General features: G+C 48.7%; 8 protein-coding genes across 18 annotated transcripts in view; 5 read left to right on the top strand and 3 right to left on the bottom strand.

Moving 5' to 3' along the window:
* The first annotated feature begins 20,201 nt into the window (after window positions 1–20,201).
* On the top strand, window positions 20,202–41,189 carry P2RX5 (purinergic receptor P2X 5). Of its 5 annotated transcripts, none has more exons than XM_023556296.2 (13): window positions 20,206–20,451; window positions 23,329–23,479; window positions 24,321–24,392; window positions 24,631–24,706; window positions 24,792–24,885; window positions 25,132–25,212; window positions 25,550–25,688; window positions 28,747–28,883; window positions 29,329–29,422; window positions 29,578–29,643; window positions 32,604–32,686; window positions 33,682–33,927; window positions 35,465–41,189. In XM_023556296.2, the coding sequence occupies exons 1-13, from the start codon at window positions 20,315–20,317 to the stop codon at window positions 35,532–35,534; spliced, it is 1,446 nt and encodes a 481-aa protein (XP_023412064.1). In that variant the 5' UTR covers window positions 20,206–20,314; the 3' UTR covers window positions 35,535–41,189. The 5 variants fall into 5 exon arrangements, with proteins under 5 accessions (XP_023412067.1, XP_023412064.1, XP_023412066.1 ...); XM_023556298.2 differs by having other exon boundaries at window positions 20,207–20,451; window positions 40,906–40,983; XM_023556299.2 differs by lacking the exon at window positions 24,321–24,392 and having other exon boundaries at window positions 20,202–20,451; window positions 35,465–40,983.
* A 271-nt stretch (window positions 41,190–41,460) lies between these two features.
* On the bottom strand, window positions 41,461–41,980 carry EMC6 (ER membrane protein complex subunit 6). The gene has a single exon (XM_064271587.1). It carries the CDS (start codon window positions 41,978–41,980, stop codon window positions 41,648–41,650), a length of 333 nt encoding a protein of 110 aa, XP_064127657.1. The 3' UTR covers window positions 41,461–41,647.
* Window positions 41,981–42,535: 555 nt separating this feature from the next.
* Window positions 42,536–47,672, top strand: TAX1BP3 (Tax1 binding protein 3). The gene is made up of 4 exons (XM_003416840.4): window positions 42,536–42,643; window positions 45,672–45,791; window positions 46,243–46,320; window positions 46,649–47,672. Exons 1-4 carry the CDS (start codon window positions 42,605–42,607, stop codon window positions 46,784–46,786), a joined length of 375 nt encoding a protein of 124 aa, XP_003416888.1. The 5' UTR covers window positions 42,536–42,604; the 3' UTR covers window positions 46,787–47,672.
* Window positions 47,673–48,754: 1,082 nt separating this feature from the next.
* On the bottom strand, window positions 48,755–69,304 carry CTNS (cystinosin, lysosomal cystine transporter). Of its 2 annotated transcripts, XM_064271586.1 has the most exons (13): window positions 69,120–69,304; window positions 67,340–67,515; window positions 66,121–66,200; window positions 61,824–61,902; window positions 60,507–60,591; window positions 57,535–57,638; window positions 57,294–57,425; window positions 54,536–54,635; window positions 54,329–54,448; window positions 52,948–53,118; window positions 50,499–50,616; window positions 50,129–50,243; window positions 48,755–49,757 (listed from the first exon to the last, which is right to left on the bottom strand). In XM_064271586.1, the coding sequence occupies exons 3-13, from the start codon at window positions 66,179–66,181 to the stop codon at window positions 49,640–49,642; spliced, it is 1,203 nt and encodes a 400-aa protein (XP_064127656.1). In that variant the 5' UTR covers window positions 66,182–66,200; window positions 67,340–67,515; window positions 69,120–69,304; the 3' UTR covers window positions 48,755–49,639. The 2 variants fall into 2 exon arrangements, with proteins under 2 accessions (XP_064127656.1, XP_010594807.1); XM_010596505.3 differs by lacking the exon at window positions 48,755–49,757 and having other exon boundaries at window positions 49,779–50,243.
* Window positions 69,305–69,361: 57 nt separating this feature from the next.
* Window positions 69,362–97,722, top strand: SHPK (sedoheptulokinase). Of its 2 annotated transcripts, none has more exons than XM_064271584.1 (7): window positions 69,362–69,477; window positions 77,055–77,196; window positions 86,005–86,188; window positions 86,728–86,880; window positions 88,065–88,240; window positions 89,737–89,937; window positions 96,767–97,722. In XM_064271584.1, the coding sequence occupies exons 2-7, from the start codon at window positions 77,163–77,165 to the stop codon at window positions 97,177–97,179; spliced, it is 1,161 nt and encodes a 386-aa protein (XP_064127654.1). In that variant the 5' UTR covers window positions 69,362–69,477; window positions 77,055–77,162; the 3' UTR covers window positions 97,180–97,722. The 2 variants fall into 2 exon arrangements, with proteins under 2 accessions (XP_064127654.1, XP_003416886.3); XM_003416838.4 differs by lacking the exon at window positions 69,362–69,477 and adding an exon at window positions 69,530–69,906.
* A 123-nt stretch (window positions 97,723–97,845) lies between these two features.
* TRPV1 (transient receptor potential cation channel subfamily V member 1) lies at window positions 97,846–139,125 on the top strand. Of its 4 annotated transcripts, none has more exons than XM_064271578.1 (16): window positions 97,846–107,242; window positions 112,063–112,388; window positions 113,908–114,071; window positions 114,153–114,305; window positions 114,730–114,957; window positions 115,324–115,622; window positions 117,068–117,247; window positions 119,950–120,108; window positions 121,705–121,797; window positions 123,762–123,832; window positions 126,099–126,264; window positions 126,708–126,774; window positions 130,991–131,310; window positions 132,686–132,813; window positions 133,397–133,512; window positions 137,848–139,125. In XM_064271578.1, the coding sequence occupies exons 1-16, from the start codon at window positions 107,090–107,092 to the stop codon at window positions 138,018–138,020; spliced, it is 2,796 nt and encodes a 931-aa protein (XP_064127648.1). In that variant the 5' UTR covers window positions 97,846–107,089; the 3' UTR covers window positions 138,021–139,125. The 4 variants fall into 4 exon arrangements, with proteins under 4 accessions (XP_064127648.1, XP_023412061.1, XP_064127650.1 ...); XM_023556293.2 differs by having other exon boundaries at window positions 114,817–114,957; window positions 137,848–139,124; XM_064271579.1 differs by having other exon boundaries at window positions 107,139–107,586.
* A 6,772-nt stretch (window positions 139,126–145,897) lies between these two features.
* TRPV3 (transient receptor potential cation channel subfamily V member 3) lies at window positions 145,898–198,285 on the top strand. Of its 2 annotated transcripts, none has more exons than XM_064271571.1 (17): window positions 145,898–146,545; window positions 156,273–156,377; window positions 156,536–156,622; window positions 157,399–157,553; window positions 158,338–158,514; window positions 163,013–163,153; window positions 165,009–165,289; window positions 167,900–168,076; window positions 169,084–169,242; window positions 169,979–170,080; window positions 170,879–170,952; window positions 172,986–173,151; window positions 176,953–177,019; window positions 178,316–178,590; window positions 179,692–179,804; window positions 192,917–192,996; window positions 193,251–198,285. In XM_064271571.1, the coding sequence occupies exons 1-17, from the start codon at window positions 146,427–146,429 to the stop codon at window positions 193,343–193,345; spliced, it is 2,373 nt and encodes a 790-aa protein (XP_064127641.1). In that variant the 5' UTR covers window positions 145,898–146,426; the 3' UTR covers window positions 193,346–198,285. The 2 variants fall into 2 exon arrangements, with proteins under 2 accessions (XP_064127641.1, XP_064127642.1); XM_064271572.1 differs by having other exon boundaries at window positions 193,248–198,285.
* Window positions 198,286–204,938: 6,653 nt separating this feature from the next.
* Window positions 204,939–208,611, bottom strand: part of ASPA (aspartoacylase) — a 23,448-nt gene continuing 19,775 nt past the window's right edge. The window contains exon 6 of the mRNA XM_003416836.4: window positions 204,939–205,717. Coding sequence (XP_003416884.1) covers window positions 205,520–205,717 — 198 coding nt within the window. The 3' untranslated portion in view covers window positions 204,939–205,519. The remainder of the gene's footprint in view (window positions 205,718–208,611) is intronic.

Raw genomic sequence — 208,611 nt, 5'->3', positions numbered from 1 at the left:
CTTTTCTTTGATTGTTGGCGAGACTGACTGTGTATTTTTCCATGAAATAAGAAGCCAGTTTTTGCTCTATGGTTTACTTTCTCTTTCTTTTTCAGTTAAAATGTTGCCCTGGTGTTTTCCCGCTAGCTTTCTGAATTGCACTATAAGTCAGAGATGCCTCTCCACCTCTGAACTTCTGAGCCTTCAGCAAGTAGGAGTCGTTTGACTTGCATAAATTCAGAGAGCAGTGTGCTCTCCAACACAGAGGAATTACGTCTTGCAGATTAGGCTGTGGGCATTAGAAAGCAGTAGTCATTACCGGCAGTCTGTCTAAAAGAGGAGCTCTTTGTAAGTACCACAAGGAAGAAGACAGAACCTTTTGTGCCCCTCCACAAGGAAGCTGGAGGCTCCACTCCCCCCAGCCCTCTCCTGAGAAGGGGATTCCGGGTCTAGCTGGTCAAATCCTAGGACCACGTAGCTGGTCACGGGTCCCTTGTTGGCGCAAGTGGTTTGCTCTTGGCTACTAACCTAGAAGTTGGTGGTTCGAGTCCACCCAGTGGTGCCACGGAGCAAAGGCCCAGCCATCTGCTTCTGTAAAGATTACAACCAAGAAAACCCTATGGAGCAGTTCTACTCTGTAACACATGGGGTTGCCATGAGTCGGAATCTACTCAGGGGCAACAGGTTTGCTTTTTTATACCCTGTCACAGTTCTGAGAGCAGAGTGGTCCGTGGGACTGAAGGTGTGCTCTCCTTGAAGGCTCCTCTTCTTTCCATGGCCTGGGCAGGTGGTCTGGCCTCACCCTGGCTGGAAGACTGTTAAGCAATCTGGGGCTCTTGTCCTGGTTTTCCTGGGTTGACTGGTATCCTACTCTGTGTTGCTCTTCCTCTTTAGAGCTGCAAGGTCTGAGATTAAGGCGGCGGTGCTGGGGTGGGAGAAAGCACCACTGACCTGCTTTAAGGTTCTGCACCTTTTAGATCTTCCTAGTCTAGGAAAAGGCTACCAGCCTATACCAGCCAAATGCCTAGGATTTTGCACTAGGGGTCGGGGTCCTTTGCCTCCTGGGTGAAAAACTCTGCAGGTAAATTGGCTAGCTGGTTATTAGGCACACTCTAGGTTGAGAGTTTATGACTTTTTTAATGCCATAGACCCCTGTGGCTGTCTGGTGAAGTCTAGGGAACCCTTCTCACATTTTTTTTTCCCTAACAATGTATTAGGAAAATGTTCAGACATACACAAAAATTGAATTGTACAGTGAACACCCATCTACCCATCACCTAGATTGTACATTAATATTTTCCTGTTCTTGTTTCATCATGTGCTTTTACATTTATCCATTCATCAGCAGTGTGCTTTTAAATGCATAAGATGAAAGTTTACAAAGAAACCAATTATACTGAAATACAATGATCAGAATATTAAAAAATATTAAAATTATAAAAAAATCTCTTATGATACATAGTACTACTATGGTTTGTTTTCTGTGTTCATAATTGAAGAAAATGCTAAATTTCAGTTGTTGTTAGCTGCCATATGTCAGCCTCTGACTCATGGCGACCCGACGCACAGTGGAATGACATGCTGCCCGGTCCTGCACATTCCCATGATCGGTTGGGGTTTGGACTGTTGTGACCCATGAGATTTTCGTGGGCTGATTTTCAGAAGCAGGTCACCAGGCCTTTCTTCCTAGTGTGTCTTAGCCTGGAAACTCTGCTGAAACCTCTTCAGCTTCCCAGCCACACCCAAGCCTCCCCTGACAGTTAGGCTGTAGCTGTGTGTGTGAAGTGCATTGGCTGGGACTCGAACTTGGGTCTCCTGCATGGAAGATGAGAATCTACCACTGAACCACCAGTGCCTCAAATTTCAGTTAGAGGGTAGTAAAAATAAAATTTTTCCCATCTAAGTTCACGGATTACTCTATGTATATGGACTCCTGGGCCCTGCCACTTACCTATATGTGTAACGTGGTAATGGCAGAGGTCCTTCCCAGGGAGGGGAGGAGGAGAAAAGAATCAAGATTGCTATCACCCCAAAGCTGATTCCTATGAGGTGGAGGTCAGACATACCTCCACTCTCCAGCCTTTTTACCAATTCTGAGGCCAGCTCTCTCTCCCCACACCACTGTCTGGTGGGCTTGATAATTCACTGCAGTAGCCACACTGAACTCACAGACCATACTCACAGCTATGAGATTTATTAGGGAAGTGCCAGGTTACAATTCAGAATCAGGATCAACTTGGAAGTAGCAGGAACAGCTTGGGTTTCAGGATATAGTTCCAGCCTCTCAGCTCCTTCTCTGGTGTGCCTGCTGGCAGGCAGGCCTCGCTGATGACCTCGGCCCTGTCTTGGCCTGGGCCTGGCCTCTGCCCTGCTCGGGCAAGTATTATAAAGCTCTTAAGCTCTGCTAATAAGTGCCCAGAGGTAACGTACTCTCCCAGGAGGCCTCCTGCCGAAGGCACTCTGCTGTCTCGTGCCATGGGCCAGCAAGCCTGGCCTGCTTGTGCTGTTCTGCTGCCATCTCATGCACTGCGGTCTCATACCACCTTCAGTGTTACAACGCTTTCTCTCTATCTCCTGGGTCTAGGAAGTTCTCAGCACAGGGACCCTGGGCCCAAAGGATGTGCTCCACTCCTGACTCTTCTTCTTGATGGTAGTGAGGTTCCCCCCCCCAACCTCTGGGATTAGCTCTTTATAAGCCTAGTGGGGGCTGGCAAAACTGACCAGTTCCCTTCGTGGGCCACAGGTGCCTTATTTCCATAGTCGCATCCCCCACAAGGGTTCCATGCACCTTATTTGCATTAGCAGACTGTCCAGTCCCCTCAAGGGTTCCACAGACCTTATTTGCATAGTCCCACCGAATTATTTCATGGGTGTTACAAGACCACGGCTAGAAGGGTCATATAAAAACAATTCAGTGCACCGCAATATGTAAATGTACAGCCTCCCCCTCCCCCCAATGCAACTTTAAAATGATTTTGAAAATTCCCATTTCACAAAAGCATGGGTCTTATACTGGGCTTTGTACTTTTGCAGCTAGTCTTAATATCATTGCAGATGGTATCGCCCCTGTTTTATGCAGTTTTATGAAGGAGGAAGCAACTTGCTTAAGGCCGCAGGGCTAGTATATGCAGAGCCAGTGTTTGGCAGGTGTTTGGGTCTCCAAGTCCAGTACTTTGTCCATGAGTGTTTACTAGACTCTGGGCAAGTCATAGGTGACAGCTCAAGGGTGAAAAAAGAGTGGTGGTTTTCAGACTTGGCTGGGCATAAGAATAGCCATTCAGGTTCCTGGCCCCACCCCCAAGGGCTCTGATACTACAGCCTGTCTCGGGCCTGGGAATCTGCTTTTTTTTTGCCAAGCACACCAGGTGATTTTGATGTAAGACCCCCACCCCTGAGATACTAGTTATGAGATGAAAGCCCATTGCCGTTGAGTCAATTCTGACTCATCGTGACCCTATAGGACAAAGCAGAACTGCCCCACAGAGTTTCCAAGGAGCACCTGGTGGATTTGAACTGCTGACTTTTTGGTTAGCAGACGTAGCACTTAACCACTACCACCACCAGGGTTTCCGTTATGAGGTGAGAATTGGTTAATCTGGGTAGTCCTCAGCACAGACTGAGTCCTGATGAGTTAGTTTAGGAGACGAATTCAGCTTCATGCTTCGGTAGAATTTGCTCTGTGTTGAAATCTTTTATGCATACACACACAAAAATAAAGTCTTAGTCACTCTGAGTAGTTTACCCCAGATACTTAAGATGTACGTGTTAGTACTGGATAGAGACAGGTAGTCAGGAATTCCATTCATTCATTCATTCAGTCAGTCTTTGTTCATCACTCTACAAGCATTGATGACTACCTACCTCTCAAAGATTCTGTCGTACAAAGACTGATAAACCCTTGTCTCATATAGCCCTGTGTCATAGATTGAATGATGTCCCCCCAAAAATGTGTGTATCAACTTGGTTAGGGCATGATTCCCAGTACTGTGTGGTTGTCCACCATTTTGTGATTATGATTTTATGTTGAGAGGATTAGGGTGGGATTATAACACCACCCATACCCAGGTCTCCTCCCTGATCCAAGGTAAAGGGAGTTTCCCTGGGGTGTGGTCTGCACCACCTTTTCTCTCTCAAGAGATGAAAGGGAAGCAAGCAGAGAGTTGGGGACCTCATACCACCAAGAAAGCAGCACCAGGAGCAGAACGTGTCCTTTGGACATGGGGTCCCAGCATCTGAGAAGCTCCTCAACCAGGGCAAGATTGAGGAAAAGGACCTTCTTCCTCCAGAGCCAACAGAGAGAAAGCCCTCCCGTGGAGCTGACACAATGAATTTGGACTTCTAACCTACTAGACTGTGAGGAAATAAATTTCTCTTTGTTAAAGCCATCCACTTGTGGTATTTCTGTTACGGCAGCACTAGATGCCTAAGGTACCCTGCAAGGACAGATGAGACATGTACCCAACTGTGATAGCAAGGGAGAAAGCAATGCACTCCCTAAATTGCACAGATAACATCCCTTGGGATTTTGAGAAGGAGGGATCCAGGAGGCCCTCATGAAGGGGACAGACACCTGTGAGCTGAGCCTCAAAGCCATGAAGGACTGAGGAGGGCTCAGCCTGGGTGAAGGCAAGGAGGTTGGAAATGACGGATATGATAAACCGTGGAAGCCGATTTGGGTAGGGAATATGTAATGGAGACTACGAGGTTGGAAAGGCAGGCAGGTTGTGCAGGACCTGGATTGCAGGTCAAGGACTTGGTCCTTTGTCCTGTAGGTCATCAGGAACCATGGAAGGTTTTTGAACAGAGCAATGACATGATCAGAATTGTGCTTTAGGAAAATTTAACCTGGCCAGCAGGGACTGAAATGGATTGATGGATGTGGGGGGGCGGGTGGGGGTGGTGGTGAGGATAACTGGTTTATTCAACAAACATTGAGTGTCTACTGTTAGGCACTGGGATCAAATACAAGTTTAAAAGGGCTCCACGGCGGAAAAGACCTGGCAACCTGCTCCCATAAAGATCACAGCCTAGGAAACTCTATGGGGGCAGTTCTACTCTGTCATATAGGGTCACTATGAGTTGGAATCAGCGTGATGGCACAAAACAACAACACATAAGAAGAATGTACAAGGAACTCTGGGAAGTCGCAAACACTTAGGGTATTCTAGATGAGGTTTCGCTCTCGTTTCATAACCACAGTAGTTCTGTGAAGAGTTCCAGGTATTGCAAACGGTTAATGCACTTGGCTGCTAACCCAAAGGTGGGCAGTTTGAGTCCACCCAGAGGTGCTTCGGAAGAAAACCCTGGCTATCTACTTCCAAAAGATCAGCCATTGAAAATCCCATGGAGCACAGTTCTATTCGGACACACGTGGGGTCGCCACGAGGTGGAATCTGCTTGACGGCAGCTGGTTACGGCCCTGTGCGCTGAAGGAGGGGCTGAACAAGAGCCACTTTGTGAAGACTTGGCAGAGTCACTGCACAGGGCAGGAGGAAGAGCAGGATGTCTTTTGCTCTAAGATTTACTATTTTGGAGTTGTCACTGCTTGTGGGTTTGGTCGTCTTGAGTTTGAGTCTTTACCCTTTTAAGTGCCTGGTACCCAGTGGACTAGCATTTGACTTTTTGCTGTTTTAAAATGTTTAGTACCTCAGTAGAGGTCAAATTTTGGGAGCTAAGTAACCTGCACCACCCCATCAATTAAGATGGGTCACAGGGGCTGCCGGTGGACTCGGGACCGGTTCCGGCTGAGAGGAGCTTCCTCTTTCCTGTTCAGTGTATTTAAACAACATTAGTAATGCATCTGCTATTTCTTAAGTGACCAGTAATGTCTATTAATGGAATGTGTTTGTCATAGTAGGACTGCCTGGAGCAGGAGGAAAATTAAAAGGTAAATTCCTTTGTGGGGCCCTTTGTGGAACCGGTTCATTCCGATTTGAACCCCTGCTGAGAATTTGCATTTCCACCCCAGATATACTGAATCAGAATCCACATTTTAACAAGATCCTCAGGTGATTCTTATGTATAATAAATTTTGAGACCCATTGTCTACTAGTAAGGAGCCCTGGTAGCACAGTGGTTAAAGTGATTGCTAAATGAAAGGTTGGTGGTTCAAAACCACCAGCCGCTCCGTGGCAGAAAGATGTGGCAGTCTGCTTCCTTAGAGATTTACAGCCTTGGAAACCCTATGGGATTGCTGTGTGTCAGAATCCACTGGGAACTTGTTAGAAATGCAAATTCTCAACAGGGGGTTCGAACCAGAATGAACTGGTTTGAAGCCCTGTGTGAAGCCTTTTCCCTGCCACACCTTTTCCCATTCTGTTGTCTCTTCAGGGCCATCCAAGGATACTTAGGACTAGAAGCAAGGCTAGGTCTGCAGGTGGTCCTCCCAGGCCCTCCTTATCTTGTAATGACTTTGCACCCTGAGACAGATTCAAATCTCTTACCTCCAGGCCTTCCCCGAGCCCTTGTCGTCCTTCAGGGTGGAAAATAGAACCATTGTACTACCTGTAACTAATGTGTGAACCTCTGTGCCATGAACCATAATATTTTATGGGGCTTGTGTTTCTGAATTTCTAGTTCATTTCCTCTAATTTTGTGGAAAACTTTTTTTTTTTTTTTTTTAGTTCAGTGGCCTCTCAGGCTAAGGGGAAGGCTTGATTGCACCTTCACTAAGGCTCGAGAGTGGGGGAACCCGTGTGTCTTTGGAGGCAGCAGTGGCGATGTAACTGCCCGAACTGAACTAGGACTGGGTCAGGTCCAGGTCCCCCCTTGGCGCGGCCTGTCTGAACAGAAACGGATATGGCTGTTAAGGCAAAGTGAAAGCGTTTATTTAGTTGGCCAAGTAAAGGAGCGTGCCAGGACCCCAGTTGCCAAGGCAGCTCCCCCAAACTGGGTGGGGGGGTCAGCTTTTATGAGGTCATCACAGTAAGCAGAATCAGGAAGTTATACATGTTCGTGATTTTTGCTGATTATTGGTTGCGGGGCAGGCTAGGAATTGGCACGGAAGGGGCTCTGGGACCCTGCACCTCTGAAATGCACTCGGATCTCGCAGATGATAAGTCAGGTGATTTTTCCTTACTTGACATGAGCCTTTGGTTCCTTGACGTGAGTTTTCTGATTTATCCGCGTAAAAAAAAAAAATTTTTTTTTTTTTTTTTATCTGGTAGCCTGGTGCTGGTTTTACTTGAAACTTGTTTATGACTTTTAGTTGTGAAATTACACTAAAGTTAAAAGTGTAAAGAGCAGAGACGTGGTTAAACAGACGGCTCTGATCTGAAGCCCAGATATAACCTGCTTCTATGGTGAGGTCAGAAGTGCGGTCTAGCCATCACCTCAGTGACCACTGACACCTCCAAGCCACTCATTGATGCATGGAACAGTGATACGATCAGCCACTGTGCTGCACCCACCCACTTGCAGCCAGCATTTTCCTCTCGAAGTCTCTTTTTGCCTTCACTTAGAGAAATGCGAGTTTCTCTTGACTGAAGGGTGACCCCTTGTAATTCTCCTGCCTCTAAAGGCTCACCCCATTGCACCATACTTCCTCCCTTATAACCTATAAAATTCATAAGAGAAGGAGAGAGAATAATGTGGGGAAAAGGTTGGGATTACAGGTGGGAGCGTTCGTTTTGCCCCAGGTAGAGCCCAAGCTCATTTCTTTTGGTAGGGAGAGGGGTCTGACTCTCTCTTATTTCCAGGTGCCTGAGAATCAGCATGTTTTTTTCCTGGAGACTCCCAGGACCCAAGATGGCCCCAGGAGTGGGCCCAAACCACAGAGAACAATAGACTTAGAATTTGGCAAGTCTTTGGAGTAAGTAAGGTGAAGTAGAAAGATAAAGCCTCTTTATAAATTTATACTTCTCCATCACCTCACTGCAGATACCTTAAATCATCCAACTGGACAAAGGCTTGTGAGCCAGATGAGGGTGGTTCACTCACTGCTATTTCAGGTGGGACAACGCTCACTATGATGAAGCATGATAGGAAGGCAAGTTGACAAGCACCCAGCAAGTTCCTGCCCTGGTGGCAGTGGGAGCTGCTGCATAGGTGCCCATCATTCCCCCTGTGGCTCCATGAGAGCCTAGTTCCCTCCAAGAAGCTCTAGATGACTGGGCAGGAAGATGGCCCTTCGGCTCTTCCGCAGAAGCCCAGCCTCTGGGCCTCATTTCATCCAATATATGATGTGTCAGCTACACACTGAATGTCCAGAAGAAGCCACAGGCTCCAGAGTGCAGGGTCCCAAGTGAATGGCCAGAGCCCAGTACTAGCCTCAGCTTCTCAGGTGACTTCTGGACCTCATTTCATCCAGTGTGAAGTGGGCCTCACAAGTACCCTGGACACATCTAACCTCAGGAAAAAACAAGGATGGTAATAGTACCACCACATCAGGTTGTGTGGTGACGAAGTGAATCCATACATATAAGGCACTTAGGCACTTAGCAAATAGTAACTGCTCAATAAGTTGTTGTTAGCTGCTGTCAAGTTGGCCCTGACTCATGGCAACCTCATCACAACAGGATTGGACTGTTGTGATCCTTAGGGTTTTTTTTTAATAATCTATTTTATTATTTTTGTTGTTGCTGAGAATATACACAGCAAAAACATATACTAATTCAAGTTTCTACATGTATGATTCAGTGACATTGATTATATTCTTCAAGTTGTGCAACCATTCTCACCCTCCTTTTCTGAGTTGTTCTTCCCTCATTAAGATAAACTCACTGCTCACTGCCCCCTAAGGTTCCTATCTAATCTTTCAAGTTGTTATTGTCAATTTGATCCCATACAGATAGACCTTAAAAGAGCGTAATGCTCAAGGCAGACATCCTTTACTAGTAAAGCTAAACTATTGTTTGGTTTTAAGAAGGCTTAGGGGATATTTTTGCTTTGAGGTTTCAAAACCATCTTAGGGTAATAGTTTCAGGGGTTCTTCCATCCTCCATGATTCCAGAAAATCTGAATTCTATGAGAATTTGAAATTCTGTTCTGCATTCTCCCCCTTTTGATCAGGATTCTTCTATAGAAACTTTGATCAAAATGTTCAGTAATGGTAGCTGGGCACTGTCTAGTTCTTCTGGACTCAGCCTCATGGCAGAAGAGGCAGTTATTCATGGAGGCAATTAGCCACACATTGCATATTCTCCTCCTATTCCTGACTCTCCTTCCTTTGTTGCTCCAGATGAATAGAAACCAACTATTATACCGTGGATGGCTGCTTGCAAGCTTTTAAGACCCCAGGCACTACTATAGGGTTTTCATTGGTTGATTATTTAGAAGTAGATTGACAGGCCTGTCTCCCTAGTCCGTCTTAATCTGGACGCTCTTCTGAAACTGTTAAGCATCTTAGCAACATGCAGGTCTCCACTGATAGACAGTCGGGTGGTGGCTTTGGATGAGGTGCTTTTGTTACTGAACACAATATGGGTTTGCCACTTGTACTCTAGTTAAGAATAACTAAGAATCAAGCAGATCGAAAGCAGACATAGCTTATTATTTACAGCAAGTAAGGAGACAAAGAAATTGTTCTCAAAGCACTGTCTCCCCGAACAAAGGGCCAGAGGAAGTTTTTATGTTATGTGGGAAAGGGGAAGCCATACATATTCATTAAATTCCTGGTCAGTGGCATGTATATTTATTGTGGGGCTGGGGTAGGAATTAGCACGGAAGTAGCAGATGGACCCCTGCTTCTGAAGTCCAGTGACTTTTAGTTTCTTGGTATGAGTCTCAGAGCTCGGGTTTAACTTCAGGTCACTGTCTCACAACACATGCACGGGGGTCTGGGTTCAGCTGGTTTGTCTGAAAAGCATCTGTATGCAGAAAGATTAGGATGGGGGGTCCTCCCAATGCGGCCTGCAGTCTGCTGTCCAAAGTTGTCCTGCAAAATCCTTCACTGGCACAGCCCCCTGCTCAGGGCCTGTCTGTTTCCTAACTGGCCTCAATCTTCCTCTGAGAAATTCACACCCCTCATTCTTGAGGGGTTTAGGGACAGAGGTCTCTTCTTTTGAAACTGCTTCTTGCTGGCATGGGACGGAGAGGCCTAAAGGTTAGAGGAGTGGAACTCTCGTGCTATCTGAGCTAAATTATCATCTCTCTCTTGTATCTACATTGGCCCTTTATCGGGCTGTTGTCTCTCCTCTTGATGAGGGATGAGTTGAAATCTCTGAGCAACCATCATTTGGAGCTGGAACTTTTGAATCACTTGAAATGGCTCTACTCTTTGGGGAGAAAGCACCAACTCATTAAGGCATACACCAAGACACACAAGCTTATCTAGAAAGAGGAACAAAGCAAGCAAAGATTAAAATAAGAATTAATAAAAGGGCTAGAGTAAAAACAATTCTTAATACTTCTACAGCACTTATTTTCATGATACTTATCTACCGGTCCTTGTTTTGTCTCCTGAGCAGCCACTTAAGTCCTTTAATTGGTTCATAGGCATATGACTCGATTTATGGAAGATTTATTGGTATTTTCAGGTGGAGAAGAAGGTTTGACTCGAGAATGGTGGACCCATGGAGTGACTCCTTTTAACCTAAGAGCAGAAGGGGTTGTTAATAATACATGACATGGGCCTACCCATTTTTTAGCCAGTTGGTCTCTTGGACTTTCTTCTTGCCAAGTTTTTAAAAACACCAAGTCTCTTGGTTGGAACCTAAGCAAGGTAGGTTCAGGGAGTATCTGGTTGTCGCATTTTTGGAGTGCTCTTTGTGCTTTTTCCAGATTAATGACGTATTTTAATGTTTGTTGTATCTCTCGATCTAAAAGATCATCTGCCTTGAGAAAAGGTCTTTCGAAAGTCAATTCAAATGACCTTAGTATTAGAGCTCTTCTGATCGAAGTAATGGGCAGCATATTAACCCAGATTTTTTTTTTTTTTTTAGTTTTTTTGGCCTAGTTTTTGGTATTGTAACGGTTTTTTTTCAGAGTTTTGTTCATTTTCTCAACCTTTCTTGAGGGCTGAGGTCTCCATGCTGAATGGAGCTTATACGTGATATCCAAGGATTGGGAGAAATTTTGAGTTATTTTTGCAGTAATGCAAGGTCATTGTCACTTTGGAGGGACCAGAGTAGGCTGAACCTAGGTATGATCTCTTTTAGAAGCGATTTACAGAATTTGGTAGCTTTTTCAGTCTTAGCAGGGGAGGCCTCTACCCATCTTGTGAAGGTATCTACAAAGACCAGCAGATATCTGAACCCTTGACATGGGGGCATCATTGTAAAATCTACTTGTCACTTTTCCCCTGGGTATGTTCCCTGAGGTTGAACAGATTTTAGTAAGGGAGGAGGTGTTGGGTGAGCATTTGGATTGTTTCTTAAGCACATTTCGCAGTCTTTAGAAACCTGCTGTATCACTTTCTTTAAGTTTCTTCCCTGCATTAGGGTTTTAAGTTGAAAACGTAATGTCTCTTGACCATAATGGCCGGCCTCATGGCCCGCCTTCATCACCTTTTAGAAGAGACTGCTGGGAGTGTAAACTCTTTTTTTCATTCTGGTACCAACCATCGGCCTGTTTCTCAAATCTTTGAATTTCTGCATCCTGGGTATCCTCAGGGCTGTACTGGGGTTTAATGGTTGAAATGTTGATGTCAGGAATGAGGGTCATCTGGGTTACGGGGGACTGTCCCCAAGCTGCCTTCTTAGTGACAGTGTCAGCTTTATCGTTACCCGAGAAACTGGAGTGTTCTTTTTCTGATGTCCCTCACAATGTGTAACAGCCACTTCAGTGGGTTGTTGTACTGCCTCTAGAAGTTCTAAAATAAGGTTACCATACTTAATGGGTAAACTCTTTGAGTTTAAAAGTTCTTTTCCCTTTCAAATAGCCCCATGAGCATGTATGATAGAAAAGGAATATTTGGAATCTGTATATATGTTAATTTTCTTGTCTTTCGCCAGTTGCAGCGCTTGAGTGAGGGCAGTAAGCTCGGCTTTTTGTGTAGAAGTTTGAGGGGGTAAGGGCTGTGCCTCTGTAATGCCGTGTAAACTTACTATGGCATATTCTGCTCTGCGGACACCTTGTTCTACAGAACTACTCCCACCAGTTTACCAGTCTTTATCTGTGTTTTCTAAGGCGCTGCCTTTCAGATCAGACCTGCTGGAGTAGACTTGGTCTGTTGTTTCAGTACAGTTATGGGCTAGCTCATTGTCTTCCAAGGTTACAGCAGGCAGGAGTGTAGCAGGATTTAGAACTTGACACACCTTTACAGTCACTTTGGGAGAATCTAATAATATGGCTTGGTACTGGGTTACTTTGTCTCCTGAAAGTCAATTTCCTCGTTTAACTTTTAAAACAGTTTGAACCTGCTGGGGTGTCCTCCACAGGTTGTCCTAAAGAACCAGGATTGCAGTGGCAACGACTGCCTGCAAACAGGCCAGCCAGCCCTGCACCACTGGGTCTAATTGTTTAGAGAAATAGGCAACTGGTCTAGTAAGAGGGCGGATTTGTTGGGTGAGTACTCCCAGGGCCTGTCATTGTCTTTCACGAACATACAACCTAAAAGGTTTTGTTAAGTCTGGAAGGCCAAATGCGGGAGCTCTACCTAATTCTAATTTGATGGTTTTAAATGTTGTTTGACACTCTTGGTCCATTCTAAGGGTTGGCTCTCTTTTCCTTTTAAGGGCTTATATAAGGATTTTGTTATTAGCCCAAAGTTGGGTATCTAGATGTTACAAAATCTAGCCATGCCCAGAAATTCACACAGTTGTTTTCGTGTGGTACGGACAGGAAAAGAAGTTATGGCTAATTTCCTTTCAGGCAGCAGTTGTTGAATGCCTGGAGAGAGTTGAAACCCCAAATATTTTACTTCCTTCTGTATAATCTGGGGTTTTTCAGGGGAAACTCTGTAACTCTGATCCACCAATTTGTTTAAGGTTTTAATGGTATTCTGTCCTGAGCTATCCCGGTCTTTACTGGCTATCAATAAGTCATTTACATATTGAGCAGTATTCCGCCTTTTAGCTCTGAGTCCCTGAGATCTTTACCTAGAGTTGTACCAAATAGGTGGGGAGAATTTTTAAAACCCTGAGGGAGAACCGTCCACTTATACTGGGTTCTTTCCCTGGTGTCTGGATTTTTCCACTTAAAAGCAAATAACTCTTGGGAGTTAGGGTATAGGGGCACACAAAAGAAAGCATCCTTTAAATCAAGTACAGTAAGGTAAGTCGCAGTGGTAGGTACCTGGGTAAGCAGGGTATACGGGTTAGGGACCAGCAGGTGAATAGTTATTACAGCCTCATTCACTGCGCTTAAATCTTTTACAAAGCGATATTCTCCATTAGGCTTCTTAACAGGTAAAATGGGAGTGTTGCAAGGGGATTGGCAAGGCTCAATAGGTCCTCGTCTGAGGAGACTTTCTAGTACTGGCTTCATCCCAGCTCTCACCTCTGGTTTAAGTGGGTATTGTTTGTGCCAGGGGAGAGCAGCTGCAGGTTTCCATTTAGCCTGGAGAGGATTGGCATTGTTGACCCTTCCTGATTGGTTTATGTTCCAAACTAACAGGTTCATTTTGGTTAAAATATGTTGAGGGATATTAGGTGTCCTTTGTGTAGAACCCCCTGTCCCAAGGAGCGCTAGGGGTATTATCCCTTGACTTTTATCTGCTTTTACAGTGATCCAATCTCTGGAGAGAAAAACAGTAGCACCTAATATGGTGAAGAGGTCCCTGTCAAGCAAGGGGACTAGACATTCAGGTACATATAGGAAAGAGTGAGATAGGGTGCATGTACCTACTTCACAAGATAAAGGGAAAATAAACCTCTTAGTCTGAGACTGTCCTGAGACTCCCATTACCACACAATCTCAATTAGAGAGTTTGCCAACAGGTCTGTTTAAGACAGAGTAGGGCGGCTCCTGTATCAGGTAAAATTTCAGGTTTCTTACCTGCCATGTCGGAGGTAACCTGAGGTTCTGCAGGAGTGACAGAGATCGGTTGTTGTTGCTCTTCGGTAGCCGGACAGTCCTCTGGGCCTTGTCACTCAGAGAGTTGTGGCAGTTGCAGCTTGGGGTCGTGATTGGGATAGCGTCCTGGTCTTCACGACTGAGGATAGTTCGGGCACTCCCATTTCCAGTGTCCCTCCTTTTTACACTATGCACACTGTTGGGGCCCCAGCTTTGCAGGCAGCCGTGAAGGGCAACTCCAAGGTCTGTCAAACTGCCCACTTACCTGTGATGGCCTGGGTCCCCAGGAGTTACTTCGAGGTGGCCCCTGAATAACTGTGGCCAACAACTGGGCCTTCCTTTCCGCCACTGTATCTTTTCTATCTTCTTCTGCCTTATCTCTGTTGTTAAAAACCTTAAAGACTTCTTCTACTAATTTGGACAACGGGGTCTGGGGGCCAGCCTCTTACTTTTGAAGTTTCCTTCTAATGTCAGGGACACTCTGGGCTACAAAATGCAAACCCAATAAGGGGGCAGCCTCTGGTGCCTCTGGGCCTATGTTGGTAAATTTTTTAAAGCTTTCTGCCAGCCTATTCAAAAAGGCCACAGGATTGTCATCTTTCCCTTGAGTTATTTATTTATTTTGATCTTTGAGTAATTAACTGATTTGTGAATGCATTTCTGCATCCCTTCGAGCATACAAGTTAGGGAATGTTTCATTCCTGCCCAACCTAGTCTGTCCTGGTAATCCCATTGAAAGTCTGTTTTAGGGACTGTTTCAGCCCCTGGTCTTAGCACATCATGCCTGGGGTTAGTGGGAACAAAACTGTCAGCATGTTCTCTTGCCTTTGTGAGTATTCTGTTTTTTTTTTTTTTTCATCAGCGGTGTAACAAGTGGTTAAAATCATCACCACATCTTGCAAGCTAAGAAAAAAGTTAAAGCTAACCTCGAGAAACTCTTCTCTAAATTGTACTGGGTTTTCTGAAAACCTACCCATCTTCTGTTTAAAAAAAAAAACACCTAAATCCGAAACTGAAAAGGGGAACTGTACCCAAACCACCCCACCCTGTCCATTTACTACCTTGCGCAAGGCGTAAAGCCCCCCTCAGATTTTATCAGATTCTGGAAGAGGAGGATAAAGATTGCTGGGATGGAGGACCATAGGAATAGAGGGGAGCTCACCAGGACCCATCACCAAAGAGGCTGTGGGTCGCTCCAGTATTTATCAGAAACTTTACAGGTTTTCTCCCTACCTCCATTATAACTAGAAGCTCGGGTGGAGGACTTGCCTCCAGTTTTCTCTTAGTCTTATTTATCTTTTAGTGGCATGACTTGGCACTGGGTCGCCTTTCTTTCTCACTCTTTTTTTTTTTTTTTTTTCCTGTTGCTTTCTAAAGGGGTATAGGGCCTTTTCTGCTCCTGTGGCCTTGGTCTCCCTCCTTTTCTTTGTTTTCTTGGGAGGTGGCTCTTAGCTGCAAGGCAGTAGTTAGGATAGCTGCCCGGAGAATTGCCAGTGTCTAAGAATGCACCCTAGGGGTGAATCTCCTGGTAAGCTTTCCTGATTTCCCATTCTGTCCAACTAACTGTTCTGAAGAACCTAGCTTTTTATTTTTATGGGTAGCTGACACCACCAGCTTTTTCCTTTTAGTCCAATAGGAATCTATTTGTATCTCACTCTGCAGCCAAGAGTTTTTCCAGCTCAGGGAGAGAAGCTCTTTTTGAAATCTTAATACTCCATCCAGAGCGTTCCCTGTATTGTGATTCAAATCCCAGTCTAGACTGAAAATCTGCTCTCCCCGTGCAGCTCCTCCTTCAGCCTGATCAATAAATTCTCAAGAGTCTCTATAGGTGTGTTCTAATTCAACCTGAATTTCTTTTCACCAATTAATTTCCATGCATCACACATAAATCACACATAAGATGACCAGACAGAGGTGACAGAGATAATCTTGCAGTCTTCACCTTCCAGACAGCCAGCCAGGTGATGGAGGTGATCTTGGCAGCCTCGGCCTCCCGGACAGCCCTGGTCACACATAAGATGAACAGACAGACAGAGAGCACTCCTACCAGACAAGCCAGAGAGGGAAGGGGGAGGGAGGATGATGTTAGTGAGGCCTAACATTCCGCCCTTACGAGGAATGTCCAAATCTCCACTTCAGTCCTCCAGATACCTCCTATCCCTGGTACTAAATGGAGGGGCTTCAATCTCCCAATCTAAACACATAGAGATGTCTACATCCACTCCCCAGAAGCAGACCAGTTGGAGGGACTTCAACCTCCCAGTCTAAACAGAGATGTCTACATCCACTCCTTGGAGGGATTTCAATCTCCCAATCAGGCACCTATGGAGATGTCTATATCTACTCCTCAGAACCAGGGTGCACCAACCAGAGACAGACAAACACAGAGAAACTATGCCCGCTTGTTAGCCAAATTGAAAATAAACTCTTGGAGCCAGAGCTCACCGAGCTGGAGGGGCGCTGAACAAAAGGAGTCTGGGTGGCCACTTCACCCATCCAGGGAAAGTTTGGTCCTCTCCAACAGTTGACTTGGGAGACCCCAATTAGGGTCCCATCTGGGGTGTCAGGAAATTGGTTACCGAACGCAATGGGTTCGCCACTTGTACTCTGGTTAAGAGTAACTAAGAATCAAGCAGATTGAAAGCAGACATAGTTTATTACTTGCAGCAAGTAAGGAGACAAGGAAATCGGTCTCAAAGCACTGTCACCCCGAACAAAGGGCTGGAGGAAGTCTTCTGTTCCTCACGGAAGGGAAGGTCATACATATTCATTAAATCCCTGTTAAGTGACACGTATATTTCTTACAGGGCCAGGCTAGGAATTAGCACTGAAGTAGCAGATGGACCCCTGCTTCTGAAGTCTGGTGATTTTTAGTTTCTTGGTAAGAGGCTCAGAGCTTGGGTATAGCTTCAGCTCACTGATTGTCTCACAGCCCATGCGCGGGGGTCTGGTTTCAGCTGGCTTTTCTGAAAAACATCTGTAAGTAGGGAGATTAGGATGGGGGGGTTCGCAATGTTGCCTGCAGTCTGCTGTCCAGAGTTGTCCTGCAAAATCCTTCACTGGCACAGCCCCAGCTCAGGGCCTGTCTGTTTCCTAACTGGTCTCACTTTGGCCAGAACTCAAACCCAGGTCTCCCGCGTGGAAGATGAGAATTCTGCCCTGACACCAGCAGTGCCCCCAGCTCAGTAAGTCCTCACCTTGATAATGGTGGTGTATATAATTTCAACAGGGTACCTTGGGGGCTCTGAGACTGTTGAAATAGGGTTAGGAACTACAAACACTGTCACATAAGAGCAACAGGCAGTTTTCTCTCAAGGGAGAACTGAATTCATCTTTAGTTTTGGAAACATTTTGGGCCTTTAATAATGCAAATATAAAGCAAAGACCTCTTCTCCTTCTTTGGGCATAATAGGCGTTAGGCCTGAACTTGTTGGGTGGTAAGCGGGCCCCAGCCACGCAGAGGAGGAACACAGATACTCCAGGTGGCAGCTTGTGACTACAACACACAGGAAGAAATATATTTCACATCACGGTGTCATACAGAGACACACTCATGCTTGAAACAAAAGCTTCACAAAATAATACCTACCCTTCCTTAAACACACTCTGGTATTTTCTATTTCTTTTTTGGGGGACATACTGGTTGTAACCCTGGAAATTGATGTCTTGACCCACTAATGGGCCTAGACCTAGTCTCAGAAGCTGTGCTATGAGGGACCCCAGAAGGAGGAGTCTGGCCTGAACCCCCAGAGCAGAGCAGCCCTCTCCTCTTTGGGTGTTGTCCTACAGGTGGTCTCTAAATTTCCAGGATAGTCGTGTCAGAAAGTGTAGCCTGGTCTGGGCTATGCCATGGGGAATTGGGGAGTTGGAGGGCAAACAGAGCCGAGCCCCTTCTCAAGCCAGAGTGGCAGTTATGACAGGCCACTGACAGAGCACCTAATGGGTGCTCAGTTAAGGTTTGAGGAATCAAAAACAGGAAGGTGCCCTGGACTGTGGCTAATTGTAGGTTCTGCTGGGGAACCTGGGGCCTGTTAGCCCATCTGCCGTAGTCTTGGAGATCCCTCAGCAGAACAAACAGGCCTGGGCCACAAAACCTGGAATTCCTTTTGGGGAGGAGAGAGACCTGTTATGGTGTGTGCCGCAGGCCAACTAGCCCCCTCACCACCATCCTCAGTGCTACTCATGCAGGGTTACAGGGCCTTGTGGGTGATGCTCTCCAGATGCTCAATAGCCTCTGGTGCTCCACTCCAGGCCGTATTTTAGTGCAGGGGATTCCTGAAGGCTACCTTTCCTTTCTCCATTGGGCCTGGAATTATTACAGCTTACACTGGAGCCCCTGGGTGGTACAGTGGTTAATGTGCTCGACTGCTAACCAAAAGGTAGGAGGTTTGAGTCCACCCAGAGGTGCCTTGGAAGAAAGGCCTGGCAGTCTAGAAAAATCAGCCACTGAAAATCTTATGGAGCACAGTTCTACCCTGATACACACAGGGTTGCCATCAGTTGGAATCAACTCAGTGGCAACTAGAACCGGACACTGGGCAGTGTTCTCAGGTTGAAGAGGCATCTTCATATCTGTGATGTCTCCGGATGGCAGCTACATCTCCAAGTACTGGGAGCCCTGTTAGGGAAGGCTGACGAAGAGGCTGGGAGGGTGGGAAGTCTGGCAACAACTGCCAAGCTTGTTCCCCAGTCATGACTAGGATGGGGTGGCAGCTCTAAATCCTCTTCCACTAGGATACAGAGGACACACCAGGGTCCTTGTATGTGCTGCGATACAGAGATGTCCAAAGATGGGGACATGCCCTCCTGGAGCTTCCAATCTTAGTTGGGGACACAGCCAATAGATAAGGCCAGAGATTGGATCAGTTATAACTGCTGTAAGGGAATGAGATGGGGCAATCAATAGAAAGTGATTGGGGTAGGGGTAGGGGCTACTTTGGATAGGTGGTAATAAGACTAGGCCTTATTGAGATGACATTTGAGCTGAAATTAATGAGGAGAAGTTGCAAAAATCTGTGCATCCCAAATGTCAGTTTGAGAACAGAATACAGATTCCCAGGCCCCATCCTGGACTCAATGAAGGAAAATCTCAGGGAAGGCCAAGAATTTACATGTCTTTGTTCCCAATGATCCCCAAGCACACAAACACTGAGCTCTGGGGCTTTTACTTTTAGAGAAGATCACATCCAGTAGACCTGGGGTCCTTTCCAACTCCAGGAGTCTATGGTTCCAGGAGGGGAGTTTCCCATCGGTATGTGAGGGCGGGGGGAGGGGGCACAGGGCTGCTTTTGGACCAACTGCAGAACGTCGACAATGAGTGTGCACAGCTCAACACACTCCCACAGCTCACCCAGGGCCCTGCCTTTCTTGCCGTCATGAGCTCTCAAACTGGTCCCCAGGATGCCCCCCTTCACCCCCACCCCCACCCCCCACCCCTAGCTCCTCTCTGTTTAATTTCACGTGTTGGAGGGTTGCAGGACTAGCAGCCTGGATTCCATCTGTCTGTCGCTCTGGGAACATTTCTGACAGTTGGCACTTGCTCTCGCTCCAAGTGTATTTGGTGATCCTAGGCCTTGGTTGCTTGGTGTCCCCCGCTCCACCCCATCTACCCTAGGTGTGGGACAGAGTTCCCCATGCTGTAGCGCTTAGGGGCTGCTTGGCAGCTGACTCCTTGGGAGCTGGAGTTTTCACTCCACAGCGCCTGCTGCAATAGGTACGAACATCCACTTAATTACAGTGCACCCTGGTAGCCTGCCCTGGAACCCCTGGAGAGTGGCATGGGCCAGGGAAGCATCTCCTCCCAGGAGGATGGGGCCAGGTGAATCAGGAAACCTGATGTGTTTACCTGTAAATGTTCTCTGTCACCTCCTCACCCCCTCTTTCTTTGCGGTAGATCACCCCTTGCTTAGTTTCACTATCTAGTCAATAGGAAGAAACCGTTGGCGTTTCTTACTGGAGAGGAATAAGGGAGGGTTTTGCTTAAAAAGGGAGCCCTTCCAGGCCTTCTTCCTTTCAGTCTTCACCTCCTCTTTCCTGCGATCGTTTTACCAAGTTGGGCTAGCGCGTGGTGGCGAGTGCCGTCGCCAGACCAGCGGACAATCCAGTGGTGTCACCGTGTCAGGGGAGGAGGAAGAAGAAGGGGTGGCGGCAAGGTCGCAGTCTGAGGCTCCCGCGCTCTCCCCAGCCCAGCTCTCAGCCGAGGCTTTATAGCTACGCCAATAATCGGCCGGCCATCGACCCACCCCCGCGCGCTCCCAGCGCCCATACCCGTGCGAGTCGCGCACTCCCGGGGCTGCTGCAGTGCCGAGGGGGAGCGGCCGCGCCGGCGCCCGGCGCGCAGGGAGCGGGCAGGCGAGGGACGGTGGGCTCCGGAGCGCGGGGCGGGCGCCCCATGCGGCACCTGTGGGGTCTGACAGTCCGCAGGCCCTAGTAAGCCAGCACCATGGGGCAGGGGGGCTGGAAGGGGCTCTGCCTGTCGCTGTTTGACTACAAGACGGAAAAGTATGTCATCGCCAAGAACAAGAAGGTTGGCCTGCTCTACCGGCTGCTGCAGCTCTCCATCCTGCTGTACCTGGTGGTGTGAGTGCTCCCGGCGTTCAGGGAGGTGGGGGACGGGAGGGGGTGGCTCTGGGCGGCAGGTGCCAGCTGCCAGCGGCTGGGTCCTGGAATCTGCATGTGTGCATGTGTTCCCCGTGGTTGGGGCTCTGTGGCGCTACTTGGGGAGGGGCCCTCCTTGGGCCCTTAGATGTAAACGTAGGGGTAAAGAAGGCGCCCACGAATCACCCCCTCCCCCGGATGTGAGGAGGTGTGGGTAGAGGCTCCCGGTTTCTTGATTTAGGCTTTCCATGGGCCTCTCTTTCCCCAGAGTTGGAGTTCCCAGTGTCAGGGCCACAGGAAGGGGGTAGGGATACAATAGGTGGGGACCCAGCAGCCAGACTGGGCCTCAGCTGTCTCCCCGGGAGCCTCCCCTCCCCAGGCCCTGGCCTGGCAGCCAGCCCAGAAGCCGGAAAGGTTATTTATAATCGCTGAGAGTCAGTGCCATGCTTGGGGCTGGGGCAGCTCATGAGTCTGGCATGTTCCCACACTCACTCCTGATCACCTCACCCTGCCCAGGGCGGCCTCTGTGGGATTCAGCTGGGGGTCCTGCCCAGCAGCCTTTACTGGCAGGCCCCTGGCCTCCTTCCCCATTCCGTTCCGTTCCACCCAGTCCCATCCCATCCAGCAGATGCTGGTGCCACCAGCCAGGGGGCAGCTCCTTGGGGTTGCTCAGCCAGGCGCTGTTCTGAGCCCTTACCCTCTGGCAGACAGGTGGAGGGAGGAAGTGACTCACGTGCTGCTGAGCCTCCTATTCCCAGACTGTGGAGAGAGGGGAGGGGTGCCCCCACCTCCCTCACCCCCGTCTGGAGTCAGGCGCCCAGCATTCCCTGAGTGTCACCCCTGAGACACCGGCCACTTCACACCTGAGGACCTTTGTATGGGTCATTCCTCAGCCAGGCACGCCTTCCCTCCCCAGACTAGGTTCTCACCTGATTCTCTCTCCTGGTCCTCCATGGCATTCCCACATGTAATTAGAGGCTTATTTGGGGGATCATTTGCTTAATGTCTGTGATGCCTGGGGAGGTCATGAGAGCGGGGCCTGGCATCACTTAATTGCTGAGGAATTAGGTACGGAGTGAATGAGTGAAGGAATGAAGTTGCTCTGTGAGTGTTTGTGGACTGTTTCTGATAGGGCTGGGTCCAGCCTGTCCCTATTAAAATGGCTGATTGGCCGAAGGGTCACAGCCCTCTCAGAGTTCCTTGGAGACATGATAGCCTAGGGCTCAGGACCCCCAGCACTGCTCCCAGGAGTGAGGAGGGTGGATACCTCCTGGTTGGCACTTGCTGTACAGGGAACCTTCACCGGACACTGGGAGGTACAGGGCACCCCACACCACACGCTGCATGGCCTCAGGCGAGTGGCTTCCTGCCCTCTGGGCTGCATTTTTCCCAACTTCAACCAAGCACAATCTCTAACACTATCAGCGACATCAACGATAAGGAGTTGTTGTATTCATTGAGCCCTTACTCTGTGCCAGGCACTGTACTAAGCAATTTACGTGTTCCCATCTTGTTTTTAAAGAAGAGTTTTTTATTTTGATGGAATTTCAAATTTACAGAAAAGTTGCAAGAACAGTGCAAAAAATTTTGGAAATATATATACCACTTGCCGTCGAGTTGACTCTAACTCATGGCGACCCCATGTGTCTCAGAGTAGAATTGTGCTCCGTAGGGTTTGCAATGGCTGATTGGTTGGAAGTAGATTGCCAGGCCTTTCTTCCAAGGTGCCTCTGGGTTGATTCGAACCTGCAACCTTTTGGTTAACAGCTGAGCTCATTAACTATTTGCACCACCCAGGGGCTCCATATACATATATATAATATACATATAAAAATACATACATATGTATTTTTAAAATGAACTGTTTAAGGGTAAGTTGAAGACATGATGCCCTTTTACTCCTAAATACTTCAGGGTATATTCCTGAAAAACAAGAAATTCTCTATTTAACCTAATTCAAGGATCAAAATCAGGAAATTTACACTGACATATTATTATTATTATGTAATTGACAGACCTCTTGTAAACTATGCCAGTAATTACCTTTTATAGCAAGAGAAAACCCAAGCTCATGCCTTGTGTTCAGTTGTCCTGTCTTCCTAGTCTCCTCTGATCTGGAATCGTTCCTGAGTCTTTCCTTGTCCTTCGTGACACTGACGTGTTTTGAAGAGTATGAGATTTGGTACTCTTATAAGAAGCCCTGGTGGCGCAAAGGTTAAGTGCTTAGCTGCTAACCGAAAGGTTGGTGGTTCGAATTTACCCAGTGGCTCTGTGGGTAATCTGCACCCATAAAGATTACAACCTAGAAAACCCTATGGGACAGTTCTACTCTTGTGACATGGGGTTGCTATGAATCAAAAACTGGCTCGAGGGTACCCAACAACAACAATTTTGAAGGATGCCCCTCAGTTTGGGTTTGTCTCATGTCTCCTCATAATGAGTTTCAGGTTCTGGACCATCTTATTAACCCTCACCACACCTCCTGGGGGGAGACATCGTTTTCCCCATGTTACATATGGGTAAACTGAGGCTCAGAGTTAAGTGGCTTCCCCAAGGTCACACGGCCAATACATGGTTGAGCCTGTTTCCTCCCAGGCCTGCCCGACTTCAGGGCCTTGGCTCACGCGCGTGCACACACACACACGCACACGTCTCTGGGACTGCCTGTTGCCCCTGCTGCTTGCCGGACCAGGTTTCAGGCAGTGGTGGGAGCTGGTGGGAAAGGCAGCCAGAGCCTGCTCACCCCTACCCCCACCCAGGAGTCACTGTAACCCCCACCCCCCTCGCCTCCCCAGGCCTGGGAAACTTCCCTGAGGGAAGCAACACAACTGATGCCCACCCACCATCCTTCTCCCCCAGGTGGGTGTTCATAGTGAAGAAGGGCTACCAAGACACAGATACTTCCCTGCAGAGTGCTGTCATCACCAAAGTCAAGGGCGTGGCCTTCACCAACACCTCGGATCTTGGGGAGCGGCTCTGGGACGTGGCCGACTATGTCATCCCACCCCAGGTCTGAGCCCCACCCAGCACTGCTCCCTGGCCCTGTGCCCCAGGGTCCTCCGTCCACTGTCTCCCTCGGCCCAGGCTACGGGGGTTTGCAGACAGAGCCTTGGTCCAGGCCCTTCCCCCCATGCCACACCCCTGGCCTCCCTGACTGTGCCTGGTTATTTTTATTTTTAGTTTTGGTAAATATATTAAGTGAGAAGATAGTTGCCATTTCTACAGCTAACTGCACTTTATGGGACTGACTGTTCTGAAAGCAACCCCTGAGCCTATTCAGACCAAGTGGGACCCAGAATCCTTCTAGGCCGTTTTCACAAAGGGCATACTGGGGCACTCTCGGAGGGAGATCCTCCCTCTATTAGGTCCTGTCCCTGGGAATTCATCTGGGCCAGGCTGGGGCAACTCTGTCACTGCCCCTTCTCCTGCCAGATATGGGCTTAGACCCTAGGGGCTGAGGTCAGATGAGGATTCATGGAGTAGAGGCAGTACGGGTTGTAGGCCAGGAAGGAGCCTATTGAAGGACACCTAAAAGACTCCAGGGGCAGCAGACAGAGGGTGGAGTCCACCAGTTTTGTGGAAACAATTGTGGCATAGTTGTTAAGAGCTACAGCTGCTAACCAAAAAGGTTAGCAGTTCAAATCCACCAGGCGCTCTTTGGAAGCTGTATAGGGTGGTTCTACTCTGTCTTATAGGGTCGCTATGAGTCGGAATCGACTCGACAGCAACCGTTTTGGTTTTTTTTTTATCCGCCCCAGCACCCGTTCAGAGGTCCTACCTCTGCCAGGCAGCCCTGGGAAGGGGACCCAGGAGATGGGAGGAGGTCCCTCACCCCCTTTCTGGTTCCTCAGGGAGAGGGCGCCTTCTTCGTGGTGACCAACCTGATCGTGACCCCCAACCAGCGCCAGGACACCTGTGCTGAGGTGATATGGCACCTGGAGCTGGGGAGGGAGGAGAGCCCCCAGCAGTGGTTGGGGTACCCCTCTCCTGGCACCGGAGTTTCTGCCCGCTCCAGGGCCCTGGAGGATGTGTGTATGGTGCAGATGCACCTGCATGGTTTGGGGACGGAGACACGACTTGGGTCAGGCTCTCAGGAGGGCGTGTGAACTCAGGCCGGGGTGGGATGTTGCTCTGGCTGAGGCCACGTTTCTCTTCTGGCAGAGTGAAGACATCCCCAATGCAAAGTGCTCTAAGGACAGTGACTGTCACCCTGGAGAGGCTGTTGTGGCTGGAAATGGTGAGGCCTAGAGGCGAGGCCTGTGTGGTGGGGGGAGGCCTGGGGCCGGGAGGCCCCTGGCATTGTCCCTGTCCCATGCCCACAGGAGTGAAGACCGGCCGCTGCCTGCGGGTGGGGAATGGGAAGGGCACCTGTGAAGTCTTCGCCTGGTGCCCAGTGGAGACAAAGTCCAAGCCAGAGTGAGTGGCTGGACCCTGGGGCCCCGAGGGGTTTCTCAGTCCTGTGGGTGGGCACACACCTACCCCGGGAGCCTTACCCTTAGGGAGGAGCCGGAAACATCCCAGAGAGGCCTGCAGACCACTCCGACCTGAGCAAATTAGCCCACCTTGGCAAAGACTCCAGGGGATGCAGGGAGCAGGTCTGGCTGAGGTGGGTGGGCAGAGGCAGGCAGGGCCTCCTGGACAGGCTGCGGTCTTGGTTTCCAGGAAGCTGCTCCTGGGCGAGGCTGAAGAATTCACCATTTACATCAAGAACTCCATCCGTTTCCCCAAATTCAACTTCTCCAAGTATGTGGGGCTTGGCTCTTGGGGTCCTGGGAGCAGGGCCTCAGCTGGTGACTCGGGACCTCCGAGGGCCTTGGCTGGCCCTCATGGCTGTGTGTGGGGGCCGTGTACACCCAGGCTTCTGTGTGTGATGTTGTATGGGACAGAACTGCTGGTGGCCCTCGGGCTCCCCTGCCCCTGCTGGGGGTTGGGGCCCTGCCCTGGAGTGGAGTAGGATGTCAGCTTGGGGGAGGGGTCAAAGCTCCAGTTTGGACTAAATCAGGTCAGCCTGGGTTGGGGTGAGGACCCAGGACAGCAAGTCTCACCCTCATTTCACTGGTTATTCACGGCCTCCACCCAGGACTAACGTGCTGGACACCAAGAACAGCTCTTTCCTGAAAACCTGTCGCTTTGACCCCAACAACCTTTACTGCCCCATCTTCCGACTGGGATCTGTGGTCCGCTGGGCTGGGAGCAGCTTCCAAGAGATGGCCCTGGAGGTGGGTGGTGTGCACAGGGAGCCCTCCCCTGGGGGCCTGGGGCATTGGCCTCAGCTCCGAAATGAGGTGGGGGTGTAGAAGGGACTTATAGGGTGGATGGGTGGCCATACGTACTCACTGCTCCTGGGGACTGTTTTCAGAATGAGCTGTGACACACAGCTAGACGTGCCAGCGCTCAGACCACAGGCACTTGGTGAGGGGGCAGAAGGGAGGCGAAAGGGACATGGTTGTAAAGACGTAGCCCGAGTCCTCCTGGAGCCCCTGACCCTGTCTCAGTCCCCTGAGGCCAGGGTGCTCATCAGGCACCAGGAAGGGTATCGAGGCATAGGGGAAAGGCAGGCAGACCTGGGCTTGAGTCACAGCCCTACACTTGCTATACTTATTAGTGCTGTGACCCTCTGCAAGTGACATCACCCCCCTCGCCTCGGTGTCCTTACTGTGAAGAGGGGTGACAACACCCTATATGCAGTGTTGTTTGGAGTGTAAATATCATGCTGTGTGGGGGCCAGGTTGCTCTGTGGACCCTTTTTTCCTCACCCCTGGCTGAAATCTTAGGCAGGGATCTCAGGTAATGATGTGACTTTTAGTCACAAGGGCAGTATCTCTTCAGAAATTAAAATGTCCTATCCATTGGAGTGACTGAACCCCATGACTCCACGCCGAGTCTAGCTTCTGCCCTCCTGGGGGGTGGTGCGCAGCGGGGCGTGAGGTGACGGCGGCCTCTGCCCTATTTCTCCACCTCACTCTTCTCCATTTAACCCATGTGGACACCACCAGGGCCAGGCGCAGCTGCCAGGGGACAGTCTCCTACCACCACAGCCAGTGATGGCATCCTCTGGGCTTGGTGGGTGTTCAGAGCCGATGGTTTCTCTCCCACCACAAGACACTTTATTTATTTATTTTGGAGGGATACTTTATTATTACTAGTTTTTTAGATTATGCCTCTGGGAATTTCTTTTTGCCACCTCCATGACGTGGGTGACTTGGGTGCCACCATTTCTCAGGACACTACGTTCCCCCATCCCTGAGCATTCTGCAGCCTGCCTTACACAGACTGTGGGGTCTCATGGCTCCTCAAGGTGGCTATCTTGGCAGCACCTTTTCAGACAGCTCCCAGCAAGCTCTGTCCCCGGTGATCCACGTCTGTGTCCCCACCCACCGTCACAGAGGGATGGCACGTGGACTGCGCTATAAAAGGGGCAAGGCGGGCAGACGCCACCTTTGTCATAGCTGCACGGCAAGGAGCAGTGTGAGTCCAGTTCCCAGCTAGAAGTGGATCTAGGCCTCACCTTCCTATACCTCCGTACTTGTCGCCAGCCACTTCCACGGCAAAAACTCTCTCTGTATGACCCTAACCAACCAGAGTTAGATCAGACCTCACCCATGGCTATCCTGAGCTGGGTCAAAACACCCCTGGTCACGTGAGGCTAGGTCATCAGGGAGCAACCGCGGGCTCAGAACTTTGTACAACTCCCTGCCCTTCAGACCAGCTGGTCTCCTCTCTCTCTCTCTTTCTCTAACCCCTAGGGACTGGGTTACAAGCTAGAAGGACTCTATCCTTCTTCATAGGTTGCCAGTGCAGCCTTTCTCTATCACCCCAGCCACCCAGAGCTGGGTCTATACAAATTGACTCTGTACTACCAGCCCGGGCTGGCTCATTGCCCTTGTGGGTTTGATAATTCGCTAGAATGACTCGCAAAATTCATGGAAACTATTACCTGTACTTACAATTATCCATTTATTATAACCAGAAAGGAGACAAGTGAAGAGCTGTGATGGGTAAGGTCTGGGCGAGTTCCTGCCACGGGGCCTCCATTGCCCCCAGGGACATGCTGCTCCCTCTCCTGTACATGGATGTTCTCACTGATCCAGGAGGTCCCCCCCAAAAAGAGCTCCAAGATCCAAAGTCCACTAGTCACTGGGACCTCAGTGAGAATGCATGGCTAGCACCTTAATGCATAGTTAAGATCAACCCAACTAATGAACATGCATGACTGGCTGCCATGTGCCTTCCTGAGCTTAGTTCCTCAGGGCTGGGAACTGGGTAGCCCCTGCGTGCTGGGCTATTTGAGAAAGACAAAGAGCATCTTAATTGTTCAGACTGCTTCCAGAAACCAGATAGAAAAGGCCAGATCTAGTTCCTTGTCCCACAGATGGTCCCCTTGCTCGTCTCTGCTCTGACTCTTTGGGTTTAGCCCCAAGCTTCTCCCCTTTAGATTTTCAACCAACTGTCTGGTCCCCAAATCCAGTGAGAGCCTACAAAGCTCTCTGAGAGGCCCCCCTTTACGTCTTTCTCGGGAAGCCCAGGTGAGGGCCACCCACCTCTGTGAGGTGAAATGTAAGAGCACCTCAACAGTGGCCTCCAAAGAAACCCCCCTTCCAGCCTTGTCAGCCTCAGCCCCTCATGCCCTCCAAGTGGGGGCTGAGCCGGGGGTCACAAAGGTGGTTTGTCACCATCTTCTTTAGGCACCAACCGGCAGTGACCCAGGGCCACACCCTGGGACGTGGGTGCACCTGGCCCCTGTTGTCTAGTTCTTAGTCTTTGGGGCATCGGCTGAAGCAGAGCCAGAAAGAGAGCCTATTGACACACCCTGGTCATGTGTCCAGTGCCTGCCCTCTGTAAGTGCTGGCCCTGGGTAGCCTGTCTGCAGTAAGTGCTGGCCTGGGGTGGCTTCCGCACAGTAGGTGTTGTCCCGGAGTAACCTGTCCTCAGTAAGTGCAGACCCCGGGTAGCCTGTCCACAGTAAGTGCTCGCCTGGGGTAGCCTGTCTACAGTAGGTGTTGGCCTGCGGTACTTGTCCACAGTAGGTGCTGGCCTGGTGTAGCCTGTGCACAGTAGGTGCTGGCCCAGGGTAGCTCTCTCCGACCCTGGAGCATGGAGAGGGAAGAGAGGGGGGCTGGGGCTGTCCTTGGTGTGGTTTTCTCAGCTGCTCCAGAGTGCCCACGGCCTCCCTCCCGAAGCAGGACGGCAGCACTCCACCCTCCTCTGCAGGGACTGCCTGCGACATCTGTCTATCTCCAGAAAGCTCTGTGCACTGACCCTTGTCTTTCTTTCAAGGGCGGTGTGATAGGAATTCACATTGAATGGGACTGTGATCTTGATAAGGGCTCCTCTGAATGCAACCCTCACTATTCTTTTAACCGTTTGGACAGCAAATTTGGAGAAAAGTCGATCTCCTCGGGGTACAACTTCAGGTAACTGGGGGCTAGGGCTGCTGCCTGTGACCCTGGCTGCGAGTCAAGTCCTTCCTGGGTGTCAGCACTATGACTCCCTTCCTGGGGGTGGTGGGATGGGAGCCAGGCTGAGTGCAGGGAGAAACAGCAAGGGAGGCGTGGATCCCGGCCGGCCGAGTGGCCATGGATGGCCCCTGAGAGGCTTATGGGAGGAGAGAAGAGTGTCTGCTGGGCCGATTCCATCAGCGCTTTGGCGGCCAGGGGCCGGCGCAGGCTATGGTAGGACAGCCCTTGCCCCTTGGGGGTTATCCGTCAGGGATTTCGAAGATCTGGAGGCATCTTTGGGCTTCGATCCGTGAGAGGATCTGTAACGGTCCTGGGGCTGTGGAGTGCTTACCAGTCCCCTCCCTGAAGCCCCGAACGGGAAGGCCCAGCCAGGCTGAGATCTGGGCCCTGTCTCCCCCAGGTTTGCCAAATATTACCGAGACACAGCTGGGGCGGAGTTCCGCACCCTGATGAAAGCCTATGGGATCCGCTTCGATGTGATGGTGAATGGCAAGGTGTGTGGGTTCGTCCTCCCATTCTGAGGCTGGGCAGGTTGGGACAGGGAGTGGTGGGTGGGGGAAAGGGGGTTGGAAGGGGGTCTGGGCTGGAGTCTCTGGGGACCCCGCTGTCTTCCCTGCCGCGCTCACCCTGCCTTCCTCTCTGTCTTCAGGCGGGGAAGTTCAGCATCATCCCCACTGTCATCAACGTGGGCTCTGGGGTGGCGCTCATGGGGGCTGTGAGTACCTCTCCCCTCCTTTCCCCTGTCCTGGGGCTCAGCAGGGAGGGCAGCCCAGGAACAACACATCCCAGTGCCCCAGAAGGAACGAGCCCTGGTGGGATCCGAGTGCATGTAGCTAGAGGGCTTTCTGAGGTTTCACTCCCAGCCAGCGGCCCCAGGTGACAGTGAGTGCCCGAGTTCTTCTTTCCAGAGCCAGAGCAGCGTCTGCCTGTGGCTCTGGGGCTGCAGGTGGGGCTTAGGTCAGCCCCCAGCCATGATGTGTGTTGGTGAGGTGGGGGGGTCTTTGGGATCCCAGGTCAGCCCCTGCAATTCTTTAGCCTCCATCTCCACTTCTGCCAAAAGAAGTGGAATTAGGCTCTACGGGGTTTCTCCACCTCAGCACTGTTGACGAGACATGATAATTGTTGTGAGGGCTGTCTCGGGCATTGTAGGATGTTTAGGAGCATCCCTGGCCTCCACCCAACAGATGCCAGTAGCACCCTTCCGTTGCGATAACCAAAAATGTTTCCAGACATTGTCAGATGTCACATAGGGGAGCACAGCCCTGTAATCCTTCGAACCAGTTCCTGTTGAGTCGATTCTGACTCATGGGACCCCACGTGTGACCAGTTTCTGTGGAGTAGATTCTGACTCACGGAGACCCCACGTGTGTCAGAATAGAACTATGCTCCGTGGCTGACGTTCTGGAAGTAGATCACCAGGCCTTTCTTCTGAGGTGGCTCTGGGTGAACTCGAGCCTCCAGCCTTTCGGTTAGCAGCCAAGCACATGAACCATTTGCATCACGCAGGGACTCCCTGCAATCCTTCCTAAAGGCAGCCTTTCAGTGGACTGAGAGGGGCTCAGAGGCGAGCGGGGAAAGGTTTCATCAGAATCTCTGTATTGTTCCTTTGTCCTTCTGGAGGTTGTCTTCAAAGACATGGGAGTCATTAGTGAGTGGCCTGTGCCCACCCCAGAAGCCCCCTTCTGAGATTTCTGGCAGCCTCCTTCTCATTCCTCAGCCGGGTGGCCAGAAGAGCCCGTTGGAGGTTCTGTCAGGACCTAGGATTTACTTTTCATTGAGACAAAAAAAAAAAAAAAAAAAAATGTGTCTTGTAACAGGACTCAAAGAGGCCGTGTGCCTGAAAGTGACAGATAGAAGTGAACCTCAGTGAATTCCTTTAACTGCAAATAATCCTTGTTAGGGAGCCCTGGGTATTTGTGTACATAACTTTCTTAGAGAGGAGCCCACCCTCAGCCATCATTTTCTTATGATGTGGGTAAAATGGGACACAGGGCACCTGGGAGAGAGACACTTGAAGGTAATGGTACAGAAAAAGGTATGGTAGAGGCTCCGGGGTGGGGTGGGGAGGGGAGGTGGGGGTGGTGGAACAAAGAATGGATAAATAACATTTTTGGCATCTGGGGAAAAAAGGAGGTGTGCAGTGCCTAGGGTCAGGGGACCAGGTCCACCTATTGGCCCACCCATCACCCTCCTCCCCACCCTCGCCCTCAACATCCCTGCTCAGTCCTTGAGCAAAAACACTTCCCCTGGTTAGACTCGGTGCTGTATGGAGTCGCCCTCTGGTGGAGGAGATGGGCATTTGCATGACTGGATCTGGACTGAAGTGCCTGTGTTGGGGTGTGGTGGGTCCCAGCTGGGTTAGTTCAGGCCTCGCTATCTCTCCTGAACCCCAGCTGTAAGTAGCCTCCTTGTTGGTCAGGTTTTGATCCCCTCTAGTTCATCTCTCACGCTGACTACCAGAGAGATCTTTCAAAAATGCCAGTGTTACTCCCCTGTTCAGAACCCTTCAATGACTTCACCCTCATTTCTGCTGGGATGCAAACAGATGCTACACAAAGTTCTAAGGTGCTTCCCAGGCTGGCCCCCGCATACCTCTTCAGAAGGGTCTCCAGCATTCCTCCCACAGTCCCTGTGGAGTTTCCCAGGTGTTCCTAACTCTGAAGTGTCTGTCTCCAACTTTCTTTACCTTGTATTAATGCCTATTCAACCCTCAAGACTCACCCAGATGTCCCTCCGCAGGCTGAGTAAAGCCCTGACTTCCCTTGGCTCCCCTCATTCGTCTCCCCATTAGGGAACATGCTTGTAATTGACGTGCTTGCCTCCTGCACCAGAGGGAGAGTCCAGGGAGTCTGTGTTGTCTTACCCCTCCCTGCACCTCCGTGTGATAGCCGGCAGGTGGTAGGTGCTCAGCAAACACTCGCCTTTAAGGTCAGCACAGTGCAGGGAACCAGATGGCGTTTGATTCTAACCTTGGCTCTACCGCAGACCAGCCTTGTGGCCTTGGACAAGCGTCCAGCTTCTTTATCTATAAATGGACCCAATGATACTTCCTGTCTTACTTTCCTAGGGCTGCACCACAAAGTGGGTGGTGTACACAAACAGAAATTTAGTGTACACATGTTCTGGAGGCCAGAGGTCCCAATCAACGTGTTGGCTGGGCCATGCTCTCTCACGTGGCTTTCTTCCCTCTGTGTGTCTGTCTCTTCTCTTTTATAAGGGCATCACTCATATAGGATTAGGACCCACCCTTCACCACTGTGGAAACCCTGGTGGTGTAGTGGTTAAGTGCTATGGCTGCTAACCAAAGGGTTGGCAGTTCAAATCCACCAGGTGCTCCTTGGAAACTCCATGGGGCAGTTCTACTCTGTCCTATAGGGTCGCTATGAGTTGGAATCAATTCAACGGCACTGGGTTTGGTTTTGTTTTTTTTACACCACTATGGCCTCTTGTTAACTGATAATACCTTCAAAGGCCCTATTTCCAAACAAGGTCAGGTTCACAGGTATAGGGGTTAGGACTTCAGCATATCTTTCTGGGGGACACAATTCAGTCCAGAGCACCTCCCTCACAGATCACTGTAGGATCACATGGTGTGAAGTGTGTCAAGTGGCCGGCCTATAGCAGGTGCTCTCCAGAAGCCTAGGATTCTGAGTAGGGACCCCAACTCTTTTGCAGGGTGCTTTCTTCTGTGACCTGGTACTCATCTACTTCATCAAAAAGAGTCACTTTTACCGCGGCAAGAAGTACGAGGAAGTGAGGTCAGTTATGCCCGGCCCCCAGCAGCCTGAGGGAAATTCTGAGGTGCCCTCTCTGTCAGTCTCCCCCGTTCAGGGTGTGGAGGCAGGGGGTAACCATGGGTAGCTTACATCCCTGAGAGGGTTGGGGAGGGTGGAACATTCTGAGAACAGGCTGTATGGCCAGCTGGGGCCAGAATCAGCTTAAGAATAGCCTCAGAAGAGGCCACTGGCTGTGGGCAGGAGACCTGGTATACAGGCCTGGCCCTGGCACTGTCTCACTGTGTGACTTTGGACAAGTCCCAGGCCTTTCTGGGCCTCAGCTTCTCTATCTTCCAAATGAGGGAGTTGGTTTGTGTATAGTGTTTTCCAGCATTTATTTCTTAGGATTCTTGGTAGGCTGGGGTTGAGAGAAGCTGAAATGGTATTAGAAGGAAGAAACGATTTTCTGTTTTTTTCACTGCAGGGGCCTATTTCCAGGCCCACTGGAGCTGCAGGTTTAGCCCTAGACTTGGTGAGGGTGAGGGTGGGGGTGGTGAGGGCAGGGGTGGTGGGTATACTCAGGGCAGCAAAGCAGTGTATGTTGGAAACCCAGATGCCTGTGGGGGTACAGAAAGGGGAGAGGGGACTCTGGCCTGAGCCCCTGAGGACAGGTTTTCTGGAAGAGCCGGGATCAGAATGGGGGCCTGCAGGTGGCCAGCTTTGGATAGTCACCTGGGCTCTCCTTCAGCCCTACCCTCCCACCACAACCTGGGACAGCGGGTGGAAGGTCAGCTGTGTCATTAGCCCAGAATGAAATGACCATCTGCAGACTGAACTGCAGCCCTGGTTAGATAGGCTGAGCCCTGAGCCCTCACCCACCACTCGGCCGGAGCACGAGCCCCAGGACACAGGCTCAGCACTGGCTGAGTGAGCGTGGCGCCCCCTGCAGGACAAGTGATTTTCCAGGACCTGGGGGGCCGCACTGCACACGTGGCTCCTGGGGCCTAAGGAGGGTTAACAGGTCCTCTCCTGCCCAGGGGCCAAGAGGTCCCCGCCCAGCTGGCGGAGTCTCCGCGGCAGGGCGGGGCCTGGGAGGATGAGGACGCGGCGGGGCCAGGCCCAGGCCCAGGACCGCGGGGCCTTGAGCAGAGTCCGCAAGCGGAGTCCGAGGGGCAGCGGCCGGGGCCGCTGGAGCGGGCCGAGGCGCAGGATGGAGGAGGCGGCCCGAAGGGGGACGGCTGCGTGTGCCGGCAGGTCCTCGGGGGCTGCGCCCAGCCCTCCAGGTGAGGGGCGCCAGGGAATGCGGGGCAGGAAAGCACGAGAACTGGGTCCAGGCAGCCTAGGGACCACGGGCAGGGCCCCAGGGGGCTGTTCTCCGGCGTGACCGGGCAATAAGGCAGGGCGTTGGGGACCCAGGAGCGCCCATCCAAGCTGAACCATACTATCATCTACACAGCGCTTACTCTGCCAAACACTGACTGTTCTGAGCTCTTTGCAGCTATTGACTCATTTAAGCTTTTCGGCGACTTAATGAAGTGGGTACTTATACATATTACCTGTTTTCCTAATGGAAACCCGGGTGGTGTAGTGGTTAAGTGCTGGGACTGTTAACCAAAAGGTCAGCAGTTCAAGTCTGCCAGGCGCTCCTTGAAAACTCTATGGGGCAGTTCTACCCTGACCTATAGGGTCACTATGAGTCGGAATCAACTCGATGGCAGTGGGTTTGGTTTTTGGTTTTCTTAATGGGGAAACTGAGGCACAGAAAAGTTAAATAACTTGCCCAAGTCATCAGCTCATAAATGGCAGAACTGGGATTTGAACTTAGGTAGTGTCTCTCTAGAGTCTAGTTATGGGTTAATAGCTAATAATAACTAATAACTGGGTTTTCTGCCTTATCAAACCCTTATTCCCCCTACCCTTAAGACCCTCATCTATGTGGAAATTCTGGGACTGCCCAGCCCCAGGAGGGTGGTGGTTGTGCTGACAGTGCCCATCAGACTGCCTTTCTTGGGGTGCTGCCCAGAAGTGGATATGACCTCAGCCTGTGCCGGCAGGGAGCCCTGGCTGAGTCAGGAGGCCCGGTTCAGGCTGCCCTGCCTCTGCCTTGCTGTGTGCCTTGTAGCGGGTGCCTGGTCCTTTCTTGCTAGGCCTCGTTTTCCTCTTTCCAGTGGGGCCTGGGAGCAGAGGTCCCTCCCTCTCAGATAGGCTAGGGCTCTGTGATTCTCCTCTGGTGACTCTTGAGTTCACTGGCCCTGGGGGGGCTTTCCTCTGGTCCCCAGCTTCCATCCCTTGATGACCTCCAGCCAGGAGCTGGGCTTGGGTAGGGAGGGAGTGAGCCACAGACTGGGACAGAGAGGGTGGGCAAAGGATGGAGAAGGGTGAGGAGAAAAAGGTAGAGAAACTGCCACAGCTGGGGTTAGGAGGCAGTGGAAGCAGGGGACTGGCTGGGGTGGGCCAGGGCCTGCAGCCCCCCAAGTGGTGGTCCCTCCTGGGCTGACTCTTGCTTCTTGGGCACTCACTGAACTCTTAGCCTGTGATGGGGAAGAATAGTCACCTTGCTGATCTTGGCCCAGTCTCGCCTGGTGCTGTGCAAGGCTCTGTCTGGCACTATGGTGGCTGCTGCTGCTGGTTGCTGGGACAGCTCATCTATGTGTGTCTGGACAGTGGCCAGGGTCCCTTACAGACGGCCCCTCTGAATGCTCAGGCTGCCTGCGGTGCTGCCAGCAAGAGGCTGCTGCGCATGTCTGCCTTTATGGAGGCTGGCCTGGTCTGCAAGGCCCCCCACCGTCCTCTCTGCCCTCTGTGTGCCCCTCTCCCCAGGTCTAGCCACCTGGAGGATACAAAGGCCAACGTGGAGCAGCTGCAGACCCTGCAGACAGTGGAGACGTAGCCAGAGGTGTTGGCTGAGAGCAGATTCGGTGAAGACATTGGGGGTATGAGAGCCCACAGCTCTGAGATGGGCAAAGGAATCTTCGTGCCTGCATGGGACAGGGGCTTCCAGGCCCAGCCTTCTGCAGGAACCTTGGGATCTTGCTACAAGCTTTTTGTTGTGTGAGCAGAGGAGCCTCCTAGTGGCCACAGAGGCTCAAATCTACAAGAGTTGGCTCTGCCCAGAGAGGAGGGCAGGCCAGGGTCTGGGTAGTTTTACTTTTTTCTGAGAATTTGGTTGGATATTCATTCATACGTGCAGCGAACATTTATTTGATTCCTGCTCTGGGCTGGGCCCTATCCAAGAGAATCTTAAATGAGATGCTGGCCAGACCCTCAGGGAGGGAAAAACACGTGTAATTTCCTCCAAAGACAACAGACATGTCACAGCCAGGCCCAGCTACTCTGGCCTTCCTCCAGCCTCTAGCTGAGAATTTAGAAATCCCTGTGGAGAATGATGGCTCTTCAGAGAAAGCCCTTGGCCAACATCCAAGGGGACATTTGGTCCTGCCCCAAGGAGGCAACCAGGGAAGAAGTCTGGAGGCAGCTGGCTCTTGAGGGGGAGAGACAAACTCCACGGCTTCAAGGTCACATAGGGAGGGGAGGCAGGGAGGCCTCTGCTCCATCTGACCCACCCGGCCAGGGGAAGCACTGGACATACTGTCTTGTCCCGAGGAGAGCTGCATTTACCTGTGTGGTTTGGCTCTTGCTGCTCTGTGGGGCTGGGTGTCCCTGACCTGCTTCCCACCCTCTCTCCTCAAAGGCTTGGTCTGAAGGGTTAACGAAGGGCTAATGAGATAATGGATGGGGAAGTGCTCACTGGGCCAGTGTACACAGTTGTTAGGGCAGCCACACTGTAGATAGAAAATGGTGCTTCCTCTCACCCCTGCCCCTTTTCCCCATGATGTTCCTACCTTGCCCCTACCCTGCAGAACTCTGTTGCTTCCCACCAACAGCGGCTATAAAGCCTTGCTACTCAAAGTGCAGACCATGGACCAGCAGCACTGGCATCACCTGGCAGCTGGTTAAAAACGCAGTCTTAGGCCCCTCCTTACCAAACCAGTCGCTCTGGAGCTGACTCTGACTCAGGGCGACCCCATGTGTGCCAAAGCAGAACTGTGCTCCATAGGGTTTTCAATGACTGATTTTTTGGACGTAGATCTCCAGGCCTTTCTTCTGAGGCACCTCTGGGTGGACTGGAACCTCTAACCTTTGGATTAGCAGTTGAGCGCATTAACTGTACCACCAGGAGACTCCTAGACTTACTAACCAAAGCCTGCATTTTAACAGGATTCCCAGGTGATTTGTGTGCATATTAGTTTGAGAAGCCCTGGTTCCGAGGAAAGAAAAGGCCAGCTTTGGTGGCTGGAACCAGCTTCTAGGTCAGACTCACACACATGCTACCCTGCGACCAAGAGCTCCCCTACCCAGGGAATGTGGTGTTAAGCTCAGTTTATGTAAATTAAAATGTTTTACCAGGTAGTATTTGTATGATTCAAAATTCAAAAGATACAGAAGAATAGACAAGCGAAAAGCTGGCCTCCCACCCCCGTTCCCTGGAGGCACCAAGTGTTACCAGTCCCAGGAGGTGCCCTTACTTTGCGGAGAACCCACCTGGTGACCCGCTCACTTACTCAGGCAATGAACCTGCATGTAGGCCAAGTCTCCTGTCAGAGACACACACAGTGAAATATGCCTACACACCGGGCTTTGGAGCCAGGCTAGCTCACATTTCCTTATCCCACTGTATCTGACGGAGCGAGAAACCTAGAACTCATCACTCGCTGTTGTCTGAACCACTCGGCGGGAAAGTCTCAGGTGCTGCCTGACTCAGCAAGGCTCAGGTGCTGTGTCTGGGCTGCTGCCTGGAACTAGGGAAGGGAGTATCCTCTCAGGAAGGGCTTCCCTTTGTCAGAAGAGCCTGGTTCTTCTCGGCACACAGAAGGGTCGTCAGAATCTGTCTGGCAGAAAGTCCCTGGCAAGGCTACCACTGGGGCAAAGGGGCACTGTCTCCAGAACAGGAACCCTTCTAGAGCAGGCAGCTGCCTCACCTCGGGTTGTGTGGTAACCTGTCAACAAGCCCAACCTGTTCTCTTGAGTAGAAAGTGAAGTCCGCATGATCCACTTGGGGTTTAACTTCCTCACTAAACTAAACCCTGGGTTTTATAACTTAGCATGTGACTTTTGTGTGTGGGAGGAAATAAAAAGGACAGGGGTCATTTCTGAGTCCTGGCTGCTTAGAAGTTGGTCTGTTTCTCTTAACCTGTCTTTGGAATTGCTTGGCAGCAGCCATGTAATTTGGGGACAATCACATTATTTGTTTTATGTTGGAATGGAAATGTTTTTCTAGTTATCTGTTCAGTCCTTTGGTAAATATTTATCGCATACTTACTGTGTGCCAGGTGTTGGACTAAATGCCGGTGGTACAGGGTGAGCAACACAGACATGGCCCCTGTCCCGTCTGGTGGGGAGTTGAACCTCAATTGAACATAACACATATAATCACAAACTCAATAGGGTGCTTTGAGGGTTTTCAACAAGGAGTAGGGGTACCCAGAGAAGGTTTCCCCAAGGAAGTGACATACAAATTGAAACCTGAAAGATTAGCAGCAGTTAAAGCTATGGGGGGAAGCATTCCAGGTAAGGGAACCGCACGTGTAAAGGAATGCCTTGACTTGGGAAGGAGCAATCAAGGAACTATATATGGAGGCCGGTGTGACTGGAGCTCAGATGGAGAGGGAGAGTAGTAGGTGGTGTCTGGAAGGGTTACGGAAGTATCCCTCCCCTAATTCATGTCACCTGTTATCCATACTGGTTTTCTGGGGCTTTCTTTTAATCAAGTTGACTTGCCTTAATTGTCAGGCTTGCCCCATTCTACACTACTATCATAGAGGACTTATCCAGCCTTATTGTTTCTTCAAGTGTAGCAAAGCCTCCCCTATTACATTTCAGGGACCCATGATCAGAAAGGCCAGTGGTGCCCTCACAGCTCTGGATGGTGTCACACACTCTGCCAAGGTTGCCTTGCTTTATGCAAAGCCCAAGCCCACCCCCCCCTTTTTTTTTGCATAATCTTGGTACATGAGTGGGAGGCTCGTTAATCTTGTAGAAACTGGCTTTTTAAATAGGGAGAAGTGTAGTGGAACTTGAGCTCCTTTCAAACTTGGGAAAGCCCCGTTCCCTGAGGGCACTGGTTGCCTCATCAGGAACATGAGCCCACAGGCTTCTCAAGAGCTCTCTTCCATTCTGATATTTGTCAATCACATTCAGGCGCTAGCCTAAACCCCAAAAACCCACCCACCTACTATTTCCCCAACAATTGAGTTATCCCATGCCTTGGGTACCATGATGCTGGTCAACGGGAAATTTGTGAATTGGGTGCTATCAATGTAGTATCCCAGGGACCAGCTATTAAAAAGCAAAGCACCCTTTACTTCTGGTGCAGGGGTCATCAGGACTGCTTAGTCACGGCTGCCTTTTTATGCACCCCCTTCCAATTAGTTGTACTTTAGTGGCTGGCTGCCCCACTGGGGAGCCAGCTATAAAAGGGGACTGTGATAACCTCCAGCTGTCTTTAAGTACCCAGCTAAGGACTACAGTGCCCCAGAGTCTCTAAATCACCCTACATGGAATGGCACCTTGCATGTTTGGCAAAGAGCTCCCCTTGGTTTCCCTTCCCCCACCGCGGTGATGCTGCTTTCCTCAGTGCACACCATCCCGTGAACCCAGGGCGGCTCTCTCTCTAAAAGACTTCACTTTGTCAGCTGTTTCCCCTGGGCCAGTACACAGAACTAAGGGGGGAAGATGGCAAACATTTTCTGGGACCTGCCCAATGTACGTATTCTCTCAGACATTCTAATTGGTTATAGAAATAATAAAAGCTGTGAATTTTAAACGTGTCCTGATTTCTCTCCCTTCATGCCTGAACTTTCATGGTCACCTGTGTTCCGGGGAAAAGCACAAGCAGAAATCGAGACCAAAAGAGACACTAGAAACAATTAGTAAGCAATATATTAGGTTCCTTGTTATCTTGCAAAGAAATTCAAATGAAAGTTAAGGAAGCATTTAATTTTACTCTTTAAATGAGAAAACATTAAAATTAAAGGTGAAATGACACTGATACTGGTACTTTTCATTCAGCGTGCATCTGATAAAAACTCTGGAAAGCATCTGGTATCAAGTTTTTACCTTCTGCCCTGGGAGCTTACTAAACTCTCTCAAAACAATATTGACATAAAGACATTGACTGTAATGTTTTCTCTAATAGGGAACACCTCAGAGGCCCAGCAGTAGGGGGATAATGAAGTAAATCAATGGCTCACTTGTCCCCTATCTTTCCCCCTCCTCCTTCTCTGCATCAGGGAGGCACCCTCTTTTCCTACTCAGACAAGGCCCTGAGAAAGAATACGGGGAGGCTGGGGTACGCAAACCATGAAATGTCAGGATCTTCAGTGTGCAGGGAAAGGGTTCAGAAGTCACTGGGAAGGGAGGCAAAGCTGTGCCTCAGCTTCTTGGCCTGTGTGCAAGTATGTGGCCCAGAACCCAAAATAGAATTCAGGAGATCTGGCCTGGATCCCAGATCTATCTACATTATTGGCCACGGGCCACCTGCTGTGTGTAAAAGGGGGCTTGGATTTAAGCTTTGAGTCCACTTCTGATCTAAAGCAAATTCTTGTTTAAAAATCCAAATCTGATCACACTGCTCCTGAATAAAATTCCCAAAGGCTTCTCTTCACTGCTCATAGGATCAAGGCCAAACTCCCTCATGGCCCTCCATGATCTACCCAGGTCTACCTCACGGCCTCTTCAGTTATTCTTTTACTTTCCAGATACAGGCCAAGCTCCTTCCTGCCCAATGGCCCTCACTCTCTTTCCTGCAAATAACCCCTTCCCCATACATTAAAACATTACTTGGCTGTTATTTAACGTTCAGCCTTAAATGAATGCTACTGCCTCAAGGAAGCCTTCCCTGACACCCATTCCCCAATCTGGGCTTGGTGTGGGGAGTGTATGTACGCTCTTCATAGCATTTCCTGTATTTTACATATTTGTGATTAGGTGATGCTGGTCTCCCAGTTATATATATATTCCACGAGCAACTTCTACTTCCTTACTGTAACTCTAATGCAATAATATTTATTTCTTGATTAAACAAATGAGTTTTATTTTAAGATAGCCCTCCAGACAAGAAGGGACCATGGATTGGTATATACACAGAGGCAATTACACTCTAATAAAGCCCAGAATTTTGCTTAAATGTCCAGTCTTCGTTTAATCTTCACCAGGAATATTATAGAAAAATAAGCTTGCAATTTATTTTTTCTTATGACTAGGTGAAATGGAACTGAAATGATACCATTCGTACCTGGAAGCAGTGGTGGCCAATAGAGCAAGCGCGATTAAGAGACCTGCATCTGAATCCTGGCTCTGCTTTTTCCTACCTGTGCCTTCTCAAGCAGAGGTATTTAACCTCTCTGAGCCTCCGGTTCCATGGGGGTAACAATTACATCAACTCCATAAGGTTACTGAGAGAATTCAATGAGACAGTGGGTTTAAAGTACAAGGCACAGTGCCTGGCATATAGGGAATACTCACTATTAAATGTTATTATTTCTTAGATGTTAACAGTAAATTTTCTCCTTACCGTGGGCCTTAGCGGCCCCTCTCTTGATGGTCTCCGGATAATTGGAAGGAAATTACAGGAGGCCAAGGATGGCGCAGGCCTGGGCTGTGTTTCCTTTTGTTGTACACAGACTCGCTATAAGTCGGAACCGACTCCAGGGCACCTAACAAGGCCCAGTCCCAGCCGTCCAGGAGTCAAATCTTGGCGATTTGGCATCCATGACAGATAGGGAGTGTGGGGTTAAGATAGGAAAACACTCCAAAAGTGTCTCACGCTTCATTTAATCTGAAGAATATTACAGGCTCTTCGTCTTCAGATATAAATTATTTATAACGTTACAGAACAAGCAGCGAATTCAACAATTTTAAAAACTAAGTAAGTCTACACGGTGTTAATTTCTGGCAACAGTCTTCCCAATCTGTTTTTTTTAAAAAGTCAACCCTGCCCCCATTTCAGTAGACGTGCACCATGCCATAGAGGAATGTCCAGAACAGGACGTAGGTGAAGAGGCCTCCAATGAGGCCTCCTGTAAAAAGAGGTCTTCGTGACTTAAAATATTTGTTCCACCTTCTTCCCGCTTTGAGAATTAGGAGCAAGGAGAGCAGGACGGAGGCAAGAAGGTAGAAGATGAAGCCGTAGAGGCCGGTGAGGCCGAGGATGCCGGCCGTGGCCCCCGACAGCGCTGACACTGAGGTCCGGCAGTAATCCAGGACGGCGGCGTTGCCCCGCACAGCGGCCTCGCTAACGAACGGCGGCCCTTCCCGCTTGGCCACCACGGAGGCCATCACACCCGCCGGGGTTCGGCCTCCGCCTTCTCGGGGACAACGCGGAGCTGCGGAGAAAACCAAGTTATAAGTGGTGCCCAGAGCTTGGCGAGTTGGATTAACGGCGCGCCCTTCCCCTGGGGCTTCCGGGACTTGCACCACTCCTGGGTCTCAGCCCTTCAAAGATGCTGAGAAGGCTGGTGGCTCAGACCAACAAGGGAGGGAGCGGCACGTTTGCCTCCTCCGCCTAGGTTTGCCCAGTATTACCTGAAACACGGCGTCGGAGAGAAGTCCCTTGACGATTCCTCAGACAAGCAGAAGCACACAATCCCGCAACGCCATCTTGCGCTCGAGGCTGCCGGGAGGGTTTGGGCTGCGCATGCTCCAAAATCTCGCCCGGCTCCCCGGCGCCTGCGCTGTGGACGCTCTGAGCATTCTCCATCCCCTCCCTCCTTTTCTACGCACGCACAATGACTTCCGAAAGCGGAACAGCGCTCCGGCCGGTGATTGGCTAGAGGGTTGTTAACTATTCATGAGGCGGCGGGACCAGCGGGGCTGTCTTTGTTAACCAGGGAGGGCGCGGCCGCTGTGATTTTCGCTGCGGGCTTCACGGAACGGTGCTTGGTTACCAGGATTGGGGTCGAGATGTCCTACATCCCGGGACAGCCGGTCACCGCAGTGGTGGTGAGTGCTCTCTCGTGGGCTCCTTCCTGTCTTGTGCTGCCCCCATTTTGCGGAGCAGTAAACTGACAGCCCAAACAGGTTGACAAAACATCGGACCCGGGGCTCCTGCAAACGGGTAACCTGGGCTTCGGCCTCAACCTCCCCAGCCATGAAACAGAGATGGCCTGGGACCCAAGCGCCTCCTGAAACCCTGGACCGAGTCAGACCCCGCGCACTGCCGCCCCTGGTTGGACTCCTTTCAACAGCTGAGACAGGGAGGACGAAGGAGAAAGGTCTCTGCTGTTGAAGCCTGGGAAAACGCCGCCCCCCCCGGGCCTCAGTGTCCCCAGCTGGGTGGCCGCGGGGGGCGGGCGCCGGCCCCTAAGTTCATGAGTCGCAGCCTCTGGAATGAGGAAGTACTTCCTCCGCTCCAGCCGCCGCCGCCCAGCGGAGGGAGATTTGGGGAGTGGGGCTGGTCGGAGGCTTGCGCAGCCGCCCCTTCCTCCCTCAGGTCCAGCCTGGACTCTTCGCACCCATCCACCACCCTCCCAGAGTTAAGGGTCCTGTAACTGGCTCGATCCTGCACCGAACCTTCCCTGGGTCCCCTCCGCACCTGGCACTTGAGGCTGACTGGACCCCTCTGGGAGGTCAGCCCAGGCCCCTAGCCGCCGCCTTGACTTGTCTTGGGCACCAGGTTCTGTTAGAATAGGCGAAGGGAAGGAGAAAGGCTAGGACATTAGACCCAGACACCAATGCCACAGCTGGATGGGGCTATAGTTGGATGGCAAAGGTAGAGAAACAGCCCCAGCCATAAAGCAAGTGTTCATTAGGAAGGACCCAGGTCTCTTGCCTAGCTCCCCAGAAATTTCAGAAAACTGGAAGAAGTGCGTGCTAGGCAGGTGATGGGGCAGCTGGAAGTCTCAGCCCTGCGGCCAGAGGGACTGAGTGAAGTATCCTGTAGAGGTGTGCCAGGGAGCTCTTCGGTCAGATGGGGTCAGGTGGGCCGTGGCAGGGAGCCACTGATAAAGGTGGCACGTGAGGGTGAGTGCAGAGCTCCAGCCCAAGCTACCAGGAAGCAAGGCTGGACCTGCTGACAGCTGTCTTAAGCTTCACTCTGGTGGCAACAGCCTGACTTTTCCAGAACCCTAACTGCCCCAGAGAGAAGGCCAAGTTTGCTCCTTACCTGGAAAAAGGGAGTGCAAGTGAGGAGCCAGCGAGGGGCAGAAACCTGCCTGGCCTCACCTGGCAAGTTAGTGACAGGATCCTGCCTTCCAGCCCAAGGGCCTGCACTCTGACCTTGGAGGTAGGTGGAGGGGCTCACACTTACCTGTGGGCATGAGGACCCAGGCTCAGGGGTCATGTTTCCTACCCCCCCCTTCCTCATGTCATGGCTGGTCCCAAGGTCTTCCTCAAAGCTGTAGGACCACGACCCCTTCCCCCAATTCTAACACTAGGAACGTGGCTTTGATGTGTGACCCTGTGCAGTCTTACCCTCTGTGGACCTTGTCTTCCTGCCTCAACCTGGTGGGTGGGGTCTGGCCTCTCCCTCTTGTGTCTTGGATTGGGGGTGGGGTGGGGAGGTTTCCCCCATGTAAACATTTTGAGAAGGTTAAAACCATTTTGGCCTCTTCTCTAAACGGTGGCTCCAGGGTTCCATCTGCCTTCTGGACATCTGTCTGGATGGCTCCCGAACTCACACTGGAAATGCTCTTCTTTTCCCTAAAGCCCCTTCCTGCTGGGCCCCATCTCAGTGGTGGCTGTGTGCAGCCGGGCCTGGCAGCTGGGTGGTCTTTTTGACTCCTCTCTTCTCTATGAGCAGTGCCCAAGACTGTTGATCTCACTTTCCAAGCAGCCCAGGTCCCCTGGCTCCACATCCTGCCTCTGTGAGACACCTGCTCCCTCCAGTCCCTACCTACTCTGAGTTCTAGCACTCAAACTTGACCATACCCTGCCCAGCCCAGTGGGCTCAGGATCAAGGTCAGGTTACCCCTTAAGGCCTGCTGCAAATGATCCCTCCTTTGTGAAGCCCCTCGGGTCCAGATCAAGTTCCCTCTTGCATTTTCTTCTTCCTGTTAAAACTCTCTGCTGTTGGGTTGGGGTGGTCCTGTTCACAGTATTTGGTGACTGGAGGATGCCTGAAGGTTCTGAAAAGAGCCTGACACAGTGGGAGTACAGCCCCAGAGCATGGTGGGAGACAGCCCCAGGACATTCTTCTGTCTCCTGGGTCTTAGGGAGAATGACTCCATCCTCCAACCGGGGCCAGCCTCATTGGCCCGCATCCCACAGCCTTTCTGATCCTGCCCCAGCTTCAGCCTCATCTTACCTCCAGGTCCCTGACCTGTGCCGTATGTGCCAGTCTCATGGAAATGTATCCACAGCATCTTGTTCCTTTGGCTAGGGAAGCTCTCCTCCTTTCTGTGTGTGCATGATCTTCTCTGCCTTTCCTGAGCATGCCCATCCTGCCCCTGGCAGGACTGGCACAGCAACCTGAGCTGCCTCAGCAAGGGGCCTGAACAGGGGCAGATGAACCAGTAAGCAAGGTGCATGGGCTTACTTGTGTTTCCTTACTAATCAGTACTGAACAATTTCACATGGGTGTGCCGGTGAAATCGTGCACTGCATGTTAGTAAGTAAGCCCATGTGTACCATGCTTATTGGGTAATCCATCCCTGGGCTGCCTGCCCCACTCTAGGGCCTGACCCCTCCTGCTCTTGTGTAGGCCTCCCCCGGGCTCTTGAGCCAGGAGGGTAAACTTAGATCACATGTGGACTAAGGCTGGTATCTGAGACCAACAGGGGAAGGGGGAGAGGTTGGAAACAGAAGGCTGTGTGGGTGCGTCGTTAAGTCTGAGTTCTGATTCCCAGCCGCCCAATGTCTCAGGCTGGTGACTAGCTGGATTCTTGGCGAGGACCCTGCCCCTGCCCCTGCCCCTGCCCCCTCGGTGAGGCTCTGAGCAGCCCCAGCAGTCTCCAGGCTGCTGCTGGGGACACAGACCAGACCCGTTCTCCACACATCGACACACCCCCAGCTTGTTTTTTTTCTTTGGCAGCAAAGAGTTGAAATTCATAAGCTGCGTCAAGGTGAGAACTTAATCCTGGGGTTCAGTATTGGAGGTGGAATTGACCAGGATCCCTCCCAGAATCCCTTCTCAGAAGATAAGACCGACAAGGTGAGTGGGGGGCCAGGGTCGTAGGGCCTCCCTGTAGGGCACAGAGACCCGAGATGGTGGGTCTCTGCTCCCTGGGCCGGGGGTGGAAGGAGCAGGCCTCATCTCTCCCCAGTAGTCCTCTCTAGGAAGGTCCAAAAAATGATCTGGTGGGAATAAGTAGGGGTAGGGTTGGGGAGCCGCCCTCTCCAGCCCTTTTTGGGCCTCCTACCCCCTCGAATGGCATGTTCGGGCAGAGCCCAGGAGGAGGCCATCAGCAGAGGGTGGAGCATCTGTGGGGCAGCCAAGCTTTCCTGCCTGACTGTCTTGGCACAACCTACACTGGCCACGTACCCCAGGGAAGGCTATGTGTAGGCACAGATGGAGGGCTGATGGTATGTCATGCTGGGCTGTGCTGCTGGATAAGGGGCCAGTCCAGAGACCACAGTCCTTGACCTGGGCTGTCACTTTCCAGGGCATTTACGTCACACGGGTGTCTGAAGGAGGCCCCGCTGAAATTGCTGGGCTGCAGATTGGAGACAAAATCATGCAGGTAACAGGTGTCCCAAAGGAGGAAAACTGCTTGGGCTAGAAGGTCTGCAGTACTTAGGGGTAGGGGGTTGCCCTGCCTCCCAGCCCTCCCAGGGCACCAGGGAGAGACTCACCAAAGTCGTTTTGCAGCCCATGCTGGCGATGCCCCCAGAGGAAGCTGGCGCTCTCTCCTCTACGTGCCTCAGCTACAGTGCTTGGTGTCCCTTAGCCCGGGACATCAGCTTGGGGGCTTAGTTGGATGACCGAGCTCCTCTGCCCCCAAGCCTGTCCTGCTTCCAGATCCCAGAGGGCAGGGAGCTGAGGTGGTCTATGCTCTCTCTCTGGGCCAGGTGAACGGATGGGACATGACCATGGTCACCCATGACCAGGCCCGGAAGCGGCTCACCAAGCGCTCAGAGGAGGTGGTACGCCTGCTGGTGACGCGGCAGTCGTTGCAGAAGGCCGTGCAGCAGTCGATGCTGTCCTAGCAGCCCGCCATGGTCCCCGACTTGTGCCTGCCCACCTCTGTACAGTGACACCACTTCCACCCCATCTGCCCCTTGTTCTGGCTTCTGCTGAGCGCTGGGCCTCCGCTCAGAAGGGCAAAAGCTGGTCCCAAAGGCATTTCCTTGAGGCCGACCCAGTCTCTCCCTCCCCTCTCTTACCTTGGCCTGAGGCTGTGGGGCCAGTTTCCTCCCTTGAACGCTGAGGACTGGAAACAAGGGCCTGGAGCTGAGTTGTAGCCAGTGTGCACTGGCCCCAGGTTCAGCCCCCAGGCCCTGCTGCCTGGCCCGGGCAATGCCCGGGCAAATGGGGAGACACCATTTCCTGAGAGCTGCCAAAATGCTGGAAAGTGACAGGCGGGGCCAGGCCTCTCCCCATCCTTTGCTCTGGTTGCAGGCTCAGTCCTGTCCTGGTGTCTAAACTCTGCAGTGCCCGTCCCCCATGCTTTTCCCCGCATTGCCCAGCAGGGAACTTGCTACACACACTACCAGAGGCATTGTGGAGGTTTACCCACAGAAGCCACACAGTTCAGCGCAACGCACCCCACTCCCCCGAGGGTGCTGGCCTCCCCAGGGTTCACCTGCTCACAAGATCTAGATGAAGTTCAAGGCTGACATTTCAGGGCACCTCTCAGGATTGCCAATTTCCTCTATGTGTGTGGGTTTAACTTTTGTATTTTTTTAATCACAACTTTGATACAAAGCATTTTTATCTTCCTATTTGGAGATGCCACCTCTACTTTTGAATTTAGCTTACTAATTCACATCTGGGGCAACCACCACTCCTAGCAAGTTAACAAGCCTTACTGTTGTGACTGGAAATGGCAATGTGATGCTGCCCACACCTGATAATAAACAACGCTGGGATTCACAGGGTCTTTGCTGGAGCATGGGCTAGGGGGCTTGGGGGCGGGCTGGGGGTGAGAGCTCTGGTTTTAAGGGTGGCTGCCCTGGCCACTGCGGCTCTGGGTGAAGCCCAGCTACTCCCAGGCCCACCTGCCTGCAAAATTTCATGTAGCCCGAGGGGCACCAGTGACAACACACCGTACTTGGCAAGGACCACGTCTGGAGGGGAGATCTGGGAACACCTTCATAGCGCTGGGGTGGGAAGCCTGGAATGTGTGGTCTTTGGGGTGTCACTGTGGACCTCTAAGCACCCCCCAACTTTCCTTATATTAGCATCAGCCCACTGGGAGGGGCCTCATGGACACCCAGGGATTCATGGGAAAAACGCCTGCCCCTAAGACCCTTAAGAGCGAGTGATTTATCACACTGAGGATGTGCTTCACATGGTGCTAGGGGCTGAGAGCTGGTGGCGGGGGGCGGTGGGGGAGAGGGTCCCTCTGCCTTGTGCACAAGCAGCCCCAGGACACTATTGCCAGACAGGAACTAGGCCCACCTAGCACAGCCAAAGTAGATTTTTCAAGAAAAGCCAAGATTTTGGAATTTCAGGTAATAGCTCCCATTTTTAAAATGTGCCCCACCCCCCCCAATTGGAAGCGCCCCATAATATCAAATTAAATGACTGGCTGGCCCAAATAAAATAGGTCTGTGGACTTGGTCAAGCCACAGTTTCTGCTTTAGGGGGAAACAAGACCCTAAAACGTTTGGTATTTGTTATGACTGGAAAGAGGAAGGCTTTGGAAACTAAGCACCTCTTCCAGTGGAGGCATGCCCTTAAAGACCTCATCCCACCCAAGCTCACACCCACAGCCGCAGCTGCTTGCCCTTGGTGGTACACCTGGGAGACCTACCTGGCCAGGCCCCAGAGCCAGCAGACACCTTGCACTGCCCGAGGGCTCCCCCTGACAAAGGGCTGGGTCAGTGCGCAGCCACCACAGGATCAGCCAGCTTCCCGACCCTGTGCGTTTGCTTACAAAAAAGTAAGGCCATCTCACCAAGCCCCGAGAACTGGACTCTGATGGCCGATAAAACTTCTGCATCTAGCAAATGTTCAGAGCGAGAAGAAAGGAAGCAAGCCAAGCTTTAATTAAGGATACAGACCCTTCACACTGACCTTGTAATAAAAAAGTCTGAGCATGCAATAGAAACTCAAGGCAAGTACAAGGCACACCCTGGCCACCCCCTCCCCTTCGCCCGTGCCCTGCCCCAGGAGGCACGAGGGCTTGGGTGGGAAGGCAGGAGGCTTGGGATCAGGGCTGGGCCCTGAAGATTGTGTGAGGTGGTCTCAAGTCCTTATCTGAGGTCCCTGAGCAGCGAACAAAATTGATGCGCCTCAGATAGGGGTCTGGGAAAGTGATGGTGGGGGGCCTGCCTCTGCCTACCTTTGGCAGGTCTGACAGGTCTCTAAGGCACTGTCTGGTAGTGTGTGTGCCCTGCATTCCAGACATAGGGTAAGGAGCAGGAGGGGCTCCAGTGGTCCCTGGTCCCCACTCTGGGGAACTGGAGGTAGGCAGAGAGGGCAGGAGAAAGTAAGCCACTGACTTCCAAAATAGCCCTCCCAGAACTCAGAAAGGGTTAGTATGATAATCTGACCCTGTGTGATAAAGACCCAGAGGGCGCTGGGCATGAGTCCAGTCCAGAACGAATCTGGTGGGCACCTCAGGGCTGAGAAATACTATCTTTACCAGGCCCTGGCCTGGGCCACCTGCTGCTGCAGTCATGAAGCCGAGTTACGCAGACAGAGTGCATGTCAGGAATGTGAATGCTCAGAGAAAGTGGCCTTCAGAGGAAGGACCCCAGGCCTAACCCCAAAGTCCTAGCCCGTCCACCACCAGCACCAGCACCTCAGGGTCCACCGGCCACAGCATCTGGCCACTTGCTCTTGGGGAACACAGCAGTAGCAGCAAGGTGCCCTTGGCTCTCCTGGCTGCAAGGTCAGCCATTCAGGCTGCTCCCAGAAACACTGGTTGTTTGGGGCAAGGCCTCCGGCTCCAAGCTCAGTGCCCAATCCTGCCTGGGACCGCTGTCGGAACCTGTGTGTGCTGCCTGAAGCCTTAAAGAAAAGAGAGATGGCGACATCAAGACGCAGGAGGAGATGCCTGGCCCAGAAGGCCCAGAGGGGCTGAGACCTCTGGGGAGGCTGGGCAGGGGTCGCCAGCAATCTGGCTTTTAGTCTTGGAGCAGAGTCAGGCGTCTCTCCCAGGGAGAGGTTCCTTCTGGGCCCAGGAGGGTCCTGGACGAAGGCAGGCTGCTTGGTGTTTAAGGCGTGTGGCCCCGAGAAAGAGTGCTTCTCCAGGTCGGCCGCGAGCCAGCCCTACACTCCAGGTTGCTTCTCCGGTTTTCACTGGGGAGCTGTCCCCAACTAGGGCCCAGGGCCTGGGCAGTTTACGCTGGGTGCCTGGGTGCTAGTTCAACTGGTCGTACCCTGGTTTCTTCCTGTACAAGCAGAAGTGCTGGACGAAGAAGACAATATCAAAGAAGATGGAGAAGACTCCGAGTCCAAACTTGGTTGGGTCCCCAAAGATCAGTGTCCACTGGTCTGTGAAGAGCCAAAGGGGACAAAATTCAGATATAGGTTGGCAGCCCCTAAAGCAGCCGTGGCACAGTGGGCTCCAAGGGCTGGGGGTGTCCTCGTTTGCCCCAGACATAACTCCACCCTTGGAGGAGTCTGACCTTGGCTCCCCAGGCTGCAGGGCCTGGGATGGGGGGCTAGCTCTAGCTGGAGTCTCGGAAGGCCGGCCCCGCCCTGCACCTCTAGCCCACCAGCTGGGTGGGTAGCCCACGGCAGACTCACCATTGTTATAGGACTGGAGGAACATCTGCAGGAGGCTGAAGCTGCCCCCAATGAAGTCCAGGAGCACATTGCCAATGCTCCAGCCCTCGGTGCTTTTGTAGTAAAAGTTCATGTAGGCCTGGGCAGGCAGACAGACAGACAGATGGAGGGCAGTGAGGGGGCCGGGTGGCTGCCTCACACCCCTTGTGACCACTGCTCCGCACACAAGTGGCTCCGATTCCTCCCACTCATGTACTTGAGCCTCGGCTCCAAGGAACAGAGTGACCTTTGGGCCCTGCTATGCCTTGGTCAGGGGAACAGTTTGGGCATGCAGAGCAAACAGAGCCCCCCTCATTCCATCCCTGTACCTCACAACGCCAGCAGGGGGTGGGGGTGCTGCCTTACTGAACTTCTCATCCCTTCTTGTTCTGGGTGTCAAAACAACTTTGATTTTGCTTCTCACCTCCATTCTCCCCAAATTGGAGAGTCCAGCCTGGACTTAATGTCATGCTTAAGATCATAGGCTGGGAATCCTAGCTCCCTCATCTGCACTGTGTCACCTCAGGTGGGCTGTCCGACTTCTCCTGGCCTCAGTTTCCTCTACAGAGGAGTTAACTCACACCTTAGCCCCCGCTGGGCTCTGTGGGTGAGTCCCCTTGGACATCCCCACTCTTCCTGCTGCATGCACCCCTCGTCCTCCCCGACGACCACAGCATCCCCAGGGATTCTCTGACAGGTACTGCCTTCCTACCACCAGGGAAGGAGATCTTGGCCCCTTTAGTGGTCTTCTCCCAGTCGGCCACCAGGCAGGCCCCCTTCTTTGTCCTGAGATTCTCTCCCACCCTTTTCCATACTCACTGCTACCTTTCCCATCCAGGATGATTCCATAATCCCCACTTGGGGCTCCTGCCTTCCAGGCTTCCCAGCCTTCCTGTGCTCAGGGACTGAGGCTCACTTCCCCTCAAGACTTCCCCCTACTCAAAAGTCTGGGAGCTGGTCCTGCCTTCCTTGCCCCACCATTCTCAACACTGCTCAGCCCACCAAGGGCTGCTCGCTGCCCCCCATGCATTCTGCCCATGCCTTGTGCAGACTGCCCCTGCCTGGAATGCCCCTGCTCTCCTGCCCACGCAGTTAAGTCCTGCTCACCCTTAAGGATCTGCTTCTGCTTCCATGCCCTCTAAGAGAGTGCCCCCAGACCCCAGCCCAAATGCTATCCTTCCTTTGAGCCCAGTAAACACAAAGTTCCCATAGTTGGGGAAGCTAAAAAGGGGGCTTGTCTCTTGGAAATGGGGTGAGTTACACAGGCCCTAGATTAAGGGGCAGAGGTCTGCTGCTGCTGTTGTTAGCTGCCGTCTAGTTGGCCCCCAACCCACGGAGACCCCATGTACAATGCAACAAAACGCTGCCCATGACTGGTTGTAGATCAGACCATGTGTTTCAGAGGGTTTTCATGGACTGAGTTTTGGAGGTAGATTGCCAGGTCTTTCTCTCTAGTCTGTCTCAGCCTGGAAGCTCTGCTGAAACCTGTTCAGCATCATAGCAACACACAAGCCTCCACTGATAGATGGGTGGTGGCCGGGCATGAGGTGCACCGGCCAGGAATCAAACCTGGGTCTCCTGAATGGAAGGTGAGAATTCTACCACTGAACCATCAATGTCTTCAGAGGTTCGCAGCTGGCACCTATTTCAAACCTAAACCCTGTCCTGGGGCTGTTGGTATTTGTCTCATCTACTGATGCTGGCCACAGGGGAAGACATGCTTGATGCTAAATGCCCGGATCTGAGCAGGGCTGAGTTCTCACAGGGGTGCTGAGGGCCACTGGGTGCTAATGGCCTACAAGGAGGTCCCCGGATGGGGTGTCAAGGGAACCATCTCTGAACAGGGCTGAAGGCTGCAGTGGTGGGCTCCCTCGTCCTTTCTTTTCTGACCGGCCTGCTGCTGTGTGTCAGGGGTGTCGGTTGGTAAGGTAACGGGGGCAGTGGCAGGGAGCAGAAGTGGAGGTATGAGGAAGAACTGTCATGTGGAGCAGGAGAATGGTGGAGTGGGGCGTTGAGAGGTCAGAGATGGCTCCACTGACTTCCTCGTGAGGCTCCCGGGCTCCAAGGGAGAGCACACAGCAGTAACCACCAGCTCTGCTCTGCTCCTGCCGGGTTCGTTAGCTTCCACCCCAGGTTTCCATCGTCACCTTCTCATCCAGCAGAAGCTGCCCCAGACCAGCAGGGCCCTCTCACCCCACCCAACCCAAAACCAAACCCGCTGCCGTCGAGCCAATTCCGACACACAGAGACCCTGTACGACAGAGTAGAACTGCCCCATAGGGTTTCCAAGGCTGCGAATCTTTTAAGGAAGCAGACTGTCACATCTTTCCCCCTGTAGAGTGGCTGGTGGGTTTGAACTGCCAACCTTGCACCACCAGGGCTCCTTTTCGCCCCAGTGGACATGGGAAGATTAAGGTGGGCCCTGGAGTACCTGTGGGAAGTACTTGAGCAGCGTGACTGCGAGCTTGATGTAGGAGAAGCAGAAAAGAAACTGCAGCCAAGTGGTCACCCCGACTGTAGCCAACACCATGGTGATGAGCGCAAAGAGGCAGGAGAGCACCAGGAACCCGATGGCAGGCCAGGACACACGCTGGGCGCCTCGCTGAGGTGGACAGGGAGAGCAGGAGGGGAGTCGGGCCCAGGGAGCCAGGGCAGGGCCTCAGGTGGGGAACTGCCAGGGCCAGGTCAGGTTTAGAGAGGGGGGTGGAGGTGGGCTAAAGGGGAACGGTGGCAGCTGGATGCTGGCCCTGGAGCATCCGAGTGAGGGAGGCCCGCTCTGGGGCCACAGCGGGGAGACATAGGGATGGGGGCAGACTCCAGAGATCACTGGGGTCAGAGTGAGTCAGTGACTGCCTGGGACAAGGTACCAGGTCTCCAGCGGGCGCGGGTGTGTCCCTAGCACCAATCATACCCTTTTAACCATGTGGGGTCTCCATTTCAGTCCATCTTGGAAATTTCCAGCTCCCGCCTACATTTTGTTCCCACATTGCAGAGCTGGGTGCCTGCTCTGAGCACATTCTGTAGGACAAAGGGTGCTGGGGTCTCCCCCCTCCCCCACTGGAGACCCTGCACCTCATCCCAGCCTAGCGTTGACCCTGCTAGAGCCCGATGATCTCTAGAATCCGTCCTCACTCTACCTTTCCCCTGTCATGTACTTCATAGCAAAGGGTAGGACAACCTAAAGTTCACATCTGGAAGCTGGGCTCGTTGCAGGAGGGCAGCCCCTGAGGGAAGTGGTGCAATAACGGGAAGTGAAAGAAAAGCTGTGACCATCAGCCCTTTCCTGCACACACACTGGGAGGCCTTCCATCAACAAGTCCAAGTCCAAGCCCCTCAACCTAGCACTCAAACCTCACCCAGAGCCCCAGCCTCTCCCACCTGCTCGTGGTCCCTCACGATGCCCCTCAGCCTTCACACATCCCATTCCCCGTACTGGGAGTGCACCGCCCTCCCCTTTTCCCCATCTCCAGGGCAACTTACTCATCCATGGACCTCCACTGAGCATCGCTTCCTCTGATGCTCTCTTTCCTGCTCCCTGGCTGGTTTAGGGCCGCCACAAGCTGCCCGTGCTTCCCTGTCCTGCACAGCTGTCAGCCTTTCTCTGTGTCCCTTAGCCCAGACTGGGGGACCCAAGGGCTTGGCGCACATGGGGTGTCTGTGCCTGGCATGGAGCCCAGTATGTCACCCAGGTAACAGTAAGTAGATGCTGAATGAATGAACAAATTTCATGTCTTCTGTAAAATGGCAGGTGTGGGTGAAGGGTGGGATGGAGTGCGGTGGTGGCGGGGCAGGTCCCTAGCCCGCTCCCTCACCTCGTATAGGAAGCACTGTAGGATGACGACCAGGGTGAGGACGACGGCGTGCAGGCTGAAGAAAACGTCATTATTGTCCACGGGGTTCACTCCATTGGGGTATTTGTGGAGAAACTGCTCCTGTGAGGGGGTGGGGAGAAGCTGGGTGGTAAGGGGCAGCCAGACCACTACACGGCTGGGCCGGGCTCTGGGGGCACAGGGCCATACCTTGATGAAGGGCACCCAGAGGAGGCCGACATTGAACACGCTGTAGGCCATGAAGCCCAGCAGGTTCAGGGCCACAAAGTCGAAGCTCAGGCCGACGACACTGGGTGGGGGCAAAGCAGGGCAGGAGGTGAGGCCTGGAGCAGGAGGGATGGGAGGGGACAGAGCTCCCAGCACATGGGGAAGGAGGGCTCAGCCTTCCCCCCACCCCCTGCCAGGAGTACTGTCCCATCCCCCAGTTCCTGCTCTCCCTCCCTTCTGAGACTTCTCATGCCTCTGCAAGCCCTGGCCCTCCCAGAGGGAAGTCTGGAGGCCTCCGGCAGAAAGGAGGCATCTCCGTCCGTGGCTCCCAGCTCAGCAGCCCCCTAGGAGGCCCACGTGGTAGGGTGACTCCATCCCTGCAGGCCTTGCTGCACGAAGATGCAGACCAAACTGGGGAGGCTGGGGTAGATATACCTTTTTGCCACTGTGGCCAAAACTGCTACTTTATGCCCTTATCATGAAAACCCTGGTCACAGGTGGCCACACCTCTGTCAGGTGGACTCATTCAACAAAGATTTATTGAGACCCCACTATGTTCCAGGTATTGCCAGGCTCTTGAGGCTGATGAGAAAGAAGCAGTTCCTGTCTCCTACTTAGAGGCAGAGAAGCCATAATCGGCCATCACAAACGAAAGTTAACATAGCCAACACCACAGCACCAAGCTGGAGAAAGTCTCTAGGACCAGGGACGAGGGTTTGGTCTCATAACAAAGCTACCCTGAAGAAGTAACTCCTGAGGCATGATCCCATGGCTGAGCAGCAGGTACCAGGGTTGTGGGGAAGAACATTCTAGGCAGAGGAAAAGGCATGAAGGTGGCTGAAGCAGAGAGAGCCGGGGTGGGAGTTGAGGCTGGAAAGGCAGAAAGGGAGGCAGGCTAGGTTTTGTTTTTATCCTAAGAACAACAGGAAGACACTGGAGGCAAGAAGATCAGATTTGATTTTTGGAAAGAACACTCAGGTTTCAACGGGAACACTGGGGAAAAAGGGGGCAAGAGAAGTGGGGGCCCATCAGGATGTAAGGGCGGAAATCCTGTGAACCACAGTGGTGCTGGGCTGTGGATGCTGGTAAAGCTGGAGATGAGGTGGATCAGATTTGAGAGACTTGGGAGGGAAACGAATTGGCTCCCGGGATGCATGTGGTATCAGGTGAGGTAGGAAGGCTCAAGGACCTTGCTCACTGGATGGAGAGGGGTGAATGCTGGAAGATGATCGGGTTGGTGGGAAGGGCTGTGCACTTGGCTCTGGCCTCCATTTGGGAAACACCTAGGAGAGTGTGGAGTCAGCAGCTGCTCACCAAGCCCGGCACTCGGAGGCACAGAGCAGATGGGTGTAGGCTCCTGTCCCCAAATCTCCCTGTTTGTCTGAAATCCCCCATCACATCCTAGAGTTCTTGCCAAGAGTCCCTGATAGGCATGAGCAGGCCCATAGCTGGAATAAACTGCCCAGAGGGGGTAGGATGCAATGTATGCGCCAAGTCTCAGCTCCCCACAGCCTCACTCAGTGGCATTGGCTGACTCCAGCTGGGTGGGTGTGGCAGCCCAAGGGGCCCAGGGAAGGGCCCTAGAGGGCTGCACCAGGGCTTATCCTTGGGCCACAGCGAACAGGGACAGAGGTAGGGGCCTCCCCTCCCCACTGCTGGACAACACAGCCTGAGCGACAGAGCTCTGGGGTGGGACAGCACAGGCTGCTGGGAGCTTGGAGACAAGTTCAGGCCCACAGCACTCTCTCCCCAGGTGACCCCAGAGTCAGGTCAGGGAAGGGCACACATAGCCTTGGGGTCCCAGGCCGACTTTTGCACCCTTGTTCTACCACTTGCTCACTGTGGACCTATGGCCAGTAGCTCTGGCTACTCTGCTTCCTATCTGCAAACAGGACATTTCCTGCCTCACAGGGCTGCTGTGCGAGGTGAAGGAAGCCATCCATGGGAGGAGCTGCTCAGGGCCTGGTGTGAGCAGGTGCTTGGGGAAGATGTGCCCTGCTGAGCCCCACCTCCTCCTTCCCGGGATCCTCTTTCCCGGGACTCCACAAGGCAGCATGAGGACGCTTAGTCAGTCTTTGGAAAGGACACAGATCTCACACCCCAAGAGCAGGCTGAACCCCGGGTTCACAGGAGCTCCAGGCGGTGGCCAGGCCAACCTGCCCTTCTGCCCACTCTCTGGGAAACAGCTCTTAGACAGTTGGCCCCAAACCCCGTCCCCTCTGCTGCTGGCTTTCCCTAGCAGGCATGCTACCCTGACCTTTGCCAAACTCAGACCCCATCACAGCTGCTCTGTCTCTAAGTAGGGGGACCACTTCCCATTAGACCTCGTCATTAAAAGGTAGAAAGCTACACTTAGGTCTTTGAAGAAGTTGGTGCTTTCTAAGCTGTCTCCTGCAGCAGGAAGGGCGTGACTGGAACCTACCTGCTCTGCCCAGGTAAGCACCTGCAGGAAGCCCCCAGCTTCCCTCTTGCCCCTCCTGTGGCTTCAGGCAGCACAGAAGTGGCTGCTGGGAAAGTATCTTCATGGCAGGGCACAGGGAGGGGTAAGCTTAGCAAGGGACCAGACGTCTAGCACTGGGAATCCTATCACAGGCTCTGGGGAGAGCTTGTACATTAGGACACCCTTCTAGAAAGGGCACGAAGAGAGAAGAACGGACAGCGAAAGCATGAAGCTGAGGCGCTGGAGTGCCTCTGTCCTACCTGCCCCAGGCGAACCTGCACAGGAAGCTCAGGCGGTTACCTTTTCCGCCTCCAGTTCTTGAACACCTGAGGGTAGAAGGAGATGGACCAGGCCACAAAGTAGATCCAGCCGATCACCTGGTTTATGATGCTAACGATGTTGCTATGGATCACCAAGAAGCGTATCCGCGGGCTAGAAAGGAATTTGGAGGCTGGGATAGGCCAAGGCTGGGCTTCCGAAGGTGTCCCTGATACCCTATCCCCATCACTGCCTCCCTTTTCATCACGTAAGGCCCACCTACCCGGTCTGGTTGGAATGATTTGTGTGCAGATAAACAGTGACTTGTCCAACATTTCGAGACATCACTTGAAAAGAGGAATTTGTTGCTCCGGGAAGCACTACAACCTGTTAGGAAGACAGGATTCGACTGGATGCCACACAGTTATGGAGGGCCCCACTGAGTACCTGGCTCCAGGAACCCACCAGGGAACAGAGGGGCAGATTGGTCACACCCTGCCTTCCAGGGGCTTGCCAACCTGGCCCACCAACTCAAATGCCCCCATACTTCTGTGCCTTAGGCTTTCTGAGTAGAACCACGGCCCTGCCCTCGGGCTTTCCCTCTCTGACTAGCCAGTGATCTCAGCCAAGTTATTCAAGCTCTCTGATCTCAGTTTGCTATCTGTAAAATGGGGATAAGGCAAGTATCTACCTTATAGCATTGCTATGAATGAAATGGAGTCCTGGGTGGTGCAAACGGTTAACATACTCAGCCACTAACCAAAAGGCTGGGGATTTTAGTCCACCCAGGGGTGCCTCAGAAGACAGGCCTGGTGATCTACTTCCAAAAAATCAGCCATTGAAAACCCTATGGAGCACAGCTCTACTCTGACACACGTGGGGTTGCCATGAGCTGGCGTCGACTTGACGGCAACTGGCTTATTGGTTTATGAATGACATAATATCCACGAAGCTTACCGTACAAGGCCTGGCTTAAGTGCTTACTATCGCTACTACGCTATGACTGCTACTAGCGCCTCCATTTCCATATTATTCACACACACACACATCACCGTCAAGTTGATTCCGACTCATAGCGACCTCACAGGAAACAGCAGAACTGCCCCAAAGGGTTTCCAAGGAGCAGCTGGTGGATTTGAACTGCCGACCTTTTTGTTAGCAGCTGAGTTCTTAACCACTGTGCTATCAGGGCTCTAAGCTCCTTAATATCCACAAAAGGCTGTCTACGCTGTGCCCAGCTTGGCTGCCAAGTGACAAAACAAAAGAGCTACACACACCAGATACTCAGCAGGAAGGACGTTCTCGTCGTCATTTCTAACCAACCTTTACCAAGAGCTCTGCTCCAAGAAAGAGCAATTGCAGGCAAGCCTGCGACAGAGCTCTTGCCATCATCATTCCTTCTGATACTCTCTATCTTCCCAGAGTGACAGGGAGCTTTACTGAACCAAACTGCGCCACCCAAACCTGTCTGCACCGTGGATGACACTCGAGGCCCATCCTCTGCCCGTACCGCTGGACCCTAAGGGAAACCCAGCCTTACAGCTCATCCTCAAAGGCACCACGAGGCTGTGGTTCGGCAGAGTTCAGTGGCTTCTTTATGAGGCCCCCAGGAAGCACTGCTTTTTGGTCTTAACAACAGAAATCAGGGGGCTTTCCCAAAACAACTGAAATGATTTAAGTGGCTGCGGCAAAGCTTGGAGTCCAATTTCTGGTCCACGTCTTGCAAGCTACATCTTCATAACACGTACTACTGCTGGATCTATTTTGTTTTCCTGCCACCTTATTTTTAACTGATTTCCCTCGCAGTTGTTTGCATATTTATAGTACAGTATCAGTTGCTGCTGAGTCGATTCTGACCCATGGTGACCCCATATGTCGGAGTAGAATGGCTCCATCATGTTTTATGGCTATGACTTTTCAGAAGGAGATCACCAGGCCTTTCTTCTGAGGTGCCTCTGATGGATTTGAACTGCCGACCTCTGGTTAGCAGTCAAACACTTAACCATTTGTACCACCCACTAAATCCCTTCTGGGAATAGGGAGTAAACTCATCAATCAGAAATTGACTCCCTCTTTCTCCTACTCTCTCGGCCCTGGTAACCACTCATGAACTTTGGTCTCTAGGTATTTGTCTATTCTAGTTATTTCATTGAAGTGGGGTCATGCAACATTCGTCCTTTTGCGTCTGACTTATTTCACTCGGCATAACGTATTCACGTTTCATCTGTGGTGAGTGTTTTAAAGACTGTGGATTCTCCAGCTCTTGTGACTGCCCACCCTTCAGTATCGTTGCCTGCTGGAGAGCTCAGAGCTGATTTGCAGGCTGTCCCTTCAGATACACAGGCCTCGTGATGCACCTCGCGGGTGTCAACCTCATCCCTGGATTCGCCTTTTTTTTTAACCCTTACTCTCCGTATAAGGTGGCTCTGCATTGGTGCTTCCTCTATGTTTTTTACCCAGTTGAATGGTAACTAGTTCAAATCCCCGGTAACGTGGGTGTAAAAACCAGTCAAGTTGATTCCAACTCATGGTGGCCCCATGTGTGTCACAGTAGAAGTGTGTTCCATTGAGTTTTCAATAGCTGATTTTTTGGAACTAGATTGCCAGGCCTTTCTTCCAAGGTGGTTCTGAATAGACTTAAACCTCCAACCTTCTGGTTAGCAGACAAGTACATTAACAGCACCACTCAGGGACTCAGATATGGAAGTAGGGTACATATAAATAGACAAATACCTAAAAACTATGACTAGTTATCATTATTATACTAGACAGCCTCTGGCACTAGTTTTTAGGAATGATCCCAACCAATGGTGTCTCAGAACAGTGCTTTTCAAATTCCAACGTGGACTCCAATCATTTGGGGTTCTTGCTAGCATGGAGATTTTGAATTAGTAGGTCTGGGGTGGGGCCTGAGGTTCTGCGTATCTATGAGGTTTTCAAGCAAGGCCAATGTTGCTGGTCCACGGAATGCCCTTGAGCAGCAAGGTCGCAGAAAACCATCTTTAAGAATTTCTTCCACATTCTCAGAACCAATTTTGTGTCACATTTCCTAGCACTGCCTTCTCAATTTATGAGAAAGGCATAAAATATCCATCTCCAAGGAGGCCAACAGGCCCAAATCATAGATTTCTAGACTGATGGAACAGGGGTGGTCCATGGTTTAAAAGTAAGGTGGCCTATTTTCACAAGTTCTCAATTAAAACGCACTTAGTTCCTCAGTGTTTTCCTACCCAGTCAGTCAGATTTGCTACTTACTTCATCAGGGAGCTCAAGGATAGTGATGTTTTTTGAACGAAATGTGATTTCAAAAGTGATCACCAAGGTTGCATTTAATGGATGCCTGTGGAGGACAAGAATCTGATTACTTTTAGGAAGTTGGACACTGTGAGATCTCAACCAATCCTCAGGATTTCACGCTGGGCCTGTCATTTCTCAAGTCACTTGGGTCAGGAAATGCTATGTGCTTCACCCTGAGGGGTAGAGAGGTGGAGTCCCTGCTCCTTAGGAGACTTCTGTCTTTATCGGGAGACAAGATGTCAGAGCGGGATAGGGTGACAGCATGAGAAGATAGGGAACTGGCTGTGAATGCCAAATAAAGGGTCCAGAGATAGGCGAATCTGGATGGGGATTTGTGGGAAGGTCAGAATTTGATCGACAGAGGCAGGGGCCTTCCAGGTAGGGCAAGAGGGAGTGGAAACTCCCTACGGAGTCGGGAGATGTGTCTGACTGGATAAGGTAGACATGCTGGCTGGGAGCAACCCGTGGGGGCCTCAAATCTGGGCTCACAGGATGACTTATAAGAATTACAAGGTGTCGATGTGCACAGATGGCAGGAGCTACCAATGGAATCGCCGGCCTATCAGGTGTGGTGCCAAAGCTTTGGTTTGAGATCAGCCCTCCTGCAGTCCCAGGAGAGGCGAGGAAGGGGACAGGAGTAAAGAGAAAAGGACAGGGCTCCAAATCAACATCTTAGGGAATCCTCATGGCTGGGAGACAAGAGCAGGACGAAGCTAAGGAAACAGAAGGAAAAGACAGGCTCTCTGGCACAGTCTGGAAAAGGTTGGGGCCCGCACGCCTGAACCAGCAGATGTCAGCAAGGACAACTCTCTGGATGGAGGCCAAGCATGAGAGTTGCATGAATGGGATCCCCGGGTGGCATCACTTCTGCTTTTGGCTCTATGAGCAACCACTGACATGCTGGTGAGCAGCTCAGCTCCTTGCCCCTGCCCTTCAGGGCTCTCCTCAAATATTTAAAGCCTCGGGAAGGACCACTCTGAAGCCTGGCATCAGCTGCTGGTCACTCAAGGGCTCTTCTCACCTGGGGAATAGGCCAAGGTCTTTGCAGAGAAGCCCCCCTTCCACCTCTTCCCACTGGAAACAAGGATTCAGTAGGTGGGCAGGGGACAGACTTTGGGACCTGGGTCTGCAGCCTGGGGCTAGCACCTTTCTTTCTATGTATTGTAGCATAGTTTAGAGGCAAAAGCATCACACTTGTATTAGAATGAGCTGGGGCCAGCCCTGGCTCAGCTACAGGGTGAACAAGTGGGGCTGAGGACAGAGCTGGGCACTTACCGAAGGGCGATGCTGACATTGGTTGAGCTGCCATTTTCAAGCCTCACGATCGGAGGAACACTGAGGTGCAAGGTCGACTCTGGAGAGACCCAAATCAACAACATGAGTCATTAGGTCAGAGAACTCAGGCCCCTGAGCGAGAACTGCGATGAGGTCCCTGACATCTGAATTCATGAGTTTTGACTCATGACAGCCCCTACTTTCTAGGTGAAGACCTGGAGGTTCTGAGATGTTAAGTGATGGGGCTGGAAGCCAAGCTCTCATGATGCTCCTTCCCCAACAGTGCCCAAGACAGAGACAGAGAAGGACACAGGCCTGAGTGGGAAATACTAGAGCTTTCTCCTCCCGCTCCACTGACAGGCTGAGTGTCTGTGGCTGAGGCACCCAGAGGTAGTTTGAGAATCATGGGCCCTAAAAGTTCTCTCAAAGGAATTCAAGCCATGATGCGGGATTGGAAAACACAGACTTGAACCCCTTCTTCTGACAGACGTGAAGAACTGGCCTAGCCTCCTTCCTGTACTCACAGGTACATGGGGCCCAGTTAACCTAAGAACTCTTCTGGGCTCCCTTCCTAACCCAGCTCGGCTACTCACTGATCCCCTTCCTGAGGCTGACTATATGTTGGGCACTGGGGAAGAATGGTGAACAAGACGGATTCTTTCACTTTCAGGGATTTCTTCTTGGCCTTAAGACATTAACTCAGGATAAAGTAGACAAATAGGCTACCTGGGTGAGGGATGGAGATCTACGAGGTCAATGATCACAGGGCAACTTGACCAGAGAAAGAGCCTGAGTTAGCCTCTCTGACCTTTTCCTGTGTTTGGGCAGCCCACATCCCGCCCCTTCCCCCTTACTCCCAGGTGGGCTTGAAGCCCCATGCCACACCTGCCCTGTCTCACAGCCTCAGGGCCTATGCATGGCCTTGAGATCGTGATCATGAATCTAGACTGGAATGAGGAGGGGGACCCACAAAAGGAAAGCAGGTGTTCAACTCTGATAAAGATGGTCTTTGCAGGGGTAGAGGCTGCAGGCAGGGCCCAGGTCTCCCTCTAACCAGAACACAAAGAATTTAGAGTTGAAATTTTAGATGCTTGGGTTGGAAAGGAACTTAAAAGTTATATGATTCAGCTTCCACTGTCTGATTCCCCTCTTCGATTTTCTTCCTCTTTCTGGGCACCTCCATAGATGGTAACCTCATCTCCAAAGGAATCGCCACCGTTGAACCTGCACGCTTGGGCCCAGCTCTGCTACCTGGGGCTCTCGGGCGGTGTCTGAGCTGCTTTCTCCATGCTAGCCCTGCATGTGTGCATGCCGATGGAGGCGCTGTCCTGAGACTGCTAGTCTCCACGCTGAGACGTCTACTGGCTGTGGTTTATAGTTCCCCCACCTCAGCTGCCTCTGCCTGGCTGGGCCCCTCAGATGGGGATGGCCCCACCCTGGTCCCTGGAGAGGCCAAGCTGCTAAGGGCAGAATAAGCTGGTCCCTCCTTTATGTGTAGCTTTGGAATCTGGTGGTGGCTTTGGCAACTTTGCCCCTTCTTTCTTGTCCTCACTGCTCTGATGGCAATCTGAGGCTTTGTCCTGGGCTTGTGCAGCTGGGCAATTCTAGCACTTGACATCTGTGCTGGTAGCTGAGGACCGAGTAGCTGAGGACCACATCTGATAAACAAGTTCTTGACAAGGCGGTGCCTAGACAGAGCTGCTCCATAGGAGTTTTCCATCTTTATCGAGAGATAAGACATCTACAGAGATGTCTACTAAAGATGATGCCAGACAGCCCCCCACACCTCTGGGTCCTCCAGCTCTGCTGGGAAGGTAGTCAGGGTGGGTGAGAGCTCTTCATGGCCTAGGCTCTTCCAGTCTTTGCATTGTAAAAGAGGCAGCAAGGGATTTTCACTTTTCTCCCCGCTTAGCACCGCAGAAGATGGCAGCGCTCAGTAGCTGAGAGACTGGACTCTGAAGTCACACAGTTGCATCCTGGCCCTGACATTTCCTAGCTCTCTGATCATAGGTAAGATACTTAACCTCTCTGAGCCTCAGCTTCCTCATCTGTAAAATGGGAAACATTACAAGGCCTATCTCACAGGGTGATTGTGAAGACAAAACGTGGTGATGCTTGTAACACCCTTTCCACGTGGCTGGGCATGTACCAAGTGCTAAATAATGGTTAGTTATGGTTATACCATCACAGAAGAACTGGACGACATTTTTAGTCCAAGACAGGAGGCAGTTAGGAAGCTGGCATCCCACCATGCGAAAGCATATTTTAAAGTTTGTCCCAGGGTAGAAGTCTCTGGAGACCGTATTAGAATTACCAAATGGGTCATAAGGAGACCAACCAAGTTTTCCCTACAGAGAATCTGCTTTTTTGAACTAATACTTCTTCTGATTATTAACTAATACTTATTGACACCTCAGGAGCTTGTGTGGCGGAAGCCGCTTGTGAACAGCTGCCAACCCAAAGGTTGTTAGTTCAAACCCACCCAGTGGCTCCGTGGAAGAAAGGCCTGTGAACTGCTTCCATCAAGATTAGAGCCAAGAAAATCCTATGGAGCAGTTCTACCCTGTAACATACAGGGCCACCATGAGTCGAAATCAACTCGATAGCAAGGAGTTATTGTTTTTTTTTTCAATTGATACCTCCCCTACTTCTTACCCCACCCCACGCCAGCGACTCTGCTATGTTCTTCCATTCTCTAAATACTACGACAGTGAGAGGCGGGCATTATCACTCCTATTTTGATATAAGGAAACTGAGAATCGTCAAAGGGAGTGTCTTGCCCACAGTCGCTCGGGAATGGCAGAGGCAGGATTCAAACCTAGGCCTTTCTGGTCTAAAGCCCAGGTTGTTGCTGCTAGGCCACCAAAGAAGTTAGAGACAAAAAACTCCGAAGGCCAAGCATCTCATCTATCATCCTCCGTGATCATGCCCCAAAGCAAGGAGAAGAAAGGCACAGGAGCACGAGGTTAGAAACCCATTTCCAGGCACCAGATTTTACGGTAGCTTCCACTATTCTTTTATACTGACATTCAGAAAAGGAGGCAAAGTGATATAAGGAGCTGGCATACTACGTGCTGGTCTGGGCTTTGTGACTTTCTAGAAGACTCTGGGCAAGTCTTCTACCCTCCCTGGGCCTCAGCATCCCTTGATATGATCAGAGGTGGTGGGAGCTGGATTTGTGGTTCTCGCCTAGAATTACTAAATGCATTAGTCACAGAGAATGTGCTCCAGGAGGGCTGGGGTGGGGTTCTGGTATCTACATTTTTGAAAAGGCACTCCAACGGCACTGCCAGGTGAGCTGAGGCACAGGCTGAACTGAGAAACACTGGGCTTCCTGGCCCAAAGGACCTTTTCTTTCTGAGAAACTGCTCATTGACAGGTATGACTGCAAAATGACAAGACTGTTTAATTGGCCTGGCAGGACTAATCAGATCATCCTTGTTTCCTCAGAGACTGGACAGGCCAGGTCATTGTGATGGTGCAGCCATGGTGCTTGGCTCTTGGGAAACTTCCTCAATGTAAGTATTGCTTGTAGAAGGTTCATTTGAAAATCTTCAGTCAGGAATTTTAAGAAATATTTGATTTGTGGCAACAGCCAGGCTAATGATCAAAATAATGGGCCTTGTGTCCCCAGAAAGCTAAACATGGCTCTCCTTGGGAAGGAATTCCAGGGATGTTTTGGGCAGTGGGAGAATTCCTCAATCAACGTGGGCCTCCAAAGAGCCTGCTTTGAAGGTCAGTCCTAATCAGGATGAGCAAACCCTAATGTATTTTTGACAACCAGCCTGCCTTCTGTGTGGCTCCAGCCCTGCTTGGGCGGCTGCGCCCTGCTCCTTGATCCTTCTCTAAGGGAAGGGTTTTCTCATTTTACAATGGGGTGTCCAGGCAGACTCCCCAGGCTGTCTGTGCCTAGCTGGACCAGGCTCAGCATGGCTGGCCACTTCACCTGTCTCTGTAGCATCTTCCAAGACCCACAACTCCCTTTGTGAGGCCCAGAGGTCAGGGGCATAAGTCTTCTTTACAGACACTACCCCAGACTGCTGGGGCTCCACAGTCTGATTTAAATACTAACTGTTGACTTTGGCGATACAGAAAAGGGAACAGGGACCATGGGACAGAAGGCTATTTATTTGTGGAACCATCTGGCTGCTTGTAAAACTCCTGAACTTCACCCAGGGGCAAGCAAGCACATGTGGTCTGGACAGTTCTAAATACCTGGCTATGAACAGGTCAGGCCACTCGCTCTAGAGTCATTATTTCCCTCTTTACGAAGTTGAGGACCGATTTCTAAACTTACCACATTTTTCTACAAGCTCCAGGGGGAAAAGGATAAAAACAATCAGCCAACCCCTCATCATGTTTCTTGATTCCAGAGAACTAGGAAGAAAGACAGATGGCAAGAGTTCAGGAGAAGGTTGAATCAGCTCAGCTGCAGGTGGACACTATGCCAACCGCAACTGTGGCACAGGACAGCTCATAAAGGACTTTCACTTCACACCTGTGGCCTCATAGGCTTTGCATCACAACCTCCAAGCAGGGGACCCTAGGGAGGGCTTATCTTTCTTTAATTTGTGGGGAAACGGCCTCAGACCAGCTAAGTGGGTTGTGTAAGGTCCCACCATAAGGAAGCAAACAAACATTTTTTCCCTCTGCAACTGCTTCTTGCATCCTAGTTAACAGAAAGAACACAGTTTTGTTGGCTGGGGGTTCTTTTTTTTTTTTTCCCAAAAAGTTATTAAAACTGAGGTTAAACTGTGAACCCACAAACCTAACAATTTTCTGTCTTAGAGTGAGAGTGCAAAGGGCTAATGTCGCCAACTGACTAATTCACTCGACAAGTATCACCTCCCCAGGACTGGGAGGGATCACTCATGACAGGGACAGAGGGCTGGACAAACTCCCGATCAGCCCTGGAACAGTTCATTGGTTTAGTGAAGGAGACAGGCTGCTGTTTACCCATAACCCCAACACACAGCAGGGGAGCCATGGGTCAAACGGGGAAGTCAGCATGGATTTCTGTAACTGGTCTCCACATGCTGCCTCAGTGTCCAGTGTCCAGGTTCTCCCACCCCCAACCACCTCTGGGGGTTCCTGAAAATTGTGGGGAGAGCTAGGAGAGGTCTGTGTGGAAATATCCCTGCTCCCACTCTGGTTTCCCGAAAAAGCCTCCAGAAGGCCCTGATACCCCTCCCCACCGCCGCCCCCGGGGCTCAAAGGAGGCCTCCCTGATACCCATCCTTCACAGAAATCTCCCTGACTGCCCAGCCTGTCTGACTTCCACCTGTCCTTCAGAGGCCTTTCTGCCTGCTATAGCTCTCACTGGCCCATTAGACCTCATCCCAGGAGCTTTCCCACCGATCTCTCTACCCTTTGGCTGTCTCTGGGGGCCTTGCCCGTGGAAGCTTTAGCCTTGTGTTCTCTGACTTCCTGTATCCCGACCCACAGGGAATTGCTGTCCTGTATATACAGAATGTCTAGAGGCCTTTTTATCACTCTTGTCGCTCTCTGCTCCTCACCTCAGCCTTGTGCCCTCAAGTTAAGGATTCAGTTTGTTCCCCAGGATAGCGGCAGTTTTCTCCTGGGCAGATGCAGAATCAGGTCTAACCAGCTCCTCTCTCATTTGGCAGGAGTGGAATCCGAACTGAGAAGCTCTTGGTCAGCAAAAGTCCCCCAGCCTCAAAGGCTGAGACACCTTGGAGGAAAAATGTCAGAACAGATAGACATTCAGTGATAAGTCAACTAATACGTTTAAAAAGATCAGAATAATTATATATTACAATCAGCGTCTTGTGAATGCTACAAGACAGAAATGTGTCCTTCTTCCCATGGAAGTCCTAAATCTCTCCCAGATCTCACTCAGATGTCACCTGCTGCAGAAAGTCCTCCCCCATCCCACCACTTGTTCCTTCCTTGGAGCTAGGGGTCTCCTGCAGCAGCTTCTCTCCGCCAGATATCTGAATGTGCCTTGTCCTTTGTTATATAGGGAGCCCCGGTGCTGGTATAGCGGTTAAGAACTACAGCTGCTAATCAAAAGGTCGACAGTTCAAATCTACCAGCTGCTCCTTGGAAACCCTATGCAGCAGTTCTACTCTGTCCTATAGGGTTGCTATGAGGCAGAATCAACTGGACGGCAATGGGTTTAGTTTTTTTGGTTTGGGTTTTTCGTACAGCCTGGGTCTCCTTCTCTTGGAGACCGAATACAAACAGTGGCAAGGAATGTGTGCCCTGAAGAGAGAATGCACAGGTCTGAATTTGAGTTCCCCCACTTAGGCGTAGTGGTTAAGTGCTATGGCTGCTAACCAAAAGGTTGGCAGTTCGAATCCACCAAACACTCCTTGGAAACTCTACGGGGCAGTTCTACTCTGTCCCATAGGGTCACTATGGGTCAGAATCGACTCCACAGCAATGTTTTTTTGTTTTTGTTACTTATTAGTTGTGTGACCTTGGGATGCTACTTAACCTCCTCCAGCTTCAAATTTCCTAATATGAAAGCAGGGACAGTGATACCTGCCTCATAGATAATGTATGTAAACCATGCTTTCTCAACAGGAGTGAAAACTGGTTCTTGGGAGTGAAAAAAATCTTAACTAATATAGCTTGTGGCCCTCCAAATGGCCACAATACATAACAAACAGTCTATGACTATCAGAATTTCATAGTGCGAAGGATGACTAGGAAAAAAAAAATGCCTAAAAGGATCCTGGAGGGTGAAAAATGGTTGCAAAATACTGATGTGAAGAGATTACCACTATTGCCTGGGCACCTGACAAACACTAAGCGTAGGCTGTTATCCTCGATATAACTGAAAAAGCCAGGGTCCAGGTGTCCTCTCTGCCTCCAGCGTGAAATTCCAGGAGGGTGAGGCGGGGTCTAGTCCTGCCCAGTCCCCTGGAGATCAGCGCCTCACTGAGCACCCCAAACGGAGCTCTCAGTGTCTCCCCTCCCCAAAGCAATCTGCAAACTCCCCATCCAGAATCGGGGCGGCAACCGAGCAAGAGGCAGGGAAGGGGTTCAGAACTGCACAGGGATAGAGCCACTCACATTACCCCAGCACTGCAGTGTCCCCAGCCTCCTCTCACCACTGCTCGGGCCCTTCCACTTGGGGACTGTCCAGTGTCACGAGGCCGCGACTGGAGCCACCTCCTCCCGCCCCTGGCAAGGGATGGAACCCAGGAGTGGCTGAGGGGGCTGGAACCGCGGTAGGCTGTCCCTCTGACTTGCTGTGACAGTCTCTTGGCCTCAGGCGATTCGCCTGGGAAATGGGCGGGAGGCTGTCCGGGCCGCACTAGCTCTCACCTGAGACTCTCCTAGGCTCGGGGGACTGACCACACCGGACGCAGGAACCTCAGGCCAGGCGCCGCTTCGCAATGTGTGCACTTCCCCAGCCAGCTTGACTTTGTATGGGGGCGGGCCGGAGGTCACCTGACCCGAATCACCTGATTGGCGGAGGCTAGATCTCGGGGTGGTGCACTCTGGGAGCTGTAGTTTTCATGAATGTTAGCCTGGCCAAGCCGGGCAGAGTTGGAGCGAAGCGGAAAGGCGCAGGCGCCTTGCCAGGGATGGGAGCTCGGGTGTGAGGGAGGATGAAGCCACGTCTAGGGACACAGATGCTCTCGGAGGGCCAGCGCCTTCCAGCGACCTTCGAGCTACTACGGTGAGCGAGACACTGCCAGCTCTGCACTGTCACGAAACCTCCGCCCTACGGGGCGGGGCCGTTTAGGTCCAGCCTACCGCCGCCTCTCCGCCTATAGCCGGGGCCGGGCCCGCCTCTCTCGACCAATGGCAAGACGCGAAGCCGCCATGTTGAGTGTGGCTAAGCATTGTCAGGAGAGGCCCCGCCTCTCCACCTCCCTGGGCTCTGTGTGCTGGGGGGTGCTTACGTCGGCAGATACCTGCGGCGCCCGACACCTTGGCTATGGGTGCTCGGTCGATCACTCTCGGCATTGACCTGGGCACCACGTCCGTGAAGGCAGCCGTGCTGGAGGCTGCCCCAGGCGACCCCTCCGGGTTCGTGGTACTGGCGAGCTGTGCCCGAGCTGCCCGGGCGGAGGCGGTGACCCAGAGCGCAGCGGCCCGGCCCCAGGTGAGGCAGCGCCCTGGAGCCGCGCCGCCTCCAGGAGCCACCTGGCACCCCTTCTCTTCCTCGAAGGAGGCGTCCCTGGCTGCCCTAGCTTCCCTGACAGCCTCCTCCCTCAAAGAATTCTCCCCATCTGCACGAGCCTCTCTGACCTCTGCCTGCACTCATCGCTTCCAGGGACCTCTGTCTGCTGCAGCTCTCCCGGGTCCGTTAGATCTGTCCCAGGAGCTTTCCCGTCTGCTCGCACCCATCTCCCCACTCTCTGGCTGCCTCTGGAGGCCTTGCCCATGGCGCTTTAGCCCTGCAGTCTCTTGACTTCTGTACCCTGACCTATGGGGGAGTTGCTGTCCTGTGTGTATCTATGCCCACAGGCCTGTTTCTCACTCTTGCCCTCTCTGCACCTCACCTCAGCCTTGTGCCCTCAAATTAAGGATTCCATTTGTTGCCCAGGACAGCGGCAGTTTTCCCCTGGGCAAATGCAGAATCTTGTCTAACCAGCTTCTCTCTTCGACAGGCGTGGAGTTTGGACTGAGAAACTCTTGGTTATTGTCTTAGTCATCTAGTGCTGCTATAACAGAAATACCATAGTGGGTGGCTTTAACAAAGAGAAATTTATTCTCTCACAGTATACTAGGTTACAAGTCCAAATTCAGGGTGTCAGGTCCAGGGGACGGCTTTCTCTCTCTGTTGGCTCTGGAGGAAGATTCCTTGCTATCAATCTTTCCCTGGTTGAGGAGCTTCTCAGGCACAGGGACCCCATGTCCAAAGGACATGCTCTGCTCCCAGTGCTGCTTTCTTGGTGGTATGAGATCCCCAACTCTACTTGCTTCCCTTTCCTTTTTATCTCTTGAGAGATGAAAGGTGGTACAGGCCACACCCCAGGGAAACTCCCTTTACCTTGGATCAGGAATGTAGCCTGGGTAAGGGTGTTACAATCCCACCCTAATCCTCTTTAACATAAAATTACAGCCAAAAAATGGAGGACAACCACACAATACTGGAAATCATGGCCCAGCCAAATTGATACACACATTTTCTGGGGGACATAATTCAATCCATGACAGTCAGCAAAAGCCTCCCAGCCCCAAAGACTGAGACACCTTGAAAGGAAGATGTCAGAACAGATAGAAAGACATTGAGAGATAAGTTGATTGATATGTTAAAAAAATCAGATTAATTACATGCTACAACTAGTCTCTTGTGAACGCTACAAGATAGAAACAGAGAATTAAAGAATTTTATGACAATGGGCTCTGTTGGGAGATGTAGGTTTGGAAAAGGTGTCCATCCTCAGAGCTGGATTCCATGAATTCCTTGCAAAGGTAACTCTGTGTTCAGTTAGAATAGAATAGAAATTAGTATCAAGGGATTTTCTGTGCCACCTCATGACTTCTGCTTTCTGGGCCTCAGCTTGTTCTTCTCTGATTTGAAATAGGTGCCTCTAAAGGCCACAGTTCTTGATTTTCTTTCTGAACCAAGCCCCACTCCCAAGAGTTTTATCTTTCATAAACTCTTGCAACACATCGGGACCCAGGTTGTTAGGGTTCAGAGTCTGTCTTGCTCAGAAGCATTTCAGAGGACAAAGACTTCAGGAGCACTTTCATTTTCAGAGAGGTTTTCAAAATTAGTTTGGGTGGGGCATCAGGGTTTTAGAATGATTATTTTACTTCCTGGAGTATGAAATGGAGACGGAGCCTGCTCTAACTGTGTTGGGGTGAGCCACAGAGCTGGGGTTGCAGGAGAAGGAGCTCAGCAGTGTCCTTTCATTTTGAATTAGGATCACTTCCTGAAAACTGTTTTTTCTGTTTTCTCCAGCATTCAGCAGGCCGTTCTGTGTTTACAGACACACCCAGTCACACCTGCCTTATGATGAGCATAGGGGAGGCCAGTAGGAACCCCCCTTGTATCCTCTATATGTGAATTGTGCTCTAGGACAAACAGCATTGCTGTAATTTAATCTATAGCAGGTTTCTCAACCTCAGCACTATTGACATTTAACCTGTTGCTATCAAGTCCATTCCAACTCACAGCGACCCTATAGGACAGAGTAGAACTGCTCTACAAGGTTTCCAAGGAGCGGCTGGTGAATTTGAACTGCCGATCTTTTGGTTGGCAGCCAAGTTCTTAACCACTGCACCACCAGGGCACCCATTTGGGAAGGATAATTCTTTGTTGTGGGGGACGGTCCTATGTGTTGTAGGATGTTTGGCAGCATTCCTGGCCTGTATCCACTAGATGCCAGTAGCACTCCCACCCTTCTCAATGTGACAACCAAAAATGTCTCCACATTGCTAAACAGACCTGATGGGTCTGGTCTAATGTCCATACTTGTCATTCATCAGAAGTATTGTGTACTGTTTTATTTATTTTTCCTTTCTGGGCCTCAGTTTCCTTATCTGTAAAAAGGGATGGCAGCACAAACAGTTAACACTGGATTACTAGCTGAAAGTTTGGCAGTTCAAATCCACTCAGAGGCGCCTCGGAAAAGGGGCATGGTAATATGTTCCTGAAAGGCCACAGCCTTGAAAACCCTAGGGAGCCCAGTTCTACTCTGCACCCATGGGGCCGCCATGAGTCGGAATTGACTAGATGGCAACTACAACAACAGCAATAACAGAGGGGCATGGGGGAGGGGGGCAGTGAATGAGTTCCTAAGCACCTTTTTCAAATCTGAAGCTCCAGTATTTGCTCTGGATGTAGACTGACATTCTGAACCAAGGAATGTCCAAGGGCTACTCCCTGATCACACCCACCCTTAAAACTCTAACTAGTTGCTGTCTGCTGCCTCCTTTTCTGTACTCCCATTCCAGCCGTTCCTCTCCTCCACTGCCGCACCCACACTACACCCTCCCTGGGCCATTCTCAACAGCAGCTTGTCTGTCCTGTGATGACGATGACGCACCATCTGGCCACCATGTGGGAACTCTTTAAACCAACACTGTTCAGTAGAAGTGCAAGCCACAAATGTCAGCCACATGTGTAATTTTCCATTTTCTAATAGCCATATTAAACAAAGGTAAAGAGAAACAGGTGACATTGATTTTACATTATCAGCCCAGCGTATCCAACATATTTCGACATGTAATAATATCAAAATCGTTAACAAGTTTTGTGCATTCTTCTTCACATGCTAGATCTGAAATCCAGTGTGCATAGTTAGACTTCGAACACATCTCAGTGCAGACTAGCCACACGTGGCTACTGATTGCGTTATTGGATAGTGCAGGTCTCTGCCTCCTTCTTTCTTCCCCTCAGGGGATCATGTACAGCCCTGTGCCTCCTCTTTCCCAGTCTTTCACTGCCTCCATCAGCTCTGCTGTGGCCTCTCCTACAGGTAAAGACATCTGTATTAGCATTTGGGGCCACCTCCTCAGGAAAACGCTTTGAGCTCCCTCTCCACTCCTTTCCCTCATCCTGCCCTTCCCCATCTTCCTTCTTATTGCTCCTTCGTTCGTGTTTATTATGAGCCAAGAGCTGCCTCTGACCAAGACAAGCAGGTGATAGGGGGCACATGAGGGGCTAGCTCCCAGGTGGGGAGAACTGCATACTCTTCGCAGGGAAGTGGGGGGCCTGAGGACCCAGTCTTTAGATGCCCTTCCAGGACAATAAGCTTTTTTACTTCCTCAAAGAACAGACATTTATTGAGATCTGAGCCATATTTCTCTTCCCCTTCTCTTCTGAACTTTCCATTGTTCCTCCTGGTGGTTAAATATAAGTTTATTTTGTGCCTCGAGGTGGTTTTTGCATGCCAGAAACAGCTTACTTTGGTTGAAATCAAATAAGTATTAGATTTGTTAAATCCAGAACTGTTGTTCTTAGTTAAGCTTTTAAACTTAGCTTATAAAGCTGATTCCATTTGTAAGTCTGACATTGTAGCCACCATTTTTGAGGGCCTTTGAAAAATAATACTTAATCCCACTTTATAAACATAGTTAATTAAATAACCTTAGGTGTTTTAAACGGCAATTATACATTTAGTATATTTTCTTATACTGTAGTTGTTTGACTTAAATCTTTCCAGAATGCTTAAGTTATTCTTATAAATCTAATAAATTAAATATGTAAACTTAGATGCTCTTATATGTTTCAAATGTTTTTTATAAATTTAATGTGATTTGAATTTGTAATCACAAATCTAGCTACTCAGTTTCACCTTTTAAATTGGAGTTACAAAGGTAACCTAGGCCAAGTTCACTTCAACATATAAATTTACTTGATATACCGCATACCCAAAGATTCATTAAATGCAATTATTAATAACATAGATTGATTCTTTTAAATGTGTATATATTTAATTCTCAATTTTCTCACTTTAAAATGTACTTACTCACCAGGAAAACAATGCTGTCATCTGGGTGACTTTCCCAAGTAAATGTTTTGTGACAGCCTTCTTAGCTCACTGAGGCTTCTTACTGATTAGAGGCATGGGATGGGATGGGGTGGGATCTTATTTGTATTCTAAAACAGGGACTTCATAACTGAAAGAAAGAGGTAGTGACAGAACCCAAATGTCTTAAGTTTGGGTCACACTGTTAGCTAGTTTTGAAGTTTTATTAGAGTCCATAACTCACACCCACTTGGATATACTGCTGAGTTGGATTTGGCATTCCTTTAGCTCTAAGGGAAACCCTGGTGGCGTAATAGTTAAGTGCTACAGCTGCTAACCCAAGGGTCGGCAGTTCAAATCCGCCAGGCACTCCTTGGAAACTCAGTTCTACTCTGTCTTATAGGGTCGCTATGAGCCGGAATCGACTCGACAGCACTGGGTTTGGTTTGGTTTTGGGGTTAACTCTAAGATATCTAAGTGCACTTTCCTGTCTGACTCTGAAAATCTTTGAACTTGATTGAACCATGCATTCTTTTAATAGTCTTGTCTCTGTGGACCACTCACCTCTTAGAGATACCAATATGCTATTAAATCCTGGTCACCTCTCATGCCTTTGTCTTTCAAGGTTATTCAGCTTGGAGAAGTTTTCAAGGAGAGAGTAAGTCAGATGCAAAGACAAATTACCTCTTTGGAGTCCTTGGGGATGCTGAGAAAAAGACGGTCCTGCCTGTCTTGAATTTGTTCTCTGCCCCCGAAACCTGATCAGTCTTTCTCTGTGTAGCTTAGAGAAAACCAGTTGCCCTTGAGTTGATTGTGCCTCAAGGTGACCCCATGTGTGTCAGAGTACAACTGTGCTCCATAGGGTTTTCTTTTCTTATAATTTCATTTATTTTTGTTGTTGTTGAGAATATACCCCGCAGAACACACACCAATTCAACAATTTCTACATGTACAATTCAGTGACGCTGATTACATTCTTAGAGTTGTGCAACCATTCTCATCCTCCTTTTCTGAGTTGTACCTCCTCCATTAATATAAACTCACTGCCCCCTAAGGTTCCTATCTAATCTTTTGGATTGCTGTTGTCAGTTTGATCCCATATAGATAGATCTTAAAAGAGAATAATGCTCAAGGCAGCCATTGTTTGCTAGTTAAGCTAAACTATTGCTTGGGTTTAAGAAGACTTCAGGAGATATTTTTGGTTTAAGGTTTAAAGATGATCTCAGGGCAATAGTTTTGGGGGTTCATCCTGCCTCCATGGCTCCAGAAAGTCTAGATGCCATGAGAATTTGAAGTTCTGTTCTACATTTTCTGCTTTTTGATCAGGGTTCTTCTATAGAATCTTTGATCAAAATGTTCTTTAGTGGTAGCTGGGCACCATCCAGTTCTTCTGGTCTCATGGCCAAGAAGGCAGTTTTTCACCAGGGCAATTAGCCACATATTCCATTTCCTCTTCCTATTCCTAACTCTCCTTATTTCTCTGTTGCTTCAGGTGAATACAGACTGATTTTTGTACCTTGAATGGCCACTTGCAAGCTTTTAAGACCCCGCACGTTACACAGGGACTAGGAGGTAGAACAAAAGCGCTAAACAAGTTATTAGACCACTTAACTGGGACGTCCCGTCATAGGGTTTTCAATGGCTGATTTTTGGAAATAGATCACCAAGCCTTTCTTCTAAGGCACCTCCGAGTGAACTTGAACTGCCAGCCTTTCAGTTAGCAGCTGAGCTTGTTAACCATTTGTACTACCCAGGGACTCCATGTAGGTTATATCCCTGCCTAATTAATCTTCCGAAAACGCAGCTCTGACGGTAATACTCTCCCATTCAGAAAGCCCGAGTTGCTCTGTGTTGCCTTTAGGAAGAACCCCTCCTCTGGAGCTCAGTGTCCACTGATGGGACCCCCACCAATCCTGTTTTCCAGCCTCATCTCTCATCACCCCTTCATATATACCGGCTCCACTGGCACTGTGCCCCAGATGTTCCCTGGCCTTCCTCCTTGACTGTCTGTCCTAGGTGGTTGTTTCAAGGTCTAGGACCTGGCCCTTAAAGCACTCAGAAAGTGTTTGGCAAACGCACAAACTAAAGTCCAAGTAGAGGAAAGCACTAGGGCTCATCCTATTAGTCCATGAGGCCTTTCTTGACACCTTTCCTGCCAGGTTCCTCCCTGCTGTGTTCCAGCCTCCTAGCCCCATCACTCTGGGTGCCTTGTGTAAGACCCTTACCTTATTTCGCCTTACAGCATGGTCTTTCCTGTGTTTTCTTCTCCTTCCTAAACTTTTCTGCAGGCTTTACTCAGCCCCCCAACCCCCCCCCCCAAAAAAAACCCCGAACCAGTTGTCATTAAGTTGATTCTGACTCCTGGCAATCCCAGAGTAGAACTGTGCTCCCTTGGGTTTTCAGTGGCTGTGATCTTTTGGAAGTAGATCGCCAGGCCTTTCTTCCAAGGTGCTTCTGGGTGGATTTGAACTGCCAACCTTATGGTTAGTAGCCAAGCACTTAACCGTTTGTGCCACCCAGGACTCCTTTATTTGGCTCAGACTCACCCACAATGGAGAGCAGAGCCTGGGCTATTTGCCGAACCTAACCTACACTGGTGTTTCATCTGTGAAGGGAGGGAAAGGGCCTGGCCTACCACACTTCTATTCCAGGCCCTGCTGGAGGCTGTGGAGAAACCCTCAGCCTGCATCCATCCTTTAGGCCATCCTGGAAGTGACCCTGTTGAATTAGCTGGGTAGCCATCACCCAGGACATCCCTTGAGGCCTCTGTCTTCCTCCCCTCGCCTGTTTGTTTGCCCCCCACTCAGTGTTTCTGCTCTGTTTCCAGGGGCGGGAGCAGGATGTGAGTAGAACCATCCAAGCGCTACACGAGTGCCTCGCTGCCCTACCCCGACCGCAGCTCCGGAAAGTCGGGGCCATTGGAGTGTCAGGACAGATGCATGGAGTCATGTTTTGGAAAACAGGCCAAGGTATGTTGGGCTCTGGCGGTACGTTATGCTGCTAACAATCCCTTTCTGAACTAGGAAAGCTCTACAGAGGCTCTCAGTGAAGGGCCAGGTCATCCCCCACAGGAATGATGTCTCGCTGCTGAGAATGGAACGCACTTGCGGCCTCTTATATTCTGTGTGCATCCTGCGTCGTGCAAGCATGTCATGAATAAACAAACTGTCCACTCACTGATCATCGCACAGTGTCCGACAGGGAGAGGGAAAGAGTGAGTTTTCTACGATTCTCCAGTAGGATCCATTGCAGTGGCTTTCCACAGCCTTCTCTTTATTCGTGTCATTGTCCCAGAGCCTTAGTGCCGACAACCACGAGTTTAGCTGTAGCTGTAGGAGATGCCAAGACACAGAGGGAACTCTTTCTTCTCCTGTGTTTGGGTATAGTTTTTGTTGTTTAAGGTAATCACAGACGTTTGTGATTTTTTTCTTTTAAATTCCAGGGTGTGTCCTTTTTATGAGCTCAGTTGCTAAGCATTACAGTGTGTAGTCTATCTTTTTATGTCAGAAGGCTTGTCACAGCACAGAGGTGGTGACCTGCTCTGTTTAGCCCTCAGGGGAGAACTAAGCCAGTAAAAATCACTGAGTGCTTCACACGCCAGGTGATGGGTTGAGGACCTTACCTGCGTGATCTCATCAAACTTTCCCAACAACCTTATGGTGTAGGTTACATTACTGTCCCCACTGTACAGATGGGAAGTCGAGGTTCAGAATAATATGCTCAGGGTCATATGGCAGCTTGTGATGACTCCAGCTTTTGAACCTGTGTCTGTCTGACTTTAGAAACTGAGCCTGTGGGAGGACCAGAGCGACGGGAAGGCACAGCAGCTCAGGGAAAGGAGGAGCTTCCCGACAGAACTGCCTGACGACGGTTCAGTTCCCACGGGACTAGTGAGCTCCCTATTATGGCAGGTGTTAAATTTCTTTTTAATTATAAAAAAAATGGATACAGACACTAAAGCACAGAGAATAGTATTATAAAGTGACACACACCCATCACCCAGCTTTAACAGTGTCAACATTTTACTGCAGATGTTTTAGGCAGAAGGTGGATGGCTACTTTGGGGGAATGCAGTTAAGGGGATTTGACGTTGGGTTTACCCCTTTCTCCCTGAGGAGTCAGCAGCAACGCAGAGCCCCCTGGGCCAATTTGGGTGGTGACTTGCCTCTCAGCAGTGTGACTGGCATCTGGTGATGATGATCAGCCCTCTCTCTTATCTGCCTGTAGTCAGGCTGGTTGAGACCACAGAAACTACTTGCCTCCAAGCCATAGCAAGAGCAGAAGGCCAATTAGGGTGTTACAGTTGACCTCTCAGAGGAAGTCCAGGTTGTAAAAGCTTTTTAAACTGCTTAATTTTGCATTAACGAGGATGAATGTCCTTTTAATACTAAAACCCTTCGCGAAGAGGCCAGCATAGGTCTAATGATTGTGGTCGGGTTACATGCCTTCCTTTCTCCCCGTCTCCTGGACTTTCTAAAAACCACACAAACCATTGGCCACATCATTGGAGAGAGCTGCTTAATATTTCATTGAGCTGAGCCCCATACCTTCTTAGTGTGTTTTCTATTTCTGGGAAGGAATAATGACAATACTTGCTTAGTGGAGTTGAGTGAAATCGTATCTGAGATCAAGTTGCGCTGCTTTTAATGGCAGCCTTAATTCAGTTTGATTTCAGTACTCCGTGCTGGGTCCTGCAGGAGATATCAAGACGGGTGGAAAGAAGCTGCTACCCTCCAGGGCACACGCTTCATGGTTGAGGTGGGCACCAGGAACTGTGCCACAGAGCTAAGTGCTTCAGCGTGGGGCATGGGGGGGCAGGAGGCAAGCAAGGTGGAGGAGAGGAGAGGGAGCGATCAGAATCTTTTGAGAGGCCTGTGGTTAAGTCTCTTTCCAAACTCCATTTTCAGGCTCCATAATAGTGGGAGAGACATTGGGATCATCAAACAAAGCTAAAAGGCAAGCAACAGACCTGGAGAAAATATTTGCTGCATGCGTAGCAGACAAAGGATAAATATCACTACATAGAAAGAACCACCTCCAACAAAAGGACAATGGCCCTGTGGATTAACAGGCAAAGGATACCAACAGGCAGCTAGTTCTTAGAAGAGGAAATACAGGTAGCTAATAAACAAAAAGATGCTCAATGTCATTAGTAATTAGAAATGAAAACAACTATGAGAACTCATTTTCTACTCACTGGATTATAAAAAGGCAAAAAGTTTGATAAGGTCAAGCATTGGCAAGGGGGTGGAGAATTGTTCTCTTAAATATTGCTACTGGTAATGTAGACTGGTACCGTTGTTTTGGAAAGCAATTTGACAGGACCTATTTTTTTTTTATTTTATTAAAAATAAGGTGGTGCTACGGCTCAGCTGTTCTACTTGGAATGTGTTCAAGAGAAGTACGTGTACACCAGGAGACAGTATCATGGTTGTTTATCATAGTGAAAAACATGACATTCCACTGTAGGGGAGTGGTTAGATAAACCCTGGTATGTCCTTCCTGTGGGGGCATGGTGGTTCAGTGGTAGACTTCTCACCTTCCCTGCAGGAGACTGGGTTTGATTCACGGCCAATGCACGTCGCACACAGCCAGCACCCGTCTGTCAGTGGAGGCCTGTGTGTTGCTATGGTGCTGAACAGGTTTCAGTGAAGCTTCCAGACTGAGACAAACTAGGAAGAAAGGCCTGGCAATCTGCTTTAGAAAATCAGCCAATGAAAACCCTATGGCTCACAATGGTCTGACCTATAACTGACCATGGGGATGGCCCAGGACCAAGTAATGTTTCGTTCCATTGTGCATAGGGTCATCAAGAGTTGAGAGCTGGCTGGGTGGCAGCTAACAACAACAACAACCTGCTTATGCTATAGAATGATATGCGGTAGTTAAAAAGAATGAAGCAAACCCATGTATACTGACATAGAAAGAACTCCAGGACAGGCTGAATGATGAAAACAACCTCTAGAACAACAAACACAGTACAGTACTGTTTATTTTTAAAAGGTAGACAAAAAGATAAATCAACTAAACAAAACAAAGTTGACATGTGTGTGATTGGAAAAACTAGGCAGTAACCCAGCAAGTGCTAACAGTGATAGAAAGGGAGTAGGGGCTGGGGTGGGGGGATGGCCCAGCAGGCCATTTGCTTTATCTGTAATATATGAACATTTTGTACTGAGAATACGTTCACTTATCACTTGTGTAATTAAAAGTTAAACAGTATATTAATTCTTTGCCCAGAAGAGAAAATAAAAATAAAGAATATATCTAGGAAGCCAGATTCGGTAGCAGACTACCTGGATTTGAATCCTGGTTCTGCCACTTTTTAGCTGTGTGACCTTGGACACATTTTTTTTAACTTCTCTGTGCTTCGTTTTTCTTTTTTGTAAAACAGGGACAATTATCACACCTACCTTGTAAGGTTATTATGTAGATTTAACAAGTTAATGTTAAAGTGCTTTGAACAGTACCTGGTACATAGTAAGTGCAATGTATTCATTTTATAATAAAAATAAAATAGAAATTAAAATTAAAAAATAATTTTTTGTTGTTGCTGAGAATATACACAGCAGAACACACAATTCAACAATTTCTACAGGTACAATTCAGTGATATTGATTACATTCTTCGAGTTACGCAACCATTCTCACCCTCCTATTCTAAGTTATTCCTCCCCCATTAACATAATCTCGCTGCCCCCTAAGTTTCTTATCTAATCTTTCGAGATGCTGTTGTCAATTTGATCCCATACGAATAGTTCTTAAAAGAGCACAGTGCTCAAACAGACACCCTTTAAACAACAATTTAGCTTTAAGAAGACTTTAGGGGATATTTTTGGTTTAAGGTTTAGGGTTTAAAGATTATCTCAGGGCAAGAGTTTCAGGGGGTATATCTTAATTTTTTTTTTTAAGAAAAGAAATTGAATCAAAAGAGTTTTGAAAATAAAGCGGTTAACAACAACAACAAATTGTAGAGGCAAGCTTTACAGCTGGGATGAGAATCCCAGTTTTAGGTTCAGGTGGAAATGTAGACTACTCCTAGGAAGTGTTTTCTATAGCCAGGAGGAACCCCCAGGCCCAGGTGGAACTTAATGTGATGCCAAGCAAATTATTCAGGTATACGATCCCGGGCCTTGATCTATAGCACACCTCTGCACTCCGCTCAGTACTGACCAAGCATACTAGCCAGGGGTTGGTTGAGGAGATCCCTCAGGACCTTTGCCATTGCTGTTCCATTTAATTGGAGCATGTGTTCCCTAGATATTGTTGTGGCTCACTCCCTATTCCACTCAGATCCTTTCTCACATGTCACCTCAGAGAGGACTTCCATGATCACCCCCAACAACCTATCCTTCTCCATCCCCTTACCCTGCTGTACATTTCTTCATAGCACCTGAAGTATCTGGCATGGTATGTTTGCTTGTTTATAGTCTGTCTCCTTTCCTACCATATAAGCTTCAAGGATGCAGGGACTTTTTCTTGTTCCCTGCTGTAGCCTCAGGGCCTAGAACCAGTGCCTAAAATATTTAAATATGTCATGCATGAATGAATGAATGGATGGATGTTTCATGGCCTAGAACTAAGGGAGCAGGGATTAAGTCTTTTTCTTTGGTTCTTAATGGGAAAATTTATAGGAAAATGTAATAGTCTTGGCTCCCAAATCTTGAAACAGTTGTATGTGGTGTTATCAGCTATCAGCTTGATAAACATACTAAAATATATTACAGGAAGATTTTAGCATGGAAAACTCAAGAAGAAAACATAAAAAGAACCAAGCAGAAATATTAAGTTTGAGAAATATAACAGTTGGAATAAAGAACATAATAAAAACCCAAAATCAAACCTGTTGTCGAGTTGATTCCAACTCATAAAGACCCTACAGGACAGAATAGAACTGCCCCATAGGGTTTCCAAGGAGCAGCTGGTGGATCTGAACTGCCGACCTTTAGATGAGATTAATAACAGAATGAATAGAACCTCCGAACAAATTAGAGAATGAAAGATCAGATTGAGGAAATCTCTTGGAAGAAGGAAGGAACAAAGAAGTAGAAAAAAAAAAAGCTAAGAGATATTGAGGATACAAATAGAAGCATTAACATCTAAATAATAGGAGACCCAGAAAGGGAAACAAAGTGGAGAAGAGGAAATATTTGAAGAAATAATGGAGAATAATTTTTCATAATTGAAAGAATAAGACAGAACACTCCAGACTGAAAGGGCTCACAGAATGCTAAAGAAGAGAGATAAGGAAAAACCCACAGCTAGATATAGTGAAATTTGAAGGATTTCAGAAATAAAGAGAAAATCCTAAAAGCTTACAGAATAAAAGATTAGATCCCGTATGAAGGAATAAGAAGCAGATTGACATTAGATTTTTTTTTTTTTTTTGACAGCAACACTCTGTGTAAGAAGGCAAAAACTTAGCCAAATCTGTTGCCACAGAGTTGCTTCTGACTGGTAGTGACTCTATATGACAGAGTAGAACTGCACCATAGGGTTTCCAAGGAGCAGTTGGTGGATTCAAACTGCCGACCTTCTGGTTAGCAGCCTGAACTCTTAACTACGGCGCCACCAGGGCTCCATGTAAGAAGGCGGTGGAATACTATTTTGATTATCTATTGCAGCATAACTACCTCCAAACTTAGTGGCTTAAAACAACAACCATTTTATTACATCTCATGAGTGTATGGGTCAGGAATTGGGCAGGGCTCAGCAGAGTGATTTGTCTGTTCTGCTCGGTAATTACCTAGGCTGGTCTGGAGGGTCCAAGATGGCTTCACTCAATGCCTGGTGCCTTGGCGGGAAAGATTGTACTCAGCTGAGAACGGTTGGTCAGAGTTCATACATGTGGTTTCTCTGCATAGCCTGTCCAACATGGTGGCCTCAAGGTAGTAGAACTTTTACATGGTGGCTGTTTCCTCCAGAGTAAGGGTAGGTGGGCGCTGCAAGATTTCTTAAGGCCTAGCCTTGGAAGTCCTAGCATGTCACTCCTGCCGCATTCTGTTGTTCAAGCAAGTCACTAAGGCCAGCCCTGATTCAAGGAAAGAGGATTTAGACTCCACCTCTTTTTTTGTTATTGTGATTTAGGTGAAAGTTTACAGATCAAATTAGTTTCTCGTTCAACAGATAATACATAAATTGTTTTGTGACATTGGTTGCCAACCCTGCGATGTGTCAACACTCTTCCCTTCTCTACCCTGGGTTTACTGTTTCCATTTATACAGTTTTCCTGTCCCTTCCTGCCTTCTCATATCTGTTTTTGGGCTGGTGTGCCCATTAGTCTTGTATACATGAATGAACTATGGAGGACGTCCCTCATGTGCTTTATTTTTGGCCCTGTAGACCTGTCTAATCTTTGGCTGAAAGGTGAACCTCAGAAGTGACTTCAGTACTGAGTTAAAATGATGTCCAGGGACCATATTCTCAGGGTTACTCCAGCCTCTGTCAGACCAGCAAGTCTGGTCTTTTTTTTTGGGAGTTTGAATTTTTTTCTATATTTTTTCCCTTGCTCTGTCCAGGACCCTCTGTTGTGATCCCTGCCAGAGCAGTCAGTGGTGGTAACCAGGCACCATCTAGTTGTTCTGGGCTCAGTCTGGTGGAGGTTGTGGTAGTTGTGGTCCATTAGTCCTTTGGACTAATCTTTCCCTTGTGTCTTTGGTTTTCTTTGTTCTCTTTTGCTCCAGCTGGCATGGGACCAGTAGATGTATCTTAGATGGCCACTTGCAGGCTTTTAAGAACCCAATGCTACTCACTATAGTCGGATGTAGAACGTTTTCTTTATAGACTGTGTTATGCCAATTGAGCTAGATGTCCCCTGAGACAATGGCCTCCAGCCCTCAGCCCAGTAGCTCTGTCTTTCAGGGCATTTGCATGTGTCTGTGGAGCTTCTATGACTTTGCGCTGGTCAAGTTGTGCTGACTGCTCCAGTACTGTGTACTGTCTTACCCTTCGCTGAAGTTACCATTTATCTATTATCTAGTCAATGTTTTTCCCTCCCTACCCCTCCCCTTCCTTGTAACCATCAAAGATTGTTTCTTTCTGTGTGTTTTTATAATCGTGGTTTCATACAGGGTTTGTCCTTTTGTAGTTGACTTATTTCACTCAGCATAATGCCCTCCAGATTGTCCATGTTGTGAGACGTTTCACAGGTTCATCATTATTCTTTATTGTTGTGTAGTATCCCACAGAGTGTATGTACCATAGTTAGTTTATTCCTTCATCTGTTAATGGACACGTAGGTTGTCTCCATCTTTTTCCTACTGTGAATAATACTGCAGTGAATATGGGTGTGCATATGTCTATTCGTGTGATGGCTCTTATTTATCTAGGATATGACTAGGTGTGGGATTGCTGGATGGTATGGTATGTCTATTTTTTGCTTTTTAAGGAAGCATCATTTTGTTTTCCAAAATGGGTGTACCATTTTGTGTTCCCACCAGCAGTGCATAAGAGTTTCAATCTTCTCGTAACCTCTCCAGTATTTGCTATTTTCTGTTTTTTTTGATTAGCACCAATAATGTTGGGGTGAGATGGTATTTCATTGTAGTTTTGATTTGCAATTCTCTAATGGCTAATAATTGCGAGTATTTCCTCATGTGTCTGTTAGCTGCCTGAATAGACTCCACCTCTTAATGGCAGGAGTAGCAAAGAATTTGCAGCTATTTAAAATCTGCCACAAATTGTACTTTTAAGTATTGAAGATAAGGAACTTAGAACCTAGAGTGTAATAATTGATCAAGCTGTCATTCAACTTCAAGTACATGATAAAAATATTCTGAGGCATATAGGCCTTCAGAAGCTTTGTCACAAAGACCTACACTGGGAATACTTTCGATGGAGCATTTAAAAAACAGCAGAGGAAAATGCAGAAGATGTTTTGAGAGATATATGAAATAGATAGTCAGATTCTTTAGTAAATTTTGATGTCTAAAAATCAATTAGCTAAGACCAAAGAAAAAGGGAAAATGTATCCATGATGATCAAGGTTAAAAGCCTAGATGATATACGAGGAGGGCTGGAAGGATGGAGACTAGGGAAATTGAGAGTGTGCAAAACCTATCTTATTTGCAGATAGGAGACATAGTATCAAGTGCTATGGACTGAACTGTGTCCCCCACAAAATCTGCATTGAAGTCCTGGCCACTATACCCGTGGATGTGATCCTGTTTGGAAATAAAAGTTTTCTTTTTTTTATGTTAATTAGGCCATACCTGTGTAGCGTGAGTCCTAAACCTAATCACTCCTGAGTTATAAAAGGGGAAGAATAGACACAGAGACACATTCAGGGGGAAGAGGAAGATAAACGAGGGAGAGAGACACATCTACAAGTCCAGGAACGCCAAGGATTGCCGGCAGCCACTAGAAGCTGAAATTGATAAGGAAGGACCTCCCCCCTCCAGAGCCAAGCCTTGAATTTTGAGTGCTAGTCTCCTGAACTGTGAAAAAATAAGTTTCTGTTCTTTAAAGCCATTCACTTGTGGTGTTTCTGTTACAGCAGCACTGGGTAACTAAGACTGCAACTTAAAAAAAATGAATACAAGGGAATATAGAAGAAGTGCGGCAAATGGAGGGAGTGACTTGCCCAGGGTCACACAGCTGTTGTGTGGCGGAGCCAGGTACTGAAGCCAGGTGCTCCGATACCAGAATTCATGTGTGTGAGTGCAGCATTATCACAGGGTGATACTGTGTATGTTGAAAACTCATCAGCCGAGTAGTCTCAGGACATGCTGGTGCCTGGTCAGTTGTTCTGTTCATTGTTGGGGATCTCCTTTGTTCCAGGCTGTGAATGGATGGAGGGAGGGGCCGCCCCTGTGTTCGAGCCCAGAGCAGTGAGCCAGCTGGTCACGTGGCAGGATGGCCGGTGTAGCAGCGGGTTCCTGGCTTCTCTGCCCCAGCCTGAGTCCCATCTCAGCGTGGCCACCGGGTTTGGCTGTTCAACCATCTTCTGGCTTTTGAAAAATAGGTACAGACACCTGTTCTTTGACTTGGAGGCTGGATTTCCCAGGGAAGGTGAGTGGGCAGGAGGCTGTATCTCCACCTGCTGGACTGAGCCTCGGGGAGTGAGGTCTGGCATAGGGCATGGTCACAAGACCTGAACTTGGTCTAGAACTGCCCATTTCCCAAAGGGCTTTCTGTTGGTCATCCAGTTCTAACCCAGAGGGGGAAAGAAGGGGCCAGAGAGGGCAACGAATTTGTCAAGAGTTCTGTGGTCAGTTCACGGTGGGGTCAAGGCTGCTGAGAACGGCTGATGTCCTGCTTTCCCAGGCATGGCATGTTCTCCCATAAACCCCCTCCTCTAGCGCTGCTTCTGTCAGCTCCCAGCTCTGAGTGGCTGGGAGATCCTCACCCCGGGAGGTACTTGAGCCACTGGCCACAGCATGTGGAATTCTGGGTGCTACCTGACTGATGCCACGTATCGTCCCCACTGACCACAGCGATGTGCAGCAAATGCTTCTGAGACAATAATAGATCACGTTGAATTGTTTTTTGTATGAAAAACAGCCCAGAATTCCTAAAATCCTATGATGTGGCCGGCACCATCCAGGACTATGTGGTTGCCATGTTGTGTGGCTTGCCAAGACCCCTGATGTCGGACCAGAATGCTGCCAGCTGGGGATACTTCAACACCCAGAGCCAAAGCTGGAACTTGGAGACGTGAGTTTACCCTCAGCAGGCGGGCTCCAGGCAGAAGTGTATCTGTACAGTGTGAGATGCAGTGGGGTGTTCTCATTTGGGAAGGGCAAAAAACCCCAAACCCATTGCCATCGAGTCGATTCTGACTCATAGCAACCCCATGTGTTACAGAATAGAACTGATCTACAGGGTTTTCTTAGCTGTCATCTTTACAGAAGCAGATTGCCAGATCTGTCTTCTGTGGTGCTGCTGGGTGAGTTTGAACCACAAACCTTTAGATTAGCAGTTGAGTACCACCCAGGGACTCCAGAGGATTCCCTGAAGCCAGGAATCAGGTTCAGTGCCCCCCAGCTTGTCTCAGTCACTTGCAACGGCCCAGATGTAAGAGAAAGTGTGGGGTGGGGGCTCTGCCTACCTCACCACGCTGTCCTGCTCCTCCTCCACTGTAGCCCAGACCTGGGGTGGGCTCCTTAGTTCTCTGTGACCCCAGGCTCCACCCGTAGGTTTCAAAGAACAGCTTTCATTTTTTTTTTTTTTTTTAACATATTGTAAAATAAGATAGAAATAGGAGTAGTATTCTTGAGGGATGCTTTCTAAGTTCTTTCTGAAAAATCATTTGCCTTTTCAGGTACAGCAGTCCGGTGCCCTGTAAGTTTACTTCCTTCAGGGCTTAAATTCTGAGCTTTGGGGAAAAAAAAAAGCACCTGGTAGTTCAGGTAAAGGACTTTCTAGCACGTTTTGTAAAATTGACAGCCTTGTATTCACTAACCCTGAGTGATGAATGCGTTTGATATTCAGGTAGATGGCTGTGAATTTGGTTTGGACTTGGCTAACCAACAATAGCTTTGCACTCCAACTCCAATGGCCTCCCTTCGTAGAGGTTTGTGTTCCCTTCAAACACAGGAGGCTGGAATTTTGATGCTATCTGACTCTTACCTAATCCATCCTGGTGGCTGCTACTTACGCTAGTAGTTTTGGCCTCCAGAAGGTGAATCCCCAGCTTTTGAAAGCCAGTGTTCACTATTTGAAAAGCCCAAGCCTATGGCTCATGGTTTGAAAAACTCCAAAGTGGCTGTCTGTGAAAGTGCTGGGTTCCGTCCCCTTTCTGGTGCTTGTATCCTACAGCTCTTTCCATTGCTGAGTTTCCAGGAAAAAACAGAAATCCAAATGCCAGGTAAATACAGGTGTCTGCTTATGTCTTACAGACTGAGGGCCTCGGGCTTTCCTGTCCACCTGCTCCCGGACATCGCGGAGCCTGGCAGTGTGGCAGGCAGGACTTCTCACTCATGGTTTGAAATCCCAAAGGGGACAGAGGTGGGAGTGGCCATGGGTGATTTACAGGCCTCTGTCTATTCCTGCATGGCCCAAAGGACAGATGCAGGTGAGTGTTCCTGGGCAGTGGCTCTGTGCTCAGCTTTGGCGGGGCAGCCTCAGCACCTAATGGCAATTAGGATTCTGTCAGATGGCAAACACCCCCATCTTAGGAGGTGAAACCCCTTGCTCAGGGAGCTTATGGTCCAGCAGGGCAGAGCTTCTCCCTGGGTGTGGACAAATGTGCCAAAATCTGCGCCCACCCCCTGGAGGGCCAGGGAGGAAAATGCTGTCTGCAGTTGGCTGGCTTCTGTTTAACTCCACAACTGAGAACATAGCTGAATAGGTTAGGGTTTTTGTTACTGTGTGTTTGTCAATAAATGATATTAGATCTGATGTGAAGTGCAGGATCTTTTCTGTATTCAGGGAAAGAGCGTGCTGAGGTGAGGAGGCAGAGTCTAGGGCAGGGGTTGGCAAACTTCTGTAAAGGACCAGAGAATAAATATTTCAGGCTTTGTGGCCCATACGGCCCCTGTTGCTGTGACTTAACTCTGCTGTTGTAGGGCAAAAGCAGCCACAAATGAGCGTGACTGTGCTCTAATAAAACTTTATGGATCTATAAAACGAATGTTGGGCTCTTCTTTCTTCCAACCCCCAGCAAGTGGGAAAATTGATTGCTGTTTTCAGTGAGTTTGGCTCCCAACAGGCTGAGAAGGCAGGCTTTTTGGCCAAGTCTCGAGAGAAATATGGAGGAGAAGAGAGTGCTGGAAAAATCCACAGGCTTTGTCTCAGAACTTGTGGGGAAAATCATCCCCTCTGTGCTGGGTCAAGGAGCTTTCTCTGCTGGTGGGGGGAGGTTAAGAAGAATGCCTTGGAAACGTCCCTGGAAAATGAGGAAGAGATGGTACTTGCTGCAAAGGAATGAAGCCTCCCCAGAGAATAAAACACTGGGTGTGAGGTTTTACCCTCTGTATTAGTTATCTAGTGCTGTGTAACAAATTACCCCAATACTTAGCAGCTTAGATACAAGCATTTATTATATCACATAGTTTCTGAGGGATAGGACTCTGGGAGTGACTCTATGGCTCCGGTTTGCTCAAGGTCTCTCATGCGCTTGTAATGAAACTGTCGGCTGGGGCTGCAGTCATCTGAAGGCTTGAATGGGCTGGAGGATCTAATAAGCTCATTCACCTGGCTGTTGGTAGGAGGCCTTAGTTCCGTGCCATGTGGGCCTCTCCATAGTGATACTCATGACATGGCAGCTGCCTTTCTCTAGAGCAAGTCATCTGAGAGAGCGACCAATACGGAAACTGCAGTGCCTTTTTATGACCTAGTCTCTGAAGTCACACACTGCCCCTTCTGTTTTATTCTGTTCATTGTAAGCAAGTCACCAAGTCCAGCCCACACTCAAGGGGAAGGGAGTTAGGCTCTACCTCTTGGAAGGAAACATTTTAAAGAATTTGTGACCTATTTTTAAAGCCACCACATTCTCCCAGTGCCCTGTTGTGACTCGTGACATTCAAGTTAGCTTGCCAGGCCTGACCTCTGCTTTCTTTGGACCCCTAGTTCTCAACATCAGTACCTCGGTTCAGCTGGCAGCCTCCATGCCTTCAGGATTCCGGCCAGGGCAGACTCCAGACCCTTTGGCTCCAGTTGCCTACTTCCCGTACTTCGACAGGACCTACCTGGGGGTGGCAGCGTCCCTTAATGGGGGCAATGTGTTGGCCACGTTCGTCCACATGCTGGTTCAGTGGATGGCAGATCTAGGTAAGGTGGAGCCCACAGTGAGTTGTTCTCTGTTTGTCCTTTCTCTGGAGCCCTGGTGGCGCAGTGGTTCAGAGCTTGGCTGTTAACTAAGAGGTTGGCAGTTCTAATCAACCAGCCCCTCCTTGGAAACCCTATTGGGGCAGTTTTACTCTGTCCTGTGGGGTCACTGTGAGTCGGAATCAACTTGACAGCAATGGGTTTGGTTTTATGTGTAACAAAAGGAGCCCTGGTGGCACAGCGGTTAAACGTTCAGCTGCTAACCAAGAGATTGGCGGTTTGAACCCACCAGTCACTCTATGGGAGAAAGATGTGAGCGACAGTCTGCTTCTGTAAAGATTACAGCCTTGGAAACCCTATGGGGCAGCTCTACTCTGTCCTATAGGGTCATTACGAGTCAGAATTGACTGGATGGCAACAGGTTTGGTTTGATTATTGTTGTTCCTCTGTGGGAGTGTCTTAACGTGCTGAATGTGCTGGTGGACCTTGCAGATTCTCATCTGTGTCCCAGCCAGGTTCCAGTGTATTCCTTGCAGCCTCTTTTCCTTTCATCTTCTGATCTGCTATCAGTAGCTCTCTTTTTCGGAGGGTACCTTTTCCCCTAACCTTGAACGTAGACTCATAACTGTTTCCCCAACTCTCCCTTGCCCACTGCCTTAGTTTCTCTGTCTGTAAGCCTGTGTCCCTTGCACTACAAATAAAACGACCAAACACAGATGAGTGAAAGACTCCTGATATTTTACAATGTTATAAAACCCTTCTTCCTGGTGAGTAGTTCCTGACTCACTTTCTTGGAAGGGTCCTTGGAAGCCCTGATGCCCATTTTTATCGCTTCTTTTACTCTCAGCCTTCCTCTGCTCCTCCTCTGCAGTGAAACATGCAACCTTCTTCTGGGAGAGGCTCCCTTTCCAAGCACTAAAGGTAGAAATGAAACTTCTGGCCAGCTGCCCAGGTCTAGGGAAATCATGTTCGTCAGCTGCATTGGTTACTGTAAAAACCAGTTGCTGTTGAGTCGATTCTGACTCATGGCGACCCCATGCTTTGCAGAGTAGGGCTGCTCCATAGGGTTTTCTTGGCTGCCATCTTAAAAGAAGCAGATGGCCTTTCTTCTGTGGTACCGCTGGGTGAGTTTGAACTGCCAAGTTCCGGGTTAATAGTTGAGCGCTTAACCATTTGCTCCACCCAGGGACTCCTGTAGGAACTCAAAATCAGGTAATTCCAGGAAAAGTTCAGCACAGTGACAAGATGAGCTGCAAGCAGACAAGAGCGTGTGAGAAGTTCATACTGGTGCACAGACACCATTGCTGACTGATGTCAGTCCTTCAGGCTGGCCAGGGTCACCAGGAATGCCAGGGAGTTGTGGCCCCTTGGCTGAGGTCCCTTCAGGAATGCTTCATTTAAAGAACAGCACTCTGATTTTGTTTTGCCTTATATCAGAAAAGGCTTCAAGATACAGAGCCAGTCAGCAGAATCTCCAAGCAAACCCTTGATCAAGATATTGGTTTACCTGGTGTCTTAGTCATCTAGTGCTGCTACAATAGAAATACCACAAGTAGATGGTTTTAACAAAGAGAAATTTATTTCTTCACGGTAAAGCAGGTTAGAAGTCCAAATTCAAGGTGTCAGCTCCAGGGGAAGGCTTTTTCTCATCAATCTTCCCTTGGACTAGGAGCTTCTCTGTGCAGAAACCCTGGGTCCAAAGCATGTGCTCTGCTCCTGGCACTGCTTTCTTGGTGGTATGAGGTCCCCCACTCTCCGCTTGCTTCCCTTTCCTTTTATCTGTTTAGAGATAAAAGGTGGTGCAGGGATGTGACCTGGTAAGAGTGTTACAATCCCACCCTAATCCTCTTTAACATAAAATTACAATCACAAAATGGAGGGCAACCACACAATGCTGGGAGTCATGACCCAGCCAAATTGATACATACATTTTTGGGGGACATAATTCAATCTATGACAGCTAGATTGGGTTTTCCGGTTGCTTACTGAGTTGGCAGTGTTTCTCTGTATACAGAAGTGACTGCTTTTCTTAGCTCTGAAAGATCCTTTAGACAAATCTTTTGCATTCTTATGGTTCATATTTTGATGAGACAGAATGCTTTGAGAGTTAATATTTTTATGTAGTTAATCTTTTACGAAGTCTCTGTAGTTATGTTGTTGTTGTTAGCTGCCATCGAGTTGATCCTGGACTAATGGCCACCCCATGCACAATGGGATCCAACCCATAGGGTTGCCACTGACTAATTTTCAGAAGCAGATCACCAGACCTCTCTTCCTAGTCTGTCTTGTCTGGAAGCTCCGCTGAAGCCTTTTTGGGCTCACAGCAACACACAGGCCTCCACTGATAGGCAAGTGGCGGCTGTGCTTTGCATTGGCCAGGAATCAAAGCTGGGACTCCTGTGTGGAAGCCGAGAATTCTACCACTGAACTGCCACTGTCTCTAAATTACCTCATTTGAAAAGACCGTATGAATGCAAATAAAGTAAAATTTACTCAGATAAAAAGGCATTATGTTTATTAACAAGAAATAGAATTATTAAGGCATAAAGTAAAAAAAATAAGACCCTAGGTCTCTTCAGAGCATTGTCTTCCAGAGGTCAGCAAACGGGGAGTTCCACCCTCCTGTGACAATCACTTTAAACTCTTACCCACTGCCATCGAGTCGATTCCAACTCAAATACTCCAGTTTTTGTCTGCTCTGGTTAGGGGACCAGAGTTTAACTGGAGCAGTGTGTGGCAGCCAGAACATTGTCTCTGTGCACATTTCAATCCTGATTGGTTTTAGGGGGAACTGGCTCTAAGAAGTCTATGGTCCTTTGTCCCTGGAGCCACACATGTGAGCCCTGTGTACGTCCCTTCTTGGGGCAGGAGGGAAGGGGTGAGGCCAGTGGAGTGTGCAGAGCTTCTGAAACTGTGCCAGGGTCTGATCTTTGTGCCTCCTGGAAATGTAAGCTGAGGGGGAGTTTCTGGCGTGAAGGCCTCTCAAGAGGGGGACAGCTGAGCTGCACTTAGCCAGTGGGGTTCAGAGGGGCTCCCTGACTCAACCTGTTCTCAGAGTTGGCTCTAACTTATGATGGTGGAGTTGGGGAAGGTGAGTCAGGTGGACATGGGATCTCTCTAGGGAGTTGTGAGAACTTTTATTGGGACTGGAAACCCTGGTGGCGTAGTGGTTAAGTGCTATGGCTGCTAACCAAAGGGTTGGCAGTTCGAATCCGCCAGGCACTCCTTGGAAACTATGGGGCAGTTCTACTCTGTCCTATAGAGTCACTATGAGTTGGCATCGACTTGATGGCAATGGGTTTTTGTGTTTTATTGGGACTAGCTCACCTCTTGGTCTCTTCAGTCTCTTTATAGCATGTGCTGTAGATATTTCTCTGAACATACAGAGGTGTTATATCTTATGTAGTAACATCTAAGTCAGCGTATAAAGCCAAATGGTATAAAGTTGATATAGCCCTTTGTCGGGTGATGGCAGTGGGTGGGAAAGTTCCCCAGGGAAAATCTGAAGGCAGCCGCTGTATGCAGAAGGTAGGGACAGACTGAAGAAACAGGAGACTGCTCCAGGTTGAATAAGTGGTCTAAGATTTATTATGGGGAAAATTTAGATACAAGGCGAGGTCCTGGGTGGAGCAAGATGGGTCTATCTTTGTCATGTACCCTCTTCCTTCAAGTCCAGAACATTCAGGTATTATCCTTTTGATCCACACTCCTTCAAGGGTGTTATGTTCCTTGCTTCCTACTTGTTCCTGGGAATGGGGTGTTTTGTCAGGGCTGTGGTCAGCTTCAGGCCTGGAGGCAGCTCATAAGTCTTGGGTTGGTCATGTCCTCATTTGTTCTCCCAACACCCTTGAAAACTCTTTCACAGTAATAATAGATAACATTTATTGAGTACAACAATGGGCTTAAGCATAACAATGATTGTGAGGATGGCGCAGGACTGGGTAGTGTTTTGTTCTCTTGTACATGGGGTCACTATGAGTCAGAATTGACTCAACAGCACCTAACAACAACAATTGAGTGCTTACTGTGTACCAGACACTGTGCTAATTACTGTATGCATATTAACTCATTCAGTCATCACAACAACCCTATATGATCAGCACTCCAATGATCTCCATTGTGTGGGAAGCTAAGAGGGTGGATAACCTGCCCAGGGTGACCCTGCCAGGGAGTGGCAGAGCCTGGATTTACCCCCAGGTGGTCTGATGCAGGACTGTGCCCCGGACCACTGTACTACCTCCTAGGAAAATTTTCTTCCTCAAAAGTACCTGAGTGATGTAAATGGTTTGGCTTGACTACTAACCTAAAAGTTGGTGGTTCAAACCCATCCAGACGTACCACAGAAGAGAGGCCTGGTGATCTACTTCTGGAAAGATTATGGCCAAGAAAACTCTATGAGGCAGTTCTACTCTGCAACATGTGGGGTCACCATGAGGCAGAATCAACTTGACTGCAAGCGGTTTTCTTCCTCAGAGTTTGAACCACTGTTGTTTTTTAGCTGAGCATTAAATAGGCAGTGGGCTTGTGTTGGGGGGTTAAGCTGTATGAAAAATACATATTTTTAAACACCAGAATAACACCATGTGGCAAAATGCTGACACCATGACAGGCACAAAGGAACTGAAGCCGACTGAAGGAGCTGGAGCTTCAGAGTCTCCCACCACGTGTTTGCTCCAGGCTCCTGCTCGTTATGTAAGGGTCAGGGGTCAGGGGTCAGGGGTGGGCTGACAACTGCCGCTTTCCATCCTGAGGGTTTGGTACTGGCCTCGGCACCCCCTTTGCCATCTGAAGTAATATGGGCCTCCAGAGCTCGTGTCTGCATGGAGGGTGAGCTGGCCCCTCTGCATCGCGTCTTCCTCTGCAGGCTTCCTGACTGTAGCTTCCTCTTCTCCCCTCTGAAAAGTCAGTTTTTGCTCTGTGTCTGCTTCCTGTCTTCTGAGTAGTGTCAACATCTCCCATTCATTGTTGTTTCCTTCCCTGTGCTTCTTGTCTTTGTGGATTTTTCTCATCTTGTTAAAAATTTCTTTCTTTTTTAATTTGCTGATATTTTAGTGGATTTTCTAGAGGGAGAGGAAAGACACTTATATTCCTTCTACCTCAGTAAACCGGGAGTTTTGCTGATCGAAATTTGATTTAAATCCACACCAGACCAAACTCACTGCTGTCGAGTTGATTCCGACTCATGGTGACCCTATAGGACAGAGTGGAACTGCCCCATAGAGTTTCCAAGGAGCACTTGGTGGGTTCAAGCTGCCAATCTTTTGGTTAGCAGCCGTAACTCTTAACCACTACGCCACCAGGGTTTCCAAATTTTGACTAGTTGTCTGTTAAACCAGGAGTCCTGCTGATCGAATTTTAACTAGTTGCCTATGATATTTAAATTATCTTCCCCCCGCCCCCGCTGTCTCGCTCTAAGTCCTGAGCGTGTGTAGTTGACTTTGTATAAGTTGACTGTGCTGATGATGTAACTCAGCCGTGACTGTCTAGATCAGTGGGGCTCAATGCTGGCTGCACATTTGAGATGCCCGTGGAGTTTTAAAACAATGTCGAGGTCCTAGTCCCAGCCCCAGAAATGCTGACTTTTGTGGCCTGGGGTAGGGCCTGAGCATGACAGTTTATGGATTTTCCTCAGATGATTCTGATGCCTGTGAGTATTGATAACCATAACCTGGAACCTTGCCGCTCAGAAAGTGTGGGCTGTGGACCAGCAGCCTGAGCACCCTCTGGGAGCTTGTTCCAAGTTCAGAACCGCAGGCCCTGCCTCAGGCATGCTGAATCAGAACCTACATTTTAATAAGACCTGCAGGCGATCCCTATGCTCGTTCACGTTTGAGAAGCAAGGGTCTAGGCTGATGTTTCTCAACCTTGGCTGCACATCAGAATCACTTGGGGAGTGTTAAAAAATTCCATTGCTCAGGCAGCAAAAGCCAGTCGCCGTGGAGTCTGTTCCTACTCCTGGTGACCCTGTGAATGTCAGCGTGCTCCACAGGGTCTTCAGAGGAAGATGGCCAGGCCTGTCTTCTGAGGCACTTCTGGGTGGAGTCGAACCACCAACCTTTGGGCTAGTAGCTGAGCACTTAACCGCTGTAGCCCAGACCAATTAAGCTAGAATCTCTGGGGGCTGGGCCCGGGCAGAAGTGCTTTCCGAAGCTCCTCCAGCGATTCCAGTGTGAGGCTGTAGTGGAGACTCCCCAGTCCCGATCGCTTTCTTCCTAGTGAAGGCCGGGTTTGCCTTTCTTCAGTTAATGGCAAGGTAGAGATCAAAAGTGATTCTAAGGTCAAAGCGTATTGAAACCAAAGGCCGTCCATTTTTAGAATGTAGAGCTAACACAGTGTGGGGAGGAAAATCTGACTGGAACTCTGGGTTGACACCAACAAGCTGTGGGATGGGCAACGCATCACTTCCTTCTGGGCCTCAGATGCTCCATGCATATAACCAGGGGTGGGTAGACTGGCCTTAAAGACTTTCTTAGCCCTGTGATCCTGGGATTTCTGTGACACCACTAATCAGCCTAGTAGCAGCAGTGATGATAGCCAAGGCTCCCGTAGCTGTGAGATGGTTAGGAAACCTGGATTAGGATAGGGTTCACAGGAATACCTATGAGATATCTTACTGAAGTCTGGGCTGGGGTCCGTAGTGAGATAGCTGGCTGTGATCTGGGGCAGAGCATAGCCCACCAGCCCATGTGAGTCCCTGAGCTTGGAAGCAGCTAGCCACAGTGTCAGGAGAAGCAGCAAGTAGGCCTATCCCTGCCACCTGGGAATTCTGTACAGTCTCAGCCTGCACTGAAGGGGTGTGTGAGCTCACAATGGTCTTCTCTGCACCTGGCAGGTGTGGAAGTCGAAGAATCCACCGTGTATTCTCACATGATCCAGGCAGCTGCACAGCAGGAAGACACCTGCCTAACCATCACCCCAACAGTGTTGGGAGAGAGGCACCTGCCAGACCAGCTGGCCTCAGTGACCAGAATCTCCTCCTCCGGCCTCTCTCTGGGGCACGTGACCCGGGCCCTGTGCCGAGGCATCATCCAGAACCTGCACTCGATGCTTTCGTTCCAGCAGCTCAAAGAGTGGGGTGTGGAGCGGGTGATTGGGAGTGGGAGTGCGCTGTCCAGGAACGAGGTGCTGAAGCAGGAAGTGCAGAGGGCTTTCCCTTTCCCATGGTCCTTTGGGCAGGATGTGGACGCAGCAGTCGGGGCAGCTCTGGTCATGCTCCGGAGGAACCCCTACCAAAAGGAGGCTTAATCAGCAAACTCCGTCCAAAGGGCCGCCTTGAATTTTATCCAGTTAGCATTCCTGATGTGATCTTGAAGTAATCCATTTCCTGGACAGCTCTGCAGGCAGCTTTGAAGCAATGCTTGCTGGTGGGGACCATCTTGACTGAACTTCTCCTTGGGCCACACTCTAGCAATGCAGTCAGGAGCCACCAATCAGATCCCAAATCAGTGCCTTCCAAAAGAGATCCACCTGGAAGCCAGTTGCATATGTAAATATAGAAAAAAGAAAGAAAGGGAGAAAACACTAGCTGAGCTTCCTGGCCATCAGGCTCTTCTGTGATTTACTTGTAGACAAAGAGAAAATGAACGTGGACCTCAAATACCCAAAAGCCTGTGGCTCTGGGCTCCAAGTGAAAAAAGATTCGACACATGTCCAGCTTTCAGATCGATTGTTTTTGGGGACATAAAGCCCAGATATGGATCACGTTCACCACTGGAAAAATCCTTCCCTACTGAGTTGTACCAAAAAAACAAAAACAAACCAACAAAAAACCCCAAAACCAAATGAAACCCATTGCCATCAAGTTGGTTACAACTCATAGCGACCCTATAGGACAGAGTAGAACTGCCCCATGGGGTTTCCAAGGAGCGGCTGGTGGATTCAAACTGCCGACCTTTTGGTTTGCAGCCGCGCTCTTCACTGCCGTGCCACCAGAGCCCCTGAGTTGTACCAGCTACATCAGTTACAAGGTCTGTCCTGCCCACATTCCTCTTCTAAAGAAAACTTCCCCGCCCGACGGCCACTGCTGAAGGGAACAGCACTCTGGTGACCTTGTTTCGTGCCATGTGACCCTGAAACCCTTTGTCAGTCTCATCCTCTCCTGGTCACACACAGCTGGTTAGCTGGGGCAGGGGGTGGCCCAAGGAGAGTGAAGCTGGCTGGCTCAGATGAAGATGCAGAGGTCAGTACTGGCCTTCTCTCCATGTTCACTTACCCCCCCACTGGGGGCACTTGGGGTGCCCTGGATTCTCACAATGCATCTGTCTTGATGAGATGCAACAGGGAAGGGAAGGTGGATGGCAGTCTGCAACGGGGACAGATGCTGTGTGGCCCCCACCATTCAGGTACATTGTCCCTCCAGTAGGACCCTTTGCCAGGAGCATGTCTGTGCAGCAGTGTATTTTTGCCCCTGCATACCCAGGAAGCCTTCCATGGGAAGGGATGCAGCCAGGCCAGCTCCCACCAGAGGGCTTGGCCAATTTAATCAGAGAGGACCCGTTATCCCAGAGACCCTGGCTCTTTTGCTTGGCTTGGCCCTGCTGGGCCATCGTGTGTTCCTGTCTCAACAGGAACATCCAACTTGAGTCAGCATCCCTGTAGGCACCCCAGAGCACTTTCAACCTCCTCATGGCTGGTAGGGATGACTCTGGAATGAATGGCTTCCAAGAGAGGCCCGCCAACACTGCTTTTACTTCCAGACTCCTGAAGGGTGATCCCAGGTGCAGGCAGGCCTGACTCTGAGGCACCCGGGCAATCATGAATGTGGGAAGCAGTTATTCTGTCTCTTTCTAAATGTCATTTTACGAATCATGTAATTGTCTGAAGCTGTTCGATGAATTTGCCTGGCCATGTTGATTGAATTTCAGATATTAAAGCTCATTCTTCCAGGGCCTTTCTCTTTAATAACACAAACACCTGTCTGCTTTGGGAATTCACAGCCCAGCCATGAAGTTTGATTTTGGAGGTTGGGTGTAGCTCAAAGGAACCATTTGTAGGTTGTCCGATGGAAGAGCCCTGCCACGGTGTTCTATCAAGACAAGCAGTTGTAAGTCACCCAGGCAAAATGTGTAATTTTTCTCTCAGCCGGAATAAGTTAAGACGTCATCATCTTGGAGCCCCTGAGAAAAGCCTTATGAAAGAGCAGATGCCTTGGGATAGGTGAAGGATAGTCAGAGGTGAGGAGAAACTGGGCCTCTCTGACCTCATGGTGGCAGCCTGTCTTGAATTCTCAGGGTGCTGTGGATAGAGCTTGTAAGTATGACATTAGGAACTGGATGGCCGCAAGCCCAGCAGCCCAGCCCCCTGTGTGTGGTGTTATCATTCCTTGTCCCCTTTCCACACCACGTATCCACTCCACCTCCGAGGGCTAAGCCTTGGAGGGTCCAAGCTTGTCAACCAACATCCCTGCTGCTACTTCCATTGCATGTGGCCTGGGATGCCTGGAGCCTTTGCTGGGGGTTGAGTACAGCTCCTAGGGATTCATTTCTCCAGCCTGGAATCACCAAACACTCACTGCTCCTGCCCACATTCCCTGGAGGTACCAACATGTTCAGGACCAGCATGATCCTCAGACGAGGGGCTGGGCTACTGGCTGGTCACTAGGACTGCTGCCTAACATCCTGACCTTATGAGCATATGGTAGATTTGCGCTTTCCCACATGATGTGCTTTGGGTGGTAAAACATGAACAAAAACGTGTTACTTCTGGGCCAAAGCCTTTTAGAGCCAGCGTGCAATTTGTCACACTCTCCGTCCTTTGCCACAAGTGACCAGCAGTGTTCTGGAGAGTGGAGGCTCTGTCAGCCTGGGTCCCTGAGTGAGGACAACGTGGTGTAGAGCCCTCACCAACCAGTGACAGGCATGTAGTGTGACTGAGAAGTAAACTTCTGATGTTTGAAGCCATTGAGATTTTGGGCTGTATGTTACCACAGTATAACTTAGTTCATCCTGACCATGCAGACAATAGATAACCATGTGTGAGAAGTCTCAGTCGCACCCAGCAGAGGCCCAGACTACTCTTATGTATTGAGCATCTACTAGGAGCTGGGTGTTCCATCAACTATTGTCATGTGTTTTTGAAATTCCATCACTAGGGAATGAAATAAACACTATGACAGAGTTACTCACATGCCCACAGGGAGGAGCAACTCATTCTTCAGGCAAGTGACATTGAACCAAACCTTGGAGAGTTTTAATCTATTCATAACAACCATAGGTAACATTTTAAGTGCCTATTATGTACTAAAGGAGCCCTGGTGGCTCAGTAGTTAAAGCGATTGACTGCTAGCCGAAATGTCAGCAGTTTGAAACCACCAGCCGCCCTGTGGGAGGAAGATGTGGCTGTCTACTTCTGTGGAGATTTACAGTCTTGGAAACCCCATGGGGTTGCTAGGAGTTGGAATCAACTCTGTAGTGGTGGGTTTGGGTATTATGTACTAGGAACTGATCTAAAACTCTACTTGTTTGAGCTTATTTGACCTTCACAATAATCCTAGAAGGTGGATACTACTCTTATTCTCATTTCATAGATGAGGAAACTGAGGCACAAAAAAGTTACTTACCCAAGATCACAAGGCTAGGATCCAAGCCCACCCTCTTTAGCATTCTAGGCAGAGGCGTCAGGCTGGGCAAAGATATTTGGCTTGAAGTACTTGGCATGTCCAGGTTATGGTGAATTGTCTGGTGAAACTTGGTCATAGGGCAAATGAAAGAGGGTTATGGGCGGTGTGGCTGACAATATTGGCCGGATTGTGAAGGGTTTTGGATGCCAGGCTGAGGGGTTTGGACTTTTTCTTGCAGGTAGTAGCGTTTGAAGACTGAGGTTTCATGGGCTTTAGGAGTCTAGCTGGCTGTATGGATGGTGGTTGGAGAACGGGTGTTACAGGAGGCAAGAGACCAATTAGAAGAGGCTATAAAAACTCTGGGGAGCCCAGGTGTTGCGAGTGGTTTAAGATCAGCTGCTAACCCAAAGTTTGGCAGCTTGAACCCACCCAGTGGTGATGCAGAAGAGAAGCTTGGTGACCTATTTCCACAAAATTATGGCTAAGAAAACCCTTTGGAGTAGTCCTGCTCAGTAACACATGGGGTTGCCACGAGTGGGGGGCCTACTTGACGGCAGCTACCACCACCAACAGCAACATGAAAACACCACCCATCTGCCAGTTTGTTGTACTGTGGAGGCTTGCATGTTGCTGGAAGCTATGCCACCGGTATTTCAAATACCAGCAGGATTGCCCTTGATGGACAGGTTTCAGTGGAGCTTCCAGACTATGACAAAGTAGGAAGAAAGGCTTGGTGATCTGCTTGTGAAAATTAGCCAAAACAAACCCTATGGCTCACAACAGAATATTATCTGATGTAGTGCTGGAAGAGGAGCCCCTAGGTTGGAAGTCACTCAGAATACACAGCGGCTACACTAATGGATTCAAACACGCCAACCATCGTGAGGGTGACACAGAACCAGACAGCATTTTGTTCTGTTGTACATGGGGTTGCCATGAGCCAGAGCTGACTTGACAGCAACTAACAACAACAACAACATAAGAACACATCCTTCTTTTGGTCCTCGACTATATCCACGTAATATTCCTGTGGCTTAGTGTTTATTTTTTCTTCTCAAGTGAACTGGAAGCTCCTTGAGGGCAGCCCCCCCCTCCCCGTTAGGTGTTCTCTGCCCTGTCCTCCTCCTGCACCTTAGATCGGGCTCAGGCCCATGTTTGGAATGTTCTCCTCACAGGGCAGAATCCTGTATCACAATCAAGGCCCAACTTGAATGCCATCTGCCGGCTGCACAGCATCTCCCTGGTGGCATATTCACCGTCAGATTATAACCGTAGCCAGGACTCCACTCAACGTTCACTGTTGGCACAGCTGCCGGCCCTGCAGCCCTGGCCTGCGCCTGTTCCAGCGGGCGCTCCACCCGGCCTGGCGTTGGAGCCCGAGTGCCTTCCTCTGTTATTCGCCCCCTGCACTGCTGAGGAATCTGCAAAGCCCTCAGTGGGCCCGCAGTGAGAAGGTTGCCCTGTCCTTTCCTTTTGGTCCTGACATCTGGACAGGCCAAGTCTTTAAAAGTGAGATACGCTTGACAGAGAGATATTTGTTTTCATGACTCATGAAACATCAAGCAAATCTTATTTTTTCTTTGAAGAGCAATTAGTCACAACTTTGAGCTAATGGCCGGATATAGCTCAGCAGTCAGCAGACTATGTTCTTAGGCTGAAATCACCGACAAGAACAATAACCCCCTTCTGCCTGTCTGGGGCTTTACCAGCTTATAGACCCCGTTTACACCCAGAATCCTTAGGCATCCCCAGAAAGCCCTGTGCAGTAGGCAGCGCAGGTGCTCTTGCCTGTTTCGTGGAAGATGAAGCTGACCCAGAGGTTCAGCTATTAGTTCAAAGTCAGCCAGCATCAGGCACAGCCAGGCCTCTTCACTACTAGCTCGTATCCCTGACCTTCCAACCACTCTTCTGCCTCCTGTCCCCAGCCCCTGCCCCAGTCACAGCTCTGCAGAGTGGGGCTCCAGCCCTCCGGTGCCGAGTGGAGGCTGGCTCTCTCTCCCGCTCCAGTTCTCAACTCCATACACTTCTGGAGAACCCTGACCCCTTTCACAGAAGCTGGTCGTATAGACTCATGTGGGCACCCGGTGACACAAACACATGGACCAAATGCAGAAAGGATGGTAGCTTTTGTCCAGGCTTGCTGTTTGCCATCTGGACCTGGGACCTCTGCTTGTAGTGGCACCTTCTCTACCCTCCCTGGGACTCATACTACCCGGTTCCTACCCAGTTCCTACCAGAGGGGCCAGGCTGACAGTTCCCAGTTGGTAATCAGGCCTTTCCAGTTGTGGGAGAGTGCTGGTTTCCAGCTGTGCCGTAATGTCTGGCCTGCCATCAGTGAGAAATCCAGGTGGATAAAGACTATGAATTTGGCTTCCATTACCAAGGTTTTTTTTTTTTTTTAACCAAGGTTAAGAGCTCAGCTTGAGTGAATGTGCCCCCTGGTGGTAACACTAGAATAATAAAAAGAACTGTGGCCATTAGTGACATTACTGACCCGTTGTTAGTGACATTCGTGGCCGTTATTGTCTGTCATGGCAGACTTGGTCCAACCACCTGCTGGTGCAGCCTCTTGGCCCAGTGGTGGCACGGCTGCAGCCATATTTCCGTTGCTATCCCATCAACCTGACCTGCCTCTTGTCCCCATCAGACCCAAGCTTAGAGAAGTACCCTCTCTCATAAGCCACCATTGAAACATGATCTAGTCACAAAGAGTTTTAATGGATACATCATTACATAGATTCAAGAACACCATGTTTCAAATCACGGCCCAGAAAATCACACTGATAGTCTGGATGCTCACCTCCTGAGGTCTTGTTCCAGCCACCATTGCATCGGTTTTAATGGAGCTATTTAATGCAAGTGCTGTCCCGGGAAAGCCAAACTAATCACTGCTTACTGAATACTTCATATTGCACTGGGCAAATGTGCCGCAAAAGACTTCTTTAAAGTTCTGAGAAGCAACGATGCCACTTTGATGCCTAAGGTGTGCCTGACCCAAGCCAGGGTCTTTTTAATTGCCTCATATGTGTGTGAAAGCTGGGCAATGAAGAAGGAAGATAGGAGAATTGATGCATTTGAGTTGTGTTGGCAAAGAATACTGAATGTTCTGTGGACTCCGAGAAGAACAGAGCCCTGGTAGTGCAATGGTTAAGAACTCGGCTGCTAACCAAAGGATCAGCAGCTCGAATGCACCAGCTGCTCCCTGGAAACCCTATGGGGCAGTTCTACTCTGTCCTATACGGTTGATATGAGTCAAAATTGACTCGATGGCAATGGGTTTTGGATTTTGCCAAAAGAACAAATTGGTTTTAGAAGAAATACAAGCAGAATGTTCCTAGGCAGTGAGAATGGCGAGACTGTGACTCGCTTACTTTGGACATGTTATCAGGAAAGATCAATTGCTAGAAAAGAGCATCGTGTTTGGTAGAGGGTCAGTGAAAACAAGGGAAACCGTCAACGAGATGGACTGAGACGCTAACCACAACGATAGACTCAAACTTACCTACAATCATGAAAACGGTGCAAGACCAGGCAATGTTTCATTCTGTTGTACGTGAGGTCACCATGAGTCAGAGCCAACTCAAAGGCAACTAACTGCAATTTTGGGCTTGGCATGGTGCTAGGGTTAGGGGAGGAGAGTGGAGGGCACTAGAGAGGGGAGGAGAGTGGAGGGCACTAGAGCCCTATCTCACCCTGGAGCCATTTAAAATGTACAAAGCAAGAAACAAAAATCAGGGAAGTTAAATCTCACTACGAGATTTAGGGCACGCCAGACAGGATTAGTATAGTTGTCACTGTCCTTGGGCAGGTTACATAGCCTGTCTATTCTTTGTTTCCTTATCTGTAAGATGGAGACAAAATCGTACTGACCTAAGGAAATTTTGTGAGGATCTGATGCGATAGTGCAGGTAAGGGTGCTAATCTCAGAACCTGCAACATTGTAAGTGCTCACTAAACACTGTTGTTGTTGTAGTTGTTAGGTGCCATCGAGTCGGTTCTGACTCATAGCGACCCTATGCACAACAGAACAAAACACTGCCCGGTCCTGCGCCATCCTTACAATCGATGTTATGCTTGAGTTCATTGCTGCAGCCACTGTGTCAATCCACCTTGTTGAGGGTCTCCCTCTTTTCCGCTGACCCTGTACTCTGCCAAGCATGATGTTCTTCTCCAGGGACTGATCCCTCCTGACAACCTGTCCAAAGTAGCTACTATTATTGTGGTTATCATTGTTACCATAAACGCCAATTGCCATAGGAAGTGTATAGGTTGAAATTTCCATAGGAGTTTAGAGGTGAGCACTTTAGTCTGGGCTCCTTGAGGGGGTGGGATTTGAATGATGAATCTCAGCATCCAGGTCCTGCCATCTGGGCCTTGCAGATGGGTTTAAGAAGGATAGAAGTGCAAGCATGTTGGGCAGAAGGAGGGCAGGGAATAGCCTGGAGACACATAGGTTAGTGTGGCTGGGGAGTGGGTAGGCCTGGGTGCTGGATGACAGGGGTTCTCAGTGGAGAGACTGGGGTTGTGGGCTCAGAGTCCCAGGCCCGGGGTGGGGCCTCGTTGGCAGTGGAGACCATGACCAGGATGACCTTCTAGGACTGCTGACTGGGAGAAGACAGGGTAGTGGGAGGCTGAACCAGGGAAGGGAGGCACTTACAGTCCTTCAGGGAGCTTCATTGAGGCAATGGACACCAGACCCAAAGAAAGGGATAAATGTGAGCTGCAGAAGCATGGCCCAGACAGTAAGGCAGAGAAGGAGAGGTCGCAGATCACAGACTTGGGGACCAGAAAAAAGTTGGTGCATCCACAGGCAGAGGACGCTAAGGGGGAGCTGAATATGGAGGGAAAAAGAGTCCATTGTGGGACATATGGAGGGGAAGGAGTTGGTGGGTCTTTAGCTTGGGAGGGAGGGATGGAGACCTGGGTGAAGAAGTTGCTGGCTTGGAAATGTTGGATGGTCCTTGGCAGGGGTGAGGGTGTCAGGGAAGGGTATGTGGGGTAGGTGGGATAGGGCTGAGGACAGGGTCCTGGGAGCACCTGTGTGTAGGGGAAGAACATGTCAAGAAGATGTAGCCAAGGAGATGAGAAGGTCAGAGAAGAGAAGGGCCGGCATTTGCCCCAGGCATTGCCACTGTTTGGACTCTGAAAGATAGTTTGCATACAGTTGCTCTGTTAATGGAGGGGACACCTTTAGTGATGGGCGTTGTCCTCACTGGAGGCAGAAAGCATGGTGGAGGCAAAGGAGATAGTTCTGGAGGGGAAGTGTTACCCTCCCCTTCCTTAGAGGTTGCTCCTGGGATGTCTGGTCCTCTTACAGCCTTCCTTAGGTTCTCTCCCCCAGTGCCTGAGGACTGCCCTCACCTGAGCCCTGGGCCTGGCCTAGCCAGGGTGTGAGCAAGGGGACTGCACCTGACACGGGGACCCATTCCTGAGGAGACCAGCAGGTGCTCCCAGAGGCACCTTTAGCCACATGGCTAGAAGGAATAATGACCCTGAGGACTTACGGGTTAAGGGTCGTTACTGGTAAGTCCTTTATATATTACAGACTGTTAGGTAGTGATGAAAAATTAATTCTAAGGCTCATGTTAATTGAAACTAAAAAGGGACGTGTACGTTAAAAAGATGTCTAGGCAGGGGGCATGATATGGTACTGTGAAATGGGCCCAGCTTCCCTGCCCAGACCAGCAACGTGACCTGGGCAATCCATCTAATCTCTCTGTGTCAGTTTTCTCATCTGTAAAATAGGTACAGCAATCTCTGCCCAAGGTTTGATGAGAGCTGGGAGAGAGAGTCTGTAAAAACTTTTGGTAAACTATAAACTATTCAACAGAATCAAGAGGGTGTCTATACTTTAATAGCTGCTCAGGGGTTAGAGCTTGTGAGCTATGCCCAGCAAGTTTCCGCTGGGCCTTTCTGGCTCATGACTACTTATTTCAGTTCTTGTATTAGCCAACTGCTGGAGTCTCTGGGTGGTGCAGTTAATGCACTTGGCTGCTAACCGAAAGGTTGGAGGTTTGAGCATACCCAGAGGCTCCGCTGAAGAAAGGCCTGAAGATCTACTTCTGAAAAGTCAGCCACTGAAAACCCTATGGGGACAGTACTACTTTGACACACACATGGGGGCCGCAGGGAGTTGGAGTTGACTTGACAGCACTTTTTTTTTTTTTTAGCCAACTGCTAGGATGGATTCTGCTGGGTGTTTGGGGCTGCAGCCTGTATGTGCACGCACAATGAGCTTGAACTATTCTCAGCCAGGTTCTGGGAGAGAATTAAGTTTGGTTGCTGTCTTCACCCATTCGACGTGAAGGATAGTATTAGGAGAACTGGGGAAATAGGCACTCAGATGGTTTTCTATGTTCTGTGGTTCAGGTGAGGAGCCCCTCCCGAGAAAGGCGGGGGTCCTGGCAGACCCAGAATCCTGCCTCCTTCCCCCCCCCATTTCAGTCCCCACCCCATTTTGGGCACATAGGGACCCAAGAGAGGCAGGGTCCCAGGTCACATAAAGCAAAGCCAGCACTGAAAACCAGGTCCCTAAACGCCAGGCCAGGACTGCGTGACGGTGGACTTGATCGTTTCTGTTCCTTCTACATTCTGAAAATGAAGCAGCTACAAGGCATTGGTTTTTACGCCTGTGGCTGTGAACGTGTTTGTCGAGCAGTTCCTCAGACCTCAGTCTGCAGGCGTGGTGGGCCTGGGAGCCCTGAGACTGAGGTCACGGCGCCGGCTGGTTCAGGCGGTGTGTGGCTCTGGGTAAGTGCACGATGGCCCTGGCATAGTTGGAGGAAGGGCGGTGGCTAAGTGGTTTCTGAAAAAGGGCAAAAGTGATGGGAAAAGCTTTGGGATCCTGTGGGAATCGGAGCTGCAGCAACAGCAGCAGCTGCCATCACTGGGAACGTTTTCCTTAAGTGCCAGAGTGCGCACACGGCCCATCCCGCCGGGGCAGAGCGGCCCTGGACCTGGGGAGGGGCCACGGACCCTTGAAGAGGCAGAGAAGGCAGCTGCTCTCCCCAAACCAGCCCAGCTGTTCCAGCAAGTGGCAACTGCCAGCCAGCCCTCATTGTCCGCTGAGTCTGGGGTGAGCCTTCGGCTAGCTGGTGAGTCCCTTTTGTTGCTTGGCAGTTGGCACAGGCCTTAGCTGTTAGGATGGCATAGGGAGTGGTCACAACCTGGGCCTTGGGGTCAGGCTGCCTGGATTCAACCCCAGCCCTGCCACTTTCCAGCTATGTGACCATGGGCAGCTCAACTAACCTCTCATTGCCTCAGTTATCCCATCTGAAAACTGGGGATAGTAACAGTAGCTGTTTCAAAGGTCGTCGTGAGGCTTGAATAAGGTAATAGTTGTGGTGCCCTTAGCCTGGCTAATAGTAAGCACTCAGTGGGTGACAGCAGGAGTTGTTCTTATGGGTGTTTATTGTTTGCTCCTGCACCAGAGCCATTCTGGGGGGAAGAGGCTGCGGCTGCAGGTTCTCAGTGTGTTGTTCTCTGTGGAGTGAAGAAGTCTTAGGCTGGGAGGCAGGAGCCCAGGTTCTTGTCCAGGCTCCACTCTCAATGTGTTCTTGGCTGAGCCCCTCTGGTCCTTCCTCCATGGTTTGGGAAGCCTACGGCTCTCCGCCCATCTGTAGGAGATGCTTAGGTAGGACCATGGGATGAGAATGGTCAGGGTGGGTCCTGAACTAGCATGCCAGGAAGCCACAGGCAGCCAAAAGGAGGCTGAAAGTGACGGGTGCTTTGGGCAGAAAGGGGAGTGGGAGAGCCACACCTCAGGTGTCTCCCCTGGGTTGGGGAGAGAAGAAGAGAGCCTTCTCCAGGATGGTGGGCACCGTGTCTCCTGGCTCTGGAGCTGAGAAAGACCCAGAGATCAAACCAGGCCTTTGCTGGGCAGGGTCTTTTTGGCAGAACCCCTCTGTCGTCCAGATTGATGAGTCTGTGAATCTTGTGTAAAGCAGAAGCACCACCTTCATCAGACAACCAACCGAAATCACTGTCAGAAATGCCCCCTCACCGCAGAACATGCTGCTGTGACAGGGGCATTGCTGCGGGGATCACACATGCCAGGCACACCCCAGGGCTGGCAGTAACAGTGTCTTCAGCTCCTGTCCACCCTTCTAGCCTAGAGCAAATTGTCTCTCAGGCCCTGTCCTGCTCTCTGCCCTCAGGAGAAGCATGGTTTCCAGCAGGGAGTCAGGGGTGGGATTGTATTTGTTGACTGAATGAATGACAGCACCATGCAGGCTGCTTCATGCTTGCTGGGCCTGATTAGATCTGGACTGGTCAGAGAAAGAGGAAAAGTTGCTAAAAAAGAACAAAGCTGAAAGGTTCATGGAGTCTCCTGCCAGCAGGTGCTCTCTCGTTGGGCTGTTAAGAGCTGCTAGCCAGGGAGTAAGTTAATGCTTGATTTTATAGCCAGTCGTATCCAGCCAAAGACCACAGATATTCCAGAGGGATGCAAGGCATGGGGTATGGCCCGGGTCTCATTCCTATTTCATTTTGGGGTTTTGAGATGCTTTTTGAGCAGGAGGGTGCTCCTGGTTGGGAGGGCAGAGCCCCCACCTGTCTGGCCCCAGGGGTGGGAGTACCTGGTCTGACCAGCTCCCAGGCTCTGCTGCGAGGGTTGGGACTGAGTTTAATGGCAGAGAAAGAGCTCTGAGTTCTCCAGAGAGGTGGTAGAGCACTGAAATGCTCTGGGCTCAAATCCACCTCTTACTGTGTGACCTCGGGCAAGTGACTTTACCACTCTATGCCCCAGTTTCCTCATGTGTAAAAAAAAAATCTACCTCTTAGGGACATTGGGGGAATTAAATGAATCAAAACAGGGAAAGGGCTTGGAACAATGCCTTGTGCATAGCAAATGCTCAAAAACATCAATTATCTTTATTCTCTTTAGCCTCCTGTGCCCTGTAAGCGCCACAGGTTCCCTGTACTGTGAACAGTCTTTGGTAGGAAGTTCTCTTCTGAAAGCACAGACTAACAGTCTCCACGCTCTTGAAGCTTCCCATGCATCCTCCCGTCCATGTAACAAGGGCCACATTCTGCTCCTTGGCATTGGAGGCTGACAGCCATCTAGTTCTAAGCCCGCCAGGCCCCACCTGTCTCTGGAAGTCCCATGGCTTCCTCTTCATCAGCTACTCTGGGGCGTTCCACCCTCTCCTCCTGCCCTGGCCCAACCTTGCCCCCCTCAAGGTCCAGCTCATCTGTCACCTCTGTGAAGCCTTCTTCGGCACCCTGGCCCCTGTCTGGTCTCCCAGCCCCAGGCAGCCCCTCGATTCTGTCTCAGGTGGAGTCTGACTTGTCTTTGTGCCCCTGTGCGTGGTCGGACTTGGGTGATGGGATGAATGAATGGGTGAGAGGTGGAACGTGGGGCTTTCCGTGGTTGGGAGCACTTCCTGCTGCAGGGTTTCAGCCTGATGGAGGCTTCAGAGAAAGACACAGGCCCTCCCCAAAGCAGAACAACAGGCAGGGAGGGAGACATACTGGCAGACAGCTGTCTGTCCTGTTTACAGGATGTGAAGCTGCGAGGCTGCCTCTTTTTTTTTTTCATGGATCTGGGCATCGGACCGTAGCTGTGGGCCAGCCATGTGCTGTGGGCTTTTGCTGCCTGAACCTTCACCTGAAATCTCCGGGCTTGAGAAGCCTCCCCCTCCTTCAGTGGCTATTTTCTGGAATCCAGCTGCTGGTAGAACACGAATCTCCCCAGACTTCCTACGGAAGTGGGAATCAGAAGGTTCCACATCTGAGTGCTCTCATTTCCCCCCAGTGATCAGCTCGGCTTTTTCCTTAAAGAGCTGGAACCAGAAGGTCTCTGCCCAGCAGGAGATCAGCAGCAATGGATAGAATTTCCTAGATCAGATGGTGGCCCATGCAGAGAGGGCCATGAGGGATGGGTGGGCAACCAGCTGCGGCGTACCGGAGGGCAGAGAGAGCATGCCCAGCGCAGGGATTGGGGGGCTTCGTGGAGGAGTCATCTTTAGTGCTGGACCCTGCTGGGAGTTGGCATTGAGAGGTGGTAGGATGTGGGCAGCTCCGTGGGTGGTACAAACAGTTAGGCACTCGACCACTATCTAAAACAGTGGTGGTTCACACCTGCCCGGAAACATCTTGGAAGACGGGCCTGGCAATCTGCTTCCAAAAAGTCGCAGCCTTGAAAACCGCATTGAGCAGTTCTACTCTGCACATATTGGAGCCGCTATGGGTTGGAATCAACTTGACAGCAATTAATGACAAGAACAACAGCAATAAAGCATTGGAGTAGGAGTCCCTGGGTGGTGCAAACAGTTAATGGACTTGGCTGCTAACTGAAAGGTTGGTGGTTCAAGTCCACCTAGAGGTGCCTCGGAAGAAAGGCCTGGTGATCTGCTTCTGAAAAATCAGCCATTGAAAACTATGGTGCTCTAAAGCAAAGATGGGAAGATGAGGGGGCAGGGAAACCAGTGTGCCAGAATGGAACAAACAGAATGTAATGAAAGAGGATGTTGACTCACTGTGAAAGATGTAACTAATGCGACTGAACAAATTGTAGAGAAATTGTCAAATAGTAACCTAATTTATTGTGTAAAATTTCACTGAAAACACAGTAAAATATTATTATTATTATTTTTTTAAAAGGAAAGAAACCCCTATGGGGCACAGTTCTACTCTGACACACAACCGGTCGCTGTGAGTCAGAATTGACACGAAGATAGGATTTGGGCAAGGGGAGAAGGAGGAAAAAGCACTCCAGGTGGAGGCACTGTGGGAGCAAAGACCTCTGAGATGGGACATGTGGGCCAACCCTGGGTATCAGGGAGTGGGGATACCCAGAGGGTAGAGAGGAAGAGTGGGAGAAGAAGTCAGGAGGGGATGGAGGTAGAAAACAGTAACAATACAACCTTACAGCTACGTATGCTGACACTGGCTGCCAGCTTTTCTATAGGTGTTCGGGCCTGGAAGGCCACCAGCTCCAAACCATTTAAAGTTGAAGAGTTCAGGGCCAGGATTCTTAAAATACACTACTTTCACAAAAATGACAGAAAGTACAAGGAATCCCCTCTAAACTCAATGCAGCAGCCAGGTTGGAGAGCAAAGGCAGCCGCATGCATGGACACACAGCACAAGAGGGTGTGTCAGTGTGGTCGGTCACTCTTTGCCAGTCACTCAGGGTCTCCCCAGCCTGTTCACTGGGACACAGGCTGCTCTGGTTCTTGGGGGCTGAGCCCTGAATGCACAGGCAGGGACAGCTTCTCCCATTATTTCCCTTGACTCTGATCTTGGGAGGAAGGCAGAGCAGAACACTGGTATCATCTCCACGCTGCAGATGAGACAACTGAGGCTCAGAGAAGAGGGCGGATTCATCTAAGTCCCTCTGAGCCTGCTGGTTCCCATGCTGGGTGTCCTGCCCACTCCCAGGGGCTGATTGTCAGCGGCTGCTGAAGAGCCAGCTCACCCCTGGGGCTCTGGGGTGGGTACAGTCCCGGCTTATTTGCCACCCGTGGAAGCTTCAGTCCTGCATAGGGGGCCTGGAGGCAGCAGCCTCCCAGGGGCCTTTGCAAGGAGGGCAGGTGGGGAACAAATGCTATCTTTGTGGCTGACTGCAGGCTGACTCTTGGGCCACAGAGGGTCCAGCAAGAATGAAGAAATGGAATAGCTCAGACTTGGGGAAGTCTGAGGACCCACCCCAAGAGGCCACCTGCCCACACTCCCCGGATGATGACCCTGACTCCAAGCCACCTCCAACTGAGCCCCAAATCTTCATGGCCAAGAGTCGCCCCCGGCTCTTTGGGAAGGGTGATTCGGAGGAGGCCTCCCAGGTCTCCCATGTGCATTGCTCTTACGAGGAAGGTGAGCTTGCCTACTGCCCAGCCATCACAGTTAGCCCTGCTGTCATCATCAAGAGGCCTGGGGATGGTCCCGCCTGTGCCAGGTAAGTCTGCATCTGCAGCCCACCCCCTTCCCTGCCAGGAACTTAACTGGCTCAGCTGGCTGTGGCCCCAGCCATGGAGACACTGTGTGGTGGTCCAGCTTCTGGTCATAGAGCTGGGGACCTGGGAAGGCTTCAGGGGTCATCTGGTCCAGTGCCTGCACCCTGACAAATGGTTGTGTTGATCCTGGCTGCCAGCTTATTTCTAGGTGTCCAGGCTTAGAATGCTCACCAGCCAAAACACTTTGACTTTAAATATAAAATCTCGAGGCCAGGATGTTTTTAAATAGGCACTATAAAACAACTCCAGCGAGGAAATCTGATAGTTTCTGTCCAGTGAGGACCACTTTTTCACTGGGCAGGGGACCATCCAAACCCCTGCCTCCAGACCCCTGCAGGCTGCGGCCTCCTGAGCCCCAGCTTCAGAGCAGGCAGAGAAGCAAGTGGCCTGGGAGGGCATGGTGGTGGCCTCAGAGGCTTTCTAGATTGTGCTACAGACAGGTGGGGGCGGCATGTGTGCCATCATCCCTGTTACATCAGCTTCTTGGACAGTCACCTAGACTGAGGGGTGGGTGTTATATCATTTTTAGAAACAAACTATTTTTTAGAGCACTGTTAGTTTACAGAAAAATTGTGCTGAAAATTCCCATATATCCTCTCCCCGGGGCACATTGTTTCTGCTATTAGCTACGTTTGTTACAATTGGTGAACCAATATTGATACATTAAACCAAAAAGCCAAACTGGTTCCCATCCAGCCTGTTCTGTCTCATAGAGACCCTATAGGGCAGGGTAAACTGCCCCATAGCATTTCCAAGGCTGTAATATTTATAGAAGCTGACTGCCACACCTTTCTGCAGTGCAGCAGCTGGTGAGTTCAAACTGCCAACCTTTGGTTAGCAGCTGAGCGCTTAACCACTGTACCACCAGGGTTCCTTACTGATACATCATTATTAGCTAAAGTCTAGAGTTCACATCTGGAGCCCTGGTGGTGCCGTGGTTAAGAGCTCGACTTCAAACCAAAAGGTTGGCAGTTCAAATCCACCAGCCACTCCTTGGAAACCCTATGGGGAAGTTCTACTCTGTCCTATAGGGTCACTATGAGTCAGAATTGACTTGATGGCAATGGTTTTTTGTAGCTCACATTAGGGTCCACTCTTTGTGTTGTGCAATCCTCTGGGTTTGACAAATGCTTGATGTCATGTGCCCCCATTACAGCATCATACCGAATAGTTTCATTGCCCTAAAAATGCCCTGTGCTCTACCTATCCAGCCCTCCCCCCGGAACTCCTGGTCACCACTGGTCTTTTCATTGTCTGTAGTTTTGCCTTCAGGCTGTCTGGTCCAGTGCCTGTACCCACATAAATGGTTGTGTTGATCCTGGCTGCCAGCTTGTTTCTAGGCTTAGAATGCTCACCAGCCACCCCCTTTTGGTTTGCCTCTGGTTTTGACCTCGTTCCCTGGCCAGCCTTGGGCTGAGGGGAGCTGAGGGCCTGGGACAAGTGTTTTCCCTCCTGCTGCAGGCAGCTCTCTCAGGACTCTGTTACTGCTGGCACCACCAAGAAGACCCTCTATGATCGCAGGAGGATCTTCGATGCGGTCGCCCAGAATGACTGTGAGGAACTGGCCAGCCTGCTGCTCTTCCTGCAGAAGAGCAAGAAGCACCTTATGGACTGCGAGTTCAAAGGTGGGCCCATCGCCAGAAGGGGCCGCATCCCCCAGAGTGGCCCAACGCCGCGCCTGCTCTGACTCTCACTTTGTCTTACAGACCCGGAGACTGGAAAGACGTGCCTGCTGAAAGCCATGCTCAACCTACATGACGGGCAGAACGACACCATCCCCCTGCTCCTGGAGATTGCGCGGCAGACGGACAGCCTGAAGGAGCTAGTCAACGCCAGCTACACGGACAGCTACTACAAGGGTGAGGAGGGGTGTGTGGCCTGCCCACAGCATACCTGGAGCCAGCCTCTGGGAGCCTTACTCCCTGTGTCAGCTGCTGAACCCATGTCTCCTAGTCCTGGAGGTCTCTGCCTCGCCCACCTGTTGACTTGGTGTCTCCTCGATGCAAGAGTCCTTGCCTCCCCCATCTGCTGTCCTGTCCCTTGTCCTGGGAGGTCCCCGCCCCGTCCCTGCTGAGTTGGCATCCCCTGCCCCTGGAAGTCACTGTCCCTCTGCTACTGTTTCTTGCTCTTGGGCAATTTTGACTCTTGCAGCTCTTGGGCTGGTATCCCCCATTCCCAGGGATCTCTATGCCTGTCTCAGTGATTCTCCTGGCCCCCTTTGGGGATCCTGGCCTGATGGCCTTCAGTGGGGACTTCAAATGCTGCCTCGTTCCCCCGTGGCAGCTGCTGCTCACCCTGGGCCCTTCCCCAGCACCTGTCTGGGCATCCCTGCAGAATCATGGTCACAAAGCCAACAGCTCATACTCACAGGCCAGACAGCGCTTCACATTGCCATCGAGAGGCGGAACATGGCACTAGTGACCCTCCTGGTGGAGAATGGGGCAGATGTCCAGGCAGCGGCCAACGGGGACTTCTTTAAGAAAATCAAAGGGCGGCCTGGCTTCTACTTTGGTAGGGAGACCATGTGGCTTTTTAGCAATTGCTAAGGGGAGGCTGGAATCCCTGGGTGGTGCAAATGGTTAATACGATTGGCTGCTAATCAAAAGGTTGGAGGTTCAAGTTCATCCAGAGACACTTAGGAAGAAAGGCCTGGCAATCTACTTCTAAAAGATCAGTCATTGATAACTCTATTGAGCACAGTTCTATTCTGACACACATGGGGTTGCCTAGAGTTGGAATTGATTTGGCAGCATCTGATTACTGGTTAAGGGGAAGCTGGAGTGAATGCAGGATTTGGCGGTCTGTGGTTCAGGGACCAGTCTCATTCCCAGGGACCCCAGGCTGTGTGCCCAGCTCTGTGTCCTGTGTCGGCTGCAGGTGAGCTGCCACTCTCCCTGGCCGCGTGCACCAACCAGCTGGGCATCGTGAAGTTCCTGCTGCAGAACTCCTGGCAGCCGGCTGATATCAGCGCTCGGGATTCCATGGGCAACACAGTGCTGCACGCCCTCGTGGAGGTGGCCGACAACACGACTGACAACACCAAGTTCGTGACGAGCATGTACAACGACATTCTCATCCTAGGGGCCAAGCTCCACCCGAAGCTGAAGCTGGAGGAACTCACCAACAAGAAGGGGCTGACGCCATTGGCTCTGGCCGCCAGCAGTGGGAAGATCGGGGTGGGGAGGGGGCTTCCAGCCCTCAGCTGGGGGTGTGACTGGTCAGGGTGTGTGGGAGGGGCCTGCCTGCCTCACTGCTTGTGCCAGCACCCCACTGTGTGGTGCTCTGATTCTGTCACACCAGCCTGGGAGGGGGCAGGGGCCTGGTAGAATAAGTCAGAGCCAGTGTGAGGAGCTGGGTGGAACTCGGAGTGGCAGATGTGGCCATTTCTGAATGCTAGCTCTGAGCATCACAGACAAGACATGGGTAGGGGAGGGGATGCTGAGGCCTAGGGCTAGGGACAAGTTATAAAAACTTGAAATAGAAAAAAACAAAACAAAACAAAAAAACCCAAACTCGTTGCCATTAAGTCAATTCTGACTCGAAGTGACCCTATAGGACAGAATAGAGCTGCCCCATAGGGTTTCCAAGGAGTGACTGGTGGATTTGAACTGCCAACCTTTTGGTTAGCAGCCAATCTCTTAACCGCCGTGCCACCAGGGCTCCATGAAATAGAAGCGGGTGCTGTTACATTTTTCCAGGGCAGGAAAAATTTTTAGGTGGTAGGAGAAGTCTGTGGTAGGGCAGGCCCAAGCCAGAATATGAGTCTGTGGATGATGTCAGGTCATGGAAAGTGAATGGTAGGGTTGGGCTGTTGGGAATTGGGTGAGGAGGGGGCTTCTCAGTACCAGGGCATCCTGGAAGCTCATCCCTGCTCATGCTGAGCCTCTTAGGATGAATTTGTTGTTGTGGTTAGTTGCTGTCGAGTTGGCCCTAACTCATGGCGCCCCCATGCACAACAGAACGAAACACGGCCCCGTCCTGCACCATTCCCATGACAGGTTACAGATCCGACCACTGTGATCCATGGGCTTTTCACTGGTTGATTTTCAGAAGTAGATTGCCAGGCCTTTCTTTCTAGTCCATCTTAATCTGGAAGCTCTGCTGAAATCTGTTCAGCATCAGAGCAACATGCAAGCCTCCAATGACAGTTGGTGGTAGCTGTGCACGAGGCCTTTTCCCCGGGAACTGAACCCCGCTCTCCTGCGTGGAAGGCGAGAATTCTATCACCGAACCTTAGGATGAGGGCATAGCTTTATGACCCTGATTTCATTTCTTGGGTTTTCTTTGTTGATTTCCTTCTGGCTTTCCTTGAAGTTTTCTAGAATGGAGCCACCTGAGCCCCTTCACCATGGGATGGTGGAGCCAGGGGGTGGGAACCAGATTTGATTGGGTAATGGCCTCAGTGCCTGCACTTTGGGTCTGAGGCAGTAGGCAAGTTGATCTTGATGACAGTCAGGAGGCAGCTGGATGGGGGTCGGTACCTCTCCTGGAAATCAGATAGGGTCCCTGACAGGGCTTGGAAGCAGAGTTATTCTGGGAGCCCAGCTGGTGACTTGGGTGGGTGGCAGTCTGTGGCTTTGTCTTGGCCTGGCCTCTAATGGACTCTTTACCCTGGTGGCAGGTCTTGGCCTATATTCTCCAGAGGGAGATCCAGGAGCCCGAATGTAGGCACCTGTCAAGGAAGTTCACCGAGTGGGCTTATGGGCCCGTGCACTCCTCGCTCTATGACCTGTCCTGCATCGACACCTGTGAGAAGAACTCGGTGCTGGAGGTGATCGCCTACAGCAGCAGCGAGACCCCCGTGAGTCGGCTGGGCCGGGACACAGCCAGGGAGAGCTTTACCACTCATCTGTTGGTGGACATTTCATTTGTTTCCGCTTTTTGGCTATCGTGAAAAGTACTGCAACGAACACTAGTGTAAAAGTTTGCCATAACATCTTACAGGTTAGAGGCTGCATTTAAAGGGGCTAAGAGTTCAGAAAACGGAGAGGGCTGGCCTCTGACCTGCCCTGCCCTGTGTGCCCCTGCCACAGAGTCCTGGATACCAGTGTTCCAGAAAGATGGCCCAGACAGGAAATGGATTCCAAAAGAATCGAGGTGTTTGACCTGGAAAAGAGAGGTCCCTGGGGGCCAGGGCTGCTATCTTTCACATTTCTGAAGGCTCTTTTCATTCTCTTAACAGTTTCTCTTTTTTATTGTGCTTCAGGTGAAAGTTTACAGAGCAAAGTAGCTTCTCATCAAACAGTTAATACACAAATTGTTTTGTGACATTGGTTGCCAGCCCACAATGTGTCAACACTCTCGCCTTCTCCACCCTGGGTTCCCTGTTTCATTTGTCCAGTTTTCCTGTTGCTTCCTGCCGTCTTGTCTTTGCTTTTGGCCTGGGATGCCCATTAGTCTCCTATGCATGAATTGAACTATGAAGCATGTTCCTCATGTGTGTTATTGTTGACCTGGCTAACCTTTGGCTGAAGGGTAAACCTCAGGAGTGATTTCAGGGCTGAGTTAAAAGAGTGTCCAGGGACCGTACTCTCAGGGTTTCTCCAGTCTCCTGTCAGACCAGCAAGCCTGGTCTTTTTTTTTTTTTTTTGGTGAATTTGAATTTCGTTCTACATTTTTCTCCTGCTCTGTCTGGGACCCTCTATTGTGATCCCTGTCAGAACAGTCAGTGGTGATAACCGGGCACCATCTAGTTGTTCTGGGCTCAGCCTGGTGGAGGTTGTGGTAGTTGTGGTCCATTAGTCCTTTGGATTAATCTTTCCCTTGTGTCTTTGGTCTTCTTCATTCTTCTTTGCTTCAGCTGGGATGGGACCAGTAGACGTATCCTAGATGGCTGCTCACACGTTTTTAAGACCCCAGACACTACTCTCCACAGTTGGATGTTTAACAGTGTCTTTTGCAGAGCAGAAGTTTCAATTGTAATGAAGTCCAATGTATCAATTTTTTTGTGTATTGATCATGCTTTTAGTATATCTGAAAAGTCATTGCCAAGCCCAAGGTCACTTAGATTTTCTCCTATGCTATCTTCTAGAAATTGCATGATTTTGTGTCTTACATTTAGGCTGATGAGCCATTTTGAGTTAATTTTTGTGAAGGATACAAGCTCTGTGTCTAGATTCATTTTTTTTGTATGGGGATGTCCAGTTGTCCCAGCACCCTTTGTTGAAAAGACTGTCATTTCCCCATTGAATTGTCTTTGCTCTTTTGTCAAAGGTCAGTTGACTATATTTGCGTGGGTCTATTTTATTTTTTCTATTTCTTGGCTCTCTATTCTCTTCCACTGATCTTCCTTCTCCAGTACCACACTGTTTGGATCACCGTAGTGTGAAAGTAAGCCTTGACTTCAGCATCAGCATCAGCACTGGTCCTCCAACTCTGCTCTTTTTCAGTATTCTGTTGGCTATTCTGAGTCTTTTGCCATTCCATATAAACTTTAGAATCAGTGTGTCAATATCCTAAAAATAATTTGCTGAGATTTTGTCCAATCTGTAGACCAAGCTGGGAAGAATTGACATTTTAGTAATATTAAGTCTTCTTACCTTGCTGATGGCTCTTAAGGGCCAGGAGAGCAGATTTGTTCTGGGGCCCCAGAGGGCAGATCCAGGGCCACTGGTAGAAAGTGGAAAAGACCAACTTGACTCCAAAGAATAGCTCTTCCCACATTTGGTGTCTTCCCATAGGCTTCTTGAGACAGTGAGGAGCCTCCCATCCTCAAAGGTATTCAAGAGGACACTGGACAGGAACTTGTTGGAGGACCCGAAGCCCGGGCTGGAGGTTGGGCTCAATGGCCTGAGATAGGCTAGGGTTACCTGATTTCAGCTTATCTATACTAGTGTTGCTGTAGGGTCGCTATGAGTTGGAATCGACGCGTCAGCACTGGGTTTGGTTTTTGGTTTTATAGTAGGGCGACTGGGACTTGAACAAGGTTCTCCTGGATACCTGACTTTTGCTCCAAAGTTGATGTGTAATCCCACCCACTGTGGGAAAGGGTTCCTATTTTCCTCCACCTCCTAGGCATAGGGAACTGCCACTCCTGCCTTGATAGCTTGCCTAACCCAGGGCTGGAACTGTGAGAAATGAGGAATCCAGAGGCCTGCCCTCAGCCCCTCCCTGCAGGGACTCCTGCCAGGCTCTGCTAGTGCCAGGCTCTTCCCGTACTGCAGGATTAATTAGGATGGAGGCTCTTGGGAGTGAGTTATTAGTGATAATGGGCACAGAATGTCGGGCAACACTTAAAAGTCAGGGAGCACGTAGGGCTCGTTCAATTTACCCTCTCATTCACTGTACACTTGGGAACTGAGGCTGGAGGCATGAGTCCTGCATGGAGCCCCTGGCAGAGCTGGGCCCAGGCCTCAGATGCTGGCTGCCTGCAGGCCCGGATAGCTGTGACCCGCAGCTGAGGTTGTGCCTAGGTGTGCAGAGCTCTACTGGCCACTGGCTGATGAGGCCGTGGAAGGCAGTTCCCAGTGGGGGCGTAAGCTTCACCTCTCTTTGCTCCCCTAGAATCGCCACGACATGCTCTTGGTGGAACCGCTGAACCGACTGCTGCAGGACAAGTGGGACAGATTTGTCAAGCGCATCTTCTACTTCAACTTCTTCATCTACTGCCTGTATATGATCATCTTCACCATGGCCGCCTACAACAGGCCTGGGGATGGATTGGTGCGGCCTGAGGCTCAGGCCTTGAAAGGGGGCAAGGGAGGGCCATGGACATTGCCATAAGACCCCTAAGGCCCCAGGCTCTGTCCTGGACTCCCTCCAGTCTCACTGAAGGGATGCAAGGACCACCTGATGGTCCTTATATCCCTGCGTGTGGTCTCTCCTCACCCAGGTTCTCCTGGTGACCTGCCCCTTTCCTATTCTCAGCCCCTCCCCTTCAGCCTGGTAGCTCTGCAGGGCTGATCCTGTGGTTGCTGAGGTCCCTGGATGCACAGGGAGAGCGTTAGAGTAGAAAGGTTGGAAGAATAGGGCTCAGAAAGCCGCTCCCCCTTGGCTGGCACCCCCGAGGGTCAGGGATGACCATTGCCACCCTGATCATCTGCTCTCTTTGGACCCCTTACTTGCTCCCTCACTCAGAGTTCATTGCCTGGGGGTATACTTTTGAGCACGTCTTCTGTGCCAGGCTCTGGACCATTCTTCAAAACAGCTTGAGACCAGACTTTTTCCTAACCAGAAGTCATGGGCTCCATTGGCTTTCTGAACTGAGTCCTTTCCATTCAATACCCAGGGTGCTTCATTTGCTGCCTTTATTTCCAGGGGACCTTGCTTGTAAATTTGGTTCAAAAAGTCAATTTCATGATTAGGTGAGACCTGATTTCTGCCTACCTATTAAGGTCTTTGGAAACCCTGGTGGCGTAGTGGTTAAGTGCTACGACTGCTAACCAAAGAGTCGGCAGTTCAAATCCGCCAGGCGCTTTTTGGAAACTCTATGGGGGCAGTTCTCTGTCCTATAGGGTTGCTATGAGTCGGAATCAACTCGACAGCACTGGGTTTCATTTTTTTTGGTTTATTAAGATCATTTGGAGCCCTGGTGGCACAGTTCAAATCCACGAGCTACTCCTTGGAAACCCAGTGGGGCATTTCTACTGTGTCCTATAGGGTCGCTATGAGTCAGAATTGACTCAATGGCAATGGTATATTAAGGCCATTTAATGGCTTCATTTTAAGAGAAGTCTGCTAATCAGAGAGGCTAGTGAACTTCCAGTTGCCACTGAGTCGATTCCAACTTATGGCGACCTCATGTGTGTGCTTATGAAACATGGACGATAGGCTGAAAAAAAAAAATCCCACTCCGGAAAATAGTGGCTGAAAACGCAAGAATGACACACACGTGAATGTGGGGGGTGTCTCTCCTTTCGCCGTCAGTGGGATACCTGGACACTCCTGTTTTCCATGGGCTTTGGGAACAGCAGGATGCCCCCGGCATTGGGTTGCAAAGTACCTCCGCCTGTACCATCCCCCTCCTCCCCAGCCCTGCAGAGCTCAAGGCCAGGTTCACTCCCTGGAGACAGCACAGCATTGTAAGGATGCTCTGTTTGGCAGCTGGAGGCTGCCGGTTTGGGGAATCAGGTCCTGCCGATGGCCTCTTTGCAGGTGTCCCCACAATACATCGCCTTTACTTGTATGTCTTTTTCTCCTGAGAAAGGATGAGCCTCTAGGGCAGAGGCTGGGTCTTAGGTACAGAGCTTGGCACCTGGTAAATATTTGTCTAAGGAATGAATGAATGAATGGAGTCATCAATTTATCTGCATCTTGCAGCCTCCCTTTAAGGTGAACAATACTGAAGACTATTTCCGAGTCACTGGAGAGACTCTGTCTGTATCAGGGGGAGTCTACTTTTTCTTCCGAGGGGTAAGCATTCCTTCCCACTCTGTGAGTTTTCCTTATCGCCAAGACACAAAGCCAGGAGAATCACTCATTGTTCACTTGGGTTTTTATTCATCAGACACATAATGGCCCTGCCTGAGGAGCTGAGAGACCCATGATTAAGATGAGGGCTCTTCAGGCATTCACAGCTGTGGTGGGGTCTGCCAGTGGGTTCCCCAGGCAATCACCCTGGGAGATAGGCAGCTGGGGCTTTGCATGGTGGGGTCTCTGTTGAACATAATGTTTAATTTTAGAAGTTGAGTAGAAATCTCTTAAGTAATCAGAACAGTTCACTAAGGCTCATAATAAGGAAAGAAATCTACATGTACACTGGAGCATTTTATTGTAACTAAAAACTCGTATGCAGAGACACATTCCTCAGCCATTCTTCTAGTGCAGGAGCAGTCTTTTCTTTGAAGGTGGGACCACTGTTTGGAGTTTCCCATCATCTTTCTTGCAAGAGCCACACCTATAATGCATCGTTAGAATACCTTGTTTCAGCTTCTTTAAAGAGGAGCGAGAACTGAGACACTTACAAAGAAATCCGGATGCGGAATTTGAGACTGGTGGGATTTTGTCCTCCCCATCTTTTTGGCCTAAACTATACCTGATTTTTTTTTTAGCGACTCACCTTGATTGAGTCTTTCATTGAACTCTATCTTTACAGAATCAGCTATCTGTTCATGCTCAGTGTTTACATTCTAATAAATGATGAAGTTGCAGTTGAAAAGGATTAAGAGCTGCACTACTCACTGAAAGGTTGGCGGTTCGAACCCACCCAGAGGCACCTCAGAAACAGATCGCCAGGCTTTTCTTCAGCACCTGGAGACCCACCAGATTACCAGTGCTCTCCACTCTCTGGAAACATTCTGACTGGGGCCCACAGCCCACTGAGCACTGGTGGCCAGGATCTCCTCACCAGGACCCTCCTGCTGCCTCCCACCAGTTAACCTTGCCTTTGCCAAGAACCCTTTTCTGCCGGCGCTGCACTTGCTACTGCAACTTCATTATTTATTAGAATGTAAACACTGAGCATGAACAGATAGCTGATTCTGTAAAGATAGAGTTCAATGAAAGACTCAATCAAGGTGAGTCGCTAAAAAAAAAATCAGGTATAGTTTAGGCCAAAAAGATGGGGAGGACAAAATCCCACCAGTCTCAAATTCCGCATCCGGATTTCTTTGTAAGTGTCTCAGTTCTCGCTCCTCTTTAAAGAAGCTGAAACAAGGTATTCTAACGATGCATTATAGGTGTGGCTCTTGCAAGAAAGATGATGGGAAACTCCAAACAGTGGTCCCACCTTCAAAGAAAAGACTGCTCCTGCACTAGAAGAATGGCTGAGGAATGTCTCTGCATACGAGTTTTTAGTTACAATAAAACGCTCCGGTATACACGTAGCTTTCTTTCACTATTATGAGCCTTAGTGGACTGAAACACATGGGGTTGCCATGAGCTGGAATCAACTTGACGGCAACTAGTAAATTTAGTGGAGGCTGGTTAAAAAATTTATACTATAATGCATACTTCCTAAAGAAAATTAGGGGGAAAAAATACAAATTAGGAGAAGGAATTTTCCAAAATCCACCGTTCATATTTAGCAATTGGTAACATTTTGGTGATTTTCCTTCCTGTCTCTCTTGCTAGGTGCAGTTGTAATTCTACTCCCTGTATTATTATTATTTTTAATCTCTACTGACTGAGTTGTGTAACATTACCCCATCAGTTTGACCCATGTTGTCCTCTCTTAAAAATCGCTGCTTTAACACACTCCTGTGTTCCATCGTGGGGCCATTTTTAGGAAGCATTCCTGGCACTAACCATGTAGCCACATCTAACGTTTCCTGTTTCCTTCTGTTGTACATAGGGTCGCTATGAGTAAGAAGCGACTCAACGGCCCCTAACAACAAACAACAACAATGTTTCCTGGGATCTTTTCTGTTTATCTGCAGATTCAGTATTTCCTGCAGAGGCGGCCGTCAATAAAGAGCTTGTTTGTGGACAGCTACAGTGAGATACTTTTGTAAGTGACACTTTGACTCTTGGGGCTCAGCAGCAGATAGCATCTTTTGATCCAGTCTTGAGGTTACAAAAAGTAGCCAGGCCCTGGCTTATTCTCTCCCTTATGCCGGCCCGGCACATAGGAGGACCTCAGTCAGCATGTGGAATGAATGATGGAAGGTACTCAATAAACATTTTTTATCTGTTTTTTTTTTTAAATAAGTTTATTGATATTATTGTTGTTGGGAATATAGACGCAAAATGTACACCAGTTCAACAGTGTCTACATGTGCCATTTAGTGACATTGATTATGTTCTTTGAGTTGTGCATTCTGACCTTCCTTTTCTAGATTGTTCCTACCCCACTAACATGAATTCATTGCCCCTATGGTTCTATCTAATCTTTTGCATTGCTGTTGTCAATTTGATCCCATGTAGATAGTTCTCAAAAGAGCATAATGCTCAAGGCAAACATTTTTTACTAGTAAAGCTAAACTATTGTTTGGTTTCAGACTTCAGGGGATATTTTTGGCTTAAGGTTTAAAGATTATCTCAGGGCAATAGTTTCAGGGTTTCATCCTCTTGCCATGGCTTCAGAAAGTCTGGAGTTCATGAGAATTTGCAATTCTGTTCTCCATTTCCCCCCTTTTGATCAGTATTCTTCTAAGGAATTTTTGATAAAAATTTTCAGTAATGGTAGCTGGGCACCATCCAGTTCTTCTGATTTCATGGCAATGGATTGGCAATTGTTCATGGAGGTAATTAGCCATGTATTCCATATTCTCCTATTCCTGACTCTCCCTCTTCCTCTATTGAAATAAACATTTGTTGGATGAGTGAATACTGGTGTCCGCTCTGAGCCAGGTATGTGCCAGATGCTGGGCACTGACCAACTTGACAAACTTATTCCATGGGCACTATTGACATTTTGGGCCAGGTAATCCTTTGTTGGAGCCCTGGTGGTGCGGTGGTTAAGAGCTTGGGTGCTAACCAAAAGGTTGACAGTTTGAGTCCACCAGCTGCGCCTCAGAAACTCCATGGGGCAATTCTACCTTGTTCTATAGGATTGCTATGAGTCAGCATTTGACTCAATGGCAACTGGCTCGTTTTTTTTTTTTTTTTTGTAATCCTTTATTGTGGGAGGCTGTTCTGTCTGTGCGTTGTAGGATGTTTAGCAGCATCTCTGGCCTCTACCCACTAAGATGCCAGTAGTACTCCCTACCCAGTTCCCCAATCTTGACAATCAAAATGTCTCCAGATATTGCCAGATGCGCCCTGGAGCACCACCCCAGATTGAGAACTACTGCTTCAGGAGGAGACAGTTAAGCACAAACATAGTTATAAAGCAATGTGGCTATCACAGGGGAACTCCTTCCTCCATAAAATAAGCCTGGACCCTCCAAAGCTGACATTCAAAGGAGGCTTTCAGAGAGGAGCGGACTTCTCCTGGGCTCTCTGTTCATCACCTCTACTCTGTTCCCCAGGTTTCCCCTCATCCCCAGAGCCTCTCCCTTCATTCCGGGCAAGTGTAAGGAATTGATTTCTGATCTGATTGCAGTTTGCTTGTCCCTAGGGATCACAAGACTCATCCTTTCTCCTCTATCTTGAGATACCTACACTTTAGCTCCAAAGGGCAAACTTGGCTGGAGACCATGGAGGAGCTCCTCCTAGGATGAACAAGTAGAGGAGGGACCACGGAGCAGACCTGTCATAGGGTCATCCAGATGTCCTCTACTCACTCCAGTGCTCCTACCTGGACAGGCTCCACTAGACTAAGTTGCTGAGCAACATTTCCTCTGGGTCTGCCCCTGAGTTTGAGGATGTGACCAGCAGACACTCCCTGACCTGCCCTTCCTCATGGGCCCTGGGATCCTAAGTTGTCTATTGCCCAGTGATGCCATTGTTCCTGTGGTCTGTGCAGGGAGGTTGTTGGGTTATCACTCCTTCCAGGGTACTTTTTTAGACATTTTTTTTCCAAATTCTTCCCTTGAAATTTTAATACCACAAATATACTGTATATCTGATGATGTACTTTATTTGTATCTGTGCTTTATAGAAAGAGAATGAGATTTTTTGCACCCCCAGACCAATTTTTGCCCCCTTGAAGGCGATATTGCCCCCGCTGAGAATGCGTAGGCTACTGGAAGTGGGCAGCCCAGCTGAGCTCCAGCATGGCTTGGGTCTGTGCTTCTGAAGAAGGGCCGAGGCAGCCTGAAGCCTTTGTGTTTGTGGGACCAACAGGCTGCCTGGGTGCCCTGAGACAGTCTTTCTTGTCCCTCCAACCTCAGCTTTGTGCAGTCCATATTCATGCTGGGGACTGTGGTGTTGTACTTCAGCCACCGCAAGGAGTATGTGGCCTCCATGGTGTTCTCCCTGGCCATGGGCTGGACCAACATGCTCTACTACACCCGTGGCTTCCAGCAGATGGGCATCTATGCTGTCATGATCGAGAAGGTGGGTGGCCTGTGCCCAGATGGGTCCCCCAGAGAGCCTTGTTGACACCGTGGGTGTGTGAGACCCACCAGTTCCACAAATACCACCCATTCCGTCTGTATTGTCTGGGGAGGTGCTGGTTTAGCTTGAGACCAACGTTCTCAGGCCATTCCCCAAGAATCAGGCAATCTGGCCTTGGCCCAGGTGTGGGGACTCCCCTGAAACTTGACCCCTCTGTGTACCAGACTGTCCTAGAACTGAAGGCCATAAGGGGAGGAGTGGGCAACTTCTTCATGTCATCTGAGCTTTAAAACACCAAACCAAACCCTCCAACATGTTCTCCAATTCCATTTGGGCTCAAGAAGAGCCCCCAGGCTGCTGGAGTCCCAGCCCTTCCCTGGGTTCCTCCTTCTCAGGCTTTTTGGGGCCTTGCTTGGCTCTGACAAGGCTGTTCTCTCCTGCAGATGATCCTGCGAGACCTGTGCCGTTTCATGTTTGTGTACGTCGTTTTCTTGTTCGGGTTTTCCACAGGTAATGTGCTTGGTCAGGGCTGCTAGGAGCTCAGGGCCCCTCCTCATCTCAATTTCCTGACATCTCTGCCGGGGGCTGGGTGGGGAGCAGCTGAGTGGGGTACACGGGTGTGAGTCTTTTGGGGGCCAGTCGAGTGTCTGCAGGTGACAGAGTTGATGGACATAGAGCAAGCCCAGATGAACACAACTTAGAAACTGGGATTCATAAAATGTCTTAAGTAATTTTTGACATATGAAGTACTGCTTGCCTGCAGTACAGCTGCATTTTGGCTTAGTTTTCTTCTTTTAAACTTTTAATTTTGACATTATTTTAGACTTAGAGAAAAGTTGAAAGAATAGTACAAATAACTTCTCTGTAACCCACTGCCGTTGAGTTGGTTTAGACTCATACCGACCCTATAGGACAGAGTAGAACTGCCCCCATAGAGTTTCCAAGGAGCACCTGGTGGACTTGAACTGTCAGCCTCTTGGTTAGCAGCCATAACACTTAACCACTACACCACCAGGGTGTAATAATGGTGGCATGGCATTGTTAGACCTACTCATCTAACTTCACAAGGGGGAGGAAGCAGAATCAAGAACAACTTTAGCTCAAGGCTGATTCCTTAGATGGGTGGAGGTCAGACATACCTCTTCTCTACAAGCTTTTTTTTTTGTACTTTAGGTAAAAGTTTACAGAACTAGCTTCTCATTAAACCAACTTTGTTTTTTTTTTTTTAACCAACTTTGACACCAACCGTCCCTCACACGGGCACTCTCTACTTCTCTTCTGGGTTCAGTAATTCGTTGCAATGGCCACACAGAACTCACAGACCGTACTCACAGTTATGGGCTTATTAGGGGAGTAACAGGTTACAACTCAGGATCAGGATCAGGAAGCCTGTAGGCAAAGTTTCCTTTCTTCAGTGTAGGACAGCTCTCTCAGCTCTTCTCGGCTGTGCAGGGCTTCTCTCGGTCCCCTGAGGACAGGTTTCTCTAGGCCTCTTGAGGACAGGCTCCTTTTGTGGCCCTCGGCCCTCAGACCTTGGCCCTGCTTGGGCAAATGTTACAAAGCTCTTTTAGCTCTGCTGATAAGTACCCAGAGGCACCCTGCTCAGCCAGCAAGCCTTCTGCCCGAAAGTGCTCAGCTCTCTGGCTCTGTGGGTTGGCATGCCCACTATAGCTGCCTCACTTGGTGAGCTGGGAAACCCACTGCAGCCATCTTGTGTCCTGGTTCTGCTGTCTCCGTTTCTCTGCTGCTGAACTCTGCTGTGCTTGCCAATGCTTCTCACTATCTCTGGTGTTACAACTCTCTGTCTCCTGGGTCTAGCAGATTCTCAGCACAGGGACCCTAGGTCCAAAGAATGTGCTCCACTCATGGCTCTTCTTGGTGGTAGTGAAGTTCCCCTCTCTGCTCTGGGCTTGGCTCTCTTTTAAGCCTAGCAGAACGGCAAAACTGATCAACCCCCCTGTTAAGATTCGGCACACCTCATTTTGCATTGTTATCAATGCTATCCAATCCCCTTGGTGGACCACAAGAACCTTATTTTCATAGTCCCACCGAATCCTTTTGTGGGAGTCACAAAACCATGCATGGTTAAAAGAGCCATACAAAGTAATGAACTGCATTGCAACACTTTACCCAGATTTCCCAAAATTTATCACCTGTTCTTTATTGCCCCCTCTCCCTGTCCCCCACCCCTCGTTTTTAATAAGTTGCAGACATGATTGGCCTCTTATCCCTAGCTACTTCAGTGTGTATTTCCTAACACCAAAAATATTCTCTTTCATAAATACAGCACAATAATCAAAATCAGGAAACGAACATCCATACAACACTATTACCTAGTCTATAGACCTTATTTGAATTTCACCAATTGTCTTAATGACGTCTTTTACAGAAACTGGAAATCCTGGATCATGCATTATATTACATGACATTTAGTTGTGATGCCTCTTTAGTTTCTTCTAATCTGGAGCAACTTCTCAATCTTTCCTTGTCTTTTGTGACCTTAACATTTGTAATTAATAAAGGCCAGTCGTTTTCTACAATGTCCCTCAAGTTGGGCATGTCTGTTGTTTCTCATGATTCAATTCAGATATGCATTTCCAGCCAGAATATCAAGGAAGTCATGTTCCTGTCCTCCTCAGTGCATTACATCAGGAGTCACATGATGTCTGTTTGTTCCATTACTAGTGGTGTTAACTTTGCTTACTTGGTTTTGGTGGATCTGTAAGCTTTTTCTGCTATAAAGTTACTGTCTGTCTTAGGCATCTAGTGCTGCTATAACAGAAATACCATAAGTGGATGGCTTTAACAAAGAGAAGTTATTCTGTCACAGTCCAGTTAGCTAGAAGTCCGAATTCAGGGCTCCGGCTCCAGGGGAAGGCTTTCTCTCTCTGTCGGCTCTGAAGGAAAGTCCTTGTGATGCATCAGTCTTCCCTTGGTCTCGGGGCACCTCAACGCAGGAACCTCAGGTCCAAAGGACACACTGTGCTCTTGGTGCTACTTTCTTGGTGGTGTGAGGTCCCCGCTCTCTGCTTGCTTCCCTTTCATCTCTTGTAAGACAGAAGGTGGCGCAGGCCATACCCATGGAAACTTCCTTTACATTGGATCAGAGAAGTGGCCTGAACAAGGGTGTTACATCCTACCCTCATCCTCTTTAACCACAGGCAGAGATTATGATTTATAACACATAGTAAAATCACAAAATGGAGGACAACCACACAATACTGGAAATCATGGCCTAACCAAGTCGACACATTTGGAGATACTTTGAGACTAAGTAAATGTCCTATTTTTCATCAAAATTTCACCCAGTAGTTGTAGCACCTGTCTTAGTAATCTAATGCTCCTATAACAGAAATACCATAAGTGGATGATTTTAGCAAAGAGAAGTTTATTCTCTCATAGTCCAGTAGGCTAGGAGTCTGAATTCAGTGCGCTGGTTCCAGGGGAAGGCTTTCTCTCTGTTGGCTCTGAGGGAAGGTCCCTGTGATGCATCAGTCTTCTCTTCGTCTGGGAGCATCTCAGCGCAGGAACCTCAGGTCCAAAGGACGTGCTCTGCTCCTGGCACTGCTTTCTTGGTGGTATGAGGTTTTCATGTCTCTCTGCTCACTTCTTTCTTTTCTCAAAAGAGATTGGCTCAACACACGATCTAATCCTGTAGATCTCATCAGTATAACTGCCATTAATCCATCTCATTACATCATAGTAATAGGATTTACAACACATAGGGAAATCACATCAGATGACAAAATGGTAGACAATCACACAACATTGGGAATCATGACCTAGCCGAGTTGACAGATATTTTGGGGGGACACAATTCAATCCATGACAGCATCCATTGGTGAGTCTTACCTGGATCACTTAGTTCTGTGATGGTTACCAAATGATGATTTTTCTAACTACATCATTTCTTCTACTTTTATTGGTTGACATTCTCCTGTAAGGAAGCTTTCCATTCTCCCAACGCTTGCTTATTTATATCAGTATGGCCTCATGGATTCTTTGTTCATGGATTCTTAATTGTCTGAGATTTGCCAGTGGGAGCCCCTTTAAGCTGGCTCCTGTGCCCTCTTGACATGTCCACTTAAGTTTTTGAGCACTTGGCTCTTCCATGATCTTCACGTGTGCTTTGGAGTTACATGGATCACATGGTACACCCTCCCCTGTTCCCACCCTGCAACATGTTTTAGAACCATTGTCTGAGATGGAAGAGCAATATTGACTACAAGGCACCTGATAGGAATTAGTGTGAGCTCTGGCACCTGGGTCTGAAAGCCCTACATATCAGTAGCCCCAGGAAGGGGTTAGACCAAGGGGGCCAGTGGACACTGGATATACAGTAACTAGTGCACACAACTGCTATAGAAACTCCCAGGCTGCAGTAGTACATTTACCAAAGAAGATTGCAGAATGCAGGAAGAGGCCATTTTACTCTGAGCTGCTCAGCTCCTGCGGCTCTACTCATACGGTACACAGATTGGTATATTTATTTTAAGATTGTTTTCTAGTAGATGCTGATAAAGTTTATTGTAACAAAAACAGTATATTATGATATTTTCTGGTAGTTTTGGAGAAGGGGTATTTTTTCCACCTAATTTTCACAAAGGCATTTATAGCCAAGCAGTGTTTGTGCTGCAGACCCATCCTAGCGTAGGGAGTATGCATGTCAGAGGGCCTGAGATCTTGGCTTCCAGCCAGCCACACCTCTCCTCCCCATGCCCTGTAGCGGTGGTGACACTGATTGAGGAGGGGAATAAAAAGCCCGCGGCAGCTGAGCCGACATCGCACAGATGGCGGGGGCCTTGCTGCCGGCCTCCTGACAACTACAACAGCCTGTACTCCACATGTCTGGAGCTGTTCAAGTTCACCATCGGCATGGGTGACCTGGAGTTCACTGAGAACTATGAATTCAAGGCTGTGTTCATCATCCTGTTGCTGGCCTACGTGATTCTCACCTACATCCTGCTGCTCAACATGCTCATTGCCCTCATGGGCGAGACTGTCAACAAGATCGCACAGGAGAGCAAGAACATCTGGAAGCTGCAGGTGGGTTGGTTCTTGAGACGCTGGCTACTCTGACTACTGCTTTATACAGCTGGGCATACAGGCCTATGCTGGATTTGAGGAACAGCAAAAAGCCCATTCAGGCCTAGGGGATCAGGAATCATCTTGGCTGTTTACTTCCTTCTGGCTCCTCTTGCAAGGTTTCCCTGCTGAGTGTCATCTGTGCTGTGCTGCAGTACCAGCTGGTGTTCACTGTTTGGCCGTGGACTAGGCAATGCTGGAGGGAGAGAGACAGAGGACTTAGCCTCATGGGGTGGCCGCTTCAGAGGAACTCGGCCTATGGTGGGCGCCACAGACCAGACTCAGGAGGAGCAGTTAATATGGGACTGGGGTACCTGATAGCTACTTTTCCAAGCCACCTGGTCCACATCTCTCTCCCCAGTTATTACTAATAGAAGTATCATTATTATAATAAAGTTTTTCTTAGTTGTTATTGAGTCAGCTCCAACTCATGGTGTCCCATGTACAACAGAACAAAACGTCTGATCCTGCACCATCTTCATGATTGTTGGTATGCTCAAGTCCATTGTTGCAGCCAGTGTATATTTTGGGTGCCTTCTTAGTTTGGAAGCTCAGCTGAAAACTCTTCACTATGGGTGGCCCTGCGGGTATTTGAAATACTGGTGGGATATTTTCTAGTTTCACAGCAACATGCAAGACACCACAGTTTGACAAGTTGTTCTAAGTGTCTTACATTATCTCATTTGGTCCTCAACAGTCCTGTTGTTGTTGATAGTTGCCATTAAGTTGGCTCCAACTTATGGCGACCTTATGTATAAACATTGCCTGTTCCTACACCATCTTCCTGATTGAGTCCATTGTTGAAGCTGTTGTGTCAATCCATCTCATTGAGGATTTCCCTCATTTTTGTTCACTCTCTATTTTACCAAACACAATGTCCTTTTGTAGCCATTGGATCTTATTACTATCCCCATTTTTTGATGAAGGCCCTGAGGCACAGAGAATTTATGTGTATGTGTCCAAGACCACACAGCTAGTAAGTAGCAAAGCCAGGATCAAAATCAGGCAGTCTCACTGCCAAGGCCCTGTTCTTAACCACTATGTTATGTTGCCACTCCCTGAGCACCTAGAGAAGGGTCTGGAGTTAGTACACACCAAGTTGCCTTGGAAGTACTTGGCAAAGTCTGGCACTGCACTGGCTGAGCTCCTTCCATGGGATGTGCACCAGGTGGGCTGCAGGACCAACCTGGTGTACACAACCCTGGGAGCTCAGGGGCACCTGGGGCTGGGAGAGACCCCGCTGGAGAGGCTGATCTTGCTAGCTGGCACTGACAGCCAGAGGCAGCCCCTGGAAAAGGCCTCTGCCTCTCTACCCTTTGTCTGTTTCTTCCCACAGAGAGCCATCACCATTTTGGACACAGAGAAAAGCTTCCTTAAATGTATGAGGAAGGCCTTCCGCTCAGGCAAGCTGCTGCAGGTGGGGTATACACCCGATGGCAAGGATGACTACAGGTGGTGTTTCAGGTAATGCCCAAACAGGGAACAGCATGGGGAGCTCTGGGCCTCAGCTGTGGGCATGGAAGCCCTGCCCAGAGCCAGCTTTGGGTACAGAGGCCTTCCCTAGGGTCCAGCTGTGATCATGGGGACCAACCTGGGGCCAGCTATAGGTACAGGGGCCATTATAAGGCTTAGTTGTGAGCAAAGGGGACCCTCCAGAAGCCAGCTGTAGGTACAGGGACTGCTCCAGAGCTCAGCTGTGGACATAGGGGACCCACCTTAGAACTCAGTTGGTGGGATGCAGACATTAAACATTGGAAAATTTGAGGTTATCCAGGAGTCACTCAGTGATCAAGGTCAGAACCAGGAATCCTGCCTTCCAGGCAGGAATGTTTGCAGTCCCTGGACCCCATGGAGTGATCAGAGAACATGTTTTCAGGGGTGGTGTCCAAAATGCAGGCCCCTCTCTGCCCTTCCCCTACTGGCTGTGTCTCTATCTTGATCTACGGGCTTCTTAGAATTGACCTGTGGGATCAAGCTCCTGGCCTGGGAAGCTGGGCATGGCTTCTAGGCTGCCAACTCCCTGCTCCCCGATTCCTTCATCCTGCAGGGTGGATGAGGTGAACTGGACCACCTGGAACACCAATGTGGGCATCATCAATGAAGACCCAGGCTACTGTAAGGGTGTCAAGCGCACTCTGAGCTTCTCCCTGCGGCCAAACAAAGGTGAGGGTTGAGGAGAGGGGCACTGTGGCATGGATGGACTTACTTGTCTGGTGGGGTGATGTTGGGCAGGTGAAGCCTTGAGAGTCCCCCACTCCTTGTAGACCTTCCTCACTCCCACAGGACGTGGGCACTGTAACAACTATGTCTTAGTTGCCTAGAGCTGCTGTAACATAAAATACCACAAGTAGGTGGCTTTAAAGGACAAAAACTTATTTTCTCACAGTTTTGGAGGCTAGGAGTTTGAATTCAGGGCATTGGTAGGGCTAGGCTCTCTCTCTCCCTCTGGACTCTAGAGGAAGATCCTTGCCTCTTTCAGCTTCTGTAGCTCGAGGCATTCCTTCGCATTCATTGACTTGTAGAGGAATTTTCACACCACTCAGAAGGGATTAGGTTTAGGACCCACCCCACTCTGGTATGATCTTATTAACATAAAACAAAAGAAAACTCCTATTTTTAAGCAGAGTCATTTTTACAGGTACAGGGGTTAGAATTTTGACATAACTTTGGGGGCCACAGTTCAATCCATAACAAACCCCAAATGCCAACTATATGCCTACACTCTGTCATGGGCATTCTTGTGTGTTCTTACACATGTCTGCACAGCTGACTGCTCTATGTGCCCATGCAAGCCAGCTCTGCCTGGCACCCCTGGCCCAAACACCTGTTCTCAATGCCCTAGAGGAAGCAGCTTGCCCTCTCTTCATCCACCTGGGGTGGACAGCCTGGCTGTGGGCTGTGCTGCTTCCTCTTCCCTGTCCCTCATATCCCATGTCTGCACTCATACCTCCGTGAGGCTATATGGACACAAAAGGTACATGTGAACACTTACGGGTACATCCAGGCAGGCAAGAGAGGAGGGAAGAATGAGGAGAAGAAAGGATACACCTTGAGCAGAAAACCTTTGAGGACAATTACTGCTAGGAAAAAAAACCCATTTAATAATAAATGGCAAACATTTAACAGTAAACAGTAAATTAAAGGTCTAATTGAAGACCTTAAATTTTACCTTGAAAATGAAGCAAAAATAGTTTATACTTAACAAATTTTAAGTTACTATTGTAACTTCTCACTAATTCTTAAAATGAACAAAAATTAACCATGTTGGTAATTTCTTGGGGGGGTAGAAGGGGGCATAATTTCCAGACCAACTTGCCTGATAACACAATATTTCTTCTTTCAAACTTGATATCATTTCATAGAGAAGCTCATATCTTTATTTTATGTACTTAAAAAATGACTTTATTGAGGTATAATTTACATACAATAAAATGTACACATTTTAAACATACAGTTTGATGAGTTTTGACAAATGTATACACTCAGGCAACCACTGCTTCAATCAAGATATAAAACATTTCCATCATGCCAGAAAATTCCCTTGTGCCTCTTTATAATCAATTCCATTCTCTCCATCCCAGGTAACTATTAATCTGATTTATATTACTATAGATTAGTTTTCAAAACCCTGTAGCATAGTGGTTAGGAGTTATGGCTGCTAACCAAAAGGCCGGCAGTTCAAATCCACCAGGCGCTCCTTGGAAACCCTTTGGGGCAGTTCTTCTCTGTCCTATAGGGTCACTATGAGTCGGAATTGACTCTATGGCAATGGGTATATCAGTTTTACCTTGGCTTTTGTTTATCTGAAAATGTCTTTATTGTATCCTCATTTTTGAAAAGTATTTTCATTGAATATAGAATTTTGGGTCACTAGTTTTTTAAAATTTTTATTTTTGCACTTTGACTATGTCTCTCCATTGTTTTCTAGCCTTCATATTTCTGATGAGAAGTCATTTGTTCATATTGTTGTTTCCCTGTATGTAATATATATGTATTTTTTCTGGCTGCTTTAAAAATATTCTCTTTACCTTTGGTTTTCAGTAGTTTGAATAATATGTGCTTAGGTAAGATTTTCTTTGTATTTATCCTGCTTGGGGTTTGCTGCAATTCTTAGATCTGTACATCAATATATATATTTTTACGATCAAATTTGGGAAACTTTCAGCCATTTTTTTTTCAGACATTTACCCTCTATTCTCTTTTTGGGACTCCAATTACATGTATACTAGACCATTCAATATTGTCCCACAGGTCACTGAGGCTTTATTCATTTTTCTGCTGTTCTTCAAATTCAGTAATTTCTATCAATTGGTCTTCAAGTTCACTGATCATTTGTTCAGATATCTCCAAACTGCTATCAAGCTCATTCAATGGATTTTGTCCTTCAAGTATTGTGTTATTCGGTTCTGGAATTTCTACTTTGTTCTTTTTTTTTTTTTTTTGGTAGTTTCTACTTCTCTGTTGAGATTACGAGCATATTTTCCTTTAGCTGTTTGAACATATTTATAATTCTTTATCTGCTAACTGTAACATCTGGACCATGTAGGGGTCACTTTCTATTGATTTCTTTGTTCTTGAGGCTCACATTATGAATTTCACTTCTCTTGGGGATTGTAGTTTTTCACTGCCTCTTGTCCTGTGCTTGAAAATGTTTGCTGTATGCATTTTGTCCAGTTTTGTGGTTATTTACAACACACAACTAGCCCAGTAACAGTTATTTCATCATAGCTGGAAGCGGAAATCTATTTTATTAAGAGGCTCATTTTTGGGAAAATTACTCAAGGGCTTCATCAGTTTTCCCAAGTGCCTTCTGTGATCTTGTGATTTTCTCACAAGTCTAATTAGAAGCACTTCTGTGTCATGTTAAAATACTTATTGACTATCTTTTCTTTAATTGCTAGCTAGTCTAACTTTGCCAGGGAGCCATTTGAAGAAGATTTTTCATGTGATTCGAGTAGTTTTCTGACATCACAGTTATTGGTTTCATAAAATTCCATATCTTTTACAATATTTGCTCTTTCACTTTGCATACATTATTTTGCATGATGTTGTTGGCTGTTTACAACATTGAGATTAGTAAAGACGTTGGTCCAGTGGCAGAGACACACACATTTGTGTTAACTGGGGCAGGGAGCAGAGGATGGCTGGAGGTTTCCTGATTTTACACTTCTAGTTATTAGTGAATGGTTCCTGAGCATTTTGCTTTCTTATCCAACTTCGTAACAGTGGAAATTCCAATGATGCTTTTTCTCAATATTAATAAATAATAGTCAGGTAATTCAGATAACAAAGACCTTTCCCCACTCACATAGTGCATGTGATTGGGAGGGGGTGAGGAAATGCATGAAAGAAAGGCCAGGGAAGAAAAGTGGTCTGTAGAGGAGCTAGGGAGTACATCTGAGGCAGTTTTGGCATTAGGACTCGTGGGAGTGAGAAGTGGGCCTTGGGAGTCCCATATGAACTTTGAGGGCCCTGGAGCTAGGGCTGGGCCATGTAATCCCTGCGGTTGGGTGTCCCCACCATCCAGGCAGCTAGTAGATGGTATCCCAATGAGTACCTGGCCTGTCTCCCCATTGAGCCCTCCTGCCTCTATGGCCAAGGGATCCTCCTTCAACAGTTGGTGCCCCATGTCAGACTGGGGTTGGAGTGCAGGCCAGTGTTGAAGCTCTTGCCTGTTGAAGCTTTTCCTGCAGGCCTGGAGGAAATGCCAGGGCCTGGAGAATTCAGCTGGTGTAGTAACCATGGGCCCAGTCTCTGGCATTCCTGACACCTTTGAGATGTGACCAGTGTTGGATCCCAGTAGAGGGGTCTGGATTGTCGCCTGAGGCTGAGCTTTGAGAGCTGGTTTTCTAGAGGCATCAGACCCACGGTGGCCAACCAGAGGGTTTGACAGCTCAGGGATCTGGAAAATGGAAGGAGAGCTGTCCATCTTGGCAGTCATTTCTCTGACGTGGCCAAGGAACTGGAGGTGGTGGTAGGGGTGACAACTATGTCTTCCTCAAGAAGCTTCCTGGGATTTCAGGTCACACCTGAGGTCCTCATTCAAGGCCCAGTAGCACCATGGTTCCCTTGCATTCTTCTCAATTTGTTATGCCCTGGTGGGGCCTGGGCCCCCTTTCCTGATTCTCTGGCTGGTGTTCATCACCCCAGAGTTGACTCAGTGTGGAGCCATTCAAGGGGCAGGTCCCAGTGTTGCTCTGTGGAGACCTGCTCTCCCTCACACTTGGGCAAGAAGGAAATGGAGGCTGAGAGAGGCGAGCGATGGACTCTTATGTGAGGTCACAAGTGAGTCACGTAAGGTAAGGGAGGGGAGCTTGAGGAGCTCACAGAGTGGATGAGGCTCTGCAAGCAGCCAAAGGCAGAGAAAATTGCACCGATTCTCATGCCTCAGGAAGCAACTGACCTGCCTGGGCCTCCTTTTATCTTAAGATTTGTGAAGCCAACAAGTAAGTGTTTGTTTTACTGCATCCAAGGCAGTAATGATATTTTACCCTTCAGTTTCAGGTAGAAATTGGAAGAATTTTGGCCTGGTTCCCCTTTTAAGAGATGCAAGCACTCGAGAAAGGCCTGCTCCCCAGCCTGAGGATGTTCACCTGAAGCACTTTGCGGGGTCCCTTAAGCCAGAAGATGCTGAGGTCTTCAGGGATTCAGCTGCTTTCAGGGAGAAGTGAAGGGCCCCATACAGGATGCTGTCAATGCTGGGCCTTAGGATACCCCCTGCTGCGGAGAGTCTCTCTAGGGAACCCCAGGAGCCTGTCACCTGTCAGCAGCCTGGCCGGGTTTGCACCTGCCCCAGGCTGTGAGGGGGTGGAGCAAGGCTGGGGCCTTACATTGCTTCTCCTTGGGAATAGGAAGAGATGTGCACCCAACCTCACTGTCCCTGAGTGACTCTCCCAACAGGAAATGATCTTGCTTTCCAGTTTCTACTGACTTTATTAAATAGTGTGAACGATAAGCCTCTACTTTGACATGTATCATGCCTTTATTTTCTTTGGTTTTATACTACTGGGAGTAAAAGTAAATGAAACCCAGGAAAACACCTTTTAGAACAAAATGCTTCCTTTGATGTAAAATGCTGAAGCCCCTCCTCTCTGTATTGTGTTTAATATCCCAACTGCCAGAGCGGTCTGGGGGTGATGTCATCATCTTTGCCCTGGAGGTGGTGAGGGAGGAAGGTGGTCCCATTCCCAGTTCTGCCAGAATCAGGTTTTCTTAGAGCGACTTCATCCTTCTGTGTGATACATTATAGTTCCAAAAATACTAGCTCCATTGCTGTTCAAATAGAACTGCAGAAGCATGTCCCAAAGCTACATGGCAAGAATTTTTCAATGAACTTCCATCTGTAACAACCACAGTTCTGTTCCCCAGCAGCATCAACCCCCATCCATCCTGTCATCCACCAAATAAGTATATATATATATATATATATATATATATTAAGTGCGAATTGTGTACCAGGCACTGGGCTGGCATAGCTATTGGCTTTGTGTGGTGTGTATGTGTACATGCATACGTGTACATCTGTGCATGTGTGTGTGTGTATGTACAACCCCATGTGGACAGGAGCCTCTGGTCACTCTTTGGTTGTTACCCATGAGTAAGGGCACTATTTTATGTATCAACCTACTATAGTCATCAAACTATGACCCATGGACCAAATCCAACCTTCCCTCTGTATTTGTAAATAAAGTTTTAATGGAACACGGCTATGCTTATTTGTTTATGTATTGTCTGTGGCTGCTTTCACCCTACATGGCAGAGTTGTGTAGCTTCAACAGAGACCCAATGGTCTGCAAAGGTTAAGATATTTACTATTTGGCCCTTTGCAGAAAAGTTTGCTAATCCCTGCTTTATAGAATAGAACTTAAGAACCAAATGATCCAGGTGAGAGACCTGTTCCAGACGTTGGCTGGATAGTGTTTATGTTTATGGAGTGTGGAATGAGCTGCCTAGGCAGGGAATTGTTGGACACTGCTTCACGAAAGCACAGATGACATTAGCCAAGCTGGGGTTTGGGCCTGTTGTGAGAGGCGTATCTGGAGGAAACACCTGGACCCTCCTCCTCCGTGTTCTCCAGTGTTCTGTCTGTCTCCACACCTGAGGCCTGACAGAGAAGCCCGCAGGCTGGTTGACAAGGTGCCCTTGCATGAGACGAGCCGCAGCCACTCCATTGGGGAGCAATACCAACAACCAAAATGTACAGAATATTCACGCAAAGTACGTGAGGTGCATTATCACCGATTAGCGTCATGCCAGCCGGATGAAGTAGCTATCATTAGCTCCATTTTGTAGAAGAGAAAATGGAGGCCCGGACAGTTAGTAAGGTTACACAGCCAGTAAACAGTCTTGCCTGGACCTGACCCCAGGCAGTCTGGCTCCAAAGCCCGGCTCTTAACTGCTGGCCAGGCTCCCTGGCAGAGAACAGACAAGGCATGCCAGGCTGTCCTGGGTCAGAGGGGTATGTGAGGGCTTCTTGCTTCCTGTTGTAAGCCTGGTCACATAGGGCTCTCTACTCCCCTAGCACACATGCTCTGCTGTGACCCCTTGGATCCCTTGCTTTGCCCGTAGGCCACACTCAGAAAATGCTGTGGGAATGTCAAATAGCTGCAAGCTTCTGTCAATAGGTCTGCTTTCGAATTTATTCGGAGCTGAAAAGAATCCTGTGGATGTTCTTAAGTAAAATTAATAATCACAACCTTTCGTGTAAACATACGGTTGCTTAAAGAACACACGTGTAACTGGCATGTTAATTTTCTGTTTTTTGGTCTCTGTCTCATTATCTCTCTCTTCACCACGTCCTTCCCTCCATCATGTGGAAGCAGGATCCCTGGTGGGGAGGCTGCTCAGCTCTCCTAGCACAGGGACCCCTGTGGCCTGCCAGGACAGAGAGGGACCCTCTCCTAGACTGGGTCCTGCCAACTGGAGACAGGGCCAGTCTGTTGCTCTGCCCAGCTCCCCTTCCCAGCCTCCCTCCTTACTGCACGGAGTCAGGCATTGCCCAGGGCAGGTCAAGGGCCAGCCTCACCCTGTCTGCACTCCCCCATAGAGACCATTTTCTCTCCCCTCCACCTGGGGGAGGACATGGGCTTGTCACTCGGGCCTGGGTGTCAGCAGCATTTGGATGGGTGGGGGGTGGGGAGTAGGGAGGGTCTGTTGACTACCCACTTGGTGTGTCTTCCTGTGGGGTGTCTTATAGTCCCCAGCAGGCAGGGGGCAGCCTCTCCATGGTGCAGAGATGCATTGGCAGACAAGGTTACTGCTCTGACTTCAGTCTGGCCAGATGGGGGCACACTTGAGGTATGCTGGCCAAGCCAGCACGTCTAGGGGCTGCCTGACACCCCGTCTTCTGGGGGTGGAGTGAGGGTAGAAACATCCAGAAGCTGCCCTTTCCTCTCCCTGCCTGCATCATGTCCCCGGTCCTGCCTGCCTCCCCTTGCTCTTTTCCTCCACACATACAGTCAATTGGAAAGGTCCTGTCCCTGGGACTGCTCTCTCTGTAGGCTGTCTCCCTGTTCCATCACTGGCTGCTACAAGAGACCAGGAGCTGGAGGGTAAAGGGCACTGGGGCAGCTGTGATGGGGCACTAACAGTCACTCACATGGCGGCCAAGCCTTGGTAGGAGGAGGTAGTACTTCTGGCTCCACACTCCTGGGACTGCCACGTGGACAGGAAAGAATCCCAATTGGGCAAGCGTTCAGCAGTGTTTGAACAGGCAGAGACGTTATCTTTGGTTTGGGGGTGCTGAGTCCCTGTCTGACCGTGTTGGTGACAGCAACCCCACCTAGACCATGGGTCACGTGCCATGTAAGACTAGGTCTGCATAGCCCTTGGAACTAAGTAGTCGGGGCTGACCCAGTGTTTTCATGGATCCCACTACCACAGGACAAAGGCCAACCTCATTAGGCTGGAGCCACTCCATAGCCTCCAGCCTGGCGTTGCAGCCCCCTTTACAGTCTCTGATTGCCCCGTCCTGTTCTCTGGTTGTTCCCAGGCTTGTCACCACTCTTTGAGCGTGCCAGGGTCCCTTGTCTGCATATACTGTCCTCCCTCTTCCAAAGTTCAGCTCAGATGATCCCTCTTCCTCCAATGTACCCTCCTCCAAAAACAAACAGACAGACAGACAGAGAAACAAACCAGTTGCCGTCGAGTTGACTCCAACTCATGACGATCCCATGTGTGTCAGAGTAGAACTGTGCTCCATAGGATTTTCAATGGCTGAATTTTTGGAAGTAGATCATCAGGCCTGTCTTCCCAGGCACCTCTGGGTAGATTTGAACCTCCAAACTTTTGGTTAGTTGCCAAGCACTTCACCATTTGCACCACCCAGGGACTCCTCCCTTCTGTTGTTGTTAGTTGCATTGGTATCACTTCCAACCTACCACCACCACCCCCTCCCCCATTAAAGGTTTTTTTTCCCCTCCTTGGAGGTCTGAGGCCTTTTTGTCCTTATAACCTGATGGTAGGGTTGTGGTCTCTGCCCGAGCCTCCTCTCCCCTCAGACCCACAAGTTCCTTGGGGATGGAGACCACTTTCTCCAGTTCTGTGTCCCTCACTGCCCCTTGCTTCCCTCTCTGGGCCTCCCACTGGGAGCTCTCCTGATGTGCTGGCTTAAATGGGATTGAATCTAGGCCAACCTGAGGGACTGGAGCGCTGTTCCCCTGTGTTTTGGGGAATGCCAGTGGGTCTACTCTGACAGGTGACTTGGCCTCTGCTCCTACTCACAGCAGAGGGGGCCCCCCGTGCCTTGTGCTGGGCACAGTGCATGTCTTTGGGTGGGAGACTAGGGACCTTTTTAATCAGTCCCAGCTTCTCCACCGAGACAAAGTACATAACACTTAAACACAAGGCCAAACTTAGACCCTGAAATTCGGCAGCAGCCTTAGCCGCAGTCAGAGCAAGCTAGGAGGGATGAAAGGCTGAGTCAGGACAGGAGGGGGCAACTGAGCAATAGAGGAGGGCCAAGGCACAGTGGTTAAAACAGTCAACTGCTACCCAAAATGTCGACAGTTGGAAACCACCAGCAGCACTGTGGGAGAAATATGTCGCACTTTGCTTCCGTAGAGATTTACAGCGTCGGAAACCCTAAGAGGTCAGTATGAGTCGGAATTGACTCAACGGCAGTGTGTTTTGGGTGGATGGCTTTAATGGTAGGGTTTCAGGTTCCAGGGATGAAATTTTGAATGAGGAATCGAGGGGCCTGCCTTCTGATGGCAATTGGGGGAGTCCCTGTTGCTTTGTCACCAGTGCTGTCCCTGTCGGCAGAGACTTCCTGCTCCTGCCCAGTTCTGTCTTGCCCACAGGCACAGGTGTGCAATCCCTGAGTGACACCAAGGTAGGCAGGCTGCCCCAGCCTTGCTCCACCCCCTTCGCATCTGCAGCCTAGGCCAGGAGGGAAGACACAGAGTCTCCTCAGGCACTCTGGCCTTAGAGGCAGCTGGCCTGGGAAGTCACTGGGAGAATGAATTGGCATGACAAAACCAATAATAGCCAAGAGCCATTACCATTTACTGGATTCTTTCTGCGTCTGGGCCTTGTTCTAACACTTTATATGAGTTCTCTCATTTGAGCTCTGGGCAACCCTACAAACCTGTTGTCATTCAGTCAATTCCAACTCTTAGCTACCCTATAGGGCAGGGTAGAACTGCCTCATAGGGTTTCCAAGGCTGTGAATCTTTATGGAAGCAGACTGTCACATCTTTCTCCCACGGAGTGGCTGGTGGTTTCAAACCGCCAAGCCTTTGGTTAGCATCTGAGCACTTAATCACTGAGCCACCAGGGTTCCTTGCAACCCTACAGAGTGGGTATTAGTATGCCCATTTCACAGATGTGGAAACTCAGGCTTGGAAGAAGTGACTTGCCCAAGGTCATACAGCCAAGAGGGGCGAGACTGTCTGGCAGCAAGGTCTGTGGCAGGTATCACTAAATGAGGACTTCCTCTTTCTCTGAGGGACCTGATCCCAGGAACTGGCTTTGAAGGACAGATGTTAGATCACAGGGCTGGCTGCGATGAGGCCAACCAGGCCAGCCCTTGGCTGTGGCCCTGCCTCGCAGGCATCAAGGCAGAGCACTTGACCTTCATTAAGCCCTCCCACAACCATGCTTTCTTTGGCTCCTCACAGTATCCTTAGGAAGTATGGTTTCCATTTCACAGCTATGGAAACTGAGGCCCATGACAGGAAGGACCTGCCCAGCAACACATAGAAAATAGAGAAGGGTCTGGTCCAGCACTGCGGCCTTGGTCCCTGCCACCTCCCCTGCCTCTGCCCTGGTTGGGGTGAGCTTTCCATTTGGGTGTGGGTGGTGACTCACGCAGGGCAAGTGGGTGGGCAGGCGCTGCAGCTGGAGCTGGTGGGCGTGACCTGTCTGGCACTGCAGGCAGGTGGCCCAGCCAGTTCTGCCTCTGACGGCTCATTCCAGCCATCCCTCTGCCTGCGATGAGAGTCTCCCAGCGCCTCAGCCACAGTCCCGCCGGCGGGCCACAGGCCCCAGACATGTGGTGACCTCAGAGCAAGCACTGCTTCTGCCACCAGAGCCTTGCCAGGGTGAGTCCTCCTGGATAAGCTGCAGTGGTCTCTGTGGCCTGGGGGAGCCTAAGCCTGGACCCCCCAGGATCCTCTGGGGCCTGTCTGTCCTTTGCTAATGGGCTTCATGAGTGACTTGGTAGGGAGCTTGGGCTGTGTAGCAGGGGAGACAAAACTAGATGTGTGCTCTTGGCCTCGCGAGCGCTTGAGAACACAGGTTCTGAAGGACCGAGGGATGTTGCCCCGAGGTTTGGGAATCCTGGGGAGGGAGAGTGTCTCACAGCTGTCAGGGGCAGAGGTGGGATTCTTCTCTCCCCTAGCAGACCCCAGGAATCGGCTCTCAGGGACAGCAGTGTGACAGTGGGCATTCATGATGGGATGAAGTGGCCCCAGAGCTTCAGATGGACAGGCTGGCTCAGGCATCTCACAGGTGCTGAACCAATAGCCACTGGGCCAGGCAGGGCTTGGCTTACCAACCTTGGTCAGGGGGCTCCCTGTGGCCCCTGGGCATGGACTGTCTCATGGGAAAGGCCACTTTAGTCAGTATCAGGTCTGGAGAGTTGCAACATCCCACTTCCCAGGTGGGGAAACTGAACTCCAGAGAGAGGGAGGGCCAGGGCAGGGGGAGAGTCCAGCAGGTGAGAACACAGGGTTTATGGGGTGATTCAGGGAGCTAATTATAGCTGCTGCAGCCTCAGTCTAGAGCTTTCCTGACCCTCTCGTGCCCCAGCTGCCCAGGACTACCCCACATGCGCGGGCCTTGGGCTGGGAGGACAGACCAACCAGCTGTCACCAGTCAGGACCAGGGGTCCTTAGGGACCATTAAGCTCATTTCTCAGATAAGAAAACCAAGGCCGAGGGTCAGGGGAGAATAAGAGACATGGCATCCACTCCCCTCCTTCACTCTTGGCCCATCCTGGCCTGTTAGCCCCACTTGCCCACGGGTCACTTCAGGCTGAGGCAGGCAGTGGCCCCATCCAACTGTGATTGTGGGTATGGATGAGGACCTGGGCTGCTCACCTGTGTGGCCTTGCGACCTCCTCCTCAAACTTCCCTGCCTCAAGATGACCCTCCATCCCAGGCTGCTCACTTTTATGTGGCGGGGGTGGGGGCAGGAGATTCAGTTCCATCTCCAAACCTCGCTGAAGTCACTGATGACAGCTGCTCTGGACACTTCCTCCAGGAAGCTTTCACATTTGGGGCAGGGGGACCTTCAGCCCCACCTCCACCTCATCTAGCTGGGCACTTACAAAAATTCATCTCCCCACCTCTACTCCTATGCATCTGAGTGAGGTCTCTGGGGGTGTCTCAAGCTGAGATTGGCTCCCATTAACCGCAGCGTCACCTCCTGTCCACACAACCCTTTCCCCTGACGGTCTCATCCTGTATGGCCAGCCTGCCCTTTCACCACCCAGAGGGTCCCTCCCGAACTACCATCTCAGCCTCCTCCTGGCCCCCTGCCCTCTGGTCTGCCCCACTCAGCTGCTCTCTCTGAAGTGGCCATCTCCTACGAAACTGTAGCCCTTCCAGGCTCCCCGTTTCCCTCAGGATCAGCCACAGCTCCTGGCTGGTGTTTGAGGCCTTCGCAAATTGGCCTCAACCTGCTCCCCAGTCTCTTGCTGGCCGCCCTCCTCACAAAGTGTGTTCTCCAGTCACACCAGCTCCCTGTCACTTGCAGAACTTTCTTGACCTCTGTCCTTTGCTCGGGGTGTCCCGTCTGTCTGGACCCTCCACCCCGAAGTCTTTAAGGTCTACTTTAGGTTGCATTCCAAGTCTCCCCCGGAGATGTAGCCAGTCCCTCTTCCCAGCATCTCTGCACTGGGCCTAGCCCAGATAGAGCATCAGAGCAGGTCTGGAAGGTCTAGAGGCAGAGACGGGGCTGCCTCTTCCACCTCGGAGTGGTGGAGGGGCTTAGCTGTTGCCTGAAGTGGAAGACAGCCGAGGTCCCTGCCACCTTGCGGTCTGCTCGTGCGCTCCTGGGCCTTAGGCACAGAAGGGAACCTGGTGGACAGTTTTGGGTGGGCAAGGGATGAAAGTGTGCTAGTTGCAGAAAATACTGGGGTGCTGAGACAGCCAAAACACCAGAGGGGCTGGAAGATGTGTTACCAGGAGCAGAGTGTCTAGAGCAAAAAAGTGACAGTCCATTTCTGTCAGGGTCGAACCTTTGAGGAGACCTCTGAACACAAACCGAGAGGGGCATGGAGAAAGCAGAGTTAATACTCAGGAGTCCACCCGGAGCAGGGGTATTGGCTGGAGATGGTCTCTTGTTAGGTGGTGTCTTCTCTTAAGACCACCCAAGTGCATGGTGGCCTCTATCTAGAAGCTCGGCTGGGCTCTCCTTGGGCCACAGGAGCAGGGTTGCTGCAGCATGGAGTGGGGGAAGCTGTGGGGATGGTCTCCCCACCCCTGAGAGGGGTTGGTTGCCTGGGAAAATAAGGAGTGAACTCCCTCTGGCAGGAGAGTGACAGGGGCCAGATGGTGTCTGAAACCCATTGAGGCTCACCTGCACCCCTTTAACTGGAGCATCTGCCCTGTGACTGTGTTCCTGTTCCAGCCATGAATGCTCACCCCAAGGAGATGGTGCCCCTTATGGGCAGGAAAGCCATGGCCCCCAGTGGGAACCCTGCCGTCCTACAGGAGAAGAGGCCTGCAGAGCTCACCCCTACCAAGAAAAGGTAGGACAGGCAGGCTTGGGCCTGGGCTCTCCGCTGTGGGGGCACAGGAGGTAGCCTTGGCCTGGGGTGGATCCCAGACTTTTATTCTCATCTGGCATGGCCTGGTGCCCATGGGAGACAGCACTGCATCCTCAGGGGGCTGAGCCAGGGAGGTCAGTCCAACTGGCACAATCTGGGAGGCCTCCTTGGAGGAGCTGGAGGTGGCTAGGCAGGAGCGGTCATGAAGGCCCTTGAAGGGGTGGGGCATTGCTGGGCCATCCCTGAGACAAGCAGCACAAGGTGGGTGGGAGAGCCAGGTGATCTGGAGCCTCCACTGGAAAGGTTTTTCACCCATGCCAACATCTCACCTTGCTGTGTGCTTGACCAGGTTACTCAAGCCCTCTAACCTCACCTGTGTAATGGGGACACCAACAAGGACAGTAAATAATTAGGATCACACTGACAAATTGCTCAGCACAGTGGCTGGCATGCTGTCAGTGCTCAGCAGCGGTCAGCTGTTATTTTTGTCGCCTCATCATTATTATTCCACAGGGTGCCCTGAGAACTGGGCAGGGCTGAGATGGTTACCTCTACTTCACAACTGGGGGCCAGGGAAAGGACTTCTCCATGGTCATAGTTTCTGGGCCCTGGGTCCTTTCCGTTGCAGATTCCTCTATCCCTCAGCCGATTCTGTGCCCCTCAAGCTCTAAGCCCCTCCTGCCCCAGCTGTGATCCTCTTGGACTTGGGTTGGGGCCCCTGTTCCACGTTGGCTCATTTTCCCTGTCTCCTCTGCCCCTGGCTCACACCCTGTCTTGGGCCAGAGGTGAACTCTTGGTGTTTTATCTTCTCTGATGTTTTGAGAAATAATCACCAAAATTTGCTAAGCACCAGGCCTGGGGCTGGGCCCAGAGTGGAGAGCCTGGGACACAGAGAAATAATATCCACTCTGGCTCACAGTCTGGTGAGGGGGACACCAAGGAGAATGTCGGAAGTGCCCAGAGAGAGGGCGAACTGGGAGGGAGGGGGCCTGGAGATGAGTGCGTTATCCCATGGGCAATCTCAAGGCACTTCTTAGAGTGGATGTTGGCAGGTGGAAAGGAAGGGAAAGGGCATCCTGGGCAGAGGGACATGGAAGCAAATGCTCAGCGTGAAGACCAGTGAGGAGTCCGGTGTGGCTGAAGGGTTGGGTAGGCTTAAGAGTCCCATTGGGGCTGGGTCTTGGGGGTCAGTTAAAGAGCTTGGACAATTCTGAGGGCAGTGGGGAGCCATGGAAAGATTTTCTGCAGGAGAGAGGGCATGGAGAGATTTGCATTTTCAAAAGGTTGGTCTGGGTGATCTGTGTGGATGATGGTTTGGAGGCAAGAGTGGAGGTAGGGAGACTGTGGAGAGGCTGTTGGGAAGCCCAGGTGACAAGTGATGAGGTCTGAGCCCACGTGATCATTGATGAAGATAAGGAACAGATCAGAGAGGTACTAGGATTGTGGGGTCTTCAGAATCACTATGGCAAGGGAGAGAAAAGGAGAAGCCAGAGATATCCCTTTTTATGATGGAAGAACCTGTGGTGGGGGGGATGGTGGGCTAGTCTCTGACATGGGCACATCAGAGAAGGAGTAAGGTCAGGGAGAAGGTGCCAAGTTCAGGTATGACATGTTGAATTAGAGGTACCTGAGAGACATCCAAGTACAGGTGTCCAGAATGTACTGGCTGGAGTACAGGAGAGAAAACTGGGTGGAGATGGAGATCAGACAGGCCAAACTGGGTCTGGGGGACTTGCTTGGGTAAGAGCAGAGACATCTCTGAGCTAAGTCAGCAAGTATTGCTCCCCCGCCCCCGCTCTTTTCCTTATCACCCCTTCTCTTCCTGCTCTCCAGGGGAAGGCTTGGGCCTCAGGTGAGGATTGAAGACAGGGCTCCAGGAAAACCCCACCTTCTTCCTGCAGCAGGATCAGACTGCCTTGTTTTCTGAGCCTATCCCCATTCAGGCACTTAGCTCCAGGCTCAGCTCTGCCCACTGCTTAGGCCCAGCCCGGTTGTCTTACAGCCTCTCTGAAATATTGGTCAGCTCCTTCCAAAAAGCTGTCTGAGAGTCCTCACATGCACTCCTCCCCAGACCTCAAAGGTGTTGGCATCTCCCTCAGAACCAATTGCAGTACTCACCCTGGGGAAGAGAGACATTTCCATGTAAAGAAAAGAGATACAATTGTATGTAAAGAAAGAGGGCAATGCTGTACACTAAAACAATATGTGCTAATGGTGGGATTGAAGGTATAAAGAAATCTGTATTGGGGAGAGATTTTTGGACCTGGGAGCTTTTCCTGAGCCATCGGGCTGCTCCAAGTGAGTAGATGTCATGCTGCTTCCTTACCGGGCCTTGGGTAAGGTGATGTCCAGGGACAGAGAGAAGTCCGATGATGGCTGTGGAGGAGCTGGGACTGTGGAGCTCAGAGCATGTGGGCATTTCTTGGGACAAAGCTGATGGCCAGACAGGCCCCCTCCCAGCCCTGAGGCTGCTCGGGGATAGTTTTTGCCTTTAAAGGGACAGAAATGCAGAAAAATGGTGCAGAACTGTTTGTTCACCTGAGTTAACAACACCCAGGTGGTGACCTCTGGTCTGGGCCAAAGGTAGGAATAAACAAACAGCATATGCTGCCTGTCAGGAGCCAGGATGTCACACAGCCAAGACCTTGCCAGCTCCTCAAGATGGCGGATGAGATGTGGAGTGTGTTGTGGCAGGTAGGGGAGGTATAGGCCAGACCTCATGGTCTAGCAGCTGCTGGCCCCAGGAGTTAGGTCCTTGCCCAGCAGTTGAGGTCCTCCCCAGTCCAGGTCTTGCCACTCTCCTTCTTCCACCCTGTGAAAAGACCTTCTTTCTCAAACACAGCCCTTACTTTCTTGCCACAGAGGCATTTTTCGTGCTGCTCTCTCAGCCTCCAGTGCTTTCCCCCAACTCTCACCACATTTCCACTTCCATACTGTCTTAGTCATCTAGTGCTGCTATAACAGAAATACCACAAGTGGATGGCTTTAACAAACTAAAGTTTATTCTTTCACAGTCTAGTAGGCTAGAAGTCCGAATTCAGGGCATCAGCTCCAGGGGAAGGCTTTTCCTCTCTTCTGGCTCTGGAGGAGGGTCCTTCCTTCAATCTTCCCTTGTCTAGGAGCTTCTCAGAGCAGGGACCCTGGGTCCAAAGGGCAGGCTGTTCTCCTAGTTCTTTTTTTCTTGGTGGTATGGGGTCCCCATGTCTCTCTGCTCACTTCTTTCTTTTATATCTCAAAAGAGATTGGCTTAAGACACAATCTAATCTTGTAGATTGAGTCCTGCCTCATTAACTTCACTGCCTCAAATCCCGCCTCATTAATATCACAGAGGTAGGATTTACAACATGTAGGAAATTCACATCAGATGACAAAATGGTGGACAATCACACAGTACTGGGAATCACGGCCTAGCCAAGTTAACAAATATTTTGGGGGGACACAATTCAATTCATGACACATACCCGGATCAAATAGCACCCTGACAGAGCACAGAGTCTTGTGTGCTCCCTGTTCTTGACTGAAAGTACTTTCCCTTCCCCCGAGCTCCTATATCCCAGCCTTTCTCTGAATAGGTTGGCACAGTTATTGGGACTCCATCTTAGGTCTAGTTGAGCCCTCTGAGGACAGGGGTCCTGGAAGGGTCACCACCTCCCTCCTCACTGCAAATTTTCTGTACAGGACATATTAGTAGTTTCTGAGAAAGTGAGTCAGTGAAGGATTGGCAAACAAACAGGCAAATAAACAAACAAAAATTGAGAGAAGAAGTGAACGAGTCAATGAGTATGCAGCCCAGTGACTCAGCAGAGCCCTTCAGCATGAGTGAGGACAAACTCCACGGTGAGATGAGGAAATGCTTCTTACCCCGACCTGCCTCTGGCTCTCAGTCTCAAGGCCTACAGTGGGGAGATGCCCTCATGAACTGGTTTCCTGCAGTGTCCTTGAGGCCTAGGGAAGAGAGAAATTTATGTGTAAAGAAAGAGGGCAAAGCTGGACACTAAGGCAATATGCATTAATGGTGAAATTGGAGGCACCAAGCCTGGATTGGCTAGAGATATTTGGACCTATGGGAGTAGGTCCTGAGAAGGTAGGGAGGTGAAGGAGAGACAAAGGACCCATCCTCAGGTTCTTATGCTAGACAGGGAAGAGGATAGGACTTAGGAGAAGTGAAGATTTTGGGCAACTGAGAGCTCAGTGGGAGTCACTTGAGGGATACCACCTCCCCACTATATTTAAAGTTTAAATTTGTGTTTGTTCTCTGCTTATTGGTCCTGTCCATTGGTCTCTCCATCTATCCAGCTATCTATGCACCCAACTACTCATTCCCTATCCATCCATCCATCCGTCCGTCCGTCCGTCCGTCCATCCATCTATTCATTCATCCACCCATCCACTCATCTATCCGTCTAGCTGACCATTGTTATTTCCACTCATTTATCTTTTCACTCACCACCTCTCCATCTTTCTGCTTACCCATTCAGTGAGGTCTTCTGAGTGTCAGGACCAGTGTTGGGTTCTGGGGAGTCAAGGATGATGCACTTGTAGTTCCCGCCATCTTGGAGCTCAGAGCCTGTCTTAGTCATCTAGTGGTGCTGTAACAGAAATACCAGAAGTGGATGACTTTAACAAAGAGAAAGTTATTTTCTCACAGTCTAGTAGGCTAGAAGTCCAAATTCAGGGCGTCAGCTTCAGGGGAAGGCTTTCTCTCTCTGTTGGCTCTGGAGGAAGGTCCTTCTCATCAATCTTCCCCTGGACTAGGACCTTCTCCATGCAGGAACCCTGGGTCCAAAGGACACATTCTGTTTCCGGTGCTTCTTTCTTGGGGGTAAGAGGTCCCCACTCTCTGCTTGCTTCCCTTTACTTTTATCTCTTGTAAGATAAAAGGTGGTGCAGGCCACAATCCAGGGAAACTCCCTTTACATTGGATCAGGGATGTGACCTCAGTAAGGGTGTTAGAACAATCCCACCTTAATCCCCTTTAACATAAAATTACAATCACAAAATGGAAGACAACCACCCAATATTGGCAATCATGGCCTAATCAAGTTGACATATTTTGGAGGGACACAATTCAATCCATGACACAGCCAAAGTACAGTGTGTTGTCCAGAGCAAAGGAAGGGTTGGCCACACTGCACTTGCCCTGGTCTGATCCTTGGGGCCAGCCCACTGGAACAGCAGCTCTGTGAGGGTAGGAATTTTTGCCCACTTTTTCATCACTGTATCCCCAGCTCCTAGAGCAGTGTCTGGCATGTACTAGGTACTCAATAAATATTTCTTAAGTAGAGGCACTACTAAGGAGCCCAGACAGATAGGATGGCGGGCAGGTGAGGGCTAGACCAAATGTAGGTATGGGGATTGGGGCTGAACCAGTAGAAGCATTTAAAGCCCCTGCATCAGAGTGTGGTGGGGTGGGGACAGCTTTGGGATGGCAGTTCTGGGGTGCTGCATGGGTACAGGGAAGCAGTGATCGAACTGGAAGACCTCTGATGTCCACTTTGAGTGGGTAGTCCATGAGCAAATGATCCTAGAGCTGCCCGGACTCCAGTGTTCTGACCTTAGAGACCATCTAGTCCAACCATTCTCAATCCAGGTGAGGGACACTTGGCCCAGAGATAGTAAGTGACCACCTGGGGCCACATAGGAGGCAGAGGTTGAGCCGGATTAGAACCCAGGCTTTGCTCCTCCTTTTGTCTTCTCTTTTGGAAGAAGAGTTTAATGGCTCTCTTTGATGGGCAGGAAGGTGAGGGTCAATGAGCACCAGCACTGCCCTGTGTCCCAATTTTGCCCCATTTCTAGACTAGCTCTGAGCCTCCCAGGCCTTGTCTATGCCTGAAGGAGAGGAGTGGGATTCCCAGGCAAGCCCCAGGTCTCCCTACTTCCTGCCCTACCCTAGGAAGTGGCTGCATCAGGTGACCTCCCTCTACGGTGAACCCCTGGAGCTGGTTTGGCTGCAAGCAGACCCGAGGGTTAAGATGAGAGTAGTGCAGATTGTGGTGTGAGCTGTGGGCCTGGACATCCAGGGCCACGTTCTCTGACCAACTTTGTTTCTGTCCTGCGGGGTGACTGTGAGTGAACTGCTTCCCCATTCTGGGCCTCAGTTTCCTCATCTGTGGAATGGGACTATAGTCCCTACCCTAATTTCCTCCCTTCCAGTCTGAAGACCCAATCTGATAGGGCTGGGATTGCACTTTGGGAGCTATTCTGTGCCCTTGTGAGGAGTGGAGGGGGTTGCTGATCCTTCTGGGCCTGCGAGGGAAGCAGGCGGCAAAGGTGCCTAGGAGCCTTGTGCTCCTGGAGAGAGGCCCCTCTGGTTGGGAGACCACAGTCCCAGGGCCAGGGCCTCAGGGCCAGCAATTGCCCTGCAGCAGCTGCGAGAAGCGGGTGCTGAAGTCACCTTCAGCCCAGTGCCCAGTACCTGGTTGTCATGAAAGGCCCATCTGTGTGTGTGATGTGGTTTATGAAGGCAGTTGTGTCTGCTTTTTGGGTGTGTCTGAATGAGCCCTGTCTTTCCCTAAAGGCGGTGCTGGGGGTGTGTCTATCCTGAGCGTTCTGTCCTGGGTGTGTCTTGTGTCTCAAGTGGCAGTGAGTCTCCCACCTCTCCTGGGGCCCAGGCCAGGCAACAGGTAGCAGGGCCTCGGACCTCACAGAAAGGCCTCAGCTGAGAAGGCGATATTCAGCATAGACTGAAGGAAGCAAGGGAGCAAGCCGTGAAGATATTTGGGGGAGCAACATTCCAGGAGGGGAACAGCAAGTGCAAAGCCATAAGGGGGTGCTTGCCTGGAGTGTTCAAGGAATGGAAGGAGGTCAGTGTTGCTGGAGCAGAAAGAGCAAGGGGGAAGTTTGTAGAGAGAGGTAACAGGGGCTCTTGTATTCAAGAGTGATACTGAAAATACGAAATACCAAGTATGGTAAGCTATGGAGGGAGCCCCTGGGTGCAAAGGGTTAATGCACTTGGCTGCTATCCAGAATGCTGGTGGTTCGAGTCCACCCAGAGGTGTCTCAGAAGACAGGCCTGACGATCTACTTCTGAAAAATGAGCCATTGAAAGCTCTGTGGATCACAGTTCTGCTCTGACACACAAGGAGCACCATGAGTTGAAATCGATTCTATGGCAATTGGTGGTTTAGGCTGCAGTTTGCACAAGCACCATGCAGGGCACCTTTAGGGAGTGCAGCCATTGCTGGCGGGCACAGTGGCCATAGCCTTGTCAGGGCAGGCGGGCTGGGGATCAACCTGCAGCAAGTGTGCCCACCTGGGGCTTATCAGAGCCAGAGAAGGGGGGGCCAGTGGAGGGAGCACACTCAGGGGACTCAAGGCCATAATCTTTTAACATCTGGAGTGGGAATATTTCCGTATTTTAACCTGCTAAGTATCAGTTCTGATTGCAGGTTGTAGTAAGAACTTTGACTTCAACGCTGAGTTAGACAGGAGCAGAGGGATGACGTGGCTTGACTCTCCTTTTAGAATGATCTGTCTGACTACAGATGTTGAGCGCCGACCTTAGGGACAAGGGGGAAGCAGGGAGAACAGTCCCCAGACTATCGCAGTGATCTAGCTGGGAGAGGATGGTGCTCAGACCAGGGGGAGCAACAAAGAGGGTAGCCATGGTTTGAGTCTGGATTTATTTTTGTCATGGATTGAATTATGTTCCCCCCCAAAATGTGTGTATCTACTTGGTTAGGCTGTGATTCCCAGTATTGTGTGGCTGTCCTCCATTTTGTGATTATAATTTTATGTTAAGAGGATTAGGGTAGGATTGTAACACCACCCTTACCCAGGTCACCTCCCTGATCCAACGTAATGGGAGTTTCCCTGGGGTGTGGCTTGCACCGCCTTTTATCTCTCAAGAGATAAAAGGAAAGGGAAGCAAGCAGAAAGCTGGCGACCTAATACCGCCAAGAAAGCAGCACCAGGAGCAGAGCTCGTTCTTTGGGCAAGGGGTCCCTGTGCCTGAGAAGCTCCGTGACCAGGGGAAGATTGAAGACAGGACCTTCCTCCAGAGCCAATGGAGAGAAAAAGTCTTCCCCTGCAGCCAATGCCCTGAATTTGGATTTTAGCCTACTTTACTGTGAGGAAATAAATTTCTCTTTGTTAAAGCCATCCACTTGTTTTATTCCTGTTATGGGAGCACTAAGTGACTAAGACAATTTTGAAGGTACAACCAATAGGATTTGGTGACAGGTGGGATGTGGGTTAAGAGAGCAGGAAAGGAGTCAAGGTTGATGCCAAGATTTTTCACCTGAACAGCTGAGTAGAATGGAGTTGCCATTTGTTGATACAAAGAAGGATGCAGAAGAAACAGGTTTTAGGAGGAAGTTAGGAGCCTGTCCAATGACAAGGCTGAAACCCTACAACTTTTTCCCTTCCTCCCTTCATTTATTCATTCATTCATCCTTCATATTTGTTGAGCATCTACTTTGTGCTGACGTTTTCCAGAAGCCGAGGATATAGGAGTGTCTTAGTTATATAGTGCTGCTAGAATAGAAATACCGCAAGTGGATGGCTTTAACAAGAGAAATTTATTTCCTCACAGTAAAGTACGCTAAAAATTTAAATTCAGGGCATCAGGTCCAGGGGAAGGCTTTTTCTTTCTGTTGGCTCTGGAGGAAGGTCCTTCTCATCAACCTTCCCCTGGACTAGAATCTTTTCTGAACAGGAACTCCAAGTCCAAAGGATGTGCTCTGCTCCCAGCACTGCTTTCTTGGTGGTATGAGGTCCCCCTGTCTCTCTGTTTCCTCTCTTTTATATCCCAAAAGAAACCAGCTTAAGACACAAGCCAATCTTGTAGAATGAGTCCTGCCTCATCAACACAACTGCCACCCACCCCCCTCATTAACATCATAAACTAACTAACCCACTACCATCAAGTTGATTCCGACTCATAGTGACCCTACAGGACAGAGTAGAACTGTCCCATAGAGTTTCCAAGGAGTGCCTGGTGGATTTGAACTGCCGACCTCCTGGTTAGCAGCCATAGCACTTAACCACTACGCCACCAGGGTTTCCGCTAACATCATAGAGGCAGGATTTACAACACATAGGAAAATCACGTCAGATGACAAAATAGTGGACAATCATACAATACAGGGAATCAGGGCCCAGCCAAATTGAAACACACATTTTTGAGGGACACAATCTAATCCCTGACAAGGAGTGAACCAATAGATGTGATCCTTGCCCTCATAGATCTCCAAGTCCAGTGGCGTCCCCCCAGCAAGGGCTTTCAGGGGCAGCTGAGGCTGGAGGGGCGGTCGGGGGAGTGGTGGCGATGTTGGACTTTGCATCCTTATACTCCTCATCTTTGGTGAGTCCTTTGCACCTGGAAAGGGCAGCCGCAGAGAAGGAAATTCTCCTCAGGGTGTCAGGCCACCTCTAGGAGAGACCCCTGGGTCCATCGCCCCAGAATTTCTAGTGGCAAAGCCACCCAGGCCTGGCTTTGGATTCAGGGTCTGCCACCTACCAGCTGTGTGACCTTGGTAAATTGCTCCTTGCTTGTCTGGTCCTCCAAATGCCCATCTGTGAAATGTGGGTGATCATAGCACTATTGGTCCTACAGAGTGCTAGGAGGATGGATTGAGGCCACGTGGACAGAGGTTATTGACCCTGCACCCTCGGATGCAGGGTTGTAGGACACCCAAGTGGACAGGTCCTGCCCCAGCTCTAATGGCTTTGTTTGGGTGTTCTCTCCCCTTCCTCCTCCCCACCCCAGTGCACACTTCTTCCTGGAGATAGAAGGGTTTGAGCCCAACCCCACCATCTCCAAGACCTCGCCCCCCATCTTCTCCAAGCCCATGGACTCCAACATCCGCCAGTGGTAAGTACTAGCCCTGGGTCCAGCCCTCAGCTCCAGGACTAGGAGGCTGAGGCCTCAAGTGAGCGGCCAGTGACTTACCCTGGGCCACACGGCCCTGCCTGGCTTTGGCTTGCTAGCACTGTCGATTTTTATAACTGTCCCTCTCTTCACACCCCCAGCATCTCTGGCAACTGTGAGGACATGGACTCCCCTCAGTCTCCCCAGGATGACGTGACAGAGACCCCGTCCAATCCCAACAGCCCGAGGTAAGCCAGGCCCCGCCCCTCCTCCCCATGTTCCACCAAGGGGAGTCATCAGAGAGACAGGCATCAGTACCTGCAAGAAGGAGAAAGAAGCCGCCATCCCTGTGGGGGGCGGGGTGGGTGGGTGGGTGTAGGACAAATGTCTGGAGGCCTGGGCCCATGGCTGTGGCCTGTGGCATGTAGGAAATGTTTTTTTTTTTTTTTTTTGTGGGGGGAGGGTATTTATAAAATCCTATAAATCATTAAACATTCAAACAACAGTCAGAAACAGAACGGGAATTACATTTACACATTTACAAGAGTTAAATTTACGTAATTACATAAATTAAAAATAAATGCTTATAAAGCATCAGTGTGTATTTTATAAGAACACATACAAACAAAAGGATACACGTCAACACCGTACGATGCTTACCTGTTTGGAGCCCGGAAGTGGGGAGGGATATATTTAAAAAAATCGGAAAACAAAAACTTTGAACATGAACTCTCCCTTCCTTCAATTCCACACTTAATCACCACGAGCAGCGAGGCATATGTCTTCCTGGTTGTTACCGTGAGCATCCAAATACATAATGTAACGCAATGTGATCACATGTGCATTAACAGAGGAGCCTGCCTAGGGCAGCAGGAAGCCCAGGCCTGGAGTACTCACAGAGGGATTTCAGGCCTTGTGACAGATGTGTGATGTTGGGGGGCTGCCCTGTAGCTCTGGTGAGGAAGCGGGGCTATTGGGGGTTATGGTGCCTGTGTGGCGAGCTGGAAACCTTTCCTGGCCTCAGTGCAAACCTGGCCAAGGGAGAGCAGAGGCGGAAGAAGAAGAGGCTGAAGAAGCGGATCTTTGCTGCCGTGTCCGAGGGCTGTGTGGATGAGCTAGTGGAGCTGCTGGTGGAGCTGCGGGAGCTGTGCCGGAGGCGCAGTGACCTGGACGTGCCTGGTCAGTGCCTGGTCCTGCAGGGGGTGCAGGGCTGGGGGTCCACTAGCACCCCGCCATGCTTCCACGGGATGGGAGCATGAAGAGCCTTGAATGCCAGGCTAGGGACTTTGACCTTGACTCTGAGGGCAATGGGGAGCTATGGGAGGGTTTAGGCAGGTAAGAGTTGTGGTCTGGTCACTGAGTGGAGGATGGGGATCAGCTAGAGGTGTGAGAAGACCGCCATTCAGGCAGAGCTGGGGCCCTGGCAGCAGGGCTGGGGGAGGGAGGAGGGCAGTTCTGGGAAGCCCTTTGCTCAGCGGCATTGGCAGGACTTGGGGACTGAACGGACGTGCGGAGCAAGGGGGAGGGAGGAGTTCAGGGTGCCATTTTGACTTAGGTGGCTTGGTGGATACCAGAGCCATAGCGATCCTGGGGACAAGGAGGAATAGCAGGTTAGGAGGAGGTGATGAGATCTATCTCAGAGGTAAGGATTTCAGGGTGTCAGCACCAAGGTGGGCAGCGGGCAGCCATGCCTATGCCAGGGAGAGGTGCAGAGGGCAAAGGGGACAAGGCCTCAGACAAGGCCCTCAGGGGCCAAGAAGCAGGAGGAGCCAGCAAAAGAGACCAGGGAAGAGAGCAGGGAGGAGAGCGGGGAGTGTGGGGTCAGGGAGGCCAGCGGGGTGTGGAGCAGGGTCGGGAGGCCTGAGGCTGCAGCTCCCACACCCTGGTTTCCCCTCCCTGGTGCCTGGGAGGCCAAGGGCCGCCAAGGCCCCTCCTGTGGCTCCAGCCTGTGACCTGCCTGCAGACTTCCTCATGCACAAGCTGACGGCCTCGGACACAGGGAAGACCTGCCTGATGAAGGCCTTGTTAAACATCAACCCCAACACCAAGGAGATTGTGCGGACCTTGCTCGCCTTCGCTGAGGAGAATGACATCCTGGACAGGTTCATCAACGCAGAGTACACGGAGGAGGCCTACGAAGGTATCGGCCTGCAGGGGTGCCATGCAGAACAGGGATTTCCGACGGTGGGTGGGTGGGAATGGCTGTACCTGCAGAGGCGTTGTTGTCACTGATGAGTCCTAGGAACTCAGCAAGGCAACCCTGTCTTCCTTCCTGCATTCTGCAAATAACTGGGAATACTGACTTCATGCCAGGCATTGCTTTGGCACTTGGGTGCGGTGGTGAACAAGACAGATATGGTCACTGCTCTAAACAGGACGTTTTTAGATGTAAATGCTATAAAAATACTAAAAAAAGGTAATGTGATAGAAAGTGATTGATGAGAGTCCTTGGGTAGTGCAAACAGTTAAGTGCTCCACTGCTAACCAAAAGGTTGGTGTTTTGAGTCCACCCAGAAAAGCCTCAGAACAAAGGCCTGGCAATCTACTAAAAAAAATCAGCCATTGAAAATGCCATGGAGCACAGTTCTACTTCGACACACGTGGGTTGGCCATGAGTCGGCATTGACTAAATGGCCAGAAAAGGAGACTGATGAAGGGTGGTGGGTGGTCCGCGAGGCGTTCTTTGACCTGAGGCCTACCTGTGAGAGGCATCCAGAGCAAGGCAAGGGCGAAAGCTCAGAGACGGGCATGAGCTTGGCATGTTGGAGCAATGGGAAGAAAGAGAGGTCAGAGAGCTGGGCAGAGGCCAAACAACGGTAACTATTGGTATTGTCATTGTCATTATTACCTGTTGCATTTGGGTCCCAATTTTGTGGCTTCCCTTTTAGGTGGGCCAGGGGAGGATTGAGGAGACTGAATCTGGGATAGTGTCTCCCTGTCTAGGGAACCTGCTGTGGATAATTGGCAGGGTGTGTCCTCATTTGAGTTTTTGGAGTCAGCAAACACTCTGTTAGGAGCTTAGGAGGTGTTTGTAGCAAAAAAAAAAAAAAAAAAAAAAAAAGCTTAGCTGAAGAATAGCTGGACACTGTCCTGCTGATATGTCAGGGGCATTAAACATCTCAGCTGTTTTCTGGGTAGGGAGTCTAGCGTGGGCCCTTAGCCCTTCTCATGGGAGAATGTCATTTTATTATTTAAACTCTACAGACTTTCAAAAGAGCTTTGTTATATACAATAGAAAGTCGAGGAGCGTAAAAAAACTGGAAGATATGGAGTGGAGGAGAGGAAACTCAGGGAAGCTTGCTCAACTGAGTGCTGCACTGTACCCTGAGCTCCCTGGCAACCAAAACAAAAAGAGAAATCAGATGAGCTATATAATGTTCTCAGCTTGTCGCTAGGGAGTTGACACCAGTACTGCAGACAAGGAGATTCAGGCCAGTGCCTCAAGCTTGGGCATCCTTGTGTCTCCCCTTTCAGCCCTTTGTGTCCCTTCCTGCCTTCTTGTCATTATTGTAGGGGGCTTACAGACTCCCTTTTTCCGAGTGGCATGCTCCCCTTGAAGGCAGGAGTAAAGTCTGTCTTATCCATAGTGAATTCCCTAGTACTCTGGGTCTCACATAAAACCCAAAACTAAATCCGTTGCTGTCAAGTCAATTCTGACTCATGGTGAGCCCCATGAGTACAGTAGAGTAGAACTGTACTCCACAGGGTTTTCAACGCTGCGGCCTTTTGGAAGCTGATCGCCAGGCCTTTCTTCTGAGGCACCTCTGGGTGGGTTTGAACTGCCGACCTTTCGGCTAGTAGTAGCGTGCCTACCCGTTTGTATTACCCAGGGTCTTGGGTGTCTCACATAAGAGACACAGTATTTTTTGAGTAAGTGTATTAATGAAGGTTATTAGTGTCTTCATTAAGACTTTGCTGCCCTGACTGCAAATCTTTACATTTCTCCGTTCACGGCCTCTCCCTGCCGCTTCCTTATTCCTCTTGCTGGTGGGCTTTTGGGGGGTGGTAGTGGTGGGATGGGGGGCTGCAGGCGCCTACTCTCTCTGCATGGTGGGAGGAGCCATTTATTCCTGCCTTCGCAGAAACTAGTTCCCCTTTCTGTCTCCTGAAGGTATCTGCTGATGCCCTCCCTTCGGGCAGTCCCCGCTACCTGGGGTGTGGGGATCCAGGTCCAACAGAGCTGTGTTTTTTCTTCACTTTCAGTGGGTTATCTTGCCTCTCTGAGCCTCAGTTTCTCTATTTGGCAGGGACTAACCTTTATTAATAATTTTTTTTTTAGCATTTTATCAGAGGCCTTCAGAGCCTTCTTTTTCTCAATATACTATACTAAAAATTTTTTAAACAAAAAAGTTGAAATGGTAGCATAATGAACCCCTATATACCCATCACCCAGATTCAACATAACAATTAATTTTTAATTATATAAATGACGCACGAATAGTTTCATTGCAAGATGTTCAAAGATTTTAGGTACGTTTTTAAAGAAATCAACTCTTCACCCATCTCCTCTCCGGAGCTGACCATTATGGTGTATATCGTTTGAGGACTTCTCTGGACCTTTGACATATGTGTAGGTGTTCATGTAAAAATAGTTTTGTGTTCTTAATGAACATAAAATAGTATCATACTGCCTGTATTGTTCTACAACATGTCTTTTTTTTTCCAGTTAGCTGTATGTCTTAGAGATCTTCTCACATCAGGATATGAAAGCCTACCTTCTTTTTACCTGCTCAGTCTGCGTACAGCTGTCTGTACCATGGCTGATTTCCTCATTCCCCTCTTCAAAAACATTCAGGTGGTTTCCAATGTTTTGCTATGACAACGTTGCAGTGCACCTTCTTGTCTATGATGCTATGCATGGATGCAGACATTTTAAGGAAAATACTTGGAATATCTGTGTTCAAGAGTATGTGTATTTAAAATCATAATAGTTATAGCCTCTAAAAGGTACCCATTTACTTCCTCTCCCTCCACAGTGTACAAGAATACTCATTTCCTCACCTCTCACCAACACTGGATATTATCCATCCCTCCCCTGGTTTTTTTCTTTGCCAGTCTAGTGGGTGAAAAGCACTGACATGCTAGCCTCTAATTTTCTTGGTCCTGATTAGCAGTGATGTCAAACGGCTTTCACTCTATTTATTGGCCACTTGCATTTTCTCCTCTGAGGTGCTTGCTTATAATCTTTGCTCTGTTTTCTTTTAGGTTGTTTGTCTTTTTTTTTATTTGTTGGAGCTCTTAATATATTATGGATTTTTAAAAACACAATGTCACTTATATACATCTCAAATATTTTCCCCAGCCTCTCACTTGTCTTTTAATTTTCTTTGAGATATATTTTGAGATACAGACATCTTTTATTTTTATGTGGGCAAATACCTGTCTTGTTCTTTATGATTTCTGCACTTTGGGTCTTGCTTAAGAAGGCCCTCCCTACCAAAATGTTAGTTATAAGCAAATTTTCCCACTTAAGAAAAAAAACATTTTTTTTAATGCTTAGTTCTTTAATCTGGAAACCCTGGTGGCATAGCGGTTAAGTGCTACGGCTGCTAACCAAAAGGTCGGTAGTTTGAATTCGCCAGGCACTCCTTGGAAACTCTATGGGGCAGTTCTACTCTGTCCTCTAGGGTTGCTATGAGTCGGAATCGACTCGACAGCACTGGGTTAGTTCCTTAATCCACCTGGAATTTATTTTTGTATATGATATACCGGCAGCTCTTTGGAAAATGGTAACATTCTGAGACCCGCCCCCCACCTCGGTCTTCTGGTTCTTTCCATCTGGAGGTTCCACATACTCCTCCAACTGGGGTCATGTTTCCTCCTCCTCCTCCCCTTCTCCAGTGTTCCTTTTCTCAGTTACCAATGCGTCATTCACCTAGCACCCAGCCACCCAGCCCAGACACAAGGTCTTACGGGAGACATCCCTTTTCCCCGACACCCCACAGACCACCCTGAGAACTTTTTCTCCTTAGGTGCTTGGGACTTCCTCTCCTCCCCACCCCCACTGTCCCCACCTTAGTTCAGGCCTCAGTATCTCTTTCCTCACAGATCTCACCTCCTAATACATTCTGCAAATTTACGGCCTGAGTCATCTGAAAACACACACACACACACACGTGTACATGCACAAACACACACACAACAAAACTGTGGTCACGTCACTTCCCTCCTTCGACCTCTTCTGTGACTCCCATTGCCCTTAGGACAAAGGTCTAACTCTTAACCTGGTTTATGAAGGCCTGAGCCGGCCCCATTCAGCTTGGCTAAACTTCCTCGCCCCAGCTTATAGACCACTTCCTCTGGGGCAGTTCCCCTGGCCCCCAAAGGCTGTGCTAAGAGACCCCTGGGTACCAGAGCCCCTGCACCTCACTGTATCACAGCACTTACTTCTCAGCGAGGCTCTGAACCCTGGATAAAGCCGTAACCCCAGCGCCTGGCTGGAGCATACTGGGGACGCTCAGTGAGCATTTCTTGTATCCCTGCAAGAATGCATGAAGCAAGAAATGAGATTGGGACTCTTGGTAGCCGGCTGACACAGACAAGCGTCCCTGGAGGACACTGAGGCCAGAGAGGGGAAGGGGCCTGTCGCCAAGAGTCCCAGCCTCTAAGCAACCCCTGCCATCCCCGCCTGTCCGCAGGGCAGACGGCGCTGAACATCGCCATCGAGCGGCGTCAGGGGGACATCGCCGCGGTGCTCATCGCTGCCGGCGCCGACGTCAACGCCCACGCCAAGGGTGTCTTCTTCAACCCCAAGTACCAGCACGAAGGCTTCTACTTCGGTGGGTGCCGCCCCCGGTCGGGCGCGAGTTCGGGAGGGTGGGGGCCCTGGAGGAGGCGGAGCCGCCCCGCCTGGCTCTGTACTCCGCCGGGACAGACCCTGACCCTAGAGGCGCTGGCGGGTCGGGGCTGCAAGCTGAGCCTGGAGATGGTCCGAGGTCCAGGAGGACAGAGCCGGGACCAGTAGGTGGCAGGAGCAGATCCATCTGAGCAGCACCGCCAAGGCCCACCAGAGAGGGAAGGGCTGGGAGGGTGGGTCCGTGTGTGTGTGTGTGTGTCTCTGTGTGTGTGTGTGTGTGAGAGAGACGGGGGTCTGACAGCAGATACAGGCATCCACCTGGGCAGCACTCTGTAGGGAACAGAGACCTAGAAAGGGAGGCCAAGCAGAGGGAGACAACTCCATTTTACAGGTTGGGGGACAGGTTCACAGAAGGGAATGACTTGCCCAGCAAAGTAAGGAGTTGATGTAGGTGTCCTGCCTCCCAGCTCTGGCCCTGTCACCTGTGTCCAGTGCCTCTCAGGACTGCAGCCAGGGAGTCAAGAGTGAGAGGATGAAAGTTCCCTGACTGAAAATCTAGGGAGTCCAAAAGCAAATGGGATTGGAAGTGCTGGGTGAAAAAAATAATTTTTTTAAGGTGTAATTTAGATACAGTGAAATCCATCCACTTTTAGCGTAAATTTTCACAAAGGCTTAGAATCTTGTAAGCACGCCACAACGAAGGGCTCTGTCACACCAAAAAATTCTCTGGTTCAACTCCTTCCACTCCAGCCCCTGATCACCTCTGACCTACTCTCTGTTCTGGGTGTTTTTTTTTTTTTTAATCAGTAGGTTTAGGTAGATTTGCACATCCTTGAGGACAGGGCCCTATCCAGTCCATCTTGCATCCCCACTGCCCAGCACAGGACCTGGCTGGAGCAGGTGTTGGGAAGTATTTGTTGATTGGGGTGAAGGGAGGGAACGAGAGGGGGAAGATTGGAAGGGAAATGGCAGCTATGGGGCCAGAGTCCAGGCTGGCTCAGGAGGGCTGGTGTCTAGTCCTGCTGTTGCCCTGTGACCATGGGTGAGTCAACTGCTTCTCTTTTCTTCAGAGACATTTACTGAGCAATTATATATACATCAGGCAATGTTCTAGGGGCTTGAACTATATCACTGGACAAAACAAAGATCTGTGCCCTCCTGGGACTTACATTCTGCAGGAAGAGAAAGATCATCAATGAAACATTGCATAATATGTTAGAAAATGATAAGTGCTATTAAAAAAAAGGGGGAGAGGAGGATCAGGAGTTTTAAGATAGGGGAGGTGGGTTTCAGTTTTCATAGAGCATGATTAGGGTGGGACTCATTAAAAGGCGATGTTTGAGCAATGATTTGAAGGAGGTGAGGGAGCGAGTGATGAAGATATCTGGGAATTATAGGTAGTGCAAACAGCCTGTGCAAAGGCCCTGAGGTAGGAAAGTGCCTGAAGTGTTTGAGGAAGCAGAAGACCATTGTGGCTGGAGGGTAATGAGTGAGAGAGAGGAAGAAATGAGGCCAGAAGATGGGGCCAATGTTGAAACATGAGCTTTTATTCTGCATGAGGGAGGTCTTATGTGTTAGTAGGACCAGTCTGGCTGCAGTGTTGGGCACGGTGTGTTGGAGGGTCAGGTGGAAGCAAGGAGACCAGTAAGGAGGCCATTGCAGGGATCTAATTTCAGTCTTCTCCCATGTGCAAGGGGGAGGTAGAGAGAAGGACGAGGAACCTCAGGGCCCAAGCCTGCTGAGATGGTGGGGATTCAGGCTCTGGTCCTGGGGCTTGGGAAAGGAGCACTGCTTCTGGTCCAGGAAAGAACTGACCCCAGATGCTTCCCTTCCCTTAGGTGAGACACCCCTGGCCCTGGCAGCGTGCACCAACCAGCCCGAGATTGTGGAGCTGCTGATGGAGAACGAGCAGACGGACATCGCCTCGCAGGACTCACGGGGCAACAATATCCTGCACGCACTGGTGACGGTGGCTGAGGACTTTAAGACACAGAATGACTTTGTGAAGCGCATGTATGACATGATCCTTTTGAGGAGCCGCAACTGGGAGCTGGAGACCACGCGCAACAACGAAGGCCTCACTCCACTGCAGCTGGCAGCCAAGATGGGCAAGGCCGAGGTAGACCCTGCAGGGGTGGTGGGCAGGTGGGAGATGGGGGGGGGCACAGCTGCCACTCTGCCAGCCCTAGGGGCCCTTCTGGGGACACTGAAGATCTCAGCCCTGGCCCTGGGAGAGGTCCAGTTGGATATCTGGAAGTGAGGCCATGACCCAAGGTAACCATGCTGAGCTAGTGGGACTACCCTCTGGGCTTCAGTCCCTAACACTCCGTGTTTCTATCTCCTGCCCTGGAACCTTCTCCTCCCTGGGGCCAGTGTGGAGGGAGCCATGAGGCCAAGGGGACACAGTTTCTCACATGCTTTGTAGTTGAGTATTCTGCATGGTAAGGTGGCTAGTAAGGATTCCCTGGGTGAAGGATTCTCTAGATGGCACATATGCTTAAGCACTTGACTACTAGCTGAAAAGCTGGTGGTTTGAACCCACCCAGAGGCACCTTGGAAGACAGGCCTGGTGATCTGCTTCCGAAAGGTCACAGCCTTGAAAACCCTATGGGGCAGTTCTACTCTGCACACACGAGGTTGTCATGAGTCAGAATTGACTGAATGGCAACCAACAACAACCAAGGTGATCTAGTGGAGGCTGAATGTGTGACCTGCTGGGCCTTCTGCCTTCTCGGAGGACAGGAGTTCCAGAATGGCTGCTGTGCATCCAGAGCTGGTAGGCTGCTGTTCCCTGACTATGGAGGGATCGAGGCCGGCCCATCAGGTTGAGTTCTGAGCCAACTCCCCAGCAGAGTGATGCTCAGGGCCCTTTGTGATCTGGCTGAGGAACTTCAGGCTTAGCCTGGAGCCATGATGAAGACTCAGGCTGGGGTGTGCCCGGATCTCTGTTTGTCTGTGGCTAGAGTCATGGGTTGGTCTGAGATCAAGGTCAAGACTCAGGTTGGGGTTGGGGTCATGGCTCAGCTTAACTTCTCAGGGGACAGATCCTCGGGCTCTAAGCCTGCTCCTGGGTATCTCTGAGCCCTGGGAGGTGATGGTGCCTTCTGGGAGGAGTCTGGGTGGGTGGGTGAACTGTTGAGCCGTCCCAGCTGTGCCCGCCTCAGGGCAGCTGACTGGGGAGGCGGGGGCCCTGAGGGCCTTGGGTCTTGTCCCAGTGCTCAGGGCTGGAGTCCACAAGGGAGCTTTTTATTCTTTTGTGGGGGGAGGAGGGAATGGGGAATGGTTACAACAGAGGAGGAATTGTGTGCCTGCTGCCCCATCTCTGGCCCACCGCAGGGACACACTGTTCGGGAGAGTCAGATTGTGGTTGCAGGTTGAGCTTTCTCCAAGGGCTTCTGCCCTGCACACCATTGTGGCACATGCTCTCCCTGCCACCCCAGCCCAGGCACGAAGATTCTGCAGGGAGCATGGCCCCAGGATCCTCTTGCTTGCCAGAGGACAATGTGCTCTTGTGGCTAGTCCAGGAGAGGTGCCCAGTTCTTCCCCTGGCTCCTTCTCTCCTACAATCCATGTCATTTGGAAAACATTTCTGGATGCTGCCCCAAGTTGACCACTAGGCTGAGAATGGAGGGTACAGCGATGTTTTAAGAGACACAGACCCTGCCCATGGGGCCCTCCAAGGCTGGGGCACAGTATGGGGAGACCCATCCCTACCCCTAGGATCTCCCCAGCTGGGCAGTGGGGACAGGCTGTCATGTGAGATGAGATGGGACCCCCATTGGCTGACACCGCCCTTCCCAACAGGACACTCCTCTTGGGTCCTGGATTGATGTCCCAGGAAACCCTGTCCCCCATCCTAGGGTAACCCAGGGCTCAGCTTTTGGGAAATAGTGAGGTAAAGGGCAGTGGCTTTCAATCTTGCCTGCACTCTGGAATCACCCAGGAAGCTTAATGAAAGACAGATGCCTGGATGGAAGTCCCTGGGTGGTGCAAAGACTTAACATACTTGACTGCTAACCAAAGGTTGGAGGTTCAAGTCCACACATGGATGCCTTGGAAGAAAGGTGTGGTGATCTACTTCTGAGAAACCAGAAAATCCTGTGGGGCACTGTTCTACTCTGACACACATGGGGTCACCATGAGTTGGAAATGACTCGATGGCAGCTAGTTTGGTTTTTTGGGGTCTTCTGCAGAGATTTGTGTGGGATTTTTAAAGTTCCTCAGTGACTGTAATATGCAGCAAGATTTGAGGATCACTGATGTAGAGAGTGGGTCCAGCAGAGCATCCTATAAGGCTGGGGTCTTGCATCATCATCTGTCTGTCAGAGCAGTGAGCCTCAACAGGAGGAGTCTTGACTGAGGATGGGCTGGGGAAGCTGGAAAAACTTCTAGCTTCTTCTCGAGTCCCACCAAATGGACATCACATCGTTTATCAAAATTGTCAGTTCCTGGCTTCTTCATTGACTGGTAGTGCGGGATTACAAAGCCCGGGGTGCAGCTTTCCCAGTGTGCAAAGGGCTTTCATGCCTTTTTTCTCTGGGTTCACGGCCCCCAGGTGATGGGCGAAGAGCCAGCTTCACGTGCATTCCACAGACAAAGCTAGGGCCCAGGTTCACGGTGTCAGGTGAAGATGGGAGCAACCTCCCAGAGCAGCCTGGGTAGGGCGGGCCCTGCCCTGTTGGCCCCAAGCCCGCTCTGCAGCTGACAGTCGTTCCTCTGCCTGCCACAGGTCCTGAACTACATCCTCAGTCGTGAGATCAAGGAGAAGCCGCTCAGGAGCCTGTCCCGGAAGTTCACCGACTGGGCGTATGGGCCCGTGTCGTCCTCGCTCTATGACCTCACCAACGTGGACACCATGACAGACAACTCGGTGCTGGAGATCATTGTCTACAACACCAACATCGATGTAGGTCTCCTGGGCAGCCTGAGGAAAGGGCAGGGGGCAGACGGCTGGGCCTCAGACTGGGGAGCCAGAGGGCACTGGGAAGACCCCATGCCACTAGGTTGACTGTGTCTGGAGTCCCGCCCTCAGTTCCCCCGTTCCTTTGTCTCACTGGGCAGAGTCTGGCACAAAAAGGCCAGGGTGTAGAACAGGTGCTGGGCTCAACTGTTACGGGTTAACCTTGAATTGTAAACCTTAGTGTTGGGGGTCTCTTGGACTCAGAATCTTGGGCCATTTGGGTATGGGGATGGTTGGTATGATCTTCTTAATCTTGTTTCTCCCCCAGTCCCCTGCTGGATCTATATGGCAAGGCTTAGAATCCTCTCTTACCCTACACCTGGACCCAAGTGAGGTTTAGGGAAGGCACAATTGGGGCAATCAGGGAGGCCTCCCTGGAGGAGGTGGGGGCGTTCTATGAAACGGGAGTGGAAGAAAGAGGCTTAGTAACAAGAGGGTTTTAGCTTTTGGGGGAATTGAGGCAGCAGATTGGGTCTTCATCATTTGCATTTTGCTAAGAGTTAAGTTTCTCAGAGCCTGCCCTGTCCCGATCTCTCTGGACCCCCACGGTAGCCTCTGAAGTTGATAGGGCAGGGGTTGTTTGTTATCAGTTTTATAGACAAGGAGATTGAGGCCCAGAGAGGGCCAGGGTCTGTCCTAAGCTCACACAGCCAGGCTGAGGGCCAGTTTGGGGCCAGGCCCTGCACTTCTAGCTCTCTCTCCCCTCTGAGTATCAGGTCCTTTGCTGGCAGCTCCAGGATCCTCTGGTGTTTGGCTGAGCCCTAGTACACTGGGACAGCAATCTCAGGAGCGGGAACTTACCCTCCCAACATTTCCAGCCAAACCAGTCTATGGGACATCACGACTGGCCCCTGCTGCCAGGGGTGGCCCTGACTCAGGGCTGATCGAGGGCCCTTTGGAAATGATCCCTCCCTCCCTCTTCCCTGAGGTGACAGGTGTTGTTTCACCCCCAGAACCGGCCCGAGATGCTGACCCTGGAGCCTCTGCACACGTTGCTGCATATGAAGTGGAAGAAGTTTGCCAAGTACATGTTTTTCCTGTCCTTCTGCTTTTATTTCTTCTACAACATCACCCTAACGCTTGTCTCATACTACCGCCCACGGGAGGAGGAGGTGCGTATGCTTCTTTCTGGGGGTGAGGAAGGAGGTGTTGTTGGGGTGGTCAGAGCTGGAGGGATCTGCAGCCAGTCCATTTGCAGATGGGGAAACTGAGGTCCAGAGGGGCCAAGAGGCTTGCACGGGGTTCCCCAGTGCTGTCCTTCACTGTGTCTAGGGAAATGGAATATGTTCCCAGTGCTTAGTTGGGCTAAGCCCCAGGTGTCCAGCCCCGGCTGACCTGTGTTGGGGGAAGAGCTGGAGGATTAGGAGACCCAGACCTTGGCTGGGCTCACGGTCTAAATCTAGAGCTGAGTGCGTGTTTCTGCAGTAGAGGCCACAGGAAACGGGGAAATGGGGTCACTGGCTCCGTTACTTAAATGAGTTTTCGCCGAACTACTTTGGGCCTTGGTTTCCCATCTATCATACAGACAGTGTCCCTGCTTTGTTTAACTGTGATCTGAGGTCCTGTGAGAGTCTGGATATGGATGGGCTGGGAAGGACAAATGCTGTGAGGTGTTGTTACCATGATTGGATCGTGCACCTTGCTGTAAAGCTCTGGATTCCCACCAAGGATGGGGAAAGCAAGGCGAGAGGGCCACCATGCCTTCTCTTGCTCTGTGCAAAGACCTGGCTTCATACTGGCCTCTGCCCAGCTCAGTGGTTCACGTGCATATGTGCATGGTCCCTCCTGATCTGCTGCTACCCTTGCCCCCCAACACCTCATCCTGACCATTCCTGTCTCTTCCCCTAGGCCCTTCCACACCCCTTGGCCCTGACACACAAGATGGGGTGGCTGCAGCTCTTAGGAAGGATGTTTGTGCTCATTTGGGCCATGTGCATCTCTGTGAAAGAGGTGAGTGCGCCACCGAGCCCTTTAGACTGCCCCATGGGGCAGGCAAGTTGAGAGCAGCCTTGGCTTCAGACACCCCCGCTCTGCCATTACTGCTGGGCTGCTGGGGGGCTTTGGGGGAGCACTTCCTTTCCAAGCCTTAGATTTCTAAGATACAAGTGGGAATAAATAAGTAAGGCAGACCCATCGTATCTGTACCATGTATTCTTCTATCCACCTATCATTTGTCTACCCCTCAGCCACTCAGTGACCCATCCTCCTCCCCTCACTGCTATCTGCTCATCCAATCACCTATCCTCTCTCATCCACCCACCCACCCACCTACCTACCCATCTGCACCCAAACTTCCACCCACCTATCCACACAGTATTCATCGATTCAAATAACCACTCATGCTTATCCACCCATCCTTCCATTCTTCATCCAACCATGCTCCATCTGTTTATCCATTCATCCATTCAACCTATCAACAAATATACCCTGAATATCTAAGTACGGGGCATGTATATCTATATACGTATGTGATAGAGGGAGTTTGCCATTGTTGAGCTCACAGCCTGGTAGGGGATTTAAGACCTGGGCACAGACATCTAGACTTTAAGGTACACTGTGAAAAGGGCCCTAAATTGGGTTCAAACCAGTGCTTAGAGGAAGAGAGATGGCCTTTATCTGGGGAAAGGAGGAATCAGGGAAGGCTTGAAATCCCGGTCCTTGGGAAATAGCCCCTCCTCTGATCCCCCAGTGAGGGACACGAAGGGCCACACCCCGAGGGCACAACTTTTCCTCCTTCTCTGGCCTTAGGGCATTGCCATCTTCTTTCTGAGGCCCTCGGATCTGCAGTCCATCCTCTCAGATGCCTGGTTTCACTTTGTCTTGTAAGTAGATCTGTCCCCTCAGCTACCAGCTCACAGGCAAGGCTAAAGTCCTGTGTTGTGGCTGCTGTGCCCCTCTGTGTCCTCCTGCCATGTTGCCAAGTCCTATTCATTCTGCCATAGTCACAAGCCAGGGACCTCCTTTCTTTCTTCTAGTAAGAAAGGAACTTGGATGCCCGTGGAGAGGAACAGAGAAAACCATAGGACAGTGTCCACCATCTGGTTGCAAGTGGTGGCTGACTCCACCCTGTCACAGACCCTCAGGTGGCAGGCAGCACGGAGAAGGCACAAAGAGACTTAGTGGGCCTGTTTACTTTGTTACAAAGGGATGTTCCAGGGCAGCCTCTCTTAGATGTATGGCGTCTAGAAGTTGCCATCTTGGACCCTGGCAGGTCACAGCTGGAAGGTACCTGAGAAATCATTGAGTTTCAGCTGCAAGCATGACATCTGAGGCCCAGAGGCAGGAAGTGAGTCACACGCAGTCATGTGGAGCTTTAGTGGTGTTGAACCCACACTCCAGACTCCTAGTCGTCTTCACCCCAGGCTTGCGTCAGGCTGGCTACCCTAGGGCACTAGCCAAAAAGCCCAGCTCAGCAGCCTGTCTGAATGAGGTCATGGGTAGTGGACATCAAAGGCTACATGACTCCTGTCTCTAAATGAAGAAAGGGTGATTCAGCATCGGTGCCATGTGAATGGAACAGAAGCTGCAGTTTAAGATGGAGAATCTTGGGTTCTGTAGACCCCACCGAAGTCCCTCGTCTTAGCATCTGCGAGGCTGGGTCTATAGGACCTTGAATCTTGGCTTGATGTTTCCAATACCTAGGTACTTTATTAAGTATGTACCTGCTTTCTAGAGCTATGGGCTGAGTTCTCCACCCCTGTGGGCGTGTGACTAACCCAGGTACTGCAGTAAATGGTAGGTCAGGTGTAGATACTGCAATAAATGGATGGGCCATGATGCCAACCACATGTGAGTCTGTCACCTTTGAGAAAGTATCATGATGCCAAAGAAAAACCCATTTACGTAGCCACTGGTTTTAGTGTAGGCAAAAAACACCAGTGTGTTGTCCTGCTCTTCTGCTTCTTGTCTGTTTTGTTAGTGAAGTGTAGAAGGTGTAGGCGCCTTTCCTCCCAAATGAAGTTGATCGTCCAGGTATTTGTTCTTCACTGTACCCGACAAACAAGATTGTCTGTGTTCTAACTTTCGGTCAGATATACATATACACATATATATATTTTATCACAGAGACTGCCTGGCATTATAAGCAAGAGTTTTTTTTTTTTTTTTTTTTTAATCCTGGTGTCTGAATAACTCATGGGGCATGTATTTTGATTTTCTATGTTTGTATATAGTGTGCCTTTTTTTAAAAAAGAGATAAAAATGTAGTAGATTTTGGGGGGCTTTTGTTATGATAGAAACCCTGGTGGCGTAGTGGTTAAGAGCTACGGCTACTAACCAGAAGGTCGACAGTTCAGATCCACCAGGTACTCCTTGGAAACTCTATGGGGCAGGTCTGCTCTGTCCTATAGGGTCATTACGTGTTGGAATTTACTCGATGGCAAAGGGTTTGGTTTTTTGTCATTGTTATGGTTGGCTTATTAGTACAGACATTGACAGCTTTGCCGTTTTTGATTAAAAAATGCAACCATTTGCATGTTCAGTCTACTTCAGTGGTTCCCAAATCAGAAATCATCTGGGTGGCTTGAAAATATATATAGCACCCTGAGCTGAACCCCAGACCTTCAGGATCAGAATCTTCTGGGGCCCAGGAGAGGTCTGTATTTTTAACAAGTCTCCATCAGCTACAGCCAGGCCATGACTGACCTCTAACTTGCCTTTGGTGGCACGGTCTACAAGGCTGGATTTTAGTCACAATTGATTGAATCCGAGGCAGCCCTGTCTGTCTTTTCAGCATCAGCCACTGGAGCCACTGACCCGTTCAGGGGGTTTAAGGGAGGTTTGGGAATTTAACTATCTCTGCCCTGATGCTGAGGAGGAGTAAGTAAGGCCCTTGTCTCCTGTGTCTCCTGAACAGTTTTATCCAAGCTGTGCTTGTGATACTGTCTGTCTTCTTGTACTTGTTTGCCTACAAAGAGTACCTCGCCTGCCTCGTGCTGGCCATGGCCCTGGGCTGGGCGAACATGCTCTACTACACGCGGGGGTTCCAGTCCATGGGCATGTACAGTGTCATGATCCAGAAGGTGCGTTGGGAGTAGCCGATGGTCAGAGATGTGCGGAAGGGAGGGCCCTCAGGGAATATCAGATGGGGAAACTGAGGTCTGGAGAGGAAAAAGGACTTTCTTAAGGGGAAGACCACTGCTCTTTCTCCCTAGTGCCATGGTCTCGCTTTGCCTTTGATCAGGCTTGAAATGCCCAGAACTTAAAATGTCAGGGTTTGTTGGGCACTGGGAAGAGATAACACTTTCTGAAGGAATGTTACTACTCTCAGGCAGTGGTGTGCTGGTAAATATTTAAAGAACTGGCTCTCCGGAAAAATATATAGGCATATATAGGTGTATGGAGTCCCTGGTGGTGTAAATGGTTAACACACTCTGCTGCTAACTGAAAGCTTGGAAGTTTGAGTCCTCCCAGAGGCACTCGGAAGAACGGCCTGGCAATCTACTTCTGAAAAATCAGCCATTGAAAACCTTACGGAGCACAGCTCTGCTCTAACACACATGGGTTGCCATGAGTTGGAGTCGACGTGACAACTGCTTCTTTTTTTAAAGTGTATGTGTATACACGCACATATTTATTACAAATTTTAGTATATAAGAGATTTGTAGTGCACACCTTATAAATAACAATAAAATATACAATACTCTTTATTGTAATTTCCACATAGCCAATTGAATCTCACAAGATATTTGTTGGTTTTTTTTTGTACCTATTGCCAACCTAATGGTTCCTCATGAGCACAATTAAGTGTTCTGGAATTCCCATTCTTCGCAGTGTTATCCATAATTTGTTATGATCCACACAGTCAAATGGCTTTGTATAGTCAATAAAGCACAGGTAAACATCCTTCTGGTATTCTCTGCTTTCAGCCAGGATCCATGTGACATCAGCAATGATATCCCTAGTTCCACGTCTTCTTCTGAAACCGGCCTGAATTTCTGGCAGTTCCCTGTCGATATACTGCTGCAGTCATTTTTGAATGATCTTCAGCAAAATTTTGCTTCTGTGTGATATTAATGATATTGTTCTATAATTTCCACATTTGGTTGGATCACCTTTCTTGGGAATAGGCATAAATATGGATCTTTTCCAGTCAGTCGGCCAGGAAGCTGTCTTCCATATTTCTTGGCATAGACGAATGAGCACCTCCAGCGCTACATCTGTTTGTTGAAACATCTCAATTGATATTCCATCAATTCCTGGAGCCTTGTTTTTCACCAGTGCCTTCAGAGCAGCTTGGACTTCTTCCTTCAGTACCATCGGTTCCTGATCATATGCCACCTCTTGAAATGGTTGAATATTGACTAATTCTTTTTAGTATAATGACTGTGTATTCCTTCCGTCTTCTTTTGATGCTTCCTGTGTCGTTTAATATTTTCCCCATGGAATCCTTCACTATTGCAACTCGAGGCTTGAATTTTTTCTTCAGTTCTTTCAGCTTGAGAAATGCTGAGAGTGTTCTTCCCTTTTGGTTTTTCATCTCCAGGTCTTTGCACATGTCATTATAATACTTTACTTTGTCTTCTCGAGAGGCCCTTTGAAATCTTCTGTTCAGTTCCCTTACTTCATCAATTCTTCCTTTTGCTTTAGGTGCTTGACGCTCAAGAGCAAGTTTCAGAGTCTCCTCTGACATCCATCTTGGTCTTTTCTTTCTTTCCCGTCTTTTCAGTGACCTCTTGCTTTCTTCATGTACGATGTCCTTGTGCTCATGAGGAACCTTTACATAGGTCAAGAGGCAGTTGTTCGAACAGAACAAGGGGATACTGATTGGTTTAAAGTCAGGAAAGGTGTGCATCAGGGTTGTATTCTTTCACCATACCTATTTAATCTGTATGCTGAACAAATAATATGAGAAGCTCGACTATATGAAGAAGAACGGGGCATCAAGATTGGAGGAAGACTCATTAACAACCTGCGTTATGCAGATGACACAACCTTGCTTGCTGAAAGTGGAGAGGACTTGAAGCACTTATTAATGAAGATTAAAGACCACAGCCTTCAGTATGGATTACACCTCAACATAAAGAAAACAAAAATCCTCACAACTGGACCAATGAGCAACATCATGATAAACAGAGAAAAGATTGAAGTTGTCAAGGATTTAATTTTACTTGGATCCACAATCAACAGCCATGGAAGCAGCAGTCAAGAAATCAAAAGACGCATTGCATTGGGTAAATCTGCTGCAAAGGACCTCTTCAAAGTGTTGAAGAGCAAAGATGTCACCCTGAAGACTAAGGTGTGCCTGACCCAAGCCATGGTATTTTCAATCACATCATATGCATGTGAAAGCTGGACAATGAATAAGGAAGACCAAAGAAGAGCTGACGCCTTTGAATTGTGGTGTTGGAGAAGAATATTGAATATACCATGGACTGCCAAAAGAACAAACAAGTCTGTCTTGGAAGAAGTGCGGCCAGAATGCTCCTTAGAGGCAAGGATGGCGAGACTGCGTCTTCCATAATTTGGACGTGTTGTCAGGAGGACTCAGTCCCTGGAGAAGGACATCATGCTTGGCAGAGTACAGGGTCAGCGGAAAAGAGGAAGACCCTCAATGAGGTGGATTGACACAGTGGCTGCAACAATGAGCTCAAGCATAACAACGATTTTGAGAATGGCGCAGGACCGGGCAGTGTTCCATTCTGTCGTGCATAGGGTCGCTATGAGTTGGAATCGACTCGACAGCACCTAACAACAACAACAACAATTGCCACCCTCTGGTTACAATTGACAAAAGAGTGTTGTTCTGACATGAATGTTGGTTGATATATATATGTATGTATGTATTTTACTTCAAGGAGTAAGATGAAAGTGAAACAATGAAGACTTATGTTGAAATGTCACTTGATTGTCAACGATGTGAGCAATAGTTGTCGAATACTAGAAGACTATTTCATCGATATTTTTGTGCTATTCACATATAATGGCTACAGGCAGGATGCACTTTTAAGTTAAATCTACATTAAGATTTTCTCCATCACTTTCTTAATTCTAGATCTAGACAACCAACAAAACAATGAGTTGAACCCTGATTTGTAGCATTTGCCAACTTCCATGGTGTAAATATTCCCTCCATGGCTGATTTCCAGCTACCAATATGAAGTTAACAAGTAGTTGAAAAGATGTGCGGTAACATACCATTGTATAGTGTTTTCACTACAGATACAGTATGCGTAAATTTTGTACGCAGAGATAATAGTAAAATGTAGTAAAATAACTGGAAAGTGATAAGTTTCCAATATTTATTATCTTTATTTTTAATTTATTTTAATTATAACTTTATAGGATATAATTTTTAATAATGGCCGTATTTAACAACGAGCTCACCACGTTCATGAAAATTTGACAATCAGCTCTTGTGAGCTGGTATGAGCTAGCTCCAGCATACCACTGCTCCCAGGAGGTGTGAAGAGTCCAGATGTGAGACCTTATGAAGAAAGGCACCCATGGACAGGGTGAATCAGCAGGGGCAGAGGCAGACAGTGATCTCAGAGGATGGAGGAAGGGGAGAACATGAGGCTGGAGCAGGCAAGGCAAAGAAGGCTTCTTTGGATTTTAGTCACAGTTGAGTGGATCTGAGGCAGCCTTGTCTGTCTCTGCGGCATCAGCCACTGGGGCCACCGACCCATTTTAGGGGGTTTAAGGGAGGTTTGGTAGAGCCCAGAGCTGAGCTTTGGAGAGCCAAGTGGACTTAGCTGGGGAGAAGGAAGCGTGAGCTGAGTGAAGGCATGGGTAAGGTGGGGACTGGGAGGACCTGGGAAGGAGTTCAGCGCAGAGCGTATATGTGTTCAAACTGACACTTGAATCATTTGTTTTTTTTGTAGGTTATTTTGCATGATGTTCTAAAGTTCTTGTTTGTATATATCCTGTTCCTTCTTGGATTTGGAGTAGGTAATTGATTTATAAATAATAATCACTCCCGCATTTGTAGAGCACTTTATCCAGATGTCACAATGACAAAGGACTTAGGCGCTTCGGCAGCAATTATACCTGGCTGAGTGGCAGGTAGTGTTTTACAAGCATTGTCTCATTTACTTTTCCCAGCAACTTGATCAAACAGCAATCATTATCTCCACCCACAGATAAGGGAACTGAGGCTTAGAGAAGCCGGGACTGATACCAGGTCTGTTGCTCTTATCCACTACGTAATAGGTCCCCCACTTTCACAGCTGTAGGTTTTTTTTTTGCCCCCATTGTACAGATGGGGAAACTAAAGCTCACTGGAATTTGACTGATGGTCTTTGAAGAATAGAAGTAAAGTAATGCCTTTGGATAACTTCCTTTGGCCTTGCCATTCGTTTCATGTTGCTCTTGCAGTTTGCTTCACATGTATCTGTGAGAACCTCTGGTCTGCTGGGGGCCCAGAGTAAGGACCCCCTCTTAAAAGCTTTCCATTTACAACAGAGGGAACAGCACAACCTGTGTTCATTTTATCCTCTGCATAGAGAAACATGGTTTTCTTTTCCCATGCCAGCTTTTTTTTTTTTAAATGAACATTGGCATTTATAATTAGACAGCTGTTTAGCTTTTCTGGGTCAAACTTCGCTTATTTATTTGCTTCAACTGGTCTTTTATTCATCTATTCATTAACTGGTCCATTCATTCATTCATCTATCCATTCAATCTGCAATGAGCAACTACTGTGGTGTGTTGGAAAGAAGAGAAGGGGGAGCCCTGGGCCTTGCCCATGAGGAACTTACTAGAGAACTTTATAAAGAGACTCAGGATCTCACAGTCTTGGGCAAATGAGGGCAGAGAGACCAAGGCTACAGGAATTTAGGAGGAATGAGGAGGAGCAGAACCAGGCTACAGGAATTCAGGAGCTCAAAGCTTTGTCTGGGAGCCAAGGACACACACACAGACTGTAATGAGCAATGGGTAATCGTGGGCTGTACTGTGGGGTAGAAGAGGGAGAGAAGAGTGTGGACTTTGTTAGGCACAAGACCTTTCTGCAGGAAGTCAGGGTAGAGAAACCAGCCTGATGCAGCTTCTGGAGGCGCTAAGGCTTGAGATGGAATTTAAGTGCCCAGAGAGAAGGAAACAGCAGGTATTCAGTATGTGTGTTTAGAGAGTGTGTGTGTGTATGTATGCATGTCCAGGCATGTGTGCATGTGCAGCTAAGCACAAGTTTGTTGGGTAATTAGCTAGGCAGAGAGGCTGAAGGGAACACCCTGTATGCCCTCCCAGCCCTGGCCTCGCTGATCGAGAAGTGTTCCAAGGACAACAGCAACTGCAGCTCCTACGGCAGCTTCGGTGACGCGGTGCTGGAACTCTTCAAGCTCACCATAGGCCTGGGTGACCTGAACATCCAGCAGAACTCCAAGTACCCCATCCTCTTTCTCTTCCTGCTCATCACTTACGTCATCCTCACCTTCGTCCTCCTCCTCAACATGCTCATCGCCCTGATGGGAGAGACTGTGGAGAATGTCTCCAAGGAGAGTGAGCGCATCTGGCGCCTACAGGTAGGTCAAGGCCTCCATGGGGAGCGGATGGGGGACTCAGTTGAATACATCGTCATTGAAACCATCAGCACCAGTGGGTCTGGGTTGGAGCCTGGGAATTGCTTAAGATCCCCTGGTGACTGACAAGGTTTGAGGAAGCCTTCATCTAGATTCCTTGAGCACAGGGTCTAGGTTTCATACACCAGCACAAGTGAGAAAAACTCAGGCTTACCAAAAAAAAAAAAAAAAACTTTTTTTTGTTTTATGGAGTACTTGACTTAGAATCAGTGGTGTTATATGTAGATGTTGAAGTGTGACCTTAGGCTGTATTAAGAGGAGAGTAGAGTCTAAGACAAAGGAGGTGACATCCTGCTCCACTCCATCCTGACCTCAACACTCCTCACATGCTCTGGGCCTCACATGCTGAAGGATACCAACCCATAGGATATGTCCAGTGGTGGTGACCAGGTTTGGGAAAGAACTGGAAACCATGCTGCGTGAGGAATGGTTGTTGGAACCAGGGTTGAAATAGGTGGAAGCTCCTTCAGTCATCGGGAGAGCTACTTGTGAAAGAAGGAACAGCCCCCTTCCGAGACCCCAGGGAACAGAACTGATGCGATGGCGGAAGCACAGAGAGAAAATTTCATTTGACACAAGAAATTTCTAATGATTAGGGTCTTAACTGGATATTGTTGACACTATTCAGGAGACATTAGACAAATTATTGCCAGGGAAACTGCTCAGGGGATTCCAAACCTGGGATGGGGTAGGACTACATGACTTCTGAACTTCCCTTTACTATGGGATTTCAGAACCCTAAAATTCCCTATTAGGACTGACTGGACTTCTAGGAACATTATGGGTCATGTTTAAAATGATTTGGACATCTTTCCCAAAGTTTCTGCTTTCTCACTTTTTGAATTCTTTGGAGTGGCTGAACCCCTAGGATCTATACATTAAGCATTCAGCGGGGGTGGCTGTATGTGTGTGTATGCACACATGTGTGTATGCAGGTGTGTGTATGCACATAGGTGTGCAAGCACTCATACGGATCTGTGCTCCCTGGGCCGTTGCTGAGTCAGGGTTCTTCAGCAATACGCTTAGGCTTGTTTATTTCCCCAGAGAGCCAGGACGATCTTGGAGTTTGAGAAAATGTTACCAGAGTGGCTGAGAAGCAGATTCCGGATGGGAGAACTGTGTAAAGTAGCAGAGAACGATTTCCGACTCTGTTTGCGGTAACAAGGAGAAGGGCCCTTTGGGAGTAGTGTTTGGGGTGGGTAAAGAGAGAAAAGTCAGTGAGCGGGATGGTAGAGAAACAGCGCTGCCACTTGCTGGCCACAACCACAGCCGCTGTCTCTCCCGGCCTTTTCAGAAGACAGAGTTTGCTTTTGTGGGTTCCCCAGCTTCAGTAGTAGAAGGGAAGGAGGCTGCCATCAGCCCTCCCTGCCCTCTTGGTTTAGAAAAGACCTGACACTGTTTGTCCTTCCGTCTACCCTCTGTGGGCTCATGTAACACCAGGGACCTGTGGCACATTTTATCACTGGCGAAACGGAAAGTGAGACAGCCACTTTTCACAGATCTCAACCTTTTTGCTTTAAAAAAAAGTGCTCACACATCCCATGAGTGCCTTTTCTGATTGAGTCCACTACTTCCTACCCCCTACCCAGCTGCCTGATCCTACAAACCACCCTCTTTGAGGATAACCTTATCTCAACCTACTTCTCTGACTGAAAGCCCCACCCTCCAGAAGCCATCATTTCTGACTGTTGTCGTAGAGCAAAATCCTAAAGCCTGGTTCAAATGGAAAGTAAAAAGTTCTATTGAGGGAAGAGAGACAGCTGCAGCCCAAAAGAACATTGCTCCTGGGAAATGTAGAGTGCCAGCAAACGGAACACAGGAATCCAGGGGGAGCAACTGAGGGCACATGGTTATAGGGCTGGAGGAGGAAGTATAAAACACAGTGTTCTGACTGGTGCACAGTGATTGAGGTCCGTCAAAAGTGAGACAACGTAAAGCATAATCTTTGACATCATTGGTTACATGAATACGTTGACTGGCTAAAAGACATAAGTGAAAGACAAGGGGTTGGGGGGGCTTCATATTGGTTACAAAGCCATGTCTTATCCTCAGAGACGCTTGCTCTGTATGTCAGTCCGAGGGTCCTTAGTGGACAGATTGAATGGCCAGGCTGTTAGCTATAGCCTATGTTATAGTTTCTATGTGCTTCTTAAAAAAAAAAAAAGACCTTAATTGCAGCAGTTTTCATCAAGGCTTGGAGGCAAAAGTTTACAAAGGTGTACATTAATATGTTACTTCATTAATATAAAAGGGATTTGTTGGATCTTTGAAGGGACTTGTCTGTAGTCAGGCTTGGTTACTTCAGACTCAAAAGTTTCCTTTATCTTGGTGTCAGGTGTTGTAAAAATCATTGTCACTTGTGTAATGGTATAAAAACCTGGAACATATAGTTTTTTTCATTTCTGGAAGTTAGAAGATTGAGGCAAAGCCCTCAGTCGTTTGTGGAGCTACGCCTCCAACTTTTGAAATTCAAGGAGTGTGAGTTCAGCCTGTTGCCTGGTAACATAGAAGTGGTGGGAACACTTTTCAAATAGACTAATTTATCTTAAAGTTTCTTAGAGTAGTGCCAAAAAAAAAAAAAAAAAAGATTATAAGGAAGGCTAAACAGTTTTATATATATATATATATATAACAGTAATTGTTAGCTATGGCTTTTAATTTGATACAAGATGGACAGTCAGACATAATTTTTTAGATTAGAAGCTGGTGGCGCAGTGGTTAAAACAATCAACTGCTAACTGAAAGGTCAGCGGTTCGAAACCACCAGCGGCTCCAGGGGAGAAAGATGTGGCAGTCTGCTTCCATAGAGATTCACAGCCTTGGAAATCCTCTGGGGCCACTATGAGTTGGAACTGACTCGACGGCAGGAGGTTAGAAGCAAGTTAAAATGAAACAGCAAAAATACGTAATTTATCAGTCTGTGAGGTCAACTAACCTGAAAAACCTACATTAAAAAAAAAAAAAAAAAGAAATGTGTACACAGAAAAACAAAAAGTGGTTTCGAGAAGCATTACTTTCGGTCTCTCATGTCTTAAAAGTAACCACCACAATGCCAGATTGCAAGGAATAACCTCAAATGTGCACCAGATCTAGGTCAAACAAATTTTAACCCAAAGTTGCAAGCAGGGGGGGAAAAAAAAACCTGAATGTGCACTGAAACCTGAAACCCGAATGTGTGCTGTAGCTTGAAAGTGCACTAGAAAAGAGAAAGCGGACTCAAACTTAATGGGTGGAACTTTGATCTCCCCAGAGTAGGCTTGGGGGTATCATAGGAGCAGCCCCACCAAACTGAGTTTGGCAATGAACTCTTCAGGACGTTCAGAGAGTGAACTGAAAATGAAAGTAAAGACAGATCCTCAATAAAATCACAGAACTCTATGCAATAAGGCAGAGCACACGTTCCAGAGACTTTACCTTAGAAGACCTTTGGAGATCTGGGGAGGTGGCGAGCCAAAGGACTCTGCTGGCTGGGCCCTTGTTCTCCATGTCCCCAGGGTCGTAGAAGGCAGGATGTCTTTGAAATTCCGTGTGTCTGGCACCAAGCAACGTCACAGAGCAAAACCATGAAGCCTGATTAAAAGGGAAAGTCAAGGGTTTTACTGAGGGAAGAGACAGCTGCAGCACAAAAGAACACTGCAGTGGGGAAAGGCGGAGTACCAGCAAATGGAACACATGGATCCAAGTAGGAGCAATTGGGGGCACACGGTTGTACGGCTGGAGGAGGAAGCACAAAACACAGTATTCTGATTGGTTTCTAGTGATGGAGATCAGTCAAAGGCAAGACAAAGTAAAGCGTAATCTTTGACATTATTGGTTACGTGAATGCATTTATTGGCTAAAAGACATAATTGAAAGACATGAGGTCAAGGGGTGGAGGGCTTCATGTTGGTTACGAAGTGATAACTGTAATTGTTACCCTAACAGATGTGTCTGATTTTGACAGCCACACTCTGAATGTGAGTTTAAGGCAAACCAAGGTCTCCAGTTGTAATCCCACACCCTGGACATGGCCCACTCTTACTGGGGTTTGAACCCTGTTGTTGTTAGCTGCTGTTGAGTTGATCCCGATTCATGGTGAGCCCATGTGTTACAGAGTAGAAGTGCTTCAAAGGCTTTCCTTGGCTGTAATTTTTATGGAAGTAGTCACAGGCCTTTCTTTAGGAGCACCACTGGGTGGGTTCGAACCAGCAACCTTTAGGTTTGCAGCCAGTCACAAACCACTTGCACTACCCAGGCTACTGGTTTGAACGCTAACCTTTTTTTTTTTTTTTTTTTAAGTACACATATTGTTTTATGACACTGGTTAACAACTCCATGACATGTCAACACTCTCCCTTCTCGACCTTGGGTTCCCTGTTACCAGCTTTCCTGTCTCCTCCTGCCTTCTAGTCCTTGCCCCTGGGCTGTGTGCCCCTTTGGTCTCATTTTGTTTTACAGACCTGTCTAGTCTTTGGCTGAAGGGTGAACCTCGGGAGTGACTTCATTACTGAGCTAAAAGGGTGTCTGGGGGCCATACACGTGGGATTTCTCCAGTCTCTGTCAGGCCAGTAAGTCTGGTCTTTTTTTTGTGAGTTAGAATTTTGTTCTACATTTTTCTCCAGCTCTGTCTGGCACCCTCTATTGTGATCCCTGTCAGAGCAGTCAGTGGTGGTAGCCGGGCGCCATCTAATTGTGCTGGACTTAGTCTGCTGGAGGCCATGGTAGATGTAGTCCATTAGTCCTTTGGACTAATCTTTCCCTTGTATCTTTAGTTTTCTTCATTCTTCCTTGCTCCCGAAGGGGTGAGACCAGTGGAGTATCTTTGATGGTGGCAGCTCACAGGCTTTTAAGACCCCAGACGCCACTCACCAAAGTAGAGTGTAGAACATTTTCTTTATAAACTATGTTATGCCAATTGAGCTAGATGTTCCCTGAGACCATGGCCCCTACAGCCCTCAGCCCAGCAATTCGGTCCCTCAGGGAGTTCGGATGTGTCTATGGAGCTTCCGTGACCTTCCTTTGTACAAGTTGTACTGGCTTCCCCAGAATTGTGTACTTACCCTTCACCAAAGTTATCACTTATCTATTGTCTATTTAGTGTTTTTCCATCTCCACCCTTGCCCTTCCTCATAACCATCAAAGATTGTTTCTTTTTGTGTGTAAACTTTTTCATGAGTCTTTACAGTAGTGGTCTCATACAATATTTGTCCTTTCGTGATTGAGTTATTTCACTTAGCATAGTGCCCTCCAGATTCATCCGTGTAAACAGATGCTTCGAAAATCATCGTTGTTCTTTATTGATGCGTAATAGTACGTTGCGTGTATGTACCATAGTTTGTTTATCCATTCATCTGTTGATGGGAACCTAGGTTGTTTCCATGTTTTTGCTATTGTGAATAATGCTGCAGTGAACTTGGGTGTGCATATGTCTGTTTGTGTGACAACACTTATTTCTCTAGGATATGTTCCTAGGACTGGGGTTGCTGAATCATTTGGTATTTCTGTTTCTAGCTTTCTAAGGAAGCACTGTATCATTTTCCAAAATGGTTGTATCATTTTGCATTCCCACCAGCAGTGCATAAGAATTCCGATCTCCTTGCAGCCTCTCCAACATTTGTCATTTCCTGTTTTTTTGATTCATGCCCGTTATGCCAGGATGAGATGGTATCTCATTGTGGTTTTGATTTGCATTTCTCTAATGACTAGTGATCTCGAGCATTTCCTCATGTGATTGTTGGCCGCTTTAATGTCTTCTCTGATGAAGCATCTGTTCATTTCCTTTGACCATTTTTTAACTGGATTATTTGTCTTTTGTTGAAGAGGTATTGGATTTTCCTGTAGATTTTAGAGATTGGACCTTTGTCTGATTTGTAATAACCAAAATTTTTTTCCCAGTTTGTAGGTTCTCTTTTGGTGAAGTTTTCTGATGAGCTAAGTGTTTAATTTTTAGAAGATCCCAGTTATCTAGTGTATCTTCTGGAGTTTGTGTGTTGTTGGTTATGGTTTGTATCCTGTTAATGCTGTGTATTAACATTGGCATTAATTAACATTAATGCCATTAATTAACATTAATTACATTAATGATGTAATTAACATCAATTAGCATTGATACTGTTTTTTCTTCTATGAACTTTATAGTTTTTGGCTTTATATTTAGGTCTTTGATCCATTTTGAATTAGTTTTTGTGTATGGTGTGAGGTATGGGTCCTGTTTCTTTTTTTTACAGCTGGACATCCAGTTTTGCCAGTACCATTTGTTAAGAAGACTGTTGTCTTAGTCATCTAGTGCTGCTATAACAGAAATACCACAAATGGATGGCTTTAACAAAGAGAAATTTATTTTCTCACAGTAAAGTAGGCTAAAAGTCCAAATTCAGGGTGTCAGCTCCAGGGGAAGATTTTCTCTCTCTGTTGGCCTTCTCATCAATCTTCTCCTGGACTAGGAGCTTCTCCACACAGGGACCCTGGGTCCAAAGGATGCTCTCTGCTCCTGGCACTGCTTTCTTGGTGGTATGATGTCCCCATTTTCTGCTTGCTTCCCTTTCCTTTTATCTCTTAAGAGATCTCTTAAGAGTTAAAAGGTGGTGCAGGCCAAACCCCAGGGAAACTCCCATTACATTGGATCAGGGAGGTGACCTGAGTGAGGGTGGTGTTACAATCCCACCTAACCCTCTCAACATAAAATCACAATCATAAAATGGAAGACAACCATTCAATACTGGGAATCATGGCCTAACCAAGCTGATACACACATTTTTGGGGGGATGTGATTCAATCCATGACATTCCACCTTTTGGCCTCCCAAAATCACATCCTTGCAACATGCAAGACATATTCACCCCATGATGTCAAAAGTCCAAAATCCAAAAATTCCTCTTCATCTGTGAAATCTGCAATGCAAGTTATCGGCTTCCAAGGATGCAATGGCAGAACAGGCACAAGTTAGACATTTCCATTACAAATGGCAGAAACTGGAGCGAAAGAAAGGATAACAGGCACCAAGCAAGTCAGCAGAACACATTACATTAGCTCTCAAAGCTTTGAAAATAATCCTCTGTTCTCTGAGGCAATTTATGCAGTAACCCTGCCCTCCAGCCTCTAGATATTGGCCACACTCTCTGGATCCTGAGTGGAGGCTCCTCGGCCCTGGGCGTCACCTCTGCCTTCTAGGCTTACTAGGACAGCAACTCTGCTCCCTCAGCTTTAGACACCCCATTCTCTTAGTCCAGCTGAGTGGGAACTCCACCCCTAGAAACACCAGAGGCCATGGCTCCACCCTTTGAAACCCCTGAGGTCTTGGCCATACCTTTTGAGACTGAGGCAGCTCAGCTTTTTGTGGTGTCTTTTCAGCTTCTGCTTCCTGGTTTCTCAGCCTTCCAGCTCCTCGGGCCTCATGCCCGCATCTGCCCTGCTGGAGCAAGTGTTCCAAAGCTCTGTAGCTCCACCGATAAGTGCCTAGAGGCATCCCACTCTGCCAGGAAGCCTCCTAAGCACAGGCACTCAGCTCTCTTGCTCCGTGAGTTGGCTCCAGCTGGTCCTCTGCCACTGTCGCAACTCTATCCATTCACAGTTTCAAAACCACTTCCATATTTTAGGTATCTGTTAGAGCAGCACCCCATTCCTGGTGCCAAATTCTGTCTTAGTCATCTAGTGCTGCTATAACAGAAATAATACAAATGGATGGCTTTAACAAAGAGAAGTTTATTTTCTCACAGTAAAGTAGGTTAAAAGTCCAAAATCAGCGTGTCAGCTTCAGGGGAAGGTTTTCTCTCTCTGTCAGCCTTCTTATCAATCTTCCGACAGACTAGGAGCTTCTTTGTGCAGGAACCCCGGGTCCAAAGGATGTGCTCTGCTCCTGGCACTGCTCTCTTGTTGGTATGATGTACCCATTCTCTGCTTGCTTCTCTTTCCTTTTATCTCTTAAGACATAAAAGGTGGTGCAGGCCAGACCCCAGGGAAACTCCCATTGCATTGAATAAGGGAGGTGACCTGAGTGAGGGTGGTGTTACAACCCCACCTAACCCTTTCAACTTAAAATTACAATCACAGAATGGAGGACAACCATTCAATACTGGGAATCATGGCCTAACCAGGTTGATAGACAGTTTTTTCTGGGGGATATAATTCAATCCATGACAACTGTCTTTTCCCCATTTGATGGACTTTGGGGTCTTGTTGAAGATCAGGTGACCGTAGGGGGATGGTTTTACATCTGGGTTCTCAATTCTGTTCAGCTGGTCAATGTGTCTGTCATTGTATCATTACCAGGCTGTTTTGACTACTGTAGCTGTATAGTAGGTTCTGAGTTCAGGTAGTGCGAGTCCTCCTACTTTATTCTTCAATGGTGCTTTACTTATCCAGGGCTTCTTCCTTTTCCCTATGAAGTTAATGATTAGTTTTTCCAGCTCTTTAAAGAATGTTGTTAGTATTTGGATTGGGATTGCATTGTATTTGTAAATTGCTTTGGGTAGAATTGTCATTTTCACAATATTGAGTCTACCTATCCATGAGCATGGTATGTTTTTCCATTTATGTAGATCTTTTTTGGTTTCTTTTTTTTACAGTAGTGTTTTGTAGTTTTCTTTGCATAGGTCTTTTACATCCCTGGTTAGATTTATTCCTAAGTGTTTTATTTTTTTAGGGGCTATTATAAATGGTATTGTTTTCCTGATTTCATTGTTCTCTTTATTGGTGTATAGGAATACAACTGATTTTTTATGTTTATCTTATAGCCTGCTTCTCTGCTGAATTTTTCTATTAGTTCAAGTAGTTTTCTCATGAAGTCTTTTGGGTTTTCTATGTATAGTATCATATCATCCACAAATAGGGATAGTTTTACTTCTTCATTACCAATTTGGATACCTTTTATTTCTTTTTCTTGCCTTATTGCTGTAGCTAGGACTTCCAGCACAATGTTAAATAGGAGTGGTGATAAAGGACATCCTTGTTTTGCTTCTTTTCTCAAGGGGGAATGCTTTCATCCTCTCTCCATTAAGAATGACGTTGGCTGTTGGTTTTGCAGAGATGCCCTTTATCATGTTGAGAAATTTCACTTCTATACGTAATTTATTGAGAGTTTTTTAATCAGGAATGGGTGTTGGACTTTGTCAAATGCCTTTTCTGTGCAGATTTAAATGATCATGTGATTCTTTTCTTTCCTTTTATTTATGTGTTGGATTAATTGATTGATTTTTTAATGTTGAACCATCGAATCCTACTTGGTCATGGTGTATTATTTTTTTGACATGATGCTGAATTCTATTGGCTAGAATTTTGTTGAGAATTTTTGCATCTATATTCATGAGAGATATTGGTCTGTAATTTTCTTTTTCTGTGGTGTCTTTGCTTGGTTTCGGTAACAGGGTTATGCTGGCTTCATAGAATGAATTCAGAAGTATCTGTTCCTTTTCTATGTTCTGAAATAGTTTGAGTGGTACTGGTGTAAGCTCTTCTCTGAATGTTTGGTAGAATTCTCCAGTGAAGTCATCTGGGTCAGGGCTTTTTTTTTGTTGGGAGCTTTTTTTTTTTTTAAAAAATTACCTTTTCAATCTCTCTTCTCTTGTTATGCATCTATGTAGATTTTCAGCATCATTTTGTGTTAGTTTGGGTAGCTAGTGTGTTTCTAGAAATTTGTGCATTTTCTCTAGGCTTTCAAATTTGTTGAGTGTAATTTTTCTTCATACTCTGTAATGATCCTTTTATTTCAGTTGGGTCTGTTTTAATGTTCTCCGTTTTAATGTTCCCTTTGTTTCTTTGGTGGCTGTGGGTTTTTCTTTCTTCTTCTTCTTTTTTTTTTTTTTTGGTTCTCTTTCTATTTGTTCTAGTTGTGTAGCTAATGTTTTGATTTTGTCCCTTTCTTCTTTTATGATGTGTGGATCTATTCTTATAAATTGACCTCTGAGGACTGCCTTTTCTGTGTCACAAAGGTTTTGTTATGATGTGTTTTCATTCCTGTTTAATTCTAGGAAGTTTTTGATTCCATCTCTGATTTCTTCTATTACCCAGTGGCTTTTAAGCAGGGTGTTATTCAGTTTCCATGTAATTGATTTTTTCTTTGCTCTTCCTGTTGTTGATTTCTACCTTGATCGTATTGTGATGAAGGAAGATACTTTGTATTATCTCAGTGTTTTGGATTTTGTTGAGGGTTGCTCTGTGGCCTAAGATGTGGTCTATTCTGGAGAATATTCCATGTGCGTTGCAAAAGAATGTGTACTTTGCAGCTGTTGGGTGGAGTGTTCTATATATATCTATGAGGGCAAGTTGGCTGATTATGCCCTTTACCTCTTCTGTATCTGTTGAGTTTCTTTCTAGATATTCTGTCCTTTACCGAGAGTGGCGGGTTGAGTCTCCTACTATTATTGTGGAACTGTCATTTTCTCTTTTCAATGCTGTTAGAGTTTGTTTTATGTATTTTGGAGCCCTGTCATTGGATGTGTAGGTGTTTATTATGGTTATATCTTCATGATGGATTGTCCTTTTAATCACTATATAGGGCCCTTCTTTGTCTTTTATGGTGGATTTTGTTTTAAAGTCTATTTTATGTGAGGTTAGTATTGCCATTCCTGCTCTTTTTTGGTAGATGTTTGCTTGATATATCTTTTTCTATCTTTTGATTTTTAATAAATTTATGTCTTTGTTTCTAAGGTGTGTCACTTGTAGACAGCATGTTAATGGATCCTTTTTTTTTTTTTTTTTAGTCCACTCTGTCACTCTTTCTCTCTTTATGGGTGCATTTAGGTCATTTACTTTCACCGTAATTATTGATAGGTGAGAGTTTATTACTGTCATTTTATAGTGCTTTTTTTTTGTGTGTGTGTGGTGCTGATGTTTTCTTTGTTTCTCTTACACTCCTGTGCTGAATTCCTTTTGTTTGTAGATTTGTTTTTCCCTTCTTTTGTTTTTGTAGATTTTGTTTTTACTGAGACTTTATCTTTTTCTTCTTTATTTTGATGAATAGATGTTAAATTTCTTTGTGGTTACCTTGAAATTTACCTGTATCTTCCTAGGTTTGAACCAGTTTATTATTACTTGGTATTGCCTTGCCTTCCTCTCCATTAGAATGTTCTATACCTACACCATTTATTCCCTCTTTTATTGTTCTAACATTTTTGTCATTTACAGATTAACCTGTCTGGTTTGCTGTTGTAATTCTTTTGGTTTTGGATAGTTCTTGAGAGTTTATTTCCTAGGTTGGTGTCTGGCTGTCACTATCTTGTGGCCTAGACTGAGACTATGGTCTGATGTTGTTTGTTCTCAAACTGAAGGACTCCCTTTAATAATTCTTGTAAGTTTGGTTTGGTTTTTATATATTCCCTTAATTTCTGTTTATCTGGAAATGTTCTAATGTCGCCATCATATTGAATGAGAGTTTTGCAGGATATATTATTCTTGGTTGACAATTTTTGTCTTTCAAGGTTTATATATTTCATCCCATTGCCTTCTTGCCTGCAAGGTTTCTGCTGAATAATCAGAGCTTAGTCTTATTGTTTCCCCTCTGTATATGACTTTTTGTTTTTCTTGAGCTGCTCTCAAAATCCTTTTTTGTCTTTGGTTTTAGCAAGTGTAATTATGATATGCCTTGGTGATTTTCTTCTGGTGTCTATTCTATATGGGGTACATTTTGCTTCTTGGATGGTCAGCTTTTTATCTTTCATAATATTAGGGAAGTTTTCTATTAGCAATTCTTCAGAGATCCTCTCTGTGTTTTCTGTTTTCTCCCCTTTTTCTTGAACTCTGATCACTCACAGATTTTTGCTTTTGATTGTATCTCACATAATTCTCAGGGTTTCTTCATTTTTCTGTGTTCTTGTTATGATTTTTCCTCAAACAAAGTTGTATCTAAATGTCTGTCTTGAATTTCGCTGATTCTGTCTTCCATTTTTTCGAACCTGCTCCTCAGCCCTTCTATGACACTGTCCATTTCTGAAATCTTATTGCTTATCTTTTGGATTTCTAATTGCTGTTTTTGTATGATTTGTAGTTGTGAATTTATTTGGGCATTTTTTTCCTGTATTATTTTCCTGAATTCTTCAATTTTTTGGTCTGTATTTTCCATGAATTTGTCTGCCTTTTCCTTAAATTTGTCTATTTTTTCCAGCTTTTTGCTTCAACTTTTAGATAGCTCTAAGTATTAGAGATTTAAATTCCCTATCAGGTAGTTCTAGTGCCTCTTCTTCTACGGAAAGTCATCTGGTGTTTTATCTTGGATGCCTACTGGAACCATCCTGTCCTGTTTTATTTTTATTTTGATATTGTCTGCTCTCTTTGGGACATTCAGTGGTTATTTTCTTCATTTATTGATTGTAGATCTGTTTGTTTCATCCTGCTTATTTGTTTTATTTGGTTATGTCTGAGCAGGCAGGCTGTGCATTCTTTGTTGTTTGCTTATCTGTGGATACAATAATTTTTACCTCATTGTCCAAAGAGCAGGGCCAGTCTCTCAGCTATGGTGCAGCAGGGCAGGTCCAGCTGAAGGGGAGGGGCTGGGATGGATTGTTTGTGGCATGTACTAGGGCAGGCCGAGAATCAGTGCAGGGCAGTTTCCCGTAGGCCATGTCTGTGCTGGTCAGAGGCATGATGTTCAGTGCATGGTGTAGTTAGGTAGGAAGAAGAGGGGAGTTTGTGATATGTGGGGCTAAGATAGATATGGGAAAGAAGAGAGAAACAGGAGCCAAAAACAAAGAAAAAAAGTGTGCTAAGGGAGCTTGCCATTGGAGTGGAGAGGTGAGAAACTGAGAAATGGAGAAAAAGAAAAAGAGAAAAATAGATAAAAATTAGAAAAAAAAGAAAGAAACACAATGCCCCCAGGGATCCCACCTGTGTGGCTGCAAAGACCGGGGAGTACAGGTTGTACTTGCAGCCTGGGAGCCACTTCCCCAGTGGCTAGAAGGGGCAGAGATGTCACACAGCACCAGGTATTCAGGAGACAGAAAAAGAAGGTGTGTATAGAGAGATGAGAAACTGAGAAATGAATAAAGACAAAAAAGAAAAAAGAGAGAGAGAAAAAAAAGGAAATGCCCCCAGGGATCCCACCAGCATGGCTGAGCAGACTGGGGAAATGGCTCCCAAGACATGCAGTACGGCCTGGCTAAATGGGGCTTCCATGCTGTGAAAAGAAAAAGAACACAAACAAAGAAACAAACAAAACAAAACAGAAAAAAACAAAACAAGAAAAGCTCTGGGAACCCCACCAATGTGGCAGCAAAGATTGGGAAGCAGCTCCCCAGCTGAGTAATGCTTCATAGCCTTTGAAGAAGAAGCAACGATAGCACATGGAGTGAGGTGTTCATGAGAAAGGAGGTGAAGATGAGAGGCAGGAAAGAAACCAAAAGAAGCAGAAAAAAGCAACATCAGCAACAAACAAATGGCACTGAGGGAATTGGCCAGAGTGGACAGGGTGAATCCAAGCAGCAGAAGGCTGAAGCTGGTGCCTCCCGGCCAAGAGACTGCATCCAGCAGGAAGTGGCAGAGGCTGAATGGGGAGAAGAAAGGTGGGGTGTGGGAAAGTGTATATTGCTGGTTACTGGGTGCTCTGTCTTCTGCTGGGAGCTCCATGAAGCTGCTTTCCTGTGCTCCCTGTCTGTTGATCTCCGACAAGAGTCCAAGATGGTAAATCCATGTTGCGTTAGCTGATAGGAGACCTCCACACATCTCTCTTCGCTCTCTGTTCTCTGTCAGTTTCTTATTCTATTTGGTGCTTGGCTGAGTTCTTTATCTCTTCATTTGATCCTTGTCTGTGTTTTACTTAGTTTTTTTGGTCTTTGCTATGGAGGGACGGCATGGTGCTTCTGTCTATAGCACCATATTGGCTCCACCTCCTAACCTTCTTTTAGTGTGACCTTTTTTTTTTTTACCCTAGCTAAATTTCCATGAGTTTAGCTCACATCTCCTTAGCTGGGCCTGCCTGTCTGCCTGCCCCCCTAAGTCCCTCACTTCCTTGCTCGTATCCTTCCTTCCTTCCCTGTGGGCTCCCTTTGGCTAATCAGGCCAAGCTGGCCAGTGTCTGAAGGTGTGCTATTACACCTCTCTGAGCAATTTATAGCCTTTCTGAGCCCCATCTGTGTGGAAAATCGATCCCTTGAGACCTGGGAAAATGGGGACTTGGGCAGGTTTCAAACCCTAATCATGCTGACTTGTCCATGTGGGGCAGGAGTGCTCTGGATCCCTGGGTTGGACAGATGGGGAGCTGAGTAACCTATCTGGAAATAGGACATCCCCCAACATGGTGTTATTTGTTTGCATTTAATGAGGTGTACTTGTGAAGTAATGGGAATGATTCTTGCACTCACAGGATCAATGAGGTGAAGTGGACGGAATGGAAAACTCACGTCTCCTTCCTTAATGAGGACCCAGGACCTGTGAAACGGACAGGTACTGTTGCTGTGAGGCAGTGTGGGGACAACACCTATCTGACCGAGTGAACTTGGGCAAATCAGGCCCTAGAGCCTTGATTTCTTTATCTATAAAATGGGAGGGGTTGAGTTAAACAGGTTCTCAGGTCCCCTCCAGCTCTGACATTTTATAACCCTAACTGGGATAACTTCTAAAAATCAGGTGGTGCACCTAAGATATGGAAGCACCTAGTATTGAGTGCTGTATTTCTAGATTTTTTTTTTTTTAAGCAGATCTCAACAAAATCCAAAATTTGTCCAGGAGCAACAGCAAAACCACTCTCAATGCGTTTGATGAAATAGATGAATTTCCAGAAACTTCAGTGTAGAAGGAGAACCCAGAACTGGTGGACGTGTGGGCTGCCTGATGCCTCAGCCTGAGTCCTGGACTTCGTATTGAGGGGCTTCTCAGCATGACTAGAGCCTGGCTTTGCCTACTTAGAAGCTGAACACACCCTCATGCTGGGTAGGTGACTGAACTGAGCTGAGATGCAGGTGTCAGTTTGAATGGAAAACATCCTGGATTTTGTTACTCTGCAAAGAGTCCGTGTAAACCCATGGCCAGAAGTCCTGGGCCTGGGAGTCTCCTGAAGTCCTGGGTGAGGTTCCTGATTTCGCCAATTGTAGGTTTGCTTGGCTGGGACAAAGGGGTGGTGGGGAAGGGGTAGTGGTCGGAGGAGCAGGGACAGGAGTCTTTCCTCCTGCAATCTCTCCTTGACAGCCCCTGCACCACCTCAACTCCACCTCACACTTGCCACCATCTGCCCTCTTGTGACTGGGTTGCTTGAATTTGTGGGAGACTCTTGATCCCATCCCAGAATGTTCAAGGGGCTGAGCTAAGCAGAACATCTTGGGAGAGGAGGGGCATGAGCTATGGAAATGCCCTTCAGGAACCTTCAGAGAACAGGAACCACCCTTGGAATGAGGGTGCCCTTGGTACCCTGTCTTGGTTATCTAGTGCTGCCGTAACTGAAGTGCCACAAGTGGATGGCTTTAACAAAGAGAAACTTATTTTCTCATAGTCTAGTACTCTAGAAGTCCGAATTCAGGGCATCAGCTCCAGAGGAAGGCTTTCTTTCTCTGTTGGCTCTGGAGGAAGGTCCTTTTCATCAGTCTTTCTCTGGACTAGGAGCTTCTCCTCGCAGGAACCCTAGGAGCTTCTCTGTGTAGGTCCAAAGGACGTGCTCTGCTCCTGGTGCTGCTTTCTTGGTGGTATGAGGTACCCCTGTCTCTCTGCTCAAGTCTCTCTTTTATATCTCAAAAGAGATTGGCTCAAGACACAATCCAATCTTGTAGATTGAGTCCTGCCTCATTAACATAACTTCCACCTATCCCCCTTCATAACATCACAGAAGTAAGATTTATAACACATACGAAACTCACATCAGGTGACAAAATGGTAGGCAATCACACGATAATGGCCTGGTCGAACTGATACACATATTTTGAGGGGGACACAATTCAATCCATGACATACCCCAAGGCTCAAACTGTTTCACAATGAGGAACGTTTTTAGTAGTGGAATTAACACAGAGATTTTATTTTCAATATAGAAAAGACATTTCAGTTTTGAATGAAAATCACTTCAGATGAAGCATGTGCTTTTTAAAAGTTGAGAAATAGATTTTGGGCTTTTGGGCTGGATGTAAGTATTTTATACTTGGCCTCAGGTTGGCCACCACAAGGATAAAAAGCTTTTCTTTATACACATAAAAGTCCATGTGGAATATGTCAGGTAGGTCCCATCTGGCTGCTGTGATGTGGGTGAAAGGGCTTGACTCTTTTCCTTGTCCCAGTCTTGCAATAATGCATGCCTCTGAGCTGGAACAGTTGCTTCATCTGAAACACAAGTAGCAGATGATCTATTTATATGGTTTTAAACCCCAGAGGTTACTATCATACATCAGTACTTCTCATTAGGGGAATTTAACAAAATACCTAAAATTCTGATATGCAATATTTTTGGTTAACTCTGAATTTTGTAGCTGAAAGGGGAAGGCTTGTGAGAGAAGAATGTTTGCCAAGACTTGGGGCTTGTTTTTAGATCCTCATCCTCTTGTTTTCTTCCCTCCCAGAAATTAAATAAGAGTTGTTTGGGGGCAGAGGTGATGTGGAAAGTCGAGGTAATTTTCTAAATAACTGGAGCCTAAACAGCCAGAAAGTCCACTCTGCGTCAGTTATCTGGTGAAAGGATTCATGTGAGAATTTTTGAGGTGGAATTATAAAATTATAATCTTAATTTTAAATGACACAAAAATAAATTTGGCCCTTAGATACTTGGCAGTTGGCTAGTTCATATGAGTTGAGGCAAACTGAGGAGTCCAGGCCAAGCAGTTCACTCTGGGTGCTGGGTTAACTTGATGGGTAGAAACTTGGCCTTCATGACTCTGATGGGTCCATGTGTTAGAGGCCCCACTTCCCTGCTCGGTTGGGGAGAACTGGGGTGTGTAAAGGGTGCAGCCTCCTACACTCCCAGCTGACCTACCGAGCCAACTAGTGCTGTAAACTGTAGTGGGCAGACCAAGCTTAAATGTGAGCAGGATAGAAGGGGCTAAGGATGTGCCATCTGGAGAAAGAAGATTTTGGTGGGGGGGGCGGGGGGGAGGATCTGTCATGGAGGCAGGGGGAGCAGATGTGATCCAGATAGGCAGAACTAGTGCCAAATGCTGGAAGTTTCAGGGAGCAAGATTTTGGTTCCATTCAGTTCGGCAGATGCTCCAGATTTTGAAGGTATTTAAGTGGAAGCTGGTTGAGTAGTTCTTCGGGATATTGTTAGAATCATAACTGGATGAACTTTATGGTCCCTGTTAACCTGGAGAGTTTAGGAATCAGTGTCCAGTATCTGGGGCTACCTATCTGAATTTATGTTGACAGATATCCTGGGTTGAAGGGCAAGAGTTTGGATCTATGGCATCATATTCCACACTTTGAAGCTGGGAGTTCCAGAATTGCTTTGACTAAATTCATATAGCTCTCCACTGTACACATGGACAAAAGCTAGGAGGTTTGGCAAATAGAAGTCAATAATTGGGTCTTTATCTTCTCACATATTATGGAGAGCTGCTGTCTGTAGATCTGGGTAGAATTTTTTGGCAAGACCGTTTCATACTGGATATTCTTCCCAGGAGTGGCATCCTCAAAGGGCTTTCAGTCAGTCAAGTGGCCTGAACCTCGGCAGGTTCACCAAGGCAAAGTGAAGCAATGAGTTGAAGAGTATCAGAGCCAGAAAAGACCAGTGCCCTCAGTTTACACCTGGAGACAAAGCACAGAAAGGAAAGTAGACTTGTTCAAAGTCCTGATACATAGGAAGTCATATCAGAGTTTATTGAAGCCAGAATGTCCTGATTCCTGGACCATGGATTTCCCCCTGCATCATGCTTTTTTTTTTTTTTTTTAAAGCACAGCTATACAGTAAACTTGAGTCAGTCTTTGGGGTTGGCATATGCCATGGAGTTAGAATTTTTCACCCAGATGACTCATGTTGGCAGTCCAAAGCATTCTTATAATCCCTATGACTGGTTTAAAACTCAAGTGTGCACAACCCCCCCCCCCCCACACACACACTCACACACACACCATACCACATTAAACCCATGGGCATATCGGGATATCTTAAGAGTTCATAATTTACATTTCAGTAACTTAAGGGGAGGGCGTTTTCCAGGGATAGGATCTCCAGTGTTCAGATACTGTTCTTGGCTAGAGAATTTCTTTTAGCTAAACTCTGCCTCAGGAATAATTCTTAACATTCTGAAATGTATCTGTTTGTAATAAAAATGATGCTTACTTTCCTCCCTGGAATGTGGGAGGAGGTGTGCGAGGTTGTACTGTGAAGTCATTAAGCTCTTAGAAGGCGCCTGCCCAAGAGAGCTCAGTATTATTGACATTCAATTGAGGCTGGGCTCCTTCCTCAAGGCCTGGGTGAACTGTGTCCTTTTGCTCTGGGCAGGGCCCAGGTAGATGGGCCATTACCCAGGCCTCTAAAGCATACTTGATTTCTGCATTGATTTACATGCGTTTACTGTGATCTTGGTTCTGAACTCAGAATTGTCACCTCGTTCTCACTGAATGTGCCTAATCCTTGTAAACTCTAATTTACATACTTGTTCTTCGTGTTGTGTGTGTGTGAAACTGTGTTCAAGATAGAAATCATAAGAGTAAGAACATTTTAATGCCATTAAAGAATTTTTTTTTTTTAATTTCTAATAAATATTTATTTTGCCTTGTCATGGCCATGTTTTATCCTTGTGTTAGGTGTGCAGATGCAAAGACTGACTAGAAATTCTGGTGTTGCTCATCAGGAATGGATAAAGGGAAGGTGTGTTTTTAGACTTGAAGCACTATTCTTGGTACCAGCTCAGGGACACAGCCAGCATGCTGTCATACATGTCTGCTCCCTACAGTGCACTCATGTCCAGTACCCCATTTGAACCACTCAGCAACTCTAGATGCAGCCAATGAGTTGAGTGAAGTGCCTAAGAAATCATAGCCAGGAAATGTTAGAGGTTCATATGGCTCCCATGCAGTGCCTTGTCATCACTCCCTGCTGGCTGTCAACTTTGTTTACATGTCAGGCACAGGCTATAAACTCTTGGCTCTACTTGGAGACCAGAGATATAAATCCCTGTTTTCTACATCACAGGAGATGTGATGAGGCAATGAGAGAATGGATATGAAAGAACCCAATCACATGTATATGCATTCTTTTTATTCTTTTGAGTTATTTCATAAGGATAGCAATTCTCAACCTGAGTGTCTTGACACTCTGCTGTGTCTTGATGAGTTGCAGAACCCACAAAGAATTTATCAATTAGTGATATACAGCTTTCCATTATTTACTTAATACAAAAGACTCCTGTAATAACTGGCTTCACTGGCATGTGATTTCTTGAGTGGCAAAGAAATGAGAGTTGGACATGAGCCACATCCTAGCTTAAATATGTTTCCAGCCCATAATCTTGGAATGTGCCATCCACGGGGACATTCTGGGTGTACTGATAGCGAAAGAGTGAAACCCCGTACTGTAGGATCTATTTCTGGGAACAGTCTGGGTGGACTTATAGAAAAAGAGTGGAATCCCTTGTTGTAGGATTTATTTCTGGGAGTGGAATGGATCAATGTATATGAACATATTTATGGCTCTTGGTACTGATGAAAAATCCCCTTCCAAAAGAATTATGTCTATTTTTTCAGCCTTTGAGATTATGTTTCACTATTTATAAAGCTCTTTCACTCATGTTGATTATCTCAATAACACAGTTACACAGGTTTGGTGAATATCATATCCCCATTTAACAGGTAGGGAAATTAAGACTCGTAGAGAGATTGAGGGACTTGTGAAGGGCACAAAGCTTTCTCCCAGACCATGAAGTTTAGTTGGTCCAGTGTTCTAGATACCATCTTTTCTCTCTGCACCTGGCTACCACTCTGACAGTAACAGCAAATTCTGCAGAAAGGAAGGAATTCAGTCCAATTTTACAAAAACATGTGTCACCTACTACATGTGAGGACTTAGAACCAAGTCAACAAAAATCGAACATCCAGTGTGATGAACAGAGAGTTTCTTCCATTAAAGGTAGGGAAGGAGTGGAGGAGATTAATATCCATTGCGTGCCTACTATGTGCCATGTGTTGTTTTTATTGTTGTTAGGTGCTGTTGTTCTGACTCATTGCGACCCTATGCACCATAAAACAAAACACTGCCTGGTCCTTTGCCATCCTCACAATTGTTACTATGTTTGAGCCCATTATTGCAGCCACAGTGTCAATACATCTCACTGAGGATCTTCCTCTTTTTCACTGACTCTGTACTTACCAAGCATCATGTCCTTCTCCAGGAACTGGTCCCTCCAGATAAACATGTCCAAAGTATGTGAGAGGAAGTCTCGCCATCCTCACTTATAAGGAGCATTCTGGCTGTACTTCCTCAGGACAGATTTGTTCGTTTTTCTGGCAGTCCATGGTATATTCAACATTCTTTATTAATATGATAATTCAAATACATCAATTCTTCTTCAGTCTTCCTTACTCATTGTCCAGCTTTTGCATGCATATGAAGCGATTGAAAATACCATGGCTTGGGTCAGGTGCACCTTAGTCCTCAAGGTGACTGTCTTAGGCTGGGTTCTCTAGAGAAGCAAAACCTATAAAGTGTATAAATATATATATAGAGATTTATATAAAGGAAACAGCTCACACGATTGTAGGGGTTGGAACATCTCAAGCCCTTGGATCAGGATAGAGGCCTTTCCCAATTCATGGAGCCACAGAAGCTGATGAACCCAAGATGAGCAGGTCAGAGAGCAGGGCTCCTGCTCACAGGCTGTGATGGTCGAGGAATCCCTGAGGTCAGCAGGCAAGACCACAAGGTTTCTCCTGAGTTACTTAGCTGCAGGGGCTGGTGAACCCAAGATAGGCAAGCCATGAAGATCTGGGAATCCCAAGATGGACAGGTAAGATACTAGCTCAAGTCTCAAGAACCAGAGGTCAGACAAGAGACAGCTGGTGGATCCAGAACAAGCCAACAGCCTTTGCAAGGTGAGCAGGAAGGAAGTAGGCGGCGGAAGGCAGAGAGATGAAGGCTGAGAGGGCGGTGAGCCACCACAGGCCCCACCCCCACCGGCACTACTCAGCAGATTCCATCATGGGGGTGACCGCATATCAAATTTCAACAGAGAAGTGAACACAACATTATACAACTGCCAAAACACTGAGAATCATGGCCCAGCCAAGTTGACACACAATCTTAACCATCACAGTGCGAGTGACATCTTTGCTTTACTATACTTTAAAAAGGTCTTTTGCAGCACGTTTGCCCAATGCAATACATAGTTTGATTTCTTGTTTGCTGCTTCCATGGGTGTTCATTGTGGATCCAAGTAAAATGAAATCCTTGACAACTTCAATCTTTTCTCCGTTTATCATGATGTTGCTTATTGGCCCAGTTGTGAGGATTTTTGTTTTCTTTATCTTGTGGTGTAATCCCTACTGAAGGTTGTGGTCTTTGATCTTCACCAATAAGTGCTTCAAGCCCTCTTCACTTTCAGCAAGTGAGGTTGTGTCACCTGCATATCACATGTCTTTAATGAGTCCCCCTCTAATCCTGATGCCCCATTCTACTTCATACAGTCCAGCTTCTGGGATTATTTGCTCAGCATATAGACTAAGTATGGTGAAAAGATACAACCCTGACACACACCTTTTCTAATTTTAATCCACCCAGCATTCCCTTGTTCTATTGAAACAACTGCCTCTTGGTCTATGTACAGGTTCCTCATGCCTCATTAAAGTGTTCTGGAATTCCCATTCTTCACAATGTGAGCTATCATTTGTTATGATCCACACAGTGTTGTGTACTTTACATGTATTGTCTCATTTAATCTTTACAACAACCCTTAGTACTGTCCAGAGGTCCTTCTATTTCCTTCATCACTTCCTTGTTCTATTTTTCAGTATTATTTCAAATCTATCATAATTCTTAAATCTGTAGCTTTACCATTTCCTTTTCAATAGCTGCAGTTGGTTTTATTTCCTATTTTACACTGAAAACAGAAACCATCAGATGGAGAATACTTCAGTTTTTGACCACTAAGCCTATGAACTGCCAGAAGAATGAACAAATCCGTCTTGGAAGAAGTATAGCCAGAATGCTCCTTAGAAGTGAGGATGGCGATACTTTGTCTCACATACTTTGACATGTTTATCAGGATGGACCAGTCCCTGGAGAAGGACATCATGCTTGGTAAAGTGGAGAGTCAGTGAAAAAGAGGAAGACACCCAAAGAGATGGATTGACACAGTGGCTGCAACAATGTGCTCAAACACAGCAAGCGTTGTGAGGATGGCACAGGACCATGCAATGTTTCATTCTGTTGTACATAGGGTTGCTACAAGTTAGAATCAACTTGAAGGTACCTAAGAACAACAACAGCAAAAATGTTGCCTGAACGTTGCCAATTCAACTTTTTACAGGTGTACAACTTATTGACAGCGATTATAATAATCAGCGGTGCAGCCCTACCCTCAATCAATGCAATTTTTCCATCACTGTTAACCCCCCTTTCTCTCATCCTCACATTCCTGGTAACCACTAATAAACTTTGGTCCTACACATTTTCCTTTTCTTGTCTTTTTATGCAAGTAGAGCCATACAATATTTGTCCTTTTGTGATTGATTTATTTCACACAGCATAATGTCTTCAAGCTCCATTCATGTTGCAGCATGTACCAAGATTTCATTTCTCTTACTGGCTGAGTAGTATTCCATCGTAAGTATGTACCACATTTTGTTTATTCATTCATCTGTCGATGGTTATTTAGGTTGTTGCTGCCTGAACTTTGGATCTCTTCTCCTGCCCTGCCCCCCACCCAAGGCAATAAAGGTTCTGCTCAGGGATCTCTCTTCATTCCTGGAGATTTCTTATGTTGTTTCAAGACGGTGAAAGTTATTCCTACGCTTAATAGATCTATTTTCTAAAAACTAACTTTTGTGCTGAACTTTTTAGTGTGTCTGTAGCTAATTTTGTGGCTCTAGTATTTTTTTCCTAAATTTTACTATAGTAACCCCCTATTGATCCCTGTGTTTTGGTTGATTTTGTTTACTAGTCAAGTCCCTGTTCTTTCTCTTGGCCAATCTAAGCAAACTTCAATCCTGTGGGGACCTGAAGAATTCCTGGGTGACACAAATGGTTATGTGCTCGACTACTAACTGAAAGGTTGGCAGTTCAAACCCACCCAGAGGTGCCTTAGAAGAAAGGGTTGGCAATCTGCTTCTGAAAGGTCACCGCTTTGAAAACCCTATGGAGCTCAGTTCTACTCAGACATATGGGGTCACCATGAGTCATTTGACTTGATGGCATGTTTTTTTTTTTTTTTTTTTTCTCACCAGGCTCTAGACTAGGTTTTTTGTGTGTCTGTGTTGGAGTGGGAGATATGAAGAGGGTCTCTATGGCTAGATTATGAGCCCTTGAAGGCAGTACATGTGGGGAATATAGAGATATCAAAAAAACATTGAGAGCCCCCTAAGCAGTAAGTTTCCTTCAGACTCTGTCTTGTGAGGTTGAAAATACAGACCTTTCAGACACTCTGGCCCAGCTGTCCTGGTGGATTTATGATTGGTAGTGCCTTCTGCCAGCAATACAGCTTTGGTCATCCCCACTGGACTCTCAGGCTCCAGAGCTTCCCCTACTGCCCCTTTCCTTTTTCCCCTCCTACTGGAAGAGTGACTATAACACTGTCTAGCATTCCCGTCTCTGTGGTCTCTTCTGTGGTCTCCAGGGGCTGTCTCAGGACCAGCAGAGCCCACATGATTTTGATCACCCTTGTGGGGAGAATGACAAGCCACTATCCCAAGGAAGTCCTTCCAGATGGCTTTACATTCACTGGATCAACTTGCATTTACCCAGCAAAATCTGTTGAGCTCTTTCTCTGTGTTAAACATTGTTCTAAGTGCTATGAGTATTGCAAACAATAAGACAAACATTGCCCTTGCTGTTTTGGAGCTTTTGTAGTTTAATCAAAGAGATAGACATTAACTGCATCCCAGCCCAATTTCACAAATCATTATTTTTATACTTCTAATTAGAACTAGCCACCATCTGTCTCTCAGTGTGTCCTGCTGTGGTGGCTTGTGTGTTGCTATGATGCAGGAAGCTGTGCCATTGGTATTTCAAATACCAGCAATGTTCCCCATGGTGGACTGGGTTCAGTGAAACTCCCATATTGACAGACTAGGAAGAAAGGCCTGGTAATCTACTTCTGAAAATTAGCAAATGAAAGCCCTATGAATCACAAAAGTGTATTATCTAATATAGTGCTGGAAGGAGAGCCTCTAGGTTGGAAGGCGCTACACAATAGCCACAACAATGGACTCAAATATGCCAGTGATCATGAATGGCACAGGATCAGGCAACATTTCATTATGTTATGCATAGGGTTGCATGGAGTTTGCAATTTACAACAAAAAGAACTAGTAGTATCAATGAGCTTTTATAAGAGAGTGGCCTAACCTAGCCAACTAGTTAAGACCTGAAGCAAGAATAGGTGTCATCCAGGTAAAGGAGTGTAGGGGTAGGACAGGGTTTCAAGAAGAGGAGAAATGTTATAAGGAGCATTGTGCATTTGAAGTCTGGAGAACCCTTTGTGACCAAATCTCTGGGGGCAAGTGAGATGAAACGAAGCTAGAGAGGTGGAAGAGTCCAGGGCACATAGGATTTGCTGACCATGGTGAAGCTTTGAGATTTCAAATCTGGAGTAAGGGGAAGCTATTAAAAGGTTTTACACAAGGAAATTACTGGGTGTGAACATTTCTCTGTTTTTGCTATCGGGTTGCAGGCTTAAAATGGCATCTTTTCTCCTTGCTATCTGTCTTAGTTATCTAGTGCTGCTTTAACAGAAATGCCACAAGAGGATGGCTTTAATAAACAGAAATTTATTATCTCACAGCTTAGGAGGCTAAAAGTCCGAATTCAGGGCACTGAATCTAGGGGAAGGCTTTCTCTCTCTGGTGGCCATGGGGAAAGTCCTTCTCTCTTTTCAGCTTCTATTTCTTGATTCCTTGGAGATCTCATGTTGTGTGGCATCTATCTTCTCAACTGCTTACTTAATCTGCTCTTTTATATCTCAAAAGAGGGTGACTTAAAGCACATCCTACATTAACATTACATAACGTAACAAAGAAAACCCATTCCCACATGAGATTATAACCTCAAGTATAGGGGTTAGGATTTACAAAACATATTTTGTGGGGCACATAATTCAACCCATAACACCATCCTTTGGGACATGGTAACAGATTGGGAGTGATGGGAAGACTACTCCATAGATGATGAGGGAAAAAAAAGGAGGTAAGGTAAACAGAAGGCAAGGATACTGGTGAAATCTAAAGAAGTTTTGGTAGAGAATGGATGTTTGAGCACACTCATTTGTCCAGCTAACTTTATCGGGTACTTGTTAGGTTGCAGACGCTGAGAAAGACTCAGTGTCCTCAAGATGGGATGGAAGCAGGGAGGGGCAAAAGGTCAACTGCTAATCAGGTCAAGGGGGGGACAAAGACAGCTTTGTAATAAGAGTTGAGTTGCATTTTGAAGGAAACATAGCAATTAGCTAGACCAAGGTCTAGGCAGAGTGGAAGAAGGAAGCTTGGTAAAACTTATGCACAAAAATTGATAAGTCAAATTTTTACTTCAAAATGCAGAAGGAAGAGAGTTAATTCAAATGAAAAAAATTTTGGTAAAATACAAAAATAAATGTTTAAAAAATTAGGAACGGTTTGTGCTGTATAGAACATTGAACATGGCGTAGAGTTGATTTAATGGGATTTGCTCTGGAAGATAAAGTTAATTTTGATAAATACATGTTGAAACCATAAACATGGGCTCCTTGGGGCCCAAATGATGGGATAAAAATAACCTTTACCTGGCTGCTGTGGCCTAAGAAAGGAGGGAGGGAAGGGTCTTATGAAGGATAGAGAGGGAGGGAGGTAATATTCAGCCTGGGCACCTTTGAGGAGAAGACCCATGGGAGGTGAAGAATTTGGACATTTAGGACATGGGGGAATTTCGTGAGAGAATGGATTTGCAAACCAGAGACAGTTTTCACCAGTGTCCATGGCCCTCTGCTTTTTCTGTCTTCACCACCTATGCCGGTGGCTGCTGGAGTCACACATTTTGCTCCTCACTCATACCTTGGCTGGGAAAAAGGGTGACTACATTTTTCCAAAATGTAAAGTGACAGCTGTGAGGAACATGCTTTTTCAAATTTGCCACGTTGGAAGGGAACATTAGCTTCTCTTGTGGCGTGTTAGCGGGGCGTGCTAAATGTCCGGAAGAGGCTTTCAGCTCCGAAGGTCTGTGCAGCACAACTGACCATGCCAGGGCAGGGGTGCTTTGTGTGGGCTGATTTCTTTCTGAGGATAAAGGACCGTTCATAGTTTTTTGATTTATTCATAATGCCACCTTTACAATCAGTCCCCATTTCACTTTCATATTTTATTTGCAAAAGAACATTTAAAAAATTTCCTGAGGATATCAGAACAGTTGCTAAAGTTTATAGACTGGATATTTAACATATTATCATTACTTTAAATATAAAAATCAGCAAGTACTAGAAACCATTAGTTTCTAATAGCATTTATACACAACTTGAAAACATACATTTAAGTCTATGCTCAAGAATTTTTTGTACCTAGTATCTTCAATTTTTTTATCTTTAATTTTACATTTTGAATTTAAAGCTGCTTATTAAGAATGTTAAACTCTTTAATAAAGTATATCAAAAGTGATACAGAAATAGGAAATGTACTTTATTGATAAGCTACATACATAAATATACTTTTAAAACATTCACTTATTATAGAAATACTGCTTGAATGCCTCCTGTGTGTACGACACTCAGCTAGGTGCTAAGGATATGAAGTTGAATAAGGCACAATCCTGCCCTCAAGGAGCTTACAGGCTAGTAGAGTTTTTCAAAATGCTGTGTAACAAGTGAGCTAACAGTGATTTCTAATGTAAAGAGGAGCAAATACTTTTTGCATTGAGTGTTAGTTTGGTTGTCTTTGCGAAAGCTTCTTTCTTCTCATAATATGCTGCCTCGTTTACAAATACCGGGTACACGGTACAGTCTCCATCCAACGCAATCGTCTTCCCATCAAGAGTTAAAAACATGGGATCACCAGGGTGCAATGGTTTCCAGTCTTGATCCTCTCAGGAAATGATGAAGATAAATAAATACTTTGGTTTTTCTCTGACTTTAAAAATTTTATGTCAGACTCTAGACAACTAACAAATGAGAGCATTTTCGTCTTTTAAAAAGATATACTTCAGAGATATGTTGAGCGGTGTATGAGTGATATAACTAAACGGAAATTTTGGCAGCATTTTAAAGAGTTCCCCTTTTAATTTTTGTGATTGACACATGTAATTAAAGTTTGCTTCAATACCAGGTTTGCCTTGAATGCTGCCAAAGAGATTAATAATATCAAAAGGCAAAACTAAACGCACACCCCATTATAGTCTACTTCTTGCCAGCTAAAGTTAAAGTCTCCTCCACAAAATTTTGTAAATATTGATTAAGAGCCTTCTGTGTGCAGACATTCTACGACTGGGAATATAAAAATGAGTAACGCTGTGCGCACAGGAGTTTCCATTCTAATGAGAATTGGTGAGAGAGGGTGGCGGGGCAGGCTGGGGGGGAGTCTAACAGAGGGTGGAGCTTCCCATATATACGCCGCCCCCCCCACCACCATATGAAAACAATTGAGTTTTCTGAAAGGTCTGCACCAGGGATTTGAGCCCTCAAACACCAGTGTTGTCAGGCCACAGGAACCCTCGCAAAGTTCTCAAACTTTGATGTACTTGTAAACCATCTGGGGGTTTTGTTAAAACACAGATTCTGGTTCTATGGACCTGGGATGGGGAGCTGAGAGTCTGCATTTCCAACATCTCCCAGTAGCATCAGCCTCCCCCACAGATCTCCACTGCAGAGCTACTGAACCAAAGTCTTCATATTAACAAGCGCTCCAGAGATTCACAGGCATGACTTCTGAGTTTGAGAAGCACCGCATTATAGGAATTTTCTCAACCCTGGCTGCACACGGTAATCATCTGCAGTGTTTAAAGATATAGAGGGGTGGAGGGGCTGACTCTATGCCAGATAAATCAGTCAGAATCTCAAGGGTAGGGCCTAGGCATCATCATTTAAAAAATTTATTTTAAAATTGACATACAGTAAAATGTACTCATTTTGGTGTCCAGTTCTATGACTTTTGACAAATGCATAGCATAGAGTCATATAACCAAGATACAGAGCACTTCCATCACCCACTTCCCCCAATTCTCTCATGCTACCATCTATTTATTGTTCACCCTTATGTTTTGTTTTTAAAGCTCCCCAGGTGGTTCTAAAGGGCAGGCCCCAGTTGTGAACTAGGGTTCTGCACCAGTGGTTTTCAATCAAGAGATGCGCTCAGAGCCACTGAAGGAGCTTCTTCAACACACACATGGCTGGGCCCCATCTACAAAGATTCTGATGAAGCGCAGTGCTTCCCAAACTTGAGCCTCATGAAAACTAGCTGGCAAACTTGAAACAATAGCACAACAACAAAACAACACTGACACCCTGTCTACACCTTGTTGGATGAATCCAGAATCTCTGGGGATGGGACCGGGGAATCACTATATTGTAAACGCTCCTTAGGTGATTCTCACATGGCTTGAGTTTTAGGAGCACTGATTTAGTAGGTTTGGGATAGATTCCAGGCATTTGGGGGGAAAATCCCCCAGATAATTCCAATGAACATCCTGATTGAGAACCATCTCTTTCACAACAAAATCTGGACTCTTGACCTGGTCCTTGCCTGTGTCTCTGGCCCCAGGGTCTACTGGCCTCTCTGCTCCTTCCCTACTCTCCACTGACATGAGTCTTCCTACTGTTCCTCAAACACTCCAAGTTTGTTCCGGCCTCAGGGCCTTTGCACTGGCTCGTCTCAACAAGTCCTTGTGGAGCTGCCCCATGGTCAACCTTTGGGGTCTTTTCTCTCCAACAGGGATCCTTGCTCCTTAAATTCACCAACCTTCATGAAGCCTTAGGCCACAGGGAGATGTGTTGAGAGGCATATCAGTGATCTAACTAAATTGAAATTCCTTGAGGGATACAAAACTCAAAAAATCTAAGTGTTGTAGCCTGTCAGGACATTTGTCACATTGGCCTCTGTTTCTCGTACTTGTTATTTTTGTCACCTATAGTGTTTTCCTCCTTTCTCTTTGTCATTGTCTTTCCTGTCTTTAAAATATGCCTAAGGCTCCTTCTCCAGGATTCTAGCTAGATCCCACTAAGTCACAAGGCGGGACTTGCTCCACCAGCCTGTCTTGTTGAGCAGGATGTTATTAAGTTCCCAGGTCTATTATACATGTGTATATATATCACATGGATTTTATCTACTTGAGGACTGTGCCATAGTCTCTTGTATGTCTTCCCATGTTGCGCTTGGGATGTATTTCATACAAGAAAACAGCTTGACAAGAATGCTGCAGGCTGATAGGTAGAGCTGGAGAAGCTCTACTACTTCTTTCCAGGCCTCTGGGTGGCTCATATTGAAATGGGTCCTAAGGACAAGTAGTTCTTCAGAAAGTGATCCCCAATCCTATTGCTTCTGCCTTCTTCTTTGGCTACATTCACTCTTCTTCTTACTCTTCAGAAAGGTGATTGTAAGAAACACAGTAAGCCCTAAGGTCATGGGATAGCGCGGGAATATGATGAATGACAATGTCTGGCAAGGGCCTCTAGAGGAGGGGTACCCTGTGGCCTAAGGCTTTGTGAAGGCTGGTGAGTTCAAGGAGCAAGGATCCCACCTGGAGAGACTAGACCCCAAAGGTAGACCATGGGGTAGCTCCACAAGGGCTTGTCAGGATGAGCCAGGATGGAGGTATGATTACCATCAGCAGTTGCTAACAGCATGCTTGGTAATGGCCTATAATAGTATTGACATTCTTATCCAAACTGCTTATGATGCAAATCTGGGACAATTGACAAAGTCTCTAGAAGACAGGATCAAAATAAATGAGACTGTGACACTGGGATATGTGAAGTGTTGTTT

Source organism: Loxodonta africana, chromosome 18, assembly GCF_030014295.1.
Source record: "Loxodonta africana isolate mLoxAfr1 chromosome 18, mLoxAfr1.hap2, whole genome shotgun sequence".
NCBI lineage: Eukaryota > Metazoa > Chordata > Mammalia > Proboscidea > Elephantidae > Loxodonta > Loxodonta africana.
This window is presented reverse-complemented; position numbering and strand designations above follow the sequence as displayed.

What these genes read in the sequence shown, in the direction of transcription:
- P2RX5 (XM_023556296.2), top strand. Translation starts at nt 20,315, where the DNA reads ATGGGGCAGGGGGGCTGGAAGGGGCTCTGCCTGTCGCTGTTTGACTAC. An exon ending in GGCTGTTGTGGCTGGAAATG is followed by an intron (nt 24,707 to 24,791) that starts GTGAGGCCTAGA and finishes CCATGCCCACAG; the next exon opens with GAGTGAAGACCGGCCGCTGC. An exon ending in ATGTGATGGTGAATGGCAAG is followed by an intron (nt 29,423 to 29,577) that starts GTGTGTGGGTTC and finishes CTCTGTCTTCAG; the next exon opens with GCGGGGAAGTTCAGCATCAT.
- EMC6 (XM_064271587.1), bottom strand. Translation starts at nt 41,980, where the DNA reads ATGGCCTCCGTGGTGGCCAAGCGGGAAGGGCCGCCGTTCGTTAGCGAG.
- TAX1BP3 (XM_003416840.4), top strand. Translation starts at nt 42,605, where the DNA reads ATGTCCTACATCCCGGGACAGCCGGTCACCGCAGTGGTG. An exon ending in AGCCGGTCACCGCAGTGGTG is followed by an intron (nt 42,644 to 45,671) that starts GTGAGTGCTCTC and finishes TTTCTTTGGCAG; the next exon opens with CAAAGAGTTGAAATTCATAA. An exon ending in CAGAAGATAAGACCGACAAG is followed by an intron (nt 45,792 to 46,242) that starts GTGAGTGGGGGG and finishes GTCACTTTCCAG; the next exon opens with GGCATTTACGTCACACGGGT.
- CTNS (XM_064271586.1), bottom strand. Translation starts at nt 66,181, where the DNA reads ATGATGAGGGGTTGGCTGATTGTTTTTATCCTTTTCCCCCTGGAGCTT. An exon ending in TCTGGGTGCCCTTCATCAAG is followed by an intron (nt 54,449 to 54,535) that starts GTATGGCCCTGT and finishes ACCCCCTCACAG; the next exon opens with GAGCAGTTTCTCCACAAATA. An exon ending in TTGTACAGGAAGAAACCAGG is followed by an intron (nt 49,758 to 50,128) that starts GTACGACCAGTT and finishes CTTTTCTTTAAG; the next exon opens with GCTTCAGGCAGCACACACAG.
- SHPK (XM_003416838.4), top strand. Translation starts at nt 69,739, where the DNA reads ATGGGTGCTCGGTCGATCACTCTCGGCATTGACCTGGGCACCACGTCC. An exon ending in GTTTTGGAAAACAGGCCAAG is followed by an intron (nt 77,197 to 86,004) that starts GTATGTTGGGCT and finishes CCTTTGTTCCAG; the next exon opens with GCTGTGAATGGATGGAGGGA. An exon ending in CAAAGCTGGAACTTGGAGAC is followed by an intron (nt 86,881 to 88,064) that starts GTGAGTTTACCC and finishes TATGTCTTACAG; the next exon opens with ACTGAGGGCCTCGGGCTTTC.
- TRPV1 (XM_064271578.1), top strand. Translation starts at nt 107,090, where the DNA reads ATGAAGCAGCTACAAGGCATTGGTTTTTACGCCTGTGGCTGTGAACGT. An exon ending in ACAGGCCTGGGGATGGATTG is followed by an intron (nt 120,109 to 121,704) that starts GTGCGGCCTGAG and finishes TGCATCTTGCAG; the next exon opens with CCTCCCTTTAAGGTGAACAA. An exon ending in CTTGTTCGGGTTTTCCACAG is followed by an intron (nt 126,775 to 130,990) that starts GTAATGTGCTTG and finishes CATGCCCTGTAG; the next exon opens with CGGTGGTGACACTGATTGAG.
- TRPV3 (XM_064271572.1), top strand. Translation starts at nt 146,427, where the DNA reads ATGAATGCTCACCCCAAGGAGATGGTGCCCCTTATGGGCAGGAAAGCC. An exon ending in TCCAATCCCAACAGCCCGAG is followed by an intron (nt 156,623 to 157,398) that starts GTAAGCCAGGCC and finishes TCCTGGCCTCAG; the next exon opens with TGCAAACCTGGCCAAGGGAG. An exon ending in CCTTCTTGGATTTGGAGTAG is followed by an intron (nt 177,020 to 178,315) that starts GTAATTGATTTA and finishes ATGCCCTCCCAG; the next exon opens with CCCTGGCCTCGCTGATCGAG.